At 41.8% G+C, this 201,960-nt stretch overlaps 2 protein-coding genes across 3 annotated transcripts; one reads left to right on the top strand and one right to left on the bottom strand.

The window, feature by feature from the left end:
* Window positions 1–12,861: 12,861 nt before the first annotated feature.
* On the top strand, window positions 12,862–140,728 carry LRP6 (LDL receptor related protein 6). Of its 2 annotated transcripts, XM_057426423.1 has the most exons (23): window positions 12,862–13,413; window positions 27,976–28,369; window positions 65,354–65,551; window positions 76,875–77,071; window positions 77,807–77,938; window positions 86,561–86,957; window positions 87,812–87,983; window positions 102,204–102,420; window positions 104,600–104,889; window positions 107,646–107,872; window positions 110,368–110,552; window positions 112,304–112,630; window positions 116,179–116,381; window positions 118,188–118,399; window positions 118,580–118,770; window positions 123,106–123,315; window positions 124,635–124,760; window positions 126,065–126,301; window positions 127,993–128,103; window positions 129,938–130,168; window positions 131,726–131,862; window positions 133,023–133,120; window positions 134,885–140,728. In XM_057426423.1, exons 1-23 carry the CDS (start codon window positions 13,359–13,361, stop codon window positions 135,174–135,176), a joined length of 4,839 nt encoding a protein of 1,612 aa, XP_057282406.1. In that variant the 5' UTR covers window positions 12,862–13,358; the 3' UTR covers window positions 135,177–140,728. The 2 variants fall into 2 exon arrangements, with proteins under 2 accessions (XP_057282406.1, XP_057282414.1); XM_057426431.1 differs by lacking the exon at window positions 127,993–128,103.
* A 12,380-nt stretch (window positions 140,729–153,108) lies between these two features.
* BCL2L14 (BCL2 like 14) lies at window positions 153,109–166,332 on the bottom strand. The gene is made up of 6 exons (XM_057426562.1): window positions 166,086–166,332; window positions 160,020–160,454; window positions 157,379–157,510; window positions 156,427–156,494; window positions 155,151–155,423; window positions 153,109–154,410 (listed from the first exon to the last, which is right to left on the bottom strand). The coding sequence occupies exons 2-6, from the start codon at window positions 160,444–160,446 to the stop codon at window positions 154,369–154,371; spliced, it is 942 nt and encodes a 313-aa protein (XP_057282545.1). The 5' UTR covers window positions 160,447–160,454; window positions 166,086–166,332; the 3' UTR covers window positions 153,109–154,368.
* Between the last annotated feature and the right edge of the window lie 35,628 nt (window positions 166,333–201,960).

A 201,960-nucleotide genomic window follows, 5' to 3' on the forward strand; every position in this document is an offset into this window, starting at 1 on the left:
ACAAGAGAGAATCTGTTCTAATGCATTTAGATCCCTAACAGTTGACACTCAACACCTGACTGAAGAGCAGGCAGAAACTTATGAGGGGGCTTAGCAAAGACAACAGCTGTATTACTGGCAGAAGACACACAGAAAGGGGTGGTCTCCACCTGATGAACGCCTAGAGGCAGGTAAAAAAGTTTTAGAGGAGAATGGTGGCTATGTTGTAGGAGGGTGCTTACCTCAAAGAAGTTTCCTACAGTTGCCAAAAGCAGTCTGCATTACCTTCACGCGTCTGGTGTTCTACTTCCCTCACCAGGCTGGTGGCTCTCAAAAGAGCTGCTTGCAAAAGTGATGGACTGTACCTCCTGAACACACAGAGCTCTTACTGGCTCTCGAAGCCCACCCTCCTCCCTTCTAGAGTCATCTCCATGTGACTGGTAATAATCATAGCTGCTTCTTATTTTTTTCCTGACTCTGCAACAAGAGATGAGCGAGAGCACATGTGAGCTAAACAACTTTCAGTTTGTATTATTCACATTTCCATTCACATACACCCAGTCTAAACCTGGTTTTAGAGTGAAAGACGAGATTTCAAAGTATCTCTGTGGCAGACAGCATAAGCAACAGCAAACATCAGGACAGAGAAGGAAGAGTACCTCATGAATACAAGGAAATAATTCTATTACAAAATATAAAACATGACTCATGTCAAAGAGGTTCTTAGATCTGTCAAGCCTAGTGCAGTGGGAAACAGGCATGATCCAAAAATGGCCTCAAGCCAAGTTTTCTGAGAGCTAAAAAGATGAGATTTGGGGTAAAGATGATAATCTCATCTGGGCAAAGATGAGATTCAGAGCAGCCCTGTGGATAATGACTTGGGGGTGTTGGTTGATGAGAAAATGAACATGAGCTGGCTTCAGTGCGTGCTCGCAGCCCAGGAAGCCAACCGTATCCTTGGCTGCATCAAAAGGAGCGTGACCAGCAGGTAGAAGGAGGTGATCCTGTCCCTCTACTCTGCTCTCGTGACACCTCACCTGGAGTATTGTGTGCAGTTCTGGTGTCCTCAACATAAAAAGGACATGGAACTGTTGGAACAAGTCCAAAGGAGGGCCACGAGGATGATCAGGGAACTGGAGCACCTCTTGTATGAAGACAGGCTGAGGAAATTGGGGCTGTTCAGCCTGGAGAAGAGAAGGCTGCATGGAGACCTCATAGCAGCCTTCCAGTATCTGAAGGGGGCCTATAGGGATGCTGGGGAGGGACTCATCATTAGGGACTGTAGTGACAGGACAAGGGGTAATGGGTTCAAACTTAAACAGGGGAAGTTTAGATTGGATATAAGGAGGAAATTCTTTCCTGTTAGGGTGGTGAGGCACTGGCATGGGTTGCCCAGGGAGGTTGTGAATGCTCCATCCCTGGCAGTGTTCAAGGCCAGGTTGGATGAAGCCTTGGGTGACATGGTTTAGTGTGAGGTGTCCCTTCCCATGGTAGGTGGGTTGGAACTAGATGATCTTAAGGTCCTTTCCAACCCGAACTATTCTATGATTCTATGATTCTATAACAACAAGTTTATGCAGAAAATTCTCTGAAAATTCTATTATTAAAAGATCAAAGAAAAGTCAGGTTACTTATGTCAAGCAGTTGAATTCTTACTATCCAGGGGCTGCAAATTGCTTTATAGATACCAAACCAGCTGGTTTTCTACATTGCCTAAGTCTGGCAATGCTTGAATGAAAAACATTCTGTGTAACCTCTTACAAATTAATAGAATTACAAAAGAAAAGTATCTCCAGCCCATCAGCTTGCCTGTTGACTGCACTTTGATTAACCTCAGGTTCTTTCTTTTTTTTTAGTATCTATTTTCAAAGGTTTCTGGTCAAGGAACAGGACAAGGGGGAACCACATTTCTGGGAAATGAGTTAATAAAACAAGTACTAGGCCCAGTTGTGGGCTCTAAAAATGCAGGCACAGATCTGAGGTTGACTGTAATTTTCTCTCAAAATAACTACAACCTTGTCAGAAGTCTTCTACGTTGCTGCTGCCATCACAGCAGCTTATTGCAGGAGAGGTGCTGAGGACAACCCCTGAACCCTCACTGTGTGCTTCTGCTATAACAACTAGTTTGTTGGTGGGAGAGATGGTTTGTATTAATTGATAGGGCACGATACAGTAGAGATACATTTAAGAGAAGACAGGCAGACATTTCTCAGGGTCGTTCAGAGCACCGGACATGTATTTGGCTAATGCCATTAGAAACATTGTCCTCCAACCCAAACAGCAATGTATATCAAGCACAATGCATGGCAGAAGCAAAGCAGGGAGGTGCATGAGAACCATGAATCAATTTAGTTAGGATGCTGAGTGGCCTTTCACAATCTTTGCGTGAAACAAACAATTTTAAATGTTCTTACATTAAAAATCCTTTTTTTTTATACTTGAGCATTAGGCAGGTGCACTGAAACACTTAATCTCTTGTTTTGCCATCCATTTGTCTGGCTGGATTAAGAACAAATGGGGAATCATTAGGTGGCCAGTTTGGATCTTTCTGTAGGGGGGTTTACAAGCTGTGTTTGAACACTAGGGGGCAACAACAGTAAATAGAATTGACAAATTTGGAGGGTGCCAATTTAAAAATGTTTTATTTAGCTTGGCCTGAAACTTCCCAATCAATGGCTGTTTCACTGCAAAAATGTTTTATAGGAAAGCTGTTTTGTTTACTGGAAGCTTCTGGGTGGAGGATGATATAGACACACTTTTAAAACTTGTTACTAGACCATATAGTGGTAGTGAACAGTTGTAGAAACAAAACTAAGCGTATTCTCTTATCTACTTTTATAATATGAAATCAGATTGCATTATTAGTTCCGTACTGGCATTGCCAGTTAATGGACAGGAGAGAGATATTTCCCATCATCATTCTTTCAATGGTGATGCTTAATTGCATTTATTTTTGAAGCTTTTTTTTTTTTTGTCTGGATAATACGCTTGTATTACGAAACAGAAAGGAGTGAGATACAGTAACTGTTAAAAATCCATTCAGTTTGCTATTGCTTTTCAATATCCTTTATCTAAAACTTGTGTGCGCCCTTCTCTTTTTCCATTGACATCTCCTATGGTCTTAACTGTGCACCACACATTTAAGTGGATCATTAGCCATCACAATATGATGACAACCTGTGCACTTGGGGTGGCTCTTTCTGAAGGTAACAGCTACATTATGGCATGAGGCCAAAAGCTGTCTAACTTTAATCACCTGGAGAGTGTAATAAATGCTTGTTTTCATGTTGTTGCTTTAAAGTGCTGAGGAAACATAAGGTGTGTAAATGCAGACTGTTGTGAACAAAACTATTTTGTGGAACTGTAGTACAGAAAGCCCAAATTTATAACCACTGCAAACAATCATAAAGTAGTAAATTGCAGATCTCTTTGAGATGGATGAGAAGAGCACACAGTCCCTACCTCAAAGGGCTGCAAACTCAGTATAGTGTGTTCTCTTCAAATAGCGCTTCAGATTACTGTAATTCCTGTAGGAGCAGGAAATGCTTATATCAGGATTCTTTCCAGTAAATTACAAACTAACTAACAGAACCAAACAAAACCGAAACAAACTAAACAAAAGAGAATGACATGAGAAGTCAGTTCCAAAACTGAATCTTATTTTCTTTCCTCCTACAAAACCATCTTAGTGGATTTGAATGTGATGACGCCATTAGATAGTGCTTTGATCTCCCCATCCCACACTCCATACTGATACAAACACAGTTTAAAGTGCTATTATTGCAGCCAACAGTTTCCACCTTTTCATTTAGAGCAGCTATATTTAGCTCCCTGTCACACTCCTGAAACTGGCCTAGGCTACTGGGCCCTTCCCATGCATTACTCATTTTCTTATATAGGCAATACACTTCTCTGCCTCCCCATTCACTGATAGTTATGGGATAGCTGCATTCCCCCCATGTACCGAGGAAGGTACATGCTATTCCCTGATGCTTTACCAGCCTCTTGATGGGTAGGTCTCCTGAAGGACTGGGATATATTGAAAAGTTATTTTCATCTTCAGGAAGCGTACACTTAATATTTTTCCTCTAGGTCTCTATACTTCTTGAGGATATCAAAGTGCAAAGCACAAAACTGATGCTCTTTGTTCTCTGCGTGTTTGTTAGATATTATAAAAAATGAATAAATGTATTTTTAAGTTTCAGTACAACTATGCTCGATCACTGTTTCCCATACGTTGGCTCACTTCATGAGGAAAAAGCAACAGGTTGTGCATTAACTTCTGTTCTGTTACAGCTGGGGTCCATGGCCTTGCACAGCAGCAAGTCACCGTGCTGGCAAGTGACACACCGGTTCTTGTACCTGCTCAGCTGCCAGCTGCCACCTGCGTTCCAGCTGGGAACATAGAAGTAGGCTTGAAAGGCGAATTCAAAAGATGACTCTTGTATCTGGGGTAAAGTTTGTAACTTTAACTTTTTAACCCTGATTTTTTTTTTTTTCTTTAGTTATTTTTCACCTGACAATGTTCATTAAGCCCTAATTAGAATGATCTTGGTTGCAGGTCTCTTAATGGACCTGGTAGAGCAAGATAGGTCATTCCAGGAAAGACTTTGCATACTTCTCATTTGGCTTTTCACCTAAAATTTAACAAATTTTATTTCAATCTTTAACTCAGCTCAACTTGTATTTATTTTGCCCTATTACCATCAGCTGTGACAACTCAGTACCTTTCCTCCACCTTCTTTTTCCACAGAACTGTTTCATTGTCTATCCAATGTTGTTCAAAAGTGGAAGATTTGCAGAGGGAAAGAAAATGGGAACTTGCATTTGCTAGGCTGTGTTTTGCTTTATTTTTCAGATAGTCCTGTTTAAAACTGAAACACTACTTTAAACTTGAATTTTTATGTTCTGAACTTTCTTTTGAAATGATATCTATATAGCAAAATAATTACTCGGTGATCCATATGTCTCCCATATCAATACAGACTAAGTAATGCATTGATAGAGAGCAGCCCTGCAGAGAAGGATCTGAGAATACTGGTAGATGAAAAATTAAGACATGATACAGTAATCTGCCCTTGCAGCTCAGAAAGCCAACTGTATCCTGGGCTGCATCAAAAGGAGCATGACCAGAAGGCTGATGGAGAGGATTCTCCCTCTCTACTCTGCTTTCATGAGACCCTATCTGCAGTCCTACATCCAGCTCTGGGACACAACACAAGAGGAACGTGGAACTGCTCAAGATTCCAGCACCTAAAGGGGTCTACAAGAAATCTGGTGAGGGACTTTTTATAGGGGTGTGTAGTGACAGGACAAGGGGGAATAGCTTTAAACTGACAGAGGGGAGATTTAGATTACACATTGGGATGAAATTTTTCACTATGAGGTTGGTGAGGCCCTGGCATGGGTTGCCCAGAGAAGCTGTGGCTGCCCCATCCCTGGCAGTGTTCAAGGCCAGGCTGGACAGGGCTTTGAGCAACCTGGTCTAGTGGAAGGTGTCCCTGCCCAGGGGGTTGAATCTGGATGATCTTTAAGGTCCTTTCCAACCCAAACCGTACTGTGATTCTATGGTTTTAGGCTCTTAACTGAGGGGTAGTACACACAGTGGGAGCAACAACTAAACAACTGGTATATACAATGCTCTGCAAACATTTTTTTTTCTCCTATCTTTAAGTGGTTTGGGTTTATCGCTCCCATTTTTTTATTTTTAATATAGTGACTGTAACACCTTTTGATATACTGAATTAATGATTTCCTGCCACAGTGTACCATTGGATGCACATATGCTCAATAATGTTTTGTTCAGTTAAAGTGCCAGGATTCCTAAACCACAACTGAATATAGGACGCTAAATCATAATTTCTTTCAACACTTACAGCTGTGTTTTATCTTAAAGAAAAAAAAAACAACCACCCCAGTTTGTGGAAAATAGCATTTTAGATGTATTGTTCAAAGAAAAGATTTCTTAATATGCCAAGATTAAACGGGGACTTTGTTCTGTGTAAGCTCTTTCAGATCATTCTAAAGGTATTAGATTTTTCACAATTGTAATAAGGAAAAAAATTAGTAGAAGTTGCATTAACGGCAAAGCTCCGACACTGAAAAAGGCATTGGAAGAAGCTTTATGAGTCAGGGCTATTCAGACACAATTCCCTTTTATTTGAAGATCCATGTGACCAAATACTGTTTTTGTGGCTTTGACTGCGGAGGGGGTGGAAGAAGGCAGGATGAGGAATGGATTGGATAGCCTCACTCTAATCACTTTTTTCTTAAGAGGAGAAAATATAATTTAATTATTCCAAAATGGAATATGACCATCCTTCAACAATATCTTTATAGTGGGCATAACTGTTTTAACAAATATATTTGAGGAGTGTGTCTGTCTTTCTCTGTGTTTTCCTTTGTCACTTAATCTACATTTAGTTGCCAGCTGTACTGGAAGAGTCTTTATCAAAGTCCATACTGTAAGGAAATTATTCAAGGAACTAATGCAGATGAAAAAGCAGCAAATGAGACTTCAAATATATATAATGGCCTCTTCTATCCCCTCATTGCATGAAGAATAAGTCACAGGCCATAAGCCACGGAAACCTTTATATATGGAGTTAGTGCAAGCTTAAGGACCCACATTCATTCCCGCTCTAACAGGGAATGAAATCAATGGGAGACACTTTAGCTCATGGCTGGGGTGAATATGCACTGAGCTTTTTGCTGTCCTGTGTCTGTATTTGAAACATCTTTTGTGGAAACACAGGTGGTTACAGCATTCCCTGTGTGTAACTTAACTTACATAGTGCTTAGTGCTCCTGCCAGTTGATAGTGGAGTGGGAGGGAGAATCTGGCCCTCAGTTTCCACTACAGCCATTCCCTCCAAGTCCTATAGCTTTGGTGCAAAGATCACCATGTTTTTAATAAAACAGGAATTTGTTAACTGAATTACTGGCAAGGCCTGTTAAAGCCAGGACAGACTATATAATCAGCCACTGTTGATTATCTTGGGATTTTACTGGTTGAGAAGTGAACAAGGACTAATTCAAACTATTGCCTCCATTGTAATTAGCTGATTTAATGATAAATTAATTTTATGATTCTGAAATAAGCTGGGAATTTATATATGTCCTGCATGCTATCTTTCCAGGCCTTGAAGCACACTTGCCACAGTGAAACATAAAACACACCTAATGGAGTGTAATAGTTCCAAACTGTCAGAGGCACTGCTTGTCTCTGAGAAATGATAATTTAATAAAAATGTTACCAATAATTTGCCTCCATCCTTATTTTTAATGACTACCTAAAAAGCAATTAAGAGGGTAAAAAAAAAAAAAAAAAATTTGGGTTTTCCTTAAAATAAAGACCTGTCCCAACATCTTGCATTTGTGTGGCTTTATCTTACAAATCTCTTAAAAACTAGAAGCGCTTCATGAAACATCGCAGATATTAAACCTAAAAATTAACCATCAGAGGGCACTCTTTTCCGCTCTGAGGAACTCCTAGTGCTTATTCAGCTTATTTTGAGAATTTACCTAACAGCTAATAAAAATCCCACCCCTGTAGAGGTATCACGGTTGATGGTCTATAGCCATATTCTTTGAGGTGCTTAGTGTTTTGGCTGAATTGCAGACTAATATGTATATGAATATAAAGTATAAATATGGGCGTGGACATACAAATCTGAATCTTCCTCACAGACTTTGAACTAGAGAGGGATGAGTCTCTTTACTTGCCATAAACTGTACTTCCATGGTACAGCACTTTAGCCCAGAAGTGGCTATTTCAAGTTGCAAATGAGCTCTTTCCTATGCACAGTTGGTGTGTCACACCGTGTGCACTACATAAAGATTGAAAAGTGTTGCAGGAAAGATTGCTAATTAGTGTGACACAGTGACTTACCTTGCTTGACCAGAGGCATAAATTCTAGTCATTAATCCCTGTGACTAAAGAGTGCAAGCAAATGTACAATGCTTTACCAGTAAATAATTTTTAGACTTCAAAGACTGCAGTGCAAAGCAGAACTGTTAAATATTATGGATGCATATTGCAAAACACTGAACTCCATGAAAGGGATTTGAAAAGAAAATATTCTTAAATTGTTGTTGCTTAAAAGGCACGCACATTATGGTTAATAGAGCCCAGATGCTGACTGGGTTTGAAAATTTGAGCAAACTAAAACAAAATAGTGTTTTCATGTCTGTCAGCCTGAAATGTGAGCTCTTTTAAAAGGATGTTTCCTCTGTATCAACCTAGCATTAAAGTACTTTACAAATTTTAGAGCTGTAACTTTCTCAAATTTGATATTTCTGTAATTTGGCTTTGAAATGTAGCCATGGCTGAATATTCCTAAGAAAAGTCCTGGACTTGCCCTGTGGTCTGGTGGGCAGTGCCAAATTAAAATCAGAATCCTGCATGGTTCACACTGAAAACACAACTGCTGAAGAAGTGTATCCTTAGGCAGTGCTGTTTTCAACTCCCTGGGAGATGGAAAAGGAGAAAAGAGGTAGTAGGTAGACAGCCTGACCCTGAATGCACCATCAGCAGGAGTCCAAACACTTCTCCAAAGGCGTAAAGAAAATGCCCAAGCCTTCCAGGTCATCTTATTTCATACTTTCCCTTGGGGATATCAATGAATTCCTGTTGGACTAGCTTGCCTGTATGGGCTGCTGAACCTAATCACCTTCTCCTCTGTGAAGATTTTGTTGTAAGGATTCTTTTTTAGCCACAAAGAAATGCAGTTCTCATCCTGGGTACCAGGCAACCTCTTCTGGTAGAGGAGATGGAAAAGAAAGGATGGGTATTATACTAAATGGGGAGGGGGGAATAAGGTAGTACTGAAATGTAAGAAGAAGAAACAACTCTGTATCTGATAAAAAAAAAAAAAAATAGGGGATTTGATGGGGTGTTTGCCACAACAGTACCAGGAGTGCTAGATATTGTTGTAGTATGACAGACTGTGGGGAACCTGCAGAATGACTGCAAAACCAAGTAAAGCCTCATGGCCTGGAGAAAATTTCTGGGCTAGAGACATCACTATCAGTCCAGGAAAATCTGCTTGGAAGCTACCTATGTCCCAGTGAAAAGGTGCAGTTCATACAGTATGGAAGTAAAAGGGCCCGGGGAGACCTCATAGCAGCCTCTCAGTACCTAAAGGGGGCCAATGGGCCTTTGTACAAGGGCATGTAGTGACAGGACAAGGGGAAGTGGTTTTTAACTGAAAGAGGGGAGATTTAGATCTGATACTAGGAAGAAATTCTTCCATGTGAACGTGGTGAGGCACTGGCACAGGTTGCCCAGAGAAGCTGTGGCTGCCCCATCCCTGGCAGTGTTCAAGGTCAGGTTGGATGGGGCTTGGAGCAACCTGGTCTAGTGGTAGGTGTCCCTGCCCGTGGCAGGGGGGTGGAACTGGATGAGCTTTAAAGTCCCTTCCAAACCAAACCATTCTGTAATTGTATGAGTCTATGATAAAAGGAAGGGGAAAAGTATGTCTGGTTGTTATTGAACTTTAGGAAGGAAGAGATGATCTGGTACTCTATCACTGAAGGAGGAACACCATGGTAAACCCACTGCACTCTTGGAAAAGGATAAACCTCATCAGGTACACCTCTCACATGAGCTGACCTTATGTTGGGGAAGATGAAGCATTTTTTGACAAAGCATTTTTCTTTATAAACCGTATGACCTAGGTAAAGTGCCAAGGAGATGATACCACAAGTCAGGGTGTTCTATTTTATCTGTGAAGTGGTTATATCAGGTATCAGTGGTGAAGTCATCACTATGTCATGTCCAGTTCCCCAAGCTACTGTGCTGCAGACTTTCCTGCTGGGGGCAAGAGAAGACTTGAGCCCGAGTTTCAGTATGAAACCTTGTCCCTTTTGAAGTCAGTGAGAATTCTGCCATTGCCTCCAGAGGGACCAGGATTTCACCACACTGTGCCCATTAGTTCTTGGTGAGACATTCAGCAAGACAGCTAATTATGATATTGGCTTCTGTGATGTGGGCAGCCACAAATTCATTTTCTGAGCAGCCATCTTCTCCTAACAGCTTTTGCTCATTAGGGACTTCAGCCTCAGTCCTCCAAGAGAGCCCATTGACCCCACTGGAACTCGGGGCACAGTCCAAAAATAGAGTGACTTTGGCAGTCACTGCTGGTTTCAGGAGCTCCAGCTGCCATCCCTTGCTGTTCTGTGGGCTGATAAAAGTGCCTATGAGGCTGGGCCACCAACCAAACCAGGGAACTAACCTGAGTATAAACAAAATGTCCTGTGAAAGTTCTTGTATTACTGAGCCACTGTTTAAGTCTGAAGGTAGGGGTAAGGCTGTGTAGGCTTCTTAGCAGTTGGAGCTTTGGACTGGATTTGAGCCAGCAAACCAAGGTTTCTCATTCTAAGGTTAATGGAAATAACTGCAATCAACAAGGGGAGACAAAAGAGACATTCCCTCTCCATTCCCCATTTATTTTGACTTTAAGCTCAACTAAAGGAACATAATCATCTCAGGATTTTCTGTCTGCAGTAATCTTGCCTCTCATTTTACTTTGTAAAAACTCAGGCATGGAGTTAATTCTACATATATGAATTAAAAGTAAATTCATATATGAATTAGAAGCAGTTAGGAGATAGGCTTGTCTTGAATCTTAAGCATTTATGGGGAAAAGGGTTCAAAAGAGGCTATCTGGGCTGGAATAGCGACAGGATTGTGTCTATGCGGGCCATGGGGGAAAAAGGCCAAGCTGAGGGAGATGAACCCAGTTATCATAAATGGCTCAGAATAAAACTAAGCAGGAGAGGATTCAAATTACAGAAAACCAGTGAACTACACCAGTCTGAGGGGTGACAGCATGTAATGTGTGAAAGCTAAAAATAAGACCAGCCAGCACGGACAGCAGGGAAGATGCCCGTAAGGGTACGAGCAACAAGGCAGGGATGAGGCTCCCAAGGTAGACAGATAGTCAAGACACCAGAGTGATTCCAGCAGAAACAGATGAGATGTGAGAGGAAATGGCATATAGAGAAATGTGTTCTGCAATGCAGGGGCTCAGGCTTGAGGTTTTCCTCAGCTGTGCATTGTATGATTAAGATACAAATTCATGACAGATCTGCCATACTTTGCAAGAGGTTAATCATGGATTGTGCAACATTGTGAGCATACAATACAAGAAAACTCCCCAAAAGCTCTTTTTCTCCTCCAATCCAAATTAAACAGTGAAAATAAATATAAAGGTGTGCTCCTTCTGCCTGCTCTTGCAAAACCTAGGAGTGACAAGGGTTAGATGTGGATTATCTACCATCTAGGTACACTTTTGCATGGGAAGCCCTTTGCCTCCGCTACCCACATGGATCTTGTTTGAGTTTGCTCATTCTCCCAGCTGACAGCACAGTTCTGGAGGAGGCAATTTCATCCAGTAGAGTCAAGGACAACACTTTGTAACCGAGACCTGGCGTCAGGCAGGTACTACTTGAAGGTTAGAAATATACTTCTTTGCACAGAACACTCTGGGTGGGTGTTTTTGTTTCTCCCCAGTAAAAGCTGAGATTCTGTCATTTATCACATGACTTCAGGAGCCTGATGTTAGAGTCAGTCTACAACACCCAGGCCTTTAATCTGGCCAAATGTATGTCCAATAGATACGAGATTAAAAGTTATACACTTAAGTTTCTAACAACCCTGAAAATAGTATAGACTTCTGAATGTAATGATCTCCAATTTTGCTGTAAGATGTCCTGCTAATCTGTCATTATCCTACCAACCAGCTACCATACTCTGTGAGGAGGGAGAACATGATTTAGAGTTGAAGTTTCTTGTAGAAATCCTGAAGTAGATTTCTTCATCTAAGGAAATGCAAGAAAGTTGTATTTTGTACTGCTTATTAGGAATGAACAAGGCAGGTACAGAGAGAAGCTTTAAGTGAGGGTATATTACAAAATCTTAACTTTTAGCCTCTTCAGAAGTAAAAGTGTGTGTTTACATGGATACAATAGCAGAAAAGAGTAAGTTATATTTCAACATAGCACATAGGTCACTGATTTTTAAGGGGGCTTTGTACTACTGTGCCAAGCAGCAAAAACCCAGCATACTACATTTAGTCTAGCAAGGGGGGGCAAAATCCCAAAACACCCCCAAAAGTGCTGGGAAATAAATTATGCAACACTACATCAACCAAGCAGCAAATCCTACTGAGAAGGAACGCCTGGTACTGCTGCTCTGGGACAGATCAAGATTACCGCTGTCATCTCTACACTGGCTGTATTAATTGTAACTTAGTTTTAGGATCTTGCTTACCTCCCCAACCTCCGCTCCCTGAGCGATACTTCACTATCACAGCCCGCCTCCCCACGTTTGTTTCCAATCCGATCGGTGGGGCACCGCACACCGATACGTATTTAAAGGCCAGCGTGACCTCGCAGCTGGCCCAAGCGCCGAGTCCTAGGGGAGGGCCCTCCGCGAGCGCGCCCCCTCAGAGAGCGGGAAGCCGGCACCAGCCGAGAAAGAAGGAAGGAAGGGACGGCCCTGCGCTGCCCCACGGTACCTAACCCTCACCCGGCAGAGGGCCAGCTCTGCCTTTGTGCTGCTGCTGCCTCGGCCGCTGCTGCCGCTGCTGCTGCTCTGTGGCAGAAAGTAGTGCCGTCGCTCCCGGTCCGGTGTTGCTCCGCGGGCAGCATCGCTACGCGGCGGAGGGGGTGAAGAATAGCAAGTAGTCCCGCTGGAATGCGACAGCGGCGACCACCCCCCGCCGCCTCTCCTCACTCTGCCCGCGGGCGGGCACCGAGGAGGGTACCGTGGTCCCCGCCCTCGCCCAGCCCAGCCAGGCCCGATCCCGCCGTGCAGCGGACCCCGCCGGGCTTTTGTCAGCCGCGGGGCAGGCGGGAACGTGTGTGTATGTGTGTGACCGCCCGTGCGAGAGACGGTTGCGTGCATCTGCCCCCGCCCCTCCGCCCTCCCGCTCCCTCCCTGACGGGGGAGAGGTGCTGGGGGGGGCGGGCACTGCTCCAGGAGCAGTCCGGGCGCGGCGCGGGGAGGCGGAGGCCAGGCCGGGGGAGGAGGAGGGCTGTATCCCTGCGCCTGTGCGCGCCCGGCGGAGGCGGAGGCCGGGAGAGCTGAGTGGTAGGGGTGGATGGGGGAGCGACCGCAGCAGTTGCGGTGAGGCGGCGGCGGCCGGCATGGAGGGCAGCGCCCGCTCCCGCGGCGGCGCGACCGGGCAAGTGGCCTGCTAGGAACCGGCGAGGGAGGAATCTCCGCGGCCGCCGTTCCTCAGCTTCCCTCCTTTTACCCCCCCACCTCCCCTCTTCCCCGCCACCTCCCCCGCCCGCCTGGAAGCATGAACTGGCAGCGGAGGTGCTGCTCCTCGCCGCCGCCTCCCCGCCGGTGAGAGCGAGGAGGGAAGGAAGATGGGGGCCGTCCTGCGCAGCCTACTTGCCTGCAGTTTTTGTTCGCTGATGAGAGGTGAGCGGGGAGAGGGGGGGAAAAGTTGCCGGGGTGGCGGCGAGGGGCCATGTTTGGGCGTGCGGGAGGGGAGAGGCCTGGCTGCCGGCGGGGCGCGGGGCCCGGCGCGGGGGCAGCGTTCTCCCAGCCGCCGTGCCTCTACGCCAACTTCCCCGCCGGCCCGCACCGCACCGAGCCCCCGAACCAGCGCCGCTCCTCCCGTCGCTCTCCGCACCCGGCCCTGGGAGGCAGCAGCTCGGCCACGCCGGTGTCAGGCTGATACCTCTGTTAGTATCGCCAGGCTCCTCTCCTTTTCTCCCCCGTGAGTGGCGCTTCACGCTGCCGGGTGCGGAGGGGAGCGCGGAGCTCTCCAGGTATCCAGCGTGTATGGGATCTGGCGTTTCAGTGAGCCCCTCCTCGCAGCGGAGTGAGCGTGCGGAGTTGTCGAGAAGGGCATGAATGCTGCATCCTCTCAGCTGTGCTGGCTCTGCGCTGGGACTTGAGAGAAGTTTGTGTTTCACTGGTGAACTGCCACGGGTGTTCATACAGCTTTAAATCGGCAGTCGAGTGCCTTACGGGGGGATGTCACTTAAAGTAGCTGAGGATTTGTATTCCGCTTCTCTTCTCCACCAATATTTTTTTGTCGTGTAAGGCACAGTTGGTATGACAGCCGATTTCTGGGGCTGGGTTTTGGTTTCTTAATGCTATAAACATAATTACAGTAACTAGTTCTCTGCATTCAGTCTTTCTGGGAAGAAATCACCTGTAGTGTTTACATCCATCGCTTTGCCATTTACTCGATTTTTTTCATATTAGATGGGGGAAGAGGTTAATTGCTAATACTCAAACACACTTTGGCTTAGAAAATTCATCAACACTAGTGTGTTCACATGAAAGCTAGACTAAAGGTGGCTTATGTTGAAGTAATTGCTCTGTCTCCAGTTGCTCAGTACTCTGGAAAACAAAATTTTTCCTTTTCTCCATGCCCTTTTTTTTTTCCCCCTCCCTCCTGTGCATCTGTTTGCCATATTGTATCCTGTTTGCAAAGATGCAAGTATCCTTATAAATGGGCTGTGTGTTATTTCAAACTCCTGTTGTGGTGGTTAAACCCCAATTTTCAAAAGTTAAGGTGTCTCAACTTTTAACTGAAGTCTGGAGCATGGAGGGGAACCATTTCCTGACAAGTTCATTTTATTACGTACTAATTGTACCTGTTCTTAATAAACCATTTGTTTGGCTCTCACTTGCTGTTCAGCCTAGTTCAAATGACAGCACAGAAATTGCTGTCATATGTAATGTCATGTAATATTGTCACTGTAATTTCTTCAGATTAGTCTTGCAGTAGTGACTTGTGCTTTTGCAAATCTTTGTATATGCTTAATAAGACACTTTGAAGAAACTTTCAGTGTATAAACCATCTGGACTGTCATTTCTCATCTCTTGTTTTTGTCTATTGCCAAGGACATTTGTATCCAAACAGTGTTTTTTGTTTCTTCTGTGTTCAAGGTCTCTTGCTGTTTGATCACCTACCTGAATTTGTAATCTTCTGTTTGTGACATGATAGTAATTTTCCTACTGGCTAATTGTTACCTTAGGTAGAGATAAACAGCAGGAACAGCTGACTTCTGAAGAAACAAAAAATCAGATTTTAATGCATGCATCCTCCCTAATAAACAACATCTATGCAAGTAGAATTGGTTTGAATATGATGTGTTGAGTTCAGAAGAGGTGTCAGCGGTTCCTTAATGAGACAGAGGCAGTGCCAGCATGGGTATGAATAAGTTTATACATGAAAGTAGAGGTGAAGTTATGCAGTTCACCATTTGGTTTTGTGAATTTAGTGCTGAGAAGGATGCCAAGCCAATGGTGCTGGAGTCTGAAACTCAGAAAATGTCAAGAGTGTGTGTTTGTGGATTGCAGCAGCCTCTCTGCTTATAGAACTAGCCTCCCTGTTCTCATGGACTTGTAAACCTCTGTCCATTTGATTTTTATTCTTTTTTTCCAACAGCTGAACTGTGATCATTAGTCTGAGGAAACTATGGTGGATTCATTTACCAATGTGGAAAGGAATAAAACTGGTAACCTGGAAGCTCAGTGCCCCATAAACTAATAAGGACTTGAAGTACCAGGCCATTACTAGTCAGAAATGGATGCACAGGGCAAGGCATGTGTCTTTCAAAGTTGTCCAAGGACTGCCATAATCCAGATCCTACTGACATTTTCAGGGCAGGTGTTTGGATTTCTAAGAGGCAGGAGGTTAACTGTCATGAAAGCTTGATGTGGTTTGTTTTTTTTTAATTTTTCCATATTCTGGCTGATGGAAGAAAGGGTTCACTTTCCTGGAATCTCTTGACTCCTCCTCAGAGTCTGGTCGCTGTTTTCTTGGCCCCTGGTTTGATTTTGGGGATTGGGCTTCCTCTTCTCTGGCCATCTGCAGTACTTCTTGAAGCTGCTCCCAGAGAGGGTACATGTGTAGGAGTGAGTTAGACCTTTATGGAAGCTTTGCTGTATTCTCCATGATAGCTGTGAAACCAATGAGGATCTTGTTTGATAATTGCCAGTTTGAAAGGGGCAATAGCAGTGCCATCACATCAGTCAGGGAGCTGCAGATAAGTGTGAAACTGAAGTTTCAACTTTTTAATAAGTGATAGAGAGTTCTTCCTCTGCACTTATTCACAGCTTACTTCCAGAAATAACTCTCCAGTCATCATGCAGTTGCTGTTTTGTTTTGGTTTTAAACCATGATCATACAGACAGTGCACAAAGCTCTTGTTTGAGTAGGAATCTTACAAATGATGTTTGTGCAGACAAACTGAATATTGCAGACCTCTGCACTTAAGGTCAGTTAGCCAAGAGATAAAAATGCCTCTTTGGTAATGCGCATTTTAAAATTGAAGCTTCCCTCTTATGCATTCAGAGGAGGGTTTGTTTTAATCTCTTGTTGTTTTAGTATTGATACTGTTTTAATTCATTTTAATTTGTTGCTTGCGTTTGATAAACAGATAATCTTTGCTTTTTTGTAACTTTTAGAGAGATTTGCGGGTAGTTTAGGAGAGCTTAGTGTTCAAGACTTGCTAAGTTGTGACTGGAGGTGTTTGCACATATTTTTCTGCTAGAAGTCAGAGAGGGGGACAAGGGTTAGGCTTTTTACTTCTGAAGCACTCAGGCTGGTGATGAAGTGTGGCATTTCCAGCTGAAGCTATGTATTTGCCTTCAGGCAAAGGGTCTCTTTACCTAGGACTGTACAATCCTTAGGTTTGACAGCGAGACTTGGAAAAATATATATATATATATTTGTACTCATCATGGTTTGTTTCTTCACCCAAGCTTGAGTCAACTGTATTCTAGTCATGTTTTTTCATTGTATGATTCCTCAGAAATCACTGTGCCTTTGTCTGCCGTGATTTCCAATGCATTTTCCTCTTTCATCTCTCCATAGAAGAGTCTGAAGTTAGTGTGATCTAAGGTGTTACAAAATCCACCATTATTTTAATAGTTTTTGAAATTGTGTTTCTGTGATATAGTTCATTTATCATCAGATTGCTGTAGCTGTTCTTTAAAGCTGAAAAATAAGGACTTAAAAAGTTTGATTGAAGATTTTGCTGTGTCTTGGAGGTAAGGTGAATAGCATTTTTGGTAGGGTGCATTGTGCATGGAGGGAAGTTATGGTATATGGTTGAAACTGTATATCTGGTCAGAGATGTGTGCAGATGATGGGCTTTTTGTACCTTTCAGTGACATATTCAGGTGAAAAGTCTTCATGTTTCACACCAATGCTGCTTGGAGGGGCATTAACCATATTGATGCTTCTTCCTTTTCCCCTGGTGAATTGATTAAATCTTCATTCCCTGAATTCTAGGTAAGAAATTTGGCTAGAAGCTGTAGAATGCATAGAGGAGTGGGTTTTGTTTGTTTGTGGGTTTTCTTTTTCTGAGGAAGATAGGTCAGGATCTGGAGCATAGGAACATTTTAAACTCTGTCTTTGGGAGCTGGAGAAATATGATTCCTTTGGACATCTGTAATCCACCTTTATGATGATGTCACATCTTAAAAATGCCAGCTTTACAAATAATCTGCTGCAGTGCATGTAATATGGGATTTACTTTTTAGTTCAAGTCAAGTAGAGCAAAGATGATTTAATTTTTTTCCTTCTGAGCGAGTGGGGTAGGGGAGGAAAACAGGGAGAAACAGGTCTCAGTTTCTGATCTGTCACCATTCATCTCTGCAGCCAGTCTGCAGACTTAAACACTGTATTCTTTGTCCTCAGCGTATTAACTTCATTAATTTGCTATGAGAAATGCTAAGTACTTGGGTTGCTTTGCTTGGTGGCTTCTTCAGAAGAGTCCACTTTCTTGTACTACAGGGAGGGGTATATGTTACTGTTGAGTGGCACCAGAAGCACAGTTACTAAAGCTTTGTTGCATGGTTTTGGCTGAGCTGGTGGCTGGAAGCGTGCTCAGCTATTCCTCCAGGTTTACTGCTGGGGAGCCCTCGTGCTTCAGCCCACTTACCTGAGAGAGATTTGGTTAGTAAATTGTAAGTAGCTGGTGAAATTTTTTGCTGCCACCCACTTTGATGGCACACGGAGGCTGTGCTTCCAAGGCAGTTGTGGCAGTGAAGCAGAATTTACATTGGTAAAGGAATTTCCCACAGATGGACTTTACTGATAAGTGGTGTAAGTTGCTTGGAAAGACGTGGGGGGATGCAACTTCCTTGCAGACTTCAGGGATGGTCCATTCACCTTCATAAAAAGGAGTTGGCATTGTTTGCTTAAAAGTTGAGCCCTTGAACCTACACGCTATGGCTCGCCAAGGGTGACTGTTGATGTGCAGACATGAGGTTTAGGATGAGCGTGCAGTGAGTACATCCACTTCTATGCTGAGTGCTTTGTTGTGCTGGCTCTTCTAGAGGGTAGCTGTTGTTTGGTGAAAGAAGTATTCTCTAATAATAACTTATATTTTTTCAACTTATACCTCATTTGTGTAGTTTCAGGGTGTATGCCACTTGCAAAGTTACAGAATGAGCAGTGCTCTAAACAAAGAAGCTGTGTCATTCTTTTGTGGTAATTGTCTGAAGATTGGAAGGAGAAAGCATTGCATTTCTAATGGACTGTACATAAATACTGGGTATTGACACCCTAAATATTAAGTAACTTCTACAGATATATATATTTGGCAGGCAAGCTGACATAGCCTTCATTAAGCTCTCTAGATACTCCTGTAGTTCATAAATATTTATGGAAGGAGACTTACAATGTGAACAGGCTCAATATTTGCTCCACATCAGTAGAACTTGGTCTGTATGCAGTGTTTGCAAGTAAATACGAGTTTGTTGTCATTTCTTCTTTCCAATATGGTCTCCTATGAAATGGTTATGAAAATAGGGTGGGTTTTTTGTCTCCTTGTGATTATCTTGGTACAAATATTTCTATTTCGATGTAATTGACACAGTCCTCTACCAATTTTGAAATGGAGTCAAACTTACCAGTCTACGAATAGAAATACTGCAATACTTTTTTCCCTTTGATTTATAATACGCTTTTAAGAACATACCATTCAAAATGCAGGTTAAAAGAAGCAATGGTATTAGTAATACTTTGTTTCCTTTGCAAAATGTTATTAACTATTTGGGGAAAGCAGCATATCAGTTTAAAAGGTGGAATGCATCTCGAGCTTCATTATTTATACAGACAGAACAATAAGGAAATGTTTTTAATATAAACAGACATGGAAAATGGCAACATTTGTAAAGATTTTTTTAGTATCTTGTTACAGGATCAGATTACCTAAATAGAATTACTCCCTTGTGATATAATCAATGTGGAAGAAATGGTATTATAGTTTTAATTCTGTTTATAAGGGCCATGTGTGAGCTCTTGATGTCAGATTTGAAAAGTAATCATATTTGAGACAGAAAATCTTAACTAGCTATATAATTTTGCTTAATCAAAAATCATTTGTTTTCCTTTTCTATGATACTGAAATGTAATTTTCTCCTTTATATTTTTTCTCTTTCTCCCCCCTCACCATCTGTTCCCAGAGGAAAAACATGGTTTGTAAGTTTATATGTTTTTGGTTTTATTTAACTGTTTGTGCCTCCAGAAGTTCTCAGTAATAAGCATTCTCCTCTGTTGTCAGAGTTGAGGCTTCTAGAAGGTGACTGATGTGTTTGCTTGAATGTGGAAGGTAACAGACATGGAAGGGGTTGTAGAATTTCAGTTTTTTCCTTTGTTATTCTGTCAAACTAGAAAATAAACTCTTGCTTGTTACTCATAGTGTTAGTGTTAATTAAAATGTTAACACTGTGGAAATCCAAGAATCCTCTTGACTACATACAGATTAATAGAGTAGGATTATAAAGAATGATAGAAGAGTAGGCATTTGTAAACCTTGTAATGACTCTTGCTATGTCCGTTTGGAAAAGGCATTGGTGCTCTAGTGACTCAGAAACTTAAGTGAGGCTCAGTAGCCTTTACACTGTAGATTATGGTAAAATTCAAAAATTCAAGTTGGGTGGTTTTGTGTTTATTTATTTTTCTTTTGGTTTCTCAGAAATGAGTCCTATTCAGTGTGAAAAAGCCTGGGTTGTTTAACTTTTTTCAGGGGATCCTGCCTGTGTGTGTGTGTTTTGGTTTGGTTTTTGGTGTTTGTTGTTTGTTTGTTGTGTTTTTTTTTTTTCCCTTGTGTCACTGCATCTAGTGTAAGCCTGTTGAGTTTACATTAATAATGCTGGGATGTGAGTGGCTTTGAGAGTTATAAAAAGAAAGTTAAAATAAATCACATAGTTTCAACTGTTTCAAAGTTATTGCACATTTTATTTTATTTTTTTTTTTTTAGTTCTTGAAGTATGTGCACATCTTTCCTTACCCTTTCAAAACAGTCCCAAACTGTTCCTTTGAACTGGGATTGTTATTTATTATATTAAGCTGTAGTAAACTTTATAGTCCTAAGAATTTGTCTGTTCAAAGTGTTATTTTAAGAACTTCTTTTCACTTGCAGTGTATTTTCTTTCAGTTTTCTTACAAAACTATTTTCTAGTTCAGTGTGAAGCCTTCATATTTTTGCAAAATCGTTGAAGCCGTCTTATCTTAAAGTATTTTACCTGCTTGAGAAACAAAATCTGTGAACTTTTATCTCACACTATAACAGTTTTTTTCCATACAGCTTGTAAAAAGTCATTTAAGGGAGTGCCTATGAACTTCTTGTGGATGTGGAGAAAGACTTTGTTAGTTTGAACGTAAACCAGTGTGTTGCCGCTCAGTGCGTGTACTTTTGAAAGTACTGTTTTGAAACTGTTAGCAATCTGGGTGAGAGCCCTTGGCTGGACCTTTTCCCACATTGTGCCTGCTGATATAGCTAGGGTCCTCCAGCTATGGGAGGCAAGTGAGCTGGCAGGACTCCCAGGGCATTCTTGACTGGATATGTACCCCTGAACACATGTGCTGTCCAGGCTGGAACATATATGTAATGAACTGCAAACATTCCAGAACAGCAACAAACTTTGGGGCATTCCTGTCTCATCTTGCCAAGATGAACAAGGTGTTTATTGTGGCCTTTAAACTCTCTAGGCTTTAGGAAAAGGGCTGCCTCTGTCACAGCATCACAGTGTTGTGTCTTAGTGCTCTATTTCAGTGGAGGGACTCAATCGATGCAGTCTTTCAACAGCTTCATGATGGGTATGATAGAGGTTTTTGGTTTGTTAAAAACGTTGTAGGAAATGATGATGCTAGAAGGTGTAAAGGGCAGTATTTTGTTTCAGTGGGATCAGGTAGTCTCATCCATCATAGTACAGCTTCAAGTTGGGATTGCAGAATATCATCCCCATTCAGATGTGGGACTCTAATTGGTACAGTATAGCCAAACAAAGCTTCTTTTTCTGCATGAGCAAAGGTGTGTGCTAGGGAGAGCTGTCAGAAACATACCTTGCAGACAGGAGCAGCTTTGTGGCAGTCTACATGCCTACTAACTTTCTCATTAAACAGATTGCGTCGATTTAAACATGGGTGTTCCCGGTAAAACTACGGAAGTATTGCCAGTGTGCATGGAGCTGGTATTTAATCTGCAGTGCTGTGTTATTTTCACAACATTTTGAGCACTCATGGAAGGCTATGAGAACACCTGAGGAAACAGGAAGTGTTATGTTGAGGTTCTGCAGGCATGAGTGTGGCTCATGGTAGTACTTGGTCACACATCCCTAGATCCTTCCTGCTTTCCAGAGTCTGCTTCTGGCCCAGGGAAGTGTATGGCACTGAACAAACAATATATTCCTATTTTCTTGCAACCTTGTGTCTCCTTCTTCGAAGCAGCAGGGTGATGGAAGAAGGTGATAGTATTCTACACAAAGCAGCTGCAAGAAGGTGTCTGACCAGAAAGCATAGCTCTTTCCTTACCCTAAGTTGTTGTCAGTAACACAGATTCAGCATTTAAAGTTACGAAGATGTCTGCTACTGAAGCAGTGCATTTTATCCCCATGAAAGCACAGTGGGAACAACTTCAGAGTAGGAGAGTCAATGTTATGGAAAGATGGCCAGAGGGTCAGTGTGGGTATGCTACCTAATACTAAGAAGAGACGTGCTGTGCTAATTTGGAAGCAATAAATACTGGCTCTGTGGCTCTCTTGCTGACAGGATGAGTTGGTGGGTGATGCCTGCCATTCAGAAAGTTAGTTGCCTGTCATATGCTATAGTTTTTGGTGTACTTCAGTCGTGTGTGCTTTTACTATACTCTTTCAGGTCTGTTGGCTTTTTATGCCTGGGCCTGGTATTTTTATCATTCCCTGTACTCAGTTTTTTTTTAATTATTATTCATCCTCTCATTCTTTTGCCTCTGTCCTTCTAGCTCTTTAATAAGAGAATTGTTTTCCAACTAATGGTAGGAGATTGGTGCAGAATCCAGGCACTGTTGTTGTTGCTTGGTGTCTTTGTTTTTGCACTAGTGTGGTTTACTCATCTCATTCACTAGTGAGCCTGACTGTTCCTATGACCTTTTGAGTTACCATCTGAACAGCCCTTGGGTGGCTGTAGCATGTGGAGTACACTTCAGGTTAGCTGTAAGGAGGAGCTGTAACAAGCTTGGGTTGCCTCATGCTTGTTTACTAAAGTCCTGTTTGCCTGTTGTGTCCTGCAAGTATATTTGTGAGAACAAGGAGATTCAGAGAGAAGAGAGCTCATCCAGTGAAAATGGAATGAAGGCTACTGGTAAGCCAAGTCAGTTCATTAATTTTTGTAAAATATTGTGTGAAATTGTGATTTGTGTGGAATAAATCAGTAAAACTGCTGTGGTGGAGAACTTGGTGCAAAATCCTGGCCTGCTGCTTGCTGCTGAAACTCCTGTATTTCCTGGTGATTTTTTTGTTTGTTTATTTGAAAATCATAATCTTTGTATGAGGTTTCCTGAGGCTGGGTCCCTGCTTTTGGGGGGAGTTGTTTTCATTTGCAACTTGCCTCTCTTCTGATTTGATACAAGTTTCCCAGGCTTTTATTCCCACTGCTACCTCAACTTTTTCCTTCTTGCTCCACCAAACTGAGCAGCCAAACTCAAACATTCATGGATAACAAGTAGACAGAATTCCTTATTAGCATAATCAGTGATGAAGAAACTTGAAACATGGGTAGTGAAGGAAGCGTCCTCACAACTGGCAGTCCCACAATCCTTGTGTCAGTCCAGAGACTTACGTTCTTGTATTGGTTCTCTGTGGGACATCTTGGGAATGGGAAGCCTTGTATTACATATAAGGAGTTTTTAGTTTTGAGGAGGTTGCAATTAATGCAGTTTGCTGGTTATCTGTGCCCACTTAAGTGCTTTTCCTTCCCTGTGGGCTGAATGTGGGTGCATATCATTCCATCGAGGCATCTGGCAAACTTTGCTCACTGTGCCTCATCCAGGGCAGTGTGTATTTGCTTGGCACATGTTATCAGTGTGTCTGCTCTTTTCCAGTCCTCATGTTTGCCATCCTTGTGGCAGTGTGCTTGGCAATATCAATTCACTTTTAGATGCTCAGAGTTCTCCAGCAAGATTTTTAAAGGGTGGTGAATTTTCTTTTCCCAGCTCAATGACATCTTTGAATGTAACAATCCTTGGGTTTCTTACCAGTGGACTCCTGCATAGATGTTTCTTTCTACAGTGTGTCTGGTTTCCTAGTATTCCTGGCTGGGTCACACTGGGATTCTGGGGAAGCTTGCCACAACTTACAGTGGGCACCTGTAGTCTGGCAGGTCCTGTTACTAAACTGGAGGTTCACAAGAAACCGGTTCAACTAATTTGTCAACGCTGATTCGGTCCTCCCTTTGCCATGTGTGCTAGTACTTATGACTTTGTTCTGAACTGGTTCTGTATTATGGCTGGCTAAAAACTACTTTTTGGTAGGTGGGGGCAAAAGCATGATAGCCGTTTGCTGGTTTAGTTCCCTGCATTGTCTCGCTGTGGGACAAGTGCAGGTGCCAATGCAAAAGAGATGTTGGGAACCAACACCTGAAAGTGGAGCTGGGGAGAAAGGATGTGGCTGCATCTTGAGCAGATCCAGGAGGCTGCCAGTGACAGGGGTGGGGGGGAGAGCTGCTCCCCCTTCCAGCTCCCTGCTGCTTGCCTTATGTTAGTTTTGGTGTTTGCTGGACCACTTCTTGCGTTAATTCAACTCGCTAACCCAGTCAGACCTTTCACTGAAGTAATGATTTGAATCAGCTCAGGGAGGGGCCCTTAACTAAGTGAAGGGGTAGAACAACATTGTTGGGGTTTGGGAAAATGAGGCTGTGTTAATTGCTTTAACCAGACTAAATTCCATGTCAGTGAAAGAGAATGAGCATGCTGAAGGTAACACTGACCTCATGGCACCCAGAGGTGTCATGGATCATTGAAAGTGGAAAGGGAGCAAGCAGGAACTTGTGGAAAAGGCCTCTGGACTAGTTAAAGGAAAGCATGACAAATTCTGACAGCTTGCAGTTGCCACTTCAACACAAAAAAATTGGAAAACATTTTAACGGCTCTTTTATGTTGGTTCATGGCTTTGTGTTCTGTGGGCTGCAGCATTCTTAAGCCAGTATCAAAGGCTCACAAATCAAATGAACAAAGCAAGACTTAACTAAACAAGTGTTAGGGAAAACAGACTTGGGGTATCTTGGGGATTAGCAACTTTCAGTATGCTCAGGAGAGAGACAAGAGTTGCAACCAAGAGCTGTTTGGTACAAGAACTAGAGTTGGGTGGTAAGGAGAAGGATGCTGATGCAGAATTCTAGTTGTAAAGGTAAGGTAACAAATTAATTTAACAATTTAATATTGAATGTGGTAAGCTTATGGAGGGTGTTACATGAATATTGGTGTTAACAAGCTATTAGGCTCAGTAGTGACCCAGTATTGGCAAGAGTTTCTTATGATTAATTTATTTTTTTTTTATTGCAGTTCAAATGTGTTAGACCTCAAGTTTTGACTTTTGTGTGCTTTAAGCAAATGTTTGTTCCTGCTCGTGGATACCAAAAGAGCTTATTTTATAACTAAGCATAGCTTTTATTAGGTACTTTAATTAGAAGGATAAACTACCCTTAGAGCTCTCAGGTGATAGAGGACACAGTGATATTCATTGCTGTTTGAGTTCTTGATTTCAAAGATGAGTGGGTTTTATTTTACTTTCAAAAACGTGTGCTTCTCTCAATGTATCACAGTTTGTTGCAGTTAATGTGTTTTTATGATGTCTGTAGAAAGGGGAATAGAAACTACAGGTAAAGAGTTCAGCTTAAAACAAAATAGATACAAGTTGTATCTCTTTGTCCCATTTTAACCCAAGCTGCAAAATAGTTGCCTAGCTTTGAGCTTCTCTTGCAGTTCTTGCCCTTGGTTATTAGTGTAGTTCATAACTGAGTTATTCAAAAAAGCCATCTTTACAGTGATCTGTGCTTCTTTTAAAGTGAGTTGTATGGGGCAGAATGGGATTTTCTGCCACAATTTTCTTTTTGGCATTGCTGTTCGAGTCAAAAAAATGGCAAAAGTGGCGCTAGGTACTAATGCTGCCAACTTCAGTAATTGCATTTTATAGGATATTGAAGCCTTCGTGTTTTTTGGGAAGGGTTGGGCTGGGGGTGGGGGTCGGGGGTCGGGAACAAACCTGGTTCTTATTATTTTGGTGATACATGCTTCATTCCTGAATGTTGCAACAAATTGGAAAGCTTTATATCCTCATCTGCCGGCCCTGCAGGATGTGTTACGAGTTGCGGCTTTGAATCAATCTGTGTGAAGCTACACATCCTAAGTGTAGCTGTGTTTCTTCCTAGCCATCGTTCAACTAGCTTGTATCATTCATGAAAAGGTTTCCTCCAGTTCTTCCTCAGCCAGCTCTGAGCTCCAGCAAGGAATGAATAACCTATGCAATGCGGTTGTGTTAGGCTCAGCAGTGCCTTCAGGCCTCGGTGATTACACTTGACATGCCTGGTGTTCCAATTCAGTGCATGCTGTGTGCATGGGTACTCTTGCTCCGTGTTGCACATAATAATGGATTCTGTACTTATTTGTGCATGGATTTACCTTTTTTCAAATGCTGGGCATGCTGTCTTATTAGAGAGAGCTCTGCCAGTTGGCTGCACGCTTTCCTAGATGACATTGAGCTGGCTATTAACTAGATTTTTTTATGTTGCAATTGTATGCAGGCTTTAAAAAGTAGAGGGTTTTATTGTGTATCTATTTTCTACCACTTGCAGTTTATTTAATACTTCTTTTCTGAAAATGCAGTCACCATTAGCAACCTGCTCTTCAAGAAACTGCTGTAATTAATTTGAAATCTTCAGGGGATGGGAAATTATGCAAGGAAGGAAAGGAGGTAGAGAGTAAGGTAATAAACCTACTTATTCTGCTTTCTGATTTAAAGGAGTTTACCCCTTCTCCATGAAAATATCATCTTTAAATATTTTGCTGCACAATAAAAAATCTGGGAGGGGTGAATACGAATTAGCAGTATTAAAACCAAGAAAACTCCCTTCCCCACCTCCTTCATTTTGGTAACTTCCCATTTAAAGACTTCCATAAGTAAATTAGTATTCAGTGTTTCTAAAATTAGGATGACAGCCTAAACAATTCACAAAACACAAACAAAAAAACACACAAAAAACCCTAACAACCCCTTAAAAAAAAAATCAAACCCAATAAAACAAAAAAGAAAGAGCTTCTAACATATATAGCAGAACTTGTTTATTTGGAGGTAGAACTTCTTAGGTCCCTCAGCTTCTCCCAGTGCACATGTGGGCAATGCCTTTGATAGTTTTGTGGTAATGAGGTCTTGGAAATTAGCTTTTGAATTTTCTGATACCTGTGTTAGTATTTCTGATTTCAGTGTTTCTCATACAATGAACTGAATCCTTTCTCGCAGTGTAGCCCTTGACATTATTATCCAACCATGCACATCTTTGGCTCTATAAATGTAAACCCTTTGGTTAGAATATACATACTGCTTGAAGTTTAAAGTGCTCACCTATGCTGACAAATGAATCTGCAAGATTTTTGTTGAAGCTGGGTGATTACAGGTAGAGGAGCATTTAGTATGCCAATCAGAGTATGTATCTCAATGCTGCTTGTACAGCCCTGATGTAGAGTGGCTGAGTAGACACAGGAAAAGGTAGAAATGCTTTCTGATAGTGGATGCAAAAGGATGTGATTGTCTGCTTTACACAAATGTAGTGTTTTTCTTAGCCTTTTGCTGAAGTAGGCATGAGGCTGGAATTTCCATAATGTTATATGTAGCTTGTGGTTAAGGACAATTAAAAAGTCATATTACCCTTCAGAAACTGTTTTCATGGTTACTTCTTTTCATTAGTTATCTTGGGTGTTGCGTGTGAAGAATATACAGATGGTTGAAGCTGATGGAGTAAACAAATAAAGCATGTAGAATAGAGGCTTTGTATTAGAGAAGTAAACAGGAGTGGTACAGCTGAGTTTAAAAGAATTTATGTTGTCCATTCCTATAGATTTTTTCTCCCTAACTCCTCATACCAATTGTAGCACTTTAAAGCAACATCTGTCTCATGCTATGCAATTCATTTTGCATTTGATTATATGTAACATGTCCAAGGTATATTTCAGAGAGTATCAACATACAGGTGGCTTTGATAGCTTGACATGAATTAAGCTTTGATGGAAGTGGAGTGTATATTACTAAATTATGGGGGGGGGGGGGAACCGGGACGGGGACGACGACGACACAATCTCTGGTCAAGTGGGCCAGCACTGAGTGCTTAGAAAACTGCATTACCCTTGTCTTTCAGATTCTTATTTAAGCATCCTGCTCTACAGAACAGTGTCATTTGGACACTTCAGACCCCCGTTTGCTTTGTTCTCTCCCTTCTTCTTTAATCTTAGTTTAATAATGCACAGCCCAGAATAATGAGCTGCCCATTATGAGGTAACATCTTCAGCTGAAGCACTGTTGAAAGGCTGAAGGTCTGTGCTATCTAGTCGGACTACAAAATGTCCCCCCACCTCTTAATTATTATTTTTAAATTTCTTAAATTAGTTGTAGCCTGAGGCACCATCATGGTGCAAACTATACTTAATATGAGTGGTGTTAATGCATCTGTCTATGCCCCCACCCCGATTTCTCTCTGTATAGCTGCCCCGCTGTTGCTGTACGCAAACCGACGTGATCTGCGACTGGTGGATGCTGCGAATGGAAAGGAGAATGCCACGGTGATTGTGGGTGGCCTAGAGGATGCAGCAGCAGTGGACTTTGTGTTTGTGAAGGGGTTGATATACTGGAGTGATGTCAGTGAAGAAGCCATTAAACGAACAGAATTCAATAAATCTGGGAGTGTACAAAATGTGGTCATTTCTGGACTTCTGTCACCTGATGGGCTGGCATGTGACTGGCTGGGAGAGAAATTATACTGGACAGATTCTGAAACAAATCGGATTGAAGTGTCTAATTTAGATGGATCACTCAGAAAAGTTTTGTTTTGGCAAGAATTGGATCAACCCAGAGCAATTGCCTTAGATCCTGCCAGAGGGTAAGTCTTTGTTAAAATATAATAATTACAAATATTAAAACTTCTGATAGTTTTTGTTTGTTAAATGAATGTGAATGAAGTGACAGTACTGTTTTGGAAGTTATCCAAGGCCATTTTTTTGGAAGTTATGCAAGGCCGAAGGCATTATTTGCGGCTCTCTATTAGTGTGATTTGAAAACAGTCTGCATGTCTGAAATTCATATTGGTTTGTGAACAACTAGGAATCATCAGATTTAAAGAAAAAGTACTAGAAATTCATTTTGGCAATAGGGCAGAAATTGAACAGGAATGGAATAGTTTTAATGTAGAACCTGATACGATCTGCTTGAAAGGCCATCAGCTGCCTGTGAATAGGCTTGTACTTCTCTGCAGTGTCAAGTAACAGGATTTTTTGAGTTTTGTTCATTGTTAATATTCATGCTTTATTGAAACGGCCAAAGAAATGTAAGAAATCCACATACTGTATTAATAACAATTTGAGACACATTTTAGCACTTAAGGGTTCCTGTCCTGACACTTGAGGGAACTTTTGTTTTAAGAAGCCCTGTGCTTTGGCTTAGCCCATTCTAGAACAGGTCAAATTCTTCCCAGCTCTCATTTCAGTCCCTGGATATGACTTTACATGGTAATCTTTTTATTCTGTTCTTGGGGCAAAGCTGTCGTTGCCAGAAAAACTAAATTCAGTAGTGGTTTTGGTGATGTTATGTAAATGTCTGGCTTGAGGTTATCCCATGGCTAGTCACCTTTGAAAAAGTGACTGGCTTTTCCCAAAGTGGCAGTCTAATGGAATGTTCCTGATGCTGTGTAATCTTTTGATATTTTTATTAATCTGCAGTATAGATCTTACTTATAATATCTTTTTACATGAACAAGCAGGAAAATGACTATTGTACTGCCATTTCACATTTTTTTAGTCAACTTTTTCTGGGGGAGAAATTACTGCATTATTTCTTTGGAGAGGGAAGGGCTGTTTTAGCTGCTTGCAGCTCTTTTACATAATTGTGTGTTTGAGTCTTTTCCTCCAAAAGAATGAAGTCTTTTTGTAAAACATGGCTTCTTTCCCAAACTTCATAGAAATATCCTATCTTGAATATTTTCTTTCACAGTTTCAATAGGCCTTTGACAATATATGAATAGGGAAGTTGTTTCTTTTGCATTACTTATATTTCCAGCTCTGGAAGTGGGAAAAGCATCTTTTTGCTATCTCTTTACAACTTATAAATTTCAGCCAATTATAGCATTAGTTTTATTTTATTGGATTCTAAAACCATTTAAGAATACAAGAAAAGATGTAACACTCATGTTCCTTCCACCCACCATCTGAAAACTGGGAGAACTGAGGAAAACCACAGAGTGTTTCTGATTTGGCTTGTAACCAGAGAGACCAAGGTTCTTGTTAGTTAGGAATAATGTACTCCTGTCTTTTTTTGAAGAGTACTTGTATTTTCCAAGTATGTACAGTAATACAGATCAAAACTAGATGCATACTCTTGCACTCTTTAATAATACTTTAAACAAAGAGGGAACTACAAGAAGAAAAATGAAATAGATCAAAAGTAAAGTGGATTTGTAAATTTTTCCATACTGATGATTTGTTAAAGCAGTATAAGTAAACAATGTGTCTAGATTTAAAGCAAAACAATTTAAACATTGCCCCTCCCCCCCAGCTCTAACTCCCTGTTCTCCAAAACAAACAAAAAAATCCCAACCAGGGAAAAAAAACAACCCTTCAACAACTGTAAATGAAAGGCAAAGTCCTTTTTTTTTTTTTTGTCTAAATCTTTGTAGAGGTCAAGTACTACCGAGCTTTTGTATAAAGGGTATATTAGGAAGATAATACAGTAATAAACCACTTTGTGTCTTGCCACACTCCAGTTGCAAAAAATTGCAATTCTTGTATACAGTTTTATGACAAAAAACTTTTCAGGTTTTATTCAATCTGATTACATTTCAGAACGGCCTCCAAAACTTGAAACATAAGTGGAAAGGTGGCATCAGCACAGGGATGTAAATAAATAAAAACTAAATCCCAAACTGGTTTTGCATGCATGCTTCTTTCACTAATATGTACATTTTTATAGCCCTGTAAATGTGTTTTGGTTTCACACTGTTGCCTGGCAGACAGTGGTAGGAATAAAACATAAAAGGATCTAAGAACAGTTAATAAAATCTGAAAGTTGGAAAAGCAAAACTCCTCTCATTTTCCTGCAGTCTAATCCATCTCCTATTATGTTCAGTTGATGATTATTCCAGATACAATTTTAGAAACTCTTGCAATTCAGGAAAAGAAGTGATTTAGCAGCCAAATTTACACTAATGTCATCATTACTCACAAGTTCAATTTTTCATTAAAGTGTATTTGTCAAGTGTAGTTGATGTAAAGAATTTTTCAAATGTGCTACAGTATCAAGCATCAGTTCAGCCTGGGAGGAGTACAGGGATATTGTCCAGAAAGTTTGGGATTAGGTCAGGAAAGCTAAGACCCAGTTGGAATTGAATCTGTCCAGGGATGTGAAATACAGTAGGAAGGGCTTCTATAGGCATGTTGCAAACAAGACAGACTAGGGATAATGTGGGCCCTCTCCGGAAGGAAATGGGAGAACTGGCTACCCTGGATTTGGAGAAGGCTGAGGTTCTCAGTGAATTCTTTGGCAAGTGCTCTGGCCACACCACCCAAGTTTTGGAAGACAAATGCAGGGACTGGGAGAAAGAAGACCTTAGGCCCACTGTAGGAGAGGATCTGGTTCGAGACCATCTTAGGAACCTGAACATGCACAAGTCCATGGGACCTGGTAAAATCCATCCGCAGGTCCTGAAGGAGCTGGCAAATGAAGTTGCTCAGCCACTGTCCATCGTATTTGAAAAATCATGGCAGTCAGGTGAAATTCTTGATAACTGTAAAAAGGGGAATATAACCCCTGTGTTCAAGAAGGGGAGATACAGACCAGTCAGTCTCACCTGTGTGCCTGGCAGGATCATGGAGCAGATTCTCCTGGAAACCATGCTGGGGCACATGAAAAGCAACGAGGTGGGTCGTGAAAGCCAACATGGCTTCACTAAGGGGAAATCCTGCCTGACCAATTTGTTTGCTTTCTCTGATGGGGCTACGGAACTTATGGACAGGGGCAAGGCAGCTGACGTCATCTACCTGGACTTGTGCAAAGCTTTTGCATTTGTCCCACATGACATCCTTGTCTTTAAACTGGAGAGACAAGAATTTGATGGATGGACTACTCAGGGGATAAAGAACTAGCTGGATGGCCACATGTGGGGATTTGTGGTCAATGGCTGAATGCCCAACTGAAGATGGGTAAACAGAGGTGTCCCTTAGGGCTCAGAGTTGGGTCTGGTCATGTTCAACACCTTTGTTGGCAACATGGATAGTGGGATTGAGTGCGCCCTCAGCAAGTTTGCTGATCACACCAAGCTGTGTGGTTCGGTTGATACACTGGAGGAAAGGAATGCCATCCAGAGGGACCTCAACATGCTTGTGAGGTGGGCCAGTGCCAGCCTCATGAAGTTCAACCAAGCCAAGTGCAAGGTCCTATACCTGGGTCAGGGCAATCCGAGGCACAGCTACAGGTTGGGCAGAGAAGAGATTCAGAGCAGCCTTGCAGAAAAGGACTTGGGGGTGTTGGTTGATGAGAAACTTAACATGAGCCACCTTCAGTGTGCACTCGTAGCCCAGAAAGGCAACTGTATACTTAAAAACTTCATAGAATAATAGAATGATTTGGATTGGAAAGGACCTGAAGATCAATTAGTTCAACCACCCTGCCATGGGCAGGGAAACTTCCACTAGACCGGGTTGCTCAAGGCCCTGTCCAGCCTGGACTTGAATGCTGCCAGGGGTGGGGCATCCACGACTGGGCAGTCTGAACCAGTGCCTCACCTCTCTCACAGTGAAGAATTTCTGCCCTCTTTCAGTTTAAAACCATTATTTTGAAATGAAATGTGAAGAACAGTATAAGCTAGCACCAATATGTAGACACAAATAATGTGTTTTCTTGGCTGTGTCCCACATAGACAAAATTGTTTCAGTAACACTGATGTTTTTAGCAACCTGTCTGCTCTGAGATACTCGGTGGTTGTTCTCTGAAGGTCACTCACTACTCAGTGCTCTTAGTTTGGAAGAATATGATTGGACTCTCTCAGACCATGTTACAGCCACAGTGGGGGCAATCGAAGAATTAACTTGTTCGGGTAGCCTTTGTTAATGCTACCAAAACCAACTGTTAATTGTGTGTGAGGATATATGTGTAAACAAAACACTGGAGTAGAAGTTAGTCTTGGTTCCCATGTCTGTTATCAATAATAACAAATGCAATACACTTACTAGTAGAAGCTATTTTTCGTTTGGTAACTGAGGCACAACAGCCAAGTCTCATTTTTACTCTGGTATTTTGTCTAGGAAGCAATCGGGACCTAAAATGTCTAGACTTCTCTTACTGTGAGAAGAATGTACCAGCTCCTGTGTACATTTTGAGGTTTGAGCTTCTCATTTCTTATTTTCATGCACTGTAACTTACTTCACTTTTTTCTATTTTAGTTGTTTTGATACTCAATAAAATATTGTGTGTGTACCAGTAAAGAGGAGAAGGGACATCAGATAAAGAGGAAGGGAATGGGGTACTTGCTCAGCCTTTTGAAGTGAGTTAGGGGGTTCAGAACTGTTTCAGGAAGGATCCTTGGTCCTAGTCATCGTTTCTGAAACCTTTTAGTCCTGACCTGTGTTAAACATGAAATCCTCTCAGTGGAATCAGCAGCTGGGAATAACACATACTCTGGCACTTTTAATGTTGACTTTTTGCCAGGGGAAGACCAGGTGTTAGACCACCAAGTGCAGGAGAGCGCCAGGTTTAGGAACTGCTCACATGAAAGCTGAGCAAGTGGAAAAGAGGTTTGTCTGCTTCAGCACTCAAGATGAAAAACAGTAAAAAAAAGGCATACCTGTTCAGATTCTTGCACAAGTACTGTTTGAAAATGCAGTATTGTATATTTGTGCTCCTGTTTTCTTGTTATTTTTTTAAATCTGCACAGCCCTTTTGTCCTCAGGGAAAAGACTTCATTATCATCATTACAGTTCCTCAGAAATTGCCTTTCAGACAACTTGATCAGCTTTCTTCACAAGAAGCGCCATCAAAATGAACTAGCTTTTCTCACTCCTAGATGTATTGTTCACTGCAAAGGGAATTTTAAGTGCTTCGAAGAAGTGCTGACTGATTGCTTACTTTTCAGGACATGTTTTAAATCAAGTGACTCTATAGAGTTATCTTAATTGTTAAGCTCTTGTAAAGCTTTTGGGTTGTAAAGGTTTTCAGTTAATGAATGGAATTAGAGTACAAAGAGCTACAACAGTTTTTATGACAGCTGAAGTTGATTTCTGGATGAAGTACTTTCTGCATGTTGGGGAAGATCTTTGGTTTTAACATGTGCCTCTCCCCCATCAGACTTCTCTCTTATTTTTTATTTTCATGTGAAGACTTTGCAGGGAATACATGTAATACTTAGCTGGCTTTCTTTCTAGAATTACTTCTTTTGTTTCTTTGCAAGTTGGGAACTTGACATCTGAGCATGTCAAACACAAAAACAATTGTACAGGCCTTACATCTGCACATCATAACAAAAGATTAATGGAAACTGGTAGTGTTTGTTGCCAAGTGGTACATGTTATACAACAATGTAAGGAAAGGAACATGGACAGTTCTAATAACAATTACAGAATCTTTGATTTTGCTGGAAAAACATACTGAAAATAGAAAAAGCAACCAGTTCGGCGAAGGGTGTTTTGTTTGCATGCAAGTTAGTATTATATAAAATGGCACCTTAAATGTAAATTCCAAAAATAATGCAAATAACTGAAGGTTTGCCTTCTAGATTCTCTTGCTTGATGCCACCTCTCCCTTCAGAATATTGCTTCTGGCTGAAAATCCTTCTGCTGCTCCTCTGCTGATACTAACATCTTTCAGAGGCAGCAGATTTAGTGCAGTCAGCTAATTGTTTGCTGTGTAGCCTGGCCTGTGCAGTAAGGAGTTAATTTTGAGGTTTTGTAGATGACTTATATGTATTAAGTATTAAGCTGATATGAAATCTGCAGACTCCTGTGGTGTTGGCACAGAGATTTATAAGGCGTATTTAATCTTTCTTCACCTAAGGAGGTTCTATTAATCAGATGTTGTTGGTTGCAAATACATAACTAAATTCTGTTAACAGCTAGGATATTAAACCAAAAGGTATTTTTTTGTGACTTAAAGATAATGAAGATAACACAAAGATAGCAGTAGTCTTGCAGAGGCTGTTCTGATGACACTGTGTCAGGAGTGGCTTGCTTTGCCTCTCGCCCTCCATGTAACTCTCGGAAGTTCTGAAATGCAGCACCAGTGTTGCTAGCAGCTGGATGATCCTAGCACAGGGACTGCTGGGTGACCTGAATCTTTAGGCATGGGAGACTGTAAGTCAGAGAAGATTGCCTAGGCCAGAATTATGCTTCATGCTTCAAAACCTAACAGTATGCAAAGCAGTGCTTCATCCTGCAAGAGGCTAGCATGACATGTGAAATGTCCTTTCCATCTTCTGCCCCAGAACTACTGCAACTCCCTCTGCTTCAGAAGCATGAGTTTGGGGTTTAGGTCTTGGTCCTGTGAAGATCCTTGTGGCTTCTGGAAACAGGATCAGACACTATTCACTTATTGTAATAACACTGAATATTAATTCTAGGTTTTGGTTTGTTTGGTTTTTTTTATGCCTTTTGTTTTAGTCTCATTGACAGTCTGTTCATTTTGACAGGTTCTTTCACAAAACTGTGCAAGGTTTGTTTGAGAGTTGTCATGTATGGCTCATGTGATACTGGTTTCCTGTCCTGTGCTAGGTTATTTCCATGGGGCTGGATGCTAAAATTGTAAAGGTGTCCTTTTATTGCCAGCTCAGAATGTTAATTTCTTTCTCCTCCTCTCTTTCACCTCACTTGAAGGAGGAGGTGAACGAAGGTAACCAGAAACCCACATATTTAAAACAGAGTGAAGGCTTGCAGCAGTGACCTCTCTTGTAAATCTTGCTGTGCTGGTTTTAGATGTTACTGCCATCGACTGCCTGTCCTCACCCTAGTGCCAGAGGTTGCCAGGAACTCAGAGGAGCACATTCACTAATACATTTAATGTTCAGGTGTTGTACCTAGTTTTCCCTTTGTGCAAGGAGGTGGGAGAGGTTTTGCTTGTTAGAAATCAAACTAGTGTTCATGGAATTGGTTTGTGCAGGACAAACATTTTTCTTATAGACTTAGATGTCTTAAAAGTTGTAGATGCTTTTTAGCTGTATGCAGGTATGAAAATAGCCTTTCTTCCCTGTCTTTGTTTAGTGCTTGGGCTAGAAAACAAGACTGTGGACTGGCTACGTTGAGGGCTGTGCTTTCCTTTCTGCCAGCTTTCCTGTGAATAAGCCAGTAATGTCTTGTCAAAGCACTAAGTTCACTGGCTTTTCTTCACTTTGTGTCTTCAGTTTCAGACTAATTCCAGGGAGGCGTATGAATATGGTATGTTAAATGATTGTCTGTTGATAATTCAAGAGGATGATTTGGCTGTCCCTTAATGTGAACATCCATGCTGCAGTGATAAGAATTAGTAAATTTTATGCAACTTGCTGTAAAGTATCAATCTGAACTTCAGATATTTGCATGCAGTATTTGTTTAATAGGTTAGAGCTAAGTATTTAAACTGAGGTAGTAATTTCTGGTCTGCATGAATAACCTCTGGTGATGATGAGTCTTTGGGCATGCTTCTGTTTATCTGCATTTTCAGTCCCTGCAATTATAATTTAGCATCTAAGTCTAGACTATGAAGACCTGTTGTATTAAAAAAATAAATAAATAAATGAATTGTGAACAAACAAGTTTTCACTAACAAAGTTTTGAATGAAACTTTGTGCTGGGTGAACACAAGGAAAATGATTTGTAAAATCATGATTTTAGACTCCTGGTAAGTATCACTAGCCAGACGTTCATTAAAAAATGTTTGTTCACACACTTTAAAAAAAAATTAAAATAATCCTGAGACAACTTCTAGTAACTGTTAACAGGAAGTCAAAAGGACCGTATATTAATTTCCAGCAGAGTCATAATCTGATACATTGTTCATTCTGCGTTCTCGCCAAAGAAATTCGAAGTAGCATTGCTGTTGAGGAAATAGGCTTTAAAGGAACATTCAAGCTATTTCTGGGGAAGGGGCCAGAGTAAAAAAAATTAAGTAAATAAATATCTTCCTCTCCCCCCAATATAACTTGCATAACTTGGCCATGTTTGTCAGGAAATCATTACTTCTGAATCCATGACATCTACTAAGACTTGTAGGAGAGAGCTTTCGGTTGCTCACTAAAACCATTACAGCTGTCTCAGCTTAATAACTGAAAATTGCTGCAAGAAATTATTTTTTATACTTCATCTGAAGGACGAGTTTTGTTTGTATGCTCTAGTATTTCAAGGCAGGGTATTTTGGAGGGTTTTTTTTTTTTTTTAAATGACAGTGAGTCTTACTGACAACGTGTAAAAAGCAGATCTGCAGCAGAAGAAATGTATTGGCAAAATTAGCCTTCAGCAAGTACAGCTCACTTCAGCGTGGTTTAAGCTTTTTTTTGTCCCTCCTGGGACCATCATCTTCCCTTTCTAAATAAGCTTCACTGCCAAAACCGTATTTTCTGCCATAAACTGAGATTATACTGAGATACACAATTCTTGCTGTGATACATCAGCCAGCATATTGTACACTTGACCAGTGCATTTGCAGCAGAAATGTATAATCACTGGGCCACAGTGGAAAAAGGGGAGTGTGGTAGTGTCTGGCTTTATCATTAAGGAGTCTGCTTGTTCATGGGCTTGTGGAATGTGCAGATGGATGGAAGAAGGAATACTGGAGGAAAAAAAATCCTTATTTTTTTCATTTAAAATCAAGAAAGGGTTGGTTGGTTGAGGGTTAGGTTATCTCCCTTTGCCCCTCAGCATTTTGGGTAGTGACTGAAATATGTCCATTTTAGAGCTTAAAGTTCGGTCCAAACTTTAGACCAAAGGTTTTGATCTGCATTGTAGAAGATGGAGCAGAAAGTCACCTTTGTTTCTCTGCAAGAAGTTGATCATTGGATTTATGTTGCTGACAAGAAAAAGATTGATTTATGGCAGGCTCATTTCTTGAAAAAAACCTTATAAATCCACTTGCTGGCATGATTTGAAACAGACTGATAATATTTTTTAATTAAACTGTGGATTAAGTTTGTTTAAAAAATGAAAATCATAGCACTCAGCTGTTTGAAAGTTCAGCATGATTAACAAAGTCCATAGAAGAACCATTTTTATTTGGCTGGAAAAAATAAGGCTATCCCTGTGGAGAATGACTGTATTTCAGTACTGTCTTCTCTGTAGAGTGGTCAGGTAAAACATCACAGGATAATGCATTGTACAGAGGACTTTAAGCAAATGCAGCTTTTACAGCATTTGCATTTGCTAAAAAGCAAATACACTTTTACAGTGCAGCTGTTACGGAAGGAGGACACACTAGGGACGTAAATTGTGAGGTAACGTAATAAAATACCTAAAAAAGTGTTTCTAGAACTTGTGTGGTGACCCCAGGACAGGAGAAGATGGTTAATGTTATGGTCAGTGTGCGAGGGTTCTTTGTTTTGCCTGTATCTGAACCAGTACAATACTAATGTTTCAGGATCTATGTACAGAAGGCCTGAAAATGAGCTGAGCAAAGAAAAAGTTAGTGCTTTGGATTTCTGTTTGACACTTGGAGAAAGACTTACTACTTCTAACTCTTTGTTGTATCCGTGTGGTTCATGTGGTGAGTTTCTGGTGTGTTTGTTTCCTTGGTAGGGGTTGCCCCCTTACAGGCTTTTTTTAAAACATCTGGCCCAGTTGTGGGCATTCCCTCATAAGAGAAACAACAGAAAAACCTGAACCTTTGTCTGTGGGAGCAGAGTCTCTTCAGATGGACCAGTGATGCTGTTCCACACTAATGCTCTAGATGTTAAATAGTGTGCTTTAAATGCATATGTGAATGCATATGTGTGGGTGAGAATGTATATGTAATATGTGGTGTCTGTGTCTAGTTAATTGTATTGTATATTTGGAACATTCTAATTGTGTTGTACCTTAAAACCTAAAACACAGACAAGCAAACTCTCCTAAACATCTCCTCCCTCTTTTCCCTTTCTCCCCCACTCCCCCTTCCCAAAAAAACCAAAAAAACAAACAAAACAACCCCGAAACCAACCAACAAACCCTAAACCCCCATAAATGTGGAAACCTTTTGTTGTTGTTGTTGGACTGATGAACAGAAATATAAAGAATAATAACACATTAACACTGTAGTTTTTTAATTAGAATCCTTCAAATACTCACTTCTTTTCCTTAAGAGAGTGGTATCTATTCTGGGCCTCCCCCCCTCCCCCAGGGTTGTTTAACACATACTTTACACTTTCATTTCTCATGGGAGCCTTGTCGTTTCTCACTTTTACATCTTAATTCCATGTTTCAGTATTAGTTGTATTAAGTTTTCTCTGTCACTTCAAGTAAGAAGCGGTAAAGATAGATTATGCAGCTAAAAGCACTGTTAAGTCAGAGAGCTTTTTTTCCAAATAAATCTATGTAAGTGTGAAATTTATTTTTCTTATTTAAAGGATAAGTATGATCTCTACTCTAGCAGGTTGTTAAAAATTACCTGTAAGCAAAACTGCCTTGCAAATTAAGCTTGCATGATTCTTTTGCTGTGTATTGTAGGAATGCATAGAGACATCTTCAGTTCTCAGGTAGAAGGCTCTTTTACTGAAAATGCATTTATTTGTCATAGAATAAAGCTGTATCTTATATCATCATCTAACTTTTAGGTTAAGCTCTGGAAGACTTCTGAGTAAGCTGTAATGAAAGATGCAATTTTGATTTTGCTGTTTTATTGTGATAACCTGACACACTATTTTAAACAGCATTTAATATAGTGCTTATTGTGGCCAGAAGTGATGGCTGGGGGTTCGGACTGTGAATTTCTGTTGGCCCCAAGACACGCATAAAAGTAGATGCTTGACTGACAAGGACTGTTGGATGTGGTGTTCAAGCCAGCACTCATCATGGAGCTGGCAGGCGCAGAACAGCTTGGCAAAGTAGTCAATAGTGAAACCAGAGATTTGTTTTAGTGAAGGTCTGATTGCTGCTCAGAACCACTAAAAGCTTTAGCATTAGATAAATTATATAGTCCTAATCAACGTTTTATAGCTACAAACCAAATTTGGATTTAAAGAGATGGATGCTATGAAAGCCTAAAAGTACAATGTGTTCTTGAGGTTTGACAGAAATTTGTTACTTGAGAATAATTGTCTCCTTGCATAAAAATGTCCTTCTAGTTAAATGCAGAAATGAGACTGGGAAAACTGTGAGTTCCTAAACTTGGTTCTTGATCTTAATATATGTGGTTTAGCCCCATTAGTATTGGTGAAATCTCATCAGCTTATATAACCAGAGTATTTTGCCCACTGTTCCGTAGGTAGTCAAAGGGCAGTCTTGTTGATAACTGCAAAACAAAGAGAGGCTCTTTGCTTACAGTCCCAAGTTGCCTTGCCTTAGACCAGATTCCCTCTGAACTGTAGCCCATGGCCCTATTGTTGCATATTCTCTTTTCTGTGTATTCCCCTTTGTATAAAGTGCATGCTGTCAACTGCTTTTACACAGACAATCAGCTAACAAAGGTTAAAAAAAAAAAGAAAAGGGAAAATCCAGAATATAGAGGATTTCTATGCATCAGCTTTTGGATGTCTGGCAGGACATACCTGAAATGGAGCCAAGCAACAACTGGGAGAAAGGCTCAGTGATTTTTGAGTTTTGATAGGCTTTATGGTCATCGGGGGGCTGTATGGCTGCAGAGAAGTCTTCCCATTTTCTCTAGTGAGAATGGAATTACAGAGCCGAAGGGCCACCCGTGCAACAGGGTGGGAAGATTAAGATTTTTGAGCTCTGGTTCCTATTTAAGTTCTTTGTCACTCTCTCCTTTTGAAGCCTGGCTCTCTGCAAACAACTGCTAGTAATCTAAAGTTGAAATCTTCTGAGCTGAATTTCTCATGTGTGGCTGCGATGGATGAGTTACATCAGTATTAGTTATATTAGTTGTCTTCTGTGCTTCTTCAAAACATGCAGCATATGCGTTTGGGTAGTTTGGGACTGACTCTTCCCCGCACCCACCTGCATGGTTTGTAAAATCTCCCAAAGCATCTTGCGTGTTCCTTTAATCCTCCTTCAGACATGTGAAAAGCTCCCTTACAGAATTTGACATGTGGCACCCTAGAAATACATAACCTCAGCCAAAACTTTGAATAAAGAGATGTGCCTTTATAAAGAGGGTGGACTACATTATATTTGCTCTCATGTGCACGCATGTGGCTGTTGACATGTGCAAGTGTATATGCATATTTTATCTGCAGAGTTCACTGGTGTAAATTATTAACAGTATGTGCACCAAAGGATCAACAAACAAGAAGTGCCTGAAATCTGTTGCAGAAGTCAACCCATTAAAAATTGAAGTCCTATATTTAAAACTAAATGAAAGGAAAGAAGGTGACCCTGAAAAATTAAATAGGCTTAAAGAGAACACTCCTGAAATCAAGTGGAAGGTCATGGTAACTAATGGTAGTTATGTGATACCTAAACCTTGACTTGATGCTGCCTGTCATATTACAGATTAAGAAGTCATAGGCTCCTGCTCAAATGATTTGGCATAAGACTCTTCTATTGTTGACTTGCAAGACAGTTTGTTTGGGGATTTAATTCCTGAATTGACAATTGTCTGCTTAAGTAAGAAAAAAATTGGTTTGTGCCAATGAAAAAATCTGCAGAGACAGTTAGCTACAAAGTATATTTATGAAATGAGTGTATTTTAAAAATTTAAAAAAATCATTTTGTACCAATGGAAAAATCAGTAGTAACCTGAAAACAGTTGTACTCAGTGAAGTTTCTGCATTAAAAAGGCTAGTTGGTTTATCAAGATTATCTAGCTGTGCCTTTCTTCTCTTTCTCTCCCCCTCTCCACAGTATTTGCCCCCACCACATACACCATCCACTTTTCCAACTTTAAATTTTCAAAGTATGCTTTACATTCAACTTTGGCGGGAATGTATATAATGTAAACATTAAGCATATCCTCTGGGGCTGTGGCTTTTAAGTATTTTTCTTTCTGAGGTTCTATTTTCCAAAGTATCTTAAAGAAGGTTCTTAGAATCTGTCTTGTGAACCGCCTGGTTTTTCAGGCTGGCTTGTTGTGGTTGACTGTGAAGCTTGGGCAGATAAAAATCACAGCATTAATAGTTACTTTGTCATGGCAGTGTTGAGTATGCTGCTTAGGTGGAGAACTGTGATTTTGTGCAAAGGGAGTTTGTGGCATTCTAGTGTCCAGACTTAAATGATTTTTCTTAGTGCACGACCTAGATGCTATATAAAATTTCTTTTCAGGAACTGCTGAATATTAACTTCAGTTCCCTCTTCCCTCTCCCTCCCCCCTTAAGGTCCTAAAGCTTAATCTAAGTATTTTTTCTGTTAAGTAAGGAAAGACCAAAATCACGCTTAAAATAGTGTAAGGGATGGCTGTTCTCCCTTATGTAAGGGTATGCCAGACCTGGTTAATAAAATGGAGTTTTGTTGAGAATCTGAAAAATGCACAAGCTAGGTAGTGAGAGCAAGTGCCAGGTTATTTCTGTGCTTGCCATTTTCATCGTTGCCTGTTGCTTCCAGGTAAGTTTCTCTTGAGTGACCATGGTCAAGAAGTTCGCATGAACATAAGACACAGCTTGTCAAACATATGTTCTGTAAGTGCTTCGCTAATGTTTTTCTGATGGAAAAGTTCTGGCTCCTTTTTTTAGAAACAATAAGAAAAATCTATGGGAACAGTTAGCCTTTTTTATGACTGACTTTGAAGACATTACATGACTTGTTTCTTCATTTCAGCCTGTCCCTCTGGAATTACAAAGTCGCAATGCTCTGGCTTTTATTTTCTCAGTACTGTCAAGAGCTGTGTATTAATCTTCACAAAGATAGTTCAGTGTTTTCTTGCATGGCTAACTGTAGAGTTGTTAGTCTTAAATAATCTTAATGCTCCAAAATCATAGAATAATATGGACAATTGCTGTATCTGGTGAGTTGACAAAAAAGTTGTAGGCAGACTGTGTACAGAGCAAACCCTTTGACCTTAAATAATTTTATTTCACCTAGAATTACCCTGTTTTGCGCAACTGAAGACAACACCGTTTTAAGGTAGCTGTGTTTCAATGCACAAGAAATCATGTAAGTTAACGAAGTGGTGATTTATGTCCTGGTGCAATCACCACCTAGACATTTGTAGGCTGAGTTATGCAATTTGCATGCCCTGTTACGTAGTTAATCTGATTACACCAATTTATTCAGTGTTTGAGCAATAGGAACTGTTGACAAGAATGGCCATGCCCAGTTTTATTTCAGAGCTTAAGTGTCTTATTTTTCCAGGACCTTTCTTTCATGGATGGATTTGTTACCCTCTTCAGGAGTCGAGGTGCTTGAAGTTCTCAAAACCATAAATTCTCTGTGGTCAGCCAGTGAATTAAGAGACAGTAGTGGGTATGGCAGCATTCTGGTTTGGGGCATAGAGCTGCTCTCCAGCAAGAGCTACTGCAGTTTAATAGTGGCAGAGGTCTGTGGGTTCTTTAAGAATTCAATTTTAGTTTAGTCTTGGTCTCTTTTTCAGAGGTTTGACTGAATTTTGTGTCCAGCGCTATGCTGTGTGTGGGAAGGTGAAAAAGTAAAGTGGAAAGATAGGAGGTTATAACTTATATAAAAACAAATAGTACTGAGGACAGTGTGGTTTGATGAAGTGTCTTCCTCAAAAACACATGAACTCTGGGCTGTTTTTCTGCCTTCTGCCACTCCTTTGCAACCAAATGTTTTGCTACTATTTCTCTTAGCAGAAGCAGAGTTGGTTTCACATATCATAAAAGGAAGCAAACTTTTTTGTTTTGCCGGTCACATTTTTAAAGAGTTCCTCTGCTTTTCCAGCCTTTAATCTGCATTGTAGGGTTGCGTCTCTGTGTCACTGTTTATGTGTTTCAGTGTTCATTGGATGAATTCGTATAGAGAAGCAATTTGCCTTTGTGTTTCCAGGAGCACAAGAGCAGGCAAAATGTGTCAGCAGAAGTAAGTTGAATGATCCCAAAGACAAACTCTTGTTGCTGCCAGAAGAAAAATACTGTTCAGTTGATTTGGCATTTTAATGGTAACACTGTGTGTACTCAGTTTCAAAATTATCTTCCCAGTCTGACAATTTCCAAGGCGACTTTGAGTAGGGTAAATGTACCGAGATATTTGTTCACAGAGACGGAAGTAGGTGCTTTTTTAAATATATATAATTAGCTTCTTTTTGCATGGAAACATTTAAGTAGAATACTGTGTGATTTGTGGACTGATTTTGTGAATAGCATGTACACCAACACGTGGAAAAGGTAGGTATTAGGCTGGAGCCAAAGTCTACTTAGAGGAAGCTGTTACCTTGTGCACTTAGTTGGTCAGTTGGTGGGTAGAGGTTGTGTGTGCGTCCATGGCACAGAACTGTTCAACTGACTCTTTCTAGCTGCACAGAACTGACTGAACAGCTTCACGTATGTGAGATGGCCAGATCTAGGTTTGCATAGGCTATAGGGAGCCTGTTCAAAATGCTGATTTCCACAGGCTCAGGTTAAAGGCAGGGCTTTTGAAAGATGGTGATTTTAAGAACTGCATAGTGTTTCCCCCTTCATCTGCATCTTGTGTGTTTTTATTCTTGGAGATGGCAGAAACTACTTCAGCCAAGCAGCTGATGTTTTGGTCTTGTCACCTCATAGTGCTAAGAAAACTCCCGAGGCACTGCAGTTGAGCAAGCAGTGGCAGGTTGCACTGGGTCTGTGGTGGTGTGATAGCGGTGCAAGTCATGTGGCTGGGTTGTGTTATATAGCTGTGGATGTATTCCAAGGCAGACCACAGTGAGAGCCATGTGGTGAGATGATACTTTATTCTGCAGAAGGTGATTGATGTTGTAGAACGTAAAATTGGTTGTTGTGGGATATGTTTGGCCTTGTTTGTAAGAGAAATATTTTTCCTCTGTCTTTACGTGTAGAGGTGATAGTTTAAAAATCACAACATGCACAAAGCCTGAAATAGGCAATTGCTATGGGGAGCACTTAGTTGGTGGTTTGTCATCTGTAAGGGCATGAGCTGCAAGTTTCCAGTGTTGTAAAGGCCTAAATGTAGCCTGGCGAATGGTGGTATTGTGGAGTCAGGAAGCCTGGAAACTGGGTATTTCAGCTGAGGGTCAGATGCTGTTCAATTTAAGTTTAAAAGCTGTCAAACCATTTGTACAGATGAACAGGAGATCTCTCAAAGGGAAGGTTTCTGTGTGTAACACTTGGTATAATGAAGGCTCCACTCCTGTGTTTAGAAGCAGATCGGGCTATGATACAGAGATCCAGACAGCGTGGTCATTCTTAAAATGCCAACAGGTACTTAACACAAGGTGAGTGTTTAGAAAATAACACTATGGTTGGGTTGCATCTCTTGCACAGCTTCCTTCTTCAGGAAAGGACTGCTTATGTACGCATTTAGTTGAAGACTTTATGCCATGAAATGGCAATAGTTACAAGCATGTAACTTTACAAAAGCATCATGCATTCAGTGGTATAATGTGTCTAGAAAGGCAAGATTTTTGGTAGCGGTGTGGTCTGCCATATCACTATAGTTGGGTGGAATGAATTACGGATGTGTCACTGTCCAGATACACTGCTTACTGCAGTATTTTTCAAGGGGTGAATGACTGAGGATTTTGCTTTTGAATCTTCTTTGTGTGGTGTGTTATAGTTTTAAGTTTTGTTTGATCTTGGGTCAGTCACTAGTCCTGCCCTTACTTTTTCAAGACATTGATGCTACTTAGCTGGTTTGTGAGCACAATGTGTTTGTCTGTTTTTCCTTTTCTTTCCTCCCACTCCTGCATATGCCTGCTGGAAGAGGTACTGGAATTCTGTCTGCCCGAATGGTGTAGGCCTGGGCCAGTGCTATGCCAGCCTTTTGTGATTGTGTTTTAAACCATATGAAGCAGCAGCTGTGCTGTTGCAGATTCATTGTAACAGCGCTGCTTGTCAAATAATTTAGATGAATTAGAAGTGGAAAAGCAACGATGTGTTTCAAAGCCTAGAATAAGTATAAACACTTTTGGGAACACTTTGGGGGATGCTGGGGCAGACTCAAGGAGTGCTTGTGATAAAAGCACTCCTTTCCATTGCTGCATCCCCAGATACAAAAAATATGGTGCTAATGTGCTGCTGAACTGTTTATAAAGAAACAGAGGTGCTGACCTGCTGCCTTAATTTAAGGAGATGAATGATACAAACTACATTAAATGGTGAAGTAAGAGCTAATGCTTTCATTAAAGGATTTTCAGTTAGCTGAAGTTGGTGTGGAATTATCTGACAGTTTATTTTTGCAGAAAATGCCGATTCATCAAAATGGAAATGTTCTGTGGAAACATTTGTTTTGACAGCTTTTCATCAGGCTGTCATCCTAGTTCGCATGGTTGGAGTCTTGAGCTTCCCGCTCTGTTGCAGTCACCCCACAGTAGCTAGCTGTGTAACTGGTAAAATGGTTGAGGATTTTCAGCTGTGGCAGTGTTTTGATCTTTCCACTGTTCTTAGGTGTTTCTATCCAAGCAGATCACTGTTTCAAACACTACTGCCAAGCATTACTCCATTTTAGTGATGACTTGTAAACTTGTAAACTTTCGTTGATTACAGCAAGACTTAGATGAGAGCAAAACACTTCCTTGCTAAAAGAAAAATACTGCCCTTTCCACATCCTCAGTTCTCCTTCTTCTGTCAGCTTTTCTTCATCCTGGTATGGTTTGCGCTACGCTGGATATATTGCATACGTGGAAGGTAGGAGTAATGCTTGTCTGGTTTACCAGAATTTTAATACCCATCTTGCAGGCGAAGGCAAGAGGGTGATATGAATATAGAGGAGGGGAAAAACTGGATTTCTACTTCACCACCCCCTTCCCTCCCCTTCTAGGAGACAGGAACACAGCATCTGAGGAGAGATGAGGTCTCTTCCCCTTATGAGAAGTTTTTGCTTCCTGTGTTGGTTGGCCTATATAACAATGGGTGTAGATTCAGGTTATATCATACAGGCATGCTCATTATCTGTTAACTGTTTCCAGTGGCAAGTGGGGAAGGCGGGGGTGTTCAGAGTTACTAAGCCATTTTATCAGCTTTCTAATTTTTGCTCACTGGTGTTTGCTCTCTAAGATTATTACAAATTTTAAGACGCTTTTCAAGTTCTGTGTCACCCCTGTGAAAGCTCTGATTTTCACAGTGACATATTGAAGACCACACTATGAAATGCAGAAGCATTCTTTATTACTTGTCATAAACAGTGTCACTAAATTGCAACCAGCAGCCTTCTAATTCATCCTGAGATTTATCTTTTGTCTGAATATTAAGCAGCTTTCTGAAAGTTGTATTGTCTTTAAATATATGAGCAGATGCAAAAGAGGAAATGCACACAGTTGTTTAACAGACCCTTGTTATCATTTGGTAGATACTCTCGCTCCATCACCTTCCAGCACGGGATGCATTCCTGTTTCTACAGTGGAGATTGGGAGGATAGAAAAGAAGTAACAGCATTATACTGCCAAAATAAATAATTCATAGGTCTCATCTACTACTCCAGTCTTGTCAAGGCAGCTGTTAACCAAGTGTTTGACCTGCTTAATGGTGTGGGGATTGGGTACTATTTTGATAGAGCAGAATAATTAGTGACAGGTTGTGCTGCAAACTAATAAACTAATACATATTTTCTCTGATAATTTTGGCTTAAATACCCACAGCTCTACAACAGTGCTGGCACACATTAGTGCTTTTCCAGTCCTGGCTTCCAGTGGAGGGTTTAACCAAAATGAGTGGCAAACCATTCCTTTCAGTGGTAGTACAAGGGCTAATGTTTCTCTGTACAAGAAGCTTTACCAACAGCTCTGTTAACTGTCTAGCTTTTCACATATTTCGTGCATGGATGCTTGGTGTTTCTTGCTACCTCTGCTAATGTGATTTAAAGCCAAACCGTGTTGCAAGTGTGGGAGAGTTGGTGATGGGTGCTGATTTCCACTCCTGACCTTGGGTCGCATGTACAAGTGCTAAGGAAAAGGGTTGGTGCAGGATTTTGCTGTACTTTTAATTATCTCCTCTGAGGTTACAGGTTTTATACATCTGAAGGTTGTGTAGCTGAGATAAGCAATATTCACAGCTCTTCACGCTGAGCATAGGAGATTGGTTTATGTTAAGGTGGCAATGAGTCTGCACACAAAAGAATAGATCTAGGAGCTGACAATAACTTAAAAATAGGGACAAGCACCATTTGTAACTAATATATAAGGTGAATGTGAATACTGCAGGTATCTGACCCTGAGTCAGAAAGTAAGTCCCAATCTGATCTTTGCAATTTATTGCTCAATTTCCGTCAAGTTGAACCCAGCTTCACCTCTCAGAGTTCAGGTGGCACTGTTGAGGTCTGTAACAGGGCACCAACAGCAGACAGACCTGCTCCAAACACTGTAGCTGCTGGACATGCTAGCCATGAGATGCATATCTCTGGAGACCAAGTTTCTATAATTTCGATGTTCACAGAGAAACTTGCATTGTTATGTTGGTTTTTTTTTCCATAGCCATTATTCAACATGAGAGTGGTTGTGTCTTGTCCTAGAAGTATGGCTAATGAAGGGGGCCCAGGCAGATGCCAGTTCATTGCAGGGAATGCACAAGAGAAAAAAGCAGCACATAGATCTCTGGTACTTTTGTTTTGGTAACAGATAGTCAATGTGTGTAAAGTTCATTTAAATGATCTAGAAAAAGCATGCTTGTTCTTTGTGCTGAAAAAAAAAACACCAGTCTTTGACAGAAGATTCATATCTCTTTAGGAGAAGCTACCTACAGAGGAGGAGATGATGTTCCTTCTTAAATAGCAGGAGTTGGTGTTTTCACTTAGTCCTGAATATAACTGCTTCATTGACATCAGTTTGGATCGGTGACTCTGCCTCTGAAAAGAACAAAACCCCCACGTAGTAACCTCTTGTTAGCATTTAAGTGAAAGCTGAGTTCTTGCCAAGATGAGCAAGCATTCTTTCTTTCACTGTTACCCTGTACCCAAAAAAAAGAAAGGGAGTTTGTGCCTTGCTGTTTGAAATTTAGCCATAAATGATCTTTGAGGGGAGATATTCCCATGCCATACTTAGGTATGCCCAAGTTGACCTAAGCCAGCTCAGCTCCCTTTATGGTCACTGAAAGAGGGTGGCTTTATCTTCAGGCTGAGTCAGAGAAGTACTGTAGCCTCTGCAGGAGACTACTTCTCTCCATTTCTTGTTTGAGGAGCCTAGCTGGCAAGCTCACCCTTTAGAATTGGGTTCTGAAATTGGACCTTGTGATTAATGCTGTTTCCTCTCAGAGGACTCCTTAGTTATTTAGAAATAATAATTGTTTCAATGCTGAACTTGGTGAGCACAATTGCTGCTATGGACTGTAAAAAGGAAGGAAGCAAGCAAAAATGTATGTTCTTGTTTTGAAGAATGAATATAGTTCAACAATCAAGTTTAAAACCAAAAATGCCTCCTAAAATAAACAGCATAAATGTGAGTTTATTGTATTGGGTTTTTATGTGGTGTGAAGGACTTGAGCACAAAGGTCATCTCTCTCTTATTCCAGTTCAAGAAATAAGACCTTCATACCCACCTTGGAGGCTCCCTAGTGGACATCAGCCTTGGTTCAGTGAGATGAGACTGACTTGCATATAGTTTTAGACCTGGTCATTAAAAGCACTGTTCCTGATAAAACCATGATGAAGGAAGCGTCTTTGTATTTCATCTCCATTGAAAATAATTGTTTTATCTATGAAGCAAATTGAAGCCTTACACTAGTTTTCCCCCTTTCTTTTTTGCCTTTTAATAGAACTCCTCATGGTTGTTACTGCATTCATTTCCAAAACAAATTCAGAAAATCTTCTATATTAGGCATTGCAGCCCAACACAGAGGAACACTGAAAGGCTCTGAGTAGGGATCTTTGTGCTGAAAATCTTAAGAAGATAATAATCTCATCGATATGTACAACCCTGTAATTTTATGTACTACTTGGACCTTCAACTTCTTTGCTTTCCTGAGTACAGAGCACAGCCTTGAATATGGCCCAAGTTCCTATCCTAGAAAAAGACTTGTTTACAGAGTGAATTCTTGCTGCCTTTGAAAAGCCCTTTCTCTAGTTATGTCAGCTCATTGAGTTGACCCTGAAGACATCAGAGAATTAGACTTGAGGTGGCAAAAAATTCTCAAGACTCCCACCCCCTTTCTCCAAATGTATGATTTCTGATCAGCATTATTCTTGACGTAGGAAGGGAGTTGGCTAGAAGCAGCTTTCAGCAGCTAGGGCTGGCCCTACTGGTGTCAAAAAGTTCGTTTTGATTTCCCATGCTGTGAAAAAGCTGCAGTGCCTGTTTTCTTGGATTTTTAATTAGTCAATGTAAATACACATTTGTTTCCATTCTCAAGTAACAGAGTACAACCCTTCTGGGGTATATATTCCTTTCATGTGATTGGCCTAGTTCTGTCAAACTAGGTGTCAGGTGCCACTGAATCACAGTCTTCCCTGTTCTGTGTCCTCTGCCTTCATACTATTACCAGTGTGCAAAACCTCATCTTCGGGCAGCTCACAGTACAGTCCACAAAAAAAACCATAGGAGAAAGGTTGTGAAGAGGTAAGACTCCCTTGGATAAGTTCAGTGTCTATATTTCTTAATGCGCTCGGAGGAAATTCTTACTGTTGCCACTGCTTTTGTGTTTTAGTAGAATAAAACTGTTGTCTTACTTTGATTTCTTAGTATAGTCCTTTTACAAACCTCAGTGGTATCCCAAATGATTGTTTTGTTGGGGGTTTGGGTTTTGTTGTTTTCTTTTTTTCTTTGTTTGTTTGTTTTGGTGTGGGTTTTTTTTTTGTTTGTTTGTGTGTGTTTTTTTGTAATTTCCAGAACTGGAGATCCATATTACTACAATTCAGTTCAGAGAAAAGTAGTTAAACAGTAATTGTCAATAAAGCAGATAAAAGCCTTTGGTAAAATCGGATAACAAGCATGAAGGGATTACTGTTTGTGACTTACAACAAAAGAAAGTATTGTTATCTGAAGCAGACCACAGAGTGGACAGTCTAAATTGGACCTGATATGAAAGGAATAAATTAAATTTAGAGCAGAATATGATCTTTTTGGAACTGGACACAGTTGGAGAGTTTTCAGAAATTGTTGCACTTGATATCAGAGTACACCCCTGATGCACACGAACTACTGCTTAGCTGTAGCTTGCTGTTGAAGTACAGTTGTGCTGATGGATTCTGTCATGATACTTCTTGAATTTCCTGACAAATCTACAGGAATCTGTTGTTCCTGAGTTTTCATATAAATTACTTAGGCAATTTTGCCAAGACTGGAGTGTTATTCTGCACTATATGTTCAAGACTCAACCTTCTCCCTGCCTGGATTGCCAGCTGGTATTGCTTCTTCAGTATGTTGGTCTTAGGTCTCAGAAAAGTTATCATCAGCCACTAGCTTTTCTTCATGTGTGCTTTGCTGCACACAATGTTTTCATGTTCCCATGAGCTCTCGTGTGTTTTGCTCCCTTGAAGCTCTTGCATCTAGTACACACTTCTGAAGTGTCAGTAGCTGCTGTCATAGTTGTGTGCACTTCTGGGTGAAGCTTACCTAAGGCTGACATCACCATGATCTAAACTTTTTGTGTACCCCTGTCTTGGGGATTGCTCCCTTCCCTTGTTGCCTCGGTTTGTTTTTTTTTTTTCCCTCTGGCCTCAGCTTCTGCTTTTGTTCACCTGTTGGCCATGAGCAAGAATTTGGACTACCTCATGGGGGGGTCAGGTCCTTTATCCATACCGTGTCACTTGTGTGTCTTCTAGTACAGTGAATTTACTTGTTTGAAGCAATTTTCGTAAAACCTCAGTCTGCTGTCCAGTTTTGTTTTGTAATGTTTAAAATGTGTGTCAGGCTTTCGGTGGCATATTTTTATTTCAGAAGAGAGCATGCTCTCTCCACTTACCTTGCTCAGTGTTCAGTGTGCTATGTTCTCGTAAATCGAGCTGCCCTGTCCTGCAGTTTGTGGGGGGAGCTCTGAAGGCGCCTGCGAAGTGGCACAGAGGGCTATGGCTTTCTCCCTGTTAAAACAAATCTGGTAACAAAGTATTATGAAAGAAACATATAGGTAAGGGAACATCACAACAGCCAGTTTAAAAGACAAAAAACTGCCAGCAGCTTCCAGATGCGGTAGAAGTGGAGTTCCTTCACGCAAGCATTGCTTGCTCTTTGGTGGTGGTGTGCATCACAGGTTTTAAGCATTCTAGGCCTGAACGTCTCAGTTTTCCCTCTGACCTTTCTCATGTTTTAGATTATTTTTTCCAAATATTATTCTTGAGTTAGCTGGAAATGTTAGGTTCCTGTTAAATGACACAGTAAGTTTGGCCCTGGGGCAAAATTAAAACTGAAAATCAATTTACAGCGATGATATGTACAAACAGAAATGCCTTTTCCATGTGTTTTGCTGTGACCAGTAGCTGGTGGCATTTCCAACAAGTTGTTTTGAAGGGTACATTACAGTGCATATATTTTATGCTTATAAATGAACTAGCCGTCACTGTGTTGAGTACCCAGAAAATTACTAAAAACACAAATCTACAAGCACGATTATTTTTTTTTTTCAACAAGCTGTAACTTGCTGTATTTTCTTATTTCTTTTTATTTTTTTCTTTAAAAGTCTTCAAGTATAGGATAGCTGAGTAGTGCAGCGAAAGAGGCACTTCTAAAACTTCTCTTTTCCCTCCTGCAACCTCTGCAAATGCCTTCTTCTGTGCTCCTTGGTTTCCATAACCAGATTTCTCTCACTGGCTCAGAGCAGTAAGCAGTTCTTCCCACTGGTGCATCTTGGCCTTTGCCATGCTGAAGTTTAATGTTTCACAACTCTTTATTTACACTGTGCCTTTTTTTCTTCAGATTTTTAATAGATGAACTGTAATGAGTGAAAACACAGCAACAAATATTATGTATGCTTAAATCACATTTTTAAAGTGGCCATTTTCTACTCCTATATGGAAGATTTGAAGGTATTTTATAGCTGGGTAAGAGAGACTGCCAGCTTCCTAATATAGCACAGCTGTATACTAGAAGAGTCTCTCACACCTAACAGTGAGTCTTTAAAGTACTGGACTGTAAATTCACAATATATTTTGATGTAGATGTCTGTTTGTTTTTGAGGATTCTTCTTATGCTTGTTTTACATGTATTAACATATAATTTAGTTTATATGCAGTTAGTGTTTTGTTTACCATGACAGCTGGTTTTGCAAGTAAAATACAAAGAACAATTCCATTGTTTTCTTAAAATGCTTCAAAATAGTTGTGAGTTTTTCTGCGAAACCACTCAAATTATTATCTTCTGCAAGAAAAGATTTGAACTGGACAGATGTTATGTTTGCATGGTTTCTCCCCGCTTAATACCCTCTAGCATTTCATTCTTCTGAATTGTGCCACGTAATGTTGGGTTTGGCTGGATTTTGTTGAATGAGAAGTAAAACTTGAGTAAAACATCTGATTTTGAAAACAAGCTAACAGGGTTGGCTTAGGTGCACTCCTTGGGTGCCAGCACTAGGTTTCTGCGCTTTTCTGCATTTTTCTCCTGTTGCCTTGTCACCAACGCTTCTTTTTCACCTCCTTGGAGGGTTTCTGAGTTGAATAAGAGCAAGCAGGCCTTCACACTGCCTTCATCCCCTTGGACTAGCACAGCACAAGAAGATCCTCCAGGCTTCACAGAGCCTGGGCCAGATGATGTCTTCTGGACTGAGGGGTGCTAATCTTTTTGTCTGGGCTGACAAGAGCTGGCTGGCTTGAGACACTTGAAGATTCTGTGTGTGTGAGATATAAGGGAAGAAAAAGGGACTTATTCTTCAGACAGGGCTTGAAGTACATTCATTAGTGCAGAGGAAGGTAGGTGAAAGGAGAGGAGTTGCTGGTCCCTGCTGCATTAGAGACTCAACTCTCTGCCTTCCGCACTGATGCGGGAGGGAGGTGCAACAGTGACAGCCCTCAGGTGCCGGGCCTCTGGCAAAAGGAACTGCAAACATAAACATCAGTTTAATCAGTATCTTATTTATTCGGCAAGAAAGCAACATCATTTAAATAAGCAAAATACTGCTGGAATCCTATTATCTGCATTTGTAAACTTCAGAGCTTTTCACTAAGAAAACTTTTTTTTTTTTTGCTGATTTTGAAAGCCTGTCTTTTTAAAAAAGATGTGCAATTTCTAAAGGCTGCTTCTTTGTAAGCAATTGTTCCCCACATTGTTCTTAAATAACGTAGCTTTCCCTTTCCCAAAATGTTTATCAGTATATCCTTTTATCATTTCTGTAGTACTCGTTTCCCACTCCGCCTCCCAACCACCAGCTGAGTTTCAAAACTTTTTATCCAATTGAACGTTCAAAATATGTTCCTTTGTTTTCTTTCTCCAGCTGCTGTAGTGAAAACAGGGAATGGCTCTGCTCTGCTTGTTTGTAAACAGCGTGTACTTTTAATTGTGTTTTAAACGGCATTTAGTATAATTATTTTAAATTGTGAGCTGATGGCAAATGATCAGCTATTTATTTATTTTTTTTCTTAACAATTCAGGGTAGAGCTGAAAGTTTTAAATTGACACTTTTGAGTGACTGGAAATGCACTCGTTTTTCCTCCTCCTAGTGCAATAGCTTGGTAGGCATTTTCTTTGTACTTTGTTAGAAATTGTCTTTTTAATGAGGTCTGGCCTTGGGAGAAGATTTGGGTTTTTTTTTTTCCTTACTTTTGTTGCATCTTTGCCAGAAGTGATTTGTACGTAGTGTGCTTGGTTAATGATGGCTTTTACCAGAACAGCAGGTAAATGACTTGCAAAAGAAGTTTGTAGGGGCAGATGTTAGTGACTTGGATTTAAAGCTGTTTTAATTGTTTTTTAACTTCAGAATTTCAGGTGTGTAAATAGTAGAAGTGTAGTTGCTGTAGAATGCATGGCCACTTTTCCCATAAAAATTGAAACTGGGTACTTGATATTGAGCTGCTTAAGCTAGGAATGGAAAAGTAAAAGCAGTGTCACTACTTTTATTGCAAATTCTAACCCAGAAAAAGAGTGAAGTCTCAGATGTTTCAGTTATTTGACAATAATGTTTTTGATGTAAAAATGAAGGGTGTTTGTTTCATCAGACTGTGAAGGCTTTGGCCGGTATTCAGGTCGCATTTAGGGATCCTTTCTGAATGCTCTGTGAAAGTATTCCTCCTTCTCAATAAAAGCCAAGCCCGCCTCAGTTTGTGTGTCCAGAATTGGGTCTCTAACCAAATTTCTAGCGTAATGTGGCCCATCTCCTTACATATTGATTACACATGTCCCTTTACTTCTACTCTTTTTATCCTCCATAGAGCAATCTCCCTTCTCCTCACCCCCTCCCCCCCCCCCCCTTTTTTTGTATATTTTTAGTGAACATCATGTAGCTTTTGATGGGTTAAAAATAAGACCTTATTTTTTTTGTAATTTTGTGATATGGAAAGACTAATCGGTGCATGCTGCTTTCTTACAGGAGAGTAAGCGATTTAGTGAGTCTGTTGGATGATCAAAGTATAGAAGAAAAAAACCCAGAAGTAGTCAAGGCAAATAAAGCCATTCCAGAAGAGCTGAAATGAATGAATTCCTTGCCTGTGTGTTTCTTGCCGAGGGCATCAGATTGGTTTCTGTATTAACAAATCAATAAACAAATCACAAAGGACAGGAACTGAGCTGAAAATGTACTGAACTCCTAAATGGCATTATGAATTCATTTAATAATAATAAAAAGAGGCTAAGGATTGATGGTTACTTATGAGTAAGCCTGAGTTATATACCAACCAATAGGATGGAAAACAGTGAAGAAAGGAATTAGCAGAGTGCTGAAAATGTGATATGAAGGGTAGGAGCCAGCTTGATTTGGTAGAGCATTAAAGTTTATTAGGGTTTCTTGGAGCAGCTGTGGTCAGGAACACAAAAATGGTCCAGTTGGTAGTAGTGTAGTGGGGCAGAGGCTGAGTAATAAGGGGATATTTTACTGATGAAAGATTTGGAAAGATAGGAAAATATCATGAAGGAAAAATTGCTGAAGGATCTCCTGATTCTGAACATGCTGTTCCCTGATTTCAGTTAATGGGGAGACAGGACATCTCCCTGATACTTTGTATTTTTGGTTATTTTTGGGGGGGAGGGTTTGCTAATTTCAGCTAATCTCTTCTCCTGATCCTGTCTGCCCATCCTGTCTTCTCATGTTTTAGTATGGGTACCCATTTGGTGGTATGGTGAGCTGCTTCAAGGGACTGATTGAGCTCCAACTTAATCCAGTGAAACAGAGAACAGGTCTTGGGTAGAAACTCTTACTCTTGTAAGATGCATCTACGTTAGGATAGTTACACCAGCATGTTCTGTTTTATGTAAGTATAATAAGTTCTGTGTAGTACCCTGCGTGCGGTTCGTAAGTCAAAGTCTTGCACAGCCGTGTACAGGTAGGATGCCTGGATTTGTGCTTGTAAGAAACGGCCTAGAATGCCAAAGAGATTGGGATGTGTCACTGTGCTCTCTTGCCATGGAGAAGCAGGTGTGTTCGTATGGTTTCAATTTAAGATACAAGCATAGGGAAAAACCTTTCTTCACTTCCTTTATTTGGGATGTATAAGGAGTTAGGAGTTCTCCCAGGTTTTTATTGAAAGATAAGCAAATTTGGTTATGGTTTGAATTGAAAAGATTCCTGAATTCCAATTTTCCATTTAAAAACTAAATATTTACAGTGCAAATGTTTGTGTTTTTATTGTAAGCCCCTGTAAAGAAACAGATTATTTTCCATTGTACAAAGATGTTTTATCTGGGAAAGATGGTGAACAGTGATCCTACTGTTTTCTCACTGCTTGCTTCCGCCTGTAGTTTTAATGTAGCTAAATATTCTTTTATACTTGCTTTCAGCATTTTGTTTGGTTCACAGGTGTGTAGATCTGCACCTTTTAGTAGGATCTCAAAGAGCTGTTTGAAATGGGTGGCTCTGTGTACACGGGCTCCTCAGGGTGATACTGAGCAAGTACAGCTTAAGGCACTGCCTGGGCAGAACTCTCTGATGCTCCTCAGCCCTGAAGAGCTACCCAGGGGCAGTGCTCAGTCTTGGCTCAGCTTCTTTCCCAGCTTCTTGAGAGGCTGTGGCACAGTAGTTGGTTTGGTTTGTGTTTCTTGTTTGTGTGTTTATTGAAAGTCTGTCAAAACTGCCAGCTGGTTTACTTTCCTCTGCTAATTTCTTGTTATAGTTGAAGAGCCAAGGTGGGTTGGAAGGAAGGAATTTTCCTGCTGTTAATTTGTCCATCTCCTCCATAGGTTAATTGGCGCTTTAGCTTTCTGTTGGCTTAGCTGCTGCTAGAAGTCTGTCTGAACTTCACAGGTCTGGTGTATTACATCTGGAATGATTCTTGTGCAAAGGGCTGTCTGAGGCCTTCCAAAGCACATCTGTATCTTGCCTCCATCTTGCAGTCAACTAAGGTCTAGGGATGTGGTAAATACATAACAGAGAGGTGAAATTGTTTCTTTCTATATTTTTTTGGCTTAAACTAGGAAAATTGTTGCTTCAAATACTGATTTCTTAAGTGCTGCTAAACTGACAAGCTTTATTTCCTATTTGCTCTAGGAGAAACCAGAAAATGGCTTCTTTTTCGTAACTGTGAAAGGAATGTTGTTAGACCTTTTGTGTCTGGAGATAGGAAAGGTTAATTTCAAAGTTCAGGGAGCAAGAGACCTTTCCACCTGCTCAAACAATTGAAATTCTGCCTTAGTGAGCATTCAGCAAAAATAGCCACTTCTTGTTTTTTTAATGAGCCGCTTTCTCTTTTTCCTTGGGATCTGTGACTGAAAGGACAACCATATGCATGTGACTGCAGTGCATCAGCACATGTTTGACAGTTAATTCAAACCTTACTTCCCATGGACTCAGCAATGTCTGGGTGAAAATGAGAAGCAGTCTCTCAGCTGCATTTTTCTTGTCAGATTGCCCAGCATATTCTTTAGGCTAGAATACCTGAAAACAGACAGCATGGTGGCTGAGAAATGCTTTTGCCTACTGAGTGGTTTCTTTCTGTTTATGAAATGAGAATATCATGAAGTTTGTGCTTCCATGTTGATTTCTTATGAATGACTTTCAGTGTTTTTGCTAAGGTATTCTTTTCAGAGCTTGTGAAAACCACCTTCAAAATCTAGTTTCATACTGTGGTGTTGGTACTGAGCTAGAAAGCAAGCATCAGCTTCTGATCATTTAATCACACAGAGTGGTTTTGTTTTCCAAAACAGGAGTCTTTTTCATTTATCCCTTATTTTAGAAATGAATTCCAAGAAAATGGAGAGTCTGGTGGTAATATTCTTTCTCCTGCTAGATAAGGTTCGAACAGGAGAGTAAACCCAAGTGGAATTCCTTGTATTGCCATACTGGTTACAGGTGCATTGCCTGATGTCTTACGGTAAATGTAGTCATTTGCATAGAAGTACCTTCACAAGGATAGCTTCTTCCTCTTGAGGTAACCAGTATAGAGTATACTGGGAAAAGTACCTGTGTGCCTTATAAATTGTGTTCTAGTAGACCTTTTCTAGTGTATTGTAGGCATACACAGATGTGGAATTTTGCACGGTGATTTCTACCTCTTATCAGTCGAGTCCTCTGGCATCCCTGACAGATCAGCTATGGAGGCTGCAGTTGTTCATCGTTACAGACCTTTGCTTCTGCACAAGTTTACTGCTTTGTTAGCAGCAGTGGCAGAATGAGATGCCTCTGTCACAGGTCATTGTATGAGAGTCACTGGACGCTTGTATCTAGTTTTGATGGTCTTAGTAAAAATGGCACTAATAATGTGGGCTGTGAAATGGAATAGCTGAGGTTCAAGCATCTGTTTTACCAGGATGCAGGGGATGGGGTTACGCAGGATGGGATGACCTGGGGGGAATTAAGAAGGTACAGCTTGGTCCACTGTTGCTTGCTTGTCAAGCATTATAAAGACATCTGGGTTGTCAGTCATTTGCTACGCACACTGATGCTTTTGAAGAGAGCAAAACAGAAAATGTTTGGTTTTCAGTGGAAGGAGTCTTGTTTTGTTGTTGTCCAGTGTATGTCACAATGGTTCTGAGCCAGCTGTGCCTAGTTGAAATGAGAAACTGCAGCTTTGTTTGCCATCTGTGGGCTCCTAAAACCAGGAAGTTTAAGCAAGTAGATTCAGTGTGTTAGGATGTTAATAGCTCACTACATCATTCACACCCGTTCCCCATATAGCTATTAGTATGTCCAAGAGTGATTTTGTAAAGGCAGCTGAAAAGCTGCATAGGGTAAGCTAATTCTCACTAAAAATGTGCATTGAATGCACTGAATGTTAATGTAAGAACTTAGCAAGCAGCTCTGAAAATGACATTCAGCTAATGTCTGTGCTTACTGGCAGAGATAAGCTATTGTAAAAGAGTACTGTTCTCAGCTAGTTATAAGCATCTTTTTTATCATGTTTATCTTGATTGCATCCTAAAGGGATATTTCTTCCTCACTTTTATGAAGAATTATCTCCATATTTAATTTGCTATGTGCATTTTTGCTTCTCTTGGAGGACTGAAAATATTTCCTGAATGTCGCAATCAGTTGCTTTGTACTAAAACCCTTCCATGGTACTTTTAGTCCCCTTATTTGAAAATCAGTTTTCTATGTCATTCGAATCTTATGTCCTCCTGGGTTGTGGTTTTCATCTCACTCTGAACTTGCCTCAGGAAGTTTCTGTTAAGGATATGTGAAGGGTCTCTTGATTTGAATGTCTTTTCTTAAACTCCTGAAGAGCCATGAATGTTTCTTCTCCTCAAGAGCTATTTTCGATCACCAAACACATTTGTTGTGCATAGTTTTCCTGAACTACTCCAGTGCTTATCATTTAGCTTTGTATTTCTTGGTTAGATGAGTGCCAGTGCTGCTAGTGCTGGAGTTGGAGCAGGCTGCATTTCACAAGGACCACTGCAGAGCTGATGAGCTCCACAGGGGTTGCTGCACTTCTGAAACCTTTGCAGGCTCTGAAGTTGGCAGCTGTTTGCGTCCCTGTAGAGCTCAGTGGTTCTTAGGGGCTGAAACGAGCATAATTACAAAGTTGGAGCATTCACTGTGAAGGGCCTCACCAAATAATTGGCTGTCCCAATTAAGCAGCTGCTCTTCCCACTGAATAACATTAAGGAAGGTAAACGTTTGCCTGCCCCGTAAGGTGTCCCAATTAACTGCCTTAAAATCAGCTAAGTGTCGCGTGGGGTATCTCTGTTCAGTGAGTGAAGCATCTCGATGGGGGCTGGTGCTTTAATGACGCTCCTAGCAGGAGCCTGGTTTCGTGCGGGATAGCAGGGCTGAAAGAATCTGCATCAGTGCTGGGGACCGGCACAGATCAGAAAGTTGCAAAGCTGATGGGTGCTGGCGATGAATTTCTCTCCCTCTGAGCATAACTGTCGGAAGTCATTGCTAAATTATAGCATTTAATCTTGGCATTTGTACTCGGCAAGCTTTTTTCTAGGTATGTGGGATATTCTGCTGTTAGCATGCCTAAACTTTATGAGCTTTTTAGAAAAGAAGCTCTTATTTATTATATTTGTTCATCACATAGAATGGAACCAAGAAATGCTGTTTCTTTCTTTTATTTTGCTGTGGCAAAACCTTTGATATGGGGCAAATCAAAACTGTGAAGCTACTGCTGTACAGTGCAAAGAAGCCTGTATCATTTCCTGACATGAATCCCTAATGTTAAAATTACAAGCGTGGAGAGATAGAAATACACTTTGTTGTTTTTCTGTTAGATTTTTGAAACGGCTCACAACCACTTCCAGAGTCTGCTAGTAAAGTCTGACACGTGTGGCATTTAACAGCATGGAGAAAATACAACAGGTGAAAAAGAATGAAACAGTTCAAAATATTAAGGTTATTTGATTAAAACACGAGTGCTTTAAAATAAAGTGGTTAAAATAAATTTAATTTATTTAAAATAAAATATTTAAAATAAAAAGGAAGACTGGATTAACACAGTAAGTTTTTATCAGCTGTGGTATTATTTATTATTAGGTTAAAGAGAGATTTGGCTCTATGGGTTGATTTGATACTAAATTAAAGGTCTTCCTGCTAATTCAGGTACACCTGCTAGGTATGAAAGTGTGTCATGGACTTGGCAGTGCTGGTATAATGATTGGACTTGATGATCTTAAAGGTCTGTTTGATTCTGTGTGAGTTTAAAAATCCCTAGGCCTATGGGGTTTGCAGGTTTGATGTTTGTGCTGCTGCAGTGCGGCTTGTCCATACTAGTTTTAAGCAAAAATTTGCTTGGATGAAGTAGCTGGTATGTAAAGTACAGCAGTGAGGTCTGGCCTTGTGGTCCCCATTGCTGACCCTGGCGGGGATGACCTTTGGCAGGAGCCAATAACAGGCAGCTGGGCAGGTCCAGAGCTCTAGCACCAGCCTGTCCTGGCTATGACTGCCTAGAGGAGTAAGAGCCAAAGTTAAGAAGCATGAGAAGGCATTCCTGTTTCTGGACCCAGGCAGGGTTGCTGAGGTCAGTTACAGCATAGAATCACAGAATGGTTTGGGTTGGAAAGGACCTTGAGATCATCCAGTTCCAGCCCCCCTGCCATGGGCAGGGACACATCACACTAGACCATGTCACCCAAGGCTCTGTCCAACCTGGCCTTGAACACTGCCAGGGATGGAGCATTCGCAACTTCCCTGGGCAACCCATTCCAGTGCCTCACCACCCTCACAGTAAAGAACTTCCTCCTTATATCTAACCTGAACTTCCCCTGTTTAAGTTTGAACCCATTAGCCCTTGTCCTACTGCTGCAGTCCCTGATGAAGAGTCACTCTCTGGCATCTTTGTAGGCCCCCTTCAGGTACTGGAAGGCTGCTATAAAGTCTCCACAAAGCTTCTATTCTCCAGCATGTCTGTGTATTGTCTGATGGATTTCACAGATTTCGGATTGCCTAGCATGGAGCTCAGTTCTGTGCTTGTACTGCTGTACAGTAAACATGCTACATACATTTTTTTTTCCCCTCTTAAAATTCAACAGGTGATGTAAAATTTTTTATTTTTTTTTTAATTTTTTTTTCTTCTGGGCTGAAGTTAAAATCTTAATTCCTGGATTTAAATTTTATAGCAAGGTATAACTACATGAGAACAGAGGAAAAACGGAACAGTAATTTTCTGGTGGCATCTGAATATAATTTAGCACAAGGCATTACTTTTTGCTTAATATTTTGCTCTGTCCTGTGGGCTTTGGTGGTGCCCTTTGTTTCTGTTTCTAACAGAAATAATTAAATGTGTTTTAAGAGAATGGGGAGGTGGGAGAATGACCCTTACCTTGACTGTATGGCTGACTTACCACTGCGCAGTATGTCTGCATGTTGTAACATCTTCCTTTCTGTATGGTCTCCGGATGGATGAGTTACCAACCATTATATAATAAAACAAGAATCTGTAAGCCTTCCAGAAAGGAGGAACCAGCAGACATATGTGAGCAGTTTGGTACTTCCTGGAAGAGGGATCTGAGCTCTCTGCAGAAAAATCTATAGAAAGACCTCTGCAGTAGTGGGAGTGGTGTTTGTCTGGCCCCTCAGCTCCCTCGGATGTTAGACAGGTCTCCCTCTTAGTAGTTGCAGTTAACTTCCCATCTCCTCCTGCTCCTATGCCTTGTACTTGCTCAACTGTTGCGGGAAAAGGCCTAAGCGCACTTAGTTAGAAGGTACCTGTTGACATTATGCTGGTTGAGGCAGCTGTAGAAGCCTACACCCGGTGTGCAAGTGGTAGTGTTCATGGAGCTGTGTCCTGGAATCCACTTGGTCTGATGATGGATTTTTAGCTCAGATCTGTTCCTGGAATCCAGTTTCCCTCATAGCCGTATAGGCCCTGTACTGGAAGCAAAGATGATCTGCAAGAAGTTGCTTAAAAGCAACCGTTGCCAAAAGAAATGGTCTTTAAGTTATAACCTGCATTACTTTTTTGCAGCAATGAAAAGCCCATCCTCCTAAGTGAAGCGCAACCCTTGATGCCATTGGCTGAAGCATGGCTGGTTCCAAAGATTTTTAATGGAGACATTAAAACCTGTCTCCATAAAGACTTTCAAGCAAGGTGAAGGAAAACAAACAGGTGATAGTGGAAAAAAACTATTGGAGCAACCGAGCAGAGGTCACTGGAGCTGATTGGAAATGTTACTGAATCTTAAAGCCCATTCTGTGTGCATGTGTGCTCCTCTGACAAATGAAATGGGGATGTTTTTGTGAAGTCTGGGAAGGCTTTTCTTTGTTACCAAGCTACCCTTACCTGTTTTTGCTTGAGTAATTGCAGTGTACATAAGAGGTGAGAGGGAGACAGGGAAGAAGATGGGGCTGTACAGCAACTAATGAGCTGTTTCAGCCTGAAAAATCGGTCTATGAGGGTGGCCAGAGCCTTGGAACCTATTAACCTTGATGAAGTATTTGAAAATGTAGGACCTGACAGCTGGGGCAAGAAGGGTCTTCTTAAAAAACTCAAACAATCTTTCTCTCTTTTCTCTCACACATGTTTGCTGGTGGAATGCTACCTGACTTTTTTAACTTTTCCATTTTCTTACTGCATAGCTTGACCAGGTGACTTGCTGCTGTGCTACTCATCTGCAAATTCCTTGGCTTTTTTTATCTTCCTGATGGAAACCAAGTTTCTCTGTAGCAGTTGTTTATGTCTACAGAAATCCCAAATGTTTTCTTCAGATACTTGTGCTCTCTGTTTAAGGCAGGCACATTCTTCTGTGGAGAATGACTCACTTGGGATTGAATAGGGCAATATTTGTGTTAATCAGCTGCATTTCTGTCCGCAGATAGAGCTGTGCGTTAAAACAAACATGCTGTAGACATGAATTAAGGGGGGAAATATGACATGGAATTTCCTGACTTTTTAAAATAATAATAATAAAAAAAATCTTTGCCAAGAATAACTTCATGTGCAAATGTTTCTTAAATGTGTTGCACATTTGTTTTTCTTTAAAGGATGGGTGGCCAGGCCTCTTCACATGTGGGCACCATATAGTGACATTTTGTAATTGTGTGGGGATCTGGGTTAGTTTAAAGGCTTCAGATCTTTCCTAATCTGGATTGTTTTGACTGAGCTAGGTTAGGGAGCAACGAGACAAGCAGGTATGCTGGCAGATGTCACAAGGTTATGAGAAGCAATTTAGAACAGTAGTCTTCTTGTCTGTCCCAGCTGCAGCAACAAAACAGAGCAAGCACCATGGATACACTTTGTCTGATCTGTTTATCTGTTACTTCTGTTTAGTTATGCATTCTGTTAACAACCCACAAAAGTAAATCCATTTTCTACCACCTGCTGAAGAAAGACAAATATTCTTGCTCCCTACTAGTCTCCAGCCATAATAAAGTGGTTTCCCTTTCTTTGCCTCAGTCTTAAATGAAACTAGCTAACTTTCTTCCCCCCAGCACTTGCTCAGTAGTGTTTAAACATGTGCCGGTATCATAGAATCACAGAATGGTTTGGGTTGGAAAAGACCTTAAGATAATTTAGTTCCAAGCCCCCTGCCATGGGCAGGGACACCTCACACTAGACCATGTTGTTTAAGGCAAATGAATATGCTAACATTATTTAAAACTTGCTTCCTCAGTCTTAAAAGGCATTGCAGAGTGTTTTGCCTGCTTACTGAGTGCAAACTGTGCTTCTAAACATGTTGATATAGCTGCCTGTCTCTAAATTTCTCTTGGGGGAAAAAAAAGGACATGAATTGGTCTTCCATAAAATCCACTTTACTATCTTGCATGTAACTGCTCTGTCTGCTTGTTGTGGTTTAAACCCAGTCAGGTAACTCATTCACTCACTCCCCCCCTTCTTTCCCTCCCCCTACTCCCGGAGGGATGGAGAGGAGAATCAAAAAGAATGCAACTCCCATGGGTTGAGATAAGAACAGTTTAGTAACTAAGGTATAACACAGATCACTACTGCTACTACCAATAATAACAATGGTAAAGGAAATAACAAGGGAAGAGAATACAACACCTCAGCGCCAGCCAACCGATAACTCGCCCCCCCCAGCCCGACCAAGCACCAAGCCATACCTCCTCCAACCCCGCAGTCTGCCAGCCCTTCTGGCTAACTCCTAGTTACATCCTGGGCATGACGTGCTGTGGTATGGAATACCTCTTTGGCTAGCTTGGGTCAGGCGTCCTGTCCCTGCTTCCTCCTGGCTTCCCCTCCTCCCTGGCAGAGCATGAGGCTCACAAAGTCCTTGGCCAAACCAAAACATCATTGTTATCAGCTCTGTTACCAGGCCGAAAGTCAAAACACTACACTGCACCAGCTACCAAGAAGGAGAAAAATGACTGCTACTGCTGAACCCAGGACACTGCTATAAGTCCACACAGCTTGTTGGTTTCCCCCAGTGGCCTGACCCACGTTAAAGAGGCTGTTGTACCTCTGTGGTAGTCTGTAATATCTATCTTCACTGTTTAATGTTGAATTCTGCGATTATTGTCAATATCATTTGGATATCCCCAACATCCTCACTTGACCCAAGGAAAGAAAGACACATATAGAAGTGTAACATGACATAGCACTGTGGGTTTGCCCTAAGCTGGTTTTCTGCAGCTTTTTTTAAAGTAACTTCGTTCTGTTGTGTTTCACAGGCCACTTATACATGTATACCTTACTCCGTAGAACATAGCTCCACGAACTGCAGAACAGAGAGCTCCTTTGCCTTTACTGAAAGCTATAGTCAGTGTTCTAGTTGTAGGCTTATATATGATTGCTGTCTTTTTTTGTCTTTTCTCTTTTTAAAATTATTATAGGTTCATGTATTGGACAGACTGGGGAGAAGTGCCAAAGATAGAGCGTGCTGGGATGGATGGTTCAAGTCGCTCCATTATAGTTAACACAGACATATATTGGCCAAATGGACTGACGCTGGATTATGAAGAACAGAAACTTTATTGGGCAGATGCTAAACTAAATTTCATCCACAGATCAAATCTGGATGGAAGTCATAGGTAAGAAGTTTTTGTTTAATGTACGTAAAGTGGTGCTTTTCTTAGAAGGTGAAGTTGTGTTGCAGGCAATTGTCATGTTAGTGCTTGCAAAATTTTAAGCAGACTAGTGCTATCAGAAACTTTTACCCTTCGCCATCCTCCCCTTTCAAACACTGTGAAGCTGAATGTGTGCTCCTCTTTGGGGTATCCTGTGACTCACAAAGTCTTTTCTCAGGATTAGTCCCATTAAAAAAAAAATCCTAGAATCCTGTTCTTAATTGTGTAAGATTATATAGCAGAATTGTCCCTTTTCAATAGGTATTTTGTTGTTGTGGTATTCATAAATGTAGAAAACAATCTGGAAAAAAATGGATTGTCATATAATAGTATTTCAATTTCATTAATCCTAAGGTTGGGAAATTAGTGAAAAACAGTCTTTACAGTGAGCTATGCTAAAATGACTATTTAACAGTTTTTTAGTGATGATGTAATTATTTTTGATCCAATCATGGCTACTTCTTGATTAAGGGAATAACTGGCACTTTGTATGTATGCATTTATCCCTAATTTGGATGATGACCCTCCTCATTGAATGAGAGAGCTTTGACAAGTACTGTTTGCACACACAAATGAATCACAGTTAGCTTGTGCCCAAGGTATATATACAATTATTTGAGGTATCTCTTTGCAAATTTTTGTGATGTTTCAGGAGGTTTGTCTGGGCATGAAGTACCTTTTCTTATGTTCTTCATTCTGATCTTTTGGGGCCCTGTCCCTTCTTTCACCACAAATGTCAATTTGGAATTAAAAATCAATCATTTTGATAAGATGGGTGTTTTCTGTAGACTCATGAGTTGGAACATAGGCAGCATGCATACAACTGTCCTCTGTCTTATCATGGTATTTATTTTGAATGCTGCACTTTCTTGTAACACTGGTTTGAAAGGTTATGTAATTTTCTCTTAAATTCTGCTTGTTAAAAGACCAAAAGTTCATGCAGTATTTTTGTAATAGTGTTTGATCATAGAAAGTAACAGAAGTTGAATGCAGTTTTAAATTTGTGTCTTTGGATATAAATACTAAAAGTAGCTTTGTTAATTCAAAGCACGGAGATATGGATATCTATTTTGAACTAATCCTTCATTTGCTGTTTCTTTCATAAGAAAGAAAACTTAATAGTACCAAAAAAAGAGAGGAATATTTTGAAGTGATGCTTTCTTTAAAAATGACTACTGATATCATCAAACCTAAAATGTACTACAGTGGCTTTGTCCAACAGGATAATTTGGTAGCTTGTTTTATTATTGAGTCAACCCTTTTCGTGCTCTACTACTTATATGAGAGGGAAAGGCCCACCTTAGTATGACAGCAAACTACTGGAGTCTGGCTGATGCTCTTCTAGGAAGAGAGCGCATGTTGGGTGCTGCGTTAAATGGTGCAGTAGCACCTCTGTAAAATGATGCAGAATGTAGAGATGGGTTGGGGTTTTTTTCTGATGTTAATAGCTTGAAAAGTGTCTAGTGACTAAAAATTGACACCCCCACCACCCAAATCTATGTTTTCCTGCTTTTCCCATGGAGCACAACCTGCCTGTCTTATCTAATGTCTCCAGTCTTTCTGGCTCCGGAGCTACTTTGGTGTTTCCTGCTGGCACCACTGCATTTTCAGTCTTCTTTTTCTACAGACTTCTTAGTGGTTTTTCCCTTAGTGGTGGTCTGTTGCACAGTAGTGTAAATATGCTTGAGTTTGTATTTTGTTTTTATTTTAATGGTGTTTAGCTGCTGGTCTGCCTTTGGTTAACATGCAAATGATTTGTTCTAAAGATGAGGCTGTGAAGGTGCTGATATTTCTTGGTGTGAGAAGCTGATCAAACTTTTCTGGCTACGTAAAGCTGCATCTAACAGCTGTCTTGTGACACGGAAGTCAAGTCACCTGGGTCCTAGCAGGTACCTTATTCTAGAATAAGTTCTCTGGAATTGGTGAAACCTGTAATAAAGACCTATGTACACAATCTGGAATTTTTATTTTTTTCTATTTTATTTTTCAGATCTACTAATTTTTTCTTACACTGTCATTAAAAACAAAGCAGTTAGTCTAATACTTTAAAGTTGTTGGGTTTATTTTTTAAACTGATACTAAAATGTATCAGAAATATTTATGGCAGTGTCCTAATATGTGACCATTTGAGGGGAGAAATTGTGTTTAGATGGGAAAGCACATATGACTTCCCTTAAGCACTCAGAAGCACACACCACTTCTAACAGCACCTGTTTTTCCCTAGGCGTGTGAGAAAGTTCTGAAGATTCAGAAAATAGTCAACATCTGTATCCAGGCATTTTTGTTTTTTTTTTTTATTCTTTGCAATTGCATCACTGGGAGAGGAAAAAAAAAAAAAGAAATAATTGCAGAAGTTAAGCTGTTCTACAGTGGGGTTTTATGTAATTTTTTTTCTCTGCTGTGACCTCTTAGCCTCTGCCTGTCTTAAGAAAAAGATCTGGGGCCATCTAATGGCATTCTTTTTTTTGTTAAATACTGCCTTTCAGTTATTCAGTGAATTCACCTTTCTCAATGTGATACTTTACAGCTGTAATTCTGTATTCTCTTGATCATTTTAATAATCTTTTTCAATAACAGATTTTCTAAGAGTAAAAATAAGCAAAGGCAGTTTCTAATTCTGCAGAAAAAAAAACCCAAACCCCCTTATCTTCCTTTTAAGTGGAAAAAACCCCCAACAAACCCAAGCCTCCATAGCCTTCAGTCTTTTCTCCTAGTTATCCCCATTCCAAAAAATCCCTGAAAATCACTGTATTTTTCTGTAATGGTAAAGCTAATAACATCTGGGGTTAGAAGTCTTTCTGCTTACTTCTCCTCCTCAGCAGCAGTCCATCTGGCTTTCCTGTATATTCCTATGCCCGATGCACACAAACCCTCACCCTGTTTTTTAACCTCCCTCCTCCTTGGCATACCTCAAATGCATCCACAGCTTCTCATATTCCTTCACCCAGTGTTACCCTGCCTGTGCCCCCTGCACATTCCCTTCTGGGTCTGGCAACTCAAGAAATTGTTCCTGGGCAGCTTATTTCAGCTGCTCCTCTTGTCAGGTGGGTCAAATACACCAAGTTTAGGGTCATTCATGTCATCACATCCATCCATTTGTTAAGGAAAACTTGTGAAAAGTAAAAATAATCTTTTTGTGATCCTTGCTTTCCTGGATGGTTGGCCAAGAAGTGCAATATGCATTGGGTATGGAGTTGGAGGAGATGGGTGCTGAACACACAGACCCAGTATGATCAGATAGCTTTGTTTCCGTGTGGAAGATGACACTCTGTGGTTAGGCCAACTTTTTTCCACCACCACCACCTTTTAAAATCCCTTTTCAAGAGTAATTTTCCCTAAAGAGTTAAGAAAGGGGGAGAGGCAAGATCATTGTCATTGCGTGCATAATCTAACTTAAAAAGGACTTTTTGGCTTATTTAGAAACTGCTAATTTTAGTGAATTGTTCTTGATATTTAGGTCATTCTTCTAATGCTGTTTTATATTTATGCTGTTGTTGTTGCTATCTAAATATCTCTTGACTAAAACAGATATTGTTGTGACATGTTACTAGTTTTTCTGGTGCTTTACCAACTGTCAACATGTACTGGAAAATATTTATGCTTCTGGAACTGGAGCTATTGAAGAAATTAAAAAGAAATGGAGTTACATAAAGACATACAGCTTCATAAATATACTATGTTCTAGAACTAAATGATTTTGGTACCTTTTAGCAGAGGAAGCAGGTAAGTAAAGATTTGATTTGTCAAGTTGTTTAGTGTTGCATAACATAAGGTAGGAAAGAGTCTGTAGCGGATAAATGACTGTAAAAGCTTCGTGTAAAGCAGGATGACATGCGTTTTAATTGCTTTGGGGGAAGTGAAAAATAGTTAACAGGAACTAACATCTTTATATCAAAAAGAATTTCAGGGAGTTCAAAGAAAATGTTTTTGTGACTTGGATGGTGAGAGAGAATACGGTGCAAATAGGGAAATATTTTAATTAGTGTCACTGCCGGTATTAAAGTTTTGAGGTTCAGACCTTAGTGTTCTTAAATTTGGAAGGAGTGAAAGGGAAATATTCTTGGCATATTTCTAAATCTGTGAGCAATGCATAAGTTTTTTGTCTTTTTATTCCTGCAGCCTCACTATCACATCTCTACACCTGGCACTACACAAGAATTAAAATTTAAAGATTTATATGTCAGAGAAGGACATTGATATGCATGGATGCTTTGCTTCTCGCTTGAAGGGGTCTGGAGAGTGGAAGAGTACAGTAGGCAGGTGGGAGGAATATGCAGGGGGAGAAATGAAGCTTTGGGTTTTTTGTTATTATTATTATTACTATTATTATTTATTTCTTTGTCACCTCTTTGGACAGGACCTAGATAAGCTCCCTTTGGACTTGATGAGCCTCTGCATCAAAACTAGTAAGCAGCATGACAACACTGGCAGTAGCACTCAGTAAATATGTGCTAGAGTTGTAAATTCATGAGAGAACTTCTACAGCAGATTTTACAGGGATGATGGATCATTCCTTACCTGCTAGCCTTGGGACTTATTAGCCCTAGCTACTCCAGTGATGGGCTCGTTAGAATAAAGAGGAAGAGCAAGAAGTTGATGACTAATGCCCTTGGTTTGCCAGCAAGAGAAAGGAACGAACAGTTTTTTCATGTCACAATGTAATAATTAAAAAACCAAATTGATGCACAGAAGAGATGGTTTTGGTTTTTTACAGCTCTCGCTCTGCTCTTATCAGAGTGAACAGTTGCTTTTTGTGGGACTAATTAAACAAAACTGAATTGCAGACAGCTCTCCTGTGAGTAGAGTACCCGAGATAGGTTGGCCTGCTAAGGCAGCTCTTGAATTAATTTTCTTTTCCTTTACCCTGCAGCAGCAGTTCTAATTAATAAGTTAACACGTTACTGGCTGAAGGGAAATGCACTTACAAGGTCCCCCAGGAAGTGTTTGTGCTAATGAGATGGGTTTTGAGGCCACTGTAAGAAAACATACTTTCAGCAATTGTCAGAAAGCTGAGAAGCTCTTGCGAGGAGGTGAATGTCTTGAGTTTGCACTTGAGCATTGATTTTTCTAGTTTCTGTTTTCAAGCATCAGCTCATGTCTGTCTGCCAGATGATTAGTTGCAGATTTGATGAAACACTAAAAGTACTGTGTCCCTGCATTTAGAAGAGTTTCTTTTTCATTATTTGCGTGTCATGTGTATAATGTATGACATTATGTAGGTATTTTTATTAGGTATAAAATACTGCATTCTGTGTGTATCTTTGTGTGTACTTCTATGAGATAAGCATGCCTAACACCCTCAAGCAGTGAAGAGGAACCAGTCTGTGGTGAAAAGCCTCCTTCAGTACATCACCAACACATTACAGGCTGGTGCAGTAGACAAATAGTGCCCTAATTAAAACTGCTAGAGAATCCTGCGTAAGCAGAATTAATTAGATTACTTGGACACAGAGCCAGGGTGAATTTTTTCGTTCTTCCCCAAGGTGCTTCTGAAATAAAATGCTGGGAAGATGGAGCTTCAAAACATTTGTAGTTGACTGCATGGGATACACATACTCAGTGACTATAGCTAGAGTCAGATCTGTGCATATTTCTAGGCTTAAAAACACGTAGTATGGGGTGATTAGCCCAGGTGGATCAATGGAGCGGCTCATCCATACTGTTTCCCAGACCTGAGATAGCAAACACAGAATTAGATCAGGATCACAGCCCTGGTGAAACCAAAGGAAGAGCAACTTTGGTTAGGATGTATGTAGACCAGTCTGCAGTCAGGGGATATACTGGTGCGTGTCTTCCTAAACGTATCTCCTCCTGCTGGCTTCCCCGTCTCCTCCCCTCTTGCCAGAGGCCTATCATCTGCACTGCCAGGCCTGATGGTTTTTGCCTGAAAAATGACCTGCAGAATGACTTCATTTTGCAACCACCATTTTACTTCCAATTGACTTTTTCAGACTTCCATTGAAGCTGGGATTTGAAATGTCATTGTTAGACCTGGTACTTGTTCCGTATACTTTCTGGAAACACGTGATAATTGTGGCTTCAAGAAGTGGCAAAAGAGATTTTTAAAGGGCAGCATGATACCCCACAAGTCGTGTTTCCTGTTTACTTTCTCAGGGAATTAGAACCAGGCTTGTATTCTGATAGGAATATTTGAACAAGCATTCATGATGAAAATCCAGCTTAGTTTTCCAACTTTGTTTGCAAGTATTTTTGTTAGGTTGTCAGGAGAGAGAACTTCGTAAGCTTCTTAGGGAACTGAAGCTCCCTGCCCTCCTTGGGCATCCTTGATGTGGTGTTACATAGTTGTCCATTGGTCTTCCATCCTGCTTCATGTGATGGTGTGTGTAAGTGCTTTGGCCACTTGATAATATTTTGTATTGTCCCAAGTTGAAGCTCGGTAATTGTTGCAACTTCCTGAATGCTCAGGCATTAAGTAATCTATAGGTAGATGGAGAGAAACATTTTGTGTAAAGTATTAGAATTTGCTTCATGCAAGCCTGTTACATGCTTTCTTTAACATGATGAGCACTAAAAGCAAGGTTTAGAAGATGGGTCTTTACATTTTTTTAATCCCTCATGAAGGAAGATGTGATGATAATCGCCACATAACAACTTTCTGTTTTGTTTTTCTTGCACCAAGAGGAAAAGAAAAACTAGGTCTGATAAGAATGTGGCCTCAGGTGTCTTTAACTGGAAATTGATCTGGCGTAGCATAAGAAGAAAAATAAACTAAAATTCAGTAAATGCAGATACAAACATCCCTTAAAGACTTTTTCAACAATATATAGATAATCAGCTAGTTACATCTGGTTGGTATGAATTTTCTAGCTCTGTAAGACTGTATTGTCATTGGATACCAATATGGTAAATTTTGCTACAGTATTAAGTATGAAATATTAAGATGAATTACCTTCATTTTTTCCCCTCCAGTCTTCAGTTGTATTTGAAATGGGATTACAAAGACTGATACAAGAGGAGGCTTTTTTTTTTTTCCCTTTCTGATAATGTAGGAGATTGTAACAGATACGGGATCCTCCAGAGAGACACTGGAGAAATGAATTGGAACATAAATTTACCTGCCTTGGAAACTGAGTGCAGGCAACCTCAGAGGTCACCTGAAAGGAGTTGTGCTACTGTGAAGCTGGAATGTTAATGACTGAGAGAAGTACAGGCCAGGCTGGCTGAGTCACACTAGGTTTTCTGCAGGTGTTCTCATCAGCGTTTGACATCAGAGAACTAAGGCAGCCAGAATAGAAGACATTTGGTTAATGGAAAGTGTGTGCTTGTTTATCTTTCTGGAGAAATGCTATTATGTTTCTATATAGAACATCTGTTAAATTCTAGTGGAAAAATTATTTTGATGATATTCTACATTATCTTGATTTTTGATGTCTTTTGGTGTGAAAAATTTAATTTCATAACTATCCTGTAGCTTTGGATTTGAATGTTAGTATTGCTGAAAAAAAAGAAATAAAGGCAAACTGAGAAAATTCTAGTTGAAGGATATGAATTTAAAGTTAATCTTTTAGTCATTTTACTGTTAATTTTTATTTCAAGTGCGTTTAGTCTTTGTCTGAAATGCATATTATCCTGAAGCAGGAACTTTTTTGTCATTGTTAGTATAAAACTGGATAGATTGTCCATGAATTTTTATGTATTCCATTTCAGAGTTCAGTAGCCCCTTTTGTAATGCCTGCTTTAACTTGTTTATTACTTATTACCTTTATCTTCACAAAGTATTTCACAGGCCTCTATAACAGTGTAAGAATAGAACAAAGGTGAATGTATTTAAATTGGATCTACATTTCTTCAGGCAGTAAAAAATGCTTGACTGTAACAAGTTTTTATTGTAATAGCATCTCTGATTACTATGATGATACTATAAATAGTTGTATTTAGGAAATTGTGATACACAACACAGATGGAATTTAATATCTGTGGAAACTGATTGTCTTCTCTTTTTCTGTTTTCACCACCTTTCTCTGCTGTCCTCTTCTGCATTTCCTTCCCAGCCAACTAAACAGTGTAGAGATGGTAACGCTTTAAAGGTGAATTGCCATCAAGATTTTTAAGGCAAATTTGGGTGATCATATGCTTGGCTCAGGGAAGATTATTAGAGTTAGTGTGTGCTTAGTGCCATCTAATATGTAGCCAATTTGCATGTTGCTGAAGCCCTATAGATGTCTCCTGAATGAATAACATTACTCCTTTTCCTCAGCTTTGGTGTCGTTTTTTAACAAGACTAATGATACAAGTTTGAAGGAACTGAAGAGCTTAGTGAAGGGTTAATATGATGTAGTGCCTTTTGTTGTTGTACCACCTATTCTAATCAAGCCTGGGCTGAAGGTAGTTGCCACCAAAGGGCTGTCGGGTCACGTTAGTTACAGCTGCAGTGCTATACCTGGTACCCAGGTTGGTGACTGTTGGTGAAGCCAGAAACATGGGGACCTGGCTGATCCCTGACTCTGCATGGGTGCCTGCATAGCACCCTGGAGGTGGGAAGCGCCTGCTTCTATCAGCTCTGGGCAGTAGTTGAGTACTATGCGTGGTGTTCTGGTCCTCTTCATTCAACTGGGTGTATTTAATAAATTACTGCTCAAGGCAGAAGTCAGGGCTCCTCTTCTTACCAGCCAAAACCAGAGCTCTGCAGTTCCTAATGCGGGTTGTACTAATGGGTAACTGCTTCAGACCAACCAACAGGTGATTTCTTGCACGCTCTCCCTTTCCCTGTTTTTTAGCACCTCTGCTTTCCAGCCCTTTCACCCCATTCGCTATTAGGCTGTGAAGGCTTGTTTAGCCCAATTCAGCCCCTGCTTCCGTGCTGACACACGTTTAGCTGCTGGCTGCCGTTCAGCAAGGCTACAAGTGCAGCCTGTGGAGGATGTTTGGAGGGAGAAGAGCCCTTCTGGGTTTTGCTGATTGGAAATCAGCTATCTTCTTGTTTGGAAACAAGGGATATGAAGTATGTGTTACTGGTAATACTCATCTTAATGAATACATGCTGTTGTATTTGAGCCCAGAGCCGTTTTCATGTGATGGCACCTTACATCTGCTCAGAGAAATGATACGAGTTTAAGAGTAATTGCTTCAGGACTGTGGCTGATGCTGCATTCGAGTGCAGTGCTCCTGAATCTTTCCAGATAAGGGCTGGTTTAAATAAGGGTCATAGTTCACTTTATGCATTGTCACATGAATAGATGGTTGTCTGAAAGTTCGGCATGTGTAGCAGCATCTATTGTACTCAAAGATTTATTCCCACTAGGAATGGTGGGTACTAATCACATTTAAAATTCCTCTGTTTTGCTGGATTTTTTTTTTTAAAGTAAATAGCAAGATAAGTCAGAATGCTGCATAAAAAACGTGACTTTTCTTGTGCATGGGAATGCTGTCTTTGGTGCAGGTTCAGTTAGAGTGAGAGCTTTGGACTTACTTTGCTTCTGTCCCATGTGACAAATGTCATCAATTTGTCATAAAGAGTTTAGATAGTCTCCAAGCCTGCTCTAAACTAAAATTATTCAAATCTGAAGGCATTTAGGGTTTGGGGGTGGGGCTGGTAGAAAAATGGTTTACAGAATTAGAATGTCTTTATTCTTAGTAGGGGAGTGTGTTGTGTCATTCTGGGTTCTCTTTTTGGCTGGTAGGTTTAAGCTGTAAATTATATTACAATAGTCTTTTGTAAGATGCTTAGTTGGTGCATTTAATTAAAAGCAAATATATACCTGACTCCAGACAGAGATAAGAAAGAAAAGATAGTGTGTCCTACTTTTGAGTGCAAAATACCAAGAAATAAAAAATTGTTTGGTGCAGAATCGGAACACTAGAATGACAAGTAAGGGAATGTATATGTGTGTTTCTTAGGAGGAGAAAAAAATAGAAGCTTTAAAGATAATACATCTTTTTCCAGAAGCTAAGGTGAAAGAGCAGTAATGACTGCAGTCTCTTTGTACTTGGAATCGTTGGCAGAAGGCACCTTCAAGTTTCTTGCTTTAATATGCACTTCTGTTATATTTTAACAGAAAATATTTGGAAAATAAAGAGTATTTTTGTCCTCTACTAAACCGCTTGGGTTGCCAACTTCTTTCCAGAAGTGATGCATACGGTGTGGGGGTGTTTTCTCAGTAAATACACAGATAATGACTCTCTTCCCTGCAAAAATATGAGGCTGGTGTTCATGGTGTACCCTATATTGAAGGAGTAGTAGAGCTGTCTGCCAGTCCTTCATGCTTTCAGTCTGGGGGAAGGATGGTGATCTCCACTATTCCATGGGAGCTTGTGTACATGGGAACGCACATGCACTCATGCAGTTAAGAAGAAAGGATGTGGGAAGAAGTGCTTGTGTAAATGGTACTTGTGTGGCCCTGCTTTGAAAAGGGTGTTGGTCCAGAGGACCTCCATGGTCCTCTCCATCTGAAGTTTTTCTGTGATTGTGAATAAAATAACCATAAGTAGTGAGCTACTTAATTCTAGTTCTGGGGAACCTGGGTACAGATAATTAGTTTCTACATCACAAGAACGTGGAAAAACTGTCTTCAGTAATGTTTGTGCTGCAGTTTTGTGATGGCTAATGAGCATGTGTTTGTATATATACATAAAATATATGGGTATACTCTTTAATTTTGTTTATGAACCTGGAGACAGGCAGTGACCCAGTTTGCTCAGAAATGATACCATGGCAGAAGATCAGTAGAACTCTGTTTAATGTCACTGCTTATAATAAAAACAATAGCTTAATAATTATCATAATAATGAACCTTGAAAAGTAAGGTTTTCTTTATGGTGAAACTGTTTGCCATTAAGAGTGTTTTTCTGGTGGTTCAAAAGAGTGAAACTGGAGGAGATGGATGGATGGACTGTTAATTGTCCAAATGCTGCCCCTGTTTGAAATCTGCTGAGGCTGAATATAATGGACATTGTGTATCATCAGGCAGCAGTCAGGCTTGCATAAAATCATCTGGCATTCTCTCTCCCTGCTTGCACATGGTGACACAGAGTCCCACAGGTGTTGAGTGTTAAAGGGGTGCTAAAAATAGACACAGACTTCAGCATGGGTTTCAGCCGGTACCTCTTGACCACTGCAGCATCAATAGGCAGCGTGGAAATAGCACTCCTGTATTGTGCTCCATGTCATTCCCCTAAGTAGGTACACTGTTTTGTTCCCCATAAATACATGGACAGTTTTGATCAACAGTACTTACACTGTAAAGCTTCTTTTCACAAATCTGTGTTCAAGCAAACCTGTAGCATGAACTATGCTTGATCGTTCTTTTTCTTCCCTGTACTCTCTTAGGCAAGCAGTGGTTAAAGGCTCCCTTCCACATCCTTTTGCTTTGACGCTGTTTGGGGACACGTTGTACTGGACTGACTGGAACACACATTCAATCTTGGCCTGCAGCAAGTACTCTGGGGAGGACCTGCGTGAAATACATTCCAACATCTTCTCTCCCATGGATATCCATGCTTTCAGCCAAAAGAGGCAGCCAAATGGTAAGCTGTCTTGCTTTCTTTTTTTAACTGCAAGTTGGAACTGACTTGCAAAAATCTTAATTAGTCTTTCTGTATGGCAGTGGGTGGCTTCACCCGCGTCATGATGCAATTTTTCCGATGCAGAGATTGGGAAAAGACCCAGAGAGAAACCAAATATTCTCTACATTGTTCTTTTTAAGTGCAGAACCCCATCTCTTGCTCTTTTTCTGCCTGCTATCCTGTTGTCGTATTCCTTTTTCTGTTTCATGTGCCATAACTTTAGGCAACGTGGTATTTTTATTTTTAACAAGTAGTAGTTCCCAAATGGAAACTAGTGTTAATTTGGCAGATGACATTAAGCAAGACTAGCTCTGTGTAATAACCACTGTCTTAACCATTGTGTTAATTTACTCTATTTGCATTTTGGTGTTATATATACAATGCTGTACATTCAGCACAGACATGCTGAATAGTTAGTGAAGATGAGAAGCACAGAGCTAAAGTCAGGCTCATGTTTAGAGCTAAGTGCTGTTTCCCCAAGAAAGGAAACGTTCAACATCCGTGCATTTTGGTACCATAAATACCCCACTACTCAGCACTTGGAATTAATTTTAACTTGTTCTGTGTTTATCATTTCCTTCTTTAATCTCTGTTGCTGCCACTGATTCTACCACTCAAATGCCGTATGTGTCTTAACACATGAGATGAGGTCATTCGTTATCAGAAGCATTAATCTGTGTGATTTATGTTTAACAGCTACAAACCCATGTGGAATTAATAATGGTGGCTGCTCCCACTTGTGTTTGATGTCTCCTACCAAGCCCTCTTATCAGTGTGCATGTCCCACTGGTGTGAAACTTCTTGAGAATGGAAAGACCTGCAAAGATGGTAGGCTTTGTTTTTAAAAATCCTTTTAGATTAAGCACAAAGTAGTTTCTGGAGGGAAAGGGTTTCTTCCAGCTTCACTATATAGTGCACATTAGGGGTGGCAACTTGTGAAATCGTGTGTTTTTGTGGTACAGGTAAAAGTGATTTAAAAATGCCCTCTCCTTTTTAAAAAAGAGCCTCATAGCTACCTTCAGTTACAAAATGTTGGTTGCAGTTCTGTGTTTGTCATTAATTCCTTGCCAGTTTTTGGGAGGGCTTTGTTGTTCTCTTTTCTTAGAGAAAATGATACATACCTCCTTCTGTTGTCTCTCATATGAATCTAATATTATTTTTTATGAATTAGTATTTGGTTAATAGGATTGTACAATAAACACAATTGTTGGGTTTTGTTTGGTTTTTTTTTTGTTTAAGGTCTGTTGTCTGTTTATTATACACATAGACACCTGGAATCTCTTCCAGTTCACATGCATAAAGTTAGGCACCTGCATCTGTATAGAAGACTGAAAAGAATGGCATGTTTTTAGAAGTGTTGAAATTTGTTCAGCCTTAAAACTCAAGATGTCAGGGCAGCAAGCAGTCACCCAAAACTGATTTTAGTGTCTCACTGTGGGATAAGGTATATGATTTTAAAGTGTTATATTCTGTAAGTATTGGTCTAGTGACACTGTGGTTGCTGTAGTACATCAACAGGATCAAAATTAACACTGGGAGATAATCAGCTTGCTCATAAATAACCATCTTTTGTGCAGATTGTCTCTCCGTGACAAGAGTAAATGGAGAAAGAAACAGAAGGATGCAGTAGAACTTACTGTAAATAGGCTAAATAAAATTATATAGAAATTTTTGTTAAATTGTGGTTTTTTTATATTTTAAAAATTCTTATAGGCTTGTCAGCTACTGTTCAGTGATTTCTTCAATTTCATGCTGTTTCATGCTCTCTGCTGATTATTTTTGTGTGGTTATTTGTGTCTCTGTGAACCTTGTTAAAATAGATTGCTGCTTTTATGTGACAAACTCAAAAGCAGCTCCCAATTTAGCCTTGCAGGATCGTTTTTAAGAATTTACCAATACATGCACAAGATGTTTTTTCTGCCAGTACAAGGAACAAAATTTAACAATACTGCTGTGGATTGGTCATATTTAGTCAGAATGTGACACAAATTCACGTGCTTTTTAAAAAATACTTGGCACTCACAGATAAGTTCTTTGTGGTAGTAGATACCTAAAGCAGTTGTTACCCAATACAGGCATATTTCCAAAAGCAGAGTTGCACAAAAAGTCCACGTGGGGGACGGGGAGTGGTGAAGGTTTGGTCACTTGCCAAGCAGAGGTAGAACAGTAAGGCAGCAGAGGCTGAAGGACTAAGAACAACAGTTGGAACAAGCCCTGGAGAGATCTGGAGCGGGAAATTGCTTCCCTTTGACTTATTGCTGATAGGAAAAGGGCCAAGGACTTTTTTTTTTCTTTTTTTTTTAATCCAAGGACTGTATCGTTTTGCTCCCCACATGCTGTGTTCTAAAGAACAGGTCATTGTATCACAGAAGTGCCTGCTTCACTGCTCAAGTTCAGCCCCATATCAGAAGCCAGCTACCAAGCGGTTTAATAGCCCTGTGCTGAAGTGCCGAATGGCACCTTTCAGAGTATCAAAGTAAATTACCAAGGGCAAGTAGAGGAATGGTATTAAAAAAAACTGACAAAAAACAACAAACAAAAACCTCTCTTACGAAAAGGACTTTAACTTACCATGCAGAGATACTCCAAATCAGTTCACTTTTTCAGCCATTCCTTATGTCTCAGAATTCATAACTATTGCTCTTTTCTCCCACTCCCTGAACACAAGAAGTCACATTGTATGTTCCCAGTCAGCCATAAAGTATATTTGGTTCACAAAATATAGTTGCCATTTTATGAGAAATTTTGTTAACCAATGCAAATTGGTTACAGCATGTTGTCCATCTGTGTGCAAAAGACTTTATACAACATTTATCTTATGCTTGTCAATATGACATTGTGATTTTAACCACCATTCTGCTATTGTGTCTTTCCAAAACGCTCTGACCTTCCCTTTTGAAAAGACAGATGAGTGGGAAGGGGGTGGGGGGAAATGGAGTCTGTGTTTATTTAGCTCAGTGAGCGTTGCATACCACTGCTTCTTGGACTAAGGAGTTAGCACATAACCCGACTGAAACAACCTGCTCAAACTATGCATCAGATCCATTGCTCCTACTTTGGTGCTGTGCAGAGCTGACTTCTGGGGGGAGTGTGAGGGAGCTTTATGCTCAGCATAGAGAACTGAGCTTACCCCAAAATAACGAACTATTTCTGGCTGTTTTTTCACATCTCTTACTGAAGAGAGGTGCCTGTGCTAGGTTTAGGGCTTTTGCAAGTGACGTACAACCTTCCAGAGCTCTTCAAGGCAGAAATTCAGTGGACTTTCTTCTGAAGGCTTCAATTACTGATCTGGGGAAGCAAGGAGAGCATAGCAGTCAAACAGAGTCAGACTAGCTACAGACCAGATTTTGAGATGTAAATCTGTATGTGTTTGTGTGTTGCCTTCCTTTCTTAGGCTGCTCAGTGACCCTGGGGAAGTAAGTTTTATTTTCTCTTTTTCAGGTGTGCGGGGTGGAGGGGTTTGTTCTGGATTCTCTAGGCTGTTTTTTTCCCTTTGTACTTCCCTTTTACTATCTCTGCTGTGAAAGTAGAGCTGAACCCTGAGAACTGAACATTTTCACCTTGGATCTTCTCAGTATATATCTATTATGCCAAAACCCTGAAGCACTGAGTGATTAAATCTCCATTTGCTATTAGGACATGTACATGACTGTGGGGAAGGAAGGAAGGAGGGGAGGGGTGATGTACAGGTGAAGAAAGGTGAAAATGTTCAATGCACTAAAATCATAGGTGCATTAAAATCAGACTGGTTCCTAAACTGCATTGTTTCATGCTGAAAGGAGCCTCTTTGAGGAGGGAACTTCATTTCGTGCTGCGCTTTTGAGAGCACTGGCCTGGACTGAAAAGATTTTGACGGGTGAATTTTGAGTGTATGTTTGTGGTGTTTGCAGTGCTTGGCATTGACAGATGATCCTTGCAGCCAAAGGTGAGGCTGGCTGACCCTCCCTGAGCAGTTTCCATGACAACCTAGCATTTTTGGATTATCTTGGTTTATAGGAAATCTTTTCCTCCCTCCCCTTTCTCCCAGTGTTAGTTTCTTCGTTTTTGTGGTTTTTTTTTCATTGCACCTTAGAGGAGTGTTACCATTTCTTGTGAGAGCTATGAATATAATACCCTCCATTTAGAAACACTTCTCCGTAGTATTTCAGGAAAGAGTAATAACTTGGAATACAATTAGCTATTTTGCTCATAACAGATAATGCTGGCTGGTTGTTCGTGTCTTAATCTCTATTCCTCTTACAAAATAAAACAGCTAATAACTGAGACATGGGCTTGTAGCAGAGCTCTTAGGCTCCCCCACTGCCTAGGTAAAAGTTTGTAAATTCCTGTTCCTCAGAAGAGAGAGGCAGAATAAGCAGTTTTCGTGGCCAGCTATTCCTTAGTTAAGAATGTACTAAGAGAAGAGTCCTGTCTGAGCACCCAGGCATTTCGACCAGGCAACTTTTACCTGCTGTTGTCGTATTACTGGTAATTTATCATCCTCTCTACAGAACATACTGGGATTTCTCCTTTTCGGTATTATAGGACTGTTCTTCTAAGTTTGGCAGAGCTACATTTAAATGACCTGTTTGATAGTTCATTTTACGAGAAAATTCATCTTACAAGTTCATCGTTGGAGTTACATTCTTACTAATGCTTGATCTCTGTCCATGTGCTCAGCGTCTGTCTTTGCCTGTAGTGAATTTTACCTATTTCCTGCATTTGCTACTACCAGTACAGGTGTGTGGTTTCTACTGAGAAAACTGGTGGTGACTTCAGCTGAGCAAGGAGAGGAGAGCTTCCTCATACAGAAAAAGCACTCCTTAAGACTTTGATTTCAGCCTTTATTTGGCCATGCCATTCTCTTCCAGGAAAGCATTCTATTTCACCTGTGGATGCTCACATCCTATTTCCCTGCTAGGCCTGGAGGCAGTAATCAGAAATTTGCGCTTCCTTTTGCAATTTAGGGCTGCCCAATGGGTAATTTGCTTTGTCAGGAATAGCCAGAATCCTGATTTGACTGCACAGATCAAGATGCTAATTTAACATCCAAATTCTTTCATTTATTTTGAAGGGAAGAAAAACATACATGATTTCAGATGCTTTTTTGTCTTCTAAGGCAAATTTTAAGGTTGAGCTTGCCTAGATGAAAAATATCTTGTTTCTGTTATAGTTTCAGGGGTTCTCTGACAATCATGACTTTACAATTGAGGAAAGGCATTTAGGAAAGAAATAGTTTAGTCAAATGTGTGGTAAATCTATTGAGGATGCATAAATAATCTTGATCTCTCAGATATAGAGAATGCATTATACACGTCCTAGGTCTAGCATTTCTTATGTATGAATTCCTGGGTGTGTGTGTATGTAGCTGTAGTAGCCTGAGCAACCACTGATGGTTTTAAAGTTCAGTAACTTACAAATGACTGAAGCCTGTATATCATTGAGAAGATGTAATTAATGTGAAGGTTAGCAGGGCATTAGACGCTGGACTTTAAAGCTATGCTGTTGCATGTATTTGCATGCTTGTTCTGTTTCTCCTTTTCTCCCCCTTCCCTTGACTTCCAGTGGCACATAGATTTAAATTATTTTGATTTTATAATAGTGACTTCTTGAGCAAAGTATTAGTTCCAGCACTAATGTAATGCACCAGCCGTGAGCTTGTAATCCCAGCTTTCAAAGTGCTTAATGAAAGTAGGCTAAAGCTCTCAAGAAGAAGAGTCTGGAGTAAAGCTTTTATGTCCATATTTAGACGTCTTAAGTAAAGGACTTGATTTTAGAAAAATTGCTAACTAGCCTGAATATCCCATGGCTTGAGGCGCTGCTAAAAAGAATCTTGAGCTTGGTTCCCAATTCGAATAGTTTGGGAGGGTTGGCTTTTAAAACAAATTATGGATTCCTAAAATCGCTTAGGATTGTTTGGGAGACCAGCACAAAGGGGAGGTGGAAGGACCTGACTTTAAATATGCGACAGCGGTATGCTTACTCTGCCTGCAAGTATTTGCATGGAAGCTTTGTACACCATGGTTTGAAGGCTGTGAGCCCACACCCCATCATACCTAGTGGTCTGTGCCCTCAAACCCAGCACTGTATTTGAGATGCATGTGTGACTACAGGCATGCTCATGTTGAGTGCAGTAGAGCTCACCAGTAGTGAGAGAGAAGGGTGCAGCATGGGCTGTAAACTCTGCTCCAGGTCTCTTGTGTGTTTGTATAGGCCACTTCATCCTCATATGTGCAGTTTGAGATGTCTAGAGGAAAAATTGCCTCAGGTCTGCATATGCCTGGTGAGGTCAGAGCTTTGGTTTCAGCTTCTGTGTACCTTTTGAAATCGAAGTGTTTTGTATGTTTATGGCTCATTCCAGTCTCCCAGTAAGTGCTGGTATACTGAAGTTATGCTGGCACACAATTTGTATTGTCTTTTCCTGCCTCTTCATTCCGTTTTTTCAAGTATGATTCCATGCCCAGGATGTTCTCCATCATGCTCATCATTAGAGGCAGGGTTTTTCTGGAGAGACAGAGTGAGGAAGTCTGGAGACCTCGCTGTCACATTTTACCTTTGCATCGTAACTGGCCATTGGAGTACTAGTGAAAAAATCGATTGCCTCTGTTACATCCTGGCAATCCTGAATACCTTGAGCAGTCTGAGTGGTGGTCAGTGCCTAGCCACCTAAACTTTGTATAGTTGGTATTTGCCACAAGAATAAATTGCTTTAGTTCTGAGACCACCATTTTTCCTTGACTGTTATCAAGGTGGTAATGAGATCAATCCATAAACGTGCCCAGTTCTTGCATTTACTGTTTTTGCTATTGTCAGGATAAGCCTGAAGGCATTCTGAGTAATCTTTCCCTCAACCTACCTTGAGTGAGATGCTTCTCTACTACTCGGTTTCTTTTTCCTGAACAGAATGACTGGTGATCTAACTAAGCAGCTGGGGTGTGGGTTTGCAGATGGGTGGGTAATAACTCTAAAGTAAGCTTTCAACTTTTTACTGCTTGATTGGAGGGGTGTGGGAGGGTCTTTGATTTGGGGCTGGAATGTTAGTCAAGCCCTGAGATAAAAGACCATGAAATTCTTAGCTCAGGGATCCAGAGCACAACATGGGTTAGCTGAAAGCCAGCCATTTCCCAAAGCTCAATTAAAGCTTAGACTCGGTGAATTATTTGACTGAAGAACATTGTTGCAACCCGAAAGCAGGATACTGAAGCTGTCGAAATGAGTCATCTTTGAGAAGAATTGGAAGGTCAATTGGTCAATTTCAAGGGTGAGTTTCAGCAAAGGCATGGTTATACTCAGCCAGGTCTTTCTGAGGACCTGGCACTGGTTCTTCAAAATGACTGTCAGCTTCAGCTGGAGCGCACAAATAACTTTTAAATTATGCCTTGCACTTTTTCTGTATGTGGTAGATTACATACAGCTGTCTAACTGTTTAAAATCTGAAGTTAGTGCACTTGTTCAACCTTACTTTTACTAGAGAATGCTAAAAAGGTATTACTGTTTGGGTTTTTTATATGATTTTCATAGTTTTGTGTAAAAGGTGAGTTGGATAAAATGGTCATGAAGTTGGTAAGAAAGAAAGTAATAGGGTTTTCTTTCTTACTTGAACCTAAATTGTTGGGATTAGTTATGTGCTAATGCTGTATATGACCATAATGCAGCTGAATGGTTGTATCTTGATGCTGAATTGTTTGATATACTTAGTAGTAATAAGTACAGATGTATATATAGACTGTGACAAGATTAATTGCTTCTGTAATTATAAAAACAATCTTACTAACATGCCTGTTTTCCATTTACTATGTCACATGCTTTACATTATTTTGAAGGATGCATAGACATGTAATTACAGGTTCCCCCTTCCTGATATTAATTAATGCATAAGGGTTATTCACTAGAAGAACAATTGGGTAGTGTGTACATGTGTTTCTAAACACAAGGTGTTGTAGGAAAAAGGATCCCAAAGCTGATTTTAATCCCTTGTGGACTACCAATCAGGAACAGTTGTAATAATATTTTCAACTTCAGTTGCTGAAAGGTGCTGTTTCTTGCAGCAGTGTGAAAGTGTCTTAGATGTTTTTAATGTGTTAAACTTGCTGTAAATGAAGCAATGGCTGCTTTGGAATGTCTCCAGAGTTTGGCATGCAGTGAGGTTTCATCTAGCACCAACAGCAATTACTCAGTGTTTTAAAAAGAAATTTGGCATCAGACACCAAAATTCTTTCTTCATCGGCAGCCTGTTTGCTTTAGTTTTTGCTCATTCAGCCTTCTAGCCCTTATTTCTATCTCTGTAAAATCAAGACATGGACAGCAGGTGGCTTAGCGATTGCTCTTTTTTTCACTGCAATGTTGATGTATTTATTTTCCTAAACCTTCCCCACCCTTGCCTCCCCCCACTTTTGTCCTCACACCTACATCAGTCCCTGCCAAACCCTTTGCCCTCACTGTTTGAGGGCAGCCATTGCAACACACTTTCCCTGCATTTAGGATGCACACATTTTTTTACCTTAGCTCAGGCTTCCCTGAGGCTTGAGCTGGTCTTATCTCCCTGAGACTCCAAACTGATAAGCCAGTTTAATTGGAATGGGGTGTGGTGGTTGTTCATCCTTCATTACATAGAAATCCAGTGACATAGAATAGAAATTGAAATGAGAATGAATTAGAACAGACAATAAGTACATCTGTTGTTGATCAGATGACCAGCACGTGTACCATTAAACAGCTTGTGTTGCCCTATGTGAAAACATCTTCTGCAGTGCAGGCTGATCTTAGTTATTTATTATGATTCTGACCTTTGATCTAGAAGCCAGCAAGGCTTTTGTATGCTCCAGCTCAGTATGAGTTTAAAAGACAAACTGTCATTTATCTTCATGTCTTCAATAAGCTTGTTCACAACAAATATGGGAGAAGCTGACAGCTCTCCTGCTTTGCATGGTCACTGGGCAGTTTTCAGTTCCCAAATCTGATGACTCCTTTCTCAAAGGAGATTTACTTCTGGCGTTGTGTATTACATTTTTCCCCGCTTCTAAGCATGTTGTTGAAACATGCACCTTGTTTGTCATGATTGTCCCCTATATCAACAACAGCAAACAGTCAGTAAATTATTTATATAATTAATTTTTTATGTAAGAGGCTGTAGGCCATCTGTTTATTTGCATAAAATAGCAGCAGAGTCACTGTGTATCCATTTCAGTACCTTTAGAGGGAATGACAGGGATAGAAAACATGTCCAGCATAGTACATTTTGGTCATGGAAATGACCACTGAATTTTCTCTGTAAACACATCTGACTTGTTCTGCAAAAGAACAGCCTCACATTTGAAGCCTTTTAGTGGAATACTTTTCTAGTGCCCGTCAGTTTGATTGGGTTCTGTGAAATCAAGGCAGCTAGACTAGCTTGTACTACAATCAGGTTCGCTATTTGCAGGCTTACTGCACAGTGTGTAAGATGATTGTGTTTTTGTCTTATTCATGTAGGTGCTACTGAACTGCTGCTTCTAGCGCGCCGGACAGATTTGAGGCGAATTTCCTTAGACACCCCAGATTTTACAGACATTGTTTTGCCACTGGAGGATATCCGCCATGCTATCGCCATTGACTTCGATCCTCTAGAAGGTTACATCTATTGGACTGATGATGAAGTTAGGGCCATCCGCCGCTCATTCATTGACGGGTCAGGTAGTCAGTTTATTGTCACAGCACAGATTGCACATCCTGATGGCATTGCAGTGGACTGGGTTGCCCGAAATCTGTATTGGACTGATACTGGCACAGACCGTATAGAAGTTACAAGGCTTAATGGGACCATGAGAAAAATCTTGATATCAGAAGACTTGGAAGAACCCCGAGCTATTGTGCTGGATCCCATGGTTGGGTGAGGAGCTTTTCGTGAGCATTTTTTATATATTAGTCATGTAAAGAAGATACCTCTGTCTAACTGTATATGCGGATAATGGAATGCAGTGATAAATTTCTGGGCCTTCAAAATGACAATTACTGGTATTCTTTCAAGTTAAGTCTCTGAGGCACAGGGACTGCAGCTCTATTTTGACCACCTGTGTAGTCATTCTCCTGTTTAAAAAAATGTTTGTGGCTTAGGTGGCTCTGTTTATTCTAGCTAATAACACTGTTTATGCTGTCTCGCTGGGCAGGCTGATATGGGAGTTTGGTGTAAAGGGACAGCGTGTTTATATGTTTGTGCTTTTTGAATGGTTAGGACATCCTTACTTAGGTAAAAAAATATATTTGGGTTGAAATGTACTTTTCCATGTGCAGTGTGGTTTCAGGAAACAGCAGTTCAGAAGAAGCTGTGTGAATAGGATCTGGGGAGACCTTAGAGCAGCCTTCCTACACCTAAAGGGGCCTATAGGAATCCTGGAGAGGGGTTTTTTAAAAGGGTGTGTACAGATAGGACAAGGGGGAATGGCTTTAAACTGAAAGAGGGGAGATTTAGATTGGATAGTAGGAAAAAATTGTTCACTAAGAGGCTGGTGAGGCCCTGGCACAGGTTTCCCAGAGAAGCTGTGGCTGCCCCATCCCTATCAGTGTTCAAGACCAGGTTGGATAGGGCCTTGAGCAACCTGGTCTAGTGGAAGGTGTTTGTGCCCATGGCAGGAGGCTGGAACTAGATGAGCTTTAAGGCCCCTTCCAAACCAAGCCATTCTATGATTCTATGAATATTGAAACTTTGGATCAATAAGAGTTCTTAGGATTTTGTTTCCTTTGCAGGTACATGTACTGGACTGACTGGGGAGAAATGCCAAAGATTGAGAGGGCAGCACTAGACGGCTCAGACAGAATTGTGCTGGTGAATACCTCGCTCGGCTGGCCAAATGGACTGGCACTGGATTATGCAGAAAGCAAAATATACTGGGGAGATGCCAAAACAGACAAAATAGAGGTTTGTAATTGCATCTGCATTTTTAATTCCATGGCGCTATAGAATGTAGTTATTCTACTTTTCTAGGTGTTCAAATTTAGATATAACCCCAGAGTGCAATGGGTTAATGGTTGATTTGTGCTTTGAGAAGCAGTTCACTTTCTTGTGTGTCTTTGGGCAAGTTGCTCACTGTTCTTGCCTTGGTTTTCTGTGTTAAAAACTGAAATGATATCCATGTAGAAGATCTCTCTTTTTAAGAATGTGTGATTAGAATCTGTTAAATAACTCGGTTCTTAGATCGTCAAGGAAAAAATGATTTTTACTGAGAGCAATGTTTGTAGGTTAAAAAAGAAATCTCATTCTTTGCGCTGCTCAGCTTAGATGCCAGTAGAACATATTTTAAAGAAATAAATCCCATTTCACATGTTTGTACACCTACAAATCCTCTGTAATTTTCATCTCCCTTGTTTTGTTGGGGTTCCAGCGAGGGGAAGGGTTTTCCTCTCTTTCTGGTATGTTCTGCTGAAACTTTTAATTGGTAGATTTACCTTTCTTTTGATGAATTACAGCTTTCCTTAGGTAGTCTTTACCATTGCAAATAATTTTCAGCACTTAGCACATTATCTTCTCTAGCCTTATGAAATTGTTCTTTATTTATAACTTCAAATAAGTCAATGTGAAGTCATAGTCTTGCACTGGAAGGTCACGTAACTGCTTGTTTTCCTTCGGAGTCAAAGGAACTCCAGTCCTGCAAGGTGAGTTGCTTTGAAGCACTCCTCAGGAGAGCCTTAGGGAGCACAGTTTTCTTTGTCCTGAAAGCCAGATTTTTAGTCTATAATTCACCTAACATTATACCAGCCCTGGGAAAAGAGCAGGGGGGTGAGTGTCTTAGCTGTGCTTAGAAATTTATTTATAACAGATTGGGCACTTCAGCCCTGATACTGTCTTGGACTTAGAATGTATTTTGCAAAAGAAAAGCGTTCTCCACTCTCATGCTTGCCAAAACACTGAAAATTTTTCATGCGTTTCAGTCTTACTCAAACCATGGTTCCATATTCATTAATAACAATTCTGTTCAGTGCTGGATCAGGTTGTGGTAGAAATTTTCGTCTCGATCAAGCATGAGCTCACTGCTGCAGTTCTGTCAAACTGGCTAGAACGCTTGATAGAATGTTTCTGCCAACATTACAGTGTCTGTGGCAGGACAGAAGATATCTGATCTGGCACAAAGTCTGCAGGGACAGTTTCCATTTCATTGTTTTTAAACCAATGTGAGCCAGAATGAGTTTGTTCCAGGTTGTCATGTAAGATCTGTGCAGGGCATCAGAGAAGATTTATCGTCTTAAGGTTTCAGAATTACTAGTTACTTTTTTTTTTTTTCCTGTGAGGCTCCAAGTGTTAGAGTTATGAATTTACTGCTGCTGCTTTTTATAAAAAGTTAACATTTGTTAACTCTTAGTAATGCATAGAAAAACTTGAGAAAGCCTGGCTAAACACAACCGAGAAGAAATTCTCCCACAGTTTTTCTTTGGTGTTTTTGGATTTTATTTGCGGATTTGATTTTTACTTTTTTTTTATTAGTTAATTTAGGGGTACGTGACAGAGATCTGTAAAATCAAGAAAATTATGTATAAGGTGACCAGGACCTTCCCACACACACTTTTTTTTGATAGAAGAAATTGGCCATTCATAATACTGGCAGGTGATGGGTGCAGAACAGACAAAAGCAGATGATTCTTCAAACAGTGTGTGATGAGTTGTGGAAGTGGTGGTGGATGTTAAAAGCTTACATGTGCTACTAGGAAGACTGAGTAAGTCTGTGGAAGGGAACTCCACTGCATTTTACTAGAAAATTGCCTTCTCAACCACAAATCACTGAACTGTAAATTGTTGTGGAATGAATGAGTCTTGTTGAAAACTTTCAGTGTGTTTGCTTTAGTATGCTGTTCTGTAAGTGTAAGTTTTAATTTTTCTCTGAGAATGGATACTTGGGTGGGACCTATTTATTGAACCCATACAGCCTCTCTTTTTCTGTGTTGAGGCCATTCTATTCCTTGATGGTTTGGGGAGTCTTTATTCTGTTAGCTTGTTGCATTAGCTTTAGGGAGAACTTTGTGTTCTTCCTTAGAGGTACTATTGCTGCTTGCTTAACTTGCTAACTGTGCTTCAGAGGGACAGAAATAGGTTGAAAATCTATGACCTCTGATAGCGGTAGATTGGAGCGTGAGCTCAGTGCGGCTTCTGTAATTAATAAAGCATTGAATGGCTCTGTAGGATGAAGAAGGGAGTGTTCATCCGAGGGAATGGTTCAGTTTCAAGTAGATTTTTTTTCTTTTCCCTCTCATGTGCTAAGTAATGCAAATGTAGTGGTGAGTTTCTTTACTGAGGAATCTTAGTGAATTTTCCCCAGGATCTCATGTGGCCTCTTTGTAACCTTTTATGAGAGACTGGCTTTGTTACGGTAGGTACAGAAATCTCCCTACTTTCTAAATCTATGATAGCTAAAATACTACTAACATTTCAAGTCTTCCCTTTTCCTCCCACTGCCTTTCTCTCTTACGGCAACCGTGAATCCTGAGATTTGTTACCCTTTCCCTGCTCTTCCCATCCATCTTGTTTATCAGTTTAGTGGAAGATAATTTGACCTTCAGTAAATGTCTTAAACTTACATTTGGACAAAGGACACGGGCGAGGTGCGACGAAGAGGATATTTGTGACAGGATCAAAAGATGAAACTTGGAATTGGACATGAAGACATCAGACTAAGTGCCCTGTCCCTGCCTTGTTTGTTATGCGTCGGTATATATTGGGAGGGGAGGGTAAAAGCAGGAGAAACACCTTTGTGTACTTGCATTCTGTTGCCTTTTAAGCAGTTTTTCATACATGATTATACATACATACTGCTTTTTTCCCCCACCCCTTAGTATATGGAATTCCTTATAACCAATGTTTAATTACAGTGCTACCAAAAGGAATGCTTCTTGCAGGGCTATGTTTCTGGTTTATTTGTGCCACATATGAGTTTTTATTATTTATTTTTTACACACTGATTCATGCTATGCTGCTCTGGAGCCCCCAGACGATAATAAAGCATCAGCAGGGGTTAATGGAGATGGGTAGGGGGTACAGCAGGAAGCTTTTGTTCCCATTTTATCTGGCAGCCTGCAGCAGGCAGAAGCAGGCTGTGGCTCAACAGCTTCGTCATTTATCTCGGTCAGGTTTCACTGCTGATAAACTTCTATTGAAATGGATGGCTGCTATTGTGCTTACCAGTAGGGAAGATTTCTCATTGACTTGCTACAGGTTTAAAGCATTTTCCTGCCGTGCTATGAGGTTAAAAATGTATGATCTGCTCTGTTGAATTGGTCTTATGTTTTCCTGCTCAAGTGACTATTTGTCTTCTGAGCACGTACACTACCTGTTTTAAGGCACAGGTTGGATTTAAAATGGTCAGCAAAGCTCATATTGATAAAGCAATTATAAATGGCTGTGTGCTGTGTGGCTGTGTGCATTAGGAGGAAATAACAGTGATATGGCTGATTTCTCACCATTTTTCAGTATTTCCTTCATTTTTCTTTATTCATCTTCTTTCCTATTCTCCATTCTCGGAGCCAGAGATGACACCCACTTACACCTACTAGTGGTGAGTTTAAAGAAAGGACTCTCTGCTTCCTATACAGAACCACCATTATCTAGTGATTTTTGAGTGCAGCTCTAACTTGAAGTGTTTCTGCGTTCCCAAATCTATTAGCTGTGCCTGGCATTACTGTCTCTAATCCTCATGATTAATATGGAAAGTCTTATATCCTGCTGTTTTTCAGAATAAGTACACATAAGTCTTCGGAACCCAGCCTTGTCAAACAACAGAAAGCAGATGCTGCTAAGACTTTTTTGAGCACAAAAATCTTGAACAGAGAGGACCTTTTTGTCTTTGACCTAGGAGCTAATAGCTTGGCATCTAGAGAATGCTCTAATTCATATTCTAATCCTGAAATTGCAGGGCTACATTTTCCTCTGATGACAACTCCCTCAATTTTGCTGCCACCCTAATAAGGAATTTTTGTTTTCTAAGCATTCACCATTTATTTTCTGACTGAAAAATTCTGTGTCGCAGCATTAGTCTTTGTATTGTGAAATGCTGATGACTTACCAACCCTGATTACTGATCCTACCCCATCCACCCTACTTTGAAGCAGAGGTTTGAAAGTTGAGAAGCAGAAACCATTGAATTCCTAGCTGTTCAACACTGCTTCTTTTGTGTGCTTTGCATTAAGGTTTTGCAGGTGTGAGAGGTAATGTAGTTGAAACAAGGTAGTTGAAGTTGCTTCGCTGTTTAATGTTGGCCACATTTCTTTGTCCATCTGTTTGGGATAGTTGTGGCACTTGGGAACTTCATTCAGCAAAGAACAGCAAGTATGTGCTGTGGAAGGTAAGGGCAGATCCCGATACTCCATCCCAGTTTCAGAACAGTAAAGTTTACTTTTTCAGGGATTTTGCAGCTGTTTCTTAACTCCGGCTAGGCCTACATTAAGAGAAAACATATATATGTATGTATATATACACTTTAAACTTAGTAGTAGAGTAAGGACTGCTTTAGAAAATAAACCAAAACCAAAAAATGACAAAAAAAGCCCTCAAACAACAACAAAAGCATAGGTTAGTTTATACTTTCTGTAATTCCCATTTGTGAGGTTTCTTTTGAACTTCTGAATGAACTTAAGGAGGAATTAAATTTCATTATACAGACCATGATAGGAAAGCTATATTACAAAGCAAATGAGTGACCGCCACAGATGACATACTAGTGCAGTCTCCTTACTGTCAAAAAGCCAGATAAGCATTCGAAGTTTGTTCTTATTTAAAAAACAAGAAAAGGAAAAAATAGAAAAAATTGAATTCCTTTCTTGCTTTGGCTTTTGCGCATGGTGCTACAGAATTTTCACTTAGGCACGTACCTTTTGCAGCTGTTCAAAGTGTTTTAATGTAGAAGTAAAAAAGAAGAAATATACTTAACATCTATGTTGGTTTCAATTTAGGAACATTAAAAATTCAAGTTTTTATTCCTTTTGATAAACAGAATATATAAATAAAACTGAGATACAAAAAGTTTTATTATTGTGACACTCATTATAAACTATTTGTGCTGAGGAGTTCTCAGAGAAGTCCTGTGGGATCTGCTGTCATACTTACTGGAACAGGGAGAGATTCCTGGCACCTAACAACAGAAGGAGGATACTGAGGGAAGGTTTTGGGTAGATACAGCCAGAATTCTTGTCCAAGAGTAACATAACTCTGTATCTGCATACCAAGCATGGTATTTTTCCAAGAAGTCAAATTACTGCCCTAAAAAAGATGTGATATTACAGAAGACTTCAGCATTCAGTTTTAAAATGGTTCTTGTGTCATAGATGTATGTTTTGCCCTGAAATCTGTGGGTGGTTTTTAACTAATGAGATGTAGATAACTCCAGCTCATTAAGTTGTCTTTATAGAAAATGTTAGAAACTTCTGCAGTATGCCTTGCTTTACCCTAAAATAAATGTTTAGAATAGATTGGATGAGTCGTACTCTAAAAGCACCTATTCATTCCTCTGAACTCTAAGGAGAGCCTGGAGCAGTGAGAGGCAGATGCTCACACTCAGGATATGTTTGAGCAGAAGGTCATGCTGGCTTCTGTAACCTTTTTGAATGTTATTGTTAATGATAGAAGTTAAGCTCTCTCAGACTTGGTTGTTGCTTACATCCCTGCAGCTTAGCTGAGGCTTTCCACATTGGAAATTCAGTGATGTTTCTTAGAAGCTTAGCTAATGGATGAGCAGTCCCATTTTGCTAATGATAGCTCTGTAACCCTCCTGGCTCCCAGTGGCTCAGCACGGAGCTGATTGGAGTACGTTTGGATCCCACTAATGTGTCATAGATGTTTCCTAGATTTTTCCCATTGGAGTTAGGAAATGGTATTTTAGTTTATGCTGTTTTCCCATCTGGAAAGTAATGAGCAGTCAGTACCAGATACCCAAGGGAAAACACAAAAATCCCTCAAACTAAACCAACTAGATCATCTGACTTCACTGAGTCCAACATACTGAAAATAACATTTGATGGCAAGTTGGAGAATGATGGGAAGAGATACTGAGCCATCTTCTGCATTTCTGATTCAACTGAGTACTGTTTGTCAGTCTGTTATTATCCCTTAACCCTCCAATATTATGCCTGGGATTTTTTTTGCCTTCTCCAAAGCACAAAAGATTGTACTGATCTTGGAGCTGGGGTTCTTCAGAAGCATTCATGTGACCTTGTGATCCCTCTCCATAATTATTCAGCTTTCCTCACAAAGACTTTTTATTTCACTCTCAGTTTTTTTTAGTCCTAACATAAACTTTTCATCTGGTACTATTCATGATGATACAACTTCACAAAGGTCTGTGAGAAGAGGATTATAATAAACTGAATAACTTTTAGTAGGCAGGTAAATACATATGGTGGAAGACCAATCTTCTGGACATGCAGAGGCACTTGGAATTAAAGTGATTTAGCAAAGGGAGCAGTAGAATCAATCTAATAGCTTACTGCCACCAAAAGAACAGAGGCTTTTGCCCATGTGCAAGGGCATTAGAGGTTGTATTGCTGAACTAAATCTTGTAAAACTGTCCCCCAAACCACTGTGAGGGTTCAGGTTGGTTTTAGCTAGTCTCCTTTGCTTCCTGCAAAGTATGTGTACAGCTACTCATAGGACTTAGTTGACAAATGGAAAGTTGCAAGATCAACGTAATTAGCTTCCTCTGTACTCCTATAGCCTATGCCCATGTAACAGAACACACTCTTGACTTCTGCCACTCCACCCTGTGTATTAATGTACCAAAATTAATTTTCATAGCCAAGCATCTTTATTCACCTGTTGTAGCACTCAATCTTCTCAGAGAAGCCTCTTTTTTTTTTTTTTTTCTCTCCTGTGAAAACCTCTCTTCTCATTCTCTTCATCATTTCAGCTTGATTTTTTTGTCTTAGACTGTTCTTTACATATGCAGGGGTTCTTTGTGTTGCATGAGACTGCCTAGGAGATGTCCCATCTGATTGTCACAATGGTGTTAAACTCCTTTCCTTGCCTTCTTGTCACTGTACCTGACTTGAGCTGTTTCATTGAAAACCCAAACAATTGTTTCTAAAATTAAATTCCATCACTGAGAAAACATTTCTGCTGTTGGAATTGATTGATCTGGGAGCTGAGAAAGTTGCCCTATTGTGAAAGAAATGAGCTTATAACAGTGTCTGTAGCATGGTAGAAAGGGTATTTATGAAATTAATCTCTAATCTGTTTTTATGTATTTATCATCACTGCAGTCCTATTAGGAATATTATCCATGCTCAGGAAAACTATATTTTGAATACTTTGGGAAAATGATTAGAGCTGAAAAGGAAATTGAGGGTGCTGGGGAACTGTTAAATTAGAAATTGGTAATGGCGATTAGAAAACAATTAACGGTAAGAAATTGTGGAGTTGGCTGGAGGCAGTTGGTTTCTGAAGCAGATGTATAATTCCAGGTATCCCTTTTGCTGATTTATCAGGATTTCACTGCCGTGAAGAGATGGCTTCTTGTTTCCTATCTGACATTCCTTAATATTTTGGAATTGAGGGGAAATGCTGTTAACACTAAGTTAATTACACTGACAGAATAATTTCCTCAAGCTGAGTTGAAAGTTTTGATTGTTATTCAGAGAGAGTATACTTGATCAGGACTTCTCTTTTAGAAGGGAAGACTGATAAAACTGGAAATTTAGACAAGGTGTTCCTTTTTTCTTCTCTTCAGCACTGCTGTTTTATGGAAGATACACGTGTTAGTTGTTTGATATAGCCGTAACAGTAAAATCATTCTGGTCCATTCCATTCATGTTGCTTAAAGAAGAAAATTGATAATACATAATTATCAAACATTGCCTGAAAAAAATGCTAATGTAATCTTTGGAAGGCATTCTAGCTCTTTTAGAGTTCTTAAGAGACATGCTGCTCCAGTTTTCTTTTTTCCCTTAACCAAAGAAGTTTAATGAGTGTTTTTCACTTTTCTGATATAGTAAGATTCATGTACATTTAGATGGAAGATGAACAGTAGTATTCTTGATTAGTAGTTTTGTGAACTGAGTCAGTATGTGTTGTATCAAACAAACACCACATGTAAGTATTTATCACAGGATAATCAGGACTGAACTAACTAAGCCTAAACCTTGACGGTTCCTAAACTATTTCAGGTATAATGTAGGCCTCATTCAAGATTTTTTTTTCCCATGGTACGTTGAAATATCTGGGATATATGTGTTGAATTCAGTATTTCACAGCTCTCTTACAGTAATACTGCTTTGAATTGATCTTACACAGATCAGTGATAATGATCAAACTCATAAGAAAATCACCATTTTATTTTTAGTTGTATCTATTCTTAGAGCGCATGTGTGTGACCATGTTGAAAATGTGAAGGTGGTAATGCTTTCTGATGCTTTTCTACTGTCTTTCAAGCTACTGCAAGAAAACCAACTTGTCATTGGAATAACTTAAGAGTTTAAGGACTGCTCAGGAATTTACCTTTTCTTTTTCTGTGACATTTCTTTCATTTAAGTCCATGCCAAATGGCTGGGATTTTTTTCCCAGGCTTTAAGATAAACTGTATATCTGACAGTATATTTCAACATGTACCAAAGACACAGGCTAGTGTGTTCTGCATCTGTGGGACACATGACATGCAGAGCACTGCCACCAAGTCAGAGCACTCTCTTATTCTTTATCCTTTCAGAAGGAAGATAACTCCTGCAATTGTATCCTTACTGTGAGTCGGGGGGGGAGAGATGATTTCCAGCTGTGGTCCCTGCTAGAAGTTTTGTAGAGCTGGTGCATTGATAGCAGTAGTACTTGAGCAGGGCAATTGAGGTTCTGTATATTAAGTGGGATCTCCTGGCCTCTCTGAGGATCAGTAAGTGGGTACTGGTAAAGAGGGTGAAGTTCAGGAACCAGTAGATGGATGAGTCTCTGTTGTTTGTCCAAAAATTGGCTGTCAAATTTAAAAATCAGGGCTTAGGATCAAGTTATCTTGTTGTAAGATGTTTGTAAATGTTTATGGATTTTACAGGAGGAAGTTGCTTGTGTTTGGTTTTGGGGTTTTGTTTTATTAATGTGCCTTTCTGTGAAATTAATAAAGTTCTGGCAGCATCTTGTGTAGCTGGGGGCTTTCAGACCATCACAGAAGCCTATTCCATTCTTGTAAGTAAGTGTCAATTCTCTGAAGATACAGAGTTACAAGCCATTGTTTGTAAATTTTTATTGTGTATTGACTTTCTCTGTTGCAGTCATCCCGAGAGAGAGCTTAGCATCCATGATACTTAGCCTGCTCCCTGATTATTTGTAACTACATCCAAAAGAGGACCAAGGAAACTACCGGCCCATTAGTCTTACTTCAGCCCCTGGAAAGAGTTCTTCTAGAAACTTGCAAGCGAAATGAAGCAGGTGATTGGGAAAAGCCAGCACAGACTTACCAAGGGCATATAATGCCAGACCAACCTGATCACCTCCTACAACAAAATGTTTCCTATCAATATGAGAGCAGTGGATGTTATTTACCTGGCCTTCAGCAAAGCATTTGACATTTTCCCACAGCCTTGTCCTAGACAAGCTATCAAGATACAGACTCATTGGATACTCTGTGAGATTGGTAGAGAACTGGCTTACAGGCTGCACTCGAAGGGTGGTAACTGGTGCTTTTTACTCAAGCTTGCAGGTGTCACAAATAGAGTCCTCCAGGGATGGATACTGGGTCCCATGCTGTTCAATATAGAATCATAGAATGGTTTGGATTCAGGTGACCTTAAAGATCATCTAGTTCCAACCCTCCTGCCACAGGCAGGGACACCTTCCACTTGACCAGAAATCTACCCTCATTCAGTTTAAAGCCATTCCCCTTTGTCCTGTCTTCATAAATGATCCAGGTTTTGGCTTGAAAACACTCTCATCAAGTTTCTTGATGACACTAAACTAAGTGGTGAGGTGAGCGTGTCAGAAGGGAAAGCTGTCTTCCAGAGAGACCTGGACAAGCTGGAAGAGTGGGCTAGTGCTCATGACTTAAAACGGAAGGTTATGGATTGCCCACTGTCACCCTGATTATGGCACTAGGTTTAATTACAAGGAAGTCATACCAGGTTTGTCTGGCAGCCTCCCAGGTTTACACTGGCAAGTGTGTTTTTTCCACGGCTGCGTGCTGTCTTCTGCTCTGGGAGTCTTCAGTACTGAGGCTCTCTGGTACCTTGTAGAACTGGCCTTTATGTTTGATATTGATCTAAGTATGGCCTAATAGGGTCAGAAGGTTTTTATTATTAGCATCTTCTCAGTGCTGTGGATATGACTTAGTAGTGTACATCTGTCGAGCCTGCGCTGGCTTTGGTCCACTAGACCTGAGTTGACTACTAGTCTGCATAGCTTTGCCAGGGTTCTAGCACAAGCTCTCACTAGAGAGAGAAAGAGTTTTTCCACATGTGGGTTAGGTATAATGATTCCCACAAGTGGGATAGGTATAATGATTGGGCTCTAGACTTAAACCGATCAAATGACAAGTGTAAACTACTGTCCATTCAAATCCCAGATTATCAAAAAGGGAAATTCACTGCATTAGCCTATTTATCACAGTTATTACTGGTATTCAAGAGTTAATTGAATCCAGGGTATCTGACAGCAAGGAAGACCCTTAGAATATTTCACTGTGCAATCCAGTCTGTAACTTTTAAAATAGAAGTAATGCTTCAAAGTTGTTATTTTATTGTTCCTGCTGACCATTAAGTGCAGCATCTTAAACTGCAACCACATTTTCAGGATTAATTCATTTATTTTGAGTAAGCTGTAATTTCGTGAGACCATAGGTTTGCATTCATTATTGTTGTAGGATAAGCAAAGCCCTTCTCCTACAGGCAGCATATATCTCGTATTTTTTCTGAGGCCATTTAATTTTTGTACTACTTTCTTCTTTTTTTTTTTTCCATAGAACTACTCACTATTTCACTAAAGGTAGTGTTTGTGGTTGCACCACATCTGTTTCCTGTTGTAGTCTATATTCTCACTGTGGTTTGCAGTATTCAGAATGGCCTCAAAATGTGAAACCCACACCACATTGTGGTTAAAAGCAGCATAAAGGGAGACCCTGCTTCATAGCAGCAGAAGGTAGGGTTTTTTTAGGGGGAGATTCTGTGGGTCAGGCTTCCCTGTGATGACCCTAACCCTTGCCACTTTCCTTCTGCATTACACCAGACTGTTTGGTTCTGTAGTATTCATGAAATTCTATTCAGGTCTTCTAAAATATGGCCAAAGTGAATGTAGACAATGTGGTACTGTGGAACTATTCGTATTGTGGTACCTGGCTGCTAGTGAGCAGATGTTTGTGCTAAGTAATATTGCACACATGTGCCCAGGTAAGACTGTAGTGGGAGTAGGATGTCAGGTATGTGTAAGTACTTTCAGGTAGGCACCTGTTTTGTCTAGGTGACATTAAACTGTCTTTCAAAATAACCTATATGTGGCAAAGCAAAAATTAATTAAAACCAGATACTTAATCCTTAAGTCCTGCCTTCTCTTTTCCTGACTTTCTTCCAGTATAAGAGAAATTTATTTGAACAGCTCCCCAAAAGTTTGCCAAAGAAAGTTCATCCTGCCTCATACACTTTCCAGCTAAATCTCTTTGCCAGTAGTTAAACACTCCCTTAAATGTAGAATTTTCTTCCTTTTATAAGTACAAGGCAAAAATCATAGTGTCTAAAGATACTGCTTTGTGATAGTGATGTTTTACTGTTTATGACTGTGTGGTTTTAGTTCACTCACTTTGCAACATCCATCCATTCTGTGTATCTTTTTGGTCTGCTTAGCAGGCACTAATTGCCATGTATTAATTAGCTGCAAGCAAATGGCTTATCTCTGTAGCTTAAGGGGGAGGGGGAAAGAAATCATCACAGAAATGTAAAATTACTGTGTAATGGTTAGAAAAGGGGTGGTAGACAAAAGGGGATGTCCGGTTTTGCCTGGTGACAGTTCCTTGAAGGAATGGTGGACTTAAGGACTGTAACTCACGGTTTATTTTACAGATGTTAAATTTGTGTCCCTGGTGCTAAAGTTAGACATTAGTCTGTTGTTTAGCAACATCGTTTATCAAAACAGAGTGTAGGAATCATGCTGCTAGTAATTGAGAGAGCCAGCAGATGCTGAATTTTCTGAAGTAGAATAAATGCAATAGCAGGGCTGTTTTCAAAAGGAAGTCCAGGAATTAGGCAATTATGCTGGGCTCTGAGCCCAGCTAAACAATCTGATAGGAAAAGCTATGTTTAGATTTAGTTATCAGTGTAAAGGACATAAGTTACAGCTTTAGGATGGTAAATGCACCATAATACAAAGTGAAGCTGCAAGTACCATGCTTGACTTTCTAAAGGACCTCAGTGAGAATGTAGGGAGAAAAACCAAAAATGTTTCAGCAAGTAATGCTCATCTTACTTTTGTGATGCATGTGCATTAGTGCACTTGTGGAAATGTGCTGTGTATGCTAGACTGAAGATTTTTTTTGGTAAGCCAATTCCACAGAGTAATCATGAGATTTCGTAAAATAAGTAAATGTAAAGGTTATTGCTGCAAACCAGCAAGTATGCAGACCCCCTTTCATGTGCACATAAAGATTTGGTTCCCTTTCTAACATCCTGAGAGTAAATATAGTAATGTCGGGAAGTTTATGACAGGGAATAGTTTTAAGGAGATCTTGAATTATTGTGAAGATTATAGCATTTTCTTCCACTTTTTTACTGAACTTAATACATTTTATTAACGTGCACGTTATACTGTATGCTAAGAAAGCTACGGGTTTCAGTTCTGTTTCTCTGTACCTTTCCTTCCTCCCTCCCCATCTGTGCTTGGGTAGACAAAAGGTAGGAGTTGCTCCAAATTAGCCTTCTCGTTTCTCATGAGGTAGGAAATTCTTCTGACCACAAGACATCATCCCTCTAGCCAGAGTTACTAAACCAATTGATCCTCAAGGTTGTTGTTGCACAAGTCTTTGGGTTTCAGCCATGAGAAGAATGGGAAATGATACAGACTTGTCTATGCTATCTTAATTCCACAAGGCAAATGAGTGAGATTTGAAAACAGGGATTTAATAAGTCACTTTTTTTTTCCAGACTTTAACTCGGAACATTCTTGGGTAGTGGGAAGGATGTTGTAATGTTTCAGGGATTGGTATGCTGCCTTGAATTTTGTGAATCCCACCGCTTAGGGAAGTTTTTATATTAAGGTTGTGGGGTGGGTTGTTTTTTGGGGTTTTTTTTACATGCTGTAAACTTGAAACAAGCAGAAATACCTTACAAGGAACTTTTCTATAAAATTGCAGCACTGAATCATTCCTATGCTTAAAACATAGGACTCTCTTCACTCCTGTCAGTATGGTACTTTTAATAATAATACTTGGCATTCATAAGGTACTTGATTGCTTGAACGTGCATACATATGCTTAATTAATCCTTTCAGTGCCTTTTTGAGGACCTTAGGTATTACTTCTTTTTAGCAGTAGAGAAAAATGACACAGTAAATTCCAGTGTCTTGATCAAAGGCATGCAATTATTTACAGACTATTACTGTTCCTTCTAGTACAGAAAATACTGATCTTAATTTAGAAGAATGTAGGACTGGTTCTTTGTTCAGATTTGAGAATGCAAACAAAATCTGTAGATCCTCTTGACTGTTTGGCTCAGAATTTATGGGATGCCTCCTCTTACTGCTGTCTGTAATTTGGGCAAAGCTCACTTGGGTGGGGCTGTGGACTACAAGATGCTAAACCAGGACTCCTTGACATTGTAAGCCTGTCTTTATTTGTGTAAAACAATGTCTCCCATTTAAAACTAAACCAAGAGACAAGTCAGAAACAAGAGAGACAACATCTTAACAGGCACATGTAACATTAGTTCCTACAGCAAATATAAGGAATGTTGTGTCATAATTTCACATCATGCTCTGCTTACAAAACTAACCTTATACATGAGGGAACCTCCGTGGTTTTTAGAATAAGTACCTGTTGAAATAGTTTTGGTTTTTTACTAGACCTCTGTGTAACATTGATGGCATTTTAATGACCAGGAGGTTATTTTTTAATTTGAAGTCTTAAGTGTGGAGTGGCTAGTTAATCAATCTCTGCTAAACTGTGACAGATTTATGCTCTATATGTAATAAGTTTGTGTATATCCATAGGTCATGAATGCTGATGGAACTGGGAGACGAATTCTGGTGGAGGACAAACTGCCTCATATCTTTGGATTCACATTGTTGGGAGACTATGTTTATTGGACAGACTGGCAAAGACGCAGTATTGAACGTGTGCATAAGCGCACAGCAGAGAGAGAGATCATCATAGATCAGCTGCCTGATCTGATGGGCCTGAAAGCTACAAACGTCCACCAGATAATCGGTGAGTAAGGCTGCTAATCAGGCAAGTAAAATGAAATAGAAAATTTCAGCAGTGCTCTTCTGCAGGTATTGCTTTCTACCAAGTTACGTTTTCAGGAATGGGCAGAATTCAGATCTATTGCAGGATAAGTGTAGGCTGCAGTTTGATGGGATAGGGGTAGGCCTTTTGTGAGGTGCTTCAGTTCTCTAATATGGAAGAATATCAAGCTGGAAAACAACCAAGCACCCCCCAGAATGGGTAATTTTCTGCTGCTTAGGGAATTGGAGCAGCTCATAGGTCTGAAGAACCCTGGATCCAGTATGGGGAGAAGGATCATGGAAAATGAGAACTTCTCTTTGTAACAGCCAGCTGTTTATGAAGCTGCAGCTGTAGCAGCTTTTCATCTTGCATTCTGGACATGTGCTCCTAGCATGAGAAAGCTAAGAATGAGCCAGTTTTGCTCTGTTCAGTACTTTTCACATTAATACTGCAAAATCATCTTTAAAAATAAGTAGACATACTTTCTGCCCTGGAGTGTCTGTGGCGTGAAAAAGGAGGATCTAGCTTTAAACTGGCTATTGTTGGCTACCCAAATACTGGTAGCGGTGTAACTGCAGCATCACAGAACTCATCACATTCCTTGAATATCTGGGTACGTGAATAAGGCTTGCAGCTTCTTGTTGCTGTGTCTGGATTGTACCCCAGGAAATCAGTCAAACATAATTGAGGTATATCCTTCCTGCTATGTTAACAAGGTGCCCTAAGGTACATGAGCTTTAAAAGCAGGTCCCTTTCCAACTGTGTGGGTAATCGAATTTGGTAATGCTAGGCCTCTCTTAGTAGGTAGATTTCCAGCATGGGCAGGTACACAAGTTAGTATAGCAAATAGCTGCTTTTCTAGCATCCTGGGGAGAAGAGACTGTTGAATGGATGTGAAAAAGATCTGCAAATTTTTCATCTCTAGGAACACAATTGGGGTATGTAACTGGACAGTGTACTGCAAAAGGCAGTGAAACATGTACTTGTTTACTTAGAATAGTTATAGAATCATAGAATAGTTAGGGTTGGAAAGGACCTTAAGATCATCAAGTTCCAACCCGCTTGCCTTGGGCAGGGACACCTCACACTAAACCATATCACCCAAGGCCTCGTCCAGCCTGGTCTTGAACACTGCCAGGGATGGAGCATTGACAGCCTCCCTGGGCAACCCATTCCAGTGCCTCACCACCCTAACAGGAAAGAATTTCCTCCTTATATCCAACCTAAACTTCCCCTGTTTAAGTTTTAACCCATTACCCCTTGTCCTGTCACTACAGTCCCTAATGAAGAGTCCCTCCCCAGCATCCCTATAGGCCCCCTTCAGATACTGGAAGGCTGCTATGAGGTCTCCACGCAGCCTTCTCTTCTCCAGGCTGAACAGCCCCAACTTTCTCAGCCTGTCTTCATACGGGAGGTGCTCCAGTCCCCTGATCATCCTCGTGGCCCTCCTCTGGACTTGTTCCAACAGTTCCATGTCCTTTTTATGTTGAGGACACCAGAACTGCACACAATACTCCAGGTGAGGTGTCACGAGAGCAGAGTAGAGGGGCAGGATCACCTCCTTCTACCTGTTGGTCACACTCTTTTTGATGCAGCCCGGGATACGGTTGGCTTTCTGGGCTGCAAGCACACACTGAAGCCGGCTCATGTTCATTTTCTCATCGACCAGCACCCCTAAGTCCTTCTCCACAGGGCTGCTCTGAATCTCTTCTCTGCCCAACCTGTAGCTGTGCCTGGGATTGCTCTGACCCAGGTGTAGGACCTTGCACTTGGCATGGTTAAACTTCATGAGGTTGGCATCAGCCCACCTTACAAGCATGTCAAGGTCCCTCTGGATGGGACCTCTGGGTGTTTAATGTCCATTCAGAGCCTGTGCTGTGAATCAGGAACACCAGTAGCTGTTGGAGTCCAGATCCCTTTCCCTCATGATGGGTTTATTTCATGGGATCAGGAAAACAAGCACTGTCTTTCCAGCTGAGTAACATCTGTCCATAGGATTACAGGAAATGAATAAAAATTGCTTCATTCAGAGAATAAAAGATAAAAAACAATATGTATTTCCCTAAGGACTCATAGTATCATTGATGCGTATGAAAACTGGCTTCATCTTCCAGCTGAAGTCAGTTTGTAATGATTGTTTTTGCTTTCGTTGCATGCTTAGGTACAAACCCTTGTGCAGAGGACAACGGCGGCTGCAGCCATCTCTGTCTGTACAGACCACAAGGCCTTCGCTGCGCTTGCCCCATAGGCTTAGAGCTCATCAATGATATGAAGACCTGCATCGTCCCAGAAGCTTTCCTGCTGTTCTCTCGGAGAGCAGATATCAGACGAATCTCTTTAGAAACGAACAACAACAACGTTGCTATTCCACTCACTGGGGTCAAGGAAGCTTCTGCTCTGGATTTTGACGTGACAGACAATCGGATTTACTGGACTGACATTTCACTGAAGGTAGGGACTTTTCTGTATTGGCTGTTAAGTTGTTGCAAGGTTCTTGAGATACTTAAGAATGGATTGACAGGGTGATTTGCAAGATTCAAGGGATAGGTAAAAGAGCATGTTCCAAGAATGGCATGCATTGTTGTAATACTAACGGCATTCTCTCCTATGTATCTTTTGTATTGGGTTTGCATGGCAAGGTTTTGGTAGCAGGGAGCTACAGGAGTGGCTTTGTGAGACCTTTTAGAAGCTTTCCCTATGTCTGATAGAGCCAGTACCAGCAGCTCCGAGACAGACCGGCTACTGGTCAAGGCTGAGCCCATCAGCAATGGTGATAGTGCCTCTGGGATAATATTTAAGAAGGGGAAAGGGAACTGCAGCACAATAAATGGCAGCCAGAGGAGAGGGGAATCAGAATGTGAGCAAAACAGCTCTTCAGACACAAAGATCAGTGAAGAAGGAGGGGAGGAGGTACTCCAGGTGGTGGAGCAGAGATTCTCTTGCAGCCTGTGGTACGGACCATGGTGAGGCAGCTGTGCCCCTGCAGCCCACACAAGTCCACAGTGGAGCACATTCCACCTGCAGAACCCCGTGCATGAGCAGGAGGATGATGTGACCCCCAGGGAAGCCTGCATTGGAGGAGGCTTCTGTCAGGACCTTTGGCCCCATGGGAAGAGGAGTCCACATTGGAGCAGGTTTGCTGGCAGGACTTGTGGCTCCATTGTGGATCCATGCTGGAACAGTGTTTTCCTGAAGGAAGGGACCCACACTGGAGCAGTTAGTGAAGAACTGGAGCCTGTGGGAAGGACTCACATTAGAGAAGTTTGTGGAGGACTATCTCCAATGGGAGGGACCCCGTGCTGGAGCAGAGGAAGAGCATGAATAGTCCTTCCTGTGAGGAGGACAGAGCAGCAGAGATAATGTGTATGAACTGACCACAGCCCCATTTCCCACCCTCCCTGCCACTGTGGGGGAAGAGGTAGAGAAAGTAGGAAGTGAAGTCTAGGAAGAAAGGAGGGGTAGGGGGAAAGTGTTTTAAGATTGTTTTATTTCTCATTATGCTGCTCTGATCTGATTGGTAATAAATCAGTTTTCTCCAAGTCCAGTCTGTTTTGCCCGTGGTGGTAATTGCCGAGTGATGATCTCTCCCTGTCCTTATCTCAACCCAAGAGCCTTTAATTATATTTTCTCTCCCCTGTCCAGCTGAGGAGGGGGGAGTGTGATGGAGCAGCTTTGGCAGGCACCTGGCATCCAGCCAGGTTCAACCCACCACATCATTTAAATGTAATCTGTACATTTTCACATAAAGGATTAGTTTGCAAAAATTAAGTTTTTATGGCAGAAAGCTGAGAAGAATGCCATATGGCAGGAGGAATCACAGATGTTTCGCCAGATATGGTTAGTAGGGGAAGCCTTGTCTTGGGTCAGGAAGTGAAAATGGGTCTTGCTTATCCATTAACTTGTGTAGTTACTGCACATGAGATATATTGTGAATCACAGCCTTTTTAAAACATGTCTAGGGTCTCGACTAACAAATCAGAAAAGGTTGAAGTAGGTGTTTAAATGTGGTGGTTAATGCAGTGACAGAAATCTGTCTATTGTCTATTATCTGTTACCAGTGAGTAGTTATTCCCTTTGTTTTTCATGGGTTGTAGATGGATTCTGAATTGTGAGCAACAAAAATCAGTTTTTAATGAAAGTTTTCTGCATTTGGATTGAGATCTGTGCCAATAACTCATGGGCTTTTGTAACTGAAGAATCATAAAAATTTAAACCGCTGTTTTAGTAAGCTTGAGCGAGGTGACTTGGCTGAACTCTTTAGGTATGGTATTAATTTGAGCTGTGTTTGAAATACAAATAAAGCAATGATCTGATCAATTTTTAAGGGTGATACAGATGAAGACTGAGATACAAACTTCCCTGCTGTGTAGTCTCCCAAACTGACATAAATTTGCAGGTAGCATCCAAGCTGTGAAGTAAACAAACTATTGGTCTTTGTGTTAACTTCTGATGGATTATGGGTATGAGGAGCCTGTGTGGAGGGGAATATTAAGGGCACAGAAAGGAAGCCCATGTTTGCCAAAAAGACTTTTATACCATTCTGATGTTATTTTTTTACTTTCAGGCTTATAAGTGGTCATAGTAAATCAGGGAATGTCTAAATTCTGATGTATTATTAAGATGTATTTCTGGCTGTATTTGTTGCCACAGGCTGATCCATGATGGCAAGAGTTAAAAGAATTCTTTTGAATAAAGACCAAGAAGAAATTATACTTAGTGAAATTAAATTAAACCATCAGTATTGAAGGACTTGTGCTAGTGAGCTAATCAGTTGTTAGATTGTTTTATTCTATTTGCTGTTCTGTCCTGAAGTTTTTCATTAGGCTGCTTTAAATAACACTCAATGCTGTAACATTGATGCTTTTGTATAGTCCTGGGAGAGCCAGAATATTTCCCCCTCGAAGCTGGCACTGAGTTATTAAGGTCACTTTGGCATGTAGACTGCTTAATTGAACCAGACTAGTTATCCATTTATTTCCCCAGTGAAATTCTATTGTAATTGACACAGAATACATTCATAGAGTACAGTAAATCGTTACCTCTGAATAGCAGCATTGTTCGCCTAGCAAATAAGTAGCATATTATAAGATCGTCTTTCCTATGAGATGCCTAAATCTGAAAGTGTTTAAAATGCAACAAAGAAAGCAACCAGCCCAATGACAGACTGCTAAAATTTCTGATTTGCCTGTATCTTTGTATCCCTTCAGACCATCAGCAGAGCATTTATGAATGGCAGCGCACTGGAACATGTTGTGGAGTTTGGCTTGGATTACCCAGAAGGGATGGCTGTAGATTGGCTGGGGAAGAACTTGTATTGGGCTGATACTGGAACAAATCGTATAGAAGTGTCAAAGCTGGATGGACAGCATCGCCAAGTGCTGGTGTGGAAAGATCTCGACAGTCCTCGGGCATTGGCATTGGACCCTGCTGAGGGGTAACTTGCTGATTTAATTTTGTTTATGAATGGTGAAAAACAGCATCGTAATACTTCCTCTAGGGCATGTTAGTTAGGCACTGCATGTAAATCCTGAGAGAACTGAGCTGGGGAATACAACCTGGTAATTTAAAGTATGAAGGCTGGAGGAATATGCTCCTAATGTCCTGAATAATCATTAAGAAAGCTAAAAAAAATCAGAGGAGCTCATTAAAAAGGGATTTATATTTAGTTTTTTAATTAACCACAGAATCAAAGTAGCTTTAGGTTTATGGAATTCATTAATTAGAAAAGGACTATAGCATTGAAAAGGAAAATATTTATCCTTTTAAAAATGAGGATCCTTTTTATCACAAGTTAGGGTCCAATAAAGGTATTAAATGATTGAGTGTGGGGGAGTGAAGCTTATTGTCTGAGAATAAGGAAGGTGTTTGTTTCTTCAGATAAGGGGGCCTTTTTAGTCGGTATGGACAAGAGAAGCAAGGACAAAGAACAAGTGGAAACAATTATACCCACCTATCCCCAAAATGAAGGATTTCCTGAGAAGAAACTTCTCAGTTGGATTCAAATGTAATAGCAAAGTAGGGCACTGAGCAGGGGGAGGGAGGAAGGAGCGAGGCTTGGCAAGGCAAAACTATTTATTTAGCTTCCGAAATAGCTCTCCTACCATGAAATGCTCATTTGACATTAATTACTGCAAAACCTTTTTGAGGTTTTACCAACATTGTATTATTTTACAAATGAGGGAACTTCATTTTTGAGTGTTATGAAATTATCGCAGTTTCCAGTGACACTGCAGGAGTTACAGCAGTGCAGAGAACTGTGAACACATTCCTCCTGCTTCATCTCAACAAGGTGGTGGCAACTGTTGCAGTGATTAGTGTAATTGAGTTCTCCCCTGCTGGGACACAGATGTGGGCTTCAGCCCTGACATGCCAAGGGTTGTCTGGACAAGTATGTCAGAAGTTATCTGAGACCATCAGATTGTTAGATCCAGTTACTCAAATTTTACACTGGGAATAATGTTTTCTTTTATCAGGGATTAGGGTTATATTCTTCGTCAGGGACTGTAGTGATAGGACAAGGGGTAATGGGCTAAAACTTAAAACAGGGGAAGTTCAGGTTAGATACGAGGAAGAAATTCTTTAGTGTGAGCTCTGAGAGTAGTGAGGCACTGGAACAGGTTGCCCAAGGAAGTTGTGAATGCCCCATCCCTGGCAGTGTTGAAGGCCAAGTTGGATGGGGCTTCGAGCAACTTGCTCTAGTGGAAGGTGTCCCTGCCCATAGCAGAGGGATTGGAACTGTCTATGCTCTAAGGTCCCTTCCATCCCAAACCGTTCTATGATTCTGTGATGTTTCCAAGGATTATTATAATTCAGTGCTTTGTCTCTTCACCACAGACTAAGAAGAAAGAGACTTCAGTTTTGAGTCCAAACGCCTATTTTTGTTGTACAGCTGAGCTATGTTGTTGTACTTTATATGGATGTTCTCATGGCATTACTACCATGGGGGCAGTTTGAACAGGTCCATGCTGTGTGTACAATTTGCAGAATTTATGCACAAAATTCTTGCAAAATTTTGGAGAAAAATGTACAGATATTCCTGGTGTCTAAAGAATAGCTCCCTCTTGATCGACAGTTTCTGAAGCATCCTTCCCCATGTGTGGTTGGTTGAAATTAAAAGCATTTTATAGGTGTTTGTTAGTAGAGGTATTAAAGCAAAAAGGTGTGAGCTTTGGCTAGCTATATCTCACTTGTTTTTAAAATGGTGTTGGCTTTACATTTTGGAAGAAGGTACTGACTAGCCACCAAATGTCAAATATACAGCCCACTCTGCAGTGCCTAAAGAAAATGTAAACGTGTACAAGTCCGTGCTTCTGCCAGATGAGGCATAAGATGGCCCGTGAGTATGTGCTAGTTTGTACTTTTGCTCCAGTGGAAATGCAATACAGTTTTGTGTTATTGTGGCCTTGCCTGAAACATAGCACAGTGTTACATGGCTGATTGACTTAGTTGTATGGAGATGAGCAGTGGCACCTATTAACAAAAGTACCTTGCATACCTACCTTTCTATGTTCCTTCATTTGATGGACAACTGAATAGGAACAGAAACCAAGCATCATAAAAAATATTTTGGTGAATAACCAGGTATAAATGAACGTGCCCAACTGCCAACCTTTTAGCTCTTAACTGATGTGCATGGATTAGTTAAGATTGAAGTGCTTTCATACGGAACTTGCTAGTGAAAATCCAGCTCCAAGTGGAAAAAATAATGTTGGAAGCATTTTGAGGAAACTTGACTCATTTCCTTGCTAGTATTTGGAAAAAATATTTAGTGTAATGGGCTTAATAAATGCTTGAATTTACAGCTCTTGGTTTTCTCCTTGTCTTTCTAAGGATTTTTGTTGTGTTTCTCCCCTTGAGTTCTCCTTTTCTCCTTTGGAATAAATTTGGGTTTGTTGTTTTTTTTTTTTCCCCTTTTTCCCTTTTAATCAGGTTCATGTACTGGACTGAATGGGGTGGTAAGCCAAAGATTGATCGAGCTGCTATGGATGGCAGTGAGCGGACTACTTTGGTGCCCAATGTGGGACGTGCTAATGGCCTAACTATTGATTATGCTAAACGACGACTGTACTGGACTGACCTCGATACCAACCTGATAGAATCCTCCAACATGTTAGGTAAGCCCCAGAGCTCTGGGCTGCATAATGGGGATGCTGCTGCCTTTTTGCAGTTCCCTGTGGCAAATTATTGCTTAAATAATGCAGAGGTACAAGTCTTAAGACAAAAATAGTTTTTTCCAGACTCACATGCCTTTAACATTTGCTTCTATAATTGATGTTTATGCAACAGAGCATTTAGCGAGACCTCGATTTTCTTGTAGGTGATACAGTTCCTCACAAAATTAAAATTCTACAAGCTGTACGTGTTTTCAGTTATATGTAGGACAAAGCTGTCAACTTTAAGTGTTTTGGAGGGCCTTGTTTTGCTGCTCTGAAGAGCACTGGCAAATACATAACAAACACTTCATCATCTGTAGAAAGGTAGAGAGAAAGCCAAGATAACAGCAGTTTATTGGATATATTTCACAATGTAATTTAATACAGTTTGGGTTTTAGTCTTTATTGGTATCCTCAGGTTTCAGGCATGTTTCCACCCCCCAAGAATCCTGCACACTAAGGAACTTTTTCTGGCTTCTACTAGTCATTGGGGAGGAGGGAGGTTCACTCATGCTGGGGTCTGTGTGATGGTTTTATAAACTGGGCATTACAGCTAGATGGATATGGAATATTTTACTCTTTCATTGTCCTAGGGTAGTATACTGAGGACCCAAGCCCTCTCAGGCTTGCACAGTATCTTAACTTCTTGGCACCTGCAAGAGTAGAGTGCCTTGTTGTGTGCCAGTTTATTTGGATTAGTGTCATCACTAGTCAATATTTAAGGCTAAAGGAGTTACTTATAAGCAGTACATTTGCAAGACTGGAACAAAGCTAGAAAAACCTAAAACCAGGAAAATGCATTGTAAGAATTATATGTAATATAATAGCTTTTCTTCAGTTTATCCTGTATTTTGGTGTGCTGTTGAGGCTGGCCCAGCATTCTCTTGTGCACTGTAGAACTGGAGATGGCATTGGAATTTCATCTTTCCTGTGCCTGTGGTCTGCGACAGCAGAGTGTGGGGCTGTGCATCCTTGTCTTCTCAGTGCAAAGAGGGAATGGCTTCTTGCTTCGTAATCTCCTGCTTAATTTCTGTGACTAGACAGCAGGACATTCTGTGGTAATGAAGTGGTTTGAAATAACAGGGTTGAAATCATTCCCCCTCACCCCCTGCCATGCCCTGCTCCTTAAGGTCTGTTAGCATTTCCATGGCATACACAATTGACGGTTTCCTACCTTGAGTTTCTGACTGCTCCTTCCTGTTACTGCATTCCAGAGACAGGTTAGTTTAATGTTGTGCATTTAAGTTTTCTCATAATACAATGTAGAATTTTATTAAGCTCATAACAATTCTCTCTGTAAGCCGCAGGCAGGGACCCAAATGTGGTGTGAGAGATGCTGAACAGGGACTGTAGTGTCAGGATCCTGCATCTCCTTCAGGGACATTCTGTTTGCTTCAGGGAAGAAGAAAAAGAGTCTTTAAGAGCCCTGATCATTTTCAAAACAGACATTTTTTTTTCTCCAGGAAAAGTACATTCTCTTCTGTGAATCACGAGCATGATTAGCACATTCCTGTGAAAGGATCTGATGCTTCAGAATGGTCTTTTGAATATTGTACATTAGTTTATAATTTACTTTTGTAATAATGAAATAGTAACTTTAAACTATGTATGTGTTAACCTTTCTGTTCAGGGGACATGTCCAGCAACATTAAATAGCATAGTGTTTGTCCCCATTTAATTCTGCTTTTTCTCTCCATTCCTTTTGGAAACAGGACTTGACCGTGAGATTATAGCTGATGACTTGCCTCACCCATTTGGCTTGACTCAGTATCAGGATTACATTTACTGGACAGACTGGAGCCGGCGTAGCATTGAACGAGCCAACAAGACCAGTGGCCAGAACCGGACTATCATCCAAGGGCATTTGGATTACGTTATGGATATCTTGGTGTTCCATTCCTCCAGGCAGGCAGGCTGGAATGAATGTGCCTCTAGCAACGGTCACTGCTCTCACTTGTGCTTGGCAGTCCCTGTCAGTGGTTTTGTCTGTGGCTGCCCAGCTCACTATTCCTTGAACTCCGACAACAGGACTTGTAGTGGTAAGCCATAATGAATGAAAATAAAACAGAAAAGCAGATATGTTTGATAACAGATGCAAGCATTGTACTTGGAGGAAAGAAGAGTTTTGGTTTTATGTGAAATAGTGAGGCTTGTTTGCTAATAGGCTAAGTTAAAGCTAGTTTCGATCTGTAACGTTAAACATGTACATGTACTTGAAATATTTTTGGTTCCTTACCTTCCCTTTCTCCATAGGAAGCAGGATATATGGCTAGATAAAGATCTCAATAAAAACATGCCTTTTAAAATGTAATTTTGCAACACTAAAATCCTACTGACTTTTAAGAGAAGATAGGGCATTGAAAGCACACAAAAAAAAAATTAGTCTTGCAACCCACCAGTATCACCGTAAAATAAGAGTTGCTGTAAGCAAACCTTTACAGTGACTCAGCTAAATCTGTGTAAACGGGAAAGCTCAAAGTTCTTTTGGTTTTGTATCTGTCAAACCCTCCTCAAGTGCTTGCTTGCTTGTTTTATCTGCTTATTTATTTCTAATTTTGCCTGACATAAAGGGTATGTGATGCTTTGGTCTATACTCTGGACTTTGTGTAGTCTTTGAGTGGTGAAGATTTAATTCTGTATGTTTGCTGGCTGATGAGATTCTGAGGTGGGCCACTCTCATACCCCTAAAAGTGTTTCTTCCTTAGTGAGCAGAGGATGGCTTCATGGCCTCCCCAGCACTTCAGATTTCTGATCTTAGTGCAGCCTAGCCCTATTTTTTTTTATTGTTGTGCAGAAAATGAACCGCAAGTCCCCTTAGGCTGTGTGTAATTAGTTTCTAACCAAATAATTTATCCATCTCTCAATAACTGGCTGCCAGTGAAGCTCATAATTTTGGCAGGCATATTGGATGGCTGATTTCCACTGGTGTCATTCAGATTCGTCAGTGGGTGAAGAGATTCATGGTGCAGGGAGACAGATTGTATCTCATCCACATCATGCATGAGTAGAGACATCCAGCTGTTTTAAAGCCAAAAGCATGGCAGCTTGTTCCATGAATGCCACCTCATGGCATTTTCTTTTTAAATCTTGGTCTTCAGAAAACTCTGCTTTTCCACTCCCCAGTATTTCCTGTATGCCTCCTTCTGTTATTAGAAGGGGCGCTTGCATGACAACTGGATTATTGTACTCTGACATGTTCACACCTTCCTGCAAGTTACAAGACATGCTGGCACCTCTCTGGTGATGACTGTGATTTTGTAGGTGGAGAAATTTGACTTCCAGCAGAGAATAAGTAGCAAAATGATCAAAGGTCATGTTTTCTTGCGGAAATGCTCTTGGAAACAAAGGAAGGAGAAAAATACAGCAAATGCGTTGTAAGCAAATAGAACCAAGTCCTCACGGTACGGTTCAGGGCCGTTCATGAGGTGTTAGGAGTTTTCCTTCTGCCATGGTCAAACCTGGGAACTTTCCAGCTTCTCATTTGTAGGTTGTTGGAGACTTGAGCTTCTCTGCATAGAATTTAATTTTTTTTTCTTGGCCACTATAATTGGAGCATGGATTGTTTTAACTTTCTCTCGCCTATTTTACTTGCCTATGTGCTCCTAAACATGTTAATAGCTTAAGCCCTGTCTAGAGGCCAATTCCTCCCTTCTAGATTGCTGTGCTCATGTGGGCATAGATTCTTTTAATTACGGGAAGGACACACTGCTCAGAAGTGTGGGAAGGGTAACAGATTTCATCAGACCTACCACGTGTCACAAAGTTTGAAGGCAGTGTTACAGGGGAGATGTGCTCATTGTACTCCATTTGCCTGCCAAAAATATAGTTTAAATATGTGAACATTGGGAGGGAGCATGATGAAAACTGAGACGGGATTTCTGAAATTGATGCTGTTTCAGAGATGTGGGGACTCAAGGGAGGAAATTCTGCTGTTGCTTTTTATAATGAGCCATCAATTCAAAGTTGGAAGCCAGGCAATCTCAGACAGTGAGAGGGTGCCTCTGGGGAAAAGTGGAAAGAATTTTAGATGCTTAAGATGATATGTTTACCTGCACTGTTTTATCTTAAGCTTTTTTCCCCCCTCCAGTACTCACTTAACTGCTTGGTAAGAATGCTGATGTTTTCCAAATCTAATATTTTGCTGTACACGTTCATATAAACTTTGCTTTGCCTTTTTTGTGCTTTCTTCTGCAGTTTAGAGCTAAGTAGAAGGAGGCTTAAATTAGTGGAGAAATGCTTGGAGGGGAAACACAGGTTTTCCAGAAAGCAAATTAGGCCTGATTGTTACAGGATGTTAGGACTGAGTGTTAGTTACCAAGGAGACTTCCCCCCCCTCCCTTTACTTTACTTTTTTCCAGCAGCCTGAATAAATGTTCAAAGCGTATGCATAAAATAACAAAGCAAGGTGATGATATTCTTTGGAAGATTTTTAGCCTACTCCCCTTTCCCAGGTGCTGCCTTACCTGTTTTACAGGCTGGATTGAATGAGTGCAGTGTCCCACTGCTAATCTCTCCAGACTTATGCTATAGAGAATTGATTGTACAAACTTCAGGGAGGCTGCAAACTGCATTTCTGGCTGCTGGCTCTTGTGCCGTCTTGCACAGCAGTGGCTCCAGGCAGACCATTATTGAAAAGAATGCTGTGAAAAGGGAAAATGCTTTAACAACCTACTCTGATTCCTGACCCAGTAATGTAATACGGGGATAATTTCTTTCTAACGATGTATTAAATGCCTTGTGAACTGATTATGTAAGATACAGCTGGTAAACTACAGCCATAGCCATATGGGGTAGAGAAGACTTACTTTCTGATGTTTGATGATACTTCTAAGAAAAAAACTCGATCATTTGTCCAGGAAGTTTTTGCTGGGTACCTACACAGCTGGAGTGGAGCATCAGGGTTTGGTTTTTTTTCCAACTGCAGGTTAGCATTCCCAGATGAGCACCTGGAAATAAGATATATAAATTTGAGAAGAATGAATAGATTTTTCTTCCAAAATGCCGGCTTGAACAGACCTAACAGATTTTTGTGTGAATTAGTTGTTGTTCCATTCCAGTGCAGGCAGGAAAAGGGTTTGTGGGAACAGAATTGAACTACTGTAATGGCAGTCTGTCTTCTCTGGGACCTCAAAATAAGGAACCAGTGCCGGCTTTCGCTCAGCTTCCTCTGCAAGTAGAAGTGTACCTAGAAAAAGGTTCAAATAGTGGAACTGCATTTCACCGAACCCCCTTTAGAAAGAAAATTGACAGTTCTTTGAGAGATGTGGTTGACCATTCTTCTTTGAGGTGATTTTGACAGAAGTCTTCACATTCGTTAGTCCTGTGACGCACAAAATTATCTTTGCCTGTCACATACACATTCAGACGTTTAGAGTAAAAAGAGGTTATTTGGAAGGCTTTCCAAACTGATCAGAGGTTAGGATTTTAATGTTTTGTCTTGATTTTTTTTCTTTATTGGCAAAGAAGAAGGGGAATGAAATAATAGATACTGTCTGGTTATACATAGTTGTCTTTTTTGAACATGCAAATACCCAACATTACTGCTATGTAACCCTTTCACGCTCCTCTTTTTTTTAATCCCATCAAGCTCCTACAACCTTCCTGCTGTTCAGCCAGAAGAATGCAATTAATCGCATGGTGATAGATGAGCAGCAGAGTCCAGATATCATACTCCCTATCCATAGTCTCAGGAATGTTCGAGCCATTGATTACGACCCCCTGGATAAGCATCTGTACTGGATTGATTCTCGGCAGAACATCATCCGGAAGGCACAGGAAGATGGCAGCCAGGTATCCTGCGGGTGATGGAATTACTAAAAGATGAGGAAAGCATGCTTTACACACAACAATTGTACATGAATAATTTAGATACACGGACTTCCTGCAGGTTACTAGCTGTCACTCGGCAAAACAAGTGACGTCTGGAGTTTTTGGAGTCCTCAGCCAGTAGTTTGGGAGGTACTGCAAGAAATAAAACGTGGAAAAATAAGGGCAACTTAAAGATATTTTTGCATTATTTGTTCAGTTTTGTCTTTTGGCTGGGGGCTGTTGGAAGCCCCTGTCTAAGAGAAATAGAACATGGAAGGGAAGGTTCTTGGGAGAAATGGAGTGTGTGTGAGAGAGAAGGAAGAGTTGCAAATGAGCAGGGTGCAGGGACATTGACTAAAATGAAGAGGGTGGGACTGGCACATGGCTGTGCCTGAAGCCTCCCAGGTTCTGGCAGAAGTAGGAGGAGAGTTGTTGTTAACCTGAGCAAGGAGATGGAGACTAGTGACCTGTAAGAGATATAGTAGCAGGCTTGGGAAAATGCATTCGATGGGGAATACAGAAAAGGCGGAGTAGGGCAAAAGGTGGTGCAGGTTTAGTGAGGTTAATTGTGAGCAATGACTGATTACGCGTTTTCACATTTTAAAATAGATTTTTTTCTCTCTGAGTTTTTGAATGGGGAGGAGCAGAAGATTAAGGTGAACAACACATAGGTGCTATATTCAGTTTAATTTGCAAGAGAATATGGTTTCTGGTGGTAGGTGTGGTGGCAGTTGGATCCTGCTGAAGGCCTTTCAACGTTAACTCTTAATTTAGCAATCATTTTAATTTTGGAATATTTACATAATTTAACACCCCAAACTAGTCAAAGGCACAAGGCTTTTGCCAGCTTCAGCAGAATAAACAAATGTAAGACATGTAGGCAAACCCTTTCAAAGAAGTGACAAGCTAAATAAAGTTAGGCAAATTTTCTGGTGAAGTTTAATTTGGGGTTGAGAGGGTGGAGGCTGCTCACCTCAAAAGCACAAAGTTCTCCAAAAAAGATGATGTGAGGCTGTGTTCTGTGAGTTATCTCTCCTCTTCAGATTTTTTTGAAGAGCCCATGGAAGATGTCAGTTCAGTTCAGATTTCCCTACAGGAGACAAGCAAGTTCTTTCTTTAAAAATAATAAATTAAAAAAAAAGGAAAGAAAGGCACATGAACTCCAGAGGCCTGCACCAATAGAAGGCAAGAACTTTGAAGCAGAAAGGTGTCAGCTGGAAATGCTCTACAGTCACTGTGGTGACTGATGTCCTTTCTGTCTGTTGGCAGAGTTACCTTCCCATTTATTATTCATCCTTATGTCCCCTTAGTATGATGACAGTGATGGTGGAGAAGAGCAAGGCAAGAATTTCAAGTGCTGTCTGGCCTCACTTTGCCTGTGTTTTCATTTGTTCAGCTGTAGCTTTGGGAAACAGTGGTTATGTATTTCAGCTATAGAGTGCTAAATGTGTGCTGGGTTTGGGTCTATCCAAACCAAACTTAAAGAGTCATCAGGAAGGCAAGAAGAAATGCAGTTTGGACTTACTGGTTAAAATTGCGAAGTCTTATGACCTGCAACCAATTTACATGCTTGCAATTACAACAGACCGTCAGGACTAAGTGTCTATATCTGATCAAACGTGTTGGTGGGGCAACTGAAGCTGGGTGTCTCCTTACTTTAAGATAGTATTTTGGCCACCTCCTTTTTCTGAGAAGCAGTTTGATGTGGTGCATCCATAGCAAAATAAAATTGCTCACTTTAGATCAGATTAAATGCTCTTCTGTGGGTTGTTTTTCTTTCCTTTGTAGAGCCTCACTGTTGTGACAAGTCCAGTTCCCAATCAGAACCTAGATATGCAGCCTTATGACCTGAGCGTTGACATCTACAGTCGCTATATCTACTGGACCTGTGAAGCTACTAATGTGATCAATGTGACACGCCTGGATGGGAGACCCATGGGGGTAGTGCTCAAAGGAGATCAAGATAGGCCCAGGGCCATTGTGGTGAACCCAGAGAAAGGGTATGTAGCTGAAATGCAATGTGGGAAAATTCAGGCTGAAGGTCTTGAGAATCAAATTGTTTTCTTGCTGCACGTTGGTTTCTCTTTGTTGGAATAAAAATGTCATTCGTTAATGTGTCTTGGTCATATAGTAAAACTGTGGAAAGATCCAATAAACTTTTTTTCCTCCAATTATTCCAGGTACATGTATTTCACCAACCTACAGGAAAGGTCTCCTAAAATAGAGCGAGCAGCATTGGATGGAACAGAACGAGAGGTCCTTTTCTTCAGTGGTTTGAGCAAGCCCATAGCCTTAGCTATTGACAGCCAGCTGGGCAAGTTGTTCTGGGCTGATTCAGACCTGCGGAGAATTGAAAGCAGTGACCTTTCAGGTAGAGTAGCACTTTTAATTCAGTGATTCATTTGTGTGGTGTGGGTGTGGGGGAATGCAGGGAAAGGTGTCTTCTTTTCCTTCCTACTATAAACAGTCTGTACTGTGATTCTAATCACTCCCTAAATTCCCAGCCAGGGAATGTGCATGATTCACGCAGCGTGCCTTTACAGTCTCATGCCTCTATCTATGATTTGCATTATTAATTGCTACACATGCTATTTACTTCAGGTTCTCACTGCAAGACCTTTGTGTGGTTTCCCAAAGTCAGTTCACAAATAAATTGCAGCAGTTTTGGAAAAGGGAGGGAGAGGGTTGTTTTTGAAGGCATTGGTTTTGGTGCAGTAGTCTGTCAATCAGAGGAAAGTTTCCTGTTAGTGGAAAAATCTCTCCTCCAGAGTTAAAGCAGCAAGTGTGCAGGTCACTTCTGTGCCTGTCATTTAGGGTGAAATGATGTGTGAAGGATAGAGCAGATCTAACAGCTCTCTGTTCTCAAAAGGCAAAAAACTCCTTCTTGCAGCTATGGAATTCTTTTCCTGTTCCCTAAAGTTGGTTATGCTGCTCATCTGACCTCCTCTGTGAGTTGATTCAGCTCACTTAACCCTTAACCACATAAGCAAAACAATAACTTAATAATAATATACAGAAAAAAGAGAATAGAGGACAGTGTTCTGTTCTTTTGGAAAGCTGAATTGGTTCGGGAAAGAGTCCAGAAAGCAACCAGAACTGGAGCAAGAGAAGAGAGAAAACCGTGCAGTCAGGTTGGGTGAAACTGAGATGTCTCTTATTCACAGCTTAACTGTTTCATGTGGCTTCAGAATTAATTTGTTGTGATATGAATTGGGCTGGATGTTGCTGCTGGGAGTGACAGGATGTTCTGAGCACGAACTTACCCTCCTCTGTTAGGTGATGGGGTATATGCCCCCCTCCCACTGCTGCTTGTGGAGGGCAGTGCAGAATTTCTTCCTCTGCAGCAAGTCCATCCCCAGTTTGAATAGTGCATGTCCTTGTACTTCAGCTGAGTGTTTTTCTACTATCAGAAGCATAAATACCCGTGTAAGGAAATAAGTACTCACTTTGCAGTCTGTGCATGAGTTTGAAAACTGAACAAGAGTATGGTAGTTTGTACTAATATCTTACACTGATGACACAATACCTTCATTCAGAGTAGCAGCATGTAATCCTGTTGACACCTCTGTGATTTTCAGCCTTTTATTTAATTGCTACAGTAAGCTTTTATTTAGGAAAACATTTCTGTTTCTCTAGATGATTGGAATTGAGACTGAGAAAGATAGTATTTTTTTCTCAGTGATTCATGTGGTGTGTCACTGAAAGGTTAAGGGTCACTAATGAACTGTGGTATCCTGATTGTTCACTAGTTTAAAACACAGGACATAACCTTAGTGAATAATTCTGAAAAAGATGCTGTAGGGTGTATCTTGGTATGTTCTAGGCTATCCCAGATCTAGGGTCTGTATGAGTAACGGGCAGCAGAACCACACACATGCTTATTTTCTCAGTTTGTGTTATCTGCCACAAATTAGGACACCAGAGGAGGAGATGGGACAAAAATTCTAATTCTGTCTGGTTTTAATGAATCTGCTTTGGGTTTTGTTTGTGGTGGTTTTGTTGTTTTGATTTTGATTTTGGGGTTGTTTTTTTTTTGTGTGTTTTGTGGGTTGTTTTCTTTTTTCCTAAAGATGTGGCTCTTGGATCACCAATGTTGTGTGGTAAAAGCTCACCATATTTTCGAAGAACTTGAAAAACCATTCCAAAACCTCTGTTGCTTTTTAGCATTTTCACCACAAATAGATTGCTATAATCGCCACCATAAATTGCTAACTTCTGAGATGCATTCTTGTGCTTAGGAATGCTGATTAAAAGGCTTTTTTTGACCGGCAGAGTGAATTTTCTGCATATTAATTTCTTAAAAACATGTACAATCTCTTTCTCTGTCAACTCTGTAGATGCCAGTACCCAGAAAGGAGAGCTAGAATGCCTTTTATGTGAAGAAGTCCTTCTCTTCCTCCCTCCTTCAGGCATGCAGTTAGGACTTGGTTATGCTGCCCAAATGCGAGATCCTATTGAAGCTAACCAGATTCTTCACATGATTAAGGGGTTGTTTATGAAAAGATGACTGGAATTAGCTCCCTACCATGGAAACTATTTGGAAATTAGTTCTTCTATTCCAGAATAATTAGTGTGATTTGGAAATGTCTAATGATTCTGGAATTAAGTAATTTTTAATGTGGAAATAGAATGAGCTGTGGGTGTGCCCTGATCTTTGTATTTATTTGGTTGGTTTTTAAGTCTTGAAAGGTATTGCTGGAAAGTGAATGGTGATGCCAGGAGACAAAGCTCCTCTTAATCAGATCTCCCTTTCATCTGACATTACCAATAAAGGGGACTAGCACCCTGATGGGCCAGCTTTGGATTTTATTGTTGGTTTATGGAAGGAGGGATTTCAGTGTCTCTGTTTAGTGAGAAATAGTCAGTTACACTTGGTCACAAATGTTAAAGAGTAAGACATTAAGGGAGTGACTATTTTAAGCTTCAGAGCTTTAGGAGGATACTGTAAAATGTCATTCTGATTGACATAAGCATGACAGAGCAGGGCATGTACAGACTCCATTTGGGTAGGTCAAGGTCTTAGTCTCAACTGTATTCCTTCCTGTCATCTTTACATTTTTGCCTATTCCCAGCTTACTTTTTCTTCTCCTCAAGATGCAGGCTGCTGTTTCTTACCTTTTCCCTATGCAATGAGTCATGTTCTTGGGTGTTAATAGATGGTTGCAGTTATTTAGTTTAACTTACATCACTCAGTCTATTAATTTCTCCATCAGTCTGGGTATAACCTCCTTCAGAATCCGTCAACATCTTTTCTTAATCAGATCATTGCTGGTGTTGTTCCAGAGTGGTGGGTGAGAGCCCAGTCTGTTTTAGGATTAATATTTGAATTTCCCTGTTCAGCTTTAGATGTTACCACTTACTAAATATTTGAAAGATTACTTAACTTCTGAGCTCTGTATGCTTTTAGGGAGATGGAGATAAAAGTACTTTTCATAGCTGAAGTTGTAGGACATCATCACTGACATATTGTTGATGAAATTCTCAACAAGCCAAAAAAAACATTCTTGCTACTAAACAAAGCAGAGGGATATAGAACTTGCTCAAATTATAAAATTATTAAATATGTGGGTTTTGTCCCATAACATTAGTTGTGTGGATATGGTAGAGACGGGATAGAATTTTTATGGTGTTCAGTTGTGCTAGCATATTTTTACAGGACAAAATATAAAAACTTACTAGAAATTTTCTGGATGAACATATGTGAAGCTATTGTCTCCTGTAGTAAAAATGAAAACTAAGCATAGCTGTGAGCCCCAATATCTGAAACACTAGGATTTATATGTAAATTTTCAAGCTGTGGCCTGAGTTTACACTATGTGACGCTACACATCTCAAAACTGAAGCAAATCCATATGCCTGTGAGTCATTTTCTGCTCAGAATCTGATAAACCTCACAGAATATTTTAGTGCTAATGACCTTGTCATAACATGTAAAATAAAAGAAGCATGGATTAAACCTCACTCCTGAGCTCTCAGGCTTTGAATAACATACTTTCCTTTTGTGTATGAGCTACTAAGTCTTCACTGATTTCGGACAGTCTTTAATGATACCTTTGAAATAGCTGTGGACTGAGTCTTAACCATGAAACATGACAGTCCCTCTTGATTAGTTCTAATGCAGAGTAATCTAGTGTAAAAGTCAGCAAATACTCTTCAGAGGTATAAGGCCTGCTACTGGTGATTGCTAAACAAACTGAGGAAAGTAACTCTTCACTAGGAAGAAATTAGCATTCCCAGTTTAGCCTGAAAACCTTATGAAGATGATGTAGTTGAAAAGAAAGAATATGAGGAAGTCAGAAGTCAAGTGTTTACCTTAATCTCATCATTCATGTGAGAAGTGCTAACTACTTTGTCTTCACTTGGATTTTATCTTGTATTAGTCAACTCAAGCTAATAATTCATCTTCTTATTCCCTGTTGTGTGCCAAGACAAAGCAGTTAATCTCTCAAAAAAAGGATAGAATGAAAAGTATTACCGATTCCCATCGTATCAGTCAAAAGCCTGGGTAGGGCATGGAGCTGAGCACCAAACTCCAGTCAGTAATTGTATGTGAAGTGCAGAAACTGTCTGCAAAAAAAGTATTTATAGTTGGCTTATCTGGTAGTGTAAAAGTAGTAGAAAATAGTGGTGTGAGTAGTGTAGAAAATATCTGTGACTGTATTCCTGTTCATTCCAGTTGAGCTAAACCACTCTTTCCCTTCCGCAGGTGCTAACCGGATTGTTTTGGAAGACTCTAATATCTTGCAGCCTGTGGGACTAACTGTATTTGAAAACTGGCTGTATTGGATTGACAGGCAACAGCAGATGATTGAAAAGATTGATATGACTGGTCGAGAAGGACGTACAAAGGTCCAAGCTCGTATTGCACAACTCAGTGACATCCATGCTGTAAAAGAGCTCAACATTCAGGAATACAGTAAGTGCAATCTCTGTTTGCAAGTGCAAACAGTGCCTGTGGGGCTTGAGCCAAGGAGTGGCTGCAGAAAGATGAGCCTGTTTGGCCTTGTCATTGGGCGACATCAGTACAGATCGGAGGGGCCAGAAGTTGGTATCGTTCTGTGTCTGTACATTGCCAGGGTGCAATTAAGTTTGTTTCCTTCAGGCAGTTGGCAATGGACTGGAAATCTATCACAAATCCAGCATCATCTTTTGTTGCTGATGACAACTTTACTGGAAGTCCCATGCCGGCACCTGGCATATGAGTGTCTGTAGACACACTGGAAACATCCTGTTATCCCTAGTAGAAGATTTTCTGGATCATGCTAGTGAGTCATTATCAGGTGTTTATTTCCATTTAGACAAGCACAACTCTCAGGGCCTTTTAGTAGCAGTCGGATGTTTCAGTGGACTGCCTGCTTGAAGAAAAAGTGAACAATTTTTGTTGGTGGCAATTCGTATTGAAAGTAAATGCCAGAAGATCAATGTTGTGTTGCAGAAAGGAAGCATGTCTTAAATAACAATTTGTGTTAAACATGGCTGCACTTTAAAAAGTTTTCTGTTTACCAGGGTATAGCATTTCTCCACACACACGCTTGAAACGATGGGAGCTGGATGGTTAAATCAGTGGAGCTGCTGTCATCCTGGAGGAAATAGGCCTGGTTAATAGGCTGTGGTGCATGCCTTGGAGAAATATGTAGAAAAATGTCTGGGGATGTTTAATTAAAGCTTCACTGCAGACTACTACTAGTTGTGTGTGCTATTAATCTCAGTAAATTTGTCAGAAGTTCCAAGAGAAGTGTGTTGTCCTTATTAAACATTAAAATGAAGAGACATATTTATCTAGAGCATGTTAATTTGAGTTTCAGAGACAGTATGGAAGTGACAGAATTCATAAATTAGAAAAGTTTACTTTTTTAATGGTCTTTGATAGAGAAAAGGAAGTATGGAACCCAAGGCATGTTTTTCTGTTACTAATGCTACTATTTTTGCTGCAGAGAACTAATTCTACCTCACACAAGAAACAAAAAGTTTAGTGTCATTTCAGTAGACCCCATGGCATGATTTTTAGTGTTTCAGATCATGGGCAGTTACTGATGTGCGTTGTAATTATTGATGGCTCTAAAGGGAAGGAACACACGCAACAAAATACATTTTTTTCAGAGCTGCTTTTAGTAGTGCTCTCCCCAGGGGTAAGGAAGTAATGAAGGGAGTCCTGTGAGCCCAAAGAAATTACTGAAAGTCATAAAAGAGGTGGGGATTTCTTGTGAGTACCTGTCTTTATTTTTAAAACCACAGGACAACATCCTTGTTCTCAAGATAATGGTGGCTGCTCGCACATTTGCATCGTGAAGGGCGATGGCACCACGCGCTGCTCTTGTCCAGTCCACCTTGTTCTGCTGCAGGATGAGCTGTCCTGCGGAGGTAGGTCCTTCCCATGCTCTGTCACTAAGCTCTCAGCTTCTGGGTGTGTGGGGGGGTTTCATCTTTAGGGGTGGCTTCTGAGCAGAAAGAATGTGACAGTGCACCAGGTGCTGTTACACACTTCGACATGCTTACCAGCTAAATCTGCAAGTATTGAGGAGTAAGAGAGGTTTACTAGTTCACTGTTGAATAAGGGTTTCTGTTCACCCTTCCTATTTAAGACCGCTGAATTGTTTCAACTGGATTTTTCAGTTGTATGATTTTCACTAGTTCTTCTCTGTCACTCTGTGTGTTCTCGTTTTCCAAATAGTGGTAGGTTCTCACATTCTGGCATATTGCACCATGTCTGTGCCATTTTACTCTTCCCTGCTGTCCTCCTCACTCACCCCGTGTGTGTCTTTCTGAACTGCAGTCCCAGAAGGGCAAATTGCCTCCTCCATGGCGGTACGGCCGCAGTAGCCTATGCCCTGGTGTCTCCAAGGGTGGGGTTGAAATGGGGTAGGGGAAAGGAAAGGCACTTAATGCTTGGGGGGTTTTGTGCCACCATACTGAATGGACTTATGCAATCTTCTCACTATCAAGGCGATACGTGGTCTCACGATGGAGCAAGAGCTAACATAATCCAGATATTTTCTCAGAACAAGTTTAAGACCAGGCCAAAAAGGGAAGGGGAAGGGAGGGGAGGAGGGGGAAAAAAGAGGATTAAAAAAAGGGGGAAAAAAAACGCACTTACTTACTGTATGAGATTAACAGATAACAACTGTATTGAGACAGTGGGACTTGATTAGGTGGAGCAGATTTTTGTTGTTTTAAAAGAATTTTGACCAAACAGAGCTGTCGAGGGCCCATAACTAGACACTGAGTCACAGTGCATCCATCTGCGGTGCATTACATCCTTTTAATGTTTTCTGTACCATGACAAGAAAGTGAGCCATCAGTTGTGTATACAGTGGTGTTGCAGGAAAGACGGAGTAGAAAAGCGCGTTGACTTTAAATGAAGACTTTTGAGTTGCTAAGAGTGTAAGAGGCTGAAGTGGGAAGGGAAGACAATTGTTTTGAGTGTACATATTTCTCTGTTTCTCTTCTTTGCCTAATGACCCTCCATCGAGGTGAGCCTGCATCAGTCACATGGAGTTCAGGATATGCACAAATTACAGTGGGGGTGGAAGTTACCTTATGACATGGCACGTTTATCAGCTGCTTGATATGTGAAAGCATCTGAGCTCTTCTTGTTCTTACCTGTCCTGATCTGCTGTTTGTTCACCTGGATTTTTAATTCTTCTTTGTTTGCTTGATTTTTAAAGAGCCACCAACATGCTCCCCTCAGCAGTTCACCTGTTTCACAGGTGAGATTGACTGCATCCCGGTGGCCTGGCGCTGTGATGGTTTCACTGAATGCGAAGACCACAGTGACGAAAAGAACTGCCCGGTGTGTTCAGACACCCAGTTCCAGTGTCAAAGTGGACAGTGTATAGACAGTGCCCTTCGGTGCAATGGAGAAGCAAATTGCCAGGACAACTCGGATGAGAAGAACTGCGAAGGTACAAAGGATCTTTCAAAGTCTGGTGACAATAGAGCTGTCATGAGAACACTATGATAAATACCAAAGTTATTGCTGGGTAGAATTGGGAAGGACCTGAGGTTCTGCTGTTTTTCAAACTGGTCTGTTAAATGGGCCATTATTTCACAACTCCATACTTCTGTTTCTCCACCTGTGAAATGGAAATAACAATGACCTCCTGCACAGTGATTTAAACTCTATGAAAAGTGATATTAAAAGTGGTATGGTTTTGAGTTCCAAAAACCCAGTAACTGGGAGTGAATTACAAAGTGAAGCAAATCCTTGTCGTAGTTTTTTGTGTACCTTGTAAAGGTCTTGGGGTTGTTTATTTTATAGTACATGAAGAAAGTGAAGTTAAGCTTTTCTGAGTAAATGGGAGTGAGAGACACGTGAGATTTCTGGAGATCTCTTCTTCCTATAGAGCACAGCAAAAGAGAGTATTTACACCATCATTACTGAGGGAAGTGCTGTTTCCAGCACAATGAGAATTAGGTTCTCTTAGTTTTGAGAAGGACAGGAATCTGGTGGAATCTGAACCACCCCACCACTCTACAATGTGAAACATGAGCAAACTCGCCCTGTCCCTACTGCAAAATAGTGAAGAGTTGTAGGGACAACTTGCAAGCTGAAAAAGATGCCTCTTCTCTATATACTTTCAGTACATTTTGCTTCTTTAAAGAAACTAAGAGTCTTTGAATCAAGGCTGATTTTCTTTCCAAAACATGGGCTCCAGCTCAAACAAAAGCATACCGACTAATGCACTTCCTGTGTGATGAAAAGTGATTGTTAGCCAGATGAGATGCTGACATTTCAAAATACATTGTGCAAGTTAGCTTCCCAGTTACCATCTAGTGATTGGAGTTGCCAGTCGAGAGGCTGTTTATCACCTTCAAAGTGGCCCTGTTATTCAGAGTATTCAAGTTGATTACAGAAAAGCCTTTACTTTAACTGCTTAATTCAACTGAAATCAGAAGGAATTTCTGCATTTTATGAGAAACAGGAGGCAAAAAGATGTGTAAACAACAGCAGCCACCACCTTGCCTGCAGCACCCTTTTTCCCAGAGTGGTGGTTTATTTTTGAGCATACTGGCAAAGCTCCAGTTTTATCTCCTGTCTTTCATTGCATTTTCAAAACATAATGTCAAGTGAAATATATTGTCTCCTGATCAAGGAGTTTTCTGGTTTACAGGAAGAATACAAGGACTTTAAGAAACCACATTTGTATTTCTTCAACAATTTTATCATCGTGGTTTGGCAGATTTTTTTTTAATAACTTAATTTTTCTCCCTTATATTACAGTAAATGCTTAGAGTTGGAGATTGTTATAGTAATTTTGCAACAGCCATGTCCTGGCATAAACACCTGTGTTCTCAGTAGCCTTCTGCTTCTGAGTTATTTTAGTTAAGGTAGCTTTACCTTGTAGTGTCCTTACTGTATACAGGCAGCGAGGACCCAGGTACCCACTGTGCAATATCCCCAACAGAACACTGAATCACTTTTTGTGCATAGTTGGCATGAGGAACTTTTTGTGCCACTGGCTACTTTAAGAAACAAAGCTAGCAGCAGGCTAAACTCACCTAAGATACTGATTGCATGCTTTGGTATCTTGTTTCCTTAATCTTTTTAAGGAGTAGAAGTCTTTGATACTGACTTGTGAGGTTCTCTTTCCAGTGCTTTGTTTAACTGATCAGTTCCGCTGTGCCAGTGGGCAGTGCATCGGGAAAAGCAAGAAATGTGATCACAACCTGGACTGCAGTGACAGCTCAGATGAGCAAGGATGCTGTAAGTGTAAAGCCTGAGACTAGAGACTTGATTGCAGCATCCAAAATTTGTTTCTTACCTACTCTCTGAGTTAGGTTTTATTCTGCCAACCAGACTGAATTAGTTACTCCATAATGAATGCTCCTGTTTATAACTGCTGTCATGCAATTAATGCATAACATGCTGGAATAGAAATAACAAAAAGAACTAGTATTCTGAGGCAGGGCAGGCTGGTAATTTTCCCACTTACCTTTTTATACTTTTAAAAGAAATAAAAGGTTTATTTTCCTATAAGCTGTTAGTATGCTGAATTGGAAAAGTGTTAATAAAAAAATCTAGCAGCATGAGGCTTTCATACATAACTGCTCTGCTTCATGTTTTGCTCATCCAGAGAATTAATAGCAGGTGGTTTTAGAATCAGAGGAGCACTCTGTTTATAGAGTAAGCCTTCTAAAATTTCCTTTATATCTTGAAAAGATGTAATTCTCATCTTGATTTATGATTTGTAACATGTCATGTCCCCTACCTTGAAATCTCCAGGGCTCTTCAAGAATACCACTGCCTTTAGAATTGCAACTTGAAAATTCATTTTCATGGTTGGTGCTTTAAAAGAAATTGTAAATAGGGACATCTCTTCTTGTGCTACAGATCTGTGTATCATGGTTGACACACACATAACTTGAAAATGCAAAGCCAGACTTGGGCCCTTAAACTTAAGAAGGAGTCATAGGAGATGTTCTGTTATGCTATCAAGTCATTAGTGACATTATCACAGATATATATAGTTATCTTTATTACAGTTCATATATCTGCTGGCTTTTTAGCAGATGATGAAAAACTAGCCCACCCAGAGTAAGATTGCAGTTGTCACTGTCCGCCTTCCAGTATGATCAGAAGTCTGTTTACTTATCTCTTTAGACTGTGACAAGCTGGTTAAAATGTGGGTTTGGTGTTCAGGGAGAAGAAAATGTGTTGAGGAAAAGACTTTCAGTAATGGATAAGATGTAAAACACTGACTGGAACAGGAAAATACTTTAAAGTCTGCTTTTCTTGTCAAATTCGTGAAGCGCAGGCAGGGGGTTGTCATTTATTCCCAGAACCATCACTGCTTAGAATTGGTATTGTAGGGAAAGCCGCTCATTTTGACTATTGAATAATCATTTCAGACACAGATTCCTCATAAGGATGGGGTGTATAATGCTGATGCTGAGCTATATCTGTAACCATCAGTGTGGGTCAGATGTGGAGTATGTTAGGTAGTTTAATAAATAGCAGCAAACACAAAATTTATCATTGATGCATCACCTCTGCTGTTCAGCATAAGTGAATGTTACACAGTTGAGAAAAGGGAGTGCCACTCTGTTGCACTGGGTGATAAACTAGGTGCTTATGTCATGAGATGCAACATGAAAAATAGTTGTCATTGTCTTTAATGACAAGAAAAAGCATAACTGGAGTCCCCAGCACAGTGCCACCTGGAGTCATGGTTACAGGTCTTGTTCATCAAGTTCAAAGGGTAGCCCTGCCTGTAAGCAGGAAGCAAGGTAGCAGCCTGGTTTATTATCCCCTGCATATGCGTGTATTGTATATTTCCTATCGTTTGTGATTGAAAAACCTCTCTGCATGTGTGGAGGTCATCCATGAGCATAGGTAGCTCTTATGGACACTCAGCCTTTAAACGGATCTGCCCCAGTGCCTGTTCGTTCCTCCCATCTATTAATCTGAAAGCTGTTGTGTGCCTGCAGAAAGAGGAGGCTTTTATTTTTCCTGTGTTGAAAGATGTCAGTAAAACTGATGTTGGTACATGAGGCTGTTGCATTAACTTACATGGCCTGATTTTTGTTTTTGCTTTTAGACACAACGGAGGAGCCTGCGCCACAGCCCAACAACACTATAGGCTCCATCATTGGTGTGATCCTTACGGTTTTTGTGGTTGGAGCGATGTACTTCATCTGCCAGAGGGTGCTGTGCCCACGCATGAAGGGAGATGGAGAAACGATGACCAATGATTATGTGGTGCATGGACCAGCTTCTGTACCACTTGGTTATGTGCCTCACCCAAGCTCTTTGTCAGGGTCTCTTCCTGGTGAGTAAATGGTGTGATCCTTGTCCTGCTCTTTGGCACCACATAGTTGTAGCTGAGGATACTATGCATGAAAGCACAGGAAAACATCCATTCCAGATGTATAACTCTTCGAAGCTATTGGAAGCCAGGACTGTCAAGGCTTGTCACCATCCTTCCTTATAAAAATGAACTGCTATTCTACCTGTGCTAATCACGAGCCTTCAGATACTTAGCAGAACGACAAGACTGTTTAACAATGTAGTCCTATATCCAAATATGCTTAGCAATGCTGAGGCCTATAAGGCTGCAAACGCTGCCCCAGGAGCAGGTTGCCCAGGGGAGTGGTGGAATCACCATCCCTGGAAGTGTTCAAAAACCGTGTAGATGAGGCCCTCAGTGACATGGTTTAGTGGTGGTCTTGGCAGTCCTGGAATAACAGTTGGACTTGGTGATCTTCAAGGTCTTTTCCAACCTAGGTGATTCTATGATTCTATGATCAAACAGGTACACATACCATGGGAGTTCTTTTGCCACTAAAGCAGCCTATTTTTGGAGTATTACAGCATCAGCAAAGTGTAATGACAGTGCAGGGTGAAGCTACCCAGAGTTATATTTATAGGACTCCAAACATTACGTAATTATTCTCGTTAGATTTGTAGACGGGGTTTGTATGCTTGTGAAAATTCTTGTAAAGTCTGTAATGACCAGCGCTAACTGTGGTCTCAGCTTATTTCTTTTGATGATGTTTCCAACACCAATCCAAGCACATGAGGATACTAATGTTTGAAAAGTAAGACTTAACTGCAATGTTGCACGTCATTTATATGCATTGCTTCTGTATATGTTGGTTTAATATGTATTTGTGGCTTTGGATCTAGCAGGTTCCAGTCAGAACACAGAGGTTCTGTGAGGCTGTTACAGGGTTAAAGTAATACACCAAATTTCTTTACTTTCTGTGATAACCTGCTTTCATAAAGTATCCTTGGGCAGAATCCTCACCATTACTTCAAGCACAGTGGCATACCTCTCCATTTCCCGCTTGGACACTCTGTCAGCGTGCTTCAGTCCAGTAGCAAAAGCTCACTTAACAGTGTCAAAATGAAAGAACACAAACCCCTCTCTTCTAACTCATATTTCAGTTGCTCAGTTGAGGTGGTCAGAGTCAGTTTCATGTTTTATTCTGAGGCACAGAAATAGTGCCTGAATGCCCATTCTCTGAAGTCTTTTCCAGCCATTCAAGTAAAAGAAATCTGTTTCTCTAGGTTAGCCCAGTGCCAGGTTCTGCAGTTGAGTAGCTGAAACACAAACCCAACATGCAGGGGTTTGGAACTAGGTAATCTTAAGGTCCTTTCCAACACTAAGTATTCTATGATTTTATGCTTATTCCCTGACAGTCTTCATTCCAGTTGTCCGTCAAGGAGCGCTGAATTTGCTCTTAATTCTGAGATGATTCATTTTGGTTTTAGGAGTTGTGCTTATCCTGCTGTTATCCTCTAAATCGTTTTTAAGCTTTCTTTTCTGTTTGCTTCGAAGACCTGAATATTGACATCCATGTTGACATCCATCTTTGTTCTTCAGGGATGTCTCGAGGTAAATCTGTGATCAGCTCCCTCAGCATTATGGGAGGGAGCAGTGGGCCACCCTATGACAGGGCCCATGTCACTGGAGCCTCTTCCAGTAGTTCTTCAAGTACCAAAGGCACTTACTTTCCTCCAGTAAGTCATTCTATTATTCATAGACCTTTCATAACTTTCAAGGAAGTGACAGAGTGTTTCTGAGAATAATTAATTGACAGATGAATGTTTTGTTTAAAATTTCTATCTTAATAAACTCTTTGGAATATGGAGTGAGTGATTTTCAAAGGAAAGGGAGGGGGGAATTGTCTTTTTCCAAAACAGTATAGGAATTTTCTTTTAATTTTAAAAAGTTGAGAGATCAGTGCCTGAATAAGATATTAGACTGAATGTCAAGGGAGATTAAAAAATCCCTATAAAAGTTGAGCATCTCTGGCAGAGTGATCTCCTTTCATTATACTCTGCCATGTGCCTCTGGAGGTGAAACTGGCTGATTCTGTATAGACCTTTCAAGGAATTAAAATGAAGTTTTGTGTCACATGTCTTGCAAGTGACAGCTAAATGAACAAGTGTCTTGCAACTCCATAGATTCCTTCAGTCACAAATGGATAGTGTGCTGCACTAGATGCTATATAGAAATTGGTACCAGCCCTAAAGGGCTCCCATCTCTTTACTTCTAGAATCTGTGGTTGTTGTTTTAGATATTTTTATATGAAGTTCCCAAGCCACTGTCGAGTGTTAGGGTTACATGCTTGGTCAGTGCAAGCTGAAAACTGTTTCAGTTCCGAGAATCAACCCATCATGTTAAATCTTTATATTAATCACAATACTGTTTGTGCACTAAGAGCATGTCTGTATAGGGAATAAATATTTGTCTCGGACAGCACACTGCAGGTAATAGCGTAATACTTGGGGACTACAGCTAGCGGGAGCAGACATCTGCCAGTTCGCCTAGGGCAGTGGTATCCCTAGTAACAATATAGTATTGAACAGCTAGATTCAGGTTTACTTTTTAGCACTAGGTATGTCAAAATAGCAACAGCACTCAGCGTTTTTTGAGAAGAGCTTAATAATAGCTTCTGTGGGAATGATAAGAAGCAGCGTCTCCAGTGTCTGTTAAAGAACTGGGAATTAAACAGAAGAAAAAACCTGTTTGTTGGGAGGGCCTATGCATGCACTTCTTAACTTTAGGTTCCTACTAAACAGCACTAAAAAGAAAATTTATAAACTGTTGTTTTCTTGTCTCCTTCCTATTTATTTTTTTAACTGTGGCTTTTTTTTTTTCTTTTCTTCCCCCTTAGATTTTGAACCCGCCACCATCACCAGCTACCGAACGTTCACATTATACCATGGAATTCGGGTATTCTTCAAACAGCCCATCCACTCACAGATCTTACAGGTAATCACTAGTACAATAGCATCCTTCAGGATAAAAGCAGTTAATAGAGAAAATGCAGAAGAAAGGCAGCCTCTGCTCCAGAAGAATTGCAATCAAAAGCCCTAATTCTGCAAGCACTAAAACAGGTGCTCAAATGGGTTCACACATATTGCCTCACTGAGGCATGCAAGTGCAGAGGTAAATCGTGCAGGTGGTGGGTTAGTGGTACACCTCTCGGGTGTATTGCTTAAGGAGAATGACAACACTCATCACAAAATTAGCTAAAAGCCAAAAGAAACCTGGTGCCGTGATAACTTTGAGCCAGAAATACTTACCTTGGAGTTAGCCCTGCCTTTTTTTTAGCCTTCTGTTATAAGTAATTTCTCACAGAATTACCGGAAATGATAGACAAACACCATGCGGAGGAAAGGTGGCAATATATAGGTTAGTAAGTCAGAAGTAACAATATTATGGTCTAGGTAAAGCACAGAAGTTCTGCTTGGACACGTAAGGGTTACTGTCTGAAAAAGGTTGCTAACCTTTTGCTTATTTTACGTGACATATATGTATAGGCATGCAAGCTTTATCTCTGTTGACTTGAATGTATCTTTCTTACCCTCCCTGTAAGATGCTAGAGTGCATTATCATTTTGTAACTAATTACCAGAAATAAAGAAAGAGACACCTACTACCCAAGGGTGTAAAGGTTCCCCTCCCAAACCACTAGAAGATCTCGTCAATAAGAGAGCACTCCATTTGTCTATTGAAAGAAATGCCTCCCTAACACAGAGCCTTTGGGGGCTTTTGGATAATGAGGTCTCTGGGGCTGATAAGACATCTCTTCTCCATTAGCAGAAAATATAGCCTCTGTTGTGCAGAAGGTCAGACCAGATGTTTATAATGATCCCTTGCAGCCATATGAAAAATCTTTTAAAACGATGAGTAATTTTCTAATGAAAGAAACCCAAATTTTGGCACCAGCATGAAATCACACTCATTGCTGGTTAGCTAATAGGACTTTTTGTATTATAAATGGAATTTGGGATGTAGAATAGGGTCGAATGTTTTCTGAATGCTTCCCTACCCAAAAATAAACTCTGGCCTTTCTGCTTCTGCTCTTCCCATCTTTCCTGACATCCTGACTTGAATATAAAGGAGCTGCATGCCCACCCACCCCCGACAACTGACTGCAATGTTGGTAGTTGTAGCTGCCAAGCACCTCTTTTTTTTAGTTTGTTTTATTTAAACTATCTTGGGCTTATTTTAAGGAATATTTTGTGGTAGGAGCCTTTGGGAATTCCATCCTAGGCGAGTGATTCTCCTGACTGCTGTGAATGTGCCAGGCAATTTTAAGTGTCCCTGTCTGGGTTTGGAAGTATCATAAATTGCATAATGGAAACAGGCTATCTTGTCCCTATAATTGCAACACAGTTATTTCACATACACACCTCTGTGCCCTTCCTGTTCCTGCCCCACTGTCTTAGGAGCAACTTCTTCTACTTAAAGCGAGTCCTTAGGGATCCTGTTGTCCACAGATAATTGATAATTTTCATCCCTTTCACTAGTTCCTGTAGTTAGACTGACGCTGTAGTGCAAAGGTGGGCCTTCTGCAGGGGAGTTAAGTGTAAGAGGGAGAGAAGAACGTGATGCTGTGTATCTGCTGCAGAGGTTGACCCACTCTGTTCCCACCATGCCTTATCCACGCTGACTCGCTCAGGAGTGCATTGCCGGAAATGCCCAGTCTTTCTGAATGCTGACTCTTCTCTCATGCATCTCCCCACTGCAGCTACAGGCCTTACAGCTACCGTCACTTTGCACCTCCCACCACGCCCTGCAGCACGGATGTCTGTGACAGTGACTATGCCCCCAGCCGAAGGGTCACAGCAGCGACGGCCAAGGGCTATACCAGTGACTTGAACTATGACTCGGAGCCTGTCCCCCCACCACCCACCCCGCGCAGCCAGTACCTGTCGGCGGAGGAGAACTACGAGAGCTGCCCACCTTCCCCGTACACGGAGAGGAGCTACTCCCACCACCTCTACCCGCCACCGCCGTCCCCGTGCACGGACTCCTCATGAGGGGGAGCCCCCCCACCCCATCATCTGCCTCCGCTGTGAAAGTGTAAATACAAAGTGTTCTACTGGGGAGGGGGGAGGGAGCTCTCGGCGAAGGATGAGGTAGGACAGTGTACAGTTAAATGTTATTAAATGGGGTGGAGGAATACTGAAGATATTTGTACAGAAGAATAAGAAAAAAAAAAGGATATTTATATATTTTCTTAAACAGCAGCTGCTGCTTGTGCCATAAGAAGAAAAATTTTTGTATAAAAGAACCCAGACATTTGTACAAAAAGGTTTTATTTTTGCAAGTGGAACACAAAAACATGCCTTAATCCAGTGAAGTGACTGAGCACATAAGGAAATGGAAGGACTGGGATGTGTTTCTTGTCCAGCGAGGTGATATGTGGGGTTTGTCAATACCAAAAATGTTTAAATTAATTAAGAATAAAAATGTCCGTCTCAGAGCAGCATACCATAGATACTTGGAAGTAGCCAAATAACCTCTATGTTAACTGCGGAGGGCCAGCAACTAAAGTTAAACTTGAAAACGCAGTCAGGACAGATATTAACCTTACACAAAGGGCTTTGTTTTCTACAGGAATACAGCAGTCGTAGCAGTGAATCCAGAAAAAGAGTCACGTGCTTTTTTAAATGAATACACCTCTGTTTTTCCGTAATGCGTTTACCAAACTAGAGCATTTAGAGCTCTCTCCTTGCTTCTGGAATTTCAATGATTTTTTTGTTGGGTGTATTTTAAAGTTTGCTTTTTTTTTCTCCTGTTGAGCTTTTCCCATCTTTTCTGCATCCTTTCCTTCTGCCTGTGTCACTTTAAATCATGATATCCTTATTTAAAGTACTGCTAGAACTGGGCTGCTGTAAATTCTGGTTTTTATCCTGATTAGCCTTGTCATGCAGAGAGTATCATGCTATACATGATCTTCTTCACTTTGCCAACACGGTGGGATTCTGTTTTGTACCAGGTCAGTACGATTTTCACATAATTGACAAGGGTAATATGAATATACCTGAATGATTTTTAGTCCCTTAAAAAAAGAAAACCTTATTTTGACCTAGTGCCCACGAAATGTCAAATATTTTTATACCACATATAATATAGACAGCATATTTATAAACTATAAATTTAACCATGGATTGTTAGTGTTACTGTAAATGAATAATATATCCTTGCAGTACTTTCAGTGTATATTGATATCACAGTATACAAATCATATATATAAATAGAAATATATATTATTTTTTCCTAGTAAGGAAGCATTTAACTTTCAGTGGAGCAACTGTCCATAAAAAAAAAAATAGATGTTTTGATCATTGGAAGGGGTTCCCGTGCTATATTAACTGCTCATGATTTCTTTGTGTTAGGTAAAGCCAGTTTTTCTCAGTATGATTTTGACATACCTCTGGTTTTGCATGGTGTGAGTTTAATACTTTAGTATTAACCGCTGTGAATGTCAAATTTTAAGATACTCTTAACCAAACCATTTTATATTCGCATCTCTATTTTTGTATATTATCATATTTAGCCCCTTCTCCCGTCAGCCTCACCGTGGTAATTTTGACAGGGAGAGTATATAATCAAGTGAAAACATTATTTGTGTAGGTTGAGGGGGCAACCTAGGATATTATTAACTCCTCTTTGACTCCAGTGCAGTGTTTTCAATTTGCTTTGACTGTAGTGGAGCTCACAGTATACCTGATCTTAGATGGCATTTTGCATTTGCACCTTCTGTTGACATCAAATCCATTGAAGGTGCTCGGTGCCTTCAAAGACTAGCCCTCTTGAGGCTTCTCTTTCAAGACAAAGGTACTGAGGAGCTTCTGCCTCCTAGCCTTTGGTCTGCAAGAGTTTAACAACTCCTCAGAGGTGCCATTTGGGCTTTATTGTTCTCTGTTGCTTGTTTCCCAGCCAGTTTCAGCTAAAAGAGAAATAATCTGAATTTGTGGCATGGGTTTTAATTCATGCTGTGGACAGAATTAGTGACAAGTGATTCTCGCTGCCACTCATGTGGGCTACTGGAGTCTCACTTGGTTTCAGCTCCAAGGAAAACCATGGTATTGGGATTCCAGCTGTAGTAAAGGATCTTCCTAGTAGTCCAGGATACCTGAGGAAACTTTAAAAAGCTTTGGTGGTCTCCAGGCTATCACAGTTGATCTCTGGATCTGGTATACTAAGTGTTTTTTTTGCCCAGCTTCATTCTAGGTATCTAGGAAACGTGGTAGCTGTTCTTCTGGCTCTTCCTTGCTGGTGAAGAAGCTTGTTTGTGTTCTCCAGCAGGGTGGATGTTGAGGAGGGTATTGTGAACCATAAGGGAACTTGAAACCATTTATATGAAGGGGGGAGGGCGGGAGTGCTGGGGCGGGGGGTGTCGAGGCTGGCATGCCGATGAGAATTAGAAACTTCTCTGTTGTTTACATTTTTTCATGTGCAGCATTCCGTGTGGGGTTCACATGTGGAAACTTGCACTAATGAACTCAGAAGAATATTGCATTGTTGTATCTCAGTCCAAGTGCTTGTACTGCGATGGCAATGGTCTCTTCTTGCAAAATACTTATTTTCAGTGTGCCAATTTCTGTTTGAAAAACTCTGAGGTGGTTGAGCTTAAGGAAGTGGTATCCTCTTTCTGGTAAGGGTGACCTGCCTCACTGAGGCTTTGTCTTGGAGGGGACTTCTTGCAGGTAGATTTGTGTTATTTACAGTGAGGGATCTTTAGAAGATAAAAGTTCTCAGCATATGGATCGTGCTGCCTGCATTCTGTGCTGCTAGTTTACAACCATACGTAGCTGAAGTCAAATGGGGTGGACATATAATTCAATGTAGGATTTGATCAAGTCTTTTTGATACATACGTTTTGGTTTGTGCATCGGGTATCTTGAGTGATTTGCCTCTGGAGGTTCACGTGAAGAGAGGGAAGGTGGGCAGGCTGTGTTTTTCCACTGAAGATGACCAGCATAGAGAGCAGGCTGTTTCTCTTCTGGACTAACCAAAGAATTTATTTAGTGTGAAGCAGCGATCTGCCTTTGCAAGTACATGTGTTTTCCCAGTAAATCAAGAGTAAAATGTTTTTAAAGTTGATGATCTGTGAAGTTCCTCTTGGGTGGATCTCCAAATTACAAAAGCGTTGATGCAACTAGTGTGCATACCTAACATGCTCCCAGTGGATAAACTACAGGGTAATTGAACATGGGACTAAGCAATTTCTTTCTGTTCCGCTCCACCACTGAGCCAGTTGTGATTCATGCTTTCTCCTTCCCTCAGTGGGGATCTTGCTTCTCAAACTGACCAAGGTGTTAGGACTTTGGATAATGCACATATTCAGTTCAAGGAGATGGCTAAAGTAGCTTTGTAGCATTAGCGTGGAAGTGGTCTCACTGATGTCAGTGAAACTGCTCATTGTCTTTTAAGCTAAGCACAAATGTCTTTGTCTTACAGCATCAGGTACATACACAGTAAGGCATTAGCGCAAGTACTCGCTGTGCACTTTTTCCTCTACGTAGACATCTGAGGAGTGTTCCTAGCTGTCTGTCTAGTTAAGGAAATAGCTGGCATGCTCAATCAGGAACGGACCACTCCTTTGTATTTTTCTCAAGAAAGAAAACCGAAGGGACATTGCAGCATAATTTTTTGAGAACTGACCTTTTCAGGTTCAACAGAAGCCTAGCCTTTTAAATGGCAACATTAATGAGACCTAGTCTTCTGTTTTAAAAATCATACCTGCCATGTTAAACTGCATACATTTCATGCCTTCCTCATTTCTCTGCTGCTTTTGGATACCAAGATATTTATTGGAAAAGAACATCAATACGATAAATGGAACATGCACGTAGAACTTGCATTTGAGTAACTGTTACCGTGAATATAAATTCATGCAACCTGTGCATGTACATTAAATGAAATATTTACAGTAATGCAAATGAGCCAGTTGATATCAAAGGATTCATTTTGCTGTGAGTTGTAACTTTCAGTATTGTAAATTCCAGATTACTGCCATAACATTTTTCCCCACCATGTGCATGTAAAAGTGCATGTATGCACGTATTCTTATCTTTGATAATGCGAATTTACCCAAAGCTAATATTTTTCTCTCTCAAGCATACACATTCACACCCCACCACTGTCAGGTTGGGCCTCTCTGCACCCAAACTGCTTGACATGACAGGTTCTGCAATCCACTGCAAGTGGGTGGTGCGTGCAGAAAATCCCTCTTTATTGCACTAATGGACTTTGGTGGTGTTCAGCTGTGCGTTCTGTGTTACAGCCCCTTCTCTAAAAATGGCTTGATAGGCGAGTCTGAAACACAAATTCATTTGTTTTACTTTAAAGTAGTTATGTCTGTGCTAAGATGAAGAAAAGGCCACTGTCTTGAATCTCAAGTATTTCCATTCCTTATTGCTTGGCAAATCTCCTTCAATTAATTGATTAGCACCATTCTGGGGGAAGCTGCTTGAACTACAGAACTCTCTGATCATATATGCTGTTGTATCCAATTGACTTCTTCAAGTTATCTCTTTAGAAGTAACCAGTCGCTTCTTGTTCCTGCCATTTTTGTCATGAGCATGTTTGTTGCACAGTATTGTTATGGACAGTTTGAACATGTACTGTGCGTGTAACAGGTAACTTATTATTTCTACAACAAAAAAATAGCTAGCTTACTGGGTGCAAAACCAGTTTGAACATTGTTATTCAGAAATTGCTTTCTTAGCAATTAGGGTTTCCTTGGAAATTAACTTTTAAAATAGGGTGACAGAAACATCTTGAAAATAAGTTAGGAATGATCGAATAGCTTGAAAATGGCCACAAGACATTCCGTTTCTTTCTAAAGGAGGTCAAATAAAACGCAATAGTGATCCAAATTGGGCAGTGGCTTTCCTTTCCATCTCTAAAAAGGGCAGCTCGGTGAATGATGCCAGTGTAGCACATAGAGGGATGGGGTGATCCATTGCAGAACTGTGCAGGGTGGGTAAGTGAACTGTCCATAGTCCATTCAGGCCAGAGATTGTCTTAGTAGCAGGCAGCGTGATTGTTACCATGAAGCTGTTGGAGAGCAGTTTTGTTCCCCTCTTTTAAATGAACAAGCAGCTTTGAAGTCCTGATTAAAATGGCTGTAGCCTTAAGCCAGGCAGTTAACAGTCAGCCAGGGGAAATGAAAGTGTCTTTTTGAGAGGAGGATACCACCAGGCTTAAGCTGAACTAGCCTTGTTTGCAAGTGAAGGATCTGGTGCTGCTTTCAGATTTTTAATCTTGTGTTTTGTTTTGTTTGTTCTTTTTTGTAAGCTTTAATCACTGTTTGTCGTTGTCTTAAAGCCAGCTGGTGTCTCTTGTTCATCAACTTTGGTACGATGGTGCTTTGCAAGGATGTATTTATATTATAATGACCAACATTTGGTCAGCCCTGTTCACTCATTCACTAACTTTTTTTTTTTTTTGTAAAATAAAGTGCTTTACTTGTAAGGTGTATATAAACCTTGTACAAAAATCCTTTCCAATTATTGCTATAAACTGAGTTGTAACAAATGAAATGTTGATTTTTATAATAAAACTAAGAGTGAAAAAGGAGAGGTACTCTTCATTTTGTTTCAGCATCTGGAGGGCAGGTAATTAAAGGTAGAAGTCCATGTCTGTCTTAGCACATTCTGGCTTCTATGGAGAGCACAGTTTTCTGATGCTGTAGGCAGGCTCTGCAAACACTGATGCATTTGCCTGAAACACATTATCGACATCCAGCAGTGCTGTTGATTTCTGTTGTTCTGCGGTGCAACTGGATACACTTTAAAGCCGAAAGTCTCCATGATTGTGCAGTTAGATTGGTTTACAGGCTAAAACAAACCAGACAGTTTTACCAAATAAAACCTGATCAGACTGGGATGCCTGGTGGTTGTTTTGGAGACGGCTGATCTTCCAATCTGTATAAAAATGTTTGGAAAGAGAGACATTTTTAACTTTAAAAGTAAAATTCCCCCGCCTCCCACCTGCCCTCATTCTGTTGCTGTAACAAGAAATTGGATAGGAAGCAGTCCCGAGAGAAGCTCAGCACAGGAATTCCCACTCCACCTGCATCCAATGGCTATGGGGAAAAAACCTTTCTACAGAGTGTCTGTGCAGTTATGTAAGGTAAGTTTGTATGTACGTTTGTATAAGAAGTTCCTATAAGTTTTATAAGAAGTTTGTGTATAGCATTCATGTGGTTTTGGATTCCCTGAATCTTGTTTTTTTCCAGGTAGAGCTGTTAAGCATCAGGGTGCATCTCAAAATGCAGTTCTTCAAAGCACGAACCAGAGAGGCCATTTGGACCAACACCACAAAGAGCAGCATCACCCTATCAGTGAGCCACTTGAGTTAAATCGTGGAAAAAACAATACTCTTCAGAGGCAGAGCGTACCTCAGGAAAACCTAGGTATCAGCTGCAGCTCCACCACGTGGATCATTTCTGATCTCCCAAGTAACCAGTGGAAGGACAAGAGGAAATGGCCTCAAGCTGCACAAAGCAGGGTTTAGATAGGAAACATTTCTTCACCGAGAGGGTGCTTAGCCGCTGGAACAGGCTGCCCAGGGCAGTGGTGGAATCACCGTCCCTGAAGTGTTCACAAACGGTGTAGATGAGGCCCTCAGTGACATGGGTTAGTGGTGGGCTTGGCAGTGTTGGGGTGACAGCTGGACTTGATCTTAAAGGTCTTTTCCAGCCCAGCTGATTGCATGATTCTGTGTGTTGTATCTGTGCCTGTTACCATAGATGATGACTCCATCTCCAAAATGGCAGAGCTGCTGAAATGGTTGTAAGGAACACTGGGGTATTTTCCATCATTTAAACACTCCCTGCCTGTCTGAGAAAAGACCACTTGGAAGCCTGAAAAGAACTGATTTCCTCTGCACGATTCTGTGTTTTTCCTTGCACCCATGCACACAAGCAGAGGTGACTGCCGGTGCTGGAGTCCTGCCACAGTTTTATACTAGAGGAGGGATAACACTGCAGCTTTGTTTTGGTGATGGGAAGAACTCTTCATTAAGAGAATAAACCTGAGATTTCTGTGGGGTTTTTTTAATCCACCAGTATTGGCAGCACTTCCCTTAGAAGGTGAGAATGTGAAAGCACAGGCTTGTTCCTGGATGGGAGCTGCTGAACATGTTTAACCTGTTTTCATGGCAAAGATCTTGTAGCTAGCTGAGAAGCCTCTCCATGGGAATCGAGGCATGTTTGGCAGAACTGCGTACGGAAAAGCAGGCACCTGACGATGGAGTTTTGACTTGTATCAAACCTGCTGCGTGCAGCACCTATTCCTGCATCCCTTTTTCCAGTGTATCAGGTTGGGAACAGAAGATGTATGTTGCTGGGCTTAGTGACTTTTTAAACAGTAAAAAAATAACAGCAGTGAAGTCATTTGTCCTGTAGAAACTGCACGTCTGGGTAAATAAGCTTTACCTTGCTCTTGGTCATGACAAGGCCTATGGTTGCAGCCAAATGCAATTCTGTGTTTATAAGAAAGATGGAGAGCTGATGGCCCTTTCCTGTTTGCACCATCTGTTGCATAAAGGAACTGCTTAGTAGGACAGGTCTGATGCATGCGTTACCTGGCTTGGTGTGGCACAGCAGTGATCTTACTGCAGCCCTGCATTCACAGCACTATACCTTTTCCATGAGTTTAGGAGAAATGCTCTGCAGAAACAATGAAGTTTGCTTCTCTGAGGTCACATAAAGAGTACTGCCTGGTTCTGAGGAGATGGAGGATTTCATGTGGCAAGAGCTTTCTATTTGGCGTTGCCAGAATTCTTAGGCCTTTCTCCTTGCCAGGGAACCAATAGACACTTTAACCTGCAGAGCACTTGGCTCATTAGGAATGGCTGAGTGACCCACCACCGAGCTCCCTTGCATCACTGTGAGCAACGTGTTTCAAACCACTGGTCATCCCTGCCAGTGGTCTGCTGAAGAAAGTCCTGCAGGCAGCTCTGATGGCTGTTGGGGTGCTGGAAGCCTCTGGTGAAGCATCCAGCTCCGGGAGGACAGCCCAGAAGCCCCCACAGGCAGATCGGGTGCTGTGAGAGCTGCTCCCTTTTCCCCTGGCCAGTTGCCTGTGCAGAGAAACAGTAGCAGGAAAATGCTGTGCATCAGAGATGGGCTGAGAGCACTGATGGGGCTGCAAGAACTGTGTGGGAAGACAAGAGGTGTGATGAGAGTGTAGTGTTTGTGCTTCGGGCTCCTCATTCCTCTCCAAAGTTGTTTATGGAGGAGAATTAGGAAAGTAGAGCATAAGAAAAGATGCATAAAGGATGCAGGCATGTGGTAGGAAGGGTCCTGGAAGTGTGTGGCAAGAAGAAAGGATGTTACAGGTGTCTCTCTGAAATTGCTCAGGAGCACAGCAATTGCTCCTCAGCATTGCCCTAAGAACAACGTGTGTGACTGGCGTGGCAGGGACCCCAGGAGGAATAACCTGGCAAGGGCAGAGAAGAGGAATAGGTTGGGCAATTCAGGACAGAGAGACAAAGGAGTCAGAAAAGCAGGGATTCCTGTGTTACTGCACCCTGTGTTAGGAATGAAATAATCATTGAGGGGCCCGACTCTTGTAGGGGCAGACAAGATCAGTTCAGGAGGAAGCAGAGGACACAAGTGTAAGAGAGCCCTTTCCTACCATTCCACTACACCCCCAATACTCTGACAGGGAGGAGAGAATGAATGTGGGAGAGCAGGATACGTAAACACTCCCCCATGCCCCATCCCAAAGTATGGGATGAGAGTAGGGATGAAGGGGCATGCTGAAGTAGCTGAGAGCATTCCCTTGCATTTATACCCATAGAAAAAAGGTGGTAATAAAGAAGTGAAGGGGGAGTCAGCGGCTGCATGGCAGAGGGTGGCAGATGAAGATGCCAGAGCTAACCAGGTCTGGCACTGGACAAGGCCTTGCAGAGGCTGTGGCTGTTTGCTGATGTGATCTTGGAGACGAGCTCAGTCTCTCCTGCCTCTATTGGATCTTCCAAATGGGAAAAGGCACCACCCCTGAAACAGCAGGGTTGTTCTGAAATGAAGCTGGAGAAACCCCCGTGCTGCTGGTTCCCTTGTCTTGCCTGGCAAAGGGACTGGCAGGCAGAGGAGCAGGGACAGGCAGTGCCTCTCAGCTGAGAAAGCCAGTGACAGTGACGTAGTGAGACGGGCCGTGTTCTGCTCAGGCCTCCCTTGATGTGGCTCACAAGAAAGCAGACACACCTCTTCTGGCCCCAAGAGTGGACCAGCGCTGCAGAAGCCAGCATTGTGGCTTGATGGGACAGAAAACGTGGCTGCACCGGGCACCCGGTGAGACCAGAAGTGGTTCCTGGTGGGGCGGCCCCTCTCCTGCACTGCCCTCACTGTGGTTTTCAGCAATGAGACACTATCATGCCACTAAGAGTTACCAGTGTCCAGGTTTGGGGCCAGCTGAAGGGCAGCAGGAGGAGATGGTGATGGGGGGCAACGCATCAGGAATCAGCTGAGACCCCCTGGTGTGCCCTGAGCCCTTCATCCTCCTCTAAACTCACTGGTGCTCCTGGAAAATGTACTAACAACCTCCTGTGAGCTGTGCCTGTGAACAGCCTCTTTCCTGTCTTGCACCTCCCCTGGCTCTTGTTCCATGGAGTGCCTAATGGAAACCAGACCTTGGCCACCGAGGGCATTCCGTGTGCTTTTGTATGGAGTCTGCCACTGTCCTCCCTGTGCAATCACACCTGCCAGCTGTGGAGATGCGTGTGGTGTTGCTTACAGGCTGGTTCAACTTCAGGTGGGGAGTGAGCAGCAGGTGAATCCTGCAGATAAAGATCCTGGTGCCCTGTGCTGAAAAGCCAAGGAAGAGATCAGCAAGTGACCCCTAATGTGGACAGGAGTTCATAACTGGTTCTTTTATTGAAATGGCCCATGAGGCAAGAGGTGCTTTAAAAACCCAGTCCATTGAATCCATTGGTGTATTTTCCCTAACGTTACGTTTTTCAGGCATGCTCTGTGTGTGATTCCTCCCTCGACACCACTTTCTTCTCTCCATCCTGCAAGTGTTTTGAGAAACTCTGTGGCTGCAGCATTGCTGTGCAGATGGCTTAATGTGGGCTGTTCTTCTGAAGCACAGCTGCTAGAGATTAATTACTTGATGGAGGGAAACTGCTTTCAGATGCTCCTTATAAAAAGTTACTCCACCAGCAGCGCTAATAATGAAGGCAGGTCATTTTAGAGAACACACTTCTCTTGCCCATCCTTCCTTTGTGATGCCCATAGGTCTTCTCCATGCTGCATCCATTTCTCCAAAACCCACAGACCCATGCCTGATCCCCATGGGGTTTGGCTGTGCAGAAGGCAACACATCCAGCACTGGGCTGTGCAGGGTGGCTGGTGCTGGCTGCTCGGCCTCATACAGTGGGTGAGGACCAATGTCACCATGTTCCTGTTGCTGTGAGTGGGCTTTGGTGTTTGCACATGCAAGGAGTGGTGTGGGAAGGAGGTGGTATCCCCGACAGCCAAGATGGGATGCAGGTCCATACGCTGGTGACAGGGAAGGGCAACAAATGCTCCCCCCAGCAGTGAGGTGCATGGGAAGCGAGCACACATGCAAGGGGATGCTCAGTGGTTTCCCGGCTGAGCGGGAAGCCCAGAACCACTTCTCTGCTGGCGCTCCCACATCCCGCAAACCCAGGCTTCCTGGACATCTGGGGAGGATTGTTGCCATCAGTTCAGCTGGAGCCATCGAGTGGGAAAGGCATGTTCCTTCAGACTTTGAGAAAGGAGGGGGAGGAATGTCGATTGGCTCCTCCATTGGTATCCCTCTGTCTCCCAGAAAGAGACAAAAGGTGCTTAGAAGTCAATTGTTAGACAGAAGTATGGGCTTGTCATAAAGCCAGCATCAAAGTGGAAGTTACTTGGTGAGTGGCACCAGGTAAGGAAGAGTCGCTCTTGTTTTTTCCAGGTCTTTGTAGAACACAGAGGTTTGTCAGCGCAGGGGCAATGGGAATGACTGGGAAAGGGAGAGCTGAGGTTTCTGCTGCTTCAGGATACTTGGCTCCTTTTAGCATATGAGTATTTTTCTCTTCTCATTTACCGCTTGAGCCACCCTTCAGGTTTACATGGTTTGAAAATGAGAGGACCAAAAAGACAAACAGGAGACAATCCTTGTGTCCCAATTGTTCATTTCCTCAAGTTAATTTTATGTTGGTAATAAAACCTATGTCTTACCGTAACTGTAAAATACAACAGGCAAAGCACCTGTAGGGCTAAAGGGGGCTGGCAATTCAGTTCCATCATTACTGCAGGATTTCTCCAACATCTGATTCCAATTTACCCAGCATTTGTCTTGCCCTCGTGCACAATGAGCTGCTGTTGCTGTAAGCAGGTACTTGGTGGATTTGGTCTCCTCAGTCCAGCACGCTGCTGGGAGCCAGCTGTAAGTCATGGAAAAGATTGTTTCTGAGAGAAGGATGATTTGGGTTGGTTGTTTTGTTCTGGTTTTGGCAAGATGTTCTTCTTTATTGCATTGCTGCATAAGACCACTTGATATTTGAAGTGATCCTTGGCCAGCTCTATTCCTGTGCTGTTTTGTGACATGGAAAAGACGGGGAGGGGATCAAAAAGTACTGCAAGCAAAGATCATATTAAATATGAAGATCCCTCCCTTCTGCACAAAGATGCTTGGCTACTTGTAAGTCTAAACGCCCTTAGAAGGAATTGAATTTCACATACAGCATTGAGAGTGAGAATCTGCTCCCCTCTCTCTATCTGGTGCTGCTGCATTGCAACTCTGATGTTAGCTTTATATTTGATGATTTCTACATCAGTTCCTTCCAGACAGAATAGGTTCAGTGATCTAATGTGTCTTCCACATCTCTGGGGGCTTTTAATATATTTTATATAATATATACCTTTTCTATGTAACTATTTATATATATGTATATATATAACTATTCTATTACAGCTGCCTCATCTGTTTTCATTACATTTTTTCAGGAAACCCCACAAATGCTGGATTTTTGGCTTTTTGTGTGTTTTTATTTTGGGATGTGCTGACAGCCCATCCTTCCTGGGAACAGCTACAGCAAAATGCTCAACTCTCACAGCTGTGAGACCGCCAATCTTCACCCATCCTTGGGCTGCTGGCAAGAGGGACCCTGAGGCCAGAAGGTAATTAGCTGGCTGACTTCAGAGCTGAGATGCTTGATAATGTCCATGCCGAATCCTCGTGAATGAACTGCAAATCCACATGCATAGTCTTAATAGCAAATCTGTTCCCATAGTGGTTTCCAGCTTGCTTTGCTCAAGTCACTATCTGTAGATATAAAATATTCTTTCCAACCCTTTCTTTTGAAATACATCTGTAGTGGTGGGGCAAGCAGGTCGTGTGATGCTGGTGATGACAGTGGTTAGCCCGTTTCTTCTTCCCTGCGTGAGAGACCCTGGTGTCCATGTTCATGCAGATGTATCTGCATATTTTCCTGCGCTTTGTCCTGTGGAGCTCAAGCAGGAGAAGAGATGGCAGTCTCAACCCGTAACCCTCTGCTTGCTTTTCACACTGCTGGGGTTACAAAACAGTGCCCAGGTTGGGATGCTGAGCATCACCCTTCCAGGGCTCAGCGCTGGATGCGGAGGATAAGCAGTCTGCTCAGTAGCATTTGAGGGAGCAGGGAGAAGAAAGTTATCCCAGGCCCCGCCACTTGGAGCAAAATACAGTTTATGAATCTTAAAACCTCTTTCAAAAGCTTAAAGTAAAAAAGAAAACTTTGCCTTCAAAGTGACTGTGAGTCACCCCCTTCAAAGCATTTCCATGGATTTCTTAAAGTTTCTTTCCAGTGCGTATTCCAAGCATTTTTGTGGGGATGATAAATTCTTTCTGTCTCGCATTTAAATTTGGTCCACCAAACTGGCTCTCAGTTTGGTTTTTCGTCTGGCACTAGAGGCTAATTTGCCTCCTTTAATTGAATGCAGACACTGCATCTAACATGACAGGCACTACCCACTCAATAATGGGATATTGTCTTTCCTGACTCCTACTTGCCGTAATTAAAAGCAGAGGGCTGACCTCAGCGCTGAACTCTGCCCTATTCCTTGCTAATACTTTTACACATCACTTCACACTAAGGCTCCACAGACACATGTGAGCTCCTGGCTTGCCAGCATCCCCTGTTTGTTTGTTATTGTTTTAAGGGCAAGTTCTGGGGTCGGCGGGAGGTTCCTCCATGCCCTATAGAGCTGGGTTGCTGTCCTGCAGGCCTCTTCACCTGCAGGGATGGGGCGAGGGAAGAGGGGCAGGTGCCTGGGGTGGTGCCACTGGGCCACAGCCACTGAAAACAGGAGCAGATTTGGGCCCGTGGAAACATTCACCCAGACCATGCATTTCATAGCCACACCACCTCCTGCATGGGCTCCTTGGGCTTGTGAACTCTGCCCTCCACATGGACAGAAATCCATATCCAGGAGGATTTCTGGAAATGGACCCAGGGCCTAATAGCTATTCTAGGTCTATTAGACACCCAGTCTGGATTTCAGGCTTGGAGTCATGTGCTTAAACCTTTAAGGTTTCAGACTCTTTAACTTATGTCCTCTCACAGCTAAATCTAGGACTCCACTGTGGGTGCTTACATTCCCATCACTTGAACCTGCACAAGACCTCTCCTGGTCAGCAGCTTACAAAGGCTTCTTTGTGAGCTGGGAGGGTACAGCAGTAGCTACCCCAGACTGGCCACAGTGAAATGGCATCACAGAATGGTCTGGGTTGGAAAGGACCTTAAAGCTCATCCAGCTCCAGCCCTCCTGCCATGGGCAGGGACACCTCACACTAGACCAGGCTGCCCAAGGCTCTGTCCAACCTGGCCTTGAGCACTGCCAGGGATGGAGCATTCACAACTCCCTTGGGCAACCCATTCCATTGCCTCACCACCCTCAAGTAAAGAACATCTTCCTTATATCTAACCTGAACTTCCCCTGTGTAAGTCTGAATTAAGTGGAACAAATTATGTCCCACTCACCTGAGTACCCCAAAGTGGGTGCCTTTGTAAGGATGGATGCAAACCAGGAGGCAGTGAGTGGCTGAAGGGGCACTTTGTAAAATAGGTAAAGGAAGTGGGACAGACTATGTAGGGGTGGGTGTGTGAATGCTCCCCACTCCTGGGGAAAGCACTGAGCCTTCTTGTGTGAGCACTGGCTTGGGGAAAACCACGTGGCAACCGTCTGTCCGTACAGCACATTTGTGCTTTTGTCATTACTTCTGCAGAGCAATGTTTTGCTTCATCTCCAGCTCCTGGAGAGGGTGGGATCCAAGAGCTCAGCTTCCTGTTAAAAGCCTTCTCTCTTCTGCTGCTGCAGAGAAAGTAGCCAAGCGCTCTGCGTTCACCTGAGAGCATAAAATACAGAAGCCAAATATGCTGCCCAGCCTTCACAACAGTCTGAAACCCCCAGCACACCACCTCTGTGTGTGATGTGTGAGTGCTCCCCTTTCAGGGTCTTTCTGGAGAGGCTGAGGTGCTCACTCAGGGTTTGTGATGTTGAGGTTGGCAAGGCAAACCCCAGGACTCGGCTGCTATTAGCAGCCCTCCACAGCTTTGCCAGAGAAGGTCAGTCCCAAGGTCACCCTCACCTTTCCGCTGATGCTTATCATGATGATAACGCCTGAAGCAATTCCTGTATCCCCCACCCTACAGGAAACCTTTGTAACCCAGGTGTTCAGAGGAAAGCACCTTTCCCAAGACACAAAGACAAAAGGTTTGATGTATGAATAAAAAACCCAAAGCCAGCTGAAGCCAGGCACACACAGCTACTTTAAATACAGAGTGTGTGTGTGGCTTTCCTGCATGCTGGTTCGGTTCATACACCTGCCCCTGGCTGGTCCTAGAGCCTTCACCCACTGAAAGATTTTAATGTCACTACAGGCACCTACACTGAATATTTAGGCCTTGCTGGCTTCACCAAAGACTTCTTTCAGGCCCTGCTTAACAGAAGTAGTCCCATACTTGCCTGCTTTTCTCAGTCTGAGCAGTGATGAGTCTCCTGGTGCAGCTGTCAGCAAACAGGACCAATCTGGCAGATGCTTCCTCCCTGGCTATATCATTTCAGACTGGGAGGAAGGGGAGCAGAGAGGATAGTACAGCTGGCATTATCCAAGTGGTAGTGTTATCCGCATTGGCAGAGGTTAGAACAGCACACAAGAAAATCTAGATTCAGATCTCTAGGGAAGATAACATAAGCATAACCCAAATTTTCCATTGCAGTGCTGTGTGTAATGAATATTTAAAGCAGAACCACTGCAGTGGCAGAAAAAAAGTTACACTTTGAGTGTTTAACCTCTAAAAACTTAAGTCCCATCTCCCTCCAGCATCCAGAAAAGAGCTCAGCTGGTTTCCCTTTTAGTATGACAGCATTGGCTGGGAAACAGCTGAGCATCCCCTTAGTGAAGAGGTAAGAGCCCTGTTTGGCATCTGCCAAAAGTGACCCTGGAGTAGAAAGATGAGGAGTAGATGACTGTGAAAGTCAGCACTGAGATCATATCAGTCAGCAAAGATGCTGACTCCAGTGAGAAATCTTTTTGTAACCCATCATTTCTATTACCTCAGGCAGGAAAATGCATCATTTCTGCATCTTTTTGCTTTGGCTGCAGCAGATAAGCAGAGGAGCCAGTCATGGGACATGAGAGGAACACTCTCTGTGGGTTAAGCAGGATGGATCGCAGCAGCTTGGATCCCAGAACATCACCTAACCCCACCGCACAACCTGCTGTGGTGTAGGTATCATGCAACAGAGCCACAGTTCCTGTCTCACTGCTGGGGTTTACACCATCCCTGGCAGGAACATCACAGCTGCAGATAACAAACAAGCAAGGCAATCAGCTTTAATGTCTTCTGCTTGGTTCTCACCCTCCACTCACACTACAACACCCCAGCTGTGAACTTTTAACCCTGAACTTGTTCCAGACTGTGAGCCTTTACAGCATACAAGTCATAGGCAGTAAATCCACTTTTCAGACAACGGTGTCTATTGAGCTATTCCCCTTGGTGCTTCCCTGCGATTCTCTTTGTGTCCACCTGCTGCTTTTCTACCTACTCAAACGTGTCTATCCGTAGTAGTAGTTACTCACCTGTGAGAAGAGAAAGGAGAAGCAGCTTAAAAAGAGGGAGATCATGTGATGCTGTGAGAAGACCCAAGGGTACCTCCATATGCTTCAATAGCCTATTGTGGAGAAATAATGGATTTGCCAGCATTTCCTGAAAGCTGAAGCAAAAGTAAGTAACAGAAAACTAAAATGTTTGGGTTTGGGTGAAGGCTCCAGACTTTTTCTACTGTTTCTGCCCCTGATCGCTCACTGGAGCAAGGGACACTGCTGCAATGAGCCGGGGCAGAGCTCCTCTGTGCAACTGGTGTGCATGGGATAGTGGGATCTTCTGATCTGATGCTTTGGGTGCTCCAGGAAACAGCAGCCAGGGCAAGGCCACTCACTGCTTGGAGCCCTGGCTCTCAGAGGGGGATGTTAGGGTGGGATGGCAGCTCCCAGGTGCTCACACAGGCAGCCCCAGTGGGCTGGTTCCCTGTAACATAGCGCAGAAGGCAGCTGCAGGACACTTCTGGCATCCTTTAAAAATAAACCCCAGCATCACCTGCACAGGGTAAACTCTGGTGCTGAAAACTTAGCACACAGTGAAAGCAGCTCATTTTAAATTAAACTTGCTGATATAACAAATAGTGTGATGCTGACCTGCATAGATACACGATAAGAAAAATCCCAAGTGACACTTCTTGTTTTAACAGTAAACCTCTCTATCTTTCACAGTATCACCCCCAAATCGGCATCAGAGGGTACTAGAGCTAAACACAAAGATGTCTTGCATCGATTAACATGAAATGAAAGCATGGCCAGGCACCCTCCCTCACGACATCCCTTCCTCCTTCCATACACACCCAGAACTCATGCATTTATCTGCTGCTGCTTTAGTCATCACAGATTAAAAAAGACTGCAAGATGAAGACTGGTTGAGCCAGCAGTAGAGCTTTGTTAATTCATGCCAGGCAGCAGCAGTGGCAACAGCTCGGTGCTCAGCCTTGCTGACTGCTCTTAGAATAAACCAAATCCATCGTTCCAGCAAGGAGGTCACCCCAGATCCCTGCCATAAAAGGAGTAGGTTGCTCTTAAAACCTAACTGGTGCAGATGACAAATGTAAGAGTGAGTAAATAAGAAACAGCTCACTTGGCTGGTTTCCTATGCTGGCCCCTACTGCTACTGAAAAAAATGCCTCTTAAACAACCCAGGGAAAAATAAAAACCAGCTGAATATCTTTACTTAGATGGCCAGTTTTTGCATTCCCATTTGAGATGGTCTATTTCACTGTTGGCTCTGCTGTTGGCATGAAACTGACTCTTGAGGTACCAAAACGGAGACTAGGGATGAGTGTGGGTTTGGGGCTGCTAAGCCTTCAGCTGGAAAACCGCACTCACAGCGCAGAGCTTACACCTCTCTAAATAGCAGTCATTTATTCAAGCACTAAAAATTGCTGAAGTGACTTCCATAAGCTAATGCCCAACTCGTGGCCACTGGTGTACGTGAACAGACTGAATGCAGTCTTAGTGTAATTGGAATGGAATCAGATATAGTTCTTCAGAGCTAAGATATAGCTAACAGGCCTGCTTTAGAACCCAAGTTTGTAATAAAACAGCAGCCCCCAGTGTGTGGGAGGGTACAACACCTCACAATCTCTTTTTCATAGACAAGAGACGGAAGGACAGCAACATTTTGAACTTTTGAGTAAGTTCTTACCTCTCCCCCACAAATCATCCCCCTTTGGGGACATCTGATATCAGAAAGAGTGGATGTTCTTAAAATCTTAGATCTACAGTCTAGAGATATATCAAATGTTTCCCAACTCTTTTGAAGAAGGGAAGCAAAGGTAACTCACTTCCACCTTCTCCGTCTTTTGTTTCACACATACGTGTCCAAACAGAGGCAGAGTTTGCTATGCAGGAGTTGAAAGTTTAAGGTTTATTAGAAAAATACCTGATCTTTGATAGCAGTGCATATTTTACACATCTGGTTGAAATGCTTTTTACCACTTTCATTGAAATTCATCATTTGTTAATAACTTCTTCATGCAGCCTTTGCAGTTAACGTACTTGTACATGCAGAATGAGTACCCATAATGCAAGGGTATCTTACTGAGAGACAGTTGAGGAAGTATTACCTCTTGGTACTGGAAAGTCACAGAAGCAACACCAAGGCTTTACAACTTCAGCAGATGCCCAGAGTTCCCTCTGTTTCTACTGGCAATTTGCCAGGGACAGAAATCCAAGTCATCAGCTCAGTAGGCCACAAACCAAGGCTCAAAAGTCTTGAATAGTTTGTCTGGCATCTGCGTCTCCTCTCAGTGATGCACTGTTATTCCTTCCACTGCCACACATACAGGTTCGTGAACTCCAGCCACATCACTTGTTTTCAGCAGCTGAAGGACCAGGTCAGTTTATGGAAAATCCCTGAGATCACACATAGCAACAAGCTCCTTTTGAACAAGGAGGAAAACTGACACAGTAGGATAAGCTTTAAATTTCTTGGACTACAGAGGTCTCACAATGTTTGTGTCTTGCACATTAATGTACAAAATAATGTTGTAAAAACCAGTATCTATTGTGCTATACTTTGAAGAGGTTTAAAGCAGAACAGTTCAAATTAAAAGCACCTGTAGTAGGTAATCAAGTATCTTTTCTTGGGAGATTGGGGAGGGCACTAGAATAAAAAGCCCTCATTAACCCTACTCAGTTGCTTTCAGAAGTATAAAATGGCATCAATACCGTAGAACTGATAACAGATGGTACCACTATGAACCACTCAAACCTGGCAGCACTTGTCCCACTTGATTGATGTTTGATCACAGTCCAATGGTTCTTGATTGCATACTTTGATATTTTTCTCCAGTTTACGCTTTAACATCCACCTGTAGGAGAGTAGCGAGAACCTCTACTGGGAAAGGTATCTAAAATCACTACTTATGGGTCTCAATACTCCAGGGGAGTTAAAGGTGACTTCATATCCATAGGAAGAACACTTCCACATCAATACCAACTTTATGAAAGGGCAGTTGTACCCATCAGCTATGCAACATTCCAGCCTTGCATGAAAAATGTAAAAATACATAACCACTAATCATTCTGGCATTGGATTGTGGTAAGATCCTACGTGTTCCTTAATTGAAGGCTCCTGCTCTCTGGAGAATGAATGCAGTCATGATTACTCTACTTCTTCCTGATCCAGTGAAGTCAAAGCCTTCTCCTGTAATATACAAAGAAAACTTGCAGTTATAAAAGAAATTAGGACCTTCATCCTTATTTCAATTTTGCTGAGGTCAGCAGTAGGTTTGCCAGTAGGATTTCCTGACCTCACATGCCACCTATCCTAGGCTATGGAGTTGCTGAAAATGTTTCCATCCGTTTCATGCAGCTCAAAAGGATTAGGATCTTGCCTCCCCAGCAAACCCAGGTGAAAATCCATGGAGGACAGCAGCTCAGCACTACTGCTGGCAGAAGACAGAGTGCCTTGCACAACTGACTTTGAAAGGGGGATACGAAGATAAACAGATGCCTTTGTGTACAGGGAAAGTAGAAGTCTACCAAACCATGAGGGCAGGCTGTATGAACTGCTGAACTGCTGTGCTGTCCCAGGAACTTGCCAGCAGCACACTTGTGGGGACAGTACAGTATTAAGGGCGAGCGTGAAGTTTCCTGGTGTTTCTCCCAGCCGTCAGCTATTTGTGGTTGAAGGACTGTGTGCCAGGAATAGTGTTTTATACTTAACAACCCACCATGAATGCCTCCGATCGATTTTTGGGCCTATGTAAATAAAAACTTGCAGCATATAAGATGTCTTGTAGCAAGTAATTCCATGGCTGGAATACACGCTGTGTTAAAGAATATGCAGTTTGGTTTGGTTTGCATCTGGCCGATGTTGTGTGAAAGCGGGCTGCTTTGAAGTGCCCTAGGCTATGCATGTGTCAAAGGAGGAAAACCACATACCCAACCACCCTGGTCCTGAATCCATGGCCTGAAGTGTTCTCTGAGGTACTTTGCACCAAAGCCCAAGACCAGGTTCATAGGATGGTTGTCCACAGCAGTAAGTCTTGTGGCAACTTCCATTGTATAGGCAACTTTTTTGCACTGTACTTGGCCTTCTGGCTCACTTGTTGAATCTGCTGAGACATCCTCCAGGAACAAATCAGTGATCCTCTCGAAGAAAGTGTAGGACAACATGTTTTTAAAATGCTGATATAAGCCACTGTCCTTTTTGACCTGAAAATTAAAATAAGCATGAGTTAAACTGAACCACTTTTGTTTGAATTGCTTTCCCTATCTCACTGGGAAAGAAGAGCGTCTCTAGGTATCACATGCAGTACAGTCTAATCGTGATGGTGAATGCACACCTCATTGCAAAGCTGCTTCTTGAGGCTCTGGAGGCGGCTCTATGTTTGTTCCTTGAAAAAAATCTTCAGGCTTTTTTTTGCATTTGAATGAGAAAAGTAGAGAGAGAGAAAGCCGAACAATTGTGACACTAATACTGAGACCTGCAGGTGACAAGACATGGGAATAGAGGAGCAGTGGAAAGATGACAGTAAAGGCAAGTTATGAGAAGTGCTGGCAACAGCTGCCATACTGAGCTCCTTTTGCTCCACCATAGTCTTTGTGATGCTTCTTACTGTATCTGGGAGTCCCTCTTCTGCAGGAGCTGAGCACATTCTCTATGTTGGCGTATACCTTTACAGAGCAGAAGGGGCAGCTAAAGAAGGGAGTAAAAGGAAGAAGTGCCTGCATTTTTAAAAAAGAAAACATCCCCTCCCACTAATGGACTCATGCGGGGTCTCTTCTATAGCTCTTGGGAGCACTTTCAAAATGTACTCCTAAGATTTATTTCCATACAGCAACTTTCAAAGCTGTAGAGTTTCTCTCCCTTCACGGGGAACAACTTGTATGCCAAATATAATGCAAGCAGAAGAGTTTCTTGGAGTCAGGCAAGTGCTCAGCATCCCATGAAACTCAACAGGAATAAGGCAAGTGACTCCTTTCTGAAATGCATGACATTTCTGTTGCCTTCCTCCCATACCCTAGTAGAAATCACTGCTAATCCTCTAGTCTTCAGAAAGATTTCAGGATGAATGGTGAACGTTTCAGAAAACCCCAAATGTGGAAAGAGAAGTTCAGCATACAGACAGAAAGCACTAGGTTATAAAGCATTCACTCCCAAGAGAAGTAATCTCACACTCCAGGCTGTGTAGCTCCTGAAAACAGGAGGAGTTACCTGTTCTTCTAGTTGGTCCCCTGATTGTTTTAACAGTGAAACTATTGTTTGTATTATCTGTTCTTCATCTGTTAAAGAAAAGAGTAACATAAATATCATAGCTTTCTAGCAGGATCCAGATAGCAAACTATGGCAAAATCCTTTGTGTCACTTAATCATGAAAACAGCTCCTACTCTGTGGCAAATCCACAGCTGTGTAACCAGGCTTTAAGCTAAAGCTCACTATTCTAGTCTGCGTGGAGTAAGCAATACTATTTCTCCATCTGCCTGATGTTTTGTTCCAGTTAAGAATCTGGGAAAGAGCAGGGGCTTTAATATCCCACTGGCAGCCCTTTGGGCTTTGAGGTATGTCTGATAATAAGGCAGAACAAAAGAGTAGCTAGCAGAAACCCATGAAAATTGACTTAAAATCAATGGGGGGAAAAAAACCTTTGTTATTCCAATTACACCTTCTGCAACTCATTAGGCAAACTCTGGGTTTGCCAGATTAAAGAAAATGCAAGTATGGCAGGATCCCTCTTGTAACCAGAAATCCCTAGGAAGCTTGCATTAAAATTAAATCTCTGCAGACATCATGGAAGACAAGCAGTGCAGAGTTTTAACAGAGATTTTAGAGCGGGGCTGTCCTGTCACCAAAGAGGGATTGATCAAGATATTATTGCTCCAATTACCGGTCTTTGGCCTTAGAGCCCTGGGGTATTACTCTGTCCCCAGCCCTGCCAATCCTACCACTGCTCTGTCACCTTAGGTTACTGCCTTCCTCTTCTTTTTCTCATTTCTAAGGATGCTCTCTTTAATTGCAAGAGCAGAAATGTGGGCCGCAGAGCAAACTTTCTTCTTCAAAGCCTCTTGCCACAGAAGTGCCCAGTGCTTCACCATGTCTAGAAAAATGCCCCAGTGTGCAGTCCCAACCTGATGTACTATGTGTGAGCTCAAAACTCTTCACCCTTACCACGTTCCTCGCTCTCACTTCCATCAGTAAGATCACTTATCTTGGATGACACATCTGAAGGAGGTTCCTGGGATCTGGAAGTAACAAGCTTGGCGAGTTTGTCTGCAATGTGGTTTACATCTGCTGTTTCACCTGATTGGGAAGGAGGTTGGAAAATAGAGAATGCAATTAGTGTTTCCAAGAACTAATTCAGTGATTTACTTGTTTACATGCCTTCTGAGGTGGAAGTGCCCAGAGGATACCAAGAGATAAATTTCCTGGGGCTTTGCTATTGCTTGAGATGAGCTGGTAATAATTTCAAGAGATGCAGTACAATCCCTCTACTACAATCTAGTATCTGAGCAGCAGCTAGCTATACAGAGGCCATGCAGAAGCAAGTGTGTGTTGCTCACTAGCATGCCTCCTTGCAAGCCAGAAGCACACTATGTATTAAGAAATGTGAGAGTACTGCTCCACAGGACTGTGAATCTTAAGCTTCAGTTGTATTTGCCATGATTAGTTCATCTATAGGTCCAGTTTCAGAAAAGACACTGTATTTCAAAGCTCTTCCCTTGTTCTCACAGGCTAACCCTGAGCAAAAGAGAAACTGACTTCACTTCAGAGGCACCTCTGGCACAAAAGCTTTTTGTGCCCTTGACATTGTTGTATTAAGCAGGCATGAATACTGGGAGAAGTCAGCAACCAGACTGGCTTTATCCACCTTGCGTAGTGATCCTGTTCAGGACCCTCACCAGCTGAAGGCATCACTCTGTGAGAGCACTCCAGCAGGGATCCTGCTACAGCAAAGAGAGCAGGAGGAGCTGTTGCAAAGTTTGTTTCACCTAAAAGGTGCTCCTCCTCCCAGTTCACCTCACCGGGATGCAGAGCGCAATCTCTCCACCACCACTGCCAAATGGCAGCTCCTGCACAACCAGAAAAGCCGTCAAGACAAAGTTCAGCGGTGGCCTGACCCATAACACACGTAGGGTTTATTGTGAGGGCAGCACAGGTTAATGCAGCCAATAAAAACAACATTTCAAGGCCGGTGAATCAACCCAAGACGCTTCCAACCCTGTGTCTGCCTGCAGAGCTTGTCTGGGAACTGCTAGACTTCTAGGAAGGGGATCGGGCTGCTCATGACTTTGGAAACCTAAGATCAGGCAATTGCTTTTAGATTGAACAGGCCTTCAATTTAGACAGCTAGTCACCCAAACACCCCCATTTGCTCCAGTGTGGCCTGCCCAAGCTTCAAGTGCAATTGCTAGCAGTATAAGTGATAAATAATAATTCTTTAGTAATTGGTCCTGCAACCTGCTGAAGGGCTGGTAAAGTCCTGATTTGGAGCCAAGCAGGATCCCCAGGGAGGTTCACACCCAGCATGGGAAGCTTTTACCTCAAGGCCATGCTACCACCCATGCTGCAGGGAACATGGTGATGTATTGCAGAGCCATCAAGTGATTGCATTCAAACTCAAAAGTGCTTTCCTTGGCAATGTGAAAATAAAATGGACATAGAACCAGATATCTGGATGTAGACATATGTCCAAACCGAACAATGTGAAGTTATAGTTATTTCACCCTAGAAAAAGGCACTGGCCTGAGGAAGGGACCCTTTCTTGCGACACAGGGCTGGATTTGGTAGTAGGGAGAGTTACAGGTTTGGTAGGCAGAAGCTGGCCCAGGACAGTTAAACTAGTCAGGGATGGGTCATTAGGCTAGAGAAGTCAATGATGATTTTTAGAACTAGATTTAAATGCACTGAAAGGAGAGAGCAATCACTGTGACACCAATAGTATCAAGATGGGACAAATTAAGCCTTATGTATATAAAAACAATATGGCAACCTATCATATACTGTATATGGCAACTTCATGGGGATACCTCATCCTCCTCTCTCAGACTTGTATGACAAGTTAAGGCATAAATTATTATCCAGAGCAGAAAAGGTAAAATCCCATTGCCTGTAGTGCAGTACCTGATGTGGAGCTGGCTTTGGGGGCTGGGGTACAAGATGTTTACATGGATAGGATCCCTGGATATCAGATGGATTACAGTCTCCTACCATGTCTTCCAACACACGGGAGGGCAGGGTCAGAGAATGTAACAGCAAAGCACAAAGGAGACTTAGACAACTTTGGAAGACTTTCTCCATTTAAGATACATGATGGGGTTATAAGAGGAGGCCCAGAGACACGGGCTGCTCTGTGCTTGAGGCTAGTCACTGCCAACTGCTTGGCACCAGAGTTTCAAGCAGAATCTAGAACTTCTGTCTCCAATGTGGAACATTTACTACATGGTAAAGCTCCTTAAACAGGCCTTCAAACAACTTTTCTTCCTTGATTTTAGTGTGGAAGTGTTTCTTCTTTCTTAGCAGATATGGAAAGAAAAAGCTGATGCTTGGGGCGGGCTGGGGAGGAGTCCCAACCTGTGCAATTTATATGATAGTTGCCACTATACAATGGAAAACAGAAAAACCATTCACGAGCATGAATCTTGTGTTCGCAAGCACAACTGAAGATCTGGCAATCTACCTTCCTAACTGGAAATCGATAGAGCTAGCATAAGAGGTGACAAAAATGTGTCTTCCCGCAGGCCATCAGCCTTTAAAGCTATTGAGAGAGAGATTTAAAGACAAACAGCACAAGGAAAGAACTAAGACATACTTGTCTGATGCTGGGAATCCCCTTGTGGAAGGATCTTGGATTGATTCTCAGAATGGGAGAAACGTGCTATGTGACCTCCCTGCAGTGACAACGCTGGGGGCTCTGCACTGCTGCAGGGAAAACGTAGACGATGTCCTGGCAAATATTTGGTTTTCTGTTGAGTTTTACCTTGTAGTTGTATTACAGGACCCTGAAAAAATGCTATCAGGCTTGATCTGTCTGTATCTCTTCGATGGTCAGTCTTTCCTTGTCTCCTGATTGAGGATGATGGTTTCTGCGCGTTAGCCTCGTTTTCCAGAAGTTTCCCATATTTACTGACAGACAACCGCTGTTGGGCATAGGCCAGTAGGATCTTGTATTCTATGCTGTCTCGTTCATCATCTTCCAGCAGTATTTCTTCCATACTGACAACATTTGGCGAAGACATCTTGGTTCCTGCAGGAACATAATTTTAATGGCTTAGGGAACAGCCTGCTTTTCATGAATCCAACCAGTACTTGACATTTCTACAGAACCTTCCACCTTATAAACCTCAGTGATGTGAAGAGTATTGCAGTACCCAGGAGCCAGAGAAGCAGTCTTCTCTAGAAAAAGAATTTGATTACTGAGAAATACCTCAGGTAGGTATCAAAGGCCATCAAAGAACGGGAGCAAGAGATCTGCTACATTACGTATCTAACTGTATTTGGTTGCTTAAACAGGGAAGATGAGGAGTATTTAGTGGTTGGGGTGCAGTACATGAAAAGAGGAAAACCTGTAACAATGCTAACTGATTATTGTGATGGAAAGAGAAAAGATTCATCAAAGCACTGCAAAGGAAAAGCCTATACCATGTCTCAAATAAGCAAGCATCTAAATACATGAGAACTGTGCTTTCAAATGAGCAAGCATCTAAATATATGAGAATTGTGCTTTCGGAGGAAACTTTGACAAATTTGAGCCCTGAGGGCTCCTAGTAGGAAAGCAAATAACAACTAGCCCAAATATTACGGGAAATTATGCTATTTACCTATTATAATGTTCTCAACTGTCCTTTTCCTTTAAGGCACCTGAGCCAACAGTTTTGCATGTGTGATTGTGTGCAGTGGAGGGTGTGGTGGAACTTCTCTAAGGTGACTTGTTCCTATCCAAACAAACACACAATCCCACAGCACCTACATGCATTTTATCATCTTCCTATTTCCCTACACATTGTAGCCCATCAAGCCACAGTGCTCATGTTAAGCTGTTGACACATCACCATCCCAAGTCTCAAACACATGGCAACAGGCTCTGTGAAATTTTCTTCCCAGTGCAAGCCTGGGTACCAGCTTGCTCAGTTTTCTGCTGGGAGTGTGCTGCAATTTACTGCTTAGATACCTATACTTAACGTCGTGTGGCAAAATATCTCACTATGCTTGGATGAGAATTTGTCCCAGTGACACCCAAGCAACTATGTTGTCTTCAAACAGCTTCCTGGGCTTCAGCACAAGCCGTGTCCTGTGAAGGGCGCAGTACCGCACTGAGACCTCTTGCTCAAAAGGTGCATCCCTGTTTGCTGGACATGGCAGAGCAATTTGAAGGCTGAAGGTGTGGGTACAAGTTTCCCTTCTCTTGCTAGTTGCTGCCTTGAGATAATCAAAGGGTCAGCAGGAGCTTTGCGTCTTCTCACAGCATTCAGGCAGGCAGCTCTAATGAACCTGCAAGGGAAACTAAAAGCCCAGCAGGAAAAAGTGAGCAAGAGACTGTTACAAGAAACAAACCGAGAAAAAGAAGTGGGAGCTAAAAATACAGAGAAAACAAAGGAGAAACAAAATGATGCAAGACAGGCACCAGGTTGCTTCTTCTTCCTTGCTGTGCCTAGGAAGGGAGTGCTGATGTGCGGACCACCGTCAGGATGCAGGGGAGCAAAGATAAGACCCTTTCCTTGCCCCATGATTGTTTGAGGCCATCTTCCAGTGTAAACCAGAGCAGCTTAAAGGGCATTTAAAGATGAACTGTGTTTCTCCGTGTCTCCACTACACAGAAAACAAGGCTACAGCAAATCCATTCAGCTAGTCAATGAGCCCTGGAACAGGCACTTCCCTTTGCCCTGGGAACCAGACCAGGCATTTATTTCAGTTTGAAGTTTGTCCAGAAATAGAGAGAAAATTTTAAAGGCTGTGCCATTCTTTTTCATTATTTAATACTTTATTCAAACTTAAGTTCCTCATTGAAAAGATCTAAGCTTGCCCTTCACATCAGAAACCAATGCTACTTAAAACAGCATAGTCTTCCCCACCATGGGTCTTCTTTATAGATCTAAAATGTTCTAACATTCATGTATTCTAATTTTTTACTAATTTAAAAATGTATAGCAATATATGATAAGCTATATGTACCATAACTAGACATAAAAATTATAAAGCAATTATATAAAATAATATAAAAATTTATTCCAGTGAGAGGACTTAGAGTAGTAGCATTGAAAACTCACTTACAGCCCTGTACACTGGGCTATTACTTACGTGTTAAAAACAGCCCTACCAAACGTGGCTGTACAGATAGAAATCAAACAAGGGTTCAAAGGTTGGTCTCCTAAATGAGGCTAAGTGCAGACCGATAGCAGGAGGTAGGGTATTATTACAGCATGCTAGTATGTAACATCAAATAAGCACTGGCACTTCAGATGCAGCTGTACAGCAAAGCCTGCACCTCGCTCTGGAGGGGAACCTCTGAGAAATGAAACGAATTATGTTGGTAAAAATGTGGAATAGGAGCTTCCTTATCCAGACTTTCTCGAGCACTGACGTCTCGGTAAGGAATCTCACCCCTGTGTATACAACAAGGCTGGAGAAGCACAAAAAGAGAACAAAGGGTCACAGCTTATAGCTGATTTATACCATTACTTACAGACAGCAAGAAAAGGAGGTATCACCACATGCTGGTGAGCATTTATAAAGGAAACTTCCAGTAGCTAACTTGTTTTTCAGTTCATTTTAAAGTTTGAAATCTTAGTTGGTGACTTATGACTCTCTTTAGACTTACTTCTTCATACTATAACCATATTATTTTTCCAATATCCTGTCTGGTATGGGCCAGAGAGGAGTCAGGACTTTTGCAGAAACAGCACTTGCTCTGCACAAACTCTCAGGAATGAGTCTCTATAAAGAAGGATTTTGAATGCAAGCATTGATTCAGTTTGACAGTACTTGGAAGTCCTGCTAAAACCCAAATCTGCATACTATTTCTAGGATGATTAAAAGAAACTTGGAGCATCAGATTATGGAGAATAGCAGCACGATCTCATTCTGTCTACTTAGAAGCTCTGGTCTAAATTATTTATCTTCTGGAGCTTTCAGGCTCTGAGGGACCAATGTTACACCCTTCCTCTTTACTCTCCTCCAGACCTTTTCCTCCCATTGTCAAATGTCACATCCATATACCATTTCCCAGAAAATGGAAACTGAACTGCCAGTGTTCATGGTGGTACATTTAGCTGCAGCCCTCCATTCACTTCAAGAATTATCTGCCATAACAGAGAAATTTGGCAAAAGCACAAATGGACTTCTGTGGGCAGCATGACCAACAAAACCTGCCTTCTTGTGGACTCTCTGAGAGCCAATACTGACTAAAGTAAATTCCACAAAAATACCCCTCCACTGTAAGAGCACCCTGGGCCAATTGTAATGATAGCCAACTAAAAGCTTGAGAAGTGTATTTATATGAGCCTGAGTGGGCAGGATACAGAAAGAAAACCATAAAAAAGAGCTAAACTAGGAACATCACTGTTTAATCTTTGTTACTGTGAGGCATAGCCTGGAGGTTCAAGTATAGATGAAATAACTGTTGATTTGGATGGCGTCCAGCTATAGGCCCGTGTTTGGCAAAACTGGACCAAGTGGTAACCTGGCTGTGCCATTTCTTGACTGTTGTATTGGTGTTATTTATTAATGTATAGTTGTACGTATAGATGCAAGCCACCATTGTGGCTAGCCCTACAAGTCCTCTTGGACCATGCTCACCACAGACTCTGCCTGAGCCCAAGCTTGGGTGCTGCATTCAGCCCATCTTCTCCTTCTAACCCTGCCGGCACGCCTCCCATCCTTCCTCCTCAGGTGACTACAGAGCACAGACAAGCTCTACTACTATTTCTTCCACAGGAAGGTTCATTCTCCTGCCTCATGGACATTTACTTCCAAAAGGCTTAGGGCCTTGTCCAAGCAGAGGAAATGTCAGGCTGAATAGAAGAGGCAGAAAAAAGAAGTGAAAGAGGTGCCTGGGAAATGATCATAGAATCATCATAAAATCATAGAACGATTTAAGTTGGTATAGATCTTCAAGATCATTGAGTCCAACCATTAACCCAGTGCTGCCAAGTCCCTCACTAAGCCATGTCCCTAAGCAACACATCTATAAGTCTTTTAATTACTGGCAGGGATGGTGGCTCAGCCGCTTCTCTAGGCAGCCTCTTCCAGTGCTTGATAACCCTTTAGGTGAAGAAATTTTTGCTAATATCCAATCTAAACCTCCCTTGGTGAAACTTGAGGATGTTTCTTCTCAGCCTAACTAACAATCCTTGGTTTGTTAGTCCAAGCTATTCAGGTCAGATCTGGTGCTTCCCTCTCAACCAGCAGAGACAGAAATGTGGTTTCTTACCTAGGACACAAGTTCTAAATAAAACTCTTTATTTTTGAGGCACTCTGGAGAAAGGCACTAATAAAAGCACCACTGTTTACCTTACTGACTCATCCCAGGTGTGAGTCTTTCCCTTCAGCTCTGCTCTCACATACAGAGGAGTAGATTGAGGTATATGTAAGTGGAGATTCCTACGCAAAGTGAAGCAAAGGCCAATTCCTCTCACAGCTCTTCAAGCTAGATACTTCCCTCTGGGTTCATGACCCTAACCTACTGGTAGTCCTTGGGGAGAAAAGCAGAACAACCACAAGTCTCCAGAGTTTGTTAGTATGTAAGCAACACACTGTGCTGAAGAAATATCCTGTACATACTGAGTCAATTGTTCTCACAAAAAACGTGTCAAAGAGATATTGTCTGTGCAAGACAGGCTGAACAGTTTAAAACTGTACAGATGCCGTGGAAAGCTGGTTTTACATACAAGCCCACCAGAAAGGACCTCACCACGTGGTGCCACAGTTGCCTCTAGGATGGACAACAGCAACTTGCAAACTGAAGGATTATGTGCTCCTTATTTAATCTTAACAAAACAGGACACAACACAAGTCATGAAGGCAGAGCTGCACTATGAGGCCAAGGAAAACATCCCTAGTGGCAACAGATTTTTCGTGCGCCCTGTTGTGCAATAGGTACAACACATGCTATATGAGAAGGTCTACACTTATACATGTCTTTCAGAAGAGAAGTTGCTAGGCTTCATCTGTCCAGAAGTATTTCCTGTATTCAAAGCTGAAAGGCTGCCAAAGACTCAGCCTCTAGAAGGCAAGTGATGAACTACTTGGCTTTCAGCACCAGCAGGAATGGTGAGGCATGTAGTTATGACCTCCAGTAGACATCAGGAATCACAGTGCAGCAAAGATCTGGGAGCAAAAAGGGAACAAGACATCTGCTTACTGATGATTTCAGGGGTGTATGTTACCTGCTGAATCATCTCCACCATTTTCTTGCTTGGATTAGAGTTTCCTTCAGTTGCAAATGAAGGCATCGTACCAGCAAGAGGTGACCTAGCTAGAACTGGGCCAAACCAATGTAAGAACAAGGAGGTAAGGATTTAAGCCTGCATGAATACATTGGGGTGGTACCACATTTTAAATTCAACCTTCCACAACTAACTGCAGTCTGGTTAGCAGAAAAAGCCTTTGCTCTCCTTGGCTAGATATGTGAAACTCTTCTTTCAAAACCATCCAGCCAACAACAGCAGAGCTTGTATGGCAGCTCTAAAAGATCCTGGGCAGTTCCTTTTGGTTTTCATACTAAAGCTAAACCTGAAAATACGTTGGTACCTAATTTACAGTGACAGATATAGCCATTTAATCCATATACAACGAAGATTCTGAGTCTTGTACTGCACTATAGACAACCAAACATTATACAAGAGAAACCAAGTTCAAAGAAGAAAGGGGGTTTTATTACCTTACAGGTCTATTGCACCAGCAACCCTTTGTGCCCGCTGATCTCAATTCTTTCTCCTCCTCTTCCAGAGGCTAGACTTGTCTTGCTAGAGCCAGCCTTGCAAGCACAGCACTTCCCTTCAGAAAACTCACGTTCCCTTCTTTTATTTAATATTTTCAATCTTTCATCAAAACATGTGTTCCTAAGCTTACACTAAGAAGGGCACTGCACTTCCAATAAAGAAGTGCCCCGTGTACTTCCTTATGAGAACAACGTTCAAACATGTCTTATAAAAAGCAGAAAGGGGAGGGCCGGCCCCTCCTGCACGTGACTTCTCAGCAGCACACTAGCAAGGGGATAAAAATCTACAGCTCTTTAGGGCTTCTTGCCAAATGTCAAATTTGTCTGTCTCTTTTTCTTTTTATTCCACGGTACAAGTTGAATCAAATCATCGTTTTGATACAGGAGGGTTTTTTTTAAAAGTGTTTCGAAAACAGTTACACCTCTTCTTCAATCAGCAACCATAAACCAGTCTACATTTTTATCATACATCATTACATCTTTTTTCCCAATCATGTTAAACATTAATTAGATAAGATTGGTAAAATACTTGCAACAGTGTCATGGAATTGCTTTTGTAACTCATAGCCCAACCTTGTGATTTTGTTACCTGTATAACTAACCCCAAGCACACATTCATTTTAAGAGGGATTTTCACAGTGCCAGAGAGCTTCCATTTTCAAAATAAGCTTGCAGACAAAATTGCAAGCTAGGAGGGGACTGATGCACATGAAACAGCTGAAGAGGGAGAACGCTTGCATTTATCTGCAGCAGAGAAATAGTTTTTGGAGGTACAGAGGGGTTTCTGACTGGGAGGAGATCCCTCAAAAGCACTTGAGTCTGTGCCTTCATCTGAGGCTGTTGTGGGAAAAAGGTCTGTCTGATGCCTTTCCTGCAAAGTGAGGAATTTACTAGTAAAACCAGAAATATAAGCAGAGCCAACTTTAGCATTTCCAGGGAATAGCAGCTTGGAGTTCACGTATACATTGCAGGCTTATAGAAGCTTTTTTGTTTGTGTTCACTGAAGCTTTCTATTTCCTTCCTGCTTTCCTAAGGCAAACTGACCTGAGAGCAATAACAGCAGATTGAAAGCCTGTGTATTATGGTTTATTAACGATCTGTCACTCTCTGGACTGCAAAAACTTCATTTTCTTTTCAAATGTATGCTGTAACCCAATGCAGAATATGTTTTCTCCAATACAGGCAGGGGGCAGGGGGGAAGGAAGTGGCATTGGAGGCCCAGAAAAGGGTAGGGTAGCCTGCTGGAAGCATGAAAAAAGACCTAAACAACCATCCTTTTAAAAGTGTGATATTGTATTTTATAGCACCTGTCAGAAAGTGAGAGGACTGAGAAAAAACAAGCTAATGTCAACTGTGCTCCATTTTTTTCTATTCTATTCCAAATTACTGCATTGTTTTTCTCTGTTATATCATGACAAATCAGGCAAATATTGGCCATTTTCCACTCAGCACTTGTGCTGACCTTATAATCAGAGCTGGATGTACAAGCAGCATCACTACCTATGGAGCTATGACCTCCTCTGACATACAGCTACTCACCCACTCCATTAATTCCATCAGTTTTTGCCATTTCCCACCTCAGAATATCCCTCTGCACTGGAGACTAGCCATTCTGCTCATCAATGTCAACTGCTGAGAAACCAAAATACATAGATTCTTTCAAATCCCTGGTGGTATTTCAGAAAGAGTGTGGCAGTCTATATTTGAAAATTGCAAGCCCTGGCTGCACACAGGAAAAGCCATAGCCAGTTTCCTGCCGTGGCTGGAGCTCCGGGTTCTTAAAGTCTCTGGATGGAGTGACCTGATTTTGTCCATTATGAAGCAGTATTAGGAACAGGGATATTTCCAAGCATGTTACATCTTGCCTGGGCAGATGTAAGAGAAGTCTTATTCTGACCAGGACTCCTTTTTTCATTTTGGCATTAGCTCTTTCAAACAAATAGAACTGAGAACACTCCCAGAGGAGGCAAGAGGGAAGTAAAAGGAAACTCTTATAGATATGGTACAATACAATATACTTTTAATGTGCTTTAATTATTTTTGCTTCATCGTACTTTTCCATTTTCCTCCTGCCACTTTGTCTGCCAAGGAAGATTTATTTTAATGGCCTTTCCTGAAAGTAGATAGAAGAGCAAACATTCTGAATAATGGCAGTATAATTCCCTGCTTTACAGGAGGTTCACATTTGGTTTCTCTTTCGATTCTCAGACCCTTTACATTAAGACCCAAACTAGGTTTTCTATCTTGCTTGTATTATGGATTTTGCATTATGGATTTTAATTTCCTGGAAAACCTTTGTATTCTCTTCTTTTTCTGTTGCCATCTATCTTATCTAAATCCTCCAGCTCTTTTTAACTCTCATTTACCTTTAGCTAAGCCAGCCAAACACTTGATGTTGACTCATGCATTTCAGGAAAAGGGATAAGCTGCTTTAAGGGTTATTTCTTTTCATTTCCCACCTTGGGCAAATTTAGGCCAGTTTCAGTTTTACTTCTATTCACTTTCCAGCCTAAAATCCTTGATATCCCAACCTTTGATTTGCACAGTCTGTAAAAGGACACTTAAAAATACAACCATTGTTTCCACTGACTTTCAGAATGCCTGTGAGGATTGATTTTTACGATATGTACTGAGCCAAAAGTATAAGAAGATTCCTCTCCAAAACTGGGAAGAGCTTGTAATATCTGCTGAGAGAAACTAGGTGTTTCCAGGAGGGAAAAATAAATCAAAGAAGAAAAAACCTGGTTTGAGAGATGGAAAGGCTTGAGGTTTGGTTTTCTCCTACCAGACATAACTTAAGCATTTTTCTGTTCTTAGTTGAAAAGGTGTAAAGCAATTTCAGCATTTAGTTCTTGCCTTGCAAGTCCCAAACAGCAGAGGACAGAGTGACCAGGTTGTTCTACATAAAGGAGTTTTTTTTTCTGGCTGAAATCTGGCTCTTTCTGGCTCTTTCCTACAAAGAACGAGAGGAGATAAAAACCACAGACCTATCAAACCAGGCAGACAAATCTGCCCCAGCCATCAGCCAAACGTCAGAAAAGAGTTTGGCTAGCCAAAAAGGAGCTTTTGGCAATGCTGGGATCTCTCAGGTGCCTGCACATTCTGGACATGGCAGGGATCAACTCCAGGTGGGTCAGCGGTGCCTCCACACATCATCTGCCAAAGCATACCAGTATCTATTCTGATGTGAAAGGCGGCTGCCAGGCAGAGTACGGGCTTCCCGGCTGCTCAGGTCCGTCAGAGGGATGGGGTGATTGCAGCAGAAGGTCCCTCAACCCGCAGAGGGCAAGGAAAAAGCGTCGGGCAGCGACACCCGGCGGCGGCTTCCACGGCTTGGGATAACTGCCTTTAAACGAATTAACAGCGAAATTCAGCCTCCTGCATCCCGGCCAGTCCGGGATGAGACGCGAGTCTGATGATGGCACAGCTAGAAAATAATGCGGCCGGCAAGGCGTAAAGGTCTGTGGCTCTCTGCCTCAGTTGCCGTACCGACGCTTGTGTGCATAAAACCGAGTCTAAGCTTTAGTGAAGATTAAGGAACTGAAAGACAGCTCTGTTTCATTCCAGGCACACACACAACTGTGAAAAAAAACAGATATGAAATGTGGAAAGGGAGATGGCATAAAGCTACATTAGTGTTAAGCTTTGTTTCTGAGCAGTGCTGCTGCCCTTGGTCATTTGGCTTAGATGGGAAATGGGTTTTATTTGAAGTTAGCAAATGATGCAGCTTTTTGCAAAAGAGTTTTGTCTCTTCTTCTTACTGTGTATTGCAATGGAGCGAGTGGTGGGTGTCAGGGTGAGCTTTGTGGTCAAAGCTTTTGTTGTCTTCTTCTTTTAAACCTCTGGCTTTCCCCCTCAGCACTGATGCTCCAGGCCAGCTCTGACGTGGTCCAGGTGGGTGACATTGGACCAGACACCAAGGAAAGAGCCACTGTGGGTGCCTTGCCAGGAGCCTCCCACTTTACCCAGGGGTTTCATCTGAGCCCAGCCTCTCATCCTTGGTCCTACAGCTCTGCCTGTGCCTGGCCATGTGGTTGTCATTCCAGACCCTGAGGTCTTTGCCTCACAGCTGCCTCCTCACTGCAGACATCTCTGGGAATCACAGGACTCCTGGCTGTACTCAGTTAGGATCACTGAACCCTCTCTGCTCGTCTTGCACAGGTATTGTGCAGCTGTCCTGTGCCCATGAGGATGCTGCTCTGGGCTGCTTGCTCTCACCCTCAGCTTCCAGCTCCTATTTCTCCCGCTCTGACAGCTCCCAGGCGCTCTCTAGATCTTCAAATTGTGCCATGAGTCTGTCAGTAGAAAAATAATTCTAGGCTGTATTTCTTTTGGTACATTTAGTGGGAAAAATCCATATCCTTTTATTTTTGTTGTTATTTACAGTCATTTCTAGTCCAATTCCTGACTGGCAGCTCAGCATAACTCAGGTGGTATAAGGTAAAGACACCCTTTCCAGTGTGCCACTACCTTGTTTAAACCAGTTTGGGTTAAGATGCTGTAGGCTGTGATCTGCCCTGAGTGCTATGTATGTTTTCCAGAACCTGGGAGTCAGCATAACACGGAAGGGTTTGAATATCGTCCTCTTTTCTCCCAGCCTTTTCAGTAATAACAGTAAATATAGTTTGCCTAAGAGCCACTGAGCCCCAAATCCCTCTAAGTAAGTTTTATTTAATCCCTTTATTTTTTGTAAGGCAAAAAACTCAAACCACAACATGTTTTAAGTTTCTGGATTGATAGTGAAATATGAGGTAAGCGTAGACTAAAAATCATAAACAGCTGTCTCTGGAAAGTATTTTCATATTTGAATTATCATTGGACTGGTAGCCATTGGCACTAAATGTGCAGAATGAAGCCCAATATCTAATAAAACCAAAGACCATATTAAAGCATTGAGTTAGTACAAACCAGCCACTGGTGTACCTCCTTCAGCACAACACCTTGATAAAACTGACCATTCCCTGACAACTGTAGGAGCCTGTGGGGGAGCAGCTACACCCTCAGAGCTCATTCCAAGTAAGAGCAAAGCCTCACGCTGAGGTGATACTCAGCATGGAAAGGGCCAGTGCAAAGCCTATAGGCCTGCCTGGAAAACAAGTGGCATGCAGATCCTTCACCAGATGGGTGGTGAATTCATTCCCTCAGCAGTTCTGTGGTTCTGGCAAACCAGACCGTCACTGTACACATCTGGGGATGTGCATATTGTGCAGCACTAGTGATGCCACAAATCGCCTACCCACAAAAGAGTATTTTCCTGCTGTCACTGAGATGTTTCAGGTGCTTGTGTTATCTGCAACTGTATATTTCTTTTGAGCATACTTCTGCATACTTACATTGCACTGCTGTGGACAGCAGGTCAAGGGAGGTGATTCTCCCCCTCTACACCATTCTCATGAGACCCTACCTGCAGTTGTGTGTCCAGCTCTGGGCCCACAGCACAGGAAAGACAAAGACCTGTTGGAGCAGGTCCAGAGGAGGGCCACAGAAATGGTCAGACAGCTGCAGCATCACTTCTGTGAAGACAGGCTGAGTGAGTGGGGGTTGTTCATCCTGGAGAAGAAAAGGTTCCAGGGAGATGTTATTGCAGCCTTTCAGGATATAGAGGGGGCTTGAGAGAGACTTTTTACCAAGACCTGTAGTGAAAGCACAAGGGACAATGGTTTTAAACTGAAAGAAGGCCTATTTAGATCAGACATTACGAAGAAGTTCTTTACTGTGAGGGTGCTGTTACAATGGCATAGGTTGCCCAGAAGAGCTGTGGCTACCCCATCCCTGGAGGTGTTCAAGGACAGGTTGGATGGGGCTTTGAGCAACCTGGTCTAACGGAAAGTACCCCTACCCATGGCAGGCGGTTGGACTAGATGATCTTTAAAGGTCTCTTTCAACCCAGACTATACTACGATTCCACGTAATGGCTAATGACTTCATACACAGTGAAGGAGTTTCAGCAACTTCCTGTGTATGTTCTTCACACATGTAGATAAAAAATATTTGCTTAGATGTGCAGCTGAGATGGATGCACAGTTACCACAGCCCAGCTGGCAGGGGTGAACTCACTTGCTGTCATGTACTTCAGCCCAAGGGAAAGTCTTAATTCTTCCTATTTACTACTGACATTTGAAGCTGTATGAACCCATCCTAGTATAAGTACATACAGGGTGTTTTTAACTTTGGAGAATGGAAAATTTTCATGAGCTTTGGGTAGGAATTATGGACAGTGTTCTTGTACACTTCAGTCACTGTATCTAATAGTTGTGAAGGCAAAAATGTTTTTGAGTAGGAAGCATGGGACTGGAAACCACAAGCTGAATGAAAACCATATGAATCAAGAGGCTCAGAGGCTGATGTAGTTACGGTTACAGTCTGTCTTGGATAGTTATCCTCACAGGTCAAATGGAATAAATTCCTTGATTTCTCCAGGATTTCTCAGGATTTCTTCAAAAGAACAGTACTTTAGCAAGACTTCCAGACAGAGAAATACACTGTGTCACAATAAAAAGCACCCTAAAGTAATCTGAGCTGCTGTGTTTTGCACAGCTACTAGTGGGTGGAAAAAGCCCTGGTGGATAACACAGATGGCGTATCTGTAAGCTTCAATAATTAAAAGATTAAGAATTTATACTTTTGTGTCAAATTAAGATAAGCATTCCCAAAGGAATATGTGGAATAAGATCCTTGACTTCCTAAGGAAGAAGTATGGTTTCTGAATTTTGGGATATCCATTTTGTGCAATCCTTTGGGGCTTCCTACCTTTTTTTGACATTAACAATAAAAGCTGCTCTTTCCATTTAAGTTAAAACCAACCATCTTTGTGCATAAGGGTCTTTTCCTTCGAGACAGAGATACTGGGTTTCCAATCTTCCTACTTCTCTAGCATTTTTTAGTTCATTAATCATAAGACTTAGCACTCCTGTAGTGCTAAATCTCCAAAACTCCCTGCTATCATGAGGGCCTTCATTCTGTAAATGAATTTAACTAGGTCAATCACTGGAAAACAGCAGGGCTTCCTGAAAATGTAAGCAGGTCTGAAGCCTGAGATGCAGTCCCTCCTGATAATAGGGTTGTCCTCTACACGTTTTACAGCTGGAAACTATAAGATGTAGATGATGGTAAGGAAGAGCCATCTACATCTGTGACATTTGAAACCTCTAGCTGTCTAAAAGGAGGAAAAGAAGCCCTTGCTGAGCATTGTAACTTTCTTTGCTGTCCTTTAAAAGCCACATCTAAGGCTCTTTGTGATGGTTATTTAATGACACTATTTACACAAATACAGACACAGAACACTGATGGCACCTCATTCCCCATAAAACTTGGTAAGGGATTTCCCAATAAACTATTACAGCTTTGCTGAATACCTGAAAAGGTCCCTGAAGAGGAATATGGTACTGAAACAAAATGTCTTTTTCCCCCCAAACCAAATTGTTGTATTTTGTATCTTTGGATTAACGTATATTCAGACATGTTTTCAATTACATTGATGTATAACTGCCTTGCCTGCTGTTTCTTTGCTTCACGGGAGTTGTAGTTTAGATCTCATTTTGTGCTCTGGTTTTAGTTCCTCGGAGAACAGCTTCTCCCCTCTGGCTGTGGTGGCTGGGAGATATATGGAGGTTATATGGAGCCATGCATAGCAATGCAGAAATACAGTTCAGTAAAACACTTATGGTTTCCAAAATATTTTATTCAATAAAAAATTGTCTTCAGCTCTCCACCCCAAGTTGGGAGAAAACAGTCATAGAATCACAGAAATGAAAGGACCTTAAGATCATCTAGTTCCAATCCCGCTGCAAGGATGCTTCATACTAGACCATGTTGCCCAAGGCTCTGTCTAACCTGGCCTTGAACACTGCCAGGGATGAAGCACTCACCACTTCTTTGGGCAACCCCACAACACAGAAGCTCCGTTTTTCATTTGTCCCAATTCCCATTCTACGCTCAAAGGTGCTGTGTCTTGTTACTGCTTCTGTTCTTGGTACAGCATTAATTATATTTCCTCTTCAGGTGAAGAGAGGTATATATTCTGGAGATTAAGAGGGTTGTTTTGAGAAATTATGCTGGTTGTTTACATTTGTAAGTGTTCAAGATACAAAGTCTTACTTTCAGAAGTAACTTACAGTCTGCAATAGCCTACAAACTGAAACAGAAATTGGGGTCCTTAGTTATTGGAAGACTTTTTAAGTGACTTCATTAAAAGGATATCAGCTCTAAGTCAATTCTGTGCTGAAGTCTCAAGCCTCTTCACAGATATGATCAATTTGAATTTCAAAGTGACTTTCAAGTTATTTTAAACAGAAGTTTGTGTATCTATATGTAAGGTCAACATCATATTTTAATTTTTTCAGAACTGAGGCTCCTAGAATTTCCAGGTGTCAGTGTTTCTCAGTGGGCTGTGTGATTTTGGTGGGGTTTTGTTTTGTTTTCTTAAGAGGTGGTAAGAAAAAAAAGAGATATGCAACAAGTTCTATTCTCTGAAAAGAGGTACTGTTAAAGAGATTTTCTGAAAGCTGCCTGAGATTAGCTTTATAATGGATTCTTTAGATAACAAAAATAAATCTAAGTTTTAAATAAGCATTGCTTCTATAGTTAAAGCAATTTATTATCTTGTCTTATAGAAGCGTGGCTCAATCCAGCTTTGGGTATTAAAGAAATAAAGTTCAAAGATTCACTGTTAAATATTTAAAATTCACTTCTTCAGATCAGGAGCAGCTAGAATTTGTCAGTAAGAACAATGCTATTAACCACATCAGGCTGCTACCAGTGTTCATACCAATCATTAATATTCAAGTAATATATGTCGTGTGCTGGATGCTGTCCACATGCATGAGAGCACGCTTGTCTTTTCCTGAAGGTCTTGGAGTCACTGATGAAAAAAAAACATTTTATTTGCTGAAGCCTGAATAGGCCCTTCAAACATCTGCATGCTGTTAAACAACACAGAAAATAATAATGGCTATAAAAATAAAGCAATGAGCTGTAGCTTCCTCCATACCTGGCTTTAAAGGCACAGGGCCCCTTCCCCACAGTCACTGAGACTTTTGCTTTTAAAGATCAATCTCTTCACACCGGAGCCAACAACAGACTTATTTTTGTACTTGCATCACAGCAGAGAGAAAAGAGCAGCTTGCTAATAGCTCTTATTTGGACTGCAGTCCCTGCAGCCTGACTAAGATCTTCGATTGCAGTTTTTCATCTCAGGAGGAGGAGGAACATCTGGTTCCACATACCCAAGTGCAGCCCCAGCTGCTGCTTTCCTGTTCTGTCAATAGATGTTTCTGCGCCAGTAGGACTGGTAGCAACAGTTTTCTAGTGACAGCATTTCCCCTAGTGCCTTATATGTTCTGCCTGTAAACCCTTTGGAATAATACTGAGATGGATTCAGCCCATTTGTGGCAGAAGGGAGGATCGAATGGGGGAACTAGGCAGGAAGAAGAAAGCAAGAACCCAGACTGATGCCTGTTTAATAGCTGGACAAAAAGCATGTACCATACAGCACTGGTTTATTTAAGCTAAGCATGGTGATTTTGATCGTGCAGCTATCTTGCCACTATTGCAACGATGCAGTGTCAATGAGTGCTTACCAGCCCTGAAGTCCACCTGCACCATCTTCTTAGAGACCAGCAATCCTTAACATAAAACCTCAGCAGACAAGACAAAAGAGAGGTGTGGGATGCATTCACAGAGGTCACAGAGTGTGTCAAAGACAGAAATGGTACCATCTCCAAGTCTAGAATATTTCCTGTTATCCCTGCTGCAGCTCTCCACAGCAGAGCAGGCTTGATTACTGTGTGAATGAGGAATGCTGCTGGACTGCTAGTCTTAATCATAGCCCAAGGGCAACATGACAAATAGCATCTTCTACCACTTTATTTGATGCAGTGGGCAATAATTTGACAAGTAAAAATTGATTTTCCTTTTACAAATGCCACATGAGCAACCTGGACATCAATGGACAATTTCTCATCCCTTTCTCACTGGCTAATTCACTGGAAATTTCCCCTTCTTCCCCCACTGACAAATCAGCTCTAGCAACTAGCCATCTGCAACTTAAAAGATCTCTGTACCACTGCTCATCAGAACAAGGCAGTCAAATTCTAAATGGCGTGTAACACAATGATTTATTTTCTTTGTCTTTATTTTGTTCTAAAGCCAGTGCTGTTACCCCCTGAGGAAATGTGCTGTTGTGACTCAAGTAGGAGTCTGGAAGGAGGCTGGGAAGGTGAGCAGTAGTTGGGATGCTCTACCTGGAGAGTAGGTTTTGCCTCACTCAGCGAATTGCAAGGTAGAATCTCTGGGAATCAGCCATGAAGCAGAAAGACACTCAAGAAATCTGGCTGATTTATAAGAAGTTGTAGAGGATGCATCATCCCATTGTGGAGGAAGATGGGAATTTTACAAACTGTGGCTTATGCTCTGACATAAGAGAACTTTTAAAAGCATTGTTTAGGTACTTGGACACTAAACAAAGAAAGCCAAAACTCAGCTTGAGAAAAAGTCAGCAAAGAGCATTAAGGAAATGGATGGTTATGTGGGTGAGGAGGGGGTAGTGGAAATACCTTGACTTCTGGAGGTTTCCCTATGGTGTTTCCTACAGCATTCTCATTTGGAAGGTAAGGAATATAGGATAAAAAAAGGACTGCTGGGAACTGGCTTAATTACCAGACTCTGAGTATAGTGATCAGTGGCTCATCACCTCATTCCATTGTGGCTGGAAACGGGCAGCCCAAGAGTCAATACAGGGGCTGATACTGTTCAGCACCTTTAGTAGTGATCAAGAGGAGAACACAGAGTACACCCTCAGCACCTCTGCAGGGAACACCATAGTAAGGAAAGTGGAAGAGACAAATGGCAGAGCCTCAATCCAGAGAGACCTCAATAACCTTAAGAAAGGGACTGACAAAGACCTGTTGTGGGACCTCGGTAAGGACTCATGTAAAGTTCCACACCAGGGCCGCAATTGGCTGAGCAGCTATTCTGCTGAAAAGGACCTAGGGGTTATGGTGGATGCCTGATTGAATATGAGCTGTCAGGGCGCTCTCACTGCAAGCAAGGCAAACTGAACAGTAGATCACATTAAGAGAAACGTGGTGGGCAGAGTTCCTATCTCCTCTGCTCAGTGCAGCTGAGCCCACACCCGGAACACTTAAGTCCAAAGAAGGATGTGGAGAAACCAAGAAGATCCAGAAGAAGGCTACCAGATAAGAGCATAAAGCTCATGTCCTCTGAAGAAAGATTGAGAGAGATGAGCATTTTTACTGCAGCAAGGAAGAGGCTAGGTTGTTACCTAACAGGTATCCAAAAAGCCCTTGAAAGGCAGAGCCTCTCTCTTCAATAGTGATTGAACTGAATAGCGAATGTCTGCCTGCGCTAAGCTGCAGCTATCTTCCATCCTGACTCCTGGATAGACCTTGGTCCTATTTTACAGCCTAGTTTCTGGTCTTATCTCCTCACCAGGCTTTCCGTGTGGACCCTGAAGCTGGTTCATCATAGCACCTGGTCAGGGGCTGTTAATGGACACTGCTCAGGTCCTGTGGGACTGTGCCAGAGTGGTGGATGGGTGATGGCACCGATTGTTCTGTGGTGGCCCTCAGCTCCTGCTTTGTCCTTGCTCAGGGAGTAGTTTCTTCCCCTGTTAGTCCTAGATATTTCATGGACCTCTGCTTTTAAGGCCAGAATCTACTAATTATGTTATATACTCAGATCTTCCCTTCATCAGAAGAAATAAACCTTTGCCTGGTTGAACCTTTGACACTAATAGCCTTTGACTGAATGAATTTACCAGGAAAGCACATGCTTCTGGGGATTTCTTTGCTTCAGGTATTTCCTCTGGCTAAATCATGGGTGGTGCTCAAATGATGTTGGACTTCTATGTGTAACTTTAAAGAATTTTACTGAATGTATGGCTATTTTACAAAATATTTTGTACTTTAAATTGTATTTATTACAGGACAATTTCTGCTTGTTTTAAACCTTGCAGCTTCATGCTATAGCTTATCTTGTAATTAAAAAACCACAAAATCTTACTCAGTAGCTGTTGCAGCAGTTGAGCAGGGAGCATTGTGAATGGTCCTTACTCCTTGATGAGAATGAATCTGGATGCCCACCAATTGCTTCAATGCAAATTAGCCATTTGGCTACTGATGACAGATGTTTGGAAGATGAGGGAATTTGCAAATTTCTAAAGCAGAATCGGTCTTCTCTGAGTGAATTCTCATTTTGATGTCACAAAGAACTGATGCCTGAGGAAATTCAGTTACTTCTCCTTCCCTCCTTATGTGTCCCAGAAAGCCGGAAGAGAGAGGCACAGAGAAAAATGAAGAAAAAAAGCACTCCTCTAGAAAATGAGAAAACACTTTTGTCCTTCAATCTCCCTACCTATGCCTTCTTATGAGTACCTTCAAAACTGATTTCATTCACAGACAGACCCAAGGTCAGCAACCCAATGTCTTTCTCTCTTCATAAAGTCTTACTTTATAAGCTCCATTTCCATTGTTTTTCACAGCGGCTTGCAGCATGGTGTGCTAGACTCCAGCCTTGTGCAGACAGCAGGGCAATAGATTGATGTCTTCTATAAAACAACCACCTTTGGAATCCAAATTGCACCCAAAGCCTTTGCTGTCACTCTCTCAGGCCTGCAGCAACTCCCTGTCTTATTTAGATGGGAGTTGCAAGTGCCCTTGTCATTCTCAGGCCTAAAGTGTTTATTTCAGTGCCACCATGGCACTTAAATGTGGTCTTTCTTCTGCTGAAGTCTCATTTACAGCCTAGGGCTCAGTTTAGGAAATTCCATAGCTGGGTACAGGTGTATCCAAAGACATATCAAGCTTTAGGCACCACGGTTTTACAATCATGCTTTAGAGAAACAAAATTCTTAACTGAATTATTATGTGGACAATGTCTCACTGTTTCAAACACATCTTATACAGAAAAGCTAGGTAGAGATTCCTGAGGAAGAGGTGACCTGAAATGGAAGATAACAGTAGAGTTATTACTGCAAAGCTTAATGTTTAAAGATGGGAGGTAGGACTATTACTGCTATAGAAAAGCAGGAAAAGCAGAAAGGTGGAAATAACTGCACTGTAATTTAGTCACATCCAAAAAAGTGCATTTTAAGATGTAAATCATTCAGATCTTCACTTTCAGCAACAGAGTGACACCCGTATGTCCCTTTTCCTCACACAAGCACAGCAGGGCAGTAGGGCTGTGCTGCTTCGCAGGGTCCATGTCCTGGCTGGCCACTCCAGCTCTCTGTGCCAGGCTCCATCACAGCATCCATGATGTTGTGATGAGAAGCATGGTGGCTGAGAAGCACGGTGGGGAGGCTTCTCAGTTTTGATGTAGGGGAAGACCCTTTCTTTGGGGTTTTCCACTGTGAATTGAGGCTTTTATCCAGCCAGGAGGCCTCATCACACAGCAATATGTTTCTTAATGTGGCATGTGATTAGTCAAATTCTGAGAGAGACCGACATCACTTCTGAGTGCTTTAATTTTCAGTTTACTAAGGTGACACAGATGCTTTTAGAATCACAGAATCATAGAATTGACTAGGTTTCAAAAGACCTTTAACTTCATCAACTCCAGCTGTCACCCCAGCACTGCCAAGTCCACCACTAACCCATGTCACTGAGGGCACCTACACGGTTTGTGAGCACTTCCAGGGACAGTGATTCCACCACTGCCCTGGGCAGCCTGTCCCAATGCCTGAGCACTCTCTCTGTGAAGAAATTGTTCCTAATATGCAGTCTAAACCTTCCCTGGCATAATGTGAGGCCGTTACCTCTTGTCCTATCACTGGTTACTTGGGAGAAGAGACCAACTCCCACCTCACTCCATCCTCCTTTCAGGCAGTTGTACAGAGCGATAAGGTCCCCCCTGAGCCTTCTGAGCCTTCTGCTCTCTAGATTGAACAACCCCAGTTCCCTTATAAGTAGTGTGCTCCAGACCCATATTTTGATGGCTTACTGAATGTCGGGGGGACTCAGTAAAAGCAGGACCTAGGATCCAATGATTCGCATAATTTTTATTGAATTTTTTTAATTTTTATTTTACCTTTATTTTGTAATTTTTACTTCAATTTCCTCGCCAGAGCCCCCTCGCCAGACCTGCAGTCCCCAGGCAATGGCGGCCTGCAGCGCCAGGTGGCGCCATGGCGGCGTGGTCCACCGCGGCGGACGCGGGGCCGCTGCTGGGTCCCTGAGGGAGCCGTCGCCCGAGACACCGCCGGGACCCGCCGCAGGCCAGGGTACGGACAGGAGTCTTTCACCTGGCACGGAGGGGCCGGTCACGGGTTCCCCTGTGTGTGTTACGGCTCCGGAGCCCGGTGCTGGCTCGGAGAAGCTGAGGTGCCCGTAAGGGGCCCTTGAGGCCGCAGGGTCTCTTTGAGCAGCAGGCAGGATGTGGGGGTGCTGGTCACTTGTGAGTGTTGGCTGGTGCTTTTCTGTACAGACAGAGTGTACTTCTGCTCACGACTCTTCACACAGGTCCTACACCCCAACACACCCCCCAACACCCTCCCCGGGGACCACTGAAACCCACAGCCTTTCGCTCTCAAACTGGGATGCAAACCAGCAGAGAGAAACCAGTTTGGGGGAAACTATCTGTATGGTGGGTCTGTTTTAGGAAGACAGACTTTGCTTTTGATGACATTTGCTATTGGGAGACAGGAAAGAAAGGGGAGAACAGGTGCTTATTTATTTATTTATTTTTATTTCCCTTCTTTGGAAAGAAAATATCACCTTGTTTTATATGTCTACCTACCGTCTGCTTTCCCAGCCCCTCTCCTGCTGCTCTCACACTCCATGCTTGTGGCTGCCATAACCCGATGCCCACTCAGGCCTTGTGCTTTGTTGGGTTGTTTCCAATTGTAGTTGAAATCCCAACCTCCACAGATTTCCAAGGATCGAATTCTGCTTTCCTCACACACATGCCCCAGCTGGTTTCTACCAAGCTGGAACAGCAGCTAATCAGTCACTGAAATATAAAGGACTTTCCTCATAGGGTGGTGGAGTGGAGAAGACGTGTGGAAGGGAAAGCCTGGGGAGGGATTGCACAATTCTGTCACTGCCCATCGCTGTGGATAGTCTTCCCTCATCTTAGCTGGAGGCTCGTGGACTGGTGCCACAGGCATGTGAAGTGTCCTACGTCAGTCCATTTCAAAACAGTTTGGTCTTGCTCTGAAGTGTTTATGTGATGCAGTTTCCTTTGCCATACAGGACCCAATGGGTGCTTGTCTGGAGTGGGATGTCCAGCAGCATGAGATGAGCACTGGTTTTGCTCTTACTCTGAGTGGTGGTTCATGTCTGCCTGTGCTCTAGTTTCATCGTCAGTCTAACTGGTGTCACTGCCACCATGAGATGCAGCCGGTTCCTTGTCTCCCACACCCCATTTGCTGGCACTATGCTTCATGCAATTGCATATTAGCGATCGGATCCAGATGAAAGCCAGGAAAATAAAATGGAGGGGGGAAATGTTAGTTTTCAGTGACAGCAATTTCTTGCTCCAAACACTCAAATAACCAAAACAGAGGACTTGGCCTGGGCACAGGAACAAACAGCGTGGGCAAGGAGGGAACACAGTGTCCCCATCAGCTAAAACTGCTGCTGGAAACTTGTGTGTCAAAAGATACCCTGAGGCCTCTTGACATGAATGTTGAGACATAATCTCCCACACCTAGACATTTCTGGAGTTACCCAGTGAGCTACACCTGGAGGAGCTGGTAGTGGTGGTAGCAACACACGTTCACAAAGTGGTTTTTTTCCTTAAAATGTGTATTTACAACTCTTTTACATAAAGAAAGAAAGGAAGAAAGAAAAAAACACTCCAAACCAAAACCCCCAGACGTGTCAGTTTTTAAAATATGACCATTCTATTCCTGGGTTGTTTTTCTAGTGCTGCACCATTAAATGGAGAAGTCTTTTCCACTTCCCTTTCCCCTCTCCCCTTCCTGCAGCAATATACAGATGGATCTTAGAGAGAGGGGAAAGGTGACCTGTTGATTCTTGTGAAGATGTTGCTTTTGTTCTTCCTTTGCTACTAGATTATATGATGAAACCAGATGTTTCTTCTCTTTCCAGCACACTGTATAGTCTGTCTAAACATAAGGAATACAGCACTTCTGCAGGCAGTGCAAAGTTTCATCCAAGGCTGGAGTTATCTTTATCATGAGGCAGTTGCTTGTGGTAGATACTTTGATGAAATCTTCATCCAATGTCCTGCAACATCACAGTTCAGGATTTAGTTGGCTTCTGTTTCCATTGTAAATGTGAAATTTCCAAGATTCCATAAAGTTATTAAATGAATGAATGAAAAAGTGGGTGGGAGACATATGCGTTCATCTGCCTTGCCTGTCTTTCCTACATGTAAAACAATTGCATGCCCATTTGTTTCAGAAATCTACCTACCAGACAGTGATTCACGTTTAGGGAATAGCTTTTGCAGCAGATTAAGTGCTTTATCATCTCATGAGGGGAAATATAAAGAGTTTTTAAAGAGTGAAAGCAGACAATAGACTTTGCTTTTTAATTCAGGTAATGTTTGTTGCTGAGATCTTATTATAATCATTTGTAAGTTGGGATCTTCTTTTTTCAAGTTTATAATGTAGCAGCTGTGACTGCCTAACATAGGAAAGAGCTCTCCTTGGGGAGACAGGAGTACCAAAGTGGGCACTGGTTTTGTGAATAGGAATACTAAGGATATATGAATATTGGCAGATGGAAAACTTTCGAGTATCGCTTGACCAGAGTCATCAGTGCACTGGTAGGAAAAATTCAAGTCCAAATTAATATGCTCATTTAAACAGTTACACAGACTTAAAACCTTGAAAGCATTCATACCAACAGTCAATCATATTTCTCATTTAGCAGTTGCACTTCTTCACAGGACATTCCTGAAATTTTGCAGGGAAATATCTTTGGCTTTTATTTAAGGCTAATTTTTGCTAACAAAAATAACTTTTATGTTTTGCTCTTGCTTTATGCATTAAGTCTGGAAAATCTTGACTCCTGAGCACCAGATGGGTTAATGCAATAATGTTTCTTACTGAAACAGCTGATAGTGTCCAGGTGCTACTTTGACTAGTACTGGATGTCAGTGACACTCTCCCCTCACCTCAGCGGTTTTGGATGGCAGTGATATGGCCCCAAAGGCCAAGCCACGGAAGCTAATTCACTGCCCAAGGCATCTGTTCCTTGGCAAGCTCCGCAGGCATCTGCATAGGTGACTCTGCAGAGCTTTTCTTTCTGTCACATGGCCAGGTACCTGGGGGCGCAGCAGGGGACCTGCTTTGCTGGTTTTCTTTCTTTCTGTTGGTTTTCTGGGGCTTCCTGAATAAACCAAGAGGCGTTGTCTTTATAAGGAATTGGCTGTACATCCCATATGTCCCTCTATTGTTCGTGCTGGGATAACCTGCGCTGAAACAAGATCTTTGTTTCCGGCACCCCTGTCTCCCTCTGCGCAGGCTGAAGTTATAACCCTCTCTGGGCGTCCTTAACGTCGGTTACTCTAGAAGCAATTATGTTTTTGTAGACAGCTGTTTATAATTTCAGGTCTGTGAGGGAATGAGTGACAAATTTAAAGAAACAAAGCTACTTGGGAGACTTTACCCTATTTGCTGGAAAGAAGTAAGGAAAGTTTGGGGGAAAATAAAACAGCTGGAAGGCAGGGAGGCATCACAAGAAGTGGGTAGTTGCAAAATGAACCTTATAAGGGAATTGCTGCTTGGCCTCACCAAATTTAGAGGACTAGGCTTAGAAAAGCATACTAGATGATTGTGTTTTCCATCAATTTTAGGCAGAAAGCAGAATGAAACAGTTCTGTGACTCTTGTAATAAGCTATGAGATGGAGAAACCATGTGCTATTTGTTTTTTAAGGAATGGAAGAAAGAAGTTCCCCCTGTTGCCATTCACCAACAGGATGGCAGCATTCACCTGTCCTCGCCTTTTCCCTGGCTCCTCTTCTGCCATCTCCCTTTGTTTTTACCAAAGGTTGCATGCAGTCCCTCCCAGTCCTTTCAGGGAGGTGATGGGTGGCACAGGACATTGGGGTTGTGTGTTTCATGTTTTTTGTCTGCTGTTCTTTGCTTTCTGGTGAATGTTTCTCCAGGCTTCCCAGTGTTGCTGCCCTGATGTGGGACCTTCACAGACTGCAATCCCTCTAGAGTGTCCCTGTCCCAGTGTGGCTTGCCTTCTCAAAGAGCCATGCCCCCATCACTGTCTCCCTCCAAGTTCTCTTAATGCTCCTCTTCATATGTCTTCTTCATGTTTCTCCTGTGCCTCTTCACTTGTCTCCAAACACATCTCCTCAATCCTCTCCCAGTGGCTTCTAAGCATGCTTAAATATGTTTGAGCGAAGGTGCCACGTGTTCCTTTGGTTGGACTTTTGGCTCACTGTGGGCTGGTCCCATCTATTTCAAAGCCACAGGAGGCAGCTATGACTGGCCCAAGGCAGTTCATGGCCTTCTTCCACATACATCATCCCCCACAGCCCCTGCCACTGAAACCCTGCCAGTTTTGCCCAGTATGCCTCTTTTTTCCAAACCCTGCCAGTTTTGCCCAATATACCTCCTTTTTTTGTCTCTTCTCAACAACCTGCCCACCTCCTGCAATGCACTGCTGCCTTGTCTCTCTAGGTTATCCCAGGATTTGCTTGCAAGCAACGCTACTTTTAAAGCATCAGTGGTTATCTTGTACGAGCTACATACTGGGAAGAAAAAAATTACACTTCCACTGTATTTTTAATGTAAACTCATAACCCTTGTGCTGAAAAACAAAACCTTCAAAATGTAAACTATAGAAGGCAAATAAAAAAAGAAATATTATGGAATTATTTTTGTCTCCTAGCTTTTGGAGCCAGTTCATAATGTGTAAGCCCTAAGGGTTTGCAATACCATGGAAGGAGCTGCTTCTCTATGTGTCCATATCTGCAAAACTATAATAACCTCTGTAACTCTTTTGTGTTACAATCCTACCAAATATGTTAGTTTACATTTCAGCACATTTTTGTCTGATTAGATCACAGCCTACAGTGCTCTACAAACTACTAGTTGAATAGATACATACCCACACTGGTAAGAACAGATCTGCTGCAAAGCATGGTCTGCAGCAATGAAGAAGAATCTGGATTTAAAAGAAAAAGTGCTACTGATGTTGCCCTTTATAGAGAGTATCATGGGAAATGAAAATGCTCAGAATCTCAAAGTATAAGCTCTTCATTTTGTGTCTCTTCTGCAAGACATTTTTCTTATGAAATATCTAGCTCTGAGTTTCCCCCCATAATGCTGTCTTTACCTTCTTTCACCGAGTACAGAAGTTTCTTAATGTGCTTGTCAAGCACAACTCAACTCTAGCTCATTCAGAGAGATACCACTCATTTCACTCCTGTACTTTAATAACTTCAAGACAGAAAAACCTTTTGTCCATTAATGCTAAAAGCTATTTACATCTGAAACCGCTGATCAAGAAACTGATTTCAGTTCCAGGGATGACCATAGCTACACTTCAAACTTCCTGCCAACCCATGAAGATGGGTCTTCTAAGTCCATGTTTTGCCTTCAAGTTTTTTGTCGGATGTTGAAGCCTTTATCATCCAAACAGTATCGATTTAAAGTTTACACACTGTAGCAGCATATCAAACTATAGAAGTGTATAAGGGAGGAGGCGTGCACCAGGCTGCTTACTACTACTCCTCTTTGCTGGAAAGAAAAACACCATAGCTCAGCTTGGGGCCTTGCAGGAGAACATCATCACAAAGGTAAGTTTTCATGAATAACCACAATGTTGTCAGATCTTTCCCGCTCTTCCTCAGGGGGTTGTTATGCCTATACCTGTGGAAGCAGCCTCTGGAGAGGAGGATTTGCTTTCCTTTATTCACTACTTAAAGCCAACTCAAAGGGATATTTACTTGTGATAGCCACAGGGGTGTGGCAGCCTCTCCTTGCGTTTCTCTTAGGTTCCTTGGCTTCAGCCTCTGTACACCTTCTAATGGCAACACAGCCTCTTCCTGTAGATGTGAGGGGAGATGTGGAAAGACAGATGTGAAGGCATGGAAAAGGGTGGCTGGTGCAGAATTCAGCCAGGCTGCTGCAACATCACTTTGAATCAGTTTCAGCGCACTCACCCAGTGAATCTGTGTAGTTAATTTAGATGTATGGAGAGGGAAGTCAAGCTTGAAGCTTAAGCTTGGAGCTGTGTGCAAGTAAGAAAGGTGTGTTTTGAAGGGTGGAGAAGCCACCTTGAAAGGTTACGTGGGAAACTGTAGGTGTTCAGGGCTAAATTTGCCACTCCTGGTCAAGGGTAAATGCATTTTAAGGTGTTCTTAAAATTCAGGTGGCTAATTTGACATGGTTTAATGAATTTTTGTGTCCTCAGTCTGCCATGAACTGATGTAAAACCAGTACAGACCTGAAGAATAAACAAAACCTAAAAGAAGGAAAAAAAGAAATCTCAGTAGTCTTTTCTTTGTCTTTAGTTAGTCAGGAATTATTTCCTCTGTGCAGTAGGTGTGGTCCATCGCAGAAGTACAGAGCAGCAGTAAAAGCTTTTCAAATATGAAGACTGAAGGGGGGCCATACTGTCCTGAGTATTAGATGCCCGACAAACGGATCATTAGTTCCAGCTTTTGAAGTCAATTAAATATGGAAAATAGTCTGGTTGTTTATATGAAAAAAAAGAAAAAGTATGCAAGGGAGTGCTTTGGAAACTTTGGGAAGCTGAAGTCAGACTTGCAAATTCTGAAGCCCTGATTCATGGCTCCTGAATGTGTGGGATTGCTGATGTGGTCTAAGATTTGACCCTTAAAGCATGAAAGGCAAGTCATCTCCTGGGGGACTCTGTCATGAGGCGTGCCTTGCTTGTGCAGCATTTTGGAAGCCCAGAAGCTATATGTTCCCAATGTATATTTGTGTGTGGGGAGACGTGTCCCCATTTTGTTAATTCTTTTAACACCCTGATAGCTATCAAAGAGCTAGTTTGTACTTTACTCCTTCCTAACCAACTATTTTCCATGTTGACCTTGCAGCAACATGCTGTTATTTTCTCCCCTCTCTGGGAGATGTCACCTGGCTCTTCCACGTTCTTGCCAATGTCCAGGCTGTTCCCAAGCAGTAGTCATCAGAGAAAGACTTTATTTGCAGGGGTGGTTAAGTGACTAACCCAAGATCAAACAGCAGGGCAGTAGCTGAGGCAGGAACTGAAATCAGTCCTTCTGACTCAAGTTTCTCTTGGCTACAGCCTCCGGGTTACATGGCAAAGCTCATTTGTGCTGTAAGTTTCAGCAGTTGCTGAGACAAAACTTCAATTTCTCTCCCCAAGATACCGTATCTGTGTCATCCTGTTCTCTGCCTACTAGGAAGCAGCTTCTCAGCATTTGACTTTGAAAAGAGAAGGCAAGCAGGAGATGTTTCTAAGTGGTTGCAGTCTTTTGATCGATGAGAGAGGTGAGCCAGAGTGCGTTCCAGTGACCTCCTGCTATATAAAAGCTTGGCCTGCCTGACAGGACTTCTGGCTGCTGAGTAGCTGTGATTCACAGCCTTTACCACTTGGATTCGATGCGGTTTTTTACATCAGATGCTGCGGAAACGAGGTGGCCTCTCAAATATTTGCATTGCTTGGCAAGCTAGGGTAAACGGGGGTGGATTCAGGAAGTTCTGGCAAGGGCAAGCACAGCTGGTGTTAAGGTCTTTGCAGGGCTCCTTTGTGTGTGTCCGTGTGTGTGTGTGTTTGTAGGAAAATAGTGAGGCCCCTTGATTTTTTTCCAGCCAGGGTTCCTGGGAAAGGATGAGTAATCTGGAGATTTCCTGTGACTTTTGGAGTGAAGGAAAAGAAAACTATTGCCTTTTTGAGGAATCTTCTTGGATCTTCCACCATCCCAGTTTTTTCTGAGTGGCACAAAAAGCCTCTCCTCTGCACTCAGGGCTGCGTTGATTATCACTGCTCAGCAGCCAGTGGATACTGCTGAGGAGCAATATGAGCTGTACAGTGCAAATACTGTTCTCTGCCCTTGTTTGTCTGGAAAGCCCAGCATCCAAACCGTGTATTTCCTATTGCCTCCTTGTGTGTGCGCGCCTCAGGAACCTAACTGTAGGGTACAGACACCTGCGTTCCAGGTGTCCCTGCTGGGGATGCTGGGAATGATTCCCTTTCATGTCTGAGAGCATCAGCTCTGTGAGGGAGGGACTATGTGGACACAGATTATTTTGCCCAGCACCTAGCATGTCTGGGTTCAGATTCACCACTGAGTCAGCTGGGTGATGCTTCAGTGCAAATGAGTAAAGAGTAATGACAGAAGAGATGTGGGGGTTTCCTGTTGGCTGAGGAAGAAAGGAGTGAGGTACCTCAACTCTGAGGTTACTGCTATTTGTTATTTGACTTGCAATACCGCCTGCAGACTGCCTTCAGGTACAAGGGCTCTGTTGCGAGAGGCACTTGCAGGCAGCAAAGGCAGAGCCATTCCCCACCCTGAAAAAGGGCTTTCTCCAACTGAGCTGAGTTGTTCAAGCTCTTTGAGAATGGGAATGCTGTGATGACACAGGGGCTGGAGGGCGAAGCAAGAAGTGTTGCTGCAACTGAAAGCCATGCATAGGCAGTTCAGACATCAGGTGCATGCCCAAAGGACCTGCTTCTGTTATTTCTAGATGCTCGTCACCACTGTTTGGCCACAATTTTCTCTAACTAGTATTTCTTGATGTGTGTTTAGCCATTTTATGTTCTGAGTGCTTTACAAATATTATGTAATTAGGAAAATAACTCTCTATTTGCACAGGCAATTGCACAACCACATGTTCAAAATTCAGCCTTTGGAAATGTAGCCTCAACTGAAATCATCACTACTCTTAACTCTCCCAGCTGCTCTTCCCCAAGTGATCTCTAGTCCCCTTGACCCCCTAACTGACTGTGATGATTGTAATAAAATGAATACAGCCTGGGCAGTTTAACTGCTTGCCTTTGCAATGTAAAATAAATGGAAAGTAAGGGGTGGTAGGGAGTACATGATTTGGATTTCAGTGTCGGTCTGTTTGTTAGATATGCTGGCTTTTAGTAGAAGAAAATCAGTGCAAGACAAATAGCTGTGTCCCCCAGTGCTTGATCTCCAGTTGCTGACAATAGAACAGAGGGCTCAGAAACAACTCACGTAATTGCTTCACTTTCTCACAAGCCTCAGTGTTGTGCCAGGCTGGGGCCAGGAAAGGATTTCTCCCAATGACTGCCCATTGAGCCACTGGCACAAAGCTCAAGACTTATCTCCCTACCCCAATCCAGGGTGTTTTTGTTTGTTGAATTGTTTATTTTCTTTATTTCCCCTCTTCTCTCTCAAAGGTTAAATGGTTCCCACAGGGTGCAAGAAAGGGTTATTGAAAGCAGCAGGTCCACTTTTGAATATTGCACTTCTGGTAAATCTCTGATCCAGCATCTAGTGGTTAACCACTGATACAGGAAATGACATTTAACGTTTTATCACTCAGCCAGAAATGGAAGAACAAGGCAAGTCTGTATGTGGGGAAGATGGATCACTGCCTGCTACCTTCCCCTTAAAGGCATATCATGCCATTTAAAAGGAAGTGTTTTTCGAGCTGGGACTTTTTTCTCTCTTTGTGCACCTTTCCGCTTAAGGCAGACCAAAGACCTGGAAAACAAATCCCCTTCTTCCCCCCTCCCCGAGGTTTTGCCTGTTAAAGTAGGGGTGATGGCCTTATAAACAACTTAAACCCTCTTTCCTGCTCTTTTGTGTCTTTTGGAAGTGTATTCCAGGCCCTGGAGGAAGCTGGGGGGTGATGTGGAACCGGGTGGAGGAACCGGTCGGAGGAACCGGTCATGGAAAATTCAGGTTTCAGTAGGTGGCACTCTCTACTCTGACTCCAGGCTCTGCCTGTCCTTGGCATGATGTGCTGTGTTTGGTTGAGGCAATCGTGAGCAAACGTGCTAAAGCAGCAAAGGAAGAAAAGAAAACTAAAAAAAAAAAAAAAAAAAAAAATCAAAATACGGGGCCGGAACTTCAGCAAGTATAAATTACTGTGGTTTATTGATTTCAGTGTAGCTGCATTGGTTTACAGCAAGGAGCACCTGCCTGCTGTCAGCACAGGCTAACCGCAGCGGTTGTGCTTTCTGTCTGAGATGCTAAAACTTCGTCTGATTGCAGAGTGCGTATTCAGGAAGCGAACAAGCAAAGTCCAACTAAATCTCAAAAGGCTGCCAAATATGCCTATATAAATTCTAACAGCTTTGGATGTTTTCATCATATATACCAGGCTGAAAACAAAACAGAACAAAACAAGCCCTCAAAAGATGCAGTGAGGCACTTTCCTCCTGCAAATAGGGCATGTGGGCAAATGCTTTGGGTTTTTTAGCTGTTCTAGAGGCCATTTTCACCTAATGACACAGTGTGTGATGTTTTTCAGAGAAAGAGCTTCAGAGATTGCCAAAACTTTCCTGGAAGTGAGCACAGAAATGCATTAGAAAGCAACATATTAAAGGTAGGACAGCCTTTCTGATCTGCAGGGCTGTGTAGCATGATTTTCATGCGCCCAAGAGCCACAAGAAGCAAAAGCTTTAGAGAGCAAGTGGGTGGTGGCAGCTGCAGAGACCTCCATAAGAAGTTCAAAGGCTACTGATGAGGGCAGCTCTCCAGAAGTCCTGCTGCTGTCTGCCTTGGCTGGAAATGAAGCTGGATGATGGCGTGAGCACTTGGATGCTGGAAAGCTGGCTAGCTTAGTCCCACAGCAAGGATCTTGGATCCCACTAGCCAAAACCTGCTTGCATAGCCCTCCTGTAGTTTAAACGTCAACTCACTCAAAAACTCCTCAATAGCCATCCTTGCAACATCCCACTGATCAGGCAGAGGAAATCAAAATGTCTGTGACCTAGAGACAATCTCAGCTTTGTGTTCAGGTATACTTCCGATGTGTACTGGCATGAACTGGAAGTGGGAAGTTAAGGATCTACAGTAGAATGGTCAGTGGACATTCTAGCTCTCAGCAGACTCATATTCAGTTAGAGTGTCAGCTCTTCAGCCTGCTGCTCATGTTCTTTTTCAGTTTTGGAAAACTGCTTGAATGCAGAATGCAAAGTGAGAAAGCTGTGGAAGCTACCTAGAGCCTATGGATGAGGGCCCTGCAGACACACACGTGCATCAGCCATGAAGAGTGAAGGTGCACATGCTTTCATGGAGCCAGATTCTTAGCCCTTAATGCTGCATGGTTTTGATACTATTGTGATGGTTTTTATGCACCTGAAGGCCCACCCTGCTAAGGCATCCTGGTCTGTATAGAAAATTCTCTTCTCTCCAACCTTGCAAAGCATTTGGACACTGGTCCTCCCAGAAAGTCTGTAGAGACTTCAGAAGCTATTTGGCCTTTCTGAATGCTTGCTAGCAAACAGCGACGGGCAAGATCAGAGCCTTGAGCTACCTTGGGAAGTGCTACTATTTATCTCTGTATTTGATTGCACCCAATTACTTGCTAAGAACATGTTCTTTGAAAAAAGATCTGGAGCTGGATCCTTCTCTCATTGTGACTCTGCCAGCTGCCGTCCCCAAAGCTATTTTTAATCAGACAAGCTTCTCCATCCCTGCCAAAAAATCTCATAACAATTAATAACAATAAAATGAAGGTAGCCTGGGTAAATGAATCGTGCTGACTTTATAAATCAGCGCCAAAGGCTGCTAGGGAAGATCAGTGCAGCATTGTTAATGTGCTGTCTTCCATTTTACTATAGCCTCGATCTCCTGGTTCAACACTCGGTCCCTTTACGTTGTTGTGCTGCTGGTCTCATCGCTGCCTGTTGCAGGTAGGCTGGCAGATGGGCACAAGCACCTCTGCACAGTGTGTTGCTTTGATCTGTCTCGTTGCGGATGTGAGGTGGGTATGAATGATCCCGCTTACGTGCCCATCGTGTTGCACTACTAGGTTCATTAATTCTGGGATGACAGAGAGCTGCACCCAAAGTAGGCTTGGTGGTTAGGTTAATTCTCGACACTGTCATCTTGCAGCCTCTGGTGTGATTATTTGCCTGTGGGCATGTGTGTCCCTGTGCTGTGATCCTGTCAGAAGTTAAGCCGTGTTGGGCTGGATCAGAGTGTGGACAGGAGGCCTCCAAGGACAGGCTGCCGAAGCCATTTCAGGCAGTGATCCCATTATGCAGTAGGTGGTACTGTGCACTCTGCCAGTGTTGCCACGTGCGGTGCTGAGGAGATGCTGAGCTGCCGAACGTTTACCTGCCTGGGTGCTTTGTCCACATGTGGTAACAAAACATTTCCTGGCAATTTTATTGGGGGGTGGGGTGGGTGAAGGAGTGTGTGAGCGGGGATGAAAAGAGAAGATCATAGGGCTGTGAGTCCAAAGTCCCAGCAGAGTCCCAGGCTGGGTGTCTGTATTTGATTTGCTTCTGTATAGACTTCTTCCCGCTGGACAACAAATTTCTCAACCCTGGCTCCAAACTGTCTGGTAATATTGCTTTTTTGCTGGTATGCCCTAGTCCAGAGCTGGAGGCTTCCACTGGTACAGAGCTGCACAGACTTAAGGGTTCTGGAAGGAAAGATAAATAAGAAACAGAAAAAGATGAGGAAAAGATAGGAAACAAGTAAATGAGCAAACAACCCCACCACCAGCCCCCCAGAAACTAGTGACTGCTTCACAGTCAGCAAGGATTGTTTTCCCAGGCCCTGTGGGTTGGCACACTCATCTCCTGGGGAGAAAAGCACTGAAGCTGCTCCATCAATGCCTCAGCCAGCAGGGGTATTGCAGAGATCACTTAGGGGAAATGTGTTGTGAAAGCAGGAACAAGGACAGCAGCCTAAGGAGAGACCTGGTGGCCCCTGGCGAAATGGAAGGAGGAAGAAGAAAACTGGCTCCAATTTTGCTTGCCTGTAAATCTCACGTCCTTAAGATCCTTTTTCTCAGTGTGCCTGTGAAATTGAACTGAGAGAGTTGTCATTTCTGAGGTTGCTGCTGGCAGCGGCCATCTCACTGCAAAACCCTCTTTGGCTGTCCATGAGGAAGCACATTGTGAGAGCCTCATGCAAGGCCAGCCTCTTCTGGGCTCTGAGGCTTGCGCTACTAATGATGAAGAGAAGGGAGTGCATGTGTTTTATTCAGATGCTTTCTTTTGCACATGGACCTCTCTTCCCATCAAAAATAAAACAATATAAAAAAAAAGAAAAAGAAAAAAATAAATAAACCCCACTACTCTGTGTTTCCTTCTGTAGAATAATTGCCAAGGTGATGTTCACAAGACCCTGGCAGGTGATAAAGGCAAGGCTGATGACAGCCTACAGGTAACAGTGCTCATCGAATAGGCCACTGCAAGGCAAAGCAGCAGAAATCCCTCTGTGCCTGCCAGCTGGGGAAACAGCTACCTCTGAAACTGTGTACTCAGAAAACTCTTTGTTCTTCTACCTGGGGTTTCTATGTAATCTATGACACAAGTACAGATCTATTGCATGCAGTGGTTTCAACTTAAATGAGTGAGTATCCAGATATTTTCCAATGGAAGTGTATTGCTGTGAACACTGAAATCGAGCTGCCTCCCCTGGAGTACTCTGAAGCTGCCCATGGATCTTCCCCAGCATCAGCTGGATGGTACCGCCAAGGGAGGGTATTGTCTGCCTTGCACTGCTGGGACTGGAGATTGGAGCAATTTTGAGGGTGGCTCTGAAGAGACAGCACTGCAAATCTGCTGGTGTGTGGCCAGTGGATCTCCCTGCCACTAGCACCTCAGCACTGCATTTCCTCTTCAACATGGCTAGCAAGAATTAGTTTGAGTATGCATACAGCTGACAAACTGCACCATAATCTTACATGCTTTGCTCTGTGCCTGTGCATAATCTCACCTTAAAGGTACCACTTGTTTACGTGAAGCAATACATGAATGGTTTTCATGCCAGAGATCTAGCGTTGTAATTATTCAGGTCATGGTCTCTACAGTTAAGGTGCTGAGCACAAACTCATGCCAGCCTGGCCAAGTCCTCTGCTTACACGTGACAAAAAGTCCTTTTATTGGTAAACTGGTGTTCCAGAAAGGCAGAAACAGATGTGCAATCTGCTTCACTGAATGGTTTAGTAATTGGTGTCATTTGTTGGCAGAGATGCTCAGCAGACCTCAAAATACTAATCTCAAAAGGAATGTAACGTCACTGAGATTGCCTATTTGTTTTAAGAGATGAAAACTTTTTTAGGAGAGTGGTGGAAAGTAAGCCTGTCTGATTTCACTTCAAGTGCTCTGCATGACTGACGCTGCAACAAGCCCCACACACATACACACAGAAGTTGTTGAAGTTCATGTGCAGGCTCTATGCAGCCACATGAGTTACATCTCCTTTGGGGGGTTTCAACTCGTGTCTTCAAGGGTGAAATTCACACTACCCCCTTGAAATTAGCCCAAGTTGGTCATCTTGGCTGTGAGGACAAGGCCAGCCTGCAACACCAGGACTGAACTTGGGTAACGTAGTGGTCTGGCAGCAGGCTGGTGTGGAGTGGGTGTGTAATCACATAACACAGGGTTCGGTGATAAGTTCAGGCTGACATAACATGCTCTGTGGGGAACACCCAGGTTTTATTTCTGAACTTTGTATCGTAAATTTATGGAAATGAGCTCTATCAACTGAAGTGTCCTTATGCTGTTATAACAGCTGTCTTAGTGGGGATGGTGGTGGGTTCCCTGTGCCAAAGAGAGTAAGCAGCACTTTGGTGAAATCTGTGGGTCATGATTGCTGTGACCTGCAGTTGGGATGCATTCTCTTAACTAGTTTGTGAGCCCTTTAGTGGTGTTTGAGTTTTAGAAAACAGAGCAGTAGACAAGAAATAAAGCTAGACATTCTGTGTTCCATAAATGTGGTCTTTCATTGCAGGTATCTAGGTGTTCTAATGGTTTGTGTATGTATATACTTTGATTTTTATTTTTTTTTTTACAAGAAATGAAAAGACTTCAGTGCTGCACTGGGAAAGGCTGTGAACACCCTTATAGACAGGCAAGTGATATGAAGCAATTCAAGAGAGGTTAAAGCATGGTTGGAAAACAACAAAACAAGTTCCAACTTGGAAAAATGCAAACTGGAGAAAAACAGCGTGAAACTCATATATGCAGCAGGAATAAATCGTGTTGAGGAGATCTAGGAATGATAGCAGATAGCTGATTGGAAGTGATATTTTTCAAGCTGCAGAAGCGGGCAATGCGTGGGAAGGCACCCTCTTACATGTGGGAAGGTAGAGCATGTGGAATATTGCCCTGAGTCCTGCGGACTGTGCTTCTAGGCAGACAGAGGCATGCTGGAGGGGATTCAAGACCAGCAACCAATAAGAAAAGGGGGGAGAAGTTGACTGTGAATACGCTATCTCATAATTTTTCTCCATAAAGTAGTCAAAAGAGGAGAAGGAGGGAATGCAGTAACTGTCGCCAGCATCAGAAAACAGTAAATGCTAAACAGATTTACTTAAGGCTGTATGTGGGGGGTAATCAGGAGTAATGGGAGTGCTCAAAGAAAAGGAACATTTAAGTGAATATCAAGAATCTCCTCGATGGAGAGATGTGCAGTTCCTTGCAAGGAAGTGTTGGAAACTTCATCCCTTGGGGACACATAACACTTGACCACACAAAGCACTAGGAAGTTTATTAGAGGAAATGACTGCATTGGATAGGCGGGGGAAGTACTATACAAAAGATCACTTTCAATATATCTGAGTGTATGATATGAACAGAAAAATATGCACCAGGATGTTTGCGATTTCCACATTCAACAGTCTTAAGCTGCCTTCCATTTATAGTGATGATAGACTAATTTATTCCCAGGTTGCTCTTTTTTCCAGTATACCAACCTCACCTTTCCTAGTTCGTACTGTGAAGCAGTAACCTTAGAGCACAGAGGAATGGGAGGCTTTTTCACATAACAAGCAATAGTTTTGGTGGGCATTCTCACTTTCTGACTGGATAATGCCAAAACATAAGGCAGAAGATTGTCATACTGGATTTGTGGGTGTCAGCTCAAGGGGATGTTCCTTCTTTACTGCACTGAGATGAAGCTCGGTGTCCTCTGTGGAGGCACATGGTTTTATAAACTCCCACTTGGGTTACATGAGCCTCTTACATTTGTCATCAGAATTGGCTGCCAGAGTGTGAATTGCCCTGGTTGTTTAACTGGAACGCTTAAAAGTCCTGGTATCCATACAAAAAGGCAAACACAAAGATATACACACATCAAAAAACTAGTGCAAGTGCTTTCCCATCCCACCGGGCACTCATGGCTATGGGGGTAGAGCAAACACTGCGTTTCTGTGGGCTTCAAAGACTTTTATTGTTGTCTAGATATTCAGAGATCAGGTGGTCAAGCTGCAGCTTCAGAGCAACAGGAGCTAACCAGGGAAAGGGGAAAACCAGATATATATAAATGTGTGTCTGGATATGCTAAAAAGCCAGCCTCGAGCAGTGTCCCATTGCTGCAGCACTGGTTTAACCCCGTGCTCATTAGCCTTGACAGCTTCTCTTGACAGCATGACCTCTCTATAATCTAAATCTGTGCTTGGAAGATAAGAGCTCTGTGTACTGGTTATAAACAGCAAGGCTGGAGTGGAAATTCACAGGGCTGGAAGTCAGAGAGCAGCTTTGTGGCCACATTGAGAAAGCCTCAGAAAGGGTGAGGGCTCCTTCTCTCAGCACATTCAAAGCAGCTTCTCCTCCAGTCTCTCACAGGGTGTTCGTGCTTTTTGTTCTACCCCCACCTCCACAAGCCCTTGTGATGAAAGGATTTTTTTTGTTATATTGTAGAGTCACCTTGGATGTATTGTCCTCTCCCAAACCTTGGTACTTTCGACAAAGTAAGGTGCTTGTGTACCATTGCTGAGGGGGAGGGAAAATAGCAGGGCAGGAGGAAAAAAGCTTACCCTAGGAAACCTTAAAGAATCTTGGTTTGTGTTTTGGGGGGTTTGTGGTGTGCTTTTTTTTTTCCTCAGAGCAAAGACTGATCGTCTTTTGAAATGTCCACAGTTTCCATGGTATTTGTCTTCTTGCACTTCTTAGCTCTTAATTGGTTTGGAAAATTCCCATGTTTATTCACTAGTGGAGTATTGAGAGCCCTCCCACCACCCTTCTTGCTGTGTGTATTGTCAGACCTTGGGGAAAAGCTGGACTTGGGGTGTTCTCCTTCTTTAAAAGAAAAAGGAAAATCTGATGCTTACACTTCTACATGGGTGAAATGAAAAGAGCTGCAAGTGGTTCTCAGTAAAAGATTGGAGTGGGTTTACTCAGTACAAAACAGATTATTTGGGTTTGGCATGAGAATATTATCTAATAGCCTTGGAAGCCATCTAAAGGAATTGCAGTAAGAATACAGACATCAGCTGCAAAAGGGTGCACAGCCTACCCCTCTGTCCTCCAGCCTTTGTGTTGTCACAGATTAATATTCCTTTTCACTCGCCCAAATGCTTGGGGGTTTTCAGTGGGCTTGTCAAGGCAAGCAACGTGAAAAATATGGGAAGCTAGAGAATAGGTTCCAAACCAGTATCCTGTTTGGAGCAGTACCTTATGACCCTGAAGCAGATGCAGCGTCTTACTCCATTCAGCTCTGTCTTTGGTGAACACATAGTAAGTGTTACAAGAGCAGCTGTAGCCCAGGACCTGCTGGGGACATAGGAAATGAAGCAGAGGAAGTATTAGAAGTATACCAAGGTTCACAGATGGTCTGGGGAGGTCCCCAGAGCGGGGAACTGAAGTAGCAAGCTGTTCATCTTTGATTCAGCTGTCTAACTGGACTCCAGCATCCAGGTTGTTTTCCATTCCTGGGCTTCTGCCTGCATCATCTCTCAAATTCAGTATCTCCTTGTCTGTCAGCCAATACAATGAAAGCCTAGACATGGGCCCCTGGTATCACCACCCTTCCTTCTCTGCTATTGCAGTAGCCTGGGTGCCTGTGACACTGATTCTCTCAAGCCTCTTAAACAACATGGTGCTAAAACCTTCTTCTTTCACTCACAGCTTCGACCACCACATTGCTCATCACTTTGCTTCCTTCTGCTGGACGACTCCTCCCCACTTTTGCTTTTTAGGTTCCTCAAGAATTGGCTGACCCTGCCCTCCTTATCCAATAGATCTATCCCCATGGCCCCTTTTGAAAGGTGACATGGCTCTCACAACCCAAAGCCCCATTCTGGCTGGGAGAAATTTCCCTCAGATACCTGCAAAACCATTTTCCTTCCCTTTGGATCTCTGAAAAGCCACCATTCCCCGCACCCTACTGATGCCTACGGGGTACACAAGGAGCTGAGGCTGCCTGGTCATGGGCAAATAAATTCCTTGTGTTTCTGATATCTTATCCTTCCCTCTCTCCTTCACATGGGCCTAAACAAAGGTGAGACTGTGCAGGGGATATTTACTCAGCTTCATTAATTTCAGGCTACTAAATTAGGGGAAGCTAGTTAGGCTGCCTACAGAGTCAATAAAGAAAGACGACATCTAATAAACTTCCTATAGTTGTCCTCCACTTCTCTACTGACTGCATAGGGAGCTTTGTTATATAACTTAAGTAATAAAAGTATTCCCCTGAGGCTCCTTCCCCCTTTTCTGTATGTCCAGGCTCCTCCTCTGAGAGAGGGAGTATCGGGGAATTACGTGTGTAGCAGAGAAAGAAAGGCAGGCGCTGCTATGAAGGGAGCAAGGAGAAGAGAAACTGATGGGAGATGAGGAGACTGAGGTGAGGTGACAGGAAAGGAAAAACAGAAGATGAGATGAGGTAGTGGGAAGGGTGCATTTCTCTTAAGAAATGAACTTGAGAGATGGAAGTGGAGGAAAGATAAATACAGAAGAGACGTTCAAGGAAAAGAGAACAGCAGGAGGCAATGCGATGTTTATCAGAGAAGTGTTTGTAAGTGGGCAGGCAGGTGGAAGCCACCATGAAGGAAAGATGCGTCTGAAGTGATGCCAAATGGGAGTCTGGGTGCAAAGAGCCAGCAGTTATACTAAAATACTTGAGGAGAAGACTGTAAAGAGAGACAAATCCAGAGAAGAGAAGAGGATGGATCCAGGGAGTACATGCTGACAACATTTTAAGGAATGACACTGTGCCAGTGGAAAGTTTGGTTGAACCCAGCAGCAGAAATGTTCAGAAAGGGGAAAAAGCCCCAACAAAACAAAACAATGCAGCAATAACGGGAGGACAAATGAACAGAGGAAAGGCACTAAAAGAAAAGAAGGCACAGTGAGCAAGGGTCTTGGCTTGCTGCCTTGGAGTCTTTCCAGGGACTTCAGTGAGAGCAGGTTGGGCCTTGGGGCATTTGAAATGACTGTTAAACAGAACTTTAGCCAAAACTCATTCACATAACTCCTATGTAAAAACTGTGTATCTTCAAAGCCGTTCTGGAGATGTATGTATGCAGCCCCAACCCTGCCAATCCCTGTGCTGTAGAACCCTAGATGATTACTGCTGTCCCTGGAGAATGACTTGGATTTGTGCTCTCCAAGTATGCACACACTCGCTGTTTGAGTTACACCTGGCCACTGCAAAGCAAACCGCTGACCTACAAAATACAGCTCCTTAACTCTCAGTAAAACATATTCAGATGAAGGTGTCACAGAGTTGGGCCCAAGACTGCTCCCTGGGGAAGGTGCTGCTCAAAAGGCCTTTAAATGGAGTCCACGTGAAGCAGTATTTCCAGCCGGGATGGTCCCTGTGCTTTCTTAATCAGGGAATTTTTGATCAGTGATTTTTGAAGGCTGTTCCCTGCCAGACTGTTATCGCCCTTTCTTTCCTCCATCCTCTTTCCTCCCAAAGAATGACCACGGTGCCTCTGAAAGCAAACAAAGCACAGGACAGGTTTGGCAGGACCTTTCAAAAGGAAAATATTCCCTCTCCGTCTGAGTGGTTATGAATAATGATCTCTCTAGCACATTTAGTTCAGACTTCAAAGCCTTTGTCACCGAGGTTGTGTCAAAGCTGATTTGAAACACAGACTGACATAAGTGAAAGAACTCGCAGGAAATACAATTCTTGCCCAGAACAGATTGTCAGAGTACCTTTGGCCACCTGGGTTAAGCTGCTTTTTATAAAGGATTAGATTCTTTTCTCAACACCTTCTCCTGGCTCTCTGTCTGTCATACCTCTTCCACAGGGAAGCGTGGCTTTCAACGCTGACTGCAACAAAGGCAAAGGGTGAAGAGCTGCTGAGTGTCATCAGAAATGATCCCTGTGTGGCACTGTCAGTGCCTGCAGCTGGCGCCCAGCCTGGAGCATCTCCCCTGGGCACCCCCGTCCTGGTGTGGTGACCCCCACCACTGCATTTCCATGGGCTGTGGCACATTTGCCTGCCTATCAAGCAGTGTTTGATGAAGATCAGAGTCAAAAAGAAGGGTAGATGAAATCTGCTTGGCTCATTTCTGTTCCCCACCCTCTGTAAAGCACTCAGCCTCTTGCCCTTCCCCCTCCTCACAAAGAGAGAGCTCTTGTGGTTAAACCTCTGCTAAACCAAGATGCAAACTGCTCAGATGTCAGGGTGATGAACATGAAATGAAAAGCACATGAAAGCAACCACCCAGCAGTCCTGCCACAGCTGGCCAGTCATTGTTAGGTTAACTACCTGGGCATGACATGGCCCTTTCTAAACTCTGCTTCTCCAAGTGAAATACAGATGCCTTCATTCACCTGAATTAATACACCCAACAAGCAAACCCCACAGGTAGCTGTTGCAGTTTGTGCAGAATGTTCTGGAGTCCACTTGCTCCCAGAAAAGCAAAAATGTTGCTGAATCTTCTTCCTTGTTTCTTTTGGCCACCCGCTGATGGCACATTGTCTACATTTACCTCCATTTTCTACGGCTTTCTGACAGAGGGGTGGTGAGCACATAGACTATGATAACCCCAAGGCTTCCGAGCACAGTCAGCACCCACCTTGCAGCACGGTGAAAGCCCATGTGTAAATAGGCTCCTTGTTCAACTTCAGTGTGTTCAACTCATGGAGAACCTCACTGTTCTCCTCTCAACCAACTGCTTTTGTGCTTCTGTATGTGTGTGCACGCATAGGTTGCCCATGGTGAGTGTGGAGCAAATTTGGTACTTCTAGGATTTAGAAGAAGCACCTTCAATCAGGGTGATTAAAACCAAGCAGACAGCATTGGACAGCAGGCAGCCTCCGGAAGCGTAAGAGGGGTTTTGCTGAATTCTTGCAGAGGCAGAAGTTGGGTTGGATTCTCCCAGGAGCTGCCGGGGCTGAACTCTGCATTTGCCTCACTGGCTGTCCCAGTGAAGGGTGCGGACCCAGATTTAGGGAAAATGCTCTGAGTTTGCGTGCCTCTGTTTTTTGGATGCCAGCAACCTGTTTGTGCAGAGGCACAGAGTTGGGGTTTTGATCTCAGTAGGAGTTCTGGATGCATAATACTCATGCAAATCAGGCTGCGGGTATCTGCAGTCGGGCAGCCAAAAACACAGGCGCCCCAAATTTACAGGCTGCTTAATATGTAAACACAGCTCAAAATCTCTCCACATTTAGTTTTCCCATGTTGATAATGCTGCAATCCTAAAACATTCCACAAATGGACGCCGGGAAGAGAGTAAAGTGATCATTTAGCAGGAATAAAAAACATCCCAGTCAGTGATACCACACTTAAATATTATTGACAGGAGAATGCGTATCAAAAGACCTAGCGTTTACTTCTGACTCCTTGCCCATCCTATGTCTTGGAACATATCAGGTCAATTCTCTGTGGTCCTGGTTGTCCACACCAAAAGTATTTATCCTGAAGATGTTCTCAGTGTTTGCAAAACCCAGCGGAGAGGTGATCATGGTTTTGCTCAGTGGCTGAGGTAAATGTGTTTGGGAGAAGTGCTGGTTCAAGGCAAAGAAGAGCAAGACTGT

This window comes from Pezoporus wallicus, unplaced genomic scaffold (assembly GCF_028554395.1).
Source record: "Pezoporus wallicus isolate ANWC-B61680 ecotype Strahan unplaced genomic scaffold, APGP_CSIRO_Pwel_v1 scaffold_3294, whole genome shotgun sequence".
In the NCBI taxonomy this organism is placed as follows: domain Eukaryota; kingdom Metazoa; phylum Chordata; class Aves; order Psittaciformes; family Psittacidae; genus Pezoporus; species Pezoporus wallicus.

Excerpts from the sequence above, each read along its gene's own strand:
- BCL2L14 (XM_057426562.1), bottom strand. The coding sequence starts at position 160,446 with ATGTCTTCGCCAAATGTTGTCAGTATGGAAGAAATACTGCTGGAAGAT. Across the intron at positions 157,511-160,019 it reads GGATTCCCAGCATCAGACAA|GTGAAACAGCAGATGTAAAC; the intron begins GTATGTCTTAGT and ends CTTCCCAATCAG. Across the intron at positions 154,411-155,150 it reads TTCAGGACCAGGGTGGTTGG|GAGAAGGCTTTGACTTCACT; the intron begins GTATGTGGTTTT and ends TGTATATTACAG.
- LRP6 (XM_057426423.1), top strand. The coding sequence starts at position 13,359 with ATGGGGGCCGTCCTGCGCAGCCTACTTGCCTGCAGTTTTTGTTCGCTG. Across the intron at positions 13,414-27,975 it reads TTTTTGTTCGCTGATGAGAG|CTGCCCCGCTGTTGCTGTAC; the intron begins GTGAGCGGGGAG and ends CTCTCTGTATAG. Across the intron at positions 110,553-112,303 it reads AGAATCCTCCAACATGTTAG|GACTTGACCGTGAGATTATA; the intron begins GTAAGCCCCAGA and ends TTTTGGAAACAG.